This window comes from Peromyscus californicus, unplaced genomic scaffold, assembly GCF_007827085.1.
Source record: "Peromyscus californicus insignis strain IS unplaced genomic scaffold, ASM782708v3 Scaffold_6__1_contigs__length_162567912, whole genome shotgun sequence".
NCBI lineage: Eukaryota > Metazoa > Chordata > Mammalia > Rodentia > Cricetidae > Peromyscus > Peromyscus californicus.
Window position 1 is genome coordinate 26,011,635 of NW_026294584.1, and position 288,358 is coordinate 26,299,992.

The 288,358-nt window shown below is 38.1% G+C and overlaps 2 protein-coding genes, 1 long non-coding RNA gene and 1 pseudogene across 6 annotated transcripts; 1 reads left to right on the forward strand and 3 right to left on the reverse strand.

Moving 5' to 3' along the window:
• Window positions 1–54,152: 54,152 nt before the first annotated feature.
• On the reverse strand, window positions 54,153–62,198 carry Ndufa4 (NDUFA4 mitochondrial complex associated). The gene is made up of 4 exons (XM_052721045.1): window positions 62,036–62,198; window positions 60,722–60,810; window positions 59,762–59,822; window positions 54,153–54,364 (listed from the first exon to the last, which is right to left on the reverse strand). Exons 1-4 carry the CDS (start codon window positions 62,075–62,077, stop codon window positions 54,308–54,310), a joined length of 249 nt encoding a protein of 82 aa, XP_052577005.1. The 5' UTR covers window positions 62,078–62,198; the 3' UTR covers window positions 54,153–54,307.
• A 334-nt stretch (window positions 62,199–62,532) lies between these two features.
• Window positions 62,533–226,910, forward strand: Phf14 (PHD finger protein 14). Of its 4 annotated transcripts, none has more exons than XM_052721042.1 (18): window positions 62,533–62,716; window positions 85,512–85,622; window positions 92,798–93,564; window positions 100,342–100,486; window positions 114,221–114,380; window positions 119,667–119,778; window positions 120,587–120,724; window positions 129,686–129,832; window positions 131,290–131,560; window positions 131,859–131,965; window positions 132,979–133,074; window positions 134,830–134,933; window positions 136,868–136,999; window positions 143,678–143,846; window positions 158,886–158,936; window positions 159,048–159,169; window positions 194,828–194,945; window positions 226,713–226,910. In XM_052721042.1, coding segments are annotated over exons 1-18 (2,826 nt in total). In that variant the 5' UTR covers window positions 62,533–62,715; the 3' UTR covers window positions 226,788–226,910. The 4 variants fall into 4 exon arrangements, with proteins under 4 accessions (XP_052577002.1, XP_052577004.1, XP_052577001.1 ...); XM_052721041.1 differs by lacking the exon at window positions 62,533–62,716 and adding an exon at window positions 84,926–85,069; XM_052721044.1 differs by lacking the exons at window positions 62,533–62,716; window positions 92,798–93,564 and adding an exon at window positions 62,756–63,358.
• LOC128099247 (uncharacterized) lies at window positions 66,292–84,567 on the reverse strand. Its single transcript, XR_008214471.1, has 3 exons — window positions 84,466–84,567; window positions 79,514–81,171; window positions 66,292–75,294 (listed from the first exon to the last, which is right to left on the reverse strand). It is a non-coding gene; the product is annotated as an uncharacterized LOC128099247 (long non-coding RNA).
• Window positions 226,911–282,122: 55,212 nt separating the features above from the next.
• LOC128099427 (nucleophosmin-like) lies at window positions 282,123–283,217 on the reverse strand (annotated as a pseudogene).
• Window positions 283,218–288,358: the final 5,141 nt, after the last annotated feature.

A 288,358-nucleotide genomic window follows, 5' to 3' on the forward strand; every position in this document is an offset into this window, starting at 1 on the left:
AAGCTTTACAAAAGCGTGCACAACTAAACACATGTTCTCTCTCTCTCTCTCTCTCTCTCTCTCTCTCTCTCTCTCTCTCTCTCTCTCTCTCTCTCTCTCACACACACACACACACACACACACACACACACACACACACACACACACGGGGGCGGAGGATGAGCAAGCAGTAAAGAATTGTTGGTTCATACAATTGTGGGGAGTGGCCAGTCTGAAATTTGCAGAGCAGGCTGGAAATTCTGGTAGGAACTGATATTGTCTGGAAATTAAGTCAACAAGAAAGGCAGCCTCATTCTTCTTCTGGAAATGTCTTTACTGTTAAATTGGAGGTCAGAAAAGGTACAACCAGATCATAATGATTAATCTATTTTTTCCAAGCTTTCTGATTTACATCATCACCATCCCAAAATAGCTTTCCATCAGTATCTAGATTTGTATATTATTAAATCCTAGACTACCTTTACCTACCCAAATAGAAACATAAAATTAGAGGAAACAAAGAAAGACAGAACACAAGTTTAAGGAAATAAATTGAGGACTCAAAGCATATAATAAAGATAACAGTCTGAACTATAAGAAACTTAAGCTAATAAATACTAACACAGAAACTGTTTGACTAAATCAGGATGATATGGTTAGAATGCAAATATAGTAAAACAATAGAAGTGCAGGAAATATTATGCTAGACAGAGAGGATTGTTCCAAAATGACCTTGTCAAACCAAAGGAAGTGAAAAGTACTGGAGTCCCATTGCACAAAGTGAGCACCATCATTTAAGATAAGGTTTTTAAACATTCCCTAACTTTTAAGATTTTGTATAAGTATTTTTGTTAGTCTTCTGTGTGTGTAAATGTGCATTGGGGTGTTTATGAACATGTGTATGGGGTCAGAGGTCAGCCTTAAATGTCTTCCTCTATCACTCTCTATTTTATTATTTTTTTTATTTTTGTTTGTGTGTGTGGTGTGTGTATGCGGGAATATGGGCATGCACATTCATGTGTGTGCAGTCAGAGAACAGATTGGATGTTGGTTCTTCTCTTTCACCATGGGTCCTGGAGAACAGACTCAGGTCATTAGGCTTGCATGGCAAATACTTTTAATCACTAAGCTGTCTTCCCAGCTCTCCACCTTATGTTATGAGACAGGATATCTCACTAAACCTGGCACTCTCCAATTCAGCTGGACTGACTGGCCATGAAGCCCCAGGGATGCTCCTATCTCGGCTTTTGCTTTTGCTTTCACAGAACTGGGATTACATTTACCAACCAAGCCATCTCTCCACGCTCGCTCTCGCTCTCTCTTTTTTAATTTTAAAGGAATCTTTCGAGAAACAGTCATTGCAGGGGAACTAAAAAATAGTGAGTTTCCACAATTCACCCTCTATTTAATCTTATTTTCATTTGCTAGTGATAATTAAAATAAAACTAAATTTTTTAAAAGTGGTGTGTCCAATATGATCATATTTTATTTAAAAAATGTACTTCAATGTTCTTTCTTTTCTCCATTTCTATACATTCATAGAAGGATAATGGGTTAATAGTCGAGTTATATGATGATTGTTTGGGAGTTGTGGCATTAAAGATAAGTTTTATTACTGTATATTTTGCAGTTTTCTGGATTGCTCAAATTCTTTATTACAAAATTAACTAAGCAGTTTTTCAATTAAAATGCCTGATGTCATATAATAGGAATTTGTTACACACACAATATCACCTTCTATATTCACTAGAAAATAACAAGCATTGCAAAGAGTGCTAGATTTTCTAAAGCATGTGCATCTCATTTTCAGAATTAGGTCACAATCTTATTCAGGTGGGAAAAAATGAACATTCATACATAAAGTCACTAAGCCCATAAAATGTATATGAGAAAGAAAATTTAGATCTCTTTTTTCTATTTTGAGCCATATATTTCTCTTTCAGCAATCAAAACATAACCTGGGAGTAGAGCACATGTATATGTTTTTTTTGTCAGTAATGGTTCGGTTTGGTCTCCTTTGAGACAGGGTCTCCTTATGTGACCCAGGTTGGCCTTGAACCCATTATCATCCTGCTTCAGCCTCCCAAGAGCTGAGGTTGTACTACCATGCCCAGCTTGCAAACAGTTTTTTTATAATATATATATGTATATATAAAGTCACGTAATGTACAGAATGATATTATGAAATATTTTGAAGGAAGAAAATGAAAAAATTTATATTTGTTTGTATATTACTCAGAATCTCTGAAGAAATACAGATTTAAAATATTTATAATATGCTAGCTTGAACTTTTTTACTCACCTATATTTCCATTAACACTACATAGTCTTTCTACACCATTTTGTCTTTTAATATCTGAACTGCTCAAAGCAATGCTTTCAGCATAGTTATTAATCAAATTTCTATGAATTTAAGTAGCAAAATTTTGTATAAGTAAGTATATAGAATTGTACTTTCTCTTTGAGTCCAGAAAACAGACACAGAAATTCACAAAAAGAAAGAAACATTTAAATCATTATAGACTACTTCTTTCTTTGATTTCAAGGAGATGCACATGATGTTGATATTAGATTTTAAATTAATTTTTAGACCAGTGTTCCAAACAAAGTTCAGACTCAAAAGAATTATGAAATAAGAAGTGCCAGGTCATATTTCCTCTTATGCACTCAGTCAGTTCATGATATTTAAATAGAACTGGGGTGCCCTTCAAAGGAAAGTGGATTGAGTAATGATCGGGAACAGCTTCTTCCTCTGTCTAAATATTCCTTAAATGGTATTGTGATTTTTAATGAATTCAATAAGAAGAAACATAGTGAATCATTTGGGTAAAAGTTAATTCTATCCTAAGAAACTGGGTGCTCCACAAGGCCATTACTGAGATGACTACCAAGACATATAGTTGGAATAATTGATGTGGGTCAGGAAGAAGATCAAATTGAATGCCAGGTATTTCATGATCCTATTAGTCACTCAAAGATAAATACAGTCCTTTAACCAAATGTAATTAAATTACAACTATAAGTCCAAAACTTTGTAACCATATGCAAAATGTCAGCTGAACTACAGAAAATAACTCTTTGTATTTTTACAATTCCTTCAAAACATCATTCCATAAATTAAATTGAATTCTTTTCATGTTTGTTCCCAAATGCCTTTTTATCAGAGAGAGAGAGAGTCAAAGGAGTCTATAAAAAGATTTACAGCTATTTATGAAGATAACTTAACTTCATGCTTTATAATTATGGCTATTTATAATCTTTACAAATAGAAAAATTAATGAAGCAACTTAGTTTTCTATTGTTTTTAATTAAAAGTAAGCAATAAAAACTCTTTAGGAAAAATAAATTCTAATTAGCTTGTTTATGTAAACAACTGCTTTACCCTTGTACCTCACAGGTGAGAGTTAGAAGCAATCTGAAGATAGTGCATTTAAAACAGTACACATAAAACTTGGGTTAAAGGTGTTATTGTGACATAACATTATATTTTATGTTTCATATGGTTTGACTTCTTTTCTTGTAACATCTTTTGTTTGACACTAATTATAATTTTTGATGTCTCCTAATCATCCAAATAATCATGTAGATTTTGATTTATAGCAAAATAGAAACCTGTCATTTAGGCTTTAATGATATAAATGTGTAACATGATTTCTAACCTACTAATGTTTCAATTGTGTATTGATGTATTTTGAAAGATTACAGAAGTGAAAAGACAACTTGTACCAATGGAAGAATGCTTTCCTGTTGCAGTTAAAAGAGATTTCTCTCTAAACACAAATAACATAATTTAAAACAGTTAAAATTTGATGAAAACAGAGTAATTAGCACTAAATAAAAACCTTACAAATTTATTTTCAGGGAGTGCTTGACTATTTATGAGAAACTAGTGATTAATATGTAGACAAACAAACCTGCAAAATGGAAAGGCCAGCTCCACTTGGTGCTTAGCAGCTCCTGCTTTATCAGTACCATCAGATAACTTTGGGTTATTGTTAAAGAGCTCATGGTTTGTATAGAAAGGCACAGGTTGAAACGAAAACTGGTAGAAGCAAACAGTCCTCATAAAATGAAAGACGCACCAGCCCGCCTTAGGATGACATTACATCCATCAGTAAAATGAAACAGCTGTCTCAGAAAAACAAAGATAAAAGCCAAATGCCTTCATAAAGGAAAAAGAAAATGGAAGAATACATCGCACTATTCAAACTCAGAATTCTTGCAGAGAAAGATCAGCCCCAGGTGCAGATTCTAAAGAGACAATGCCCACAAGGAATGTGGAGCCCCAGGCTCTACACATTGTCCTGAAGGATTTCAGTCTACGTGATACTTGCTCAGAGATTCTTCTGGCCACTCTTCCAATTCACTCACCCAGCCAGTAGTGATGTCAGCCTTCTCCATCCTCTACTCATTCCATTCCAGGCACTAGTCCCTTCAACCTGTATCTCTCACTGCTCGAGGAGCAAGGTCTACTTCTGATCTTTTCAACACTGAATTCCCAGAACCTAGCATAGTGCTGAGTATATACTAAGTATTTGAACAGACCAAATTAACAAGGGCTACACTCTTACTGGGAGGACAGCTGGAAGGAAACAATCTTGGGAAAAAGGGCTAGCATATAATTAAAGGGTGATTCTGGAATTTCCTTTTCATAAGAACAATATTCTTCCCAATTGACTTTGTTGGATTACTAAATTCAACATCATAGAAAATGTTAACAGATTTGGGAAACACCTTCACAATTAAGCTCAGAGATTCTATTAAAAAAAAAAAAAGGAGGGGAGGGAGAGACTGGGTTCTGCTTCGAAGGTAAATTATTTGTGAATCTGAGAGAGATGGTGAGGTATTTTTGGCATCTTTACACTAAAGACATTATAGTTCCATTGGGAAAGAAACATTCATTTTTCACTTCCTGACAGATTTTGAGAACTGCGTGCTTATTGCAGTATTTCTGCAGAACAACAGAAAAAGTCTAAGAGATGGTTACTTGAGATCAGTCCGACTGAACAAAACACACCCAGGTACCTGATAAAACGTTGAATATTTCTGGGTGTGTCTGTGAGTGTGTTTCTGGAAGAGGTAAGCTTAAATTGGTTAAATGAGTAAAGAAGTCCATCACCTTTAACCCAAGTTGGCATCATTTGACCCACTGAGGATCAAAACAGACAAAAAGGTGGGAAAGGACACACTTGCTTTATATTTCAGGTGGAATACTCTTAGCTAGGGTTTCTGTTGCTGTGACAAGACCATGATCATGTTGAATTTTATAAAGGAAAACTTTTGTTTGTTTGGTTGGTTGGTTTGGTTTGGTTTGGTTTGGTTTGGTTTCAAGACAGCGTTTCTCTGTGTAGCACTGGCTGTCCTGGAGCTCACTGTGTAGACCATGCTGGCCTCAGACTCATGGAGATTCATCTGCCTCTGCCTCCTGTGTGCAGGGATTAAAGGTGTGCACCATCACCATCCGGATAAAGGGACACATTTACTTGGGGCTAGCTTACAGTTCAGAGTTTTAGTCCATTATCACCATGGCGGGAAAGTATGGTAGTGTGCAGGCAGACATGCTGCTAGAGAAGGAGCTGAGAGTTCTACAACCAGATCATCAGTTAGCAGGAAATGAATGTCATGCTAGATCTGGCTTGAGCATTTAAGACCTCAAAGCCCACCCTCTAGTGATGCACTTCCTCCAAAAAAGCCACATCTACTCCAACAATGCCACACTTCTTAATAATGAAACTCCCCATGAGCCCATGAGGAATTTTTTATTAAAAATTTTTTATTCATTTTACATACCCATCACAGACCCTGCTCTCTTTCCTCCTCCTGCTCCCTTCCCCAGCCTTTCCCCCCAACCTACTCCCCATTCCCTCCTCTGAAAAAGTAAGGTCTCCCAGGGGGACTCAGCAGAGCCTGGTATGTCCAGTTGAGGCAGGTCCAAACCAATCCCCTTGCATCAAGGCTATGCAAGTTGTCCCATCATAAGTAATAGGCTCCAAAAAGCCAGCTCATGCACCAGGAATGGATCCTGATCCTACTGCCAGGGGATCCCTTAAGCAGATCAAGCTACACAACTGTCTCGCTTATACAGAGGACCAGTCCACTCCTGTGGAGACTCCACAGGTGTTGGTCTAAATTTCATGAGTTCCCACTAGCTTGGTTTGGCTGTCTCTGTGGGTTTCCTGAATCATAATCTTGATGCCCCTCCCTCATATAATCCCTCTTCCCTCTCTTTGACTGAACTCCTGGAGCTCAGCCTGGTGCTTAACTGTGTATCTCTGCATCTGCTTCCATCAGTTACTGGAGAAAGGCTCTATGATGATACCCTTCAGGCACCCTCCCCACTATTGCTAGTAGTCTAAGCTGGAGTCATCCTTGTGTATTCCTGGGAACTTCCCTAGCACCCGGTTTCTCCCTATCCCCATGAAGTCTCCCTCTACCATGGTATCTCTTTCCTTGCTCTCCCACTCTGTCCCTGTTCCAGTTCAAACATCCCGTTCCCTTAAGTTCTCATCCCCTATCCCCTACCCTCCATTGCCCACCTCACCCCCAGTTTACTCATGAAGATCTCATCTATTTCCCTTCCCAGGGCGATCCATGTGAATGGACGGGTTTCCAGACAGAAACTTAACAGAGAAATAGGGATCTAACAGATGTTATGACTTTAAATGGACTTAATAGATAACAACAGAACATTCCACCCTAACACAAAGAATATACCTTTTTCTCAGTACCCCATGGAACCTTTTCCAAAATTGACCACATACTCAGTCACAAAGCAAATCTCAACAGATACAAAAAAAAAGAAAAGAAAGAAAAAAAAAGAAATAACCTCCTGTATTTTATCAGACAACCATGGCTTAAAGTTAGATTTCAACAACAACAAAAATTATAAAAAGCCTACACTCATATAGAAACTGAATCACCAATGGGTCAAGGAAAAAAATAAAGAAATTAAAGACATCCTAGAATTCAATGAAAATGAATACACAACATACCCAAACTTATGAGACACTATGAAAGCGGTGATAAGAGGAAAATTCATAGCACCAACTGCCCACATAAAGAAGTTGGAGAAATCTCACACTAGCAACATAACAGCACACCTGAAAGCTCTAGAACAAAAAGAAAGCAAACTCACCCAGGAGGAATAGACACACCAGGAAATAATCAAACTCAGGGCTGACATCAATAAAATAGAAACAAAGAGAACAGTACAAAGAATCAATGAAACAAAAAGTTGGTTCTTTGAGAAAATCAACAAGATAGACAAACTCATATCCAAACTAAGCAAATGGCAGAGAGAGAACATCCAAATTAACAAAATCAGAAATGAAAAGGGAGAGATAACAACAGACACTGAGGAAATCCAGAGAGTCATAAGATCATACTTCAAAAACCAATACTCCACAAAATTGGAAAATCTAAAAGAAAGGGACGATTTTCTGGATAAGTACCATATACCAAAATTAAATCAAGACCAGATAAACAATTTTAATAGACCTATAGGCCCTAAGGAAATAGAAACAGTCATTAAAAGTCTCCCAACCAAAAAAGGCCCAGGACCAGATGACTTCAGCACAGAATTCTACCAGAATTTCAAGGAAGAGCTAAGACCATTTTTATTCAAATGACCACAAATACTTTTCTTCTCCTTCTTCATACATTGCCACACTATCAGCTTATGTCACCACCTACCTTTATCCCCTTCACAGGGTATCAAGATGGCTGAATAATAGGTAGACAGATAGATAGACATATTTTAATGTTTCTATTTCTCTTGAGAATCCTATGTAGTTTAGTTATCATCTATAGCACAAATAATATTAAGTATATTTAATAATTGAATGTGATAATACCAAAGTCCTAAGTAAGTGTGATTAATTTAATTTCTCAAGGAATTATATCTCAGTAGAAACCACAAGTTAATATTTTATCATTTTTTAAATATTTTTATTTTATAATTAATTTAATTTTACATATCAGCCACAGATTCCCCTGTCCTCCCTCCTCTCACCCCCCAGCCTTCCCCGCTAGTCTACCCCCCCATTCCCACCTCCTCCAAGGCAAGGTCTCCCCTGGGGAGTCAGCTCAGCCTGGTAGATTCAGCTGAGGCAGGTCCAGTCCCCTCCTCCCTACACCAAGGCTGAACAAAGTGTCTCAGCATAGGTCCTAGGTTCCCAAAAGCCAGCTCATGCACTAAGGACAGGTCCCGGTTCCACTGTCTGGGTGCCTCCTAAATAGTTCAAGCTAATCAACTGTCTCACTTATCCAGAGGGCATGATCCAGTTCCATGGGGGCTCCTCAACTATTGGTTCACAGTTCATGTGTTTCCACTAGTTTGGCTATTTGTCCCTGTGCTTTTTCCAATCATGGTCTCAATATCTCTTGTTCATATAATCCCTCCTCTCTCTTGCTGGTTGGACTCCTGGAGCTCCACCTGGGGCTTGGCCATGAATCTCTGTATCTGCTTCTATCAGTCACTGGATGAGAGTTCTATCATGACAGTTATCTATCATGGTGTTCAGCCATCTTATTACCAGAGTAGGTCAGCTCAGGCACTCTCTCAACCATTGCCAGTAGTCTATAGTGGAGGTATCTTTGTGGATTTCTGGGGACCTCTCTAGCACTCTGCTTCTTCCTATTCCCATGCGGTCTTCATTTATCATGGTATCTCTTTCCTTGTTCTCCTACTCTGTTCCTGATCCAGCTGGGACCTCCCCCTCCCCTAAGCTCTCTTTTCCCCGACCTTTGCCCTCCATTCCCCCCCTCACCCGATACAATACTTCTACTTACACACTATCCTGTTAGTCTGCACCATAGAATACTGATAATTATCATATAGCTAGCACATGTTATGTACCAGGCATTTTGTAAATATTATTTTATTAGCGTTTCACAACAGCTGTTAGAAAGGACTATTGTATGGCCCTGTTATACATTTAGGACAACTGAGGCTCGCATTAAACACTTTGTCTAATGTCAAAAGGCCACTGCATAAACCCTTTGTTGAAGGATTCCTCTGCACAACAAAGAAAGTATTAGTGAAGCAACATTCAAATAGCAGAAGGACATTCTTTATCTAGAAAAAGAGAAAAAAAACTATCAGTCTTTTATATGCTCAATAGGCAGAGTTTACAGGACTAAAACAATAACCTTCAAGCCCTCTTAACCTGAAACGCATTTCATAGTCTCATCTTGTACGTCACAAACTTTGCAGATTAAAACGTGATATTGACTAAGGAGATAAAAGAAAATCATAAGTAGTATTACTGTTATTATTACCAATAAAACTCCCAATTCAAAAGGTGAGGTAGATGCTACAGCCTGTGGGAAGGTTTGTAGTGCAGACTACTTAGATTACTACAGCTTACAGGATATCAGTGTTCCGAAGGAAGATCCTGGCATGTGGGAACAGTTCATACAAATTGTAATTTATTGTCTGTGCCATTTCACCCTATTGGATTTGAATGCAATTTTGGTTTTTGTTGTTGTTGTTGTTGTTTTTGGACAATTTCATTGATGCTCTGAAGACTTTCAAATAGATTCCTCATATCTTTCACTGGTTATATGTTCATTGAAACAGCTTTTTCTTGAACTCAACAGATTGTAGATTTTGGGGTTTTTGGGGTTTTTTGTTTGTTTTTTATTTGCAATCTTATGCCTTGAGTCAGCATTGACTTTGTGTCTTTCCTAACAAATGACCATGAAGTGTGACACAGGTTGCTAAGCAACTGCCTTATGCCTAGGAGTAGAAGTATCTCTTTGATATACTCACTATGTGTATTTCTCTTGACTTATTTCATTTGTGTTTAACATGGTACATCTAACAGAATCATTAGAATCCTACCAGTCCCCCAAGGGTAGAGCAGTTCCTGGTCCACTTTAAGGTAAGTACTCAGAGATCAAAACAGTTTACTGTCACAGAGCAGAACTGCAGAGGAAATGAATAAAACCCACTAAGCCTATTACCAAGGACACGGTATGCATTCTCATCAGTACCAGTACCACGATGTTCTTTGAGACTTGAAGAAAGTTTTCAAACTTTTTTTATAAGTCTTACGTTTTGCTAAATGATAGAGAACTATATTTTTCCCATCATTGTTTTACTAAAGAGTCTGTGGTATTCTGCAGAACAATCCATTGTTTTAATGCATGGCATAGTGTCATTCATCATACAGCAAGAACAATACTAATCACTCTTCTTGTTTGCATCAACCATCACTCTTCAGTCCTCATCACATCTGATCTAATCTAAGCTCATTTATATTATTCGTGACTTGTTTGTATAGAATGAAGGCAACCATACACACATCAGTATTGTGCCTCAAAACAATAATTTGTACTGGCAGGTTGTGGATCTAAAAATTAAAGGTGAAGAACTTCAGAGCTTTGAAAATATAATCTTTGGTTGAAAATATGAGGTTAATATTGGGATGTAATGAATGTGGAAACTAGACTATTTGCAAGGATAAAATTTGTAATTTTAATTATAGAAAGTTGTCTTAGAAATCCCTCTAGAACAAACTTAAAATTTTCAGTATTCTGAAAATCTGAAAAATCTTTTATACTAAATAAAATTATTACAAGTCAATTTAGAAACCACAAAGTTATAAAAAGTAATAAAACCAAGGAAAAATTTATCCTAGTTACAAAAAATAATATTCAAAGGGTTATTTTATGTCATGCATTGATTTAAAATCACACAAATGCCTGTGAAATGATAACCACCTATTTAAATTATAGTACTGTATATAGTGCAATATAGATAAAGAATTCTAACCATCTATACAAAAACACTCTGTTGTGGATTTTGTTGCTTTTTTCCTTTTTGTGATTAATGTAGTTTTCTATATTCTCTCCTGAATACATTCCAAAATGAATTGTAAAATGGAGTGAAGAAAAGCCGAGGGTAGAACCTTGTGCATGAGACATTTGTGCTTTAAAGGGAAATTTTGCATGTGTGTGTATGTATTGATATGTAATACATATTTTATACATACATTATATGGATGTGTACAAAATATTTCAATAAGAATACATAATAAACTGACAACAATTTTTGCCTTTGGATACGAAAAGATGTAAGTAGTCAAGAGACTTATTTTTTTCACTACACATCCAGTCAAACAATCTTAATAAGATGCCGGGTTTCCTTTTGTTCAGTTTGTGTGTGTTGACGGGGACAGAAAGGCTTTTTCAGTGTTTTTAACTATTAAGATAGTGAGAGATCATAGCTCCTGGTGCTCACTAAATCCCAAGATTTGAACAGGTTGATTGAGAAAGACTGGCTTACAATCATGAACCTAATGACTAAGAGGGGAAATTAGATTATGTGACTAACACTCCAATCTTCTATCTACTATGGAATCCTAGCCAGCAGAATTAATATCAAAATATTAAAGAATAGCATATTCTTATGAAATATTATTTTTCTTGTATCTGAAATCTGTCTTTGAGATTGCTAGTAACAAAGAGAACTTAAAGAATTCATATCCAAGTCAATGCAAGAGATCAAAACTGAGTGACTTAACTGACACAGAGCCACAGCACTGCAGTGTGTCACACATCAGAGAGAGACGGAGACAGACAGACAAATCTGAAAATACATTTCACAAAACACTGCTCTCCTTGAAAAGCCCTCTCTTGCGCACACACACACACACACACACACACATACACACACACACACACACACACACACAATGTATCCCCATGGTCAAATAAGTTAAAGATATTTTATATATTACATATCTTTATGTTGATGTATACCAAAAGCTCCAGATAAATGGTATGATGAAAAAATATGTTTCACTTGAAACAAAAAATCATTTTCACACACAACTACTGAAATTCACAGAAATTGTACTTCATCATACCCATTTGGTGATCGAAATATATTTTTATCCAGAAGTCTTTTTAAAAGCCAAATTGATGACACACTAGGGCAAAACACACTTTATCAATAAATCATTAAGGGCAATTGAGAAATTATAGTTAAACCAGACTGCTCTAATTGGTCACATTATGCTATTTGATAAGATACTGCAATTAACTTCCAAGAATAAGGAGACTAATTTTGATCCATATCCTGTCACACAACCCTGATCTGTTTTCCTCATAGTTCTTATCATCACGTGGGTTTTAAAAATATTATATGCTTAGTGTTGAGCACCATGGCATACACCTTTAATCCCAGAACTCAGGAAGGAGAGGCAGGAAGAGCTCTGTGAGTTCAAGGATAGCCTAGTCTGCATTGCAAACTCAAGGCTATCCAAGGCTACATAATAAGACCCTGTCTCAAATATATATATATATATATATATATATATATATATATATATATATATACACATATTTATATTTATATGGCCCATCCCCCACTCCAAACTAAGCCTCATAACAGTATTTTATCTGTCTTGCACAATACTTCATCTCTAGTGGTTTAAATAGCATTTTTAGGGGCCAGTGAGATGGCTCAGCGGGTAATGATGCTTGCTGCTGCCAAGCTTGAAAATCTGAGTTAAATCCCCAGAATCTACACGATAGGAGAGACCAATTCCTGGGAGTTGTCTTCTGACGTGCATGTCATGGCATGTGTACATGCACACACAGAGATACAAATAATAAATAAATAAATGTGTAAAAAGAAGACAAATTATTTGAAAAAAAAATTTCTTTTTTAGATGTGTTGCTTGCTCTGTAGCTAGGGTCCCACTGTCTCTGATCGCACGGCCAGGGGGTGAGCAGATGAAGAATCAATGGAACAGGCTCTGGGAGGTTTGCAAGCAAATCTCGTTCATTAAACAAAAGACTGAGGTATTTATGTGTGTACTTTTTGGCGGGCTCTGCTCCCAGCTGCCGTGGTGTTTCCTGGTTGGTTCTGGGTCTTATGTTGGCAGTTGTCATCTTGGGGGTCCAGTTTCAGGCTCCTCTGGGTCAGGTGTCCCCTGGCCAAAGTGCTCTCTGCGCATGTCACAGCTCTTTGCTTAAGGCATGGCCCAGTGCTTTTGGCCTTACCCACCTCATAGACGCATCCTAGTTTCTCATTAAATGTTAGCAGACTATTTGCACAAATCGAATTCTTTTCTCTTTGCTACCAAAGTCAAAAGAGCATATTCTACACTGTCTCCTGTAACATCAGTAATGAAGGGGATACTATGTTCCAATTTGCTAGCTATGTCATCATGAAAATCACTCAACTAGTCTATGCTTCTCTGTCCTTAGGAAGACTGAAGTTGTTAAGATAATGAGCTACTGTATATAAAATGTTTAGAACAGCGTCTACTATATGGTAAGTATACCACAAGGCTTAGCAAGAACAATAAAGTGCTGTAGGGATAAATAACAGACTTTTGAGTTGAGACATACCTTACAAATTTAAATGCATTTTACTATGTTTTTCAGAGGCTTTAATGTGCTATTAATATACCTCTGTGAATCTGAAAACATAAACATAGCTGGAAGAGTTGCAAAACAATCCTCAGGCTATCTTTCAAAGAACACACATTACTATTTCTTAGAATACCAGCATTTCCAGAAACACACTTTGGGAAGAACTCAACTAGCATTCTTGCCTAAAACAAACACATACAAAGACCAAACTCCACCAATTCCCAGAACACTCACAACTTCCTGTGAGTAAAACTGAGTGGAAATAAAAGGTATTTTTCAACCCTTCTTTTTGAAATATTTCATTTTATTCTTTGAAATTTTCATAGATTTAAACAATTTTTGTATTTTTTTATTTTAATTATGTTATTAACCTCTTTCCTTTCCTCTCACCAGCCACTCCTATGAATCTTCCTTGCTCTTTCTCAAATGCATGGTCTCTTTTTTTAATTTATATATAAATGCGTAAATGCATAAATACAACTTGTTCTGTCCAGATAATGTCACATGTATTATATAAGCTTAGGGCTGACCACTAGTTAATGGATAACCAGTTGGAGAGCTCTTCCCTGGGGAAGACCATCTCTTCTCTTTTCAGCATTTCCCTGTTGCTCCTTATGCAATGTATTTGGATTGCATCCATCCACCATTACCTCCCTCCAGTTTCCTTTAGTACCTCTAAACTTACTGACCCCCAATTTCACATGGTCTGGGTTTGCTGTTGCTGTTGTTATTAATAACCCTGAGTCCAAACAGTGTCATCCATATGTACATGGATGAGAGGCCATCTACTAGGGCACAGCCAATCTATCAACAGCCACTAAGGAAAGTGACAGTCTCTCCCCCAGAAGCCATCAACTGTCAGTAGCTCTTTAGCTAGGGACATAGATCAAATCCCAGGGGCCAATAAAGGTACCTCCTATCAATAGGATGCAGGAGAAAAAGATGAATCAAAGTGTAGCAATGTGGTATCATAAAAACATGGGCTGAATCAAAACTCGTAGGAGCTAAGATTTCAGCAATACCACCTTCCAACTGTAGGCATCTCTGAATTTCCACATCTCCATCTACAAAATTCTAAGATACTGTATAAGTAATATTCCTAGCAGTCACTGAGTGCTAACTAGGAAACAGTCATTATTCTTAGTGTTTTGAACTTATTAATACTCATTTCTTATGTCTGTGACTATTATCCCGGTACTACCAATAACACACATATAGACAAATAAGGTTGTTTTTATTTTTTACTTATGTGTTGCAACATGAAACACTGTGCATGATGGAGAACCATTGGGCCTCTCAGCAGTGGATGTCAGAAAGACTGGAACTCAGGCTTTTGTTTAAGAAAGTGAAAGTAGTTCACGGAAGAAGAACATTGTTCTGGAGCTAAAACAGTAAGGAAATTGATGTAATTCTATAATCAGGATCCTTGTAACTCCAATTTAGGAGGCAAGGAGTACAAAGATTAACTTGTAGTGTATCAATATAAACAAGTTATATTCAATCATTTTAGTCAAGATAGGAGAATTCTTAGTCATTTTATGGTTTAAGTATGTGCTCACACGTGATTATAGAGTGGTCTTAACTTGCCTTGATACCTCAAAATTGCATGGAGGCCTTGCCTGACATTGAGAATTTATGGATTTTTCATGTTCTGTAGGCAAATCGCACAACTCAGATACTAAAATGAGGCCAGTGCCAGCAACACCATGGTCCAGTTCGTAGAGTCAGACCATTTCTAGATGTCATAGCTACTTTTCTTTATCACTCATGGCCCTGTTAGGTTGTTACTATTCATCTAGATCCTTTTATTTTAGTGAACAAAAGCATGCTATACTTACATAACAGCATGATATTTTAAAATATGCATCCATTATACAATAGAGATGCTAAATCAGGCCACTTACCATGTACCTTATCTCATATACTATTTCAAAGTCAGATGGTTTAAAATATAGTCTCCTGGGTAGTTTCAATATAATACATTAATATTAGTTGTAATTATCTTAAACAGTGGACAGCTTGAACTATTCCTAAATGTTCTATCCAGTAACCGACATTTCCTCAACCCTACCAACTCAACCTCTGATCTCTCATCTTACCAAAAACACACAGATGAAAGAACCAAAGCCCACTCAATCAATAATCAGCAAGCCTTGGTTCTGAGTTTAGCTAGGTATCAGGTACCATTCTTTGTGATCCCGACTAGTACCACTAACCTCCAGCTGTCTGACCTCCTGGTGACAGCTTTCTCTACCCAATGGGATGCGTGTAAAGACTGCAGCTGATGTACACACACTTGGATCATGATAAGATAAAGAAGAGGGGATGTGTTCTCATCTCGTTTACCAGAAGAAACTCTGGCACTTCAGGTTTACTTTCTATTCTCCAGCAAGCGTGTTTTATGAGTCAAGTATCTCAGAAAAATAAGATACTTGATTTTGTCCCGTATTTTGCACTCACTATCTACATAAGCATGAGCTACAGATTTTTATATAACCCTTCCATGTTCCATGTTCTATACAGGAATAAGTATCTTCAGTGAAAATGATCTGTTTCTGTCTTTGAAAAATCCTCCCAGGTAGTCTTTAACTACAACATAAAATAAAATCATAACAAACCTTTCTGTGAAGGATCAGTTTTGTAATGGTCTAATAGAAAGGGTCCCATTGCTTTCAAGTAATTGTCCCTCTGTATAGGCTTTGCTGTCCTTAGAATATTAAAGCTACTAGAACTAACTTAAGGAAATTTTTGAATAAAACAAAACATTTTTCTGTGTCATTCCATATATATTTGTGTATATGCATCTATAGTTCCATATATATTCTGTGTGATATATACTCATGTATTTTCAGTACCCCGAGCTTATGAAGCATCAGAGTCCCACTACACAGATCCTTGTAGAATGCCAGTAGCTTCTTGTGATCACTGGCTAATTAATTGCTGCACATGGGTTTCCTTGTCCTATGTCACAACAGAATGTGACACTATCACATTGCTTATCACTAGCCCAAGAGATCAAATTTCAAAATATGAAGTCCGGGTACAGTTTTTGCTCAATGTAAATCACATGCTTTTTTGCTCAATGTATATTACTTGTACACCATTGCAAAACTGTAAAAAGCATGTCAACAAAAGGGAAACAAGAGACATGGAGGAATCAGGAGGCAAAATGACCCATGTGACATGAAGAAAGGAGACTCCTGGGGGTGGCACAGAACGTGGTAAGGGTAAAAACTGGAGGAGAAAGCTGGGAGAAACACCAAAAACAACTTCGAGTGAAAATGCCATGAGGAAGCCTAGTACTTCGTATGCTAAGAAAAAATAGACACATCATTTAAAGGAGGGAACCATAATTGAAATCCCTGCAATTCAGGAACCATTTGTAGTTTCCCAAGGATCTGTAAGAACCCAATTTTTCCAAATCACAGCATGATGTTTTTGTTCACAGTGGATCTGCATTAAATACTAGGACTTTTAAATTCAGTTGAAATTCATCAATTCAAAACAGTGATATTGCTAAGACCATGCTCAGAGACCAGCAGGTGCACATGCTTCCAATTAATCAAAAATGAGGACCCCAGTTATCATTGATAAAGTGCTTTTTTTGCGGGAAAAAAATGCACACAAAATTTTACAAAAGTTGATCACTTAAGAAAAGCATAATTAAAAGAGCCCTTGGCAGTAAAGGGCCAAGACCCACTTGTCCTAGATGATGTCTATGGTATATTTCAGCTTTAAAACTCAATTTGGCAGAGGACTGAGGACATGGTTCAGTCTGCACAGTGGTTCCTAAGCAAGCATGAAAACCCATGTTCGATCCTCAGCACCCATACAAAGGTGGTGTGGCAGCCCACTCATGCCATCCCAGTGCTGGAGACAGGGGATAGAGATGGGGGATCCATTAGGCTAGCTGGCTACCTAGTGAGAGATCCTGTCTTTAAAAAATAATGATGATGATAAGGTGCAAGTATCCTGACATTGACCTCTGACCTTCATATACACAATATACATGTGTACACACACAGATACATACACATGCATAAGCACACACACCTATACTACCCAAACCAAAAAAAAAAAGACCAATCAGCTTGACTGAATCACTTTTCAGCATATTGCTTTATTTTTTTCATTAAATTAGATGAAAGAACAGATTAGATTTTGTTTCCAAGCAGTTTTAATGTTGTTTGGTACTTTAAAATGTTCACATTTTACATTCCTCACTTATACTTGAATAGGTTATCAAAAATACTTTTGGTATAATAACCATAAGCAATTTCATCAAATTGACCCATTTTTTGCAGTTTTCCATAAAATATAAAATTCAAATAGCAGTAAATTCCATTTCAAAATAAATTTACATATAAATTTAAAATAACTGAAAACAAAAAAAAACTTTTAATAATGTAGTGATTGCTGGGGGAAGGAAATAACAAACATTTTGAAAATGTTTTTATTATTTAGTACTTTAGATTTCAAAGACAGAAGCTGTCAATATAAAAATCTAAAAGATCCCTAAAATCCTTCAAAGCCCTCCTAACTCCATGATACAATACCTAAAGAGTTTAAGGTGCATTTGTGAGTTTTTAATGCATTATTTCCCAAATTAATGCATTATTTCCCAAATTCTTTCAACATTTCTCAATGACACGCACCACTCTATTTAAAACAGGATCAAAAGCTGGATGGTGGTGGCCACACCTTTGATCCCAGCACTTGGGAGGCAGAGGCAGGCAGATCTCTGTGAGAGTTCTAGGCCAGCCTGGTCTACAGAGTGAGTTCCAGGATAGCCGAAGCTACATAGGCAAATCCTGTCTCCAAAAAATAAATAAATAAATAAAAAGTATCAAAGGATCCCAGGAAATCTTGCTTCCTTTTCTTCCTCTTATAAGAACATGCAGCATGAAATGGTGAGTATTCTGGCTTCTATTATTTACATATGTACATAGAAATAGTGGGCTTATAACCTAGTGGGCTTATAACATTGATTGGTAATATACATATATATATATATATATATCTTATAATGTATTCATTCGTGTATTCACTCAGCCAGTGGTAGTTCAGTCCTGTAATCCCATAGCTCAGGATGCTGAGGCAAGAGGAAAACAATATCAAGCCCAGTGTGGGTTACAGAGTTAGATTCTGTTTCAAAAAACAAACAAACAAACAAACAAAAATCAGGCCTATTCCTGACATTTAAGTCAGGACCCTGTTATAAAGGCCCATGTATAGCTTTGGAGGTACAGGCAGGAAAGCCAAGAGTTTATGGTCATCCTTAGCCACATAGCAAGTTCGAAGCCAGCGTGGGCTCCATAAAAGCCTGCTTCAGAGGAACAAACAAGTTGTCTCTTTCTGTAACTTCCAAGCTGGTCATCTTCCTGCCCTTAACCTTTGTTGCCCATTGCTGCCCTTGTGTGTGGCCTATTTTAGTGGAGGTCTGTTCAGATTTTGTCAGAGGCAGTCTGTCGTTCCCTCAGACAGCCCAAGTTCTTCTAAACACGCCTTTATTCATTAATGTGTTCACTTTATACTTTGCTGCCTCTTAACCCCACCTTCTTCTTCCTGTGGGTACCCAGGCCTGGCTTTTGACTTACACTTGGTGGCTCTTTCCAGTCTTCCTTTGTTTTGGTTCCAAAAAATGGTTCAAAGTGAAAGAATGCTATTCACGTAAACCTTTAAAGCACTCTTGTTTATTTTGCTGGACTCTCCAGTTACTGAACAGAACCTTAATTGCAGACTCCTTGAACTTGGACTTTTGTTTCTGCCCTGACTGTATGGCTCTCTAGGCGAAAACAAAGCATTTTCCTCTTGTTGAAGTCTTTCCTTTCCTGTTGCTGGCTTCTGCTGCCCTCTAGCAGTCAATAATAGCATGTCAGGACATGAAACAATGTTTTTACGGCTCTGAATGACTGGATAGGTTGGTGTGACTTCATACAACTACAACCTCCCCGACCTTTATTCTTATCAGGGCATGTTGTCTTCTTACAGTTATATACTCACCTTCAGGCTATTCCTTTTAATATCTTGGAAACGTGGAGATCCACAGACTGTGTCCAACACTCCCCATGCCATACTGTTGATTATTTCAATGTCCCCATAGACTTCCCCTATTATTCTGGAGTCTTGGTTATTTGATCTCTCCTTTTCAGTAATGTTATTCCACCTCTGGATGCACTTTCCATAACCATATATTTTAATTTTTTGTTTGTTTTCCTTTTCTTTTTTTTTTTTTTTTTTTTGAGACAGGGTTTCCATGTAACCCTGGCTGCCTCAGAACTCAGTCTGCAGACTAGACCAGTGGCCTCAAACTCAGAGATCTGCCTGCCTCTGCCTCCAAAGTGCTGCAATTAAAGACATCCACCACCATGCCAGTCTTTTTACCATAGTCATACAGAGTGTCACTGACATCACAGCCACCTGTCACGACTGCCTGTAACTCCAGATCTGACACCTCTGGCCTCCTAGGGCGCTTGCACTCACATGTGCACACCTACACCACAGATTCACAGACATATGCATAATCAAAAATGAATTAAATATTTTTTAATGCAACCACCCTTATAATTTCCATTTTGGGCATTCCATTCTCTAGCCATGGCTTCCTTTTTCTCTTCGGCCTACTCTTTCCAGTTTCCTGACTCTTTATCCTGTAGAGACAGAAGTCAGCTGTTCTATGCCTTTTCACTCTTCCTTTCTCAACTCACATCTTTACTTTCTTGTGTGTCCAGATTAAATTGCATCATTTTGTATGTATCTTGGTTACTTTTCCCGTTGCTATGATAAGAATACCCTGAGAAAAAACAGCTTAAAGGGGGAAAATTTTCTTTTGTCTCATAGTTTGAGAGTCTGTTGTTGTGGAGAAGCAAAGTTTGTAGAAGGCTGGCACAGTTTGTCACATGCTTAGCCAGCTTCTCTTTTTAATATAGTCCACAGCCCCAGCCTAGGGAATAATACTGTCCTTCTTTATTTTGGATCTTCCAACCTCAATTAACCTAATCAACATAATACTGTGTGGCATGCCCAAAGGGTAACTTAATCTAAATAATCATTCACAGGTGTACCTGGAGTCTTGTCTTTTTGGTGATTTTAGAAACTAGCAAGTTGAAAATCAATACTAACCACCTCACTGTATCTACCTTTTAAATACTCTATCAATTCTCTTGCTCTCTTCTTTCTGTTCTGTTTCTATATCCACTTCATTGAATGTGAATAAACACACACACACACACTTGCACAAGCATACATGTATCTTGCTATTCCAATTGTTCTGATGCTTTAAATTTGTGACCACTAGGCTCAAAACATTGATTAGCTGCCCAGGGAGGAAGCTTCTAGCTTAGCTTGATTTCCCTATATCAATCAACCAAGGTGTGTGGTATCTGGTCCAAAGATGTTCAATACACGCTTGCCCAGTGATTCAACATTTTCTACCTTTAGGTATAGAGTGCCTGTCAGCCACTGATAGAGCATGTATGCAGTCTCAGGAGGCAGTTCATAGGCACAGTTCCACTTACTGACACACAGAGAGAAGAATCACTTCTCCAGTGGAAATACTTCCTAGAATAAAAAACAACCCTCCTACTCTTAGGTAACCACTGAGTTGCCCAAAAGGACAGTCGAGCCTCTTAGAGTCTCTGATTCCCAAGCTGCTCTGATTTCTCTGATAGATGTACATCACAGGATGATCCTCAGCAGGTTTTCCAGAACATAGAAATGTTGTTTCTGTATCAACTCAAGCTAACTCTTTTTCAAACCAAGTTTAAAAGCAAACCTTCTTGTGTTAATTTGGACAAATATTATATCTTTCCTCAGTGTCATTAAAGATTTCAATGTTTGAGAATAAATTTAGGCCATGAATCCTATTGAATTATCTGTTGATGTTTAAAATTTAAACCTGGAAAAAAACATATCAGTTTTCCATTTGAAAAAGAATTAATCCAAAGTAACTACTTACTTTTCATGTTTATTTATTAATACAGTTCTCTATAGTATAGTTAAACGGATGTGAAAATATTGTGGGAGGGAAAGTATCAGAAAAGAATGGATCTCGTAGACAACTTTACCCATTATTAGCATTATAATCTTAGGCAAGTTTTGTTTAAACTTTTCTAAGTCTCCATTTCTTTATTCTAAAACTGATATGTGTAATGAAATGCTTATAAATAATTGTAGAAAAAGAGAAAGGGAGATGCGGATGTAGTTCGGCAGCAGAATGCTCGACTACCATATATATGCAAGGCTGAGTGGTCAATCCCTAGTACCACACTAAAAAAAAGAACAAAGGAAAAGAACCCAGGAAATTGTTAGCTAGGATTGGTGAAGCATACCTATGGTCCCAGAACTTTGGAGATGGAGACAGGAGAATCAGGAGTTCAAGGTCGTCCATAGCTACATGATGACTTCAAAGCCATCCTGTGCTACAAAAGAGTCTAACTCAAAAACAAATAATTTTTTTTAGAAAGACACTTGGTACAAAGCCAGCACATCAAGATACACATATAAATTTTAGCCTTTATTTTCACAGGTAATTCAAATGTAAAATCCATATGAAAAACATAATATGAAGTAAACTTAATTGAAGAAGAATATATGTTTATAGCTTTTCTTCCAAGTTGTATTTTGGTGGATTACACCAAAAATTACACATGGTATCTCTTTTCTCTACTTTATATTAGCATACTTTGAAAAATGATATTATAGAATAATGTCAATGTAAAGATCTGGGTTTGATTTAGCATTGTTAATATTTCTAGGAAGAATGGATTATATAAAGAAATGACATTATTTCAGACTGAAATTGATTTGTACCATATGACATTTCATTTTGTTTGTGCACATTTTGTTCATATTGATTATATAATTCCCCAAATCGCTTGGATTTTTCAGCTCTGCTCATAGCTGAGGACAACCACCAAATTGCTTTTAATTAATTTACATAGCAAGTATAATAGAATTTTATTCTTTATAAAATATTAAATATAGTCATCTAAAATTTTAAAAGAATTTAGCAATGTAAATTACTTATGAATTACATACACACTTGTATTTAAACCTTTTTACCCTTTTATTGAAAATAATCATTGTACAGTTTACTTCTAGACAAACTTTAATTTGTTTGTTTTGGTTTTTTGCTTCATTTTTCTACTGCTATGCTGCTCTCGAATAATGATGAGCAGGCTGTCAAGACTAGAGGAAAACCATGTGACTCTCTTTTTATCTGAGTAATGTTCAGTGTAAAGGATTTGCTGAATGCTCCTTTCAGGCATTCTTAAGCTTTAGCAATGGCTATAATGAAAAAACACTTGGATTGACACTGATCACATGGTTGGACTTTAATGGCTGTGCCATTTTTACTTACTAGTTGGGATTGGGATGCAGTTGCCCTGTCCAGCCCTTCAGGTCTCTGATTCCTGGACTTAACTCTGTTCCCTTTAATCCTCAATCCTCACTTATGAACAGACTGATTCTTTTCTGAACTTGTAATACCTTGCTATGAGTAGATACTATCTTATATTTCTAATACTTTTAAAACAAAATACTTTCTCCCCGGGGGTAATAAAGTTATTTCATTTGTGGTTTCCCTACTAAACTGTTACTTGTAAACTTCATTCTAATTCTTTTTTTTTTTTTTTTTTTTTTTTTTTTTTTTTGGCAATGGGGGACAATGGAAGGAAACCAGGAGTCTTGTAGTTCATGCTGCCCTTCAATTGACTACAAGCTAAAGCTGACCTTGAACTACTTGCTCTCCTCTCTCCATCTCCCCCTTGCTGAAATTACAGGTATCCATCACAATGCTGGGTTTTTCTCAAGAATGTTCCCACTGCAATACAAAATTATTATAGATTGTTATCCTCCAATTCCTAATCCAGTACCACATACTTCAGGTTTTTATATTGCAACAGTTTTGCTTTGGTACCCGTTTTTCTATAAGATAGATTAGCTCATGTTTTAATAACAAGTTTGGTCATGAAATCAGATATATTTCTAAACCGCATCAAGTATTCAGTGCTTGGAATAGAAGCGGTATACTCCCCCTTCATGCAACAGCATCACTGTGAATAAGCTTCAGCGGGAGATAGGAAGCATACTGTTCCCTGGATCCTCCTCACTCAAGGATTCTCACTAACAGAAATCTATTTGCATGTTTCCACTTTCCAAAATAGGAGAGAAAATGGTAAAATATGCCCTTCCACCTTCTACCTAAAAATGAGTAATACCATTTCTCTTTACGTATCATTATTCAATTTGACAAGTTACCTGAAGGTACAAGAAAGTGGAATCTTACCTATAAATAGGAATATTCCATGAAAAGAAAAAAAGTAATTACACTTTCAACTGCTAAAATAGGCTCAAGATATAAGAATTTAAGGGCTCCATTGTTTGGACATTCAGCTGTTCACATCATTACCCAGGACTAAGTGTCTTATAGACAAGTCTCTGTTTCTTTCTATATAGCTGTCTTTAGAACTGCTGTGCTCCTGAAGAGGAAGATCTATAGGAGAGAATCCAACATTTTCTTATTCTTTTACAAGAAACTGTCTACATTTATAAGATTCTATGACCCCAAAAAAGTACTGGCTACTTACTCAAAACAAGCTTAAAAATGGTGATCAAAGAGGGGGCACACTTTTTGTCTCCAACTATTCCAAAGCAATATAAATCAAAAGAGTATGGTATCAGAACAAAAACAATAATACAGATTGCTGTAATAAAATTGAGACTTTATAAGTAAACTCATGTATCCTTGGATTAGCTGATTCTCAACAAATGTTCCAAGACCAGTTAGTGAGGCTGCTTCCTGCTTCCTCCTTCCTACTTCCTGGCTCACTGCTGTATGAGGAATCTCTGCCACTTGCTCCCACTGAACTCTGCCTTGCTTTCCCCATCACTATAGATTGAAATCTCCCTGCAACAAACCTGTCATCCCTTAAGTTGCTTTTGTTGTTTAATCTTGTCACAGTAAAATGAAAACAACTAATCCAAGAACTGTTTATAAACTCATAGTTAGCATTTTCCGTGATATCTGCTGTTCTGTATGCTAAAGTGTGTGTATGTTACTTAAAAAATAAAATAACGAAAATATTTCTCAACCTACTTCAACATAAAATTGTTTTATATCATTGTCCTACTACAATGACATAATAAAAACTAGTAAAATAAGCTTAAATCCAATGATCAACCATTTCAAGTATAATGTTGCACATTCCCTATCCTACCCCTACTCTCTCTAATACTCTTTGTCTACCACTCCCGATTCTCAATGATGTTTACTCTGGCATTTATACAAATTCCTGAAGTACCATGTCCTAGTTGAGAATGTAATTGAACTGCCATAAATGAATGTGAAATCTTGTTTCTTACCACACCTCATCAGCAAGGGACCTACAGTTATAAGAAAAAGGAAAATCACTTATTATGGAATGAATTCTGCTCTGGCAAATTTTCATTTGTTGAGCCAGGCATGGTGATGCAAGCATTTAATCCCAGCACTCAGAAAGCACAGGCAAGAAGATCTCTAGCCTGATCTACATAGTGAGTTCCAGGCCAGTTTAAACTACATACGCCTTGTCTCCAAAAACAGTTCATATGCTGAATCTCTACTCCATACACTATGGTTATATTTGCAGATAAATCCTTAAGGGGGTAGTTAAGGTTAAATGCCATTACAAGATGAGAATCTAATAGGATTGGCCTCTCTAAGAAGAAAGAGAGACCAGTGAGATTGCCACTCCCTCCCTTTTTCTCTGTGACAAGAAAAATGTCATGTGAGACTACAGAGAGGGGCCAGTAGTCTACAAGACAGAAAAGAGGACTTCTAAGAAATCCAGTGTACCAGCACCTTGACCTTCAAGCAGTGTATAAAACATTCTCTGTATGGCATTGTGTTGTGGTCCTGAGGCTTACCAATAAACCCATCGTAAAGGAATTCACACTCAGTTATATATTTGCTGAGTCGGTTGCAATCCTGTCTTATTCTCTTGCTTCATGTAAGAAGAAAAAAAACTGAAAAAGGAAAAGCCTCACATCCAAAAGAATCCCTCTCTCCATTGCCTGTCCATATCAAAAGTCCTTTCTGTTACTCCTAGTTTCTTTACCTTCCCTCTGGAACTAAGCCAACTCAGGACACTGCATGTGAGTGAGAAGGTGGTTTGACTAGCAGGAAATCAAAAAGATGATAATCTTCAAAGGATTTGGGACAATAGTGAATCTGAACAATTCTCCCTGCCTTTGAACAGTGGGTTCTATAATGAAGAAAACAATCCTTCCCTCCAGATCCATTGACACGCTCCCTCTGAGCCAACTGCAGTTACATCACTGGATTCCTGGACCTGGCCTCCCTTCTCTGGGTGCAACGTTGACTATCATTTTCTGTTAATTAATTTCCATCTAGAGATAAGTAATGTAATTATAAACTGGTAAATATTCCATTTACTCTACTATATGAAGTTTAAATTTAATTATGTTACAACTGTTTACTTTATAATATGATTACTTTATGCCTGAAGACTCTTTTTTTTTTTTTTTTTTTAGGTTTTTTTTTTTTTTTATTAATTTATTTTGCAATACAATTCAGTTCTACATATCAGCCACGGATTCCCTTGTTCTCCCCCCTCCCGTCCCCCTCACCTTCCCCCCAACCCCCCCCCCCCCCATTCCCATCTCCTCCAGGGCAAAGCCTTCCCCACAGACTGAGGTCAACCTGGTAGACTCAGTCCAGGTAGGTCTAGTCCCCTCCTCCCAGGCCGAGCCAAACAATCCTGCATAGGCCCCAGGTTTCAAACAGCCAACTCATGCAATGAGCACAAGATCTGGTCCCACTGCCTGGATGCCTCCCAAACAGATCAAGCCAATCAACTGTCTCATCCATTCAGAGGGCCTGATCCAGTGGGGACCCCTCAGCCATTGGTTCATAGTTCATGTGTTTCCATTCATTTGGCTATTTGTCCCTGTGCTTTATCCAACCTTGGTCTCAACAATTCTCGCTCATATAATCCCTCCTCATTCTCGCTAATTGGACTCCCAGAGATCCACCCGGGGCCTAGTCATGGATCTCTGCATCCAGATCCCTCAGTAGTTGGATGAGGTTTCTAGCACAACAATTAGGGTGTTTGGCCATCCCATCACCAGAGTAGGTCAGTTCGGGCTGTCTCTCGACCACTGCCAGCAGTCTGTTGTGTGGGTATCTTTGTGGATTTCTGTGGGCCTCTCTAGCACTTTGCTTCTTCCTATTCTCATGTGGTCTTTATTTACCATGGTCTCCTATTCCTTGTTCTCCCTCTCTGTTGTTGATCCAGCTGGGATCTCCCGCTCCCCCAAGCTCTCTTTCCCTCAACCCTCACCTTTCATTACCCCCACTCATGTCCAGGCTGTTCATGTAGATCTCATTCCATTTCTCTGTCATTGGGTGATCCCTGTATCTTTCTTGGGGTCCTGTTTTCCAGGTAGCCTCCCTGGTGATGTGAGTAGCAGACAAGTCATCCTTGTTTCATGTCTAGTATCTTGCTATGAGTGAGTACATACCATGTTTGTCTTTCTGAGTCTGGGTTACCTCACTCAGGATGATTTTTTCTAGATCCATCCATTTGCCTGCAAACCTCATGATGCCATTGTTTTTCTCTGCTGAGTAGTATTCCATTGTGTATATGTACCACATTTTGTTTATCCATTCTTCAGTTGAAGGGCATCTGGGTTGTTTCCATGTTCTGGCTATTACAAACAATGCTGATATGAACATAACTGAACAAGTGCTCTTATGGTGTGGTTGAGCAATTCTTGGGTATATGCCCAAGAGTGGTATAGCTGGATCTTGGGGGAGATGGATTCCCAATTTTCTAAGAAAGCGCCATATTGATTTCCAAAGTGGTTGTACAAGCTTGCATTCCCACCAGCAGTGGAGGAGAGTTCCCCTAGCTCCACATCCTCTCCAGCATAAGGTGTCTTCAGTGTTTTTGATCTTAGCCATTCTGACAGGCGTAAGGTGGTATCTCAGAGTTGTTTTGATTTGCATTTCCCTGATGATTAGGGATGTTGAGCAGTTCCTTAAATGTCTTTCGGCCATTTGAGTTTCCTCTGTTGAGAATTCTCTGTTTAGCTCTATAGCCCATTTCTTAATTGGACTGTTGGGCATTTTGATGTCTAATTTCTTGAATTCCTTATATATTCTGGATATCAGTCCTCTGTCAGATGTGGGGTTGGTGAAGATCTTTTCCCATTCTGTAGGCTGTCGCTTTGCCTTGTTGACCGTATCCTTTGCTCTACAAAAGCTTCTCAGTTTCAAGAGGTCCCATTGATTGATTGTTTGTCTCAGAGTCTGTGCTACTGGTGTTCTATTTAGGAAGTAGTCTCCTATGCCAATGCGTTCAAGACTACTTCCTACTTTCTCTTCTAGCAGGTTCAGAGTAGCTGGATTTATGTTGAGGTCCTTGATCCACTTGGACTTAAGTTTTGTGCACGGTGATAGATATGGATCTATTTGCAGCCTTCTACATGTTGATATCCAGTTTTGCCAGCACCATTTGTTGAAGATGCTTTCTTTTTTCCATTGTGCACTTTTGGCTTCTTTGTCAAAAATTATATGTTCATAGGTGTGCGGATTAATGTCAGGGTCTTCAATTCGATTCCATTGGTCCACATGTCGGTTTCTATGCCAGTACCAAGCTGTTTTTATTACTGTAGCTCTATAGTAGAGCTTGAAGTCAGGGATCGTGATGCCTCCAGAAGTTGTGTTATTGTACAGGATTCCTTTGGCTATCCTGGGTTTTTTGTTTTTCCATATGAATTTGAGTATTATTCTTTCCAGGTCTGTGAAGAATTGTGTTGGTATTTTGATGGGGATTGCATTGAATCTGTAGATTGCTTTTGGTAAGATTGCCATTTTTACTATGTTAGTCCTGCCTATCCATGAGCATGGGAGATCTTTCCATTTTCTGACATCTTGTTCAATTTCTTTTTTCAGGGACTTAAAGTTCTTGTCATATAGGTCCTTCACTTGCTTGGTTAGTGTTACCCCAAGGTATTTTATGCCATTTGTGGCTATAGTAAAGGGTGATGTATCTCTGATTTCCTTCTCCACTTCTTTGTCCATTGTATATAGGAGGGCTACTGATTTTTTTGAGTTGATCTTGTATCCTGCTATGTTGCTGAAGGTGTTTATAAGCTGTATCAGTTCCTTGGTGGAATCTTTGGGGTCGCTCAAGTATACTATCATGTCATCTGCAAATAGGGAAAGCTTGACTTCTTCCTTTCCAATTTGTATCCCCTTAATCTCCTTATGTTGTCTTATTGCTCTGGCTAGAACTTCAAGTACTATATTGAATAAGTATGGGGAGAGTGGACAGCCTTGCCTCGTTCCTGATTTTAGTGGAATTGCTTTGAGTTTCTCTCCATTTAATTTGATGTTGGCTGTTGGCTTGCTGTAAATTGCCTTTATTATGTTTAGGTATGTTCCCTGTATTCCTGATCGCTCTAATACCTTTATCATGAAGGGGTGTTGGATTTTGTCAAATGCCTTTTCTGCATCCAGTGAGATGATCATATGGTTTTTTTCTTTGAGTTTGTTTATATGGTGTATTATATTGACGGACTTTCGTATGTTGAACCACCCTTGCATCCCTGGAATGAATCCTACTTGATCATGGTGGATAATTGTTTTGATGTGTTCTTGGAGTCTGTTTGCCAGTATTTTATTGAGTATTTTTGCATCAATGTTCATGAGGGAGATCGGTCTGTAGTTCTCTTTCTTTGTTGTATCCTTGTTTGGTTTAGGAATTAGGGTAATTGTAGCCTCGTAGAAGGAGTTTGGTAATGTTCCTTCTGTTTCTATTGTGTGGAACAATTTAGAGAGTATTGGTATTAACTCTTCTTTGAAGATCTGGTAGAATTCTGCACTGAAACCATCTGGTCCTGGGCTTTTTTTGGTTGGGAGACTTTTAATGACTGTTTCTATTTCATTAGGGGTTATTGGACTATTTAAATAGTTTATCTGGTCTTGATTTAACTTAGGTATGTGGTACCTATCCAGAAAGTTATCCATTTCTTTTAGGTTTTCCAGTTTTGTCGAATAGAGGTTTTTGAAGTATGACCTGATGATTCTCTGGATTTCCTCAATGTCTGTTGTTATGTCCCCCTTTTCATTTCTGATTTTGTTGATTTGGATGCTCTCTCTCTGTCTTTTGGTTAGTTTGGATAAGGGCTTGTCTATCTTGTTGATTTTCTCAAAGAACCAACTCTTTGTTTCATTAATTTTTTGTATTGTTCTCTTTGTTTCTATTTTATTGATTTCAGCTCTCACTTTGATAATTTCCTGGCGTCTATTTTTCCTGGGAGACTGTGCTTCTTCTTGTTCTAGAGCTTTCAGGTATGCTGTTAAGTCTCTAGTGTGAGATTTCTCCAACTTATTTATGTGGGCATTTAGTGCTATGAATTTCCCTCTTAGTACTGCTTTCATAGTGTCCCATAAATTTGGATATGTGGTGTCTTCATTTTCATTGATCTCTAGGAAGTCTTTAATTTCTTTCTTTATTTCTTCCTTAACCCATTGGTGATTCAGTTGGGTATTATTCAGTTTCCATGAGATTGCAGGTTTTCTGTAGTTTTTGTTGTTGTTGAAATCCAACTTTAGACCATGGTGGTCTGATAGAACACAGGAGGTTATTCCAATTCTTTTGTATCTGTTTAGATTTGTTTTGTGGCCAAGTATGTGGTCAATTTTAGAGAAGGTTCCATGGGGTGCTGAGAAGAAGGTATATTCTTTTTGGTTAGGATGGAATGTTCTGTAGATATCGATTAAGTCCATTTGAGTCATGACATCAGTTAAGTCCTTTATTTCTCTGTTAAGTTTCAATTTGGGAGATCTGTCCAGTGGTGAAAGTGGGGTGTTGAGGTCTCCCACTATTAATGTGTGGGGTTTTATATGTGATTTAAGCTTTAGTAATGTTTCTTTTACATATGTGGGTGCCCTTGTGTTTGGGGCATAAATATTCAGAATTGAGACTTCATCTTGGTGGATCTTTCCTGCGATGAGTATGTAATGCCCTTCTTGATCTCTTTTGATTGATTTTAGTTTGAAGTCTATTTTGCTGGATATCAGGATGGCTACACCTGCTTGTTTCTTAAGACCGTTTGATTGGAAAGTCTTTTCCCAGCCTTTTATTTTTAGGTAGTGTCTATCTTCGAATTTGAGATGTGTTTCTTGTATGCAGCAGAAAGATGGGTCCTGCTTTCGTATCCATTCTGTAAGCCTATGTCTTTTTATAGGTGAATTAAGTCCATTGATATTGAGGGAAATTAATGACCAGTGATTGTTCATTCCTGTTATTTTTTGGTGGTGATGTGTGGGTACTTCTATACGTTGGGGTTTACTGCTGTGGCTTTATCTGTTGCCTGTGTTTTCGAGGGTGTATCTGACTTCCTTAGGTTGGAATTTTCCTTCTAGTGCTTTCTGTAGGGCTGGGTTTGTGGATAAGTATTGTTTAAATCTGGCTTTGTCATGGAATGTCTTGTTCACTCCATCTATGGTGATTGAAAGTTTTGCTGGGTATATTAGTCTAGGCTGACATCCATGGTCTCTTAGTGTCTGCATTACATCTGTCCAGGTTCTTCTGGCTTTCAAAGTCTCCATTGAGAAATCGGGTGTTATTCTGATGGGTTTGCCTTTATATGTCACTTGGCCTTTTTCCTTTGCTGCTCTTAATATTCTTTCTTTATTCTGTACGTTTAGTTGTTTAACTATTATGTGGCGAGGGGACTTTTTTTGGGGGTCTAGTCTGTTTGGTGTTCTATAAGCTTCTTGTATCTTCATAGGCATTTCCTTCTTTAAGTTGGGAAAGTTTTCTTCTATGATCTTGTTGAATATATTTTCTGTGCCCTTGAGTTGGTATTCTTCTCCTTCTTCGACCCCTATTATTCTTAGGTTTGGTCTTTTCATGGTGTCCCAAATTTCTTGGACATTTTGGTTCATGACTTTGTTGGCTTTAGTGTTTTCTTTGACTGATGAATGTATTTCTTCTACTGTATCTTCAACGCTAGAGATCCTCTCTTCCATCTCTTGCATTCTGTTGATTATACTTGCATCTGAAGTTCCCAATCGTTTTCTCAGATTTTCTATTTCCAGCATTCCCTCTGTTTGTGTCTTCTTCATTTTTTCTATTTCCCTTTTCAGGTCTTGGACTGTTTCCTTCATTTGTTTCATTGATTTTTCTTGATTTTCTCTCAGTATTTTATTGTTTTCTTCCAGGACTTTATTGATTTCTTCTAATTTGTTTGCCCTTTCCTCTAGTTGTTTACAGCGTTCTTCACATTTTTTTGTCTTTTCCTCTACACAAGCCTCTAGCTTCTTCATGATGTCATTCATAAGGCTGTTTTCTTCTGCTTCTTCCAATTTCTGATGTTCAGGTCTAGGTGTTGGAGGAGGGCTAGGGCCTGGTGATGCTGTATTGCTATTCATTTTGTTGTATATGTTTCTGCCTTGACGTCTGCCCATCTCCTTGTGCTTCGTTACTGGCCTTATCCGCACACTTGGTTCAGCCAGACCAGTGTTCCAAAAGGGAAGTCCGGAGCAAGATGGGAGCTGGGGGCCGGCCTCTAAGTCTCAGGAAGAGGCTTGGGGCTCAGGCGGATGGGAGTGGGGGCAGGGCGTGGAGACTGCAGGGTCTGCCAGGGGTCTTGGAGAAGGGGATCCTTCCCGGTGGGGCAGCAGGGAACCTGCCCGGTGGCCAGAACCTGGGGCCAAGTTGGGCAGGTCTTCCCTGGAGTGGCTGGTGCCCAGGGATGGGGTCCAGGGCAAGGAAGGGCACTCACCAGTTTTCCAAAAGGGAAGTCCGGAGCAGGATGGGAGCTGGGGGCCGGCCTCTAAGTCTCAGGAAGAGGCTTGGGGCTCAGGCGGATGGGCCTGGGGGCAGGGCGTGGAGACTGCAGGGTCTGCCAGGGGTCTTGGAGAAGGGGATCCTTCCCGGTGGGGCTAGCAGGGAACCTGCCCGGTGGCCAGAACCTGGGGCCAAGTTGGGCAGGTCTTCCCTGGAGTGGCTGGTGCCCAGGGATGGGGTCTGGGGCAAGGAAGGGTACTCACCAGTTTTCCAAAAGGGAAGTCCGGAGCAGGATGGGAGCTGGGGGCCGGCCTCTAAGTCTCAGGAAGAGGCTTGGGGCTCAGGCGGATGGGCGTGGGGGCAGGGCGTGAAGACTGCAGGGCCTGCCAGGGGTCTTGGAGAAGGGGATCCTTCCCGGTGGGGCTAGCAGGGAACCTGCCCGGTGGCCAGAACCTGGGGCCAAGTTGGGCAGGTCTTCCCTGGAGTGGCTGGTGCCCAGGGATGGGGTCCAGGGCAAGGAAGGGCACTCACCAGTTTTCCAAAAGGGAAGTCCGGAGCAAGATGGGAGCTGGGGGCCGGCCTCTAAGTCTCAGGAAGAGGCTTGGGGCTCAGGGGGATGGGAGTGGGGGCAGGGCGTGGAGACTGCAGGGTCTGCCAGGGGTCTTGGAGAAGGGGATCCTTCCCGGTGGGGCTAGCAGGGAACCTGCCCGGTGGCCAGAACCTGGGGCCAAGTTGGGCAGGTCTTCCCTGGAGTGGCTGGTGCCCAGGGATGGGGTCTGGGGCAAGGAAGGGTACTCACCAGTTTTCCAAAAGGGAAGTCCGGAGCAGGATCTGCCTGAAGACTCTTATCTGAATTCACTGTCTCTTTTTTCATTGTCCACTCATTCCTCGGCCAACTCCACAGAAATTGCTGCCATGATTGACAGTTTGCAAGATTTGGCAGCTAATCTTTGTACTTTTCTGATTAAATTTTTTGCAGCAATAAACAGCCACCACCACTAAAGTTTCTTGAACAATATTCCCACTCCAAATCCACTAAATTACAAGATGTCACCCTGGTAGCACTTCTCAGTATCTTTCCACATTGCTTCTCTACCAAATCTCTAAATGTTAGAGCACTTCTGTATCTGTCCAGGTACTTTTCTTCTCTTTTCCTACCTCTCTCTTATTCCCTGTCTCTCTGTCCCTCTCTCTATCTCTCTGTCTCTCTGTCTATCTCTCTCTGTCTGTCTCTCTGTCTCTGTCTCTGTCTCTCTCTGTCTCTCTGTCTCTGTGTGTGTGTGTCTTTGTTATCAACCAACATGTTGATGTTATAAATGTACACCTCTAGCACTCCTCCTCTACAGAGTGACAAATCTGTACAATTGTTTACTTGACACACCTACTTCTATGTCTAACAAGTATATCAAGCTGCCTTCCCACACAGAACTCTTGGTTTCTCCCACTGTTATTCTTTCCAAGTTTCCCACAGGTCAGTAATATGATGGTAATCATTTATTCAGTTGTACAAGTCAGAAACAAAAGCATCACTCTTGATCCTTTACTTTCTTTTCTTACTTCCACCTATCAAGTCCTGTTTCTTAAAGTTTCACACTCTAAAATCCAGCCTTCTATCTCCGTCCTCTTACCTAAACCTGGTTCATAACTAATTTCTCTATTTTCACTCTTTCCTTCTTCCATCCTTTATGTTCTTCATATTTTCACTCTCAAATCAAACTAATGCACACATACCACCAGTATGCATATATGTTCCCATTTGTATACTGACTATAACCACAATGACAATTGTAACTAAATTTATACTCCAAAAATAGATTATATTGTCCTTTGGATATGATTAATTATCTAGATCTTTCCTATTGTTCACGTTTATCATTTTGTATAGCTCTTATTCACTGAACTTTTTATATGCTTTAGTATCTTAAAACAATACAAATTCTTTTCATAACTACAAAATATGACCTCTGGCTTATATAAACTGTTTCTTGTGTTCCTGATCATAAAGCTAGTGTGTTAGCGTTAACTATATTTATGATGTTCACTATCTTCGTGGATTTCTCTTACATATGAAAGGATGGTTGCATTTTCATTTGCTTTGATATTATGGATAGCCACATGACTTGCATTAGCCAATAAGAGAAAGAAGACATGGAAGATCTCATCATTGGATATAAACCATAAGAGACACAGTTCCTTTCCACTCTTGCAGTGATTGTGTAGAATGAGTAATAATCTCATTTGAAAAATTCCTGGAACATAAGTTTGTTTGTTTTTTAAACACAGAACAGGCCCTGTAAATCTCTTTGTTTGGACTGGGACTAATGAGATGTGGGATTTTCAGTGATAAACCTAGGAAAAACCTTGGCAAACCAAAATGAGTTGATCACCCTAGGAATTCAGAAAAAAACATATTTAGATAAACCATGGTGGTTTGAATAAGAATAAGAGACAGGACTTGATAGGTAGAAGTGAGAAAAGCAAGTAAAGGATCAAGAGTGATGCTTTTGTTTCTGATTTGTACAACTGAATAAATGATTACCATCATATTACTGACCTATGGGAAACTTGGAAAGAAAAACAGTGGGAGAAACCAAGAGTTCTGTGTGGGAAGGCAGCTTGATATACTTGCTAAACATAGAAGCAGGTATGGCAAGCAAACAATTGTACAGATTTGTCGCTCTGTAGAGGAGGAGTGCTAGAGATACACATTTGGTTACTTGTGTCCTCATTCATTGAAGTGTAATAAGTAAATAAATTCATGAAAATAATTACCTTGTAACAAGCAGAGTATAGATTTAGAAAGAATCTACAGGCTCAGCTGTAAGGAGTAATACTCCTCAAATTCAAGTAGTAAAGGGTGAAACCGAGAAGACTGTTGACAAAGTAGGAATGACAAAAACAGCTCTCCAGTGGAGAACAAACCCAAGTTCATAACCAAAAGGAACTGGCCCCACTACCTCATTTCAGTTGATCAAAAAGGCTCAGGGGAAATGAATGAGGGGTGTGGCTTTGTCACTGGAGTCTGGCAAGTCCAAGATGCTGTAATTAAGTTGAGGTACAGAAAGAAAATGATGGAAATGAGAGGAAGAGAGAGAAAAGGAAGGGCAGGAAATGAGGGCAGATTGGAAGAGAAGCAAAACAGGTAGAGATGATTTCTTAAAACCAATAAAATCTAAGTATGTCTGGAGGAGAGGGTGGGTGCATTGTTGACTCATGGAGTAACTGGACTCAGAGTTAAACATTGTTAAGTTTTCAGGAGCATTTTTATGTCAAATAAATCTGATCTTAGTCTATAAATACCCATGACTGCTTGTGGCTTAGAACAATCCTTGACCTTTAAATCTTCTTCCTCCAGAAAGTAGGTGGAGATAAAGTTACTCAGCCTCCAAGGATGGCACACTCTTCAGCGACACATTTAGATAAGATCAAGAAGAAGACTGCAAAGGAAGTTATTCAGAAATAAAGACTAGAGAGCTACAGTAAGCAGCACACTGTGCTATGTATCCTAGAGTATATATCTGTCCTAATCAAAGGACTCTGCTACTCTAAGGTAGAGAATACTTGCAACATGAAAAAATTTCATAGTATAGATATTGCCATAAATCTTTCCTTCTGTAAGGTAACATTTATTATCAGTAGTTTGCCCATCTTCTACAATGATACCCTCAGTATATGGAATGTAGTTAATTGATTGCCTTGTGGTTCATTCTTTGAATAAAGATCAGTTACATTTAGACGCTTTTTTAAAGTCTCCAATAAGGTCACCTCTGGAGTTAAGTCTAGTTAAGGTGCTTTCTGTTTAGGACACAAAGGAGGTCAGACAAGACCTCTGATCCAGTGTCTGGGATCTGTGTGAGATATCATCTGATTTCTTTGGACTGTTCTGTTCAGGTATATGAATGTGTGGTGGCCAATCCTACCTGTCTTTACTATGTTTCTTTCTGTGTGTCTTTCTCTTAGTCACTTTTCTATTGCTATGAAGAGACACCATGACCAAGGTAACTCTTATAAGAGAGGGCTTGCTTACAGTTTCGGAGGTTAGTCTGTTCATTATGGTAGGGATCATGACAGCACACAAGCAGACATAGTGCTGGTGAAGTAGCTGAGAGTTCTACATCCTGTTCCACAGGTAGCAGAAAGAGAAAGATTGAGTCTGGCCTGGGCCTTTAAAACCTCAAAACCTATTCCCAGTGACACACTCCCTCCAACAAGGCACACCTTCTTGTTGTTGTTCTTTTGGTTTTTTGAGAAAGGGTTTCTCTGTGTAGCTTTGGAGCCTGTCCTGGAACTCACTCTGTAGACCAGGCTGGCCTTGAACTCACAGAGATCTGCCTGCTTCTGCCTCCCAAATGCTGGGATTAAAGGCATGCACCAAGCCACATACCTTCTAATCTTTCTAATCTATCAAATAGTTCCACCCCCACCTACCTTCCACCCTGCCTATGGGGGCCATTTTTGTTCAAATTACCACAGTCTTTCTTTGTGTCCTGTCAGTTCTGTTGATTGTAAAACAGATCTAATATGGAAGTAGCAGGTAAGCTGTCCCAGGGCCAAGGCTGCACACTGCTACCTGTAAATTCAGAAATTGTTATTCATCCACCTACAGTCAAGATTCAACTTTGAGACGAATTTCCTATCTAGACACAAGTTAGGCAATGGTGGGCTGTACCTGAGAGTAAGCCAGCCTCCAAAGTACCTTCAGAATGGGGAGCAGAGTGACTTACAACAGGCGGTGCTTCCTCGGTGACCTGTTCGGAAAATGTTCTATAGTAAGCATCAACTTCAGTTAGAGAAGCCTCTGAAGTTTGGTATTGTGCTTAGCTGATGCAGCTAAAGTGCGTATTCTAGTCTCTCTTGCAATTAGCTCTGGATGCATGAATGAATTATTATCTAAGGAGTGTGACAGAAGTAATATACTTGAACCACTTTCAGGAATAGCCTATAAAATCTCCCATGCATGCTCTTCCTCCATTCTCCTTACCCAGTTATCAAATAAATGTAAAGATCTTTAAGGTCCTATTACAGAGTAGAAAAAAAAAGTGTAATACAAGCAGGTCCCCAAATGAGTCATTTTTTTAAAACTCCCTGCCATTTAGCAGTACCTGTTTTATACTTCACTAAGTCTTTTGTGTTAACCATGGAGATTTGAGGTTTTATAGATTAATGCTTGTGTCCTTTACAAACTCATAAGTTGAAACCCTAACTCCAGTGTAAAAGTATTTGAGATGAAACCTTTGGAAAGTAATTAAGGCAAGATGACTAGAACTGTTTTTCTTATAAGAAGGGACATCAAGCAGGCATGGTGGCACACACTTTAATCCCAGCACTCAGGAGACAGAGTCAAGTGGGTCTCTGTGAATTCCCAGACAGCCAGGCCTATGTAGAGAGACTCTGTCTTAAAGTTTTCTCTATCTATTTCTGTTTTTCTCTGTCTCTCTCCTACTGTCTGTTTTCTCTTTCTCTCTTACAAGATGACACCAGAAGAAGGCAGCCATCTTTAAGCCAAGAAGAAGATCATAACAACAAACCAAACATGCAGTTACCTTGGTCTTGAACTTCCAATATCACAGCCCAAGTTAACACAGAAGAATTTATTTTCTTTAGCAATGAAAACTCCCATATATATGTGTGTGTTTGTGTGTGTGTGTGTGTGTGTGTGTGTGTGTGTGTGTGTGTGTGTGTGTTTGGTTTTTTCAAGAGGTCCTTCAACTGAAATTTCTTCCTCCAGTATTTCTTTGCTCTAGTATACTATATCAAGTTATGCCATGTTAATCCCCTAAAAGCAAATCTCCATTTGTATTCAGTCCATCAGTAATAATCTTCAACTACCATAAATCTAATCTTGTCTTTTCTTTCTTTCTTGATTTGTCCTCAACATACATCCTTCTACTACAGGTTCGTACATCTTATGCTTCAAGCCATACACCTTATATATTTCATATCCTATTTACTACTGATTATATATATCTTTTGATTTAGGAAACAAAAGTCTACTTCCCCAACACATATAAAAAAACATATGTGTGTCATGAAACAATCATTAAACTAATAAATTAAAGAATTAAATATGAGATTCCTTCCTTTACAGTTCACATATACACACCACCATAGATGCCTTTCTGAAAGGAACATACATACATTACTAGGAGAAAGTAAAATTTGCAATGAGGAAGGAAGATAATACTTTTTCCACTAGGGTAAAATGTGTAATATTTTAACCCAGTGGTTAAAAGTGTGTACTCAGGAGTGACCCTAACTGGTTTCACATCTCAATTCATCAATTTCTGTTCTACAAAAACAAAGGTAATTTAATAAACCTCAGTGATCTAGTTTCTTCAATTGTCAAAATATAAATAAAAATGTCTAAAGGTGATTTTCTAAAAAAGTAAGTTACTGCAAAGTTCAGGCACTCTCATAAGAATGGAAGGTTTGGAAAGTGAAATCACTTTCCTAATGCCTTCAGGACTCATAACTGACACTTTTGAGCTACTCCAACAGACGTAGCCACAAGTGCAGAGGCTCTGTCATGTTAGAGAATGGGTGTCATGTGGAGAGAACAGAATGGATTTGATACCTTGACACATTTGGACTCAAATAATTACACTTTTAAGCTGATGGTATGATTTGAAAACATTTCTTTGGTTTACCACTTTAAATATTTTTCTACATTGAAAAACACATGCCTGCCCAATAGCTCTAATAGAGAAATAAAAATTGGCATAACCCTTGTAAATAGTGTTGTGCATTTAAACACAAGCTCTTTTTCTTCTTCTATACCTTTTGGAAACAAGCACAAAATTAATCTCACTATTTCCTTAGGCTTTATTTGTTATTACTCATTGTCTGGTTATGGAACATTTCTGCCCTGTTTGTTTTCTACACATCTTTTTCCTGATACACCATTTCATAAGATTCATGCTTTTGAGAAGTCATATAAATTGGTTAAAGTGTTCTTCTATTTTCTTACCAGTGAATTAATTCTCACTGTGTAATAAATACAAATACTGTATTATTTGTGCTTGTTGATGATCTATGATCACGTTTATATATTAGTGATCTGGTAAATACACAATTATTTCTTATTCTGGAAGCATTTACTTGAACTTAAAACCGTACCTATTTGAAATATTATTTCAAAAACAGATTAAAATTACTTTTGTACCAATATTAGTCAATAATAAATGTTTTTATGTTTCTGAGTCTAAAAATTATTAATGGGCATTCAGTTCTAATTTCTCCATGATGTGACTTATTCTCCTTATCCATATGTCCTTTGTTTCATTTGCTTGTAGTGTAAAAAAAATGAAAGAAGACATTTTAGTCTCATAACCATTTTGCTTCAATATGAAAAACAAGTACATAAATTTATTCATGACTGGTAGGCACTGTGGGTGGGAATCTAGTAAAACAAAGGGGGGAATATTGCTACATTATAATGATGAACTATAAATGCCTACATACGTTATTTTTCTAAAGTAATTCAAATTAATAGCTTCCATCTGCATACATCATATAAGGTGTCTATGTGGTAAACAACTGTCAGGAATTCGGGCTTCTGTAACAGCTATTTCATTAGTGTTTTATATATGATACCTTAGATGCTTAAGAAAAACATTTCACTGCATTTTATTTTCCTTTAATAACCTATAAGTACTTGAGTTTCTTCTTCTAAACATGTGTTCAAGATTCAGTTGTCATCTATAAGTTAAATTATGCCACCACTGAGAAAATGTCTCACATCAAAAGCCTCTGCAGTCCCCTTGTGTTCACTGTGTTTGATGGATGCTGACTGGTCTATTACATACCAGACACTGTCAGGACTGGAGCATATGCTGGGGAGCAAAGAAGGCAATATCCTGTAATAAGGATCTATAGCAAACCTAAGCACTATGCTCAGGTGTGTGTGGTGTGGAAGCAGGATTCATACATCAATTCTTCAGAGCTGTCATAATAGGAAATCTATGGCCATGTGTTTTGGGAGGTGCAAGGAGAAACAGATTCCATCTTGACTGAAAATACAATTCTGGATTCTTAAAAGGAAATAGAACATAATATCCAGTTCATAAATTCCCTCTCCCCAACCCTCTAGATGTATCTTCACAGCATATATGGAATTTCTAGATTGAAACTGAAATATTTCTTTCTCTCTCTCTCTCTCTCTCTCTCTCTCTCTCTCTCTCTCTCTCTCTCTCTCTCTCTGTATCTCCTAATAAAAAGCCCTAAGACACATGTCTTCCTGCCTAAGTTTTGCTTCCAACTCAAGTGATTTGATATCTCAGTTGACATACTTAACATTATAGTATATTTGTTTATTTATTTATTTATTCACTTGTTTATGTCTTTTTGAGATATTATCTTTCTGTATAACCTAGGCTGGCAGTAAACTCAGAATCTCCTGCTTCTGTCTCCCAAGTGCTGAGATTGCCAGCATGTACATTATTTATGATGGAAATTTTAAAAATAAAATATACATAACAATTGTGTCTCTAAAGAAGGATGACAGTATTGTTGGTATTGGATATACAGCAGATGTACCAGAACAGCATAATATTAACTCATTTCAAATGGTATAAATGTTTCAGAGTGATAAACTCACAATAGAGCACTAAAAATTAGAAATTGTTAAAGGCTGAAATCATAGAAAACCATTGTTTTTTCCCATAAAAGCAGTTTTGAATTATTTCAGAATGAACCAGAACCCCAGTGACTCCTACATTCTGGTAATTATTTAGACTAAAACATTGACATACACTGTCAGATATAGGTCAATGAAATTAAGAGGCAATGAAGAAAATTATCATTGGCCGAGTATTCATTTTCTTTTTTAAAACATTTTATTGAAAATCAGTTCTTTTCTCATATAATATATCCTGATTATAGTTTCTCCTCCCTCTAATCCCCCCAGTTCTATCCCACCTCCCCTCCCCTCAGTACCCATTCCCTTCTGTCTCTCATTAGAAAAGAATAAGCTTCTAAGATGTAACAACCAAACATGACAAAATGAAACGTAAGATGAAACAAAAACTATCATATCGAAGTTGGATATGAAACCCAACAGGAGAAGAATCCCAAGAGCAGGCACAAGAGTCAGAGACCCACTCATTCTCACAGTCAGGAATCTCATAAAAATACTAAGCTAATAGCTATAATATATAATATATACATACATATATATATATATATATATATATATATATATGCAAAGGACCTATGTAGACCCATGTACTTGCTGCTTTAGTCCCTATGAACTCATATGTGCCTTGCTTAGTTGGTTCAGAGGGCCTTGTTTTCCTGGTGTTCTCCCTCCCTTCTAGCTTTACAATCCTTACACCTCCTCTTCCACTGTATTCCCCGAGCTCTGAGGGGAGAGATTTGATGGAGACCTCTAATTTAGACTCTTCCTCTGCATAATGTCTGGCTGGAGATTTCTGCATCTATTCCCATCTGCTCCCAGAGGAACACACTCTGATGATGACTGGATAAGGTACTCATCTATGAGTATTGCAGAATATCATTAGGAATAATTTTATTGTCTTTTTTTTAGACCAGTAGTATTTGATTTAGTTTATTTGATTGGTTGGTTGGTTGGTTGGTTGGTTGGATTTTGTTTGGAGGATTTTTTTTTTAAAAATGTATTGAAAATAGATTCTTCTATTATATAATATATGCCAACCATAGTTTCCCCTCCCTCCAGTCCTTCTAGATCCCCCACCACCTCCCTCTCCCTCAAACCCACTCCTTCTCTGTTTCCTCTTCAGAAAATATAAGGCCTCCAAGAGATGACAGCCAAATAGGACAAAGCAAGATACACTAAGACAAGGCAAAAGCGCTCATATCAAAGCTGGACAGGGCAGCCCAATAAGAGGAAAAGAGTCTCAGGAGCAGGCAAAAGAATCAGAGATACATCCTCTCCCACTGTTAGTACCACAAAAACACCAATCTAACATCCATTAACATAAATGTAGAGGAACTAGTGCAGACGGATGCAGGCTCTGTGCTTGTTGCTTCAGTCTCCGTGAGCTCTGCTTAGTTGATTCAGTGGGCCATGTTTTCCTGGTGTCCTCCATCCTCTCTGACTCCTACAATCTTTCCTCCCCATCTTCTGTGTGGTTTCCCAATCTCCAAGGTGGGGGGGGGGGGGAATCCTACGGAAACCTCCAATTTCGACTCTCTTTGCATAATGTCTGGCCATAGGTCTCTGCACCTGCTCCCATCTGCTGCCAGAGGAAGCCTCTCTGACGACGACTGGAAAAGGCACTGAACTATGAGTACAGCAGAATATCATTAGTATTCATTTCACTGATTTTTTTTCTTTGCCAGGCTTGTTGGTGTTTGGTTCTACCATGGGTCTTTGGGCCATCTAGTCTCTGGTTTCTGGCATTCCAGGCAGTATAGGGCATGGGCTCCATACCACAGGAATAGTGTTTGGTTTTACTTTAGGTCACTGGTTACCCAAGAAGTGTCAGGCATGGGTTCCTTCTCGTGGAATGGGCCTTAGGTAAATCAGACATTGGTTGGCTATTCCCACAAGTTCTGTACCACCATTAGCCCATCATATTTTGCAGGCACGACAGATTATAGGTCAAAGTTTTTGTGGCTGAATTGGTATCCACATTTCTCTTTTCAGTAGCCTGCAGAGTACCTTCCTGCAACAAATGGACTAGAATGCAGGGGTGAGTGTTCCATGTAGGCACCAGCTTGAGTTTTTGATTGTCTGTTGTGGGCAGCGGGGAGAGAAGGCTGCCGCTGGTATTCTGTTGAGGTATTGAGATGAGCCTGGGGGTGTGGGGGACAGAGAGCTGAGTGCTCACTTTCATTGCTTCTATCCTTTATTAATTCTAAAAGTAAGCAATTAGTGAATATCCACATACGACAAAATACAGATTGTAAAGCATGATATATACAGACCAGCAAGAAAATGAGAAGGGGGGCTGGAGAGATGGCTCAGAGGTTAAGAGCACTGACTGTTCTTCCAGAGGTACTGAGTTCAATTCACAGCAACCACATGGTGGCTCACAACCATCTGTAATGAGATCTGGTGCCCTCTTCTGGCATGCAGTAATACATGCAAACAGAACACTGTAAACATAATAAATAAATACATCTTTAAAAAAAAAAGAGAATGAGAAGATGTATTCTAATTCTGGAAATAGAAGTTTTGAGAAAGAAAATAATGAGCAGGTATGAGTCAGTGGTAGAACCTTTGCCTATCTTTCTATGTTTCCCACAAGAAAAAAGATAAAATAAAGCAAGAAAATAAGCATGATAGGACCAAATATCACATAGATATTAAGGCTAGAAACAAAACCACAAGAACATATGGATTGATGACAATTTGCAATAAAGTTAATAAGGACCTCAAACGGAATATGATTATCAGGGCAATAAGGATATAAACCATATAAGCTGAAGAGTAAATGTGTAATGAGAACATGGAAAAAACACAGTCAACTCTCTCAAATGTTTCCCATATTAAATCACTTACTATTGCTACTGATAAAAAGGTACTGATATTGCACTGATGGGTACCACTGATGGGAACCACTGATGGGAACCACTGATGGGTACCACGGATGGGTATAGTGCAGAGGAGATTTTGGCTCAAATAAAATTCCCAAATCAGATTCCCCTAGAATTCCACTTAATATTCTTTAACCTTCATCTTCTTCAGCCACTATTGTAGCATCCAATTCCAGACAGTCTTTGATCAGTTTGGCACAAGCCCAACCTGAGCATTGTATGTATTTCACCTTGGACAGACACAAAAGTGTATTAGCTGCTTTTCTGTTGCTGTGATAAAACACCATGACTAAAGCAATATATAGAAGGAAAGGTTTATTTGGGCTTATAGTTCCAGAGGGGTAGGAGCCCATCATGGAGGGAAAGCCTGAGAATAAGTGCTTGTCATGACAGCTGGAACACAAGCTTAGAACTCACATCTTAAACCAAAGATATGAAGCAAAGAGTGAATGACAAAGCTTTTGAAATCTGAAAGCCCAACACTAACAGCTTACTTCCTCCAAGGCCTCATCTCCTAAACCTTCACAAACAGCATCACCAAATGGGGAAAAGTTTTTAAGTAAATGAGTCCATGGGGGACATTTTCATTCCAACAAAGACATGAAGCATTACTCACCTCTGTGAGAGGTTTAAGAAAGTATACTTGGTACTCACACATGCACAACCCAGAAGAGTAGAAATATTAGTCTTCATATTACCCTTGTCTGGGGAGAAGCCAAGGGAGAGAGATTTCTATCCCTTTCATCCTATGACCCAAAGTTCTGTGAAGCACGTCTAAGGTTTCTCCAAAAGCTTCTTGTAACATTAAGAACTAGTCAGAAAAAAAAAAATCACAGACAAGAGAACAACCTGTTCTTTCATTGGCCTGTCTTTCTTCCCCATTTCACTACCCTTCCTTGTCATTTCTGCTCCTAAATAACTACCTTGCCCACAAGCTTCATTCCAGGCTCTGTTTTCTAGAGAGATCTGTAGCAGGGATCTTAAAGGGTCATATTAATAAAAACAAACCTGGAGCCAGGTATTGGGGTGAATGCTGGGAGATCAGAGAAGCAGAACAGTCACTAGATATAGAGGCCAGAAAATAGTGGCACATGCACCTTTAATCCTAGCATTCCAGAGGTAGAGATCTGCCTCGATCTCTGTGAGTTCAAGGCCACACTGGAAACAGCCAGGCGTGGTAACAAGAGCCTTTAATCCCAGGAAGTAATGGCAGAAAGCAGAAAGGGACATAAGGCGTGAAAACCAGGAACTAGGTTGGTTAAGCTTTTAGGCTTCAATCAGCATGGTTCAGCTGAGAGGCATCCAGTCTGAGGAAACAGGATCAGCTGAGGAATTGGCAAGGTGAGGTAGCTGTGGCTTGTTCTGCTTCTCTGATTTTCCAGCATTCACCCCAATAACTGGCCTCAGGTTTATTTTTATTAATAAGACCTTTTAAGATTCATGCTACAGAAATCTGAGCAAGATACTACCAAAGATAAATACCTAGTCAGAGAAAACTCAACATAAATAAAGCCAGTCAATTCTAAGCCCCATTATTTTTCCTCCTATATTTTGACTCCTAATTAAGAAAATTAGTTTCTTATCAATTCTTTAAAATTTCCAGTAGCTTGTGGCTTCTTTGCTATCTAAACTCATGTTGAAGAAATGCTTTTCTCAACTCCTGGAAATATCTGTCTGATTGTCTTCATGAAAAGGCCTCTCGGGAGCTGTTCAGCTGATGATCAGTAGACCTGTCTTACCTGTCTGACTTCTTTTTCCTTCCTTAATTTCTCACTTCCTGCCTTGCCCTTCCTAAGAAAAGGTAAAAATAAAATTCTAGGAAACAAAGTTTAAGTGTGCTATAAGATATTCAACTAGTCATTTTTCTTTTTTAATATGCCTTATATTCTACAAGAATAAAAGTTTTTTTTTAAGATTTATTTATTTTAAGTATGGGTGCTCTATCTGCCTGTACTTTATGCCAGAAGAGGGCATCATACCCCACTATAGATGGCTTAAACCACCATGTGGTTGCTGGGAATTGAACTCAGGACCTCAGGAAGGGCAGCTAGTTCTCCTAACTGCTGAGCCATCTCTCTAGCCCCTAAAACACAAGTTTTAAAGGGGATCAAAACTACCTTATTGAGTAGACTTTGGGATATGTTGGATTCAGCTCCCATCAGCTGTTGACAGTCATGTTCTCGTGTCTTGACAACCTATGGTCAGTAACACCGAGGTGAAAACATTGTGCCTTATCACCTTGAGTTTGTGGTTTTCTACAGTTCCAATCAACAAATCAACACAAAATTAGTTACTTTGTATTCTCTTATAGTTCTGTGGGTTAGAACTTTTAGTCTCACTGGACGTACTTTCTTTTGGAAGCTCTAGAGTCCATTTCAATAGCTTTGCACCATCCAGAGAAGGATGCTCATATTCCTTGGCTCACAGTCCCTTTTCTCTCTTTTCAAAGCCAATAACATTGCAGTTCTCAGACCACTCTTCCACAGTCACACCTCCCACTGACTTCCTTCTTCCCTTTCTCTTTTTCACTTTCAAGGACCCTTCTGATTATATTGGGCTTACTAAATCGTTTCATTTTAAGGTCAGCTAATTAGCAAGATTTCATTGGCAATCCTACTCCCTCTTGCCACACACATTACATGTCAGGAATTTAAAACGTGGATACCTTTGGGAGAAGACCAGTCTGGGGAGAACATTAAACAACACAGAAACTAACAACATCAGAAAAATCCTTTAGGAAGTATAAGTTAATACCATATAATTTAATGGAATTTAACAGAATTCTTCTAATAAAATGGCTTTATAGGCTGGGGAGTTCGTTCAATAAATAAGGAGCTTATTGTGCAAGTGTAATGACTGGAGTTCAGATCACCAGAACCTACACAGAAGTTTGACAAGTGTGGAGGCCCTATGTAGTCTTAGTATTCATGGGACAGGAAAGAGGGATCTCTGAGGCAAACTATTAAACTAGCCCAGCCAGAACTGGTGAGCTCCAGTCTCAGTGAGAGACCTCGCCTCAATAAATAAATGAAGAATGATTCAGGAAGACACCCAATGTGAATTTAAAGCCTTTATACATATGTGCACACACATGTACCCATGTACACGAACATACATACACACACTCATACTACATAGAATATTTTGCTTTGTAATTTAAGATGTTTGACTATAGTATGCCAGAAGGAAAAATAAGTGACTTGTTGGACAGTTTAAAACAAGTAAGTTTGCAATGTATCATTACTTAGGATATGGTTCCAAACACCTCATAGTATTAGCTCATCCCTTTTTTTATGATTAAGTGCAAAAAGGAAAACAAAAAGTTATTGTCATTGGTGTGGATGCCATAGGCAGAAAGCATAGCTCTTTTCTCCACCTGTGGTGATCTGAGGAGTTCCCCTGAATATTTGGGGACCTCAACTCAAGCCAAACCAGGATTTTTGCCTTCAAACAAGAAAAAAATTTCAGGGCTAGGTTGTAGGAAGCAGAGGTGAGATTTAATAAAGATATTTTAGTGTAGACTTAAGGACGTTGATTAAGAGAAGAAAGGCATTCAGAAAGCAAGCTAGACATGTTCCCTACTCTGTAGGCACAGGCTTCTCTAAGAGAGAGCAGCATGTTACTGTGTTTACAGTAGTATTGTGGGTAGCTATGGAAGCTCAATTATCACTGGGTGGTTCTGGAGAGCACCTGACAGGATTACAACTGATTTGGGAAAGAAAGAATCACCGAGATACGGGAAGCTAGGAGATCTTTTCTGTAAATGAAGTTGACAATCCTGTTTGAGCTTCTGAGACAATGCTTGGGCAAAGGAATGGGCCCTGCCCAAGGTCATATACATACAGGTCTTAAGCCTGGCTCATTGTTACATCAGCAATAAATATCTATGAAGTAATATTATTTGTGTTAACAGCCTTCACAGTAAATGTCGATCATGGTGGAATTCTTGCTTATTTAGCATGAGACCCAAACTGAGCTCCTGGGTGAGGGGCTGCTTTCTCTTCTTACATCTCCATAACTTTTTCCATCTTTCTCTCCTGTCTTGGTTATTAGTTTACAAACACTTGCCCTTGAAGAACGAAAAACAACAGCATAGGATGGGATTTGAGATAAATTTTCCCAGTTATTTGTCATTCATTTAGCACTATTCTTTCAGCATCAGGCCCAGGTTAATTCAGTGCTGGTTTCAACATAAAGAGATGACTAGCATATCAAGACTTTTAGTCACTGAGTCATAATGTAAATCGAAGGGGTTGGAACATGGTTATGAATGCTATGTGTGTAGACACTGAGGTAGCAAACATAGGGAGAAATGTAAATTACACTTCTTAGCCATACAGCTGTGGTGTAAAAGGCAATATTGTTCTGTGTGTGCTGAAACCAGTAATATGTCATGTAATTCAGCTTAATTTAGTGGGTATACTTTTACCAGAAGACTAGAAAGAAAACAGAAACCAAGGAACAAAACATCCATCCAACAAAGATAAACTCAGAAACTGGCACCTAGATCTATAATCACCCCAAACCCAGATGCCAGACACCAGTGTAAGAACATAACAACAACCAAGGCAATATATCACCACCAGAGCCCACCTATCCCACTACAGAAAACTGGAGAATTCCAACATAGCTGACGCTTAAGAAAAAGACCTTAAAACAAACTTCATTTGTAAAGATGATAGAGGTCCTTACAGAGAAAATGAATAAATCCCTCAAGGAAATTGAAGACAAAGACTAAGAAAAATTAGAGGAAATGAATAAATCCCTTAAAGAAAGTCAAGAGGAAACAACAGTTGAAGGAAATTAATGAAACTGTTCAAGACCTGAAAATGGAAATAGAAGCAATAAAAAAAGAAAGAAAAGAAAAAAAAACCACAGACTGGGGGAATTCTGAAAATGAAAAATCTGGTAAGGGAACAGGAACTACAGATGCAAGTATCAATGACAGAATACAAAAGATGGAAGAGAGAATCTCAGGCATTGAAGATATTATAGAAGAAATAGATACCTTGGTCAAAGAAGATATTAAAACTAAAAAATTCCTGACACAAAACTTCCAGGTAATCTGGGACACTATGAAAAGATCAAAGCTAAGAGTAATAGGAATAGAAGGAGGGGAAGAAACCCTGCTCAAAGACCCAGAAAATATTTTCAACAAAATCAGAAAAATTTTCCTAACCTAAAGGAGATGCCAATAAAGGTACAAGAAGCATACAGAACACCAAACAGATCGGATCATAAAAGAAAGTCCACTCTGCACATAATAATCAAAACACTAAACATACATAACAAAGATAAAGTATTAAAAGCTGCAAGGGAAAAGAGCAAGTAACATACATAGGCAGACAGAATTATAGCTAACTTCTCAATGGAGACTCTAAAAGCCAGAAGGGCCTGGACAAATGTCCTACAGTTGCTAAGAGACCACAGATGCCATTGCAGACCACTAGACCCAGCAATACTTTCAATCACTACAAATGGAGAAAACAAGATGGATAAAGTTAAATTTAAGCATATCTATCTGCAAATCCAGTCCCACAGAAGGTAATAAAAGGAAAACTCCAACACAGGGAGGTTAACTACATACACAAAAACATAGGAAATAATCTTATACCAGCAAAACTAAAAGAAGGGAAATACACACACACACACACACACACACACACACACACACACACACACACATATCACCACCACCACCAACAACAACAATAACAACAACAAAAAACAAAACAAAACAGGAATTAACAATCATTGGTCATTGATATCTCTCAATACCAATGAATTCAACTCCCCAATAAAAAGACACAGACAAACAGACCTCAACATCAATGATACAAATTACTTCAGAGGAAAGTGTTGGAAAAGGGTTTTCAAAGTAAATAGACCTAAGAAGCAAGTTGGTGTAGCTATCCTAATATCTAACAAAATATACCTCCAACTAAAATTAAAAGAGACAGAAGACACTACATACTCATCAAAGGAAAAAATCCACCAAGACAACATTTTTTAAAATTTTTTTTTTCATTTATTTTACATCCTGATTGCAGTTTCCCCTCCCTCCTCTTCTCCCATTCTCCTCTTCACCTCTCCTCTCCCCCGCTCCACTCCTCCTGTTTCTGTTCAGAAAGGGGCAGACCTCTCATAGGTATCAACAAAGCATGGCATATCAAGTTGAGGTAGGACTAAGCTCCTCCCCTTGTACTAAGCCTGGGCAGTACGGGGAATAGGTTCCTAAAAGCCAGTCAAAACATCAGGAACAGGCCCTGCTCCCACTGCTAGGAGTCCCACAAGTAGATCAAGCTTCACAACTGTCACACATATGAAAAAGGTCTAGGTCGGTCCCAGACAGGCTCCCTAGCTGTGGTCCAGAGTCTGTGAGTCCTATGAGCCCAGGTTAGTTGTTTCTGTGGGTTCCCTTGTTATGACTTTGATCCCTTTGGCTCATAAATCCTTAGCCATCAGGGAAATGCAAATCAAAACAACTGAGATTCCAATCTTACACCAGTCAGAATGCCTAAGATCAAAACCACTAATGTCAGCTTATACTGGAAAGGATGTGGAGTAAAGGGAACAGTCCTCCACTACTCGTGGGAGTGCAAACTTGTACAGACACTTTGGAAATCAATATAGCGCTTTCTCAGAAAAGTGGGGCTCAATCTATCTCAAGACCCAGCTCTACCATTCTTGGGCATATACCCAAAGGATGCTCAATCATACCACAAGGACACTTGCTCAACTATGTTCATAGCAGCTTTATTTGTAATAGCCAGAACCTATAAACAACCTAGATGTCCCTCAACTGAAGAATGGTTAAAGAAAATGTGGTACATTCATACAATGGAGTACTACTCAGCTGTAGAAAACAATGGCATCAGGAAATTTGAAGGCAAATAAATGGAACTAGATTTAAAAAAATCATCCTGAGTGAGGTAATCCAGACCCATAAAGACAGACATTTCAATTCTCACTATCTATGCCCAGAATGCAAGGGGATCCATGTTTGTAAAAGAAACATTACAAAAGTTTAAAATATACACTGACCCTCACACATTGATAGTGGGAGACTTCAATACCCCATTCTCACTAATGGACAGGTCATCCAGACAAAAACTAAACAGAAATACTGGAGCTAACAGATGTTACAAGCCAAATGGACCTAATAGATATCTACAGAACATTTCACCCAAACACAAAAGAAAATAACTTCTTCTCAGCACCTCATGGAACATTTCTCCAAAATTGACCACATACTTGGTCACAAAAAGCAAGTCTCAACAGGTAGAAGAAAATTAAATATCTCCCTGAATCCTGTCTGCCCACTATGGATTAAAGTTGGATTTCAACAACAAAAAAGCTTATAAACTCATGGAAATTGAATAACTCTCTACTGAACTTATTTCTAATGATTTATTATATCAATTTATCTGGGTCAAGACAAAGAAATTAAAGACTTTCTAGAATTCAATGAAAATGAATGCACAACATATCCAAAATTATAGTACACAATGAAGGCAGTGCTAAGAGGAAAATTCATCAACTATTTTTTTTTTAAAGGCGTGCGTCACCACCACCCGGCAGTTTTTGTTTTGTTTTGTTTTTTAAAGATTTTATTTATTTATTTCATCTATATGAGTGCTCCATCTGCATGTACTTCTTTATTCCAGAAGAGGGTATCAGTTCCCACTACAGATGGTTGTGAGCCACCACGTGGTTGCTGGGAATTGAACTCAGGACCTCTGGAAGAGCAGACAGTGCTCTTAACCACTGAGCCATCTCTCCAGCCCCATCAACTATTAATAAATGGGATCTTGTGAAACTGCAAATCTTCTGTATGACAAAGGATACCATCATTTGGACAAAGCAGTGGCCTCCAGAGTGGGAAAATATTTTTATGAATTCCATATCCAATAGAGGACTCATATTCAAAATATATAAAGAACTCAAAAAATTAGATATCAAGTAAACAAATTGAAAATGGGGAACAGATCTAAATAGAGAATTCTCAAAAGAGGAAACTCAAATGGCTGAGAAACACTTAAAGAAAATGTTCAACATCCTTAGCCATCAGAGAAATGTAAATCAAAACAACACTGAGATTTCATCTTACATCTATCAGATTGGCTAAGATTAACAAGTGACAGCTCATACTGGTGAGGATGTGGAGTAAGAGGAACACTCACACATTGCTTGTGGGAGTGAAACTTACACAACTACTATGGAAATCAGTGTGACATTTCCTCATGAAGATGGAAACCAATCCATCTCCAAAGCCAGCTCTACCACTCTTGGGCATATACCCAAAGGATGCTCCATCCTAACACAGAGACCCTTGTTCAACCATGGTCATTGCTGCTCTATTCATAACAGCTAGAAATTGGAAACAACCCAAATGTCCCTCAACAGAAGAAGAGTTAAAGAAAATGGGTACATTTGCACAGTAGAGTATTACTAGCTATTAAAAAATGGTATCATTAAACCTGCAGGTAAAATGATGGAACTAGAAAAAATGAGTCGGAAACCCAGAGCCAGAAAAACGAATATGGTTATGAATTTGCTTATACATCCATAGAACAAAGGGTAGGTATAGAGTAAGGGACTAGAGGGTACAGATAGATCTTGTTAGGAAAGGAAAATAGATAAGAGATAAATGGAAGGAGTGGAACTGGAATGGGAAGATCAAGAGGGTTGTGGGAGGGAACATAGGGAGAGACAGCTAAAATTAAGGGCCATTTGAGGGGTGATATGGAAACCCAATACTGTAGACATTTCCTAAAATATACACACATATGAAGGTGATCTAAAAGAAATCGCCAAATAACTGGGGAGACAAGAGTCCCAACTGGCCATCTCTTGTCACCAAAGGAAGCTCCCAGTACTGGGATTGGGTTACATCTAATTGAGTTGCTGGCCAAAGAGGCCCCACGGAAATCCCCAAAACAACCCAGGCTGTTGCTAAGACTATAGGTTGCTCTCTACAAACTGACAACAAGGCCCCATTGCTGAAGACAACACCTACACAACTCATTGCATGTGATGTTGAGCTGGTGCCTACATAGAATCTTCTTCCTTATGTTGTAGCACCTTTGGTACAGGAAGGTCCACTGCAAACTATCAAGAGAAACAAACAGCAAGCCAGACACAAACCCTTTATCTACACTAGTGTACTGCTTGCAAGATGTGCTAGGGCAATGGGGGCACAAAGCTGTGGAAGTAACTAATCGATAATTGATTTGACTTAAGACCCACTCCATGAGATGGAACCCATACCTGACACTGGGTGACCAAGAACCTAAAACTAGATAGTCCAGGGACCTAAGGTAAAACCAAGTAATAATGGTCCAAAAAAATGTATTGAACTGGGCGATGGTGGCACATGCCTTTAATCCCAGCACTCGGGAGGCAGAGCCAAGAGGATCTCTGTGAGTTCGAGGCCAGCCTGGTCTACAAAGGAAGATCCAGGACAGGCATCAAAACTACACAGAGAAACCCTGTCTTGAAAAACAAAAAACAAAAAAAGTATTGATAAAATGTCTCCTAATGACATTCTGCTATACTCAGAAATCAGTGCCTTATTCAGCCATCATCAGAGAAGCTTGCTTCTGCAGCAGATGGGAACAAATACAGAGACCCACAGCCAGACATTTTGAAGTGAGAGACTAGGAAACACCCAGCCCTAAATGGGATCTCTTATCAAATCCCTCCCCTGAGCTCAGGAAACCTGGAGAAAGAGGGAGAAATGTAAGAGCCAGAGGGTATGGAGGACACCAAGGAAACAAGACCCTCTAAATCAACATGAGCAAAGCTTTTATGAACTCACGAGAATAAAGCAGCATTCATAGGGCCTTCACAGGTCTGTACCAGATTTGTGTGTGCGCACGTGCGCTCATGTGTATATAATGACTTCCAGTTTAGTATTTTTATATAATTCCTGAGTGCAAATAAGTGGGCCTACTATTCTTGGGTTCTTTTCCTTCTCTTAGTTTGTCTTGTCCAACTTTGATATGATAGTTTTTGTTGTATCCTCTATTTTATTTCTCTATATTTAAAGATAATGAATGAAAACCTAACTTAGGGTAAATGATAACAACTTAATTGTAGTTTATAGCTGCTGGGAGAGGGAAAACTGATCTTCTCCGATGGAGTGACACTTGGTATATCAACCACTCCAGGGGGGCCTCATGTTCAGCAGTGTTGACCAACATGTAATGGACTCCAGTTCATTCATTTAACAAAGGCTTGAATATTCTCCCCAATATTCCTTTGTTTAACCTTTGTTTAATTTCCATTTTGAAGTTACCACCTGTGGGCCTACGCGCGCGTGCGCACACACACACACACACACACAGCCTTATTAAAGCAGAATAATTCAAGAGATTCTTTCAATTTTAGTATTTTATTCCCTATATCCTAGCCATAAAGTCCCACATGGATTTCAGCATTAAATAATGACACGTATCAAGTTTCAGAGATTTATTCATCAGTGTACTAAACTCCAAAAAATAAACATGATTTCATGCATTCAGAGGTGTACTTCCTGGTTAAGTGGAAAATTGTGCGGATAGCTTCTGAAAGACCTTCATTATAAGCAGCTTTATGGTGAACTTCATGGTTTAGAAGTCGGGGCCCTCTTTCTTCAGTTTGCTGTAGTCCACATTCACTGAGTAGAACTTGGAAAAAAAATTATATTTTAGATTACCAACGACAGACATAGCACACAAGTTTTAGAATTTGTTTCCTCAACTTTTTCAAGCAAGAACTCAGAAAATTTTAAGAATATTTAATGATGTAAACATAATATACACACACAAAAAAATACATTATCTAAAATTGCAATGTTTCAAGAGAGATAGTTTTGGTGAAGCAAATAAAGCATCCAATCTATAGTTTAAGTATACTCTACTAGTTAGAACCACAAAGATTATCCATTGCAAAATGAATAATTATTAATTCCTTCTGATGCATACTTTAACTCTAAATTTTTACTTCATTTCCATTCATCTCTCCATCTCTCTCTCTCTCTCTCTCTCTCTCTCTTTATGGGAGAATCTCTTACAGAATACAAGTGTATAAAGTTGTCATTTGGTTAAAGAACTGCATGTTTGAGCTGGGCATGGTAACAAACATCTTTAATCCCATCACTCAGGAGGCAGAGGTAGACGGATCTCTGTGAGTTCGAGGCCAGCCTGGTCTACAGAGTGAGTTCCAGGGCAGTCAGGGCTACACAGAGAAATGCTGTCTTGGAAATAAGAACAAACAAAACAAAACAAACAAGCAAACAAACAAAAAACATATGTGTGATGTGTAAGACCCTGAATCAAAAGGGAAGCTAGTAATATAACGCTTTATGACTTATGTAACTTTCCAGCTGCAATTGTCTTTTTCTAATAGGTTTTCTGAATTCTGAAAACTGCCAGTCACTTTGATGATATCACTTTTGGTGACAGTTTTTTTTGTTTGTTTGTTTTTTTGTTTTTTGTTTTTTTGAGACAGGGTTTCTCTGTGTAGTTTTGGTGCCTGTCCTGGGTCTCCCTCTGTAGACCAAGCTGGCCTCGAACTCACAGAGATCCACCTGCCTCTGCCTCCTGAGTGCTGGGATTAAAGGCGTGCACCACCAGCCAACTTGGTGATTAGGCACTTATACATGTTTAAGATTTCCAAGTATTTCCTTACAGTCAATTAAGATTCATTTTAGAAATAAATTTTCCTGTGATAGTGCTAAACAATGTCTAACTCCTAGTGAGTTTTCTTTGTTGTTGTTTTTTAGTGATATATTTGAAACTGGTCTAGAATTTCTACTGGAAGAAACAAATAAAAAATTATCTTAGTTTTACTTATTCTTGGGCTAAAGAAAATTGAGAAGATAATGCTACAATTCCTTGAAGATTACTCAATTTATCTGCAAAAGAATTATAAACATTTTCTCCAGAGTTTGTGTGCTGGTTTGAATGGTCCCCAAAGGTTCACATGTTACTGCTTAGTCACCAGGGAGGGGAACTCCCTGAGAATGATTAGAAGATTAGTTGTGGCCTTGTTGGAGGAAGTGAGTCACTGAGGGTGGGCTTCGAGGTTCCAAAGCCCATTCCAGGCCCAGTTCTCCTCCTCTGCTTGTGGATCAGGGTGTAGCTCCCAGATACATTCTTGCCACCTTGCCTGCTTGCCACCATGCTCCCCGCCAAGATAATAATGGCCTAAGCCTCTGAAACTGGAAGGAAGTCCCCAATGAAACGCCCTCTTTCATATGAATTGCTTTGGTCATGGAGTCTCTTCGCAGCAATGGAACTGTGACTAAGACAGTTTGTATTAAGGGGGGATTTCAGGGCTGATATCTAATTCAAAGTCACAGCACTGTAAAAAAATATACAGACAATGGTTCACAAATCTGTTCCCAAACAGATTTCTTCAAACCCCCTTTCCTTCACACATACACTTCTTCACTGTGTGGGGAAGGTCTCACACAGCCAAGGGTGGCCTCCATGTTGTGGCTGAGGATGATCTTAAGAGTTTATGTTCTCCTGTCTCCTCTCCGGCACTAGAGTGACAGGCATATGCCATCACACTTAGTTTTAAGGGTGCTGTGGACTAGACACAGGGCTTTGCACATGCTAGGCAATCACTTTACCAGCTGAACCTTATCCCCAGTCTGATTTTTAAAAAAGAAAAATCTCCAAGTTGTAAAGCATATTACTATGTCATCCTTCATATGTACATATAGATCTGGGGATACTTGCAAAGAAAATTTTAAGTAAACCAGAAATATTTTTTGCTCTGTCTTGCTAGGAATCAATTTACCGTCGGGCAGTGGTGGCACATGCCTTTAATCCCAGCACTTGGGAGGCAGAGCCAGGCAGATCTCTGTGAGTTCAAGGCCAGCCTGGTCTACACAGTGAGTTCCAGGGCAGGCTCCAAAGCTACACAGAGAAACCCTGTCTTGAAAAAACTAAAAGCCCCCCAAAAGAAAAAAAGAATCAATTTACCGAGACAACAAGGTTTCTAACATGTTTGCGTAACATTAGGATATTTTCAGACAGATATACAGGTATAATACATATTAAGCATGTACCGCTCATCTAAAGGCTCAGAGTTCAGTTCCCAGCACCCATGTGGGGTGGCTCACAAACCACCTTGGTGACTCTAGCTCCAGGGGCTCTGACATCCGTAGTCTCAGCAGGCACCTGCACTCATACATGTAATTCAAAATAATAAAAATAAATATTTAAAAACAAAGCCATAGCCAGGTGTGTTGGTGTACACCTTCAAACCCAGCATTTATGAGGCAGAGGCAGGTGATCTCTGTGAGTTCAAGTGGTCTACATATCAAGTTCCAAGACAGCCATGGCTACTCCTTAAACCAACTACTTTGTCAGAAGTAGTGATGCATGCCTTTAATCCCAGCACTCTGGAGGCAAAGAGGCAGGCAGGTATCTGTGAATTCAATGCCAGCGTGGTCAACAGAGTGAGTTCCAGGACAGCCAGGACCATGTAGAAAGACCTTGTCTCAACAATATTTTTTTTTTCCTAAAAGCTAATAGGCTTTTGATGTACCTGCTTTGTACTTCAAATTCTCTCTGAAGTAATTCTGGAATCTGATTTACTTTTTTCATTTCCATGCCTCTGCTGCTTTTCTCAACTTACCAGAGGTCACCGTGAAAGCATCCTAGATTGCTATATCTGATCCTGCCTTTGAAGCACTTCTTTCATTGACATACTGCTGGGCTGCTAATCCTTAAATCCCATCTTTCTCTAATCTCTTGTTGTTTGTGAGCTTCTGCTTTGGGGAACCAATAAACTCCTTTTACGAACAGAATACTCATGTCCTCCTGAGATTTCTGTTGAAATTTTAGTCCCAATGGGATAATGATATTTAGAAAATGAGAATTTGGAAGGTAATTAGGTCATGAGGGCAGAGCCTTCACAACTAGACTGTTTTCTTTACAACAGAAAAACAGGGCAGTGTCTACCTCTTTTCCTCTTGTGAAAGCATCCAGCAAGAGGATCTTCATCAGGAACAAAACTGACTGACACCTTGGTCTCACAACTCCCAGCTCCACAACGGTGACAAATTTCTGTTGCCTAAGCTTCCCGATCTATAGTATTTTTTTTAATCATAGCCACCCCATATCTTAGCATCTTAACACGATAAACTTATTTTTTTATTCCCATTGCTGTTTTTAAGTCAATTACTCCACACTCATTTCATTCCAGTTTGATGAGAAGCCCTTATATGCCACTCTGGCTCTCAAGAGAAATGGAAAGAACAGTGGGGCAGATCAAAATAGTTTAAAAGTGGTAAATATCATCTTTCCATCTCATTGTTGGTCATAGAAAGTCATAGAAAGTCTGATGTCTGTGGGCCAGATAAATACAATTCTTTCAGGTGAAGCCACGAATTCTGGCACATGCTTTTAATCCCAACACTTGGGATGCAGAGGCAGGTAGATCTCTGAATGCAAGTCCAGCCTGGTCTACAGACTGGACAGCCAAAACTATACAGAGAAACCTGGTCCTCAAAAAAATTCCCTTTAGGTAACAGAAAAATCAACTATGGAGAAAATAACCTAGTTTACCTCACTGTTTGGGTTTAGAAGCAAAAATAAAATCTCATTTCTAGATTTCACTCTCTTCATTTCTACTACAATACAGCAGTGTTCTTCAATTTCTACCCCCTATGAGCCAAGGCACTCAAGGCTCAAGCTATGCAACAAACATCAGGGTCTCAACAAAGAAACAATATATTTCCAGTTAACACAGCCTCACATCAGCCCGTCATCCTATTCCAAGGCACTGATAACTGGCACAACTATTGGAATCATCTGGTACATTTTCTGAAATACATATATCGAATAACCCAATATGTTCTTTGGTCAAACAACCAAAATCTCGTTCTTTGTTCTCCTTCTTAATGTTTCTTACATGCAGATACATTTCCCCCCAGAATAACTGGTACTTAAATTCCTAAATCAAAATAATGAATGAGAATGCCTGTCTATTATTTCTTGAGCAAATGTTAAAAAGACATACCAGATGGCTTGGTTCAGCTTGGCTAGTGAATTTCTAGTTCTATCTTTAAAGGACAGCAGCTTGAGTACTTAAAAGCCAAATTATAGTTGGGCTAAGCAGAAATCTTAAAGTGAGTAAAGAATAATCTTAAAAGTTGCTATAAACAGCCGGGCAGTGGTGGTGCACGCCTTTAATCCCAGCACTCAGGAGGCAGAGGCAGGCGGATCTCTGTGAGTTCGAGGCCAGTCTAGGCTACAGAGTGAGTTCCAGGAAAGGTACAAAGCTACACAGAGAAACACAGAGAAACCCTGTCTCGAAAAGCCAAAAAATAAAAAAATAAAAATAATAAAAAATAAATAAATAAATAAATAAAAGTTGCCATAAACAGTATTAAGTACCCATCTTATATAAGTAATACAGTAATATAAACCCATCTCTACCACAGACACTTTCCCCAAGTCTTGGTCAAACATGGCTCAGTATGACTCTTGAGTGCTAGGTACTTAGAAACTGCTCTATGTAACAGAAAACATATGAGAGAATTAGGCACTCTAAATAGATAAACTGTATGGTATGAAAATTATACCTGAATTCTTGACAATATAAGGGTTTACATGAAAAATGTTACACATAAGAAAGGTTATATTTGAGAAATCAATAGTCATGGTACACGAATGCATTCTTCCTAAGAGTAGCTACATAGACCACTCTTCTGGGAAGATGTTAAAGCTTATCTATGAGGCTCACGGCAAAACTCAATTTTCAACTGACTTTCATTTCTTCCTACTAATCCTCACCTAAAATATCTGAGCCATGCTAACAAGAGAGAGCCAACCAAACCACCCAAGAGACCAGGCTATCCATATTTCAAAAGCAACAGCAGTAGCACCTGAAGCTTTATGAAATGCAAACCCTCAATCCCAGCTCAGCAAAGCGGCAGGAGCTCTTCAAAGTTCATTATCATACTGGAATTTTACTTGCTTATCCCATTTCAAGGAAAACTGCCACACAGCCACATATCTGTTACAATATGCTTTCCAGCAATGTTTAGCAATTTTGTACCTTACCTTATATTGTTCATTGGGACCCAGTTTGTTCCAAGGTTCTGGGTTATTTTTCCTGTCCCAGCTAAAATGAATAAAATATTTTAATTATTATAGTAATAAAACACTACTTACAATAGTTTTTAAAATACTTCCTTAACAGCTAGTATTCTGAATAGATCAAACTCATTTTCTAGTAGGTCTAGCATGGTATTACTTTCATTATAGAGTTAAACAGAAGTAGAATTCATAGTTAACAACAGGTAAAAATCAAGAACACAGTCTTTTGGGATATCCTCATCCCCGTCGTTACAACAGGAATGTTTGTATTTGGCTTTTTTTAAATCTTCTATTGTATCATTAGGTAATATATAAAAGTATATAGAATGCCTAATCAATCATTTTCCAACTGCAAAAAGAATCAAGTTTATTTTGGAAAGAAGATAAAATATTCACATAGGACAGGAATCATGGTTAAGTATTTTATAAAAAGCAATTATTGCCATGCATGGTGGCACATGCCTTTAATTCCAGCACTAGGGAGGTAGAGGCAGGCAGATCTCTGTGACTTCAAGACTAGCCTGGTCTACAAAGCGAGTTCCAGGACAGTCAGAGATACATAGTGAGGCCCTGTCTCAAACAACAACAAAACAATAAACAAACGAACAAACAAAACAATTATTATCCCAATCTTCAAAATGAAAGACTTAGCCAGGCGGTGGTGGTGGTGGTGGTGGTGGTGGTGGTGGTGGCGGCGGCGGCGGCGGCGGCGGCGGCGGTGGCGCACGCCTTTAATCCCAGCACTCGGGAGGCAGAGGCAGGTGGATCTCTGTGAGTTCAAGGCCAGCCTGGGCTACAGGCTGAGTTCCAGGACAGGCTCTAAAGCTACACAAAGAAACCCTGTCTCCTGTATTACCTCTCCCAGGACTGTGGTCCCCAGGCCAGCTTCCTCAGCCAGGCAAGAGTTAACACCTGTAGACTCACCTGACATCTGGATTGAACAACGCCAAGCGCATCACATACAGTGCTGCTCCAGTACCTCCTGCTCCAATGAACAGGAAGAGAGGAATCAACTAGAATGAAGAACAGACAAAAAGTAGTAGCCATCATCACATTCCTTGATCTTGTCCAAAATAAGGCTGCACTGGTTTCTATATAGGAACTTCCAAATCTGCTATTTCGCTAACTTTTCCTAAAATATGAATAAAGGTTGATCTTAGATGGAAGCAATGTTTCCTTTTGATTGCATTCTAAAGGCATGATCTTTACAAAAAAAATATTAGAATGATTTTGGTTTAAGACTCTTTGACTTCTTTATGTGGAGAAAATTTTATGGAAAAATAATCCTATGAGCCAGGTGGTAGTGGTGCACACTTTTAATCTCAGCACTTGGGAGACAGAGGCAGGCAGATCTCCATGAGTTCCAGGTCAGCCTGTTCTACAAAGCAAGTTCCAGGACAGCCAGGGCTATGTAGAGAAATCCTGTCTATTAAAATCATCATCATCATCATCATCATCATATCAAGTACATTCACGTCTGTAACATTTGAACAATCTTCCCATTCAATTTCATTACTTCCCTGGCAGTAACGGGAAGTACTTCCTGTAAGGCTGGAAGGAAGGGTATCCCTTTGAAAACTACTCAAGTGGCTCTGAAAAGTTCCGTGAACAATATAATCCCTGGGAAATAAAGGGCACAATTAGCTGACAGAAAGGTTTGTTACAAGCACTGGCTTTAGGAATCAACTCTGAAAATGGATTTCTATTAATTTTGCTGAGTATTTAGAAAAGCAGGATTAAGGCAAAAATTGGTTGTCTTAGGGACTGTCATAGGGAGTTTTACTGAGCAAAAGGGAGATGTGAAGAAAACTTAAATGTCAAGGTATCCAAGCAAAATGAGGATTCCAAAATGCAGATCCCTTATATTTCAGAAGTCTTGGTGGTGCAATGCAGTGAATATAAAAGCCTCGAAAACCAACATACCAAACCTGACCTCTCTTGTATTCTTACCCACTCTATGTACCATCCACCCCTCTTTGGACCAACCAATCTGAGAGAGCGTGGCCAGTGTTCCAACACTCAGAATGTTTACCTTTCTCCCCGATGTCTGTCACCTTCTGCTTCAGGTAAAACCTCGCAGTGAATAGGAGTAAACAGTCGCAAATAAAAGGCTTCGAACAGCCAGGTCAGGCCAACCACTGTGCAACCCCAAGTAACAGTGAAAAGAAGACGTCCCCAGGGGATAGAGACAGGTGCACGACAACGAAGAAGCCACCCTGGAAAAGATCATGAACTTACGCTGGGATGCTTCTTGGCCTGCCCGATGATCTGTCGGAGCATGTTTGCGGCAGGGGCCTACCTCCACGGAGACAGCAGAACAACCGCAGGACACACACACCAAGCTGCTTCTGCAACCCGGCTGAGCGGACGTCCAAAGTCACCCAGGACCTCCTACCTGAAGGACCCCTGGCTCGGAGGGCAGCCTGCGGCAGGAAAGCCCGGATGCGGCTGTCCTCGGCAGTGCCTGAATGAGTCAGCCCTTGCGCGGTCGTGCTAACCTGGCCCGACCTCTGCTTTCCATTGTGAAGCTCAGCATCCTTCAGTCCTTCGCAATGCACCTTTCCGATGGGTCTATTTCTGCGTAGAAATCAGAACGTCTCGACTGGTGAGACAGGCACTTGTTAGGACGACACGCGTGTAGAGCAGGGTCAGCGGCCGGCCGGCTGCGGGCGCGGCTTCCCTAGCGGCGCCTCCCGGCCTGGGCCGCACGCGGACGCGCTTGGGGGCGCGCGTGCCGTGCGCGCGCCGGGCCGCCCGGAGGGCCCGGAGGGAGCCGCGAGGCGCCTCTGTAGGGTCATCGCTCAGCTCCCGCAGGGGACAGGTCGTGTCTCCAGCCGCCGAGGTCAAGGGCTGCGGTTTAAGACTGCAGCTGCTTCCTGTCTTCCACTGGCGCTTAGGGACAGAAGTTTAAAAAAACTAGTAAGTGACTTACAGATGGCCTTCGTTTCTTCAGTGTGATTGCTAGACTCCCAGGTCATGACACTCATTTGAAGATTCGTCGCCCCAAAGAATTTTTGCAACATGCCACCATCCCTTCTTGGTCCAGATACTGCATCTTCAAGGGTTGTGTTCCTACACTTAAGTTTTCTACTACCCTATTTTAATTTTCGTTTATTTCTTTTCAAATTTACCTTTACTCAAAAGGCCTCCTTGGGACGGGGTTTAATGGGGCATTTGCAATCACAACCAAGAATTTGAACCCTTTCCAACTCCCTACATATATTAAAGCTTTTTAAATAATAAGACTAAAAAGAGGAAATGTCTTCACTGAAACTACTAAACTGAAGAAGTAGACATTAGCCAAGTGCAAGCTTCAGGTTGAAGTGTGTAAGGAAGACAAGTCAAGTGAAGACTTCTGAGGCTCACAGCTGCCAAGGTGCTAAGGTTGTTACCGCTGGAACTTAAGGGAGAAGGCAAAGTAGGGGCCACATCTGAGCCACGGACCACTTACATGGGGCTTTATGCTCAGGACTTTAGGAAGTTCACCAAGAAGATTCTACGGTTGAAAAGAAATCCTTTGGCTATGAAGAATAGTGTAGAGGGTCCAAACATGAAAGAGAGGTGTGTGTGTGTGTGTGTGTGTGTGTGTGTGTGTGTGTGTGTGTGTGTGTGTGCGCGCGCGTGCGCGCGCGCGCTCAAAGGGGGCAATATAAAGGGGCTATTGCAATGGTCCTAAGGGAGGGAATGTAATGATTGGACAGGGAGGGGGCAAAAATCCCAGAGAAAAATATGTAGTACCAACAAGACCTGATGGTTTGATGGATATAGGTGAGTGAGGAGAAAGGTTAAGAATAATCTCAGAGCCGGGTGGGGGGGGGGGGGGGAGTGGGGGGGTGGGAGGTGGGGGGAGGTGGCACACGCCTTTAATCCTAGCACTCGGGAGGCTGAGGCAGGCGGATCTCTGTGAATTCGAGGCCAGCCTGGTCTCCAAAGCAAGTTCCAGGAAAAGCACAAAGCTACACAGAGAAACCCTGTCTTGAAAAACCAAAAAAAAAAAAAAAAAAAATTTTTGAAAAAAAGAATAATCTCAGAGCCAGGCATGGTATCACACACCTTTAATCCCAGCACTCAGGAGGCAGAAGCAGGCAGATCTCTGTGAGTTCAAGGCCAGCCTGGTCTCCAAAGCGAGTTCCAGGACAGCCAGGGCTGCTACACAGAGAAACCCTGTCTTGAAAAAACAAAAAGAAAAAGAAAAGAATATCAGAAGTTAAGTGGTGACCAGCTGTGAGAATATCCATACCAATTACTGGAATAATGCTATTTATATTATATTAAAGAATGTATATGTAGAATCTACAATTAGAAAATAAATGTAGGAGTTTGTTTTTTTTTTTTAATGGGAAATAAGCTGTGTGACTGGCTGGAATAGTTTAGGAGATGGAGTGAGAAAAGACGCCAAGCATCCAACTGAGAAATTCCAGCATGAAATGCTTGTTTGGATAAAACCAGTGAGGAGGGAAACGTGGATGATAGGTGGCGAAGGTTATCAATGTAAAGCCCGCATTGTTTTCTTTCTTACTTTTTTTGTCATTTATTCAGAAAACTTTTACTGAGTACCTGCTCTATACCAGAACTGTTGCTTTTGCTTTTGTTTTGTTTTAGCTGGCCTCTGACTATTGCCTTAGCTTTCCAAGAGCCGGCATCACAGACATATGCCTCCATGAACATCACTTAGCTTCTGGGAATTTAGCATTGGAGAAAAAAGTATTGTGACCTAACAGACCTACCATGTTGACTAGGAAAGACAGGTAATGAACAGATAAGATAACTTTAGAGAGCTGCAGATACGCCACTAAAATAGAGTAAGAGTGAAAACTGACAAGAGCGAGGTGGAGGGAAGAAGGTTACTTTAGCTAGAGTGGGCAAGCAAAGATCCTTTTGAGGATATCCGAGTTGAAACCTAAATGAAAAGAAAAGGCAATCAGTTGACGATCTAGGGAAGAACACTCTAGTTAAATGAAAATGCCCAGAGATTATAAAAAACAGCAACAGAAAAAATACTCAAAGGAAGCTTATGTGACTGGTCCATTGTACCACATATTCTAATTGGTCTTAATAATAAAAACCCAGAGTCAGATATCAGGGTAAATGCTGAAAGATCCGAGAAGTAAAGGAACCAGCCACTAGAGACTTCTTAACCTCTACTGAATCCTCAGACCGAAGGGACCCCAGATCCTGTCTCTACCTGCCTTATATTCATGTCTCCACCTCCCTAGTGCTGGGATTAAAGGCCTGAGCTCTGCTGTCTGGCTCTGTTTCTCTTTTACACTAGATCAAGCTCATGTAGCCCAGGGTGGCCTTGAACTCCTGATCTTCCTGCTTCCTCCTCTGAAGTGAGCCACCACTGCCTGGCTTCTATGGTTAACTAGTGGCTAGCTCTGCCCTCTGATCTCCAGGCAAGCTTTATTTGTTAGAGCACAAACAAAATATCACCACAGTCTGTGTATAACAAAGGAGAGAAAAATGAGATCACTAAGGGATGGCAATCTTGCTAAACTTTACATACTATGGTAAAGAGTATGATTATGCTAAAAATCAGTACAGAAAGTACTCAAGTGTAACAAGGGAACTGCAGTAGTGAGTATAGCCAGGCTGGCCGAAAAAGAAATTACAAGATGAGGAGACCTTTTATTGAATATTTCATCTGGAGTGAAAAATATCGGTAATAAAAAGTAAGTAGATATACAGAAATACCATAATTCAAAAGAAAGTAAAGTCCAGCAGTTCACTTTTTTTTTTAACCACGGCCTAGTTCCTAGAAATAACAATAATATCGACAGCCAGGTCCATATTTGAAATGTTAACCAGGCAGAATCGCACAGTATAAGGTTCAGTAGACAGTAACTAACAGGTCAAAGTGTCAAAGCTTAAATTTTGCATATTAAAGTTAGAGGAAAGAGTAGTGACCTGTATGGTAGGTAGGACTGGAGACACTAGAGGTGACAGTTTAGAAAAGCCATTGTAGAAGAGGCATTGCAAAATTCAATGTGAGTTTCAGAAGCAAGGCTTTGGTGTGTGCTAGATTATATCATTTACAAATTCCTCTTGCCTGGCCTTAGGGAGAGGCAATTCATTGCCGCATTAGCATCAGGTTTGATAAGATGACTTTCTCTAGCAGTAAAGGAAATGTGAGAAATAGCATTTCCTGTCTTGCAGCACTGTTGGCCCCCGTGTGCTATTCTCTCTTCTCTTCTCCCTCCGTGACAAGATCCAGGTGTGGTCTAGACAGCAGCTGCTTTACCAGCTCGGGTGTGAAATTGAAAGCTATTTGGAGAAGAGCCATTGCTTACCTATGATGGGCATGTTTTCAAAGTAGGAAAGAGAGCTTTACTGTTTCAAGTCATAGTGTCTGTGATTAGCAGCATAGTCTCTCTCAAAAAGAATTACAGGTTTGGCCAATGATGCAGAGACTTGACCAGATTCAAATAGAAGAATAGTAGACTATATACTTAAAAAAAAAAAAAAAAAAAAAAAAAAAAAAAGACCTCTTAGCTTTGGGTTTCAAAAACTGACTGAGTTGTGAATTGATATTTCATTTCTCCAATCTTCTGGAGGAAAGAATCAGATAGAAAGATATGCTTGTGCTTATGAACTCCTTACGTGGATTTAAGCCAAGAATTGAGGAAGAGTGCTGACAAAATCAGGACCTAGTCAAATACTATTTCCTATCTTAATGCCACAGCAACTTAGATCCAATGACATTTCAATACCTGTATACAATTCTCATTCTCTTGCCAAACAAGAGCTTCACTGCAATTTTCCAGTCTCAAGTCTCTGTTCCACTGTAGAAATTTGGTTTTTTGTTTGTTTGTTTTTTTATGACAACTAAAGTTGTTAATTCATAGATCATCAGACCAATCAAAGACAATTATAGAAAACAACAACAACCTAGAAATCACAGTATTGGACTGGGAATGTAGCTCAGTGCTATATTCCTCACTCTGTATGAGGGCTTTAGTTCCATCCTTAGCACTGAAAAGGAAAAAAAAAAAGAGAGATGATGAAGATAAAATGTGGGGCAAAAGAAGAGGGGAAAGAAAAAGAAACTCAGGAAGGACAGGAAGAGAAAAGAAAGTAAAAGAAGATTCCACAACATCATTTGTGGATCATAGACTCTGAGTAGCAAATAATGACAGACAAGAGTGAGTATTAGGGTCTCCCAGAGGTGAGTGGATTTTGAGCAAAGAACATCAAGACCTAAATGTCTTGAATAAACATTTAGGACTCTAAATGTTTGTAATAAAGAGACACTCTATTATATTGGCCATTTGTTCACATATTTAATGCTTTTTCTAGGAAAAAATTATATTTAATTCTGCTAGTGTCAAGCTCAGACCAGTGACTTGATGTGGAGAATGGGGCATACAGAAATAAAAATAATGTAAAAGGCTGGCTAGGGAGATGGCATGGTAAGAAATGCTTACCTTTCAAGTATGAGGGTCTGAGTTTGGATCTCTAGAACTCATGTAAAGCCACATGTGGTTGCGTGCATCTCTAATCCTATTACAGAGAACAGACAAACTCTAGAAGCTCATGAGACAGCTAGCCTGCAGTACACAGTAGCAGAGAATAAGAAATCCTGTCTCAAAGTAGAAGACAAGGATCAATCCTCAAGGGTGTCCTAGGCCCTCCACATGATAGCCAGGATTTTTTTTAAACACTAAGAAACTGTTTTATTTTGAATTACATATATGTATGTGTGTCTGTATATGGGTATATGCACATTAATATGAGTACAGGTGTCCTTGGAGGCCAAAAGATGGTGCCAGGTCACTTGGAGCTGAATTTACAAGCAGTTGTAAGGCCCTGTTTGGATGTTGAGATCCAAATGTGTCCGCTAGAAGAGAAGAGCAGCAAGCACTCTCAAGCACAGAACCATCTCCCCAGCCTTTTGTTAATTACTTTTAAAGGAACTGTAGTGTAGGCAGAAGTTTCCCATCCCAGCAGCCACTTCCCAAACAACCGACATGAAGACATAATATTACATATAAATGCTCAGCCAATAGCTCAAGCTTTTTACTAGCTTACTCTTTTTTTATTTAAATTTTTCTTTTTTTTTCCTATTATCAGCTTGATACAGTACAAATTCTTATCCTAATAGTGAAATGTTTCACTGAGGCTTGCCCAGTGATTGAGTAAAACCAAAACTTATTATAAGCCAAAGTCATCCTAGGGTCCACCCTGGATAGCCAGGATTTATTTATTCACACACATGAACATGCACATACTCAGAAATATAAAAGGAGCAAAAAACAGAAAGCATTAATACTGTGATGAAGTATCATATCGTGTAGAATTATTGGGGAAAAGGGAGCCTTGTAGCCTGTACGTACAAAATATTCTTAGCAAAGCAGGGAGAAATGAAAGCTATTACGTTTATAGGGTATGGAAGAAGCTGAGATTGGTGTAGTGGGACTTGGCTTTCATAGAGAGGAGACATGGGAAATGAAGCTGAAAAGGTTAACTCAGATTTGGGAGAGTTTGAGACTTGGAATTTTATCCTTTAGGTAGTGAAGATTCAAAAATTATTTCTAAATGCAGAATAAAGTAACTGAATGGCATAGGATCTTAATAAATGAATTGGGGTATCTTTTACCATTTCACTTTGAGATTTGTACCATGCTTATTTCTTGTTCTTTTTGTTTTATTTTTTTGAATGATTTAGAAATTTAAAAATATATTAATAATAGTTGCCCAACTTAAATGAAACTGTAGCCAGACATGGTGGCATATATTTATAATCCCAGCATTGAAGAGGAAAAGGCTGGAAGGTCAGGCCTTCAAGGCCAGCCTCAGCTACATTGTTAATGTGAAGCCAGACTAAGATACAAAAGACTGTGTCTCTAAAATAAACAAACAAATAGATATCCTATGGTGAATACCTCTAAATCACTATCAATATCCCCCAAGATAAATTAGTGCTCTTATATATATTCCTTGAAGATTCAAGCCTAGAAAATTCTGGATGATTATGTGTTGTTATTAATGCATGATAGTAAAGAAATAGCTTCTTTTGAGAAAAATAATTTAATAAGTGAGCCATAGAATACAATTATATTAATGTAAATTGAAGACAGGATCATATTTTTATTCAGTTTGCATTTAGGATTTTAATTATTTTTCTAGTAGATAATTTGACAATTGGAGTTTTTTTCTGATAAAACAAATGCAAATACCTTCACTTGTTAATAAAGATTCTGCAACTATCCTTAATCTGAAAACAAATATGTTCGTGTACTAGTATGACAATTTAGCATAAACTACCACTAATTATAAAATTTCTATTAGAAAAATGAAAGCATTTTGGTCTGAAAGTTTACTCCCACTGTTATAAATCTCAAAGCTTCACTGCTATAGTTTAAATTAAATACTTGAAGTACTTTATATGCAAAATTCAATGAATATTAAAAAGCTGAGACACAGTAATTTAGTTAGTACTTCTTTTCAATGAAACCTTATGGCTACATAATATTTTAGGGGGAAATTTGTGTTTGTCTTATTTGCAATAGGACATCAGACAGCTAATCTTTATATGATAGACTTTAGATCTTTCTCATTTTCCATCTTTCTTCTTTGATGCCATTTATTATCTCTCTTGAGTTTTTATTTTCTCTATGGATTCCTTAGTTCATTCAGTCATTTGCTCATGAACATATATTGAATAGGTACTATTTGCTGTGCTGAGTGGGAATGGCAGATACACAATAAAAAGCTTTATGAGAAATACCACAACAAAAACTAGTATACAACTCAACTTGTGTAGCCGAATTTCTAAATGGTCTTATTAAATAAGAAACACAGGGCCAAATATAGGGGTGAAAGCCTTAGAGATCAGAGAAATAGTGATAGCCACCAACCTTACCTCTCCAGCTCTGCAGCTGTCAAAAGGTGAGTTACTGCCTGTCTCCTATGCCTTTATTGCCTTGCTGTTCTGCCCTCTCATTGGCTCTTAGCCCAGCTACCTCACTTCCTTGTCACTGCCTGTCTGTTCAGACCTCCAGGTCTCTATGGTTGGTACTAGGATTAAAGGCTTGTGTCACCATGCTTGGCTGTTCTCTAGTGTGTCCTTGAACACGCAGAGACCCTGCCTGCCACGTGATCAGATTAAGGGCGTGTGCTACCACTGCCTGACTTCCATGTTTACTTAAAAATGGCTGCCTTTTCCCCCTTGATCTCCAGGCATGCTTTATTTATTAACATACAAATAAAATATCACCACATTTCATCACAAATAAAATATCACCACAAACTTGCTTTTATCATGTTCATTTAATTTAAAGAAAAATGAACTAATTATCTTCCTGCTTGTGTGTATGGATGTATATGCATGAGTACCAGAGGCTAGTGTCTAGTGTCTTCCTCAGTCATTGTCCACTTTAGTTTTTGAGATAGTCTCCCACTAGACCGAAACTTGTGGGTTTGGCTAGACTAGCTGGCCAGCAAGCTCCAAGAATCCTCCTGACCATGCTTCTCCTGCTCTGGAATTAGAGGTATATACCACTGCTCTCTGCTTTTACATGGGAGCTAGAGTACCTATATACTCTATGTACCTATGCATGTACAGCAAGCACTTTGCCCCTGAATTATAGCTCCAGATCATGAAATCATTTTTGGAATCACTGAATCAATGATACCTGTGAAATAACTCCAGTTAGAGATACATTAAGCCAGGAAAGATCTAGATCACTCTTGAGATCAAGAAAATTTGAAAATAGCCAGGCGGTGGTGGCGCACGCCTTTAATCCCAGCACTCGGAAGGCAGAGCCAGGTGGATCTCTGTGAGTTCGAGGCCAGCCTGGGCTACCAAGTGAGTTCCAGGAAAGACGGGCACAAAGCTACACAGAGAAACCCTGTCTTGGAAAAAAAAAAAAAGAAAATTTGAAAATGAAGAGCCTATGGATGAGAGTTAATACAATGGAAACCAATGAGCTTGTTTACAACAAACATATAAAAGGAATGTATAGGAAGAGAAGACATTCTGTCCTAAGACTAAAGACTATGAATAAATGAAAACCAGGCCAAGGATGAGGAAATGGCAAAACAACCAGAACTGAAGGTCAATACATCAGTCAGGGGTCAACCAGAGAAGCAGAACTCCTAAGCTACATATTTGTATAGTAAAATATTTATCATGGTGAATTGCTATGATATGGTATGTGGAAAACAGTGCTTCCCGTTCCACCTGAGGCCAACAGAGTAGTCAGTAGGGAAGGGATGAGAGACTTGAAACAGACAAACAAAATCTCATCAGACACATGATGAGTGCTGTCATAAGGACAGAGGCCACCACACTGGTCTCTTATTGCCTTCAAATTTCCAATACCAATTATATGGGATCCCACAGAAGAATCTACATCTCTTTCTAATAAAAACTAAATACAAACCGTCTAGAAGGATATCTGAGGAAGGAATTTGGCAGTATAAGAGTAGTCACTGTCCTAGATGATCTCATGCCTTCTAGATGTACTCCTCCTTAACCTCATTGAGTTATATGTCCCAATGTCTTCTTTGCAAACAGATTAAGTCACATAAACTAATAGCACAACACCCTGTTTTCCTATTTATTGACTGGCATGATGGACCCAAAGTGAACAAGTAGCAGTCTAATAAAATCATTACTGTACAGGCATGGCCATCTGTGTGAACCTGCACTACTGGGCTCTAGTTTCTTCATCTGTCAGGTATGAATACCCGTGCCCACTTTTTTGTCTTCCGAGGCTATGGTAAGTTCTGGAATGCTTTCCTGCCAGCCACTAGAGTCTAAGTCAGGTGCCCACGCTGCCTCTTTTCCCAGTGAGTATGTTGACCCCAAAACAGGGCAATCTAGAGTACATGAGGATGAAAGCCTATCACTGATCCCAAATGCATGCTGGAATATGTATGTATTCATGTATAGATCTTAGCATCAGAGTTCACTTTCTTTACAGTGGCAAAGTAACACTAATATGGGCCTGTGTGTTATCTGGAATGTCCCCCATTGTATGGAACTAAGGATAAAACTGTCTTGTGAAATAGAATTGTACACAGTTGTTTGGGGCAGAGCTTAGGAAACACAAGCTTTCTTTTCATTAGGCTGATATCCCTCTGGATGGTCCAGTGACTTCACTAGAACCTGGTGTTAGAGTCCAGGAGCACTCTTCCCCACCACCACCCAGGTGTGGACCAATGGTCTGGAGGGAACCTAGAGAGAGCACCTTTGCTTGACACTGTCTCAATGACATTCTACTGCTGTGGAGTTTGGAGTCCCCTTCATGAAGCCAAAGCTTTGTACTTTTCTAGAAAAGTACTTTAGCCTTCATTTTCTCTACTTCTCCTCCCCCGCTCCCAACAAATGAAACACACAAAATTGCCTTAATAATGCAAACCCAAATGCTATTTGGTTTAGCTTTTTATTTATAATGCCCAAATTATTCCTTACAAATATCAAGTTAAATACAATTGGTTTTGATGATCACCTATTTGACATTGTTTTTAAATTTATTACATGGTAAATGTATATCCAGATTAATGTATCAAAATCTATTGCATGAACTATAAAATCATTTTCAAAATCTCAATTCCACAAATAAAGTTCTATTCTAATTTAAGGAAAATCATTGCTGTATACATCCATAGAAGCATCCCTTCATTGAAACAAAAACTTCTGTGCCAGCAGAGCTATGTTACAAAGTTAAGAAGTGATTATTTCACCAATGAGTGGCTAGGATCATAGAAACAAGAGCCATTTTTATATATAACCCCTTTGTTACCAGCAAATGGTAATGGACACTATTTGCTAACTTAGAATGTACATTATCTAGAGAAATGACTCCACCTCCTCAAGGTATTGCTCACAACTAGCACTGTAACTGTGTCTTGTGGCTCACTTATAGTTCAGAGGTTCAGGCTGTTATCATCATGGCAGGAAGCATGATGACATGCAGGCAGACATGATGATGGAGAGGTAGCTGAGAGTTGTACATCTGCATCCATAGGCAACAGGGAGAGAATGCCACACTGGGTGTGGCTTGAGCATCTGAGACCTCAAAGCTCACTCCCAAGTGACACACCTCTTCCAACAAGGCCACATCTCCTAATAGTGCCACACCCTATGAGTGTCTGGGGGCCATTTTTATTCAAACAACCACAGCATTATGTTTGTTTGAAAGCTTCTCTACCTTTTTGGATCATTGACATGAAGCTTCATATCTCCAGCCTTATTTGACTAAGACACATTGTTGGATACTTTGTGATGTTTTCCTCCTGGTAGTATCTATGTCTGTATGCTTTTCTTTCTTGGGACTTGACCTAAGACTGCCTTTCATATGCACTAAATATGTTTAAATATCTCAACTTGTTTAAGAGCTCTAATTGACTGCTATCATAGCACAGTATTTCTTACTTTGTCTTTTCTTCATGCAGAACAAATACCAGTAATAGTTAACAGTATCACATTAGTTTAAAAACAAGTTTTTTGTTTTTGATTTTGTTTTTGTTTTTGAGCTGAGGATCAAACCCAGGGCCTTGTGCTTGCTAGGCAAGCGCTCTACCACTGAGCTAAATCCCCAACCCTAAAAACAAGTTTTTATAACATAAATGAACTGTGAAAATATTTTGCTAAGTAAAAGAAGCCAGACAGAAAAGACTGTACATTAGAAATAAATACTGTTTTTGTGAAATGGATAAACAGTGACAGGTAGTAGAATAGTTACTGGTGTAAGAGAAGTGAGGATTAACTGATAAAGAGTATGGAGTCTCTTTGGGGTGATGTAAATGTCCTAGAATAGTGGTGATGGAATATACTTTTATACAACGCTTTCAGTATATTTAAAGCCACTTCACTGTATAGCAGAAAATAATTAATTTGATGGTATGTGAACTATATTTCAATAACGTTGTTATAAAATCTCAGCCCTGAGTTGTGCACCCTCAAAAATGAATTATTATATTAAAAGGATGACTGGCTGTCTAAGGGCATGGGAAGTAGGATAAAAATGTAGTTTCTATGAGACTTGTTTTTGCATTACAAGTTTTATATATATATATATATATATATATGTATCCTCTGTATGAAAATTTGAGTTCTATAAAATATTTTTCAGTATTGTTCTTTTGTTAAGTATATTCCCAATCTCTCAGAGTTTAAACTTGAACCTTTTACTTGATCCTAATTTCTATATCATTATAGATTTCCTGTCTTTTCTGAGAGCACTTAGGATTTTTTTGAACTTCAGAAATTCCAGGACACTCTGTTTGCTTTTTTGAAAGAGGATTTCTCAGTGTAGTCCTGACTGTCTTGGAACTCACTCTGTAGATCAAGCTGGCCTCAAACTCACAAATCTGCCTGCCTCTGCCTCCCCAGTGCTGGGATTAAAGGTGTGTGGATTAAACCACTGCGTGGCTGTTTGTTTTAATTTCAGCATTGTTTCTCTTGAGTAGTTCTGAAATACTAACTACAGCATGATAAACTCAGCTAGAGATCTTCTGGAAAGGATTTGTGATCTCTGTAATGGATTAGGAATGACAACTTTTTGGCTACGTGCTGTACTTTTGGGTTGTCAAATTAGCGTAGCACTTTGAGGTTAGGGGAAGAGGATTACTTTGAATGATGAATAAATCTATTTTTTTTTTTTTTTTTTTTTTACAAAGAGTCTCTCTATGTAGTCCTGGCTGGACTAGAACTCAGTATTTGGACCAGGCTAGCCTCTGCCCTAAGTGCTGGCATTAAAGGAATGGGTCACCACATCCATCTAAAAAAGTTTAATTTTAAAAGATTGCCTATCGGACAAGATACAGTGTACTATAAAGATGAACACTTAATGTTTCAGAAGAAAGGGATTTGATAGTTGGAAGTAGATATTTTTTAAAAATCAATGGATGCCCCAAGAAGAAATTAGGGAGTTCCCTCGGGAAAGTTGGCTTGAAGTTTACACAAGTGCCTTTGTAATCCACCTGTCAGGAAGTTGATTCTGTTACTGATTTTGTAGCTGCCCTTATCATAGCCATGTGCCAGTCAGGGCACTCCTATCTAGGCACAGGAGTAAGTTCTTCAGAAGCTCCATGTTTGAGTTCATGCCTGTTATGGTTTGCTGCCACACTACAGGAAATTGGCTACTATCTACTTTTTTCAAAGTTTTTATGGCCAAACATAAATCACATCTGCAATCCCATTTCTAGGAGACTCTGATACCTGTCATACAGATGAAGAGGAAAGAGATGAGTCTAATTTCAACAAGAAAGAAAGGTCTAATTACATTGACAGAGAGGTTCTCTGATGTTGCAACCCATTCTCAATTCTTCAGGTATCCTAACAAATCAATATACTCAATGCTCACAAACTGTCTAAAATCTCAATCTGTGGGTTCCAGTTCACTGGCTGTTGGCATTGTTCAGTGATTTTACGAGACGAGATGCTTTTAGAGCAATGATTCTCAGAGGCAGGAGTGGGGCTACTGCTGTTGGCTTTTCTTTCCAAGGAACATTTGGCGAAGTGTGGATACATTTTTAGTTGTCACAGCCTGAGTGAAGGAGAGCTGTTATTGGCATTTAGTGTGTAGAGGGAAAGAGTTGGAACATCTTACAAACAGGGTCACCTTCTACAGAACACTATCTAGCCCAAAGTATCCATTGTGCCCAAACTGAGAAATCCTAGTTTTGAGTAACAGAGAAGCTGTATTTCTTGAAACAAGAATTTAAAACTCTGGGCTTTTGCTCATCATTTAAATATATATATTTAATATTTATTTATTATTTAACTATATATCTAATATATTTGACTATTCATTTAGATGAATATATTTGAATATATACATTCATTCAAATACATATTTAAATATGTTCAAATATATATAAGCAGTTCTTAGAGTTACTTTTCAGTCCAGCTCAGAAACATTTTTTTTTTTTACCGTCTTAATGTTATATTATAAGAAGTACTTGTTGCCCCATTGACTGTGATCAACAGGCATTTTATTCCAGAGGATCACATGTGATAATTTAAGAATTGTTTCTCACTACAATATCTTCTTTCCATTGGTAATAAGAGTCTTGCTTTGTTTTGAGCCAGACCATATCAAATGAATCTTAATTTCAAAGTGGTGAAATTTTATTTCTTTTTTTAATTATTTATTTATTTATTTTTCTCTCATATATTACATCCCAACCTCAGTTTCCCCACTCTCCTTCCTTCCCAACCCCTTCCCCATTGACTCCTCTTCAGCTTCTTTTCAGAAAAGGGCAAGCCTCCCATGGATATCAACCAGACATGGCATATCAAGTTACAGTAAGATTAGGTAGGCACCACCCCTCCTATTAAGGCTGGACAAGGCAACCCAGTATGAAGAATAGAGTCCCCAAAAGAGTCCAAAGAGTCAGAAACAGCCCCTGCTCTCATTGTGAGGAGTTCTACAAGAAGACCAAGGTACACAATCATAACATACATGCAGAGGGCCTAGGTCAGTCCCATGCAGGCTCCGTGATTTTCAGTTCAATGTCTGTGAGCCCCTATGATCACAGGATAGTTGATTCTGTGGGTTTTCTTATGGTGTCCTTGACCCCTCTGGTTCCTAAAATCCTTGCTCCCCCTACTTCTACAAGATTTCCCAAGCTCTGCCTAGTGTTTGACTGTGGGTCTCTGCATCTGTTTTTATCAGTTGCTGGATGAAGCCTCTGATGATGATTATGATGATTATGCTAGGCTACTGTCTACAAGTATAGCAGAATATCATTAGGAATCATTTCATTGACTCTCCCAGGCCCCCATGGAGTTTGGTTCTATCCTGGGTTTCTGGGCTATACTGTCTCAGGGTCCTGGCCCTCCAGGTAGTGTCAGGGTGGACTCCCTCTCATGGCATGGCTCTCAAGCTGGAGAGCTCTCAAGTAGTCATTGGTTGGCTACTCTAATTTCTATACTACCTTTACTGCAGCACATCTTGTAGATAGGAAAAATTGTAAGTTGAAGGTTTTGTTGCTGAGTTGGTGTCCCAGTCCCTCCACTGGAAGTCTTGCCTGGTTTCAGGAGATGGCTGGTTCAGGCTCCATATCTCCCATTGCTAAGAGCCTTTGATAGGGTCACCCTCATAGATTCCTAGGGGTTTCCTTTACCTGAGATTTCTAGCTTGTCCCCAAGATGCCCCCAAATTCCAGTTATCTCTCCCTGTATTCTCTTCCTCCATCTTCTCTTCATCTGATCCCTCCTATTCCTGCCCCCACCCATCCTCAGATATCTATTTTATTTACCCCCCCAACGGAGATTCATGTGTCCCCCACCTTGAACCCTCCTTGTTACTTAGCTTCTCTGGGTCTGTGGATTATAACATGATTATCCTTTACTTTACAGCTAATATGCACTTATGAGTGAGTATATACCATGTTTGTCTTTCTGGGTCTGGGTTGCCTCACTCAGGATGATTTTTTTTCATAGTTCCATCCATTTGCCTGAAAATTTCATGATGTTATTATTATTATTTTTTTTTACATCTGAGTAATACTCCATTGTGTAGCTGTACCACATTTTCTTTAATCCATTATTTGGTTGAGGGACATCTAGGTTGTTTCCAGTTTCTGGCTATTACAAATAAAACTGCTGTTAAACATAGTTGAGCAAGTGTCCTTGTGGTAGGATGGATTATCCTTTAGGTATATGCCCAGGAATGGTATAGCTGGGTCTTGAGGTAGGATGGTTTTCTGAGAAACCTTCATATTGATTTCCAAAGTGTCTGTACAAGTTTGCACTCCCACCAGCAATGGAAGAGTGTTCACCTTCCTCCACATCCTTGCCAGCAGGAGTTGTCATTTGTGTTTTTGATCTTAGTCATTCTGACAGATGTAAGATCGAATCTCAGGGTCATTTTGATTTGCATTTCCCTGATGGCTAAGGATGTTGAACATTTCTTTAACTTTGATTTCTCTGTTGAGACCTGTGTTTAGAGCTGTACCCCATTTTTAATTGGATTATTTAGTTTGTTGATGTCTAATTTCTTGAATTCTTTATATATTTTGGAAATCAGCCCTCTATCAGACACTGGGTTAGTGAAAATCTTTTTCCATTCTGTAGGCTGCCGTTTTGTCCTATTGAAAATGTCCTTTGCCTTACAGAAGCTTTTCAGTTTCATGAGGTCCCATTTGTTAATCATTGATCTTAGTGCCTGCACAATTGGTGACCTGTTCAGGAAGTTGTTTCTTATTCGAATGAGTTCAAGACTATTCCCCACTTTTTTTTTTTTTTTTTTTTTTTTTTTTTTTTTTTTTTTTTTTGGTTTTTCGAGACAGGGTTTCTCTGTGTAGCTTTGTGCCTTTCCTGGAACTCGCTCTGTAGACCAGGCTGGCCTCGAACTCACAGAGATCCACCTGGCTCTGCCTCCCGAGTGCTGGGATTAAAGGCGTGCACCACCATCGCCCAGCTATTCCCCACTTTCTCTTCTGTCAGCTTCAATGTGTCTGGTTTTATATTGAGTTCTTTGAAGCACTTGGACTTGAGTTTTGTGCAGGATGATAGATATAGATCAGTTTGCATTCTTCTACATGCCATTATCTGGTTAGACCAGCACCATTTATTGAAGATACTTTTTTTTTCCATTGTATAGTTTTGGCTTCTAATCAAAAATCGACTGTCCATAGGTGTGTGGATCTATGTCTGGGTCTTCTATTTGATTCTAGTGATCAACCTGTCAGAAATTGGTACCTAAAACTATAATTACCCTAAACCTAGGAGCCTAGATGCCAGTGTAAGAACAACCAAGAACAGCCAGGACAATATGGCACTACCAGAGCCCAGTTATCCTACTACAGCAATCCCTGAATATTTCAAGATGGCCAAAGCACACACACAAAAAAAATTGACCTTAAAACTAACTTTATGAAGATGATAGAGTTCCTTAAAGAGGAAATAAATAAATCTCTTAAAGAAATCCATGAAAACACAAACAATGGGAGTTAATGAATAAATCCCTTCAAGAAAGCCAAACAAACAAGCAAACAGGTAAAGGAAATGAATAGAACTTTTATTTCTTAAATATCTTAGTGTGCTGATCAGGTTTTTAGTCTCAACATGCTCTTAGCCCTGGACATTTCTGCTTTTAAACATCTTTGTCTCCCTTTACTCCTAACTCCACCCAGTTTAGATGCATACTTATATTGCTGTGTCTGAATAGAAATAGAAATTCTGCTAGAATGCTGTGCTTGTGTGTTTCCTCTTCTAGCATATGTATTCTTTCTCTGGTTGTCCAGAGTAACAAACAGAAATTTACCTGATTGTATCTTCAACTGTATATTAAGCTCTGGCAGGGAAAAGACAATAATCATTTTTCATAAGGTACATCCCCTAAATTGCTATTCATGGTATTTACTAAATATGTTTCAATAAACGTTTCTTTAAAGAGTTAGCTTATTTCATTCTGTGATTTCATTTGCTGTTTTTCAAAACTTATTTCCCATGTTACACATACCACCATTCAACATGTATTTGTCAAATAAATGAATGGATCTAATAGGTTTCATTCAAACCTTTATATAATCTCAATATAAGAGCAGGTTAAAAACTGATAAGATTGTTTCAGATCCTAATATTTTAGTAGCTTTGTTGGTATAGAATGTGGCTTCTGAAATTGTTGAATAACTGCTGTATCTAGTACATATTTCTTTAATATTTTAATGGACTTAAAAATAATCTTAAACAATTTCCATAATAAGACACCAGATTCTATTTTCTATTGGTGTAGACACACAGGCTGAGAAACTTACCAAACTGACATGGTGGCACACTCTTGTAATCTCAGTACTTGAGAGGTTGTGGCAGGATAATTACTGTGACTTCAAGATCAGGCTGGACTACTTATGAACAAGACTGGCCCTCAAAAAAAACAAAGACAAACAAATTTACAGTGTACTTGTAAGAGGGATTCTGCTTTGGTTGTATTCTTTATGGTTTTTGTTTGTTTTTGTTTTTCTCTTAATAATAATAAGTGCTGTGGTTTATTTTTATGAAATGTCTTCCAATCAAAAAGTGGTTGGTTACTCCTATAACCTTCATGACACTATTGTACCAGCATATCTTGCAGGCAGGCTGCTTTTGTAGATCAGTGTTTGTGGCTGGGTAATATTGATGATTACCTTTCTCCTCTGGTAATATACAGAGCACCTTCTAGTACCATGAACACTAGCACTAGGGATGAAGCTTCTACTTGAGCACCAGCTTGATGTCTATGTGTTCAATGATATTAGTTAATAGTGTCTTCAGCACGAGGGACTTAGCACCAGGTTGTAGAGGGTAAGTAATAGTCTGTGATATTTTAAGGGTTTTATGGGACCCCTTTGGCCATGACTCAACAAGATATAACTCATTCCCAGAACTAAAGTTTTACTTGGTAAGATAAGATATCTAGTTGGGGCACTGTCTTCCCCAGTATATGATGTCTCTATTTAAATTCTTTTCATATTGTATATACTTTAGGGAGGTTCTACAGTAGTAGGTTTCTATCATAACACAGTTCAAGAATGGAGTTGTATGAGGAGAATTCTGAGTACCTGTGAAAATACTCTAAAAAAACAAAACAAGAGTCTTGTCACCTCAGTTTCTTCAATAACGTGTAATTGTTCTTGGAATTTGTTTTCTGCTCCTCCCAGGTATAGTGGATAGGAGTGGTTTACTTCAGATTATTCAGTACATCTGGCTATTGTTTTTTATGCCTCTATGGAAAAACATGTTTTTGTCATGTGTGAATGGTCCTTGTGATTGTACATTTTACTCATGTGATTACTTCTTAAACCTCAGAATATAAATTGTGTGATGCTCTGAAAAAGGTTGGCTATTCTACTGCATGAGACTTTAGTCTGCCTCATTTTTAGGTCCTACTGCCTCCAGAGCAGTAAACAGGTTTCCATATGCTTTTTTAAAAGGCCTTTAGTGTTAGTTGCCCTCTCCATATCCCCCCTTTATCCATCTCTCCCACCCCTCCTCATTTAATCTTCCCATTCCACTTTCCCCTCTATCTCTCCATAACACCATACTCCATTTGACCTTCCTTGGGAGACCCACACATACCCCAGTCCCTTACTAGGTATGGAACCTTTGTGATTATTTGGATTGTAGCACACATTTCAGAAGCTTAAAAGCAGACATCCATTCACATTGCAGAAAGCATGGCCTATTGACTGTAAGGCACTCAGCAATTAGGATGTCCACACAAGATTTGTCTTTCAAATATATGTGGTTTATTCATACAAACATTCCATGTAATATGCTAATATAAAAGTTAAACAGACATCTCACCAAGTGGGAACAGTTGTTTGGGCAGAAATGCTACTGCAGGGTTCCTCTGGGGAATCCTCTCAGGTGAGAAAGCTTTGGAAACTTGAATAATTGATCCATGTCCTCTTTGAAGTACTTCAACCTTGGGAGGCTGGAAAGACGGCACTGATGAAGGTTCGGGAAGTCTTAAGAGTGGTGGCCAGCAACCAGTACTGACAAGAGGGCCTGTGGGCCCAGCAATGGTCTCAGGGACTTCAGCTGTGACCAAAGCCAGGGCCACACAGTGTCCAAAGGTCAAATTTTTGTAACATTTCATTGGGCAGTAGTTTTGCACTATACAAGCTCATAGCTTGGGGCTGGTTCACTAGCACTTCAACATCACCATAGGATTAGTTCATTAGCATATCAAAGCCTGTCCTGGGCTTGGCTCCTATTTGAGCCAGGGGCTTGCTTTTGAAGCCTAGCTCTTATCAGAGCTGCCTAGTGGCAAGCTGAGGTATCATACTATTTCAAGTCATATAAAATGGCTTTTGAACTTACACAAAATGGTATCTGAGTTACACAAAATAGTTTTTTACTTACATTCCTAAAATTGACAATTACAATATTTGTCTTTTGGGGTCTAGGTTACCTCACTCAAGATTATTTTTTTTTCTAGCTCCATCATTTACCTGCAAATTTCATTTTTTAAAAATATTTTCATTTTATTTTTTATGTGAGTTGGTGTTTTGACTGCATGTATGTCTGTGTGAGGGTGTCAGATCCCTTGGAACTGGAGTTACAGACAGTTTGTGAGCTGCCATGTCGGTGCTGGGAATTGAACCTGGGTCCTTTGGAAGAGCAGCCAGTGCTCTTAACTGCAGAGCCATCTCTCTAACCCCCAATTTCATTTTTCTTAACAACTAAATAATATTCCATTGTATAAATGTACCACATTTTTATTATCCATCAGCTTATGGACATCTATAATGTTTTTAATTTCTGCCTATAATTAATAGAGCAGCAGTGAACGTGGATGAGCAAATATCTCTTCAGTAGGATGTAGAGTCATTTGGGTATATGCCCAAGAGTGGTAGAGCTGCATCTTGATGTAGATGGATTTTTGGCTTCTTGAGGAACCTCCACCCTGATTTTCATAATAGCTGCACCAGTTTTTATTCCCACCAGTAATGACTAAGTGTTTCCTTTTCCCCACATCCTCAACAGCATATGCTGTCATTTGTTTTATTCATCTTGGCCATTCTGAGGGGTAAGATGAAATCTCCAAGTAGTTTTAATTTACACAATAGTTAATACAGTTAAAAGGATACATTTTCTCTGTGAGATTAATACTTTTCAAAACAGCAATTCATTCAAGTCTAATGTAACTTTTACATTTAATGGTAATGCAAAAACATAGCTCTCACCTCAGAGAGGACAAGAGACAGTTTATTCTGGGACTTAAATATGAGTAACTATGGCTGGGTACATTGTTGGTTCTAAATGCTGAGCTTTTACCATGCGAGAAAGGTCAGAGGCATGAGGCACAACTAAACCCAGTATAAGAGCTTTATTAGGAGGAAGGGGAGGACAGAAAAGAGTAACCAAGCCTGGAAAGAGGCACGTGCTGGGGGTGGGGGAAGAGCAGAAAAAGAGGGGAGGAGTCTGTGTGGGGCTTTTTAAGAATTCCCCTGCACATTCGCAGGTGGGCTTAAGGAGCTGCGCCACACATGCTATGATTGCATGACCGTGCTGCTGTGTGCATTTGTACAATCATGCAGCGCACTGATGAGATAAGATGTAAGATACCTTGCTTATTGAACTGCTGCTGTGCAGCCATATAGCTGGAGTGGCAGAATCCTAACATACATAGATTTAGGTCTCTCCAAAGATCATGTTCCAATGACGTGGTGACTTCATGAACTTTTTTTACTAACAGAAGAAAGCCATAAACCAAGACAGTTTTCCAATACTTTGGTGGGTGTATCAGGCTTGGCAAGATGGAGAGAACTCTGCTGTATGCCTTGGATGCTGTCTAACATCATTCTTAGCCCCTTGATTGGTGGAAAACTGCATTCGGTTAGCCCACTCCAAAATGAACTTTATGTGTTAGTCACACATTGTTAGATCTGACATGGAGTTAGGCAAGGGATGGCTATTTAATAGGGGTAGAGGGGCCCCAAACAGCTTGACCACACAGCTGCCATGACAAGCTTAGGGGCCTAGACACAGTTTCTGTGACAGGCTTACTGGCAGGCCACACCCAGATCCAGGAAAAGCCATAAGCTGACACCACCCAGGGATCCACCCAGGGATGGGGAAGCACCTTCCAAATATTCCAACCATTAGATAAGGTGGTGGCCAGATGTCCCTGAGTCTAGCACACATCTGTTTTTGTTTTACAGATACCCCTAGACAATTGTCAGCCAATCAGGGTCCTGAACCCTGGAAATCCCCTCACCCCAACCTCTGCTATGATAAAAACCCTACCCAGCCTGGGCTCGGGGCTCTCTGCTCTCACTACTGCATCAGACAGACAGAGTGACCAAGCTCAGAGCTTGAAATAAAGGTTCATTGCTTTTACATACAGGATTTGGTCTCTGTGGTGGTCTTTAGGGGGTCCCAGCAATCTGGGCATAACAGTAGGCCAAACATGGAGCAGGATAGTTTATAATTAAGCTCTGGAATTATAACTTCCCAATCTCTCCACATCACTGCAGTTTTAATCAGTTATCTGAAACAGTCACAGCTTCTTTCTAGGAATTTTTGTTTAGAGTTTACCCTATTGGCTAGGCATTACATTTTGAACATATGTGTGTGTGGGCACATCTCTTTTATTAAATATTATAATGTCCCTTGTAGATTGAAAAGCTTATGCATAGAATCTGATGTAGATGAGGCTGGGTACTAGGCACGGCAGTTTGTCTTCAGGAGAGAGGAATAGCTGGTAACCACATTAAGAAACAAACTCTCAGGCAATATCAAAAGAATTAGTTATGATTAGGATCTTATAAAACTTACTAGCCGGGCGGTGGTGGCGCATGCCTTTAATCCCAGCACTCGGGAGGCAGAGCCAGGCGGATCTCTGTGAGTTCGAGGCCAGCCTGGGCTACCAAGTGAGTTCCAGGAAAGGCGCAAAGCTACACAGAGAAACCCTGTCTCGAAAAACCAAAAAAAAAACAAAAAACAAAAAAAAAACCTTACTTATAAAACAATGGCAAACAAGCAAAAACAAAACTCCTTTGTATCTGACCTAACATTCTCACTCACAGACCTTTGACAGAGAACACTTTTGTGCATTCCTATTTAAGGAAAAGCAGTTCACTGAAACAGTAGGTGGTGGTGGTGTGTGTGTGGGGTGTAGATACCAGTTATGGTTTTTAGTAATCCTTTAAGATAGCAAACTCCTTTTATGAAAAACTTAAAATCTTAAAAAACATAAACCAGAATCAGTAATTGGTCTTACATGATTAGAAGGAGATGGGGTTTCTGAGAGGCCTAGTCTTCCGCAGGCTATGGGCGGAGCTTGGGGGTTCTGTGTGAACTCCATGATCTTTCTTGAAGTTACTCGGCTCCAGTCGGCTTAATTCGGCTGCTTTCGGCTCTCTCCCGGGAGGGAGCGCGTCTGCGCATGCGCTCTCAGCTTCTGCCGCCAGCAACGGACTTAGCTCGTGGTTTTCACTTCCTTCTTGTCAGAGCTGTATCCGGGTCGTTGCTCTCCCTATTGTCTCCCCCGACTGTGGGAATTCTGGGTCTTTTGTTGCTTCTGGTGCAGGATAATAAAGTTTTCTGTTCTTTTTATTTCTGGTTTTTACCGGGGCAGTTGCCCTCGCAGGGCGGCCGGTTCGGGCCTGGCGCCTCTGGCCGGGGAGCGCGGGGGAAGGGGCGCGGGGCTGGGGGTGGGGAGGGACGGTGGCCCGCCCCCGGGGTCGCCCCTGCTCGGTCGGCGCACCGCCCGCCTTAAATAGCTGCTCGGACTTGTCTCCGTGGCCCTCTGCGCGTCCCTGCTGCCTTGCCTCCTGCAGCCTCTCCCTAGGTCTCCTCCAAACGACCGCCTCACGGATTCCTTAGTAAGTGTATCCGAGGCCTCAGTCCCCTCGACCCTTCCAGAAGTCAGGACTTGCGGAGAGGGAGGGTTGGGTGGGTCCTGCCTGACAAACAGACCCGTGGGAGAAGCTGCTCAGTGGTCCCTGACAGTGAGCCCTGGCTTCTGGGGTGCAGTGGGCTGTACGTTTCTGTACATTGTGGTGTCTAAATGAGGGATTTAGAAGCATGTTCCTCGAAGATGTGGTAGGCGGGGGTCTGCCACGGTTTTGGCTGATTTGACTTGGTCTTGGCCTCACCACAGGGGCAACCTGGCCTTCTGCAGCCAGCGTCCCCAAACCCAACTCCTCCCCAAGCGCTGTGTTGAGAACTCAGAGAGCCCTTGCACGAAGTCGATATATCGTCTTAAGCATCCCAGCTCTCCCTTTGGTGAGATTGTAAAATGACTCTAATATTTTCTCTCAACAGTGGATCGCAGCTCCAAGAGGAGGCAGGTGAAGCCTTTGGCAGCTTCTCTCCTGGAAGCTCTTGATTATGATAGTTCAGATGACAGTGATTTTAAAGTTGGAGATGCTTCAGGTAAACGCTTCCTTTCTCTTTCCCCTTCCCAGCTTTCTGCGCTTCCGTGTATTTTTAACTTCTTTATTTTTTGAATCAGTTTTGATTAAAATGTTCATTTACAGTAAAAGCACACATATCATTTATTTTGTTCATTTGATTTCCCACATTTCCCTAAGATCTGTTCACTGGATCCTATTATGGCTTCTGCTGCCGTCCATATTTACTCAAATGATTATTAACTGGTATGGAAGAACCTTTTTCCAAGATGCAAAAACGTTTTTCCCATTTTAAACCCTAACATACATTTATGCTTATATATTTTAGTGAAGAATGGAGGTACCCCAGATATAGAAGAGTATATTAAGAAGAATATGGACAATTAGCCTTGAACAGGGTTGTTCCCTTTTCAGCTCACATGGCACTCTTAGAGGAGTTATACTTTTTTGTGCATTAGCTCTCTTACAGAATAAAGTTAGTTCAAGCAGACCTTATGCTTTAAAACAGCAGGTGCAATACCTTGCGAAAAGCACATGAGCTTGCTTATTCTAGTTAGTGATTTAAAAGATGATGGAAGTTGTATGTTCACGTAGTGTAAAAGCAAAACGAGAACGTTATGGTTTTCCTTTATGCATTTTCTTTTGTGTATTTAATGTGTACTTAATAGATTGAGTTTTAGTTAAAGGAATCTGAGAAACAAAATTATATCTGATAAACACCAGTAAACACATGAGCATTAAAAAGTTTTGTTATCTCTACTCCTTTGATAAACATTTAGATAAAATGAGAACTAAAAGCCTAATTGCATTCCATCCGCGGGTTCTTTCTCTTGAAGTTCTTTCTCTTTGCAATCTTGGGATCACACTCAGGGCCTCGCATATGCTCTTCTGCTGGACCATAGTTCCATCCCTTCTAACATGTTTTTAGTATCCCATCGTGCACTTTGGGATTTTGAAGCATCTCGCTCTTTTCCTCTGACTCTCCTTTGCTTCTAAAGGTAGTGCAAAGGGATGAAATTAGTTTGTGTTTAATGGCATCAGCCAACAATTTGCATTATGATATAATACAGAATCTCATTTAACTTTTATATTAGTTGTAGCAGGAATCTTAAATGGTCTTATTAATAAAATCAAACCTGAAGCCAGTTATTGGGGATGAATACTGGAAGATCAGAGAAGCAGAACAAGCCATAGCTACCTCATCTTGCCAGTTCCTCAGCTGATCCTGTTTCCTCAGACTGGAAACCTCTGAGTCCTCATCCAGAATGGGTCTCAGCTGAACTGTTGCTCAAAAGCCTAAAAGCTTAACCAGCCAAATGCTTTTAGTTTCTGGTCCTCACGCCTTATATATCTTTTTGCTTTCTGCCATCACTCCCTGGGATTAAAGGCGTGAGTCACCATGCTTGGCTGGTTCCTTGAACACACAGAGATCCAAAGGGATTTCTGCCTCTGGAATGCTAGGATTAAAGGCATGTGTTACCACTGCCTATCCTCTATGTTTAATATTGTGGCTGTTCTGTTCTCTGACCCCAGATAAGTTTATTAGCGTGCACAATATTTTGGGGAACACAATACCACCACATTTCCCCCTTTTTTTGGGTGTAAAATTAAAAAAAGCTTGTAACTAATACAAGAAAAATTATATCCAATAAGTCTATACAATATACACAGTCAGGATTACATTAACGATGTCTAGTCCATTAACATTTGAAAGATTTAGACGAATAACTCCATTAATATATAACAATGTCCAGTTCAGTAACATATGATAAACCCAGACAAAAAATTTTCATTACTTATCCTATGTAAAACAAGTAGTTCCTTTTTAAAAGCAGATTCAAAAATTGCCCTTTTTATCTTATCATGTGATCGGGATTAAAGGCATGTGCTACCACTGCCTATCTTCTATTTTAATATTGTGGCTGTTCTCTTCTCTGACCCCAGATAAGTTTATTAGCATGCACAATATTTTGGGGAACACAATACCACCACAAATAGCTCATTCTGGAGATATAGTCACGGGTACTGAGTTTAAAATACTGCTCGTGAAGTTACTCAGAAACTGATGGATCCAATAGGTCTGACTATAAAATTTAATCTTTTCAATGTTTAGAAACTAAGAGTGGGTTGATGTAATCTCAAGTCAGAATGGCCGGGCTATTGTGGTAATTGATGAGTTGACTCGAGAGGTCAACACTGGGCAAGCTGGTCTTGATTAACTGTTTCTAACCCTCACTTTGCAGCTCTTTGTCTCCTGTTTAGTTGATTCACTGGTGTTGGTACTTGAGGAAGGAGAGAGAAAGGAAAGGGAAAGGAGGTAAAATTAAAATGTCTTCTCCTTAGAGAAGACTAACAGGAATATTCTCTGCTAGAAGGTAGTATTGGTGTGTTAGTGACAGTCTAAGCTGACACATCATTGGTACCACTTAGAAGGTAGGAATTGATGAAACCAACTCCAAAACTTACTTTCTTTAAATGTTCAAAAGTGGTTGTGTTTCAATAAACTCTGACTTGATAGATTAATTTTCTCATTTATTGAGGTGGAGTCATTCACAGGCATTCTCTTTGCAAGGGATGGAATAATCCAGAGATTCATATATAAACTCCTTTAAAAACAGTGTATGGTATCAAGTCAAGATTTCTGACCTTGATAAATACTAATTTATTGTTGAAGGGACATTATATTTGGTTAATGTATGTCCCCTAAAAGCACTCAAATTTCATACAGTCTGTCGTTTCTTGTCATATAATCTCAAGTTTTTACTGCCCTGGCTCCTGGCAAGTTTAAATATGTGATCTAAGATTTCAGGTCACAAATTTATTTCTGTAGTTTTGGGAATGTTCTTGTGAAAAAGAGCTAGTGGAAAATGATTTTATTTAAAATAATAGTCAGTAGCAATTGAGTCTTGCTCATTTTTGACTCAGGCGTGGTGGTGCTCCTCACAGCTGAGATATTGACTTACTCTAGATCACCATGACTTCTTCCCAGTTTTGATTGAGGACAATGAAATAAATATGCCCTAAGACGGGGAGGGCACAGTTAAAATTATGATAATAACCACCAGAAGAACCATATGTGGAAAAGTTAGGTGGAATGACATACAAGTGACTGATTTTATAGTTCTAAAGCAGCCCAATACTGCACATTTCATGGTTTAGCTTAAGTGTTTTATTTGGTTTGTGCCTCGGATTAGGGTTAATTTTCAGTTATTTGAATTGAGTGCTTTTGAAGATGTGGTCATTTCTTAATTTTATTAACAATATAAACTAATAATGTCCTGGTTTCTCCCACTGTCTTTGCTATGCAAAGTAAAGTGCTTAAATTTGGGTCTTGATGGGCTATTTAGTTAGTACAATGAGGCCATTTTGCCTGGAAGTAATCTAACTAGAATTGTCAGGTTGAGACTTCAGTAGTAGTTGCTTTTGGTAGTGCTTTTTTCCAAGTTGTATTCATTAGCATTTCATTTAACACTTTCCCAAATATTATAGGGAAGTCACAGATAAATAGTTAGATTGCACTTATTAAATGATGGGTAATACAGGGAGTAGTTGATTATGTATATGGTTCAAGTCTTCTGGAGGAGAAAGGATTATTTTCGACTAGCTTGGTATAGATGAGTTTCATTGAAATGCTAGGGAAGGAGCTGTGAACTAAGAATAGTTAGGAAAACAATCTTGGTGAGAGAAACAATAAATGTTAAAGGTATGGAGACATGGAAATATTATTTCTGTTTGCAGTTAGGACCAAGTTAAAAGACTAGTAAAAGAAACATGCCTAGAAAACAATGAGAATATTGAGATCTTATTTTAGGTGTGGGTTTCTCAGAAAGCCTTGGCACTGTTGGCATTTTGTGTTGACTGATTCTTGGTTGTGCAGGTACAGGCTTTTCCTGTGGAGTGTAGTGTTGATGTTCAGAGCATCTTTGTTTTGTATTGTACTTGATCCCCGTGTCTTCCCTACCTCTTGCACTTGCCCTGCAACCGCCAGTGTTTCCAGGAACTAGTTCTCCATCCTAGAGAAGCTCTGCTGTAGATTTACCCAGAAAATGCAAGATGGCACAGCTGTAATAAGAGCCAGTGGAGAATGCATAGTGTTGAGTGATGGGCTTTCATGAAGAGAAACGGAATTAGTTACAGATGACTCTAGGATCTGTCATTTACTACATTAATTTATGGTGCTAATTATTACTGCACTGTGCCAATGGAATTGTTGGACAGAGATTGTATTTCGTAGTTGGAAATTTCTAAATTGAACCGATTTTCTTATTTAATATTCATCATGAAGAAAAATTAGCATTGTTGTAATGATACTTATGATTGTTGATTATTAAATTTATATTATCAATGAATATTGTCAAGGGATTTTTTCAAGGTTTGTTTTTAATTCTGTGACTAAAAAATTTCCTTAAAGTTAAAATGACTGTTGCTTTGAAAGATCCTGATATACTGTGTGTTTTGAAGTTTTTTTCTCTTTAATTCTGTAACTAAATGAAGAATAGGATTTTAATTTTAAAGTCACTTTTAAATGTAAAGAAGAGTTCATGTGGGGATTAATTAACTCTGTCCTTTTTTGTAAGATAGCTTTATTTGCAATATCTGGCTAATTACTTCACACTGCTAATTTTCTTTCCCTCTTTGCCTCTTTCCTCTGTCCTTTCCTCTCTTCTATGTGGAATGATAGATTTGGAAGGCAACGTGGGCTATAGTTGTTCTTTGATATGGTGGTAATAGAAATGTTTTTCTTTTGCAGCCTTTAAAAATACAGCCAGCTGTGGACCTCGTTTTCTCATTGTTGTTATTTTTCATCTATGCTTATGAATAAATCTCTGTTCCTCAAATGAATATGTACCAAAAAGAAGTGATGGCTAATCAGATGAAAAAGTTATTTTCCAGGGATCCTGGCCCTATTGTTAGACTATGACTAAGATGTTATATTTGGTGACTAAAAAGTTGGACAAGCTACTAGTATTTGAATTTGAAGAAAAATGTCATGTTCTTGTAATAATATATTGACAAATATAAAACAATTGAATCTTAAGATTGCACTGTGCTCAGACATGATTATAAAACAAAACATCAAAGATCATTTGTTTACCTCTACATTTGAAAATAAAATGACAAAGTCCACGACATTTGTAAAGTTTACGAAGTATTACGAAGTTTATTCTCATTGGGAGCCATACTGTACTAGGAACTTTAGTTATGTATCTTCTATTAGGTTCTTGTTAAAGTGTCTTCTAGAGACTGATGGAGAAGAGAAGGATCTTTCCTTTCTATCTCAACCTTTTAGTTTCTTGATTATGGTGTTACATGTAAGGTGTCAAAATTTACTTCAGTTAATGTGCACAAGAGATCCTTTTCTGCCTTTTAAGTAGTGAATTCTGCTTATTTCTTAGAAGACCACTATTTTAAAAATTGCAGAAATTATTATTGATTTTTAGCTAAGATTGGTTTTTCTTTGTAGGTTAGGTTTAATTGTTGTGAGTGGTGTAAAAATCCAAACTTTCTTAATGATTTATAGAACTCTTCAACTGCTTGGGAATGATATTAAGTCCATGCTCTTTAAATCCAAAAGGCTCAGAAATCTGTAAGAATTTCTTAAGTTTGGCAGAAACTCTCGTTTTACAGCAAAACCTGTCTAAAACTGACAGTGAATTTATGTCATTTCTCACGCACTGTTAATATTTGTACTTTATACTGTTGAACTATTATATTTGAAATAGCACCTTAGGCATTAATGTGGTATTAATGTAATATATGCATATCCCAAATTACTCTCATAAAATATGAACATTTCTAAATTTCAGCACACACATCTCCTCCAGACGTCCTAAACCTAAAGAAGTGTTAGCTTGGATGATAGTCCATGTTTGCCCCATGTAAGGTTGTTTAGAATAAGGGTGGTATTTGCTTTTGTTTTCTTCAGAACACTACTGAATAAGCTGACAGTCTTGAGATTGATAGTGAATTGGGTCATTCAAAATCTGTTATTTTTATCTCTTACATGAGTTAACTAACAGACAGGATAGTTTTGTTATTAGCCATGTATATGGGGGCTTCTGAGTTGACTTGGCTATACTAACTTTTGCCCCTTCAATTCCCAGTTCATTTTAAAGGTGAAGGAAAGTTGAATTCATAGAAATTAAAATTGTATGGAAGCAGTAATGCTTTACACTATTTTAGCATTTCTATTTTCTTGATTATAGATGCAGACAATTTATTTTCCTATAGATTTAACAATTGGTATAAATATTCTTCTCTTTTTCTTCTTTCTCCGTTTCCCTTTATCCTCCTGTCCAAATATTTACAATTTTAATTTTGACTTGTGTGCAGACAGGATTAGAATAGAGAATAGCGCTGGGTTGAGACAAACTCTGGTGCCCCAGGTGGGAATGGAAGCAGCTTGCTAATTGTAAGCTTGCATGATCTACTCAATAACCATAGCCAGTTTGTTCAGGAGCAGGTAGCTGATCATCTTAGGATGGATTCATTTCTTCATCAGCATCTTCCATTGTAGGTCACTTAGTAGTTAGAACTTATGCAAGTTTACATGACACATTTATTGATGTGGACAGAATTCTATTAGGCAGGAAGACTGAAATTTTCTTTCATCTTCCATTTTCTTATGTGCCATTGGTATTGTCCATTTTCACCTTTGTACTTGATATAACATTGTCTGCTACAAGTTCACTATCAAATGCCTATGCTTGTTTTGATTGAAAAAAAGTTTAATAAATCAGGCAGATTTAGAGGGCTAAATTTATTTTTCTTGCTTGAGATATAATTCATTAGTTTGAGTATACATATTTTATGAAAGAAGGATATAAAGGAAGAATAATTTAATCAAATTACATTATGATTAAGTGCCCATTAAAACTACTTTTAGAAAATAAAATTATCACTAGGACATTATACTGTTATTAGCTATGTAATATAAAATAGTTCTATTTTACAGTATATTCTAACTCATATTTCATATGTCATCTTCATTAATTCATATTGGATTAAATCATATATCAACTGTGTTGACTTATTATTTAATGAGTTTGGGAATGTCTCCCATCCTTTGCCTTAGATTTGTTTATATTGTTTTGCAAGTTATTCACAAGTTTTGGTGGTTTCATTTGTGTCAGTGTTGTGTGTGTGTGTGTATGTATATACATATGTGTGGTTTTTTTTTTCTCATATTTTCAACAGATTCTGAAGGGAGTGGTAATGGAAGTGAAGACCCTTCAAAGGACAGTGGAGAAGGCTCCTGTAGTGATTCTGAGGAAAACATTTTAGAAGAAGAACTGAATGAAGATATTAAAGCAAAAGAAGAACAGCTTAAAAATTCTACAGAGGAAGAAATAGTGCCCTCAGACAAACAGTTAATCAAAATGGAAAAGAAGGAAGAAGAAGAAAATGGAGAAAGACCTAGAAAGAAAAAGGAGAAAGAAAAAGAGAAAGACAAGGAGAGAGAGAAGGACAAAGAAAAGGCAACAGTGTCTGATAGTGCAGCTGCTTCTGCTGCTGCCAGCACACCAGCCACAAGTCCTGCTGTTACCTCTCCTTCTGTCCCTACCACAACCACCACCACCGAGGAGCAGGTCAGTGAGCCCAAGAAATGGAATCTTCGTCGGAACCGGCCCCTTTTGGACTTTGTATCCATGGAAGAGCTGAATGATATGGACGATTATGACAGCGAGGACGACAATGATTGGAGACCGACTGTAGTAAAGAGAAAGGGGAGATCGGCATCTCAGAAGGAGGGCAGTGATGGAGACAATGAGGACGATGAAGATGAGGGAAGTGGGAGTGATGAAGATGAGAATGATGAGGGTAATGACGAAGACCATAGCAGCCCTGCTAGCGAAGTGGGCTGCAAGAAGAAGAAGAAGAGTAAAGTTCTTAGCAGAAACAGTGCTGATGATGAGGAACTGACCAATGATAGCCTGACCCTTTCTCAAAGCAAGAGTAATGAGGTAGATCAACCCAATTTTTATGATATCTGTCTGTCTGGGGAAAAGGGAAATTTCTAAATCACTACTTACTATATATTTTAAGTGACTTCTTGAATTTTTATTTAGTTGTAGGGGTGAATGAACACCCTCAATGCAACATTTACTCATTTGGTCAACAGACTTTTAATTACTCACCATTTGTCAACATTCTCCAGGAGTTTGTAGTCTCTGTCTCCAAGGAGAAGAGTATGTAGAGTAACATTTTTTTTATCTATAGACTTGGGAAATGATAGTTCTCTATTCCCATTTTTATCCTCTTTCTGTTCATAGATGCTAACTTGGCACTGAGTGGATTATGATAGTAGAGGCTTCCTTCAATATAATTTTGTCCATAGCCACATAAAAACAAAAAGCTTTTGAATACTTTAGAAGAGAACAATAGCTCATTTTTTGACTTGTAGAGAGTCATTTAAAGGTTAAGTCATCAGCTGTAGCAGTCATCAGCCTAGTCACCAATCTTCATCAGCATAGTCACCAATTATTTGCTTTATTTGTGTGAAAGTAAAATGTACTTTTTAAAACATGTTTAATGAACAAATTCTCTGCAAAGAAGTAAGAATAAGGGGTTGGGGATTTAACTCAGTGGTAGAGCGCTTGCCTAGCAAGCACAAGGCCCTGGGTTCGGTCCTCAGCTCCGGAAAATTAAAAAAAAAAAAAAAAAAAGAAGTAAGAATAAAAGCAAACATTTTCCCCCATAGAACAAGCGTTTCTATCCTGAAGCAACAGTAATGACTCAGTCCTGCCATTGAAGTTCTACTGCGAGTTAGGTTGACCCATTGGTCCAGAGGTGCAACGTTCAAGACTTCAGTTAAATATATCCGTGTCTCTGTCTGTGTGCCTACGTGTTTTCCTTCCAAAAGAAAGATTGAGTTGGTGTCTTACATGTAGATGTATCTGTTGCATCACATGTAGAACTGTATTAATTCTGTCATTTTTGTTACTGTGTTTATGTCAACAGAATTTTCTTCACCATTTTTTTTTGTTTTTCATATCATTGAAGTAGCTTAAACTAGTGGATTTTCTTTATGCTTTATTTTTTCATGTTTTTCTGCTTACAGATTTACAGAGTAGTGTTTGTCCATTTTAAATAGGCTTATTATAATTTTTTTGGTTCTTTTCCTCTTAAATAATATATAGCAAACTGTCAGGGATTCCATGTCAGCAGAGATGAAATAACAGCTTATTATTTGCATTATAAACACTGATTAATTTCTAGGTTGCCCTCATTCCTATGAAGAATGTTGCCTTCTTCCAATGCTATGTTAATTCTTATCTGTTGGTAAAGGAAAACTCAATTGAGGAGATAGTGTGATACTTTTTAAGGTTGTGGCATAAGCTCTTCCATATTGCCAGTGCCATCTTGGCATATTTATGGATATTTGTTAATATTTATATTGAGCATTCATATTGCCAAAGCCATCTTGGCATATTTATGGATATCTGTTAATATTTAGATTGGGCATTCATATTGCTAATGCCATCTTGGCATATTTATAGATATCTGTTCATCTTTAGATTGAGCATTTATTTGCTCAGTTTATTTTTATAGCATTTAGCACTTATTCTATATCTATTGATTGAGCTTACTTCTTGATAACATCTCTTCATGTTTCATGTTTGTTAGGTTAATATTCACAAAAGTAATTAATGATACAGGACCTATGGAAAAGATTCATACCAATGTGTAGGGACACTTGTATATGTATAGAAATGTATTTGTTATCCTTTAATAAGCTCTACTTGATAACAGTGCTTAATAGACTAAGTTTTACAATACATTTCAAGATCACATGTGGTGAAAAAATGAAAAGTTCTGGTAAGTAATGGGCCCTGTATTTAAGTGCCCCAAGATATTTCTGGGATGAGATCCCAAAATATTTCTCAGGAAAATAACCTGTATAGAATAACATGTAGAAAGCTAATCTCTCTGAGAATAGCCTCCTGCTTAGATGCTTGGTTACAGTTTTTTTTCCCCTCACAACTATTTTAATTCCTTAAAATTTTTGATGATTTTAATTATATTTAAATTAGGTTAAACTAAGCTAGACATTCAATTTTAGTTAACAAATTAATCAGTATAGAATATTATTTACCAGTCTAAATTTTCTATTTATATGATCCAGTATTTATAGAAAGATACTTGAAGTTTATTCTTGCTGCCTTATGGGTAATGTTTCTGTCAGTCTTATTAGTTATCTACCTTGGGTAATAATAAATACTAAATATTCCTATGGTTAAGAAGTATGTATTTTAGGTTTTTTTTTTCCATTTTGCCTTTAAGTGTTAAGATTCCCCTTTGTAGTAGAAACAGCAGAAAGTGTGGCTTTAGAAATACAAACAAGAATAACATATTTAGTTTTTAGCTGGAAGCCTTTTCTTGCAATGTCAAGTGGATTTGCAGAGAAATGATGTGGGTTGTCTATAATTAAATGATGCTCTGAAACCTTAGCAATTTTGAAATTTCTTAGAGGAATTTACATTTTTTGACCAGGGCCCTTTTATAACTCACTGTTTTGATTCAACAAGCCTCAGGCATATAGAGGAGTGCTTCTAAAACATTTTGGTTTTAGGATCCCTTTATCTTAAAAAAATCATTGAAAACGTGTATCATTTAGATTGACTGTGTCTATTGACATTTACAATTTCAAATTAAATTTTAGGAATTGTTAAAAATCAAAAAACAACAACAAAAAAACACACAAAATAGATACTGAAGCAGGCAAGTTGTCAGATTGGTAACACTGCCCTTATGTAGCTCTTGAACATGTCACCCAGTCACGAGAAGAGCAAAAAAAGCAGGTAGTCTATTAATAGCATCATGAGAATAGTCTTTACCTGTTGCACTTCCTTCAAGAGAGCTTCCTGGAACACACCTTTGCTGCTTTCGAGCAGAGCACTTGAGTTGCATTTTCTGCACTTTGATGCCTGTTTTTCTCCGTGGGCTTTCACATTTGCATTTTTGAAATTAGTACAGTTTGGATAATGCCCTAAGGTTTGGCTATGTCCTTTTCAGTCCTTTATTTTGAAACTTTTGAATGTCACTAATGGCATTTTACCCTCCCATTGATCTTCTGACCTAAGTTTTTTAAAGAAGATCAGTATAACATTTTCAGAAAATGGTTTTCATTTTGAACCTAGAGTAGATGAAAATTTATGCATTGTAGAAATTCTCAACAGAAATGGCAGTCTTGCTTTATTAAGGACCAAAAGCTTCTTTCTCATTGAGGGTCCGTAGAATAGTTTAGTGTTTGGATTATTGTTTTGATAAGCACAACCTTATATTTTTGGCTCAGTAAAATAATTTTTTTGTCATACAAGGCTCTTTTATGTTTAATGACAAGTGTCATCCAATGTTTGCAATTATTATGTAAAAGGTTTTGGCAGAATTTATAAATACATTCAATGGGAAAATATTAACCCTTTCTCTTGAGAACATGATTTGTGTTTTCATAGAGCAAGTGTAATTCAAGTAATTACAAGTAATTACATACAGCAAGTAATCCAAGCACACTTAGGATCAAATGAATATAAAACTAAAGTTTATTATCAGTTCTTGTTAGCATACTTCTGAAGATATATGTATCTGTTTGGGATGCTTGACTTACTAATTAGTTATCTCTGCACATTTTGAAGAAAAAAATTGCTGTAAGTCCTATTAAAACACGTTTTGTAATATTTTACAAATATTTGAGAGTCTTTAAAGGAAAGCATTGATGAAGAAATATGGATCACACTTTTGGTATACTATTTTTTCCTTGTCTTTTAATACTATTTCAATGTAAAGTATATTGGAATTTTTTCTGTTAAGTCTAAATACAACAGGTACAGTTTGGTCCATTTGTATGTATTTTATAATCATCTTGTAGAATACATGGCAAGTGAACACTAACTATGTTTTAGAATGCAGAAAGAATACTAGGCAGTACCTCCTTTTTAGGCTAGTGTTTTTATTTGTTTTAGATGGGCGTAGAAAGCATTGGGATTTGACCCAGCATCATCATGCGTACATACCACTATACTTAGTTCTCAGTTGCTTCCCTTTCTGTTCTGCCTGGTTCCTCTCCTCTCTCTACCTGTGTCACTTTCTTTTCCCAGTTAGTACCTTCTGCTTAGCTTTTACATGTAAATCCATTGCCCTGTGTATTCTCACTGTCCTTAAATTCTTTAGGATTAACTTCACATTCCAAGGAGAAGAACGAAATAATCGTTGAAATATTACTGTAATGCCCCTTTTTTTCTTATTTCTAGATGAGTTTTGTTTTGCCATCTGTTACTTACTTTCCTGATTTCTATTTTTGTGTAAAGCTGTATTAAATTTTTTGTTAGATTTTAGCCTATTCTTTGAAAGAGGATACACCTCTTCAGAAACATGGTAACAAGTTCATAGGAAACTGGACTCTATTATTTTGATCATATGCGTACTTAAAGCATACTTAAACATTAATGTATGTTTGCTCTACTAAAACAGCTAGAATGTTTTCAAAAGTTTGGTTTAGATTTTCCCACTGAACCCTTAGGGCCAGGTGTTTGTTTATGGGAACACTGTAGGGCTGTTGTTCCGCCTTCCTTTGCATTAGAGCTTGAACAAGCATCTCATTGGGCTCAGAAGGCCAGAAACAGCAGTCACTGTTTCTTTCTCATTTTCCTGTATTAGAAAATAGTACATGTAGAGAGAAATTGGCTTAGAGAGACAGCTTAGACAGACACTTTTTCTGAACAAAATCAGAAAATAGAGGAATTAGATCTTCCGTTGATTCAGTTTCTACTTCAAGAAATTCACTTTTTATTCATTCACAGTTTTACTCATAGAAATTCACTTATTTTCTGTATTAATAAGCCATTTTCTGAGGGTTAGAAGTAATTCTTTCAAAGAAATGTTGACAGTCTGTTAACACAGGTAGCCTATTATTTACCAGACTCTGCTTCACTCGGTCATTTTCTAGTCTGTGATATTTAAAACAAAAAACAAAAACAACTTAGAAGTAATAATCTATGAGAAAACATTTGGCCTTACCATGGGGGTGAATTATCAGTGCTCAATTAGGCTTATAACTTGGTTCTACAGAACACAACCCATCCATCGCCTCATTATTAGATGTCAGTCTGTGTTTCTCTTTTGAGCCATCTACAGGAAGTGTAGAGGAGAGGAAGAAGGACTTGGACATTGCAACATTGATGACCTTTATTACTTCATTAATTTTTACAACAACCTTTCTGTTCCATTTTATTTCTGACATTCTCATTTTACAAATGGGAACATTGTATGTTCAACAGCTGTTAAGTGAAAGCTGAGAATGAAACCCATGATGTTCATTAACTACCAAGGTACTATAAAACACACGAGTTTTCGTTACAGGATAGTCTCAACTTGCTTGGTGGCCATTTTTTTCCTGATTTGTTTTACAGTTGTAATTTTAGATGTTATCCATAAAGTGTATTGAAAGGATTATTTATTGCAACCTGTAAGGATTTTTCAGTGGGTGTTGTGGCATATACCTGTAATCAGAGCCAATGAGAAGTAGGAGGATAAGAAGTTCAAAGGCATCTTGGGTTACATGAGATCTTGTCTCTAAAAGCCCTTCCCCATAAAAAAAAATTTTTAAATGTCATTTACAATTTGCATTGAAATGATGATTCCAAATGTTACCATTGAGAGTATTGATAGAATTTAAAGGGATATGAAACAGCAAAGTATTAATGAAATTAAATATATTTAGTGACCGTGGTATGGAACTAACTTAACAATTTTGTTTTGACCTTGGTTAGGTTTATAAATGAAAATATACCAACATGTTACCTTGTAATGTTAACTGTTCTTTATTAACATAGCAAGACTTTTTGTTTTGTTTTTTGAGGCTTTACTATTTTACTCGGACTGGTGTATACTTCCTAGGCTCAAGTTGTCCTCCTGCTTCATCCTCTCATGTAGCTGGAGCTATAGAAGTATGCCACTGTGCCAGAATGAATCATCTTTTTTTAAATTAAAGTTTACATCCAAAATGCACAAGGTTTAAATTAAAATGGACAGGCTTCCTTTTCTTGAAATTTTATCTTACACTCGTCTACTATTAAAGCATTCCTCTTTTATGTTGATAGTAGCTGGCTATCTTTATTACCAGTTAGCACTAGATCTTTCTTGACATAAATGTAAGGAATACTGTTATTTTCCTAGCAACTATTCAACTTGAATCATTAAATTTTTTTATTATAGCTATATATGCAGATTATGTGTTCAGGTTCTTTCTGAGTAGCTGGGTAACCCTGGACCTTTTACACTTTGGAGTCTAGAGTCTCTCAGATATCATATGCACACTTGCTTGTATGTTATCTTTAACTTACTCCCTCCTGTTTTGTATATGTGTCTTGTCTTTCCTGGTAGTAACTTTACTCAAAGTATAGGAATCACATCTCGATACTTTGAAAATCTGTATGTAGGATTGGTAATTCCTAGATGATCAGTTGTTCGTTTTCCCCTAGTTTCAGGGTCAAAGTCAAATGCCAAAGCAGGCAGCTATTTGCATACTTGTGCCTTCTCACTTGTAGAGGGGAGAGCCCATGGCACTTGGACAGAAGTGACAAAGAAGATGTCCTTTGACAGAGGTGGAGCAGACCTTGAGGTTACTAATAGAATGCCACATAACTTTGAAGTACACTAAACAGTATTTTTAAAAAATGAGAATTGAGTATTAAATTACTTTTTAATTAAAATGTGATTTTTCTGATGTATTTTAACATTAGGACTCGCTGATTCTTGAGAAGAGTCAAAACTGGAGTTCACAAAAAATGGACCACATTCTGATTTGCTGTGTTTGTCTTGGAGATAATAGTGAAGATGCAGATGAAATAATTCAGTGTGACAATTGTGGCATTACAGTTCATGAAGGTAATTTTACTGTTTTTCTTCTGTTAGAAATGGCTGGTTGACATCTTGTTTAAAGGAAATTTAAACTTTTTTTTCCATTTGTACTCGTATAAGGTTTTACTACACTAGTATATGATGTGATGGTTAAATTGAAAATAATTTAAGGGACTGGAGAGATGGCTCAATGGTTAAGAGCACTGACTGCTTTTCCAGAGGTCCTGAGTTCAATTCCCAGCAACCACATGGTGACTCACAACCACTTATAATGAGGTCTGGTGCCCTCTTCTGTCCTGCAGGTGTACATGCAGGCAGAATACTGTATACATAATAAAAAAATAAATCTTTTTTAAAAAAATAATTTATATTGAGTCCTTGAAATACGGTTTTTATTTTTGTGTGTATATGTGGTATATGCACTTGTGTGTGTGTGTGTGTGTGTGTGTGTGTGTGTGTGTGTGTGTGTGTATGTGGTATATGCACTTTTGTGTGTGTGTGTGTATATGTGGTATATGCACTTGTGTGTGTGTGTATGTAGTATATGCATTTTGTGTGTGTGTGTGTGCATGCACATATGCACTTGGCGCGCTTGTTTGCTTCTTGTTGCGTGTGGAAGACAGAGGTTGATGTTGGATGTCTTCTCTACCACTTTCCACCGTAGGTTTTGAGAAAGGGTCTCTCACTGAACCTGATATTTGCTTCTTCTACCAACTGTCCGGCCATTGAGTCCCAGAGACCCTTCTCTCTTTGCCCATCAGTGGTGGCATTACAGACGTGCACCACAAAGCCCAGCAAATATTTGACCACAGAGTCATCACCCCCATTTTATTTTGTGTTTGTGTGTGTGTTTGAATCAGGATCTTATGTAGCCCAGGCTGACACTGAGCGTGCCACACAGTAGAGAGGATGACCTTGAGCTGAGCTTCCTGCATTCCCTCCTAAGTACTAGGATTACAGACTTAGAACTCCACAGTCTGCCTAATGGGCATTACTGTTCAGATTCTCTTAGTGTAAAATATCCATTTACTTATTAAAATATTTTCTGGAAGAACAGTATTTTTAGAGGCGTTATATTTTTCTTTATTATATTACTTCCTCTTAGTTTTCCCCTTTTTAAAACAGTTTCACACAGTGTGGCCAGGCTGACTGTAACTTGTCCTCTTGCTCTCAGCCTCCCGAGTAGCAGGGATCATGGAGTGTGCTCTATACCTTGTTACTTTTAGTTCTTAAATAGTGTAGAGAATTAGGAAAAAAAATCCAGTTAGCCAATAGAAGGTATTATTTAAAAGTTACATTTAAATCCTTTCAACATTATACGTATTTTTACAATTATACTTTCTACATTTGAATTTGATTATTTATTTCTAAGACATGATCTTGCTATAGCACAGGCTGTTGGTATAAACTATGGTTCCGCTCAGCCTCCTTAGTTCTGGGATTGCAGCCATGTACAACCACACCATTTTTTTAATTTGAAAAGTGAATTTATAGAGATCTTTTGAAATATAAAATAGGAACCACTTTAATATTCTGTATTATACTTTTGGAAACTTCTTTGTTTTTTCAAACTTATTCAGATTTCCTCAGTTATCTTAATGCTGTATTTTATAGTACAGTAAAACTCAAGTCCGTGTATTATGTTCAGTTGTCATGCCTGTTTGGTCACCTTTAATCCACAACAGTTCTGGAGTCTTTGTGTCTTGTACCAGGGACACTTTGAAGACCGTAGATCAGTTTGCTTTAGAACAGTGTCTTTTTTTTTTTTGAGACAGGGTTTCTCTTTGTAGCCCTGGCTGTCCTGGAACTCTTGTTATAGGTTATAGACCAGGCTGACCTGGAACTCATAGTGCAGTTTAATACTAGGGGTTTTGTTTTTTTTAAAGATTTATGTATTTATTTTATGTTCATTGGTGTTTTGCCTGTATGTACGTCTGTGTGAGGGTGTCAGATCCCCTGGAACTAGAGTTACAGACAATTGTGAGCCGCCTTATGCGTGCTGGGAATTAAACCTGGTCCTCTGGAAAAGCAGCTAGTCCTTTTAGCTTCTGCATTCTCTCTCCAGCCCCTAATACTAGGTTTTTAAATGTGTTTTTCCCTGTTAATTAAGGTTTTCTGCTTTGTGTAGAAATGTGTGCAAGTTTTTTTTTTCTTTTTCAATGAATCATACTAGGAAGAAAATAATACTTCTGTAGTGACTGACAATATTATTATATTGTTTGGTTCAGGGAGTATCTTCTTGGTTGCTTTGTGTCGAAGCTTTTTCCTCATTGGTTGTTTCTGTTTTTGTCTATCTGTCTGTTTTTGTGTCAGAGCCACGACTACCACAAAGCAGTATTTCTGGGGCTTTGTCCTTCCCCGTCTTTCTGGGATCACAGCCCTCCACTCACATAATTCCTGTTGCCCTCATATGGAGTGCTGGAGTTGAGGCTCACCGTGGGAATATCTCCTGTTGCTATGTTTCTTATTTCAGTAATTTGTTTAGTAGCTCCTGTGTACTTAATGCTCTGTAATTTTTAGGCATCATGTAGAATAAAGTAAACATTCAAATTGCTGACCTTTTAGAACTTACTGTCTAGAGAAATGAATAGTAAATTGATAAGCCAATAAGTATCAGATTTTGATCTAGATTTCAGAGAAAAATAAAACTCAACAAGTATAGGAAATGCTATGAGTGGGAGTGGTTGGATAGGTTGATAGAAGTTTGCATTTCTAATAGGTGATAAGAAGAGTCCTCCCAGATTGGGTGGTTGGAGTAGTGACCTAAGGGAAGTGAAAGAGAAAGCCCCGAGATTATTTAGGTTTAAAAGAATACCATAAGCCTAGGAAACAGAGTGTGTAAAGATCTTGAAATAAAAACGTGTTTGGGGTGTTTGTATAATGGTACAGAAGTTAGTAAAGTAGAACTGAGTGAGCAAGCTGCAGTGATAGGTTTCAGATTGTTTGGATTATGCTTTGGAAGGATCACTTTTGCTGGCTAGGGGAAGGGTAGATTAGAGAAGTAGAAGTAGAGACCACAGAAATGACTGGAGATGATTTGGTTTTGAGTTAGAAATAAGGCTTCTTTTTAATTTGTTTGAACCTTATATCAGAGGTTAGCACCAGATATAAAAATTAGACTGAAGATAGTATGTAAATCTGTAAGATTGAATGTGATATTTAAGGAAGATTATAGGTAGCAGGTATTCTAATATGTCAGAGGATATAAAGAATACATTAGTGTGGAGATAACCATACAATAAGCAAAGCACACAATGTTTCAAAAGGGAAAATGGTAACTGCCCAATAAATAATGTGTTTAGAGTTAGATAAGGGTCTAATTCATATTGGAGACTCAATGGGAGTCTCCATTAATACCACTAGGCAAACTACCTCGGGTTATGTGGCAAACAGTTCATTGATGGGCATGGGGTGGGTGGGTGGGTAGCTTTTCCAGTCAAGCATTTACTGAGCTGAGCACTAGAGTTCAGATCCCTAGGACCCATGTAAAGGTCAAGTGGGCATGGCGGCCCTCCTTTCATGTCAGTCCTTAGGAGGTGGAGACAAAAATCCCTAGATCAAGCTAGCTAGCGATTTGAGTTCACTTGAGAGGCAATGTTTCAATATATAAGATGGCGAATGATTGAAGCAAACACCCCAAATCAACTTCAGGTCTCCACACATATGTGCACATGCACCCACACAGTCACCTGTACTCATATGCATGCACATACTCGTAGACACATGTACTCCACACACACTCACAAATCAAAAATCTTAGTCTTCCTCACAAAAGTTATATATGTTACATGACTTAATAAATAAATATAAAATACAGAGACCATCAAAGGGAGACTTGACATGCTTAGGAAAAGATGCAAATAAGGCAGAACAAGTACATTACTGTGTTGGAGGACAGTGTTTGTAGTTCTACCTCCCTGCCTTATCAGCCATAGTGGTTGTAAGGCTAGGAGCCCACATACAAAGTTCCTTGGGTGGATTTTATTGTTATGCAGATGTAAATATGTAGGGCTCATGCTTTGGCTATAGTTAACCTGCTGAATAACTATGAGTTTTGTTTCTTAGGCAATATATTCATGATACCAAAATGAGTATCAGAGATAGATGGAAGAGAGAGAGAGAGAGAGAGAGAGAGAGAGAGAGAGAGAGAGAGCGAGAGCGAGCGCACGCGCCTCCTCAAAGTCCACCCCCAGTGACACAACTCCTATAACAAGGCCACACCTCCTAATCCTTCCCAAATAGTTCACCAACTGGGGACCAAGTATTTAAACATATGAACCTGTGGGGACCGTTCTCATTTAAACTATCACAGGCTCCTATGTTGCTGGTCTCTAATTTGCCATCCTTCTTCCTCAGTCTTTCAGGTAGTCCTTACCACAGACACTTACCAACACTCTAGGGGTGTGTGTGTGTGTGTGTGTGTGTGTGCGTGTGCATGTACACATGCATATGTTTACTTGTTTATTTATTAATGTGACAGACAAAATGTCATTTATGCAAGACTGACCTAGAACTTGATGTATATCTGAGGATATCCTGAAACTCTAATCCTCCTGCCTCCACTCCTCTGAATGCTGGGATTACAGGCATATGTTTCTACATTCAATTTATGCTGTGTTTTATGTTGAACTGATGCTCCTTTTCATGCTAGACAGATGCTCTGTCAGTGAGCTATATAACCAGACTTCTTCCTGTTGTTTTAAAACCAAGGACTATTTCTTTAGGGTACATTATTTCTTAATAGAGTCATTGTTCAGATGAACACAGATGTCTGTAAGGATACCTTGTTAGTCCTGTTGACATCTTTAAGGTTAATTAAAGGTTCATAATGTGATCTATGTTTTAGATGAATAGCCTCATTAAAGACAAATGTACCTTTCTACGGTACCTTAAAATTTAGAAACAACTAAAATGTCAGTCTGAGTCAAGGCAGACAAATTAGATGATCAAGATAAGTAGTAATGCCATGTGAGCTCAAAAGTTGTGTGTCTAAGGCCTCAGAATTTCTCTTGTAACTTAACTCTCTGATGACAGTGCAGTTCTCAAATACTTTTGAGCATTTACTGATAATTACTAGTTCTATTAGTTACTTTGGGACAAAATACTTGACAACAGCAACTTCAGGAAGAAAGGGCTTATTTTGGTTCCCAGTTCAGGGTACTCTCCTAGTGAGGAAGTCAATTGCTCCAGGAGCTTGAGGCAGCTGCCTACGTTTATCAACAGTCAGGAGGCAGAGAATGAGGAGTGCATGTAACCAACCTATTTTCTCCTTTTTATTCAGTCCAGGTCCCTAGCCCATGGAGTGCTACTGACCACTTTGAGGGTACCTTTAGGGTGTGTCTCCCCACCTCAGTTCATTAATATAGGTAGTGCAAGGTGATTTGAAATCCTGTGTAGTTGTTATCAGTGTGACCCATGTTCTCCGAGTGCATGCTTCCTAGTCACATTCCTGTTTTCACAGAAGGAAGAGAGAGACAAGAAAGCATTTACTGCACCTCAACTGGTAGTTTTAAATGTTTTTGAGAGCTAGCTACTATTTGACTTGTAAAAGGAGAACTGTAGTTCTCGTCTCTTGAGTAAATCTTCATGTTGTATAATTAATTAATTGGTACTATGTTTGAATATCCTAATAGAACAATTTGAAATGCTGTGTAATCTTTCTTCATTGTATTTATTTATTACTAACACTTATGACTTGTACAAATTAAGAGTATTCACTATGGTGTTTTCAGATATGCAGAAATACTCATTGATTATGCTTATTTCTTCTGCTTTCTGCCCTTGGTACCCTTCTCAATTCCTGTAAATTCCTCTTCTACTTTCAGTCCAATTTCTTTTAAGTTTCCACATAACGTTAAGAGAATATGGTCTTTCTGTATTTGGCTTATTTCGTTGAATATGGTATCTTTCATTTCCATTACATTTAAAGACTTTTGTAACATTTTCTTCATAGATTAATTATAAAGGTTTCTTTTTCTGTTCATTTATTGACAGGTACCTATGCAGACTATATATTAGGTATTGTGACTAGTGCTTTAGTAAACTTGGAGTGCAAATAACTCTTTTGATGCTGACCTCATAGTCTTTGGATGTATAGATAGAAGGTGGGTAACTGGATTATATGATAGGTCTACTTTTAGTTTTTAAGGGCTCTCCATATCAACAGTGTAGAGTTGTTTTATTTTTCCCACATCCCCACAGTATTTGTTTTACTTTTTGTTTGTTTGGTTTTTCATTTTTATTTTTGAGACAGAGTTTCTCTGAGTTGCTGTCTGGAATTCACTTTGTAGACTAGGCTGGCCTCGAACTTACAGAGATCTGCCTGCCTCTGCCTCCTGAATCTAGGATTAAAGGTGTGTGCCACCACCACCTGGCTTTATTTTACATTTTTATAATTGCTATTTTAACTGGGATAAGGTGATACCTTATTGTAGGTTTGATTTGCATTTTGCCATGGTTCATAAGACAAAACATTCCTTTCATATATTGGCTATTTGTATTTCTTCTTTTGAGAAGTTTCTATTTTCCTATATTTTTTAGTTGGATCACTTGGATTTTGGTTGCTGAATTCTTTTTTATATTATAGATATTAGACCTCTGTCAGATGAAAACTTGGCAAATATTTTCTCCCTTTCTGTTGAAAGTTTCTGTGCTCTGTTTCAATAGTTTCTTTTGTGTCAGGAACATTTACTTTGATGTAATCCCTTGTTAGTTTTTGCTTTTAGCGCTATTGGACTCAGTCTTAGTTATTTTTCTGTTGCTGTGTAGAGGTACCATGACCAAGGCAAATTATAAATGAAAGCATTTAATTTGAGGTTTATAGTTGCAGAGGGTACTAGAGTTCGTGACTGTTGTGGAAGAAAGCATAACAGTGAGCAGGCGTGACTCTGGAGCAGTGAGAACTTTCATCTGACCCACAGGCACAAGGCAGAGTTGGGGGATTGGTGGAGAAGTAAAAAGTGTGCACTAACTGGGAATGGCTTCGACTTTAAACCTCAGAGCCTACCCTCTGTGATGCACCTCCTTCAGCAAGGCTACACCTCTTTTAACAAGGTCATGTCTCCTAATCCTTCCCAGACAGTTTCACCAGCTGTGGATCAAGCATTCAAATGAATGAGGCTGTGGAGGCCATTCTCATTCTCATTCTTGCATCCTCTGATCCAGAAAAATCATTGTATCACTATCTTAAAGTGTTTTCATTATATTTTCCTCTCCTAGTTTTTAGTCCTGGGTTTTGCATTTAGGCTTTTGTTTTGTTTTGAACTGAGAAGTAGGAGTCTTGTTTTCTGCATGCATATTTATATCCTGTCTCCCAGCAGCATTTATTAAAGGATGCTGTTTTTCTTCTATTGTATGCTATTGAAATATGTGGAGAATTAGTTGGGTGTAGTTGTATAGAAGGATTCTCTCATATCTTCCTTCTGGATCTTTGTGTCTGCTTTTAGGTCAATATCATGCTGTTTCCATAATTATGACCCTCATATATATTTTGAAATCAGATATTGTGATGCCCCAGCTATAATCTTTATACTTAAGGTTGCCATGGCTGTTTGGGGACTTTTATAATTCCATATGAATCTCAGAATTGATTTTTGTAAGTCTTTCAAGAATGTCATTAGAATTTGATGAGGATTGTACTGATTCTGTAGTTCACTTTGGGTATGACATGCCATGATTTCTACTGCACAGAATTCGTTACTGGTCTGTAGAAAAGCTACTGATCTTTGTATTTTCATTCTGCATTCTGTTTTTTTTTTTAATGGAATTTGTTCATTCTAATAGTCATTGTTGATATCTGTAGATACTTTTATATAGAGTGATATATTTTATATATCATATAAAACAGGGAAAATTTTATTCTCTATTTTTCTGTTTGTATAACTTTTCTTTCTTTTTCATGCATAATTATTTTTCCTACATATTGTAGCACTTTGTTGAATAAAAGCAGTGAGATTAGACACTTTCATTTATTCTTGATCTTAGAGGAAATAGTTTTCAGGTTTTTTCCCCATTCATTGTAGTGCTAGCTGTGGGTTGGTTATACGTAGCCTTTATCATACTGACTTTGATCCTTGTATAGCTAATTTGTTCAGAGCTTTTGTCATGAAAGAATATTCATCAAGTTTTTTTTTCTACACCTGTTGGAATGATTTTATGATATTTTTCATTTTCTTAAGTTGACTGATATTTATTTGCATATAATGAATCATACCTGGGTTGAAACCAGCTTGATTACGGTGTATGAGTTTTTATATGCTCTTCAGTTTGATTTTCTAATACTTTGTTGAGGATAGTGTTTAGGTATGTTGGGCTGCAGTTTTCTCCCCCCACCCTTCCTTTTCTTCTCTTTTTTCTTTCTCTTTCCTTCCTTCCTTCCTTCCTTCCTTCCTTCCTTCCTTCCTTCCTTCCTTCCTTTCTTTTTTGTGCTGTGATCCTGTCAGGTTTTAGTTTCAAGTTAATTGTGTTCTCATAAAATGGCTGGTATTTTTATTTGTGAGTTCATTATAATAAAGCAAATTTTACAAATAAAGTATTCAAAAATATAACAAATGTGGAAGAGTTCTCTCCCTTTCTTTCAATTTTATGGAATAGTTTGAGAAACATCGTGCTATTTCAAAGTATGATAAAATTCATCAGTGATACCATCTAGTCCTAGTCTTTTCTTTTTTGGAAGACTATTGTTGTTATTGTGTGTGCTTGAGTTTGTGTGTGTATATACACATGTGTTTATGTCAGTTGCACATACATACTTTGTGTGTGTGTGGAGGCCAGAGATCTACCCTGAATATCTTTCTCCAGTCCTTTCCAATTATTTTAAATCCAGGGTCTCTTTCTCACTGAACCTGGAGCTCATCAATTCAGTTAGACAGGATGGCCAGCAAGCCCCAGGGATCCTCCTGTTTGTGCCTTTCCAATGTGGGGATTGCAGAAGGATCTGCTTGCTATTCCTGGTGCTGGAGCCTGTACTCAGGTCCCCAGCCTTGCTGTGCATGCACTTGATTGGCTGGACTGTCTCCCCAGCATTATGAGACTTGGTATTATTGACTTAATTTCATTCTTTGTTAGGCTGTTCAGTACTTTTATATTTTGGTTCAATTTTGGCATTTAGATGGTTCCAGAAATCTGCCAGTTTCTTCTGAATTTTATTTATTATGTTTATTTTATTTTTTATATATTATTTATTATACTTATATATTATAGTATATATTTTTTCAAAACAGTCCGTAGTGCTGCTATGGATTTCTATGTTGTCAGATGTAATTTGCCTCCCTCTCCTTGTGAGTGTACACTGTAAATTTATCTAATCCTCAGTGAAACGCAACTTGCCATTTCATCTATCCTTTCTTTCTATTGTTCTTTTAGACCTGATTTATTTTTGTTTTGTTTTTTATTGTTTGTTTCTACTAATTAAGTGTTTGGCATGGTTTGGTTTCTTTTCTAAGAACTGAAGATAACCATTTGCTGTATTCCATATATCTTGGTTTGCTATGTTTCCCTTTGTTTCAAGGACTTGTAGTTCTATGTTCTGATTTCCTCAGTAGTTCACTGTTTTGTTTTGTTTTAATGTGTTGTACAGGGCCAGCAAGGCAGCACAGTTGGTATAGGTGCCTTCCATAAACCTGACATCCTGAGTTTGATCTCTGGGATCCACATGTTAGTGGAAGAGAACTTACTCCATGGTGGCATGCAGGTAGATATGGTACTGGAGAAGTTGCTGAGCACTACATGTAATCCACAGGCGGTAGGAAGAGAGTCAAGGGCCTGGCCTGGGCTTTTGTAAACTCAAAGCCCACCCCCAGCAACACATTTCCTCCAACAAGGCCATACCTCCTTATCCTTCCAAACAGTTCATCAACTAGGAACTAAGCATGCAAATATAGGAGACTTTGGGGGGCATTCTCACTCAGACCACCACAGAATGAATATATATAATAGGAGTTATTAGAGAGGCTTATAGATTGAGGTCCTGCTAGTGCAGCAATGGCTGTCTCCGGACCAAAAGTCCAAAAATGTAGTAGTTGTTCAGTCCACAGGCTGGATGTCTTAGCTAATCTTCAGTATATTCTGTATTCCAAAGATGTAGGCTCTAATACCAGGGAAGTAATGAATTTGCCAGTTAGAGCAAGGGCAATCAGGCAAAGAGCAAGTGCTTTCTTCTTCCATGTTTTTTATGTAGGCTGCCACCAGAAGGTGTGGCCCAGATTAAAGGTGGATCTTCCTACCTCTAAAGATCTGAATTTAGGATGGATCTTTCCACCTTAAATGATTCAATCAAAAAAAAAAAAATTCCTTCACAGTGGATGTACCAACCACTTGGGTTTTAGTTAATTCCAGATGTAGTCAAGTTGACAACCCAAGAATAGCCATCACATTACACATGGTGTTGGAAACTGAATGTTCCCCTCCTTTTTCTTCATATTCTGGAAAAAATTCTTAAATGTTTGATTTTCCTTTGCTTTCCTCCCTTCTCCCCCTGTTGATTGGATTTTAAATTTGTGTCAAATTTTCTCACAGTTTTAAAATTTTTATTTCAAGTTTTAAAATTTTTTTTCAGCAGCATGAGCTACTGACTTGCTGTATTAAAGACTTTTTTCATTTTTTTAAACTTGTAACATTTTGTTGCTCTGAACAAGGTATTGCAACTATTTGTGGTTTTCATTTTTATTTTAACCTTTTTAAAATAATGATTTTTTTCTTTGAGGATTTTGTATAATATAACCTGATCATACTCTTTCCCCTTTCCCAACTCCTTGGATTCTCTCCAATCTCCCTGCTTATCCAACTTCATGTTAGTCCTTTTCTTAAAAAAATAACAACACAATGGAGTCAAGTTTGTGTTTGCTGACTACTGAACTTAGAACCTGCCATGGAGTGTGATTAATATACCCAGTGTCACTCCATTGGAGAAAACTGATTGCTCTCTCCCAGCAGCTCTTCATTGCAAATAAGCTTCTTGAGTGGGGGTGGGACTTGGTCCCATTTCTCCTGCTTCATGCTGAGATTTTTCTTGCTAGAGCTTGTGCAAGTCTTAAGCATGCTGTCACAGTCTCTGAGTTATGTGTGTATCTGCTCTGTTGTGTCTGGGAAATACTATTTCTTTGAAGCCATGCACCACCGCTGACTCTTACAATCTACTTTTCTCTTCCCCATAGATCTCTGAGCCTTAAGGGGTGTGTGTGTGTGTGTGTGTGTGTGTGTGTGTGTGTGTGTGTGTGTGTGTGTGTGTGTGTGTGTGTGTGTGTATAGACATTCATTTAGCACTAAGCATTCCAAATTCTCTTATCTGCACATTGAGCAGTTGTGGCTCTCTCTGTTAATTACTGTCTACTGTGAAAAGAAGCTTGTCTGATGAGGTGATCTGTGAGTATAGCAATATGACATATGGAGCCCTTTGATTGCATGTTCATTTAGCAGAATAATAGTAGTAGATTACTACTTTTGTGGTTTGGGTATAAGTGGAAAGGACAGTATATTTGCATAGAGGCCAGGATTAATGCTGGGGGTCTTTCTTAATCACTATCCACCTGATTTTCCAGAGACAGGTTTCTCAGTCAGGAGTTCACTGATTCAGCTAGATTGGCTGGCCAGTGAGCTCAAGAGATCTTCCTGTGTCCACCTCCTTCTCGGTGCTGGAATCATAGACATGTGCTGAAAGACCCAGCTTTTTTCAAGATGGGCATTGGAACACAAGTCCTCATGTAACCCATGTTATGTGAACAATGTTATTCATTTAAAATATTTTGGAGGAATGTGGATTTTGTTGTAAAATGCAGGTTTTTAAATACAGATTATTGTGGCAACTTATGTTTTTGTTTTCTTCTTTTAAATATCAAGAGATATGCTAAATGTTGGTAAATAATACGCATTATTAACAGAATTGCCAACTCTCAAAGATTCTGTTTGTGCAAAGCTAGAAGGTAGAAGAATATGCATCGTTTGGTCTCTTTTTAGAAATCTGAATTCTAGCTGGGCGGTGGTGGCGCACGCCTTTAATCCCAGCACTCAGGAGGCAGAGGCAGGCGAATCTCTGTGAGTTCGAGGCCAGCCTGGGCTACAGAATGAGTTCCAGGAAAGGCACCAAAGCTACACAGAGAAACCCTGTCTTGGGAAAAAAAAAAAATCTGAATTCTATTAATTTGGATCATCTATATGTTTGTAAAATTCAAGGCAAACATTTTTATATAGTATTTTCCTTAAATATGGTTTTTTTTTAAACATGTTTTTAACACTTGAAAATGGGGTTTGGGATTTAGCTCAGTGGCAGAAGGCCCTGAGTTCGATCCTCAGCTCCAGGAGGGGAAAAAAAAAAAAAAAAACCACTTGAAAATAGTTAACATACATGACATGAGTTTTTGCGTGTAAATTTTTCAAATTTAACATTTTCCCAGGTGAAAGAATAGTCCCCCCCCCCCCCCCGACAGAATTTCTCTGTGTAGCTTTGTGCCTTTCCTAGAACTCGCTTTGTATACCAGGCTGGCCTCAAACTCACAGAGATCCACCTGCCTCTGCCTCCTGAGTGCTGGGATTAAAGGCGTGCGCCACCACCGCCTGGCAAGAATAGTTTTTTTATGCTTATGTTTTGAGTGAAAGAAACACATATTTTAAAATATGTCTAGTCATTAATTGGATTGAATTAAAGGTGGTATAAAGTCCCAGAATTTTGATTTAGAGCTCAGTAAAATTGTATTTTTAATTATATTATATTATTTTAATTATATTTATGACAGAAAATACAAGGACATGGCAGGTCAGATGGCAAATTTAAAACTCTGTGAAGACACAGTGTGTGTCAGTTTTCAGGGACAAGCTGTTCTGGGACTGGAAGAGTACCAGTGTTCTGGGTTACAGAGGAAGACTGTCTGGAAATGAAGCTCAGAATCCATTGCCGTGGATATTTGTAGGTGTTTTAGAACTCTACAGATGTTTGCTTTGCATAGCGTGTATTTTTAGAACAGAATTGAAACTGTGTTAAACATGTGAACTGCTGTGATTTGTCCTGATTTTACTGAATGAAGTTAGTAAATTCGATAGCCTCTTGGGGCCTTTCTTACCATGTTAATTGTCTACTTTGAATACAGATTTCATCTGGTTTGAAATACTTTGCTTAAAAGAACATTATTTTGTAAAAGATTTCCCTCTCTGTAGTATTAGATTGCTTATTGAGAAAATAGATTTATTTTTATTGTTTTCTTTTATGATGTTTCTTTGAATAGATTTTAGCTATTGCTCTTTTATAGGTAACAGTAACTGCACCAACAAGAAAATTATATGTCCTTTAAGTTTATGATTTTGTATTGCAAAATCATACTTACACATAAGCAATGAAGATGGTGATTGCTGACTGAAATTTAATACTAAAGAAATGAATACGGGGCTGGAGAGATGGCTCAGCCGTTAAAGGCTAGGCTCACAACCAAAAATATAAGAAATGAATACGTTTTGATCCCTTTGCTTGTGTGCTAATTTAATCTCTTTAAAATGATTTCTTTGGCACTCTCTTCTAAGACTTTGAGTATATTGAAATGTGCTGTTATAATACTTTTGAATAGCATTAGGCTAACAATTTTTATTTGAAATAGATTATGTAAGTCATAGCTATAAGGAGAAAAGTATGTTTACAGAACTACTTTACTCCTGTTTTTATGTCAGTCTTATCAGTCATTGCTTTTTTCAGTGTTTTTCTGTTTCTTTTTTGATTTTACAAAAGTGAGTTTAAAAAATAAGCCCTATTAAATCATAACTATTCTTTTCTTTTTTTAGGTTGTTATGGAGTTGATGGGGAGAGTGACTCTATTATGAGTTCGGCTTCTGAAAACTCCACCGAGCCTTGGTTTTGTGATGCCTGTAAATGTGGTGTTTCTCCTAGCTGTGAGCTATGTCCTAATCAGGATGGAATTTTCAAGGAGACAGATGCTGGAAGGTTGATGTCCCCATTATGTTGTGTTCATATGCCTGCTTCATAACATGCCTGCTTTGGAGCTCCCTTTTCTTCCATTATGACTTTTGAGTCACACGCTTTTCTTCCCATCTTCTTGGTACAAAGGACTGCGTTGGCCAGTAGGCGATAGATCGATGAGGGACTAAGAAAAATCATCTCTCCAGTACTTGGAGTTGTTTTTTTTTACTCTTCATCGTTATTACTTAAGGATCCTGTGAAGAAGCAGTGGTAGTTCCTCACATTATAAAGATAATGCCCAAGGCTCACATCATTTAAATCATATTACCAGACTCAAGACCACAGTCTGGTAAATAGAGAAATTTGAACCCAGATCTCTCCACTTCAGGAGTATAGTATACAGTGATTAAAAATGGAGGAAGTTAATATTAAGAATTATTAAAATTATGCCCTAAAAGTACATGGAAGTTTTAAATTAACTTCTGAAGGAAATCCTAGGCATGACATAGATTAAGGAAGGCCAAAATTAAAGGAATGACCTCTTTCCCAACATTGGGGTTTGGGCTTTGTCACAAGAACTAGTTGTAGCCTAGTTTTCTGCTTTATCTGTCAGTCTTCAGATCTTGAAAGTAGATGACTGACCACAAGTTTGCAGGGGGGACTGCAGCTCTCTTTTGAAGCCTATTACATATGCTGTGTTTATTGAGAGGGCGGTGAAAAGTAATCTGAAGGTTGGGCCAGGGTTGTGAGGAGGCAGGGACTAAGCTTGTGGCTCTACTGTAGCAGATGTACCCTGTCTGTCCTGTTGAGAAACTCACCCTTCTGCTGTCCTCTGTTCTGTTGAGTTCTAGTACCCAGCTATAGTGATAACAAAATCACATTCACTAAATGACAAATGTGGAGGGAAATCTGTCTCTCATTGCAGAGTACATGTTAAAGCATGCCTGTGAAGCTGAGAGACAAATCACTGATACTTCACACAAAGACCTGTGGTCTTTTCACTGTAATCACACTCACGGTCACTGCTGTATTTGAACAGTTATCATTCTAAAAGTGTTGACATCATTTATGTTGGTTTTTCCTTACGAGACTAGGGGTAGTTGACTATAGTGTATAAGTTATTCCCAGTCTTGTGTGTCTTGAAGATTACCCACCTCAATGCTGCCAATAAGAAAACCTTAAAAACATGCGGCACTCATATTTTTAAGGTTTTTATTTTGACAAATAAGGCATTAGAATTTTTAAATTTTGCTTTTTTATTATTTGAATTTAAGTGGGTATGTCTGTGTCTGTGTAGGTATGTGCACATGAATGCAGTGCCTGCAGAGTCCAGAAGAGGTTTCAGATCCCTTGGAGCTGGAGTTATAGGTGCTTGTGAGCTGCCTGCTGTGGGTGTTAGAATCCAAACATGGGTCTTTGCAAGAGCAATGTGTGCTTAACTGCTGAACCATCTCTCTGTCACCTAGAATGGTTTCATTAAGAATGCTTAATATTTTAGTAATAGCAGCAAGAACTACCAAACAACATAATTTTTCATCATTTTTAACACTGAAAACTTAGGGCATGGTCCACAAATAAAATCTAGACTTAGATATAATACATTTTACTTTAGTAAAATTAGGAAAAATATTTTTTTCACTTTGTCTCAATTAGTAGCCAGACCCTTGAGAAATAGAGCCTCAGTAGATTGCTAAGATAGCATAGAATCTGCCATAGGATCTTAGGGAACCCTCTGTGCTGAGGATCCAGATCCCTCATCACCTAAGAAAAGAAATGAAAATAATAGTAAGTGCTTTGCTATATAGGCTAGAACTTATTTGTATTGTATACGTGGCATTTTTAACTATGGCCTATAACTGTGGATTTAGTATTAATAGGTGTGTGCTTTTAAAGTATTTTGCCCTTGTTTAGATTCATTTTGTTTGTTTGTTTTGTTTTTATTCTACCATGACTTTAGGTGAGTTCCTTAGCCTTGTTATTATGCCTTAGTTTCATAGTACCTTTGAGAAGTTTAAATGACACAATTCATGTAAGACAGTTCTGACGTAGTTGGTGGACAATAAATGTCGTCTTGCTATCAATGCTGCTGCTATGAGTGCTTTCTTCTGAGCAGCCGCTGCTGTGTACATGCTATTTGGTAATTTCTGATCTTGAATATTGAACTTTGAGTAGTCAGTCATGGTGAGCTAAGGCCATTTTGAATAAAGAATAAAAAACGAAACAAACAAATAAACAAAAAACACAAACAACTCCGCTTCCTTTTGAGAAAGAGAATTTGCCTTACTTGGTTTTCCTGTTAATTTGAAAGTTGTTTTGACAAACTGTCCATTTGTGCTGTCAGACTCTGCAAAGTAGCATGTAATGTTTTCTAAAAGAAGACAAAAGAAAGCACTTTAGCATTGAGGTTTACTAGGAAAGACTTACATTAGCTACTGTGCATAGCACATATATAGGTTAGGTACTCCATGGCAGAGAAGTGCAGTTCTGGAATAGACTGTTTAAACACTTGGATTTTTCATGTCCATATTCCAAGGGAGGCCAGAATAGATATTTTGGGCATTTATGTGTTTTGCAGCATGTAATGCCAGTTTGATTTAAGACCAAGAAAGAGAAGAAGTCATCAAAATTGGACAAGTCCTTTAGTATTCTTATCTTCATGTGGAATGCAGGGGAAAAGCAGGAGTAGTATATGGACAGGCTAAAAAAGCTTTGAAATTGGTTTATCACATGGGTTTAACTAGACTTTCTCCTTTACTGATGTGAGCCATAATTTCTACGTGGAAAATGATTTAATGTGAGAAAATAGCTGTGTAATTCTTGAGATAAAAATTAAATTTTTATTTCATTTCTTGAGAAGATTTTGCTCTGAGTAATCATGTAGACCCAATTTTGTAAAATATAAAATATTTCTATTCCCCCCCTCTTTTTCTTCCTGATTCCAGTTTAAACAGATATTTAACAAAGCAAAGCAAGGCACATACCCTAAAGAGAGACTCAGTGGCCGTTGTGGAAGGAAGAGCAGCCTCTGTCTTCCTTCTTTGCAGCCTTTGTAGGCTGTCCTCCTGTGTATTTGGAGTATGGCAGTATGGCTCTGACTCATTGGTCTTTTTTTCTCGTCAGTAAGCATTATGATACAGCAGAAGTAAGAGAGCACTGAATTTCTTAAACCTCACTGCTTTCTTCTACTAGACCTGCTATGTTTGAAAACATCAGTCCTCTGAAAGTGTGATTTGCATAATGAGAAGAACGACTTGCCACTCATAGGAGACATTCAGACCTTTTTATTTTCCTTGTAGCAAATGTTCCTTGCATGAAGACAGTGAGCTACATACACACTGCTGTAAGCACTTCACAAACATCTAAATTCCAGATTATCTATGTGATGCTCTCTACCTAGGAGACACTGAGTCCTTGGTTCTAGGATGAAGGAGTAGAAGTATCATGCTGTAGATATATTTTTAAAATATTTTTTTAAATATGAGGAAAAGGTACTACACAGAAAAAGTACTTCAAAATTATTCCATTAGTATAATTTCTATTGTTAGGTAAGAGTTTATTCAAGAAGTATATTACTACTTAGTTGTTGCCTGCCTATAAATAACATGTGAATATAATCAAATGCATTTTTAATTTCCATTCTATAATGACAGTCTGCCTTTGTCTTTTGGTGGTTTTGTGTTATTTGTTTTCTGCTCCTTTTCCCAATCAACATCTGTCATCATAGCTCCAAGCAAAATGGATGGTAAAGTAACGAGGAATATTTTCTTGTTGTTTAGATTTTTCAGCTTAATTCCATAAATTCTAAAACATATGAATAAAAAAGTGCTCAAAGGACCAAAATGTCTTAGTGGTGATTTTCAGTGACTTCGATACATATTTTAATAAGGACTCATGTTGGTGTCCTCATATGTATGACTGGGCAAAATGATACATTTGTGTGCCAGCCACACAGAAATCTTCACTACTTGTGTGACTTGTTCCTATGCATGTTAATAAGGTCAGTACAAAGCATGCAGCCAGCTGTTGGGTTTATCAATGATAAACTCCTGTTGAGAACGGCCACATTTGATACCTCAGTAGAGCATGAAGAAACCACACAGAGTAAATTGAGAAAGCGGCTGCTTGTTGAGATGCTGCTATCTTTATATTGAACTCCGCACAATGCATTTGGGAGGTTGGATTAAAATGTTCCATCTAGAAAATCTCAGAACCATGGATTCTTTTTCACAAAAAAATGATAAAAATTTTAAAGATTTATAACTTTTTCTTAATACCTCTATAGAATGATTCTTAGTCTTTTTAAAACTCAGTACGTCATAAAACCAGAACCTTTTAATCTGCAATAAAGCGACATTGTCAATATATACAAAAAGTTCATAGAGACTTGCCATCTCATTTTTATCCTTTTTCTTGCACAAGCGATGCATATCTGCTATTTAAATATCAGACAGCTATTCAACATTTTGTTTGGCTGCCAGCAAATAGATACATAATCAGTTAATAGTTTAAAGAGATCAGAACCAGCTCTTTTTCCTTTTCAGTGTGCTGAAGCTGAACATTTTTTAAAAGTGTTAATAGCATTGTGCAGAATTTATGCAATGTAGTTGTAGGTGGCGTTTGTAAATTTCAATTCAGAGGTTATATAGGGAGCAGATGAGATAAATGAAAGCATGGCATCCTTGCATTATTATAACTTTGCTTTGTACCTTTTGCCAGCCATCATCTTTATCCTGAGAAGAAAGTTAAACTTTCTACCAAAACTGTTTTAAAATATATCTCTTAAAATATATCCGTAGGGATATTCAACAGCTTTTGGGGGAAAGGTAGCAATAAAGAACAATTAACCTAATTACTGCAGAATAACTTCGTAGTTCTTAAATTAGAATCCTTAATTTTAAAAGTGCTCACAGTAATGAATGTGAATATCTTTCCTTGAATATGAAAGTGATGTTTTGTTACCCTTGAATAGCAGTCTTATGCAAATATTTAAGAATAACAGATAAGACCAAAGTGCAGTGAATTTTAAGTGAAAAGCAATTATGGTTGCTGAATCTACATTTTGACTAGACTTACTTCTGGAAAAGTAATGCTCACTGCAGTCATGCTTTCTGTGATGAATTATCTGCTATCATTTTATAGCTGTTCTGTATTTTTCAATTAAGAGTCTGAGATGGAGATTTTTTAAAAAAAAACATCTGGTCATAGAATACTTTCAGTAGTATTTTAAGATGGAACATATTTTATGTTCATTTTCTATGTGAGAAATTCAGGAAAGCATTTGATAGCAGAATTGTGTCTTTTTTCTTACAGATGGGTCCACATTGTTTGTGCCCTATATGTTCCTGGAGTAGCCTTTGGAGATATTGATAAGTTACGACCAGTAACACTAACAGAAATGAACTATTCTAAATATGGTGCCAAGGTAAGAGAAACTTTATGATTAACTGAAATTGAAAATTTCATTTGTTTCTTTACATAACCTTTTGAAAATTATGATTGACCACAGAGGTGTTTACTAGCAAGCACACTATATGAGGAACTCTTAGCACTGAGTCATTTGTTATTATATTATTAAGCTGTTTTGTTTTGCTTTTTTGTGTTTTTGAGATAATGTCTCACTGTAGCTCAGGTCAGCCTCTTCCTCCTTAGTTCAAGGATCAGGTATGGGTCACCATGCTTGAATCATTTGTTGATAATTGTTTCCCAGAAGGCTAATTTATTGATACTTCCATATGGACTAATTTCAGATAACCTAAGTTTGTAAAAATGCATATTAGTTGATACTGTTTCTATTCTTAGGACCCAGAGAATGCCTTGTTATGCTCGGTTGGATCAAATAAATTTTACTTTAATTTTGGAATAAATTTTATTAAAATTAAGAAAAAGAATATAAAAAACATCAGTTCACTACCAGCTTTTTTTAATGTAACAAGAAAAATTATCAAATTTCTTCAACATAGTAAATTGATTTTATATATTAATATATGTAAAGTACTTAGAAGACTAAGTGCTTAGCACCCAAATACTCTTATAATATTATTTATTCTTATTACTAATATATCAGTTTAATTTAGGTTAATTAGAACTGTGTAAAGAATCCTCTTTCTCATCAGAAGACCTTGCTTGTCTATAGTTATTTGCATTGGTAATACTTAGTGGATGCATCATGAGAGGATAGTTTTTGCTTCAGAAATACTTTTACTGTGAGAGTTTTCCTGTTATTTTCATAGGAGTGTAGCTTTTGTGAAGATCCTCGCTTTGCTAGAACTGGAGTTTGCATTAGCTGTGATGCAGGGATGTGCAGAGCCTATTTTCATGTTACCTGCGCCCAGAAGGAAGGCCTGCTTTCAGAGGCGGCAGCAGAAGAGGTACGTTGCTGTGTTCAGAAGACTTCCCATGTCTACTGTGCCCTATAGTAATTGTAAAGCATGAGAGAAACGTCATTACATATTCTGAAGTCTTTGACCAGACCACTGATTTAAACTTTGAATAGTAAATGACTATGAGTTTTGTCAGTAAAGCTAGTTACAGCATACTGGAAAGCATATTAACATTTTTGTAGTGAGTTTTGACAGATAAAGCAAAATACAAGATACCTTGAAGTGCTAGATTGAGTAATTATTTGATTACAAAGTATATTTTTGGGACTCCTTAAAATTGTTTCTAGGACCCTGTGCTTCAAATTAGTTTTATAACAATATAAGATATGTATTTCTAAGTTCTAAACTTTGGAGAGTTCCAGAGATTGCATACAACATAACAATGTAACCTTGAATATGGAAATAGTTTGAGAAACATGCTTTTAGGTTATGAAGGTAGATAATAGAGTTGCAAAAATATAAACTATAGCCCCTCCCACTAAAATTTCTTGCATAATGCCATAGTAGTTATCTTGATTAAAAATATGTATTTACATAATAGGTTTAAGATAAGTTAACTGGGATTGAAGATTATTCAAAGTTTCAGTTCATGTGATAAGTTTCTAAAAGTATGATTCACAAATTCTTTGGCATTCACAATAATTTTAAAGAATTTTAAGGAATCCCAAAAGCAGGTATAATTAATTTTTTAAGCAACTTTTGTGGAGAGATAATTCAGTAAACTTTTACTGTGCATTCATGATGCTTTCTGATAATATGTAAGCCATTTCATTTATTTGATACATAAAATTTTACTTCCTTATAAAATATACTTTTAGCTAGGAAATAAGTAGTGTAATGACGAAAATTTTTGAAAAACACTTGTAGGATGTATTTTATTTTAACTTAAAAAGATCTTAAGTAAAAATTTACATTTTGATGTGTGTCTGATTTTTCTAATTTCTGATTCTGAGGAATTGTGCTTTGAAGGAGTGTTGGGTGAACACTGAGCATTTTCACAGCTGCTGGGCAGACATAGACGTATAACTGCAGTGTGGGGTTGTGTGGATTAATCATGACTACGCCTGGATGATGGGCAAAGGTGCAGAGGGGTATGCAGTAGGCCTGAGAGGACTGTGTAGGTCACAGGTAAAAATGAGGGAATCTGAGTTCAGCTCAGTTGTCTAGTTCTGGGTAACTGAACTTTATAGTCAGATGTTTCTTTTGTAGACACTTTCAGTTTATTTTTGAGAGATTTGCCTTCTATAGTAAGATTGTTGGGGTTCCTTTGCATAACACTATACATGATGATCCTTTTTGGAGAAGACAAAAACCTCTTTAGTTAAGTAGAAAGTAAAAATGTATAAAACATTGGAATGCATAATGATTGGGAGATAGCTTCTCCCTATCAGAAGGCATGCAGATTAATACAAAACCAAACATAATTAATAGTTTGCAGTTTCTCTGTCTAAGAGCTAATTTGGGGAAATATACAGGACAACCTTAAATAATAAAGTCATCAAACCTGGACCTGAGGCCTCTTCGTGCCTTGATGCTTTCTTTTATTGATTAGGTAAATGTGCCGGACGCTGCCTTGCTTAGTGGAGAGGTTTTGTTTTTGTGGGGTTTTTTAGTGCCTCTGTTTTGTTTTGATTTTTCGTTTGGTATTTTTATTAAATCACATTTCCGTAGATCTTTAGTTTGTTGTTATAAACACTTAAGAGAATTGGAACTTTTGTTGTTTTTGGCTACAGGATCTTACTATATATTCCAGCTGATGTGAATTCACTGCACAGCCCAGGCTAGTCTCAAATTCACAATCCTTCTGTCTCAGCCTTCTCAGTGCTGTGATTATAAATGTGTGCTGTTGCAGCCCGTGAGAATTGGAAATTTGTAAGATTCCTTATAGAGTTTCAAAAACTGTGAATTGTTAAGATGTCAGTGAGATTTGCTTTTATAATATTTATTTTGTTAAAATTGAAGAGTTATTTGTAATGGTTGTACATATATACGTTGGATACATATAAAATCCCCTTCCCCCCTGAAACTGAGTCTCATTAGGTAGTCCATGGTAGCCTCAGTGATCCTTCTGTTCATGCTTCTGAGTGCTAAGATTATAGGGCACACCCACTTCAGCATTTTTTAAAATGAAGAAGCATTTTAAATTAAAGCAGATATATTGTTTATAAGGACATCTTGTCTTCTGCTTCAGTTTTATGTTCCCTTTAGATTTCCTAGAAAGCTTTTATTTTCTTGTTTAGACTTGTTTATCAAGTTTGATGTCACACTTTTCCAGAGCTATTTTATATAGATAGTAAAAGGAAGCTTGAACAATAGAATTAAGCACCTCAATTTTATCCAGTGATACTTATCATAGTTTTAAAGTTTTTATAGCCTTTGGATATATTGCTTTCCACATTGGTGAAAATCTACTAGAAGTTTGCATGCTTTTTCATCTACTTGGTAAAATATTCCAAATTACAAGAATAGTCCAATTGTCATGTTTTAAACACAGCATGCATTTGTTCAAAGATGTTAAAATAAACACCTACAATACAGAAATTTATATTTCATATCTTAAAGTTACTTATTGTCTAACTAAACTCATAGTAATTTCTTCTTTGATTAAAATATGACTTTGCTAGTGTTACACAGTTATAATATTATTTAGAAAACAGTGTCTAAAATAGTATAAATTTATTATAGATTCTGTTGATTTTTAATACATATTTGCCTCCCTTCTGCAACTCCTCCCAGATGTACCCTTAATTCCATACCTACCCAACTTTCTTCTTCTTCTTCTTCTTCTTCTTCTTCTTCTTCTTCTTCTTCTTCTTCTTCTTCTTCTTCTTCTTCTTCTTCTTCTTCTTCTTTTTTTATTTTTATAGCCCATCTAGCCCAATACCAGTGGTTATACACAATTTGGTGTGTGGCCATCCAGTAGAGCATGTTCTACCTACCAAGAGCCAGATCTGTTAAAAAAAAAATACAAAAAAAACCCCAAAACAACAACAACAAAAAACAACTAATTCTTCTTCTCCCAGTTGCTATCAGTTAGAAACTACCTTCTCATCACGGGTTGAGACCAACCCCTGTCTATGCTGGCTTTTGTCTGGCTTCAACTTCCTGGAGGCTTGTGCATTCTGTTACTGATATGAGTTCCTGAGTATAACTACTCTGTTCTGGCTGGGAAATACATCAACTGATTCTGGCTCTTACAATCTTTCTGCTCCCTGAGGCTTAGGAGGAAGGGGTGTGCTTCAGATGTCTAATTTAGGGCTGAATGATATGCAAATCTTATGCTCTGTGCCTTGGCCAGTTGTGGGGCTCTGTGTTAATCCCTAGTTATTGGAAAAATAAATTTCTCTGCCGAGGTTTAAAAAGATTCATTAATCTATGGATACAAGGGTAAGTCATTAGGAGTAGGTTTAGTATTGTGTCCCTTGAGCAGAGTTAATAGTAGTAGGTTGTTCCCTACAGCCTACAACCTATCTAACCATAGATTCATGGTTAGGTATGGGTTCCATCTTGTGGGATGGACCTTAAATGGAATTAGAAAATGGTTGGTTATTCTCATGGATTCATTCCCTAATTGCACCTTGTGGGATGGACCTTAAATGGAATTAGAAAATGGTTGGTTATTCTCATGGATTCATTCCCTAATTGCACCAGTGGGAATATCTTGCCTGGCTAGTTGTTGTCAAAGCTCACAGGATTCACAGTGGGGTAGGATTAATGATTACTTTTTTTTTTTCTCCAGTAGGGAGCATAATACCTTATGAAGCTTCTAGGTCAATATCAGCTTGGTTTATCTAGGTCAGTATCAGTTTGATCTATCCACCTTCTATGACTCCATGTTCTGTTGTCTTTAACTGTAGAGTCAGTACCATAAGCTCTGGAGGGTAACTTAAGAGCAGCAGCAAAAGCCTATGATATTTGGAGGTCTTTGGGGCCTCGCTGGCCAACAACTCCAAAAGTAGTAACCCATTCCTGACATTGGACTTTATTTTATAGATTTTCATATAATCTTTGAAATAATGAATTGAAATCATTCCCAGATTAAATTTCAAGAGCTCAAATTAGAATTTTGGCTGCTGAACTGATGCCTCAATATTGCTAGAAAAACCAGGATTATTAGAAACCAGTTGTTGCTGGGTTAAATGATTATAAAAGGATTCATCAAGATAGCCATTACTAGAGTTTTGTCATTTTATACAGACATTTTAGTGTCTTTTATGTGATCATGTTAAGCATTTGGTAACTTACAGTTGTTTTTTGAAAATTGTTCTGAATTAACTTTCCATCAGGCTACTTGGCTTACTGTTTTTTTCTCCCACTTCCCCTCTTAGCAGTATTTTCAGAACACGTCTACTTGTATTAACTGCATTGATGCTCCCTGGTCAGACTCACTCTTTCTGACTGAGGTAATGCAGTCTTAACTCTTCTTGCTCTTGTTTTCCTTAAGAGCAGAGGCTGGCAGATACTTTCTTTATAAGGCCCTATATAGAATTCCTTATAAAATGTATATATGCATTCTTTATAGAATGCAAATATTTTAGTTTTGTAGGCCTATGGGTAGTTTGCTATTGTAGTATGAGAACAGCGTAGATAATATTTAAAATGAATGATTGTGGCTGCATGCCTATAAAACTTTACAAAAATAGGCATGGCCATGTTTGGCCCATGGTGTAGTTTGCTGAAGCCTTTTGTAGGACAGAAAGGCTATTAATAATACACCTAGCATTAAATCTCAGCCAGATTTTGTTATCCTGCTCCCAGTCCTTCGCCAATACTTTCGACACTGATTGTGATGTGGTTTATCCATTTTCAATATATTGCATCATATTCTGTCAGTTTCTAATAAATTACGGGAAGAAAACATTCTCTACCTTCTTGAGGTTTTATTCAAGGCCCGTGGCATAAACTCACAATTGCTACATTAATTAGAGAAAAGACAGTCTCACTCCTATCCTTATTATAGGAGTCCACAAAAAAAAATTATGATGTTCCGAAAAGCTACAGTTACTAATTTAATGAAAATTGAAAGAAGATTTGTAGGGAGAATCAAGTTTCTAAGTGAATAAGCAATCCCTACCAATATGTATGTGGCTTTATGACATATGCTTTTTTTTTCCAGATGTTGTATGCCTCCTAGGTTTTCAGTCACATAATAATACTTAATTACTGTAGCCTAAATATTAAATCCTCTATTTCAGATATACGAAGTCTAGGCAGTTTATAGGTTGATTTAGCCACATAAACTTATTTTTCCTTCTCTTCTACAAATATCTTTCTTTCCTTCGGTCTTACCTCCATCCATCCTTCTCTGCTTCCTTCTTTTCTCCTTTATAAGTTTTTGTTGTTGTTGTTTTTAACCTTCTTGTTTCATGTTCTTAACATGACTGAACTAGCTCTACGTGTTTTATTCTCACATGGTAGCATTTAAAACAAGCAAGCAAGCAAACAAAAAGATTCTCTCTCTAGGAATGAAAGTTTCTCTCCCACAGTTCAGTGTGAATAGCTTTGGTCATCTTATATACCAGAATGGAGGCATTGTTAAAGCTGGGGAAGTGAAATCTGGTACTTTCAGTTTTTGTCAATGGAAACAGTACAAATAACCCAAGATTAACAGCTAACACAGTTTGACACATCTAGCCTAAGAAACTGGCAGTTGACTTCAATTCATTATGTCATACCCATGTGCTTATGCCAAATGACAAGTGTTTATAGTAGGCATTAGGAGACAAAAATGAAGAAATAGGTTGGTATTGAGAATAAAGAAAGGAAAAAGTTGGAATGTCATCTTTTCCAGTTTTCCTTTGAATGCTTCAGGCTAGACCTTTTCATTTCTCAGACATTATATACCTGGGCCTCACTTTTTAGGGTGTTGAGTTTAAGAAATCACAACATTACTCATTTATTATTTGGATAATTAATAATTATGTTAAAATGGATCATCTGTTTAAGTTCTAAACACAAATATGACTTTAACTTGCTGTGTAAGTAAACAATGCTCTTTATTGAAAAAATATTTTATTGTGACTTACAACAGTGTCATATTTTTAAAATCAGCTCCAAAATGGTTATATAATGCTACACAGAAACTTAAGGAATTTTAAATATATATATTTAAAATTTTATATATATATGTATATATATCTGACTTGATCTATATCTTTTTCCCCCCTCATTCCATTTTTTTTTTTTATTCCTCAGGATACAGAGTCATTGCATTTCTTACTTAACTTTTAAAATTCGTAGTTAAGCATTAATTAAGATTGTCTTAGTACTAGGGAGATGGCTCAGTTTTTAGTGTTTGCCATGAACACATGAGAACTTGAGTTCAAATCTCCAGTACTCCTGAAGGAAGCTGTGTGTGGTGGCACATGCCTGTAATCCTAATACTGAGTAAAAGGAGACAGGCAGCTCCTTGGAGCTTGCTAGCCATCTAGCCTCGCCAAATTGTTGATCCTTAGGACCTAAAAAACCCTTATTAACAATGACAATAAAAAGGCAGATGCAGCTTCCACACACAAACGTAAACATGTGCACATGCACAGAACACACATTAAATAACCTCTTCAGGTTAAGTGTGTACAGGATAAACCCATGTCAATTCTGTTTTTTTTTTAAAATAGAGATTATATTGTTACTTTGAAATAATTTTGTTAGGTTTTATATTAGTGTCCAAATCGGTGTCTACATCTTCAAATTTTTAATCTTACACAGTGCCATATACTTTAGTATCTACGAGTATCATAGTACAGAATTGCTTTATATGCTTTTAAAAATCTTAAGTACAGATCAGAATTTCAAGCTTATTATTTCTCTTTCTATTCTGTTTCAAATGTACCTGCCTGAAAGTGTCATTTCTCTTTGGATTATAAATCCCTATCTTACTAAGAGTCCCTTTTAGTATAACTTAGATAAAAAACTATATAGATAGCTTATCTTTATAGGGACAGACCTATAGAATGAATTGCCAACTGTTTCTTAATAGCTATCATATGCAAATTACTTTAAGTTTTTGTTATATTTAAAGAAATGATTTGTGTCTTGACTAGGATTAAGGTTGTTTTCTACCCTACTGTTCTTAAAGTTGTTTCCTTCCATTGACCCTTCCCACTTTCTCCCACTTGTTTTCTCTCAAATTCACAGCTATTACTTCTTTAATTGGTGTGTGTGTGTGTGTGTTTGTGTGTGTGTTACTAAATACAACCTGCTCTGCTCAGACAGGATAAGGTTACTTGTATGTGTATGATTTTAGGGCTCAGTACTTGGTATTGAATAACCAATTTGAGGTACTTGACCATGGGTGACTACTTGTCCTGCTCTCATCATTTCTTAATTGCCTTAATTGTTTTTTGTCTAGTGTTGGAGCCCCATGAAGTTCACCCCTATCCCCTTTAGTATATCTGTTGGTGTCATCTTTGTTCAGGTCTTATTTAGGCAACTGTATTGATGAGACTTCATGGATATCATTTCTAGGAGATGAAATCTTATAGCAAATTTTCTTTCCTGTTGCTCTGGCCCTTGCTCTGTTTCCACTCCCTCTTAACTCTGATCCCTGAACCTTACGTACAGGAGTTGGGTTGCACACGTATCAGTTGGGGCTGGGCACTCCATGGTCACTTGTTCTCTGTATTTTTATCAGTTGTAGTTTTCTGTAATAGCCTATGGTCTGTTGCAAGGAGATGTATCTTTGATGACAGGTGAGATCTCTACTTGCCTATAGACATAAGGATAAATATTTATAATGTAGCTAGGATTATACAGGTTTAGTAAACTGGTGTTTTTTAGGTTCTCCTCCAAGATCCATGACTTCACTAGCCTTGGTAGTTGCCTAGGCTTCTAGTACCAGGCATAGTTTTCCTGTTGTTGAGTAGATCTTAAGTTTAATTAGAGAGCTGTTGGCTAGCACTGAGGTATGCATGCCGTCACTGAACCCTTTGAGATAGCATGCTATGCTGTCATTTCTTTAGTTTATTGGCATCATAGCTGGGTAGGACTATTAGTTGCTTCTCTCCTTTGGAAACTTGCATGGTGTCATCTTGTATCATGAAAGTTAGTCCTCAGGAATGAGGCTTTCAGGTCAGAACCAACTTGGATTGTCTGGGTTCTGTGTCTGAAGTACATGATACTGTATCTCCAGCAATAGAGACTTATCTTCAATCCCTAGGAGACAACCGGGGGCAGTTGAAATAACCTGTGTTTTGGGAGTTTCTTGGACTACCCTGACCAGTGCATTAAAATGTATCCTTTGGCTAACACCATGTTCCCATGTGAGATATTAGTTATAAGAGGATAAAAGGGGAGTACCTGAATCTTGTTATTGACAGGGTCTGGTCTTCCTCGTCTGTTGTGTACAGGATAAAACATATGTATACATTGGCAATGAGTTAGGAAACTTTCACTTACTTGTATTTGCTTCTCTTTTACACACACACACACACACACACACACACACACACACACACACACACACGTATTCACTGTTGCTTTCATTACATTTATGGATATGTAACTCTAATATTTGTTCATGATTCCTCCCTAAGATTATTGAAATTTTATTTATTATACAACAATTCTTTAAAGAAATACACAAACATACCCAAATAACATAAGGTTTTTTTTAATCAGTATTTTGCAATACATATGGCCCTTTATTATTTTGCAGTGCTAGGATCGAATCCAGGTCTTGCTCATGTTAGGTAAGTGTTGTATGGATGAAGTATATTTCCAACCCCAACAAAGCCCTTTAGAGAAAAAAAAAAGTTGGTAATTTGAGGCTAGTTGATTGCATTTCAAATGCAGTAATTTTTTATTATGATGTATAAAAATTACTTCCTCAATATTTTATTGATGTAACCATCACTAGGAGATTTGTCAAAAAAGAAATATTATGTGGTGATGGTTTGTTTTTAAAATGACCTATGGAGTAAAAACTTTCAACTTTTTTTTCTTTTTTAGGATATAGCAGATCCATTTTTTGCTTATTGTAAACAACATGCAGATAGGTTAGACAGAAAGTGGAAAAGAAAAAACTACTTGGCTCTACAGTCCTATTGTAAAATGTCTTTGCAAGAGAGAGAAAAACAACTATCTCCTGAAGCACAGGTATGTATGGGAATCACACCAAAACTTACTGTTTTCTTTTCAGATTTCATGTGTATTTTCTATTGATGTGAGTGACATTGAGATCTAGCATATAAAACATAGTTTAAATTTTTACTTAAGCAGTAGTTTGTGATTAAACATGAGTAGAGTTTGTTTCTGAAGGTATTATTCTTCATCATGTCTGTGGTGTAGTCATTTGTAAAGTATTATTTCTATGTTGAAAATTTTAGTTGGAGACATTATGCAGAGGGTCTAAATTAGAGATCTCCATCAAATCCTTCCCCTCAGAGCTCAGGGAATTCTGCAAAAGAGGAGGCAAAAAGATTGTAAGAGTCAGAGGGGATGGAGGCCACCACGAGAACAAGGCCTTCTGAATCAACTAAGTACGGTGCATATGAGCTCACAGAGACTGAAGCCGCAAGGACAGGGCCTACATATGTCTACACCAGGTCCTCTGCACCAGTATTATAACTTATTCCTGGCTGTGAGAATGAATGGATCTCTGACTATTTTGCCTGCTCTTGGGGCTCTTTTCCTCCTGTTGTGTCCAACTTTGATATGAAAGTTTTTGCTTCATCTTACTACATTTTATTTTGTCATGTTCGGTTGTTATCTCTTGGAAGCCTGTTCTTTTCTAATAAGAGGCAAAAAGTGAGTTGATCTAGAGGGGAAGGAGGTGGGAAGGAACTGAGAGGAGTGGAGGGAGGGGAAAGTAATCAGGATATGTTGTATAGGAAAATAATATATTTTCATTAAAAGAAAATAATTTTTTGAAAAGAAAACAGGCTTCTAAAGGATAATAATAAAATATAATAAGATAAAACAGAAACTTACATTGGAATAAGACAAAACAAACAGACAGAAGGAAAAGAACCCAAAAGAAGGCATAAGAAACAGACCCTTTATTACCACACACAGGAATCTCACACAGGAAGCCACGGTATATATGTAAGGACCTGTAGGATAAAAGACAGATGAAAAAGTTATATATAAATAAAATTAAAAATAGTAAAGAACTTTTCAAAAAAGGAAAAGGTCTGAAATAATACTGTAAGACAAGAACCTCTAACAGTGTTTTGAGTTCGTTTTCTCTTGGCAATCTATTGCTGGTCCTGCAGCCTGTCCTTATGAGTAGTTTGTTTCCCCAGTGAGACTCCCTTGGAGGGAACTAAGTTTTCATTTGCAAGTGGTTATCAATTGGAGATTGCTTCTGGGTTAGACATGGGGGCCTATGTCCATTTCTTTAGCTCTAGGACCCCATCTGAGGGCAGCTGCTCTGAGGTATGGACCCATTTATTACAACTCCAGAATTATGTGGTACATCTCCAAAGACCACTTGATAAATCTGATTTGCCTTAATTATAAGATTTTAGTATTGTTATCATCTCTAAGCAAATGTAAAAGTTATGAGCAATATATTCCATTTTTTCTTTCAAACTTTCTGCATTTCTTTATAGGCAAGGATCAATGCCCGACTGCAGCAATATCGTGCCAAGGCAGAGCTGGCTCGATCTACCAGACCACAAGCCTGGGTACCAAGGGAAAAGTTACCCAGGCCACTCACAAGTAGTGCTTCAGCCATTCGTAAACTGATGCGCAAAGCAGAACTAATGGGGATCAGTACAGATATCTTTCCAGTGGACAATTCAGATACTAGTTCTAGTGTGGATGGAAGGAGGAAACATAAGCAGCCAGCTCTCACTGCTGATTTTGTGAATTACTATTTTGGTCAGTACAGACACTAATACATGCACAATCTTCCTGAGAATAATTTACTAATGACAGAATTTGATATATTATTAATGTTTTAGAAAATCATTCCTATGTTATATATGTAGTTTCCTAAGTTGTAGCCTTTTGTAACTTCTAGCTCACATTTTATTTTGTTTTTAAATATACTTAGAATTGTTTGATCAATGTAGGTTTATCCAAATGACCATCTCTATGGCTAGTTTGATTCTTTGTGTATGTTTTATATTGGCCTTTACTTTCTACTGAAGTAAAATTGGATATTTAATTTAAATAGAGAGAAATATGCGCATGATTCAAATTCAGGAAAATATGGCTGAACAAAAGAATATAAAGGATAAATTAGAGAATGAGCAAGAAAAGCTTCATGTAGAATATAATAAGGTACGTTGGCTATAAATACACAGTATTTAGTAGATCGTATTTATAGTTGTTTTGTGATTTTATTGTATTTCTGTGGTTCAGTTTGAAATTCTGTAGCTCTTAGGCTCTTTTCCACCCGCCTTCATCATTTTCATTACCATCATTCTCTTCCTGAGCACTTCCTTATACTAGGCACTGTTTGATCTCTTGACATATACTAAGTCATTCAGTTCTCTACTTGACGCTAGGGGTTGGAACTGAGCTTTGAAGAGGTAACATAATTTGTACATGGCCACACAATTATTGGTGCTGGTGTTTGAAACTAACACAGCTAACCTCATTTCTTATTTGTAACTGTACACACCATTATAGACCTTTTTTTTTTTTAAAGTTTGTTGAAAATTAGAAAACTCAGCCTTAAATTAGTAATCTTTCCTAAATTAGATGGTATTTTTGATACAAATATTTCTCCATTTAAAATTTTACTTTAAATCTTCCTGCCTAATATCATATAAAGCAAGATATTACTGAATTGTTAGGTTCTAAGTAGCATGAATATTTAAACTGGTATCTAATTATTGTTCAAAAAACATTTAAAGAATTGAAATTAGTAGGAAATAACGTCTGGTAATCCCCAAAGACTATGGGGAAATAAAGCCAGACGGTCTGGAGATTTTTGGTAGTTATTATGATCTTAGCCAAATGAACCTCTGTGATTCTTAGTTTTCTCATGAGAAAAGTAATGGAAATGTGTGATTTGATAAAAACATAGCAAAATATGTGTTAAATTATGTGCCAAACTAATGAAATATATAGATATATAACTATCATCATTACTAAAAACACTAGAATAAAAGAAAGTGTTTACCTTCTCTTGAGCGTGTTCACCATGCTAAGTAATAATAATATATCTTTGTCTTTCAGTAGTTATCTGACTTGAATATATTACAATATATGGAAAATAAATGTGGAAATTTTTATTTACTTATATTTATACATAAAAAGCTTACTAATTTGACTTAATCTTTGTGTAGCTCTGTGAATCTTTAGAAGAACTGCAAAATCTGAATGGGAAACTTCGAAGTGAAGGGCAAGGAATATGGGCCTTACTTGGCCGAATTACAGGGCAGGTTAGTTTCTTTTCAGTTAGTTTCTTCAATTCTTGCTCTCTGTGAATTTTCAAAGTACATATTTCTTACATAATAGCCACTTTGTTAACTAAATAATTCTATTCGATCGGAGCCTAATCCCCTGGGGTAATGATTTCTGTCTGAAATACTTCCAGACCACTGGCAGCCACTGCCTACTGAGAACCTGTACCTTAATTTGGTTCATTCATCAGCTATCTTGTTGGTATTTTTTGTTTGTTTGTTTGCTCAAATTGATTGACTTGTCATTTCTGATGAGCTAAGATGTGAAGCGTGAGTTTTCTCTAGTATATTCTTTATTCAGTGGTTTTAGATTCTTTGTCACAGTTTTTTTCTTTCCATTCTTGTGTCCTGCTCATTTTTGCAATTTATTTGTATTTAAAATTAAAAAATTCAAACAGAGACATTCATTTTTATGTTAATTTCGTTTTCATCTGCACAAGAGGTACAGTTTTTGAAACTTAGATGTTAAACTATGTTTTTTTGTATGTACTGGTAACTATTAATAGTAGTTATAGGACAAGCAAAGGAAAGGCCCTGTGTCCTTGAGCAACTGTAGCCTGTTAATGTGCTTCATATTAAAAAGAAAAACGTTCTAAAATGGAGGTTTTTAGATGTCCTTTAATACTATGTATAATAAATGATAAGATTTTTTTTTCACATAATTTCACTTATAAGTATAGGTGATAGAGACCCACTGTTTGTGGTTCTTTTGTAAATTAATTTGTAGGATTTTTAATTGTATAAATTTTAGACATCTGTAAAAATCAACTTCCTGATATAATCTATATAAATATAAAGTAATGCATGTTGATTTGTACAGTACCCTGTTGGTTTTGAAGAAACTTCTTTTGTGAACAGAGTGCATGTCATTGGTACCACAAAGAATAATTCATTTTAAAAGGCAAAGAGGAAGAGTTACCTTTAGGCATATTAACTCTTGTTCCTGTTGATAGGTAGTTAATAGATTTTTGGAAGATTATGTTATTTGGGGAGTGTAAAAGGCTACTTGCCAACTAACTAGCATTTGGTTTTCACTTGGTTTATATTTGTTCCATAAAAACCTCCTCTACAGTTTAAAATATTATCTACTATAAAAGACATTTCCATTTATTAAATAACTTCATAGGAGATTGCAAATTGCATTGTGTGAAGGTGGCATGCACAGACATAAAATTCATGTTTATCATTTTGTGATGCTTTTCCGGTTGGCTGAACAGATGTGGGCTCACTGGGCCACTAAGAGATGACTTTGATAGATGGTTGCTGTCTCAGAAGCCAGCATACTACAGATTAGTGGAGAGCCAAGGAGAATCTCATCCGCTTTTTTACAGGGTTTGGTCCAATAAGATAATTTTTCTAATTAACCTATGAAACACCAATATAGCTGGGAAGTTGCAAAGAAACAGATTGATGTTTTTGCCCAAGTATATACCGTGTTAGATTTTTAAGCCTTCTCTACTGTCCTCATCTTTTAGGGTTTTCAAGCTAAAGTAGCGTATTTCTCATAATGTGGAGTGTAATTCTGAGAACTGATGAGTGTGTAATTGTAGCTTTTTAATAGAAGAAAGTGAGATTAAAAAATCGTTTTCTTTCTCTTTACTAATATTACTAGTAAGGCAGATTTGCCTCTCTGAATCCTAGCTTATCTAGTTAGATTTAGTGGCAAATAGGGGAAAATGTTGCTTTGTACTTCATCTTTAAAACAGCATCTACTACATTTATTGCTATCAATAGAAGCTGAATGTACCGGCAATTTTACGAGCACCTAAGGAGAGAAAACCCAGTAAAAAAGAAGGAGGCACACAAAAGACATCGGCTCTTCCTACAGTACTTTATAGGCAAGTAATGAAATCATAAGAGAATAATATTGTTCATCTGTCAACTAATATGTACTAGTCAGAAGATGTACACATCTGAGAGCAATTATGGTCCATTTCAGAATTTCAGCTAAGTATGTTTTAGGTTCATTTGATCAAAAATGCTTTGTAGATTGGATGATACAAGAGGTATTTGTTGTTCTTCAGAAAGATAAATGATGTATCTTCTAAGGAACTGAGAATAAATTTTCATATGCTCCATGGAAACAAAGAATTCCATGGAAATAAGAAATTACAAAATACCCAGACAAAATAGCTCAGTTGGGAGAGTGTTAGGCTGAAGAAAGTACAAAAGTACTTTAAAAGCTGTGCCTGTTATGTTCCATTTAATCTCTTAAGTTTACTTATAATCAGTAATTATATAATTTTTAATGAACTTAATAAGTAAACATTTATATTTTACTTGAATGAGTTGTAAAATTTTGCTTTTGATTTAGGTAGTGATGAATGGTAATGAATAAAGATGATGAATTTTATATTTTTGTCTGTTTGTACTTTTTTCTCTCCTTGCTCAGTTGTAATAATTTCATTTCCAGACATAGTTTTCTCCTTTACTTCCTGTGTTCAATATTTCAACAGTATTGATCACTGTAGTAGTTTTACATGACAATTCCATTTTCTATATCTAAATAAAGGCTTCATTTTTTTCTATATTTTAATAAGAGATCACTTTTTTCATGTAATGTATTAATCACAATAAGCAAGAATTTAGAAAATGCTGTATTTACATATGTATTTATAGTATAAATACATGTAAAAATAACATGCTTATATATGTATGTATACATGTGTATATATGTGAAATATGGGAAAGCACATTGTTGTCTTAGTTTATAGTGTGAACTTGAGTGTATTACCACACTTTTTCCCCAAGCATATTGGTTCTTTTGAAAATATTAGGCATAGCACTAGATGTTGGAGTTTTATGACTACAATTATTTTTTGCTTCAGAATATGTTTAAACTGATTTTCTTTTAAGATCTGGTGAGAATTTTGTTGTTGGTTTTGTTAATGCTGCTCATTTTTGTTATTATTGCTGCTTTATATATGTGTTTCCAGGAATATTGAAAATACCTGACATTATTGTTCTTCAGTTTGCTCTGCATTCCTGTTTCTCTTAGGTTCTCAGACAGCTTTTCCCTCATTCTGTAATTCCCACTATAAATATATGCTAAATGTGCAAGCCATGGTGCTCATTTCCTTAGAAGTAAAATTGCCTTTTCCCACAAGAAATGTTAGCTGTTTTAAAAATTCCTAAAGCTTGTACTATATCAATTAGTATGTTCTTTTTAACTTAAAATCTGACTTGTGTAGCTTATTTGTATGTGTAAGGCTATTTGAAAGGTTTGCATTTAATAATAAAAAACAAAGGTGTTTGTGGAATAATTTCTTTTGACCTTCAGGGTAGTTTTAAAAATTAGAATACTCTTTTTCATAATTTATGTTTCTTTCATAGTTTATGTTTTTAAAGAAAAATTGAACTAATGCTAAATGAATTTCAAGTAATAACTAAAAGACTATGTTGAGAATACATATCTTAAATATTCCCATTGTTTAATGGGTTTAGCTTTAGAAAACTTAAAGCTTATATTAGATCTAAACTCCTTTTAACTTTCTTTATTTAGAACAGTTACTGGCATTGTTAAAACAATGCTGCGAAAAACGTAAGTTATTGCAGGGTCCTGTACATACCTATTCTCTACATGCTAAGGCAAGGAGGATCATGAGATCAGGGCCAGCCTAGTCCTTATAGCAAGACTCAGTCTCTAAGGACTGGAAATGCCGTAGCAGAAGACAGAGTTATCAAGTTGAAAGCTATTGAACTCAGAGCTGCTGTAATTAAACTGTTTCCCTATGTACATCAGTGTAACTTTCATTTGCTGCTTTTATTGAAGTTGTGGAATTTGTAAGAAGAACCATGACCAGCATCTCCTTTTACTGTGTGACACCTGTAAGCTGCATTACCATCTTGGGTGCCTTGATCCGCCCCTTACAAGGATGCCGAGAAAGACCAAAAACAGTTACTGGTGAGTGAAACAGGCTGGATATGCTTGGAGTTGGTTTGCTTTTATCTTTAGCAGTACAGCTGTGTTACATCACTAATTCATAGTAAAGCACTTTTTCATACCTTTGAATTGAATATTTGTCAGTCTTTCTAACTATTACATGAATAAAATAAAATATTTGTAGAAATGAACTTTTAATCTTAGCAATGTATTCTTTCTTACATAAGGCGCCAGAGGTTTTTCTGGTGAGTTTATAATTTTCTTTCATTTTGTGATTTGGTATTTCTCAAATTCTTTACTTTTATTTTGAAGTTAAATAAATTTTAAGTTTCATCAGCCGTTCTTTGAAAATCCAGAAACTTTGAAAACTTCTGTTTTGTTTTAAGACAAAGTCTCCTTTTCCAGTTTTATGTTGGAGTCATTAGATAGCTAGGGATGACCATCAATTTCACAGCTTCCTGCTTCTCCTCCTCAGTGCTGGGGCTATAGGCCTATGCCAACATGCTCAGTTTATGTGGTATAAGGAATTGGACCCAGGGCTTTGTTGTGCTTAGCAAATATTTCATCAACTTAACTACATCCTCAACTACAACCCTGAAAAACATCTCTTAATTATCTTTTCACTGACTTAGTCATGTTGAATCACTACAGATATTTTATTAAAGTTTCTTTTCTTGTTTCTGTGATGAAACACCATGAAAAAAAAACAAAACAATTTAAGATTGAGAAAGGTAATATTCTCAATATAGTAATATTCTCACAGTTCAAGGTAGTATTCTCACAGTTCAGGGTTCAGGCCATCATGGCTGGGATGTCAAGGCAGAAGGATCTTTATCTTGTCATGCAATAAGATGGGGTTTTCTATGTCAATTAACATAATCCAGATAATCCCTCACAGGTTTAGCCTTAGAATCTCCCAGGTGATTCTCAGTTCTCTCAAGCTGACTGTTAACAGTAACCATCCCAGATGCATATAATGAATTTTATCCTAGGTTTAGTTCAAGGAAGAAGCAGGCGCTCAGATTTTAATCGACTTAATTGTCATAGTATTTCAGGAAGGGGAATGCAGACAAGGAAAAACTAGGAAATGAGTATTCTTTTTATGCAAAAATAATTGATCTAGTCTTAGAAAAGAAAAGGACCTGAATCCTGGAGTTGCAATCTATTGAAGAGGGTATGGATTCGGGGGCCTAGAGAGATGGCTCAGTGGGTTACAGTGCTCATTGTGCCTGCTTGAGGACCCATGTCTGGATCCCCAGGACCAGAATAAGGAGTGCTTTGTGGCTTCGGGTGGGTGCAATCCTTGCCCTTGGAGGCAAAAACATGAGAATCCTGGAAGCTCTCTGTTCATCCAATCTAGCTGGATCTATGAGTTCCAGATTGAGTAAGAGCCTCTCTCAAAAAAATAAAGTGGATCTGGGAGGAGCTGGTAGAGGGCAGAGCTTTAGCAGAATATACTGTATGAAAAAAAAATTTTAAACCGCAACAACAACAAAATAAAGCGGAAAGTGATGGAGGAAGACACAGATATCTTCCTGTGGCCTTCACCTATACACACACAACATGCACACAAACATACAAAATGTAGATACATGCATGTAAGGAAAACATGTGGCATTTGCCTTTGTGAATTGTATATTTTACTTTTCTGTGCATTCCAGTCTTCTGCATTTTTCAAGTAACTGGTCACAACTTTGATGAATTGCTGACTCTCTTCTTTTGGGGATATATGACCCTCCCCCTCATCCGGTCCCAGAGAGACATTTTATCCATTATCTTACCCAAAATAACGTTTTGTTGTTGTTGTTGTTGTTGTTGTTGATGTTTTTTGACACAGGATTTCTCAGTAGACCTGGCTGTCCTGGGAATTCACTATATCGAACTCAGGCCTATCTCTGCCTCCTGAGTGCTGGGATTAAAGGCCTGCGCCGCCATGCCTGGCTGGAAGATTATTTTTTTAAAAGATGATTTGATAGTGGTTCTGGACAGAATGTGTAGCAAATTTAAAAGATTCTCTTGATATTTCAACATGAAAGTGAATGTTGTTCTTTTGCATAACTCCTCACGTGATCTTTGTAATTTAGTGTTGAAACTCCATTTTATTTAATAGTTTTTAAAAATATTTTTCTTTTATTTTTGAAATTATAATTTCATCGTCTCCTTCTCTTTTTCCACTTCCAAACACTTCTCTTGCTGTCTTTCAAATTCACAGCCTCTTTTATCGTTAATTGTTGTTCCATGCATAAATGTTTGTACATATATATTCTTATTTATAACCTGCTCTGTCTGTATAATGTTACATATGTGTGTGTGTGTGTGTGTGTGTGTGTGTGTTTCATGAACTGACCATTTGCTGTTAGATAACCAATTTGTGTGTGTGCTGTTGTCTGGGAAGACTATTTCTCCCACTCTTAGAATTCCTTATTTGCTAGTAGTTCTTTGTGTAGGATTGAAGACTCATTGCTATGAGTGGTGTGTCTTTCCCCTCTCCTGTTCCCATTCACTTTGACATGTCTGTTGTTGTTGTCATTATTCAGTTCATGTTTAAACAATCATGTTGATGAAACTTTATGGATGTATTCTAGGAGACACAGTTTCACACAGACTCCCTGATCCCTGCCTTTTATAATCTTTCTACCCCTCTTCTTCAGTGTTTCCTGAACCTTAGGTATAGAAGTGTTGTCTAGATGTATTCATTGGGACTGGATGTCACAACTCTGCATTTGGATTGATGGTGTTTTATCTGTAATAGTTTCTGTTACAAAGAGATGTTTTCTTGATGAGGTGTGAGGACTACACTTACCTATAGGTATAAGGACAAACATTTAAAGTGTAGTCAGAGATTATGCTGGTTCATTAAAGCAGTGGTTTGTAGGTTCCAGCCTAAGATCGATTGTTGCTGGTCCTGCCTGGCTACTGTGGCCTTGTGGTCCCGCAACCGCTCAGACCCAAATGAACACACAGAGGCTTATATTAATTACGAACTGTATGGCCTACTGGCTCATCTAGCTAGCGAGAAACCTGAGTGTTTCTCGCTAGCTAGATCTTACATCTTAAATTAGTCCATAACTATTAATCTATGTATTGCCACATATTCCGTGGCTTTACCTACGTCCCATTATATGTTGCTCCTTGGGTGGCTCTCTGGCATCTTCTCTGCCTCTCCTTTCTCTTCCTATCTATCTGTTTGGATTTCCCACCTGCCTCTAAGCTGCCTTGCTATAGGCCAAACAGCTTTATTTATCAACTAATCAGAGCAACACATATTCGCAATGTACAGAAAGACATTCCCCCATCAATCAATGACATTCATTACTGGGTAATTGAGTACCAGGCATGATTTTCATCTTTTTGAGTAGGAGTTAAGTCCAATGATAGAATTGTTGGTTACTGCCAAGTTATGTGTGCCACTACTGTACCCTTACGGTAATTGTGCCATGTTGGTATTTGTTGTGGTTCATAGGCACCGTAGCTGGTTAGGACTGTTACTTGCATCCCTCCTCTGGAAGCTTGTATGGTACCTTCTGGTACTATGAAAGCTAGTCCTCAGGTGAGGAGGCTTTCATGTCAGCTCCAGCTTAGGGGCCTCTGGGCCCTGTGTCTACAGTGCATGGTGTCTTCAGCAATAAATAGGGATTTACCTTCCACTTCTCAGGAGTAACTGTGGACAATAACAATAGCCTGTAATGTTTTGGAAGTCTCTTGGACAACCCTAGCCTACAAATTAAAAGAGTGCATTTCATGCCTGTGTTGGGGTTTTTGCTAAGTGGTCTTGGATCTTTGAGGGGGCATTGTCAGCTAATAGTTTTGATTACTTCAATTACTTCAAAAATCTTCAGGTTTTTTTTGCATAGGAATTACAAACTGTAGGTCCCATCTCTGATAGAATGTATGTATTAAGTAAATACATAGATAATTAAATGAGCTTCATTAATAAGCTTGTGTGTCATAGTAGTATAGCTGAAAGTTTTCCTGTGTCCCACCTAGCTCATGGTCAGGACAAATCTCTCTCACCCATTGGTTCTGCAGCCACTATGACCCAAATAAACACACACAGGCTAATATTTTTAAGCTATGGCCATGGCAGGCTTCATGTTATCTAGTTCTTATATCTTAAATTAACCCATTTCTATAAATCTGTACTTTGCCATGTGGCTCGTGGCTTACCAGTATCTTTGCATCTTGCTTCTCATGGTGGCGGCTGGCAGTATCTCTCAGCTCTGGTTTTCTCTCTCTAGTTGGAATGTCCCGCCTAACCTTATTCTGCTTCACCATTGGCCAAACAGCTTTATTTATCAATCAGTCAGAGCAACACATATTCACAGCATACAGAATGACATCACCCATCATAGTAGTGCCATAGATTACTAAATGAATTCAGGTACATGTTTTTGACATTTCCAGGGTAATCATCACTTACCCTGAAAATGTTCTTTGATCCCATTGAATTGAATATGCTGTGGCTTTTATACTAGACCGTTATGTAGATAGATATCTTAAAGGGTGTTTGAAGGTGGAGAATATAGTGTTAATATATTGTTGAAAGTGAAAATGGTCCATCTGTGTAGATGTATATGGCGTGACTCATGAGAGCCGCCTTAAAATTGGAATACATATTCTGTATTGTCAGTTACAAAATTTTCTTGGTAACTTGAGTTTTTTGATGTTTCAGGGTTTCATGACATGCCATTTTAATTGTCTGAATGTTCTAGAACAAATTTACTTATCATTTAAATTTTTAGTGGGTTTGGGAATGAGCATAAGAACACAATGTTGTAATGATGAGTAGTAGCTACAAAAACAGAAATAAAGTGACAATGTTTTAATTTGAAAACTAGATTACACAAAAGGTACATGTTTTCATATTATAGGGATTTATATATTTTTACAGTGAATATGAGTGATTGGGGAAAAGCTCAGTTCATATAGTGCTTACCATGCAAGCCTATGGCCTGAGTTTGATATCTCTAAGCCCTGTAACCCAGACTTGATGGTGGTGCACGCTTGTAAATCTCAGTACTGGGCAGGCAGAGACTCTAGATCTTTAGGGCTTACAGCTCAGTCAGTAGCCTAATCAATAAGCCACAAGCCAATAGGAGACCTGAGGATCAACACTCAAGTTGTCCTCTGCTCTCCACATGCACAGGCAACACACACACACACACACACACACACACACACACACACACACAGAGGATTGGAATGCTTGAGAAACTATGACATTTCATTGAGCTGATGAAAATGATCAATTTGTTATTAGTTTGTATAATTTAGACATATAAAGCAGAAAAATGATCCACTTGAGACATAATTTGATATTGTTTGTAGGCTTATTTACTTAAAATGGCTGTGGCATTTTATTATTTAAAAAACAATACAAAAAAACCTTAGCATTTCACAGTTTTTCATAATTTTGTTTGCCTCTTCAGAATATGTTCATCAAGTAAATTCTGGGATTATGTAAGGCGTTTATGTAGTACCATATCAGTTACTGATGTTTTTATTTGAAATAAGTATAAGAGCAGTTTATTACTGATTTGGTAATCTATAAAACATCTTTTAGTTGCACTAGCAACATACATGTAAGAATTTTGTAAGTTATGCATTAGAGAATAACACTTTACTTTTCTCACTGATACTTTGCATTGTAGCAGTTAATATGATTATTTCAGCAAGACAAATAGTACTTTGTATTTATGCTGTAGAACCCAGAATTTAAAGATCTCAGTTTTAAAAGTAAAAATAAGCTTAATAATAAGTCTGTATTATTGATATATCAAAAATAAAAGTTTTGATGGAGAGTGAATTAAATGATAAGAAATGCTTAGAGATGTTTGAATTTTAAGTTACATTCAAAGGTACAAATATTAAAACATGTAAAGTAAATATATCATATATCACAAATTAGACTTTTGGAAACCTTTTTAATCCTTTTAAATTATATTTGAAGAAAATGTATAAGTTTACTTTTAACAGCTGGCAGTAATGTGGTTTTGTTCATTTGTTAGTTTTCTTTGGTTTTTCGAGACAAGGTTTCTCTGTATAATAGCCATGGCTGACCTGGAACTCTGTGGGCCAGGCTGGCTTTGAACATTCAGATCTGCCTGCCTCTGCTTCCCAAGTGCTGGGCTTAAAGGTGTGCGCCACCATACCCAGCTTGGTTGTAACGTTTTAATGGGCATATATAATTGGCAGAACACACTTTTCTAGGTCTTCACTGACAAGGTAAAGGTTTTGCTTGGTTTACTAGTAAAATGACTACTCACTCCAACACTTCACAGATCCCATTTTTTTCCAGATGGTATATTCAGCATACTATGACAAAAAATATAATGAAAAAGTATGGTAATGAAATATAAGAATGAAAGTCCATAAAAGACTTTTCAGTATATGTCACATTAAAAAAGTCATCATTTCTAAATAGGAAGATACCTTCTTAGTGAGTGGTCTATGAGTTCTCTTGGCTTGCAATAGCATTGTTCCATTTGTTCTTGTAGTATGTGGCTACACTGAATTGCTTTCTGTAACAGTCATGATAGTCATTTTGGCAGGTGTGGAGGTGTGCTTCTGTGTGTTGTCATTATCACACTGCCTGTGTGTATTTGTGTGTGTGTGTGAATTCTTTTTGTATTTATAGAAACTGTAGCTAAAATCAGAAGATAATAAATATTGACTTTATTTTAACAAAAATTTTTTCAGGCAGTGCTCAGAGTGTGATCAGGCTGGGAGCAGTGACATGGAAGCAGACATGGCCATGGAAACATTGCCAGACGGAACCAAACGATCAAGGAGACAGATTAAGGAACCAGTGAAATTTGTTCCCCAGGACGTGCCACCAGAACCCAAGAAGATTCCAATAAGAAACACGGTATTTATTCTTCGTTTATTGATCTCAGTGATATTCTGATGGAAAAATTTAAAAGGAGTTATAGCATAAACATACACTCAGAAGTCAAACAGGTGTTCATATTGCTCTTTGTTATTTCTATGAATTCAGTTCTCAGTATTATGTCAGTATTACAATATTAACATATTGTATTTAGTTGGGAATCTAGCTTGTGGGTTCAGGTAAAAGCTTAATGGTGGGTACTAGTATTTCTGACACTGTACTTAAAAATAGGACGTTACTGAAGCCTTGGACTCCTGGGCCTGCCTCTGCAAGCTCATATGTATAAGAGTCCCTTTCATCTCAGCTTTGTATTTCTCATCACCTAATCATTTCCTTTATTTTTTTATTTTTTTTGGCTTTTCAAGACAGGGTTTCTCTGTGTAGCTTTGCGCCTTTCCTGGATCTTGCTCTGTAGACCAGGCTGGCCTCGAACTCACAAAGATACGCTGCCTCTTCCTTTATATTTCAAACCTGTGTAGTCATGAACAGTATTTAATTTAGTCTGTTAAGTTTGGGGTTTTATGTGAATGGAGAAATCAAACTTTTGTTTTCTTTCTATAACATTATCTTTGTTTTAGCTAATTCTGTAAATGCTCCCTATAGTATGGTTATGAACATTTAGAGAATGTATAGATTCCCTGAGTTGCAGACTATTTGTGATTCACCAGATTACCTCCCTGGGACCCAAAAGATGGAAAGAAAGGAAAGGACTGGACCTACATGCTCTGGCACATTCATGTTCAAAGGCATGTATGTGCTCACACAGAGAGAGACACACACAAAATATAAAAACAAAACAAAACAAAATGTAGGTCTTCTGGATGGTTCGAGGCCATCCTGGTCTACAGAATGAGTTCCAGGACATCCAGGGCTACACAGTGAAACCCTGTCTTGAAAAAAAAAAAAAACCCTTTTCAAGTAATAACAAAATAAGGGTTGTATGTTTTTAAAAAGGAGTTTTTCAGACACTTGTAACTTTAAAATAATAAAGACTTTTAAAATGAAGTAAAATTAAATTAATAAAATTTAAAATAATAAAGGCCCTTAAAATATAACAAAACAAATGACAACGCTAAACCTAGAAGTATCTATCTCCCTCAATATCCAGATAAAGTTTTTTATTTTTTGAAAAAAAAAACCTATCTTGGTACAAGAGAAAAAAGTAAAAGATATCTCCCCTAAGAAGTCATAAATGCAGATTAGCCCTTATGGGTCTGGAGAGAGAATGTATACTACTGATGTAAATAGAAAACACACACTAAATTCTTATTTAAAATAGTTGTATGTTGAAAGAGATCCTTATGCATCTAGTAATAACTAACAGAAATACTTCCTAAAGAAATTCTTTAAATTTTGACCTCAGAGTATTTTCAGTGAGCTAGAAGAATTGGCAAAAGATTTATATACTTGTTCCTTGAAAAGTAAATATGATAGACTAAAACCATATAAACAGATGGCCAAGGTCATTAACACTGATGGAAACTCACATGACAGGACACCTTTTTTTCATACATCTGTTTGGAAAGCATTAAAATACTGGGCACATCTTTGAAGCATGAGAACACTCTCCATTCTGGCACGCATATAAACATGTGAGAAACACACAAGAAGAATCGAGTCTATGCAGTCTGAATTAATTTCTCATGTCCTCTTTTGAGCTCTGTAAATTTTCAATTGAAATACAAATGGAAATGGTTTTTATACATTTGGTTATTGTGTGACATATTTAATAAGTGAGATATTTCTCTCTCCTTTTCTTTATTTTTTTATTTTTTATTTTTTTCCCTTTTCCTTTGAGACAGGATCTCTCTATGTATCTCTGGCTGTCCTGGAACTATGCAGACCAGACTGTCCTGGAACTCTGCCTGCCTCTGCCTCCCAAGTGATTGTATTAGAGACATATGCCACCACCACTCCTGGCCTGAGATCTTTCTCCTTTGATGCTATATTCTGATACTAAAATGGTATTTTCTCTGGTGCCCCTTTGAGTAGTGTTAATGTGAAAGCCAGTCATATGTCTACTGTTAATTTGTATGTCTGGAGTCATTCACATTAAACATCAGTGTGGTGGTTTGAATGTGAATGGCCCCTGGGGGCTCATATCTTTGAAAATTTGGTCCTCAGTTGGTGGAACTATTTGAGAAGGAGTGGGAGCTTTATCCTTGTTGGAGGAGGTATGTCACTAGGGCAGGGTAGACTTTGGGGTTTTGAAAGACCTTGACTTTGCTGCTCTTTTTCTCTTCAAAATATACATTTTGTGTTTCTTTTTGCCCCACTTGCTCTTTTTCATTATAGACTTGCAGAAGAGTAATTATTAATAACTATGTGGCAGAGCCAATACAAGCCTGTCTTGAAATCTTTTCCATCAAAGAAATTAGTTGATTACCTTTCAATTCAGCCTCAGGCAGTTTCATAGGACAAGACCAGAAGGCATTCTCAGTATACCTCTCTGCCTCCTGTTTTGCTGTTTGGAGATGTGAGATCTCAGCTACTAGACATGCTAGAGTCATGGGATATCTTCCAGTGATAGCTGCACACAGGGAGTAGAACCAGCCCAAAAGAGAGCTGTATCTTGCAGGCATCCAACCTGGAAGAGGAGAGCTGTCTGAACCTGCTGACATTGGACAATGGAACTACACTATTTGGACTTGGCCCTTCTGGGTTTCGGTCTTGCTTTGATTCAATACTTCCCCACTGTGCCCCCTTAACTCCCTTTTTGGAATGGCAATGTATATTCTGTGCCATTTTATATTGGAAATACATATTTTGCTTTTTGATTTTTACAGGGTGTTACAGTTAAGAAATTGCCTTGAGCTTTTAGGGGAGATTTTGGACTTTGGACTTTTAAACAATGTTGAGGCTGTGGAAGACCATGGAGACATTTGAAGTCGGACTGAATGCGTTTTGTATTATGATATAGCCATGAGACCATGTGGGCCAGGGAGTGGAATGTAGTGGTTTGAATGAGATGTTCCCTGTAAGTCTCAGGCATTTGAGTACTCTGTTCCTAGTTGGTGGATGTTTGGGAATGATTAGGAGGTTTGGCCTTGTTAGATGAGGTGTGTCACTGGAACAGACTGAATGTTTCAAAAGCTTCTTGCTCTCCTCAGTCCATTCTTTCTTCTTCCTGCTTATGGATCAAGATGTGAGCTCTCTGCTGCTCCAGGGACCTGTACCTATGCAGTTGCTCTGTCATCACAAACTCTATCTCTCTGGAATCTTAAGCCCAATTAAACTATATAAGTTTTATAATTGCCTTGGTCATGGTGTTTATCACAGCAATAGAAACCTTAACTAATATAATTAGGATCAACACTCTTGTTTGTACTTTCAAACATTGGCATTGCTCCTGTTATACACAGTGAAATAGTGTCAAAGTTAAGGGAATGCTTGAATATTGACCTTGAAGAAGCTGATATTAAAAAAGAAAAGAAGGGGACTGGAGAGTTGGCTCAGTGGGGTAGAGGATCCCATTAGTTTGGTTCCCACCACCTATATGGTTGCTCCAAACCGTCAGTGCCATGGAATCCAACCCCTTCTTCTGACCTCCATGGGTACTAGATACTTACTTGGTATACATATATACATGTAGGCAAGATACTCATACACCTAGTAAAATCTTAAGCATTTTGAAGAAAAGTTATAGTAAATTAGTATTTTGGCCTCATATGAGCACTGCTTGTGTATGTCTAATTTTTGTTGCATTGCTTTATTTTTTTTCCCTTCAAATCATGAGTACTATGAACCTACTCTGGGGAATTAAAAAAAATGCATGCCTTTATATTTGGTGTGAGGATGGAAGTATATACACACTCCTTAATACCCTTTACTCTTTTTTTTTAAATTTCTTTCTTTGTGGTGTCTTTCAATTTACCTAGAAACAATTTACTTATTGAATGCTACACTTAAACCATTTTTGATTAACCAATAAGTATATTTTTGGATCAGTATCTTTATTTGGTTTTAGCATATCAGGATTTAAAAAGTTAGGCTCACAGCCTGGAGAGATGACTGTTCAGTTGTGAGGGTGTGAGTTTGTATCTGAGCACCCACACAAGTTGAGAGTCATATGCACACCTGTAACAGTTCTAAAAGGGGTGGAGACAGGCATCCCTGGAGGTTGCTGGATTCCAGCTTCATTATGAAAACTCAAGACCTAGGTTCAGGGAGAGATCTTGTCTCAAAGAAATAGTAATATAGAGGGACAACCAGTTTCCTTTTCCTGCCTCCTTACACACAAGTGTGCACACACACACACACACACACACACACACACACACACACACACACACACACTTATGTATATGCTCACACAGACAGGCACACAAATAAATATTAAATAAACAAAAGGCAAGAGAGATAAGCGGATAGCCTCTATCCTTGTTAGAGTACCTGCCGTTGGAGACAAAATTGCTCTTGAAGAATGGTGTCTTCCTGTTGACAGGAAGCTTTCCATTCACCATGCCCAGAGTCTTAACAGGGAACTGAACATGTTGACCAACCATACTAGACTTGTAACATGGATACTCAGACATATTATTTTCCATTTTATTCTATTCTGGGTTTGTAAGAAAGATTTCTAGAAATCTGAAAGAATATAGTATATTCTGAGATAATAGTTTCAATAAGATGCTTCTCTTATTATGATCAGTCTCATTATCACTTTTTTTCTGCAAAATTTTCTTTCTATACAAAAACAACAAAAAATGGTCAAGTTACTTGAAAACAAATTACAGGGCTGAAAATTTATTGCTTAAAATAATGGTTAAAAGATTTATTTCAAGTGAAAGAATGAAATATATTTTCAGGAAGTACCTCTCCCTTGTAAACATAGAGTCATTGTATGCTTCATAGGTTAACATTGCTTCATGTTTAGTTATTAGGATATCTAGTTTTTAAAAAATTATCAATCCAAATGATAGCATTGTTTTAAATGAAAAAATCAATTAGTGTTTTTTTTTGTTGTTGTTGTATGAAATTAAATGTAGCTAAGGACAGAATCTTTTTTAGCCTCTATTCCAGCATTTCTCTTTCCCCAACTCAGTGCATGGGCTTTGAACCTATTATGAGTACACATATTTTTGGTATCTGACATTTTTTTCTTTATCAGACACAAAAGAATCCTAATAAAGCATTGTTTTAAATAACTTGCCAAGATGTATATAGCCTTTAAGAGGTGCTCATCCAGGATTCAAATAAGACTTTTATTATTCTGGCGTTCTAAGCAGGAGTACTAGTGATGACTCTAGAGACTTCTCCATCTAGCTTAAACTTGCAGCAGCTTGATGACTATACATCATACGACTAGTCCAGGAAATGGTCATTCTGTGGTACATGAGGGCATTCGTGGTGTAGCTAGATGTGTGCATATCAAGGAATGTGTTGTTTCTAGTTGAAAGGAGCTCTGTCGAATATTCGAGAAATTATCAGTAAATCTCTTACCCTGAAATACCAAGCCAGCGTCTCTTGGGTTAGAGAACTTGATTGTGAATATTTCAGCCTGAAGAGCACTCGTGAGTGAGTGAAATGTAGGGATAAAGGCAAATCTGGAAAAGCTTTCAGGAAGTAAGTGCTTGCTTAGCACAGGGTTGGTCACCTATAAAGTGCTTCCAGTCTCCCTGACCTCTTCCCTTTTTCTTTCCTTCTGAGGATGAGGATACGATCTTTCTTATCCCTATTTCGTAGCTGTGGTTATTGTATAAAACAATCAATAGGTTCTAAATAAGTAAGTTAGACTTACCTGAGGAAAAGGCTTACCAAGCCACACAGCATTAGAACAAGCCATGCATCTAGTACCCATGGGCTTAGAAACATTGCCTTCATTTTGCTTGTCTATTTCTTAGTTCCAGTTATTATCCTTGAACTGCATATGGAAAGGGAATATAGAAAATGTGGTTTCCAGCCTCAGACAATAGGTGATTATAAAGTGACTACAGATAGTCAAGCATAGTAACTAACTGCTTATTATTGTGCTTGCTGGGCATAGGATTGGTTGACTGTGAAGTGGCTTTCACACTCCCTGACCCTCTACCCTTTCTCTTTCTTTTTAAGGATGATGATACTATCTTTCTTACCCATATTTCCTATCTGTGGTTCTTATGTAAGACATTAAGAGATTAAAAATGAGTAGATTGTTGGTAGTAAAAAAATAGTGACTTGAAGGTTTACTATGTGCCCAGAGGACAATTGTAGATTAATGTAGTGAACCTAGAAGGTTATGAAGGTTATTTAGCCCCTTTTGTCTTTCTGGATATGCAGGTGGATCTTTATCACATTTCCCATGTAATCATCAGTGAAGTCGCTCATTCCTTATTCCTTTAAAATAATTAATTGAAGCCGGGCATGGTGGCACACACCTTTAATCCCAACACTCTGGAGGCAGAGGCAGGTGGAGTTCTGAGAGTTCGAGGCCAGCCTGGTTTACAGAGCGAGTCTTAGGGCAGCTGGGGCTGTTACACAGAGAAACCCTGTTGCAAAAAAACCAAAACATAAATAAACAAACAAACAAATAAGTAAAATTAATTGAAAAGATAAATAAAGAATCTAAATAACTGGAATCTTGTGATGGATAATACGTTTATTTTAGGCCTATGATTTTTGTCTTCTACCCAACGGGATTCCCCTCATTAGACACTTTGGCAAAGAAAGTCTGATTTATTTCTCAAAGCTGAGAGATACTTAGTATGAATGAAAATTAGTCCATTTTAGTATGAAAACTCTGGCTTACCAGAGTTGACTTGACTGATGTGACTGGCCAGGTGGGCGTCCCCTTCTTCCCTCATTGATCCTCTGCTGGAACCTTCAAGTACGCTCTAATTATATTTTTATTTTCGATTGAAAATAGAGTCTTTTCTCATACAATATATCCTAATTACAGTTTCCCCTTCCCTCTACTCCTACCAGTTCGTCTCCACCTCCCCTCCCCTCTGGATCCACTCCTTTTCTGTCTCATTAGAAAAGGTTTCAAGAGACAACAACCAAACATGACAAAATAAAATATAATAAAATGAAGCCAAAACTTTCATATCAGATTAAGACAGAACAATGAACAGGGGGAAAAGGGTCCCAGGAGCAGGCACAAGAGTCAGTGGCCCGCTCGTTCTCATAGTCAGGAGTCCCATAAAAATACTGAGCTAATAGCTATACTAGAGGTGCAGAGGACTTGATGTAGACCCATGTAGGCCCTGTGCTTGCTGTTTCAGTCTCTGTGAGCTCATATGTACCTGGTTTAATTGATTGAGAGTGCCTTGTTCTCCATGAGCTCTAAGGGAAGGGATTTTATGGAAATCTCCAATTAAACTCTTTCCACACAATGTCTGGCTTTAGGCCACTGCCTCTGTTCCCATCTGCTTCCAGAGGGTGCCTCTCTGATGATGCCTGGATAAGGCACTGACCTGTGAGTATAGTAGAATATTGTTAAGAATCATTTTTATTGATTTTTTTTTTTTTTTAAAGACCAGTCATATTTGGTTTTACCCTAGGTCTCTGGGCTATCTTGTCTCTGGTTCTTTGTTACCTAAGCAGTATTGGGTGTGGGTTCCTTCTTGTAGAGTGGGCCTTAGGTCATATCAGACATTGGTTGGCTACTGTGCCACCATTGACAGCGTATTTTGCAGGCAGGACAGATTGTGGGTCAGAGGTTTTGTGACTGACTTGGTGTCCATTTTTCTCCTTTGGTAGCCTACAGAGTACTTTCCTGCACCAAAGACATAAGAACATATGGGTGAAAGCTCCATGTAGGCACCAGCTCGATTTCTCCATATCCAATTAATTGTTTGGGTGTTATCCTTGGTAATGGGGCTCCACTCTGAGTTTTCAGAGAGCAACCATTTATCTTGACAACAGCCTAGATTGTTTGGAGATTTTCATGAGACCCAATTGGCCAACAACTCAATTGAGTATAAGCCCATCCTGTCACTGGAAGCCTCACCTGGCTACAAGAGACAACCAGTTAAGATTGCATTATCTTCCATTAGGAAAACCTTCAAAGCTTCCAGGAAGTTTCTACTACAGTAGGCTTTCACATCCTCCAAGTGTCATCCCTGTCGCAATTCCAGCTCTCTCTCCTAACACTTTCTTCCTCTATCCCATCTCCCCCCTCACCTTATTTCAACACCTCTTCCACTTTCTGCTTTCCCCAGCTGCCCCCAATCCACCTTTAAAATATATTTCCCCCTCCCAGGGAGATCCATACATTCCCCCTAGACCCCTCCTCCTTACCTAACCTCTCTGGGTCTATGGATTGTGGCTTGATTATCATTTACTTAATGGCTAATATCACTTATAAGTGAATACATACCATATTTGTATTTCTGGATCTGGGTTACCACACTTGGCATAATTTTTTTCTACCTCTATCCATTTGCCTGCAAATTTCACGATGTCATTTTTTTTAAATAGCTGAGTAATCCATTGTATAAATGTACCATATTTTCTTTATCCATTCTTTATGGGGGACATATAGGTTGTTTCCAGTTTCTGGCTTCTGTAAATAAGGCTACAATGAACATGCCTGAGCAAAGTAAGTGTTCGTGTGGTAGGATGGAGCATCCTTTGGGTATATGCCCAAGAGTGGTATAGTGAGGTCTTGAGGGAGATTGATTCCAAATTTTTTAACGAACTGCCCTATTGATTTTCATAGTGACTGTACAAGTTTGCAATTCCACCAACAATGGAGGAGAGTTCCTCTTGATCCACATCCTTGCCAGTATGAGCTGTCACTTGTGTTATTGATCTTAGCCATTCTGACAGATGTAAGGTGGAATCTCAGAGTGGTTTTGATTTGCATTTCCCTATTGGCTAAAGATGTTGAGCATTTCATTATATAAAATATCTTGGAATAACTCTAACAAAGCAACTGAAACCAAGTATTTTTCAACCACTTGAGTTTTCTCCGTTGAGAATTCTGTTTAGAACTGTCCCCCATTTTTTAATTAGATTATTTGGTTTTTTGATATCTAGTTTCTTGAGTTCCTCATACATTTGGATATTAGTCCTCTATCAGATATAGAGTTGGTAAAAAATCTTTTCCTATTCTGTAGGCTGCTGTTTAGTCCTATTGATTGTGTCCTTTGCTTTACAGAAGCTTTTCAATTTCATGAGGTCCCATTTATTATTTAGTGCCTGTGCTATCAGTGTTCTCTTCAGGAAATCGTCTCCTATGCCAATGTGTTTAAGGCTATTCCCCACTTTCTCTTCTGTTAGATTCAGTGGTTTTATGTTCATCTGGTTTTATGTTGAAGTCTTTGATCTACTTGGACTTGAGTTTTGTAGAGAGTGATAAGTATGGTTCTATTTGCATTCTTCTACCTGCAGACATCCAATCAGACCAACATCGTTTGTTGAAGATGCTATCTTTTTTCTAGTGTGTATTCCTGACTTCTTTATAAAAAATCAGCTACCAATATGTGTTTGGATTTATGTCTGGATCTTAAATTTGATTCCATTGATTAATATGTCTGTTTTTATGCCAGTACCATGTGGTTTTATTACTATAGCTCTGTAGTACAACTTGAAATCAGGGATGGTGATACCTCCAGAAGTTATTTTATTGTTCTGGATTGTTTTAGCTGTCCTGGGGTTTTTGTTTTTCCATGTGAAGTTGAGAATTGTCCTTTCTATGTCTGTTAAAAAAATGTTTGGGGATTGCATTGAATCTATAGATTGCTTTTCATAGGATGGCCATTTTTACTATGTTAATCCTACTGACCCATGAGCATGAAAAATTTTTCCATGTTCTGATATCTTGTTGAATTCCTTTTTCAAAGACTTGGTTTCAGTTGCTTTGTTAGAGTTATTCCAAGATATTTTATATTATTTGTGGCTATTGTGAAAGGTGTTGCCACCTGATTTCTTTTTCAGCCTATTTGTCATTTGTATATAGGAGGGCTACTGACTTTTGAGTTAATCTTGTATCCAGCCACTTCACTGAAGGTGTTCATCAGCTGTAGGAGTTCTCTGGTAGAATTTTTGGGGTCGCTTGTAATATTCTATCATATTATCTGTGAATAGCGATACTTTGACTAGCGATACTTTGACTTCTTCCTTTCCAATTTATATCTCCTTGATCTCTTATAGTTGTCTTACTGCTCTATCTTAGACTTCAAGTACTATATTGAATAGATACGGGGAGAGTGGACAACCTTGTCTTGTTCCTCATTTTAGTGGAATCAATTTGAGTTCCTCTCCGTTTAGTTTGATGTTCACCATAGGCCTGCTGTAAACTGCCTTTATTATGTTGACGTTTGTCCTTTGTTTCCCTAATCTCTTCAGGACTTTTATTGTGCAGAAGTGTTGAATTTTGTCAAAGACTTTCTGCATCTAATGAAATGATCACGCACACACCCCACCACTAACAACAACTAGTACTACAACAAAATATCAGGAGTCAACAATCATTGGTCATTGATATCTCTCAATATTAATGGTCTTAATTCTCCAATAAAAAGACACAGACTAACAGAATGGGTATGAAAACAGGATCCTTCCTTCTGCTGCATTTAGGAAATACACCCCAACATCAAGGATAGACATTGCCTCAGGGTAAAGGGTTAGAAAAGATATACTAAGCAAGTAGACCTGAATAACAAGCTGGTATGCTCATTTTAATACCGAACAAAATAGATTTTAAACCAAAACTAATCAAAGATTTGGTGAAGGACACTACATACTCATCAAAGTAAAAATCTACCAAGATGACATTTCAGTTCTTAACATCTATGCCCCGAACACAAGGGTACACAAGTTTGTAAGACACTCCTGCAGCTTAATATTGACCCTCACACACTGATCAGTGGGAAACTTCAGTACCCCATTCTCATTAATAGACAGGTCCTCCAGACAAAACTTAACAGAGAAGTACTGTAGGTAACATGTTATTAACCAAATGGACCTAACATATTTACAGAACATTTTACCCAAACACAAAAGAATATACTTTCTTCTCTATTTATATTCTTCTTTTTAAGTTTATTTATTTTATGTGTAGTGGTGTTTTGCCTGCATATGTCTGTGCATCACATGCATGAGTTACAGACATTTTTGAGCTGCTATGGAAGTTAACCTGGGTCCTCCAGAAGAGTAGTCAGTGATCTTAACCATTGAGCCATTTTTTAAGCTATTTATATTCTTAAGCAGATGACTTACAGTATACACTTAAGCAGATGACTTACAGTATACACTTGTAAATGATCGCTAAAAACCTTTATTATTGCTAGTATTCCCTATTTTCATGAGAGTTATGAGAGAAACCCAATATGGTATTACAAAGTTGAGAAGATGACTGAATGATGAAGCTCTAGAAGGGACACTATGGGGAATAATTGAAATAATATTCTCATAGCACTCCTTTGTTGTCTTTATTACCATTACAATTAAGTTTTTCTTAATGTTTAATGAATGAATAAGACTTATGATATAGCAAAGCTTTTTTCTTTGTTTATTTACTTAAATGACTTCTATTAATGGATATTAGGGTAAAAACAGGGTTTTTTTAATGTTCAGATAATAAAGCAACTAAGAACTAAATTCTCTTATAATAGAACATGCTATCTTTTTACTTACTAAAGCACTGAAAAATGGCCAGAGATGTTGCTTGAAGAGTGTGCACTAGATAGAGAGCTAATTAAATGAGTTGACAAGGGCTGGGAATATAGCTTATTAGTCAAGCACTTGCCTAGCATGTTCAAAGCTCCACACTAGTCATCAATAAAGAAAATGCACCACAGTCTTGCCTACATCTAGTGAGACTATTTTTTCTTTTTCTTTTTCTTTCGAGACAGGGTTTCTCTGTGTAGCTCTGCGCCTTTCCTGGAACTCACTCTGTAGACCAGGCTGGCCTCGAACTCACAGAGATCCACCTGGCTCTGCCTCCCGGGTGCTGGGATTAAAGGCATGCACCACCACTGCCCGGCGAGACTATTTTTTCAATGGAAGTTTTTTCTTCCCAAATGACTGTTTTGTGTTCAGTTGATATAAAACCAGTCAGTACAATAACTCAGCCAAGTTTAGTTGCTCAGCTAACGTTTTCTTATACCAATTTTTAAATGGATACATAGTTTGTATCATAGTAAAGATATTAAAACATGATTTACATTTAAGAACAGTCTTGTTAGTTAAACTTTAGTTAAAACTTTAGAAGATATACATATAGTGTGATTTTTTTTTCATATTTCATCTTCATTTTTCTCATAAATAATTATTGTTGTAATTTGCAGTTTGTTCCTGTGGACTCACGGACTCAAATGCTGGGTCCTGCTCCCATTCTCCTTTGTACGGCTTATAGTTCACAGGTGACACTCTGGAGTTACTGTAAAGGCAGCCTGGTGGTGCTTCCTTCTGAGGACTGTATTACATAGACATTTTCTCTGCATTGTTTTTGTGTGGAAAGTATCTTCTTCCTTTTAGGAAAAGAAATTACTTTAGAAGCAAATAAATGAGAGTGTTCATGTCCCTTTTGAAGTTACTTTAAAAATGAAATTTGTACTTTTGGGCATGTTTTCTAATAACTTTAATGTAGCTTGAAAGCTTTCTAACTCTGTTTTTCATTTCTTTATACTGTGCATCTGGTGACTTTTCATCTTTTACACACGTGCCTGAGGGCTTTCTGAGACCTGTCCTTTCCTAGTCTTACGTTCTCACATGCATCAACTTTATTTTCTTTGAAGTCCTGTGATTTTTATTTTCCATGACTCATAAATTTTTGCATTTTAAATGTATTTTTTTTTAACACAGTAAATACAGTAGTCACACTGCTTTTTCACAGTCTTGACTGAACCCTATGGTTTTCCAGAGAACACTGCTTCCTTTAGGTCATTATTTTGGCGAGGGGAATTAACAAGTTTAATGTGTTTCCTTTTCTTCACATGTGAGTTATTAAGCCAAGGGGCAATTTATAGTTTTCATTTGTTTTATTAATTAAAAAAATTAAGCTCGCATACAAATTAATGAATTTTATTATGGCATTTTTATATGTATTATTGTTATAATTGCCCCCACCAGGTCTTCAATTGAGAGAGAATGACATATCCTAGAGTCTACCTTTGTTACACTAATATTTTAGCTAATTTTACACAAGTACAAATTAGCCTCTTAATAATGTTAAGACTGCATTGTTGAGAAATTGAATAATGTTTTTAGATGAATATTTTTGGATGTTAGTTTAGAAAAACTGCCTATTAAAATGACTAAAAATGAAAATTAAATTCATGGTATTTGGGACCATTCAGATATTTTTGAAGTCTGTTTTATCATATTTTTCCAAGTAAATGTACTGTGGATGACCAAGAGCTGGGTGATCTAAGTAGCTGAGAAAATCATTCAAAGCTAGATGAATTATAGTTACTTGGCTACCCCTCCCCCCCCCCCAATAAGGGTTGCAAAAGCCTTTTAGCATTATGTGCAGAAGTTTGTGGAATTTTAATGAGTAATTTGAGTATTTTCCCTTTAGTATACCATTTTGAAACCTTACTGAAATGGCCTGTATATGGTAATTAAATGAGTACCAGGAAAGGGAAAAATAATTTAAACTTTTTGCCAAATCTTGTGTTTGAATTACATAGTGTAGTGCAATCATTTATTATTTTCTAATGAACCATTTATAGTTTTTTTTTTTTTTTGATTTCTGAACCTTTGGATGGAATAAACATTGTATTGCATTTAGTTGGGTATAGAAAGGTGAATATAACATGGCCCTTACAAGTTTAGAGATGAATAATAACTGTTGTAGAAAGCAAAAGGAAAGCATGCAAAGAGGTAATCATAAACTGTAAAGACTTGAGACTTCACTGTCAATAGTTAGAGCTCTTTTGTGTGAATGTCCTTAAAGTTAACATATGTAACTTCAAATTGCTGTTAAAAGGAAGTCTAATTCAATATGCTGGATGAAAGAGCCTACAAATTTTGCATTTTAAACAAGTGCCCATAGACATTAGTGTGCATGGTCAGTGGTTGATTGTTTGAAGAGCGACATACTGCCTTAGTTTAGAAGTAAGAACTTATTTAGTATTAGTAGGGCCTGCATTTGAAGCTCTTTCCTAGATACAATATTCTCTTTTCTTCTTAAATTATTCTATAATGTATTAAAAGATACCAACAGGCAATACAGACATAAATGGCTACATCGCTTGTCTTGAATGACTTAAATTGGCTTTCGGTTACTGGCGGGAAATTACGCAGTATGAGATGCACTGGATATTCTGAAGAACTGAAGCTTTAAGACAGCACTGATGCATTTAGAAAATTGATGCATATTAGAAAATAGTTCTGTTGAGAATTACTTGGTACTTATCTAACCTTGAAATAAATATTTTTTAACCTCAGCTTTAGAGTACAATCTAAGTGGCACTTCTGTCTCATCTCCTCCAGAGCAGTGGTCTGTAGATGGGAATTTTAAGTCTTCATAGTCAATGCTGTGTAAGATGGAGAGTTAAACCATATTGACTGCAGATACTCTTGTATTACTTTTAAACATGTAGATACTTTCTTTCAAATGATAAATGTTGTCCAAAATACAGGATATACATTTTTTTTTTTTACTAAATTATTTTAGTCTTATTTTAACTAAGATTTGGGAATTATGAGGTCTTTTCTTTCCACCTTTTTTATGGCTACTTAAGGATTTTTTTTTAATTGCACTAACGTGTGCATAGGTACATGTGTGGGAAAACAATAGATAGGATATTATTCCAGTTTCAGTGTTTTAGTTGTAGAAGTGATTTGTGATAAGATATGAAAAATTAAATGCTCTGAGTAAATTGTAGATATAAGTATGAAATGTTGAAGAAAACTCTTTAGAATAGTTTTGGAAAATTAATTTCTTTTCCTATTAAATACATGTGTATTTTTTTAAGTTAGTATAATTAATGACATAATTTTACCAACATTCAGTGGAGCAATCTAATAGTGATTAGAACACCAGTTTTTCAACTATAACTTAAGCCATAAAAGTTGACAGAGAAAATTTATGTTTATCATGATTTCAACCTGAAGTGTTTTTATGGCTTTTTTTTTTTTTTCCAGAGAACCAGAGGACGAAAGCGAAGCTTTGTTCCCGAGGAAGAAAAACATGAGGTTCGAATAAGTTAAATTCTCTTTACTCAGCTGGAAACTTTCTTGCTTGAGTGATTTCCATTTTCCTCCTGGTTAGAGTTGGTTTTGTTTACTTCTTTTTCCGCTTGGCAGGAAAGAGTTCCTAGAGAAAGAAGGCAGAGGCAGTCTGTGTTGCAAAAGAAGCCCAAGGCTGAAGACTTAAGGACTGAATGTGCAACTTGCAAAGGAACTGGAGATAATGAGAATCTCGTCAGGTAAATTGAACTCTGAGACCTTGTCTTTAGTGGGTGAAAGTAAAATGCCCATCGTTTTATTTTTTAATAACAGATACAGTAAAAAACATTTACCAAATAAGTCCTTTATAAAATATTAGTTAGTGAGAATGGTCCTTCAGAAAAAGATTTTCATCCACTTATTAACCTGCTACACATGCTTATACTCTAGACTTAGATATAAATAAGAGTGATAATATGACTTTTGAGCAAGAGAATTCCTCTTTTCTTGAGAACAAGTTGGTAATGCTTTGTATAAAGAAGCTGCAAAAGTGTTTGTCCTGAGTACCTTGTACTAACTGAGATGATGATTTTATCTCATCAGACCACAGAGTTTCTAAAGTCTCTTAGTGTATCATAAAAGTTGAAGTTTTTTCTCATTGGTTATTATAGAGTTTGATTGGCAACAACTTCATTAGCAGTTTCTTATTGTTTTCCAAAATGAATGTGTTAATGCTTCTCTGTTATGAAATAAAGAAAGGTGAAAAGATGGCCTAGGTAGACTTTATTTTTTGTTTGGTTCCCTTCTTCGTTTGTTTTGTTTCGTACTTTGAAAAATTTGAAATAGAACATGATGCCTTCCAGGAACCCCAGCTGATGCTACCCAGTGGCCACTCCTCAGGGTTCAGAGACTTCCCATTTTAGCCATTTGCATTCTTGGCTAAAAGAAGAAACTATGAAAGTGCTGAGTGTGGGGGTGGGGGTGGTGGACAGCGAAAGATGCTAATTCAAAGAGTTAGTAGTCCTTCAGAGGACAATGACACAAAGTTCACACAGTGTAGATGAGAACATTTTCTGAATTCCTGCAGAAAGTGTGTTAACAAATCTATATTCAGTTAACTGGGGACAAAGAAAGGCAGCATCTCAAAAAGAATAAACAAATTTGATAAAACATATATTTGTATTGTATGGTTTAAAATATTTACTTTTAAAATGCTGTCATGTATTTCAGTCACTAAGAATATAACTTGTTTGTGTTAATTCAAAAATATAAGTCATCAAATATCAAATAGAAAGTTATTAGTTTTTTTTTTTTATTTTGCAATACAATTCAGTTCTACATATCAGCCACGGATTCCCTTGTTCTCCCCCCTCCCGCCCCCCCTCACCTTCCCCCCAGCCCACCCCCCATTCCCACCTCCTCCAGGGCAAAACCTCCCCCGAGGACTGAAGTCAACCTGGTAGACTCAGTCCAGGCAGGTCCAGTCCCCTCCTCCCAGGCCGAGCCAAGCGACCCTGCATAGGCCTCAGGTTTCAAACAGCCAACTCATGCAATGAGCACAGGACCCGGTCCCACTGCCTGGATGCCTCCCAAAGGCACTAGCGTTCTTGGATTGAAATTTTTATGTAGAATTAATTTTATACTTAATATTTGTCAGTTTTCCTGGCATCTTGTTATTTTGTAATTGGCACCATTATTGTTTGAAAAATCCTTCCTCCAAAAATCATAGTTTATGATCACAATATACCTTTATCATGCTTACATACTATTTTAACATATTTAATTTATTATTTGCATACATATTTATTTACTTATTTGTAATCGTGGGACTTGAACCCATGGTATCATGAATGGTCTTTTAAATATGTCTTTATTGCTGTAAAGATATATTTCAAGGGCAGGGGAGCTAACTAAGTCAGTAGAGTACCTGCCATACTAACACAAAAAAATCTAAGTTGGATTCCCAGTATTCAAAAAAAGCTGAGTGTGTGGGTGTGTAGGCTTTGCATTTAATCTTTTGATAAGGAGGAAGAGACAGGCAGCTCTTGGGGCTCACTGGCCTGCTGTTGTAGCTTTGTCAGGGAACTTCAGATCTTAGTACAAAACATTGTCTCAAGTAAATAAACAAACAAGTAAATATAAACCAAAGAAGATAGCAGGTAGCTCCTGCAGAACAACTCTCAAGGTTGGCTTCTGGCTTTCATATCTGCACTGCATACACACGTGCATTCATACCCATACAAACACACACGCGCACCACTCCAGCATATCCATATGAAATATATTGCAGTGCTTCATTAGACACATGTTATATTCATTGTATTTTCCTATAGAACTCAGTGCCTTGGGATCATAATTTTTTTTTAATGAGTGTAGTTTGTTATTTTCACAAGTTCCTATGAACTAATATCCATAACTCTGTAGAGTCTGTTGCTTTGAATTTGAAACAATACCTCTTCGTAATTCAGGCTATGCACTAAATTCCTTCACATTTATTTTCTGTCCTCAGTTAAATGTAAATGTTTGAAGGTTGAGTTATATGTATAATTTTTCATATTATTTTATATTTGCAGTTTATCAGTCATTATAATTAGTGGGCAAATTACTTAGCATTTCTGTGCTTTAGTTTTCCCTCTATTATAGCTGAGCAGAATCTTACTTTGCTTTAGGTATCTTGTAAATAAGTGCTAACTGGTTGTAAAAGCCTTTCTGTGTAACTACTAAGACAGTAATCTTGTATAGCATTGCAAAGGATGCTTATGTAAGTGAGTGTTTTGATTGGTAAATGTGTTTTCAGTAGTAAGTACTTCTAAAAATATGCACATATATCAGAAAATATACATACCCTATTTTCATCTTAAAATATTTCTAGAATATAGGGGACAAAATGAAGTTTATAATTTGTCATTATGTATTTTCTAAAATGATTCGATTAAGATATTTCCACCAGATGAGAGAAATATGAGAATTATCAAGGTCATAAAAATATTTAATTTATCCTTAAAATAATCTTATGGAATTTTTTAAACAGTACTTTCATTTTGCCAACTGCTTTTTAAACTTAAAGATTACCTGAGAAATTTCTCATTAAAACCATATTCCTTTATGTTCTGAAAAATGTGCAGTTTAAATGCTAATGGCCTACCTGAGGCTTGTTAAAATTGTGATATCTCTCTGGGCATGTATCTGCTTTGCTAATAATGTTCTATAATTTACCTTGCCCACTTCCCAATAACTAATTTACTTTTGTTTCTATCTGTTATGCTCAGAAATACTTGATAAATGAATCATAAAACTTAATAAATTTCATATAAGTATTAACTCTTTTTAATTAAAAATCTATTATTATAATTGAATCTAAAAGCAAACTGGGCCACAATATAAAAATACATATTTAGTAAATACGTTTCAAAGGCTTATTAATGGAAAATTGCTTTTCGGTAGCTAGAGTATAGTGTACACTTATGAGATAAGGAAAGTAACCTGATATATCCATCCAAGAGTATATATGTAGTAATCCTTTCTATTTTAAAATATTTGAGTCTTCAAAAGATAAATTTTAGAGCCAAGCAGTTCTGTCTTATCCGTGAGCTTTTTACTCTGCTATTCAATTGAGAACAAGACTGAACTATAAGCCTCATAATTTACATTAATTATGTAAACACAAAGTGACACCTTTTACTACTGCATGAGAGACAAACCACAAAAATTTCTGTAAAATACTCATCTGTGAGTTCTCTTAAGCTGATAATTTTTATTTGATTTTCATATACCTGTTAAAAGCATGAGGATAGAAAATAATCTGACACTATTTCAGTTTTACAGCTAATTCTATACTACTAAATGCATGCCGAAATCTCATTTGAATATGTGGCAATTTATATAGATACTGGATCATTTTGGCTCCAAGGTTAGGATGTTAGTTTGATGCCTGAATAGTGCTATCAGCACCTTTATTTCTTTCATGTTTTAAATGTCTTGCTTCTGGATGCTTTTTTCTAAACTAAATTTGATTATATCGTAAACTATTAGGGACACCAGCAAGAATTCATGTATAATAGATTTTTATTTCAAATATTAATCTCTAATGAGTCTGAGTTTTTGAATTTTTAATTAACTTTTTGTCCTAACCAATGTGCAGGGTTGTAAATTTCCTGTATCATAATTGAGTTTTTCTCTCTGAGATTTGGTTGGACTGATAGTGAAGCTAAATTTGGTTGTCATTTAGTTAGTATTTTCAAAGATAGTTTTCCCTGTTCCCACCTGGTACATATTAGGCAATTGCCTACTTCTGAATTATACCCTCAGCCCTATACCATGGTCATTCTTTTCATGTCATTTAATATCACTAAACTGGATCACTCAATTTATTTAAATCAAATTATTTAAAAAGTATAATTTACTTTTGTTTCCTTTAAGGAAATATAGAATTACATTTGATAGAATTCTTAAACTTACTTTGTTTTGATTATAGACTTGCTTCCTTACTGACTTATTAAAAACTTCTAATATAGAAATTACTATTTTTCCTGGATGACTATTTATTGTAGTTACTGGGCTGGTGACTAAGCATGGGTTTGCTCACTTGAGGCAAAGGCTCTGAGACTCGACTCAGCCCCAGCCTCCCTCATCTTTCTTTTTTGTTGTTTATTTTGAACAGTCTCACTAAACTGCCTTCTTGCCTGTTTTAACAAATTATGTTAACATTTTGACAACATATTTAATCTCCCCAGTTCTCATGGTGGGTTGAATATAAAAGGCAAAACACAAGTGTCATAGCAAGATGTTTCTGAAGATGTGTTCCTGTAACTCATAGCCTAAAAACTATCTTCTGTTTAACTCTTTTAACAGGGTTCATATAAAAGGGGAAGAAAAAGCCAATATTCCAAATCTAGGCTGAATCATAAGGAATTGCTTGCATTTAAACAAAAGTTTGTAATTATGACCTCATTGTGACTTTATTTTCTTGTATTTTTAACTTTTGACTTTGGGGAATGTGTTGTGGGTGTGTTTGAGACAGGGTGGCCTAGGCTGGTCTGGAAATGTAGACCAGATTGGCCTTAAATATGCAGTGATTTTTCTGCCTCTAATTCCTGTGTGGTGAAATTGACAGGAATGTGCTATTTGATTTTTATGTTGTCTTTATTTTTAAAATAACTTTAGACCACACTTTGAGCAGATTCCTTTCATGCTGCTTAATAATTGATTGAATAAGCCGCTTAGAATGGAAGGCAGTTTTCTAGCCACTCTGTGTCTCATTATTCTAGGACAGTAAAACAAATCAATAAAAATCAGTTAGTTCTTTGATGAGTAAGTAGCTGTTTTGCTTAAACACCTCTCTTGGGTTCTGATTTTCATCCCTTAAGTTTTCACCCTCTTAAATATTTATTTTATTTTATTTTTATTTTTGAAACAGGATCTCTTGCTGTATAGCTGTCTGGTTCTTTCTAATTTGGGGAGGCAGTATTGTGCAATGAGTGATCTGTAATCCATCACTCTGTTGACTTGAGCACTGTGTTTGTTTCTAACTTGGGAACTTCGCCTTCATCTCCTCCTGATTTACTTTTCTGTTAGAGCTAGTAGTAATGCCCCTTGTGTAGGTTGTTGGGAATAAAAGCATGCTGATTTAACACATGGTTAGGAAATGGTTCCACAGATACTAAGAATAACTATAATAAAACATGCCATTTTTGCATGATCTCACGCATTCTATATGTTCATCTTAAGTTATTTAGCTACCCCGTAAGGTAGGCAGTGTTATTGCCACTGCATTGGTCTTGGTGAAAAACTAAGGCACAGAGGCAAGTTAGTTCCCAAAAGTTGTATAGCTAAGAAGTAATGAATTCACACTTGCACCATCTGGCTCCAAATTCCCAAATGCTGGGTATTTTACATTTCAGTTCTCTGTTGCTTAAAACTTGTCCAAGCATGTAGAAGAAGCTGTTAATCCTAGCATTTGAGAATCAGAGGTAAGAGGATCAATGTTGGAGACCAATGTGAGTTACATGCTCACATAGTGAAACCCTGTCTCAAAACAAAACAAAACAAAAGGATAAAAGAACAAAAGACTTGGTTTTGATAAATATATTTGTCACAGGCTGACTGATAGTACTCATTTCATGGTGATTTTGAATTTTTTTATTTGATGGCTTACTAGACTGTCTTCATTTTTTTTTCTCAGTTAAATGAGTGCTATAACCTTATTCTCTTAAGCATGATTTTTTTTTAAATTAAGCAGATTTATTAAAATAATCTAACTACTTATTCTTTTAAACTTTATACGTCACTGTATTATTCTTTACTTGTGCTTTATGTTGAATAAGGATCATAGCAGTAATGATGGGAATAGATATTTGCCCATGTTTCTCTGAGATACTTGATGTTTGAGAAGCCAGTTACATTTTAGATAACTTTAAGGTACATCGCCATTACCAAAGTCAATGAATATGATTACATTGTACTTATATTGTATTATACACAGTTAAATGTCCCTTGCATACATACTTAGCTCACATATCTAACACATACATTTAATGGCATCTAATTTATTAAAGTTGCTGTTTGGGAAAATTTTTGATGCTATGTATACTTTCACCTTTTTAATTGTTAGTAATGATAATATGTTCACCTTTAAAAAATATTCTGTGGTTCTTTTAGGAACAATGCATCATTGCTCTAGGCTAAAGAAACCTGAATATAATGCTAAAGTTTAGAGAGGGAAATAATTAGTCACTACTTTGTGCAAAAAAAGTTTATTCAAGCATTTTGTGTCACTGTTTTTATTTTGTGAATGAACTTTGTAGATCTGATGTAGCTCACAAATGTTGGTTTCTTAATTATCTGATCTGGAGGGTTATTATTTTAGTAGAGGTGGATCATTTAAATAAGCACAACAGTGTAAGGCAATAGATTTCAGTCCATTGAAATTCAATAAGCTTAGAAAATGAGACATTTTCTAAGACATTGTATATACTAATGTTCATAAAATGACAGCTTATCCTTGCCTGAGAAGTTTTATCCCATTAATCTGGTCTTCTCTTGAGTTTGTGTGAAACAGGCTTCCTTTTTTAGAAGACATAATTGCAGAGTTACATGACCATAGGTGATCCTGCTCACCTGTTAAAACGCCTTCTTGTGTTTGTGCAGATATTTTAGTTAACAAATGGTGCTTTTACATTTCTGTTTAAGGATATTGACTCAACTATAAACCTGACTACCCGCTCCCAACACACACACTTTACCTTCTTCAACTCATTCTCTAACTTCGGTATATGCCATAAGTATAATCCTAGTGTTCTTGTTTGCAATAGTGATATACATGAACTGGTTGTAGACTAGTAAAACAAGAACGATCACTTTCTTGTTTATTGAGGGGCCGTCTTCCCTCCAACTCCTCTTCTGCTTTTATCAAATCAAGTGGCAGTATTTTTCATAATAATGAAAACAGCACGAGACTTACCTGAAAACATATTTAGTAACTAGGAGAAAATGTGGGGAGAACGCAAAGGTTATAAAGTGCAGATTACAGGATGGAGTTATGTTAGTTCCTTGTCTCATTGCCTGACAAAGGCAGTTTAAGGAAGGAAAGTGTGTCTGTTCGTTTGTTGTCTTTCGTTCCAGGTTGTAGTTCTTCCTGGCCAGGGGGGCGTGCTGGCAGAAGCTTGAGGCAGCTGGTACACAGCATCTTTAGTCAAGAAGAGGAGGGAGATGAGTGCTTGTGCTCTACTTAGTTTCTTTTTATGTAGTCCAGGATCCCAGCCCAGGGTGGGCAGGTCAAGCCATATCCCTTAACCTACTATTTCCACACAGTTGTGCCCAGGGATACATCTCCCAGGCATTGCTAGATCTCAGGCTTACATTGAGATTAGTCATCACAGGGTTGTAGCTTATTGGCAGAACCCTGTATATACAAGACCCAGGTTTAATCCTCAGCACTCCAGTTAGTGAGCCAGTTAATTTGAAGTTGACCTGTGATGAGGCTCTGCAGGTAGACTATGTAATTTTGAAGGATGCAGATAGTATTTCTGGAAACTTGTCTCATTTTGAAGGGAGCATTGTATTACACTATTGTCATATTTGTATGTTGTGGGGCTTACTGTTGTGTTTGAGAGTGCCTTGTCAAAAGGTTAACCCTTGGATATCTGTCCTTAGGAGCAGTCTACCTGGTTTTTGAAACATGGTCTATCGCTGGCCTGGAGTTTGCCAAGTAGGTGTGGCTGGCTGGCCAGTGAGCACTAAGGTTCACTTATCTGTCTTCCGCAACACTCCAGTTATAAATACCATCACAACTGGCTTTTGTTATTGTTGAGTTTTTTTTCTTTTAAATTAAAAAAAAATGGGTTCTGAGGTCAAATTCAGGTCTTCACTTTTAAACAGCAAATACTTTACAGAATGAGTTAACTGCCCTGCCCCCAAAATTGATTTGAAAATACCCTTTAAGTCTCAGCATTCCATAATTTTTTAATATTGGGCGTAAAGAAGAGAAATTTAGAAATGTAAAATTTTACTCAGCTGTAAGAAATTCTGAATAATTTATAGTAGAAAATTTTGGTGATTACTGTTTTTAATATTATTAACCTATAATATTTTTTCTCATTTTGATCTTAATGTATTTTACAGACTATATCCTGTCAAAAGTCTGAGTTAATTATAAGGCATTCACTTTTCATGTATTGTTTATAAAAAGGTTTATGGTAGAATTTTGCTTTAACTTGACAAGCTTGTCTTTTTTTTAAAAAAAAGTGGATTTTTAAAAATATAACGAAATGTTTATAGATAAACATGACTTACATTATCTAGGTAGGTGTAGCATATTGTGTATTGCCTGTATTAATGTTTGTAGATAAACATGACTTACATTATCTAGGTAGGTGTAGCATATTGTGTATTGCCTGTATTGCTACTAGCCAGTTTACTGGGTGATATGAGATTGCTCTTCATATTAGTTCTCAACTATGAAACAGTTTCCAGAAACAATTACATTTTTCCTAAAGTGAAACAAATTACCGTTATAAATTACAGAATTACCTTTTCATATTATCGTGCATTTAATATAATTTAAAGATAAATAGAGGTGTCCCTATATAGAGCAGACACCTTTGTGAAAAGAGTTCCCTTGTATTTTGTTCTCATTTCTAGAGTGACCTCATGTTTTAGTAAGAAAATACATAATCTAGAATTGGGCTGATGCTGTAAGATGGCTCAGTAGCTGGCTTTTACCACTGCTTGTAAATAGCAGTTAGTCTCCATCACAGCATCACTTTCAGCCAGATAACCACTAAAATCACTGCCCTGTGGTTTCCTGAAAATGCCATCATCCTTCAAATGCCACATTAAATTGAGAGAGAAAACTATCAGTGCCTGCACAGTTATGTAAAAGGATGAGCATGAGCTGAGTGAGATGTTCTGGAAGAGCAGTAACCTTTCCCTGAATGTGTGCGTTTCCCATTACATTTTTGACACAAAATGTTGCAAAATGATTTAATGGTGGCATTTTGTTTTGCTGACTTCCCCTTTTTTCATTAAAAAAGAAACCAAAGTTAGGTTAGGAATGTAGAGGAAGAGTGACCAAGCACTGAATTCTGTAAGAATCTGTTTTCAAAGTAAATTAATAAAAATATTTAGAAATGTGCATTTTCTCCTGTTATATTGTATGTTAGCTTTAACATACAGAATCATTCTCTCAATTATATTGCCCAGGTTACATTTTCTTTTGAGTGTCTTCCTTTTTTCAAGTAAACTGTGATCATGAATGGCATTTCAACAAATCAGAAAAGCTTTATAGCTTTATTTAAATTATTCCACAGACTTAGTTTCATGTGCCTTTGTTTCTCTTTCTGGCCACATGAAAATTAAATAAGTCTGATTTTTCTAGATACCAGCCTAGCAGTAAGAATCAAAGGCATTAAATGTGAACCTGCGGTTACTGAAGAAGTGGTACTTGTAAGATTCTTTCCAGATGCATATCCAGAAATTAACATAGATTTATTTTATTGATTGTATTCAGTGTGCATGGCACTGTGTTACACAAGGACATTTCCATACAAAGTTATATCTCCTGTGTTCCCTGCCTTCCCTTGTTCCTTCTGTTCCCCTAGAGCAGTGGTTCTCAACCTTTAATGCTGCAACCCTTTAATACAGTTCCTCATGTGTGCTGACCCCCAACCACAAAATTATTTTTGTTGTTACTTCATACCTGTAATTTTGCTATTGTTACAAATTATAATGTAAATATCTGAGTTTTCAGATTACCTTAAGTGACCCCTGTGAAAAGGTCATTTGATCCCCAGTAGGTCAATGCCCTAGACAGTTTTGCTTCTGTTTTTATGCCGTACATGTATATTTGAGTTTGTGTGTACATAAAATCTAGGAAGTACATGTGAAAGAAACATATTTGTCTTTAACAGATTTGACCCCTTAATATGTTTGTGCAGTTACCACACACACACACACACACACACACACACTCACACACACACACACACACACAAAAAAAACACACACACACACTACACTCACAAGTTGTATATATGAATATTCCTCATAGAACTTTTTATAGTATTAGAAATTATTTGTAACCAGTATAAATGCCTAGAATTAAGGGGATAGTTAAGTGAATTATTATGTACATTAATTTCAGTTCTATTCAATCACCTTTTTCAGAGTTTACAAAGAATATTTAAGTTGTGTGAAACCTTGATCGAAGATTTGGCTCAAAAATGCCATTTTGGAGCTGGGAATGGTGGTACACATTGTTGATCCCAATATTTGGGAAGTGGGGGTGGGCAGACCTCTGTCCTTTCTAGGCCTGCTGGTATATATAAGGAGTTCCAGGCCAGCCAGGGCGACATAGTCAAACCCTGCCAAACAAACAACAACAACAACAAAAGAAGCAATTTTGGGGGTTGGGAAGATTTCTCAAAAAGATAAGTGCTTACTACACAGCCATGTAAACCTAAGTTTGATCTCTGAACTCATGTAACAAAGCTGAACATAGTGTCTCATACATGTAAATATGTGGTGGAAAGAGAAGGGTCCAGGAAGACTGTTGGGCAGCCAGTTTAGCCAAAGCAGTGAGCTTCAAGTTCAGGCAGACCTTGTCTCAAAGAGTGATTGAAGAAGACACATAATATATACTTCAAATTTCTCTGTTTGATAAATGGGGAAAACACGTTAGGAAACTGAGAATACAAGTGAATCCTAGAATGTCTTGTGGCTGGCTGTCCTAGTTAGGGTTATCATTACTCTGATGAAGCACCATGACCAAAATAAGATCACAATTCCATGTAACAGTTCATCACCAAAAACAGTGAGGACAGGAACTCAAGCAGGGCAGGAACCTGGAGACAGAAGCTGATACAGAGGCCATAGCAGGTAGTCGTACTGGCTTGCTCCCCCTGGTTTGATCAATGTGCCTTCTTAGAAAACCCAGGGCTACCAGCCCATGGATGGCCCCACCCCCAGTAGACTGGGCCCTCCAAGATGGAGGCATTTTCTCACTTGAGAAAATAGTTACCTCTAACATGACTCTCGCTTGTGTCAAGTTGACATAAAACTAACCAACACAACTGACTCCTTGTCAGCTTCACACACAAATTCCTCACTGTTAAACCACAGCCTTTCCTTTCTTGTTCATCCCCCAGATCATACATTAATATCGACAGTACAATATAAAACATTTCATAAACTTAAAAGTCCCACAGTCTTTAAAAATCAAACACGGCTGGAGAGCTGGCTCAGAGGTTAAGAGCACTGGCTGCCCTTCCAGAGGTCCTGAGTTCAATTCCCAGCAACCACATGGTGGCTCGCAACCATCTGTAATGAGATCTGGTGCCCTCTTCTGGCGTGTAGGCGTGTATTATTATATACATAATAAATAAATAAATAAACAAACAAACAAACAAATAAAAATCAAACACTTAAAATTTCAGTCTCTTTAAAATAGCCACTCTAACATCCAGAGTCTTAAAATCCAATGTTTCTCAGCAGTAGATTCCTATAAAAGTCAAAAATAAGTTAATATCTTGCTTCAAGAGGGAAGAGCCAGTCACAATCTGAAAAGCCAAAACCAAACTCCAGCTGTTGAATCACTCAGTTCCCAATCCGGGGATCCACTCAGCATCTTGTGAGGGCCTCCAAAGGCCCTTTGTCACTTCTCAGACTTTGCCCTCTGCAGCACACAGAGCTTGTCCTCTAGGCTCCATTGGCTCCACTCCACTGCTGCTGCTGTTCTTGGCAGTCATCTCATAGTACTGGGATATCCAAAACACTAGGGTCTCTTGCTACAACTGGACTGCACTTTTACCAGTAGCCTATCATAGGCTCTCTTCATGGTGCCGAGCATTAACTTTTCTTCATTGACTGACTCCCTTAATCCTGGAGCTTCAGCTGCTATTGAGACTGCACCTTCACCAGTCGCCTGTACTGGCCTCTCACAGTACCAGGCCTCAGCTGCTCTCCATGACCCCTTATGCCTTCAAAACTATACTACCACCTGGGTGACTTTTACACTACGAGGTTCAGCTTTCAGTTCAAGGTACAGCCTTGGTTGCCTCTGGAACATAGCTTCTGTGTGCTAACTCTAAGGAACACTTCCCAGAATATTTTACCTCAGTGATGCTGCTTTTTTTTTTTAATTTTTTTTTTTTTTTTTTTTTTTTTTGGTTTTTCGAGACAGGGTTTCTCTGTGTAGCTTTGCGCCTCTCCTGGAACTCCCTTGGTAGCCCAGGCTGGCCTCGAACTCACAGAGATCCGCCTGGCTCTGCCTCCCGAGTGCTGGGATTAAAGGCGTGCGCCACCACCGCCCGGCTTTTTTTTAAATTTTAATTAACATTTTTTTCATTTATTTTAAATACAGACCACAGTTCTCCCCACTCCTCTCCTCCTGCCCCTCCCCTTGACTCTCATCTTCCTCCCTCCCCATCCACTCCTCCATCTCCATTCAGAAAGGGGCAGGCCTCCCATGGGCTTGAACAAAAGCATGGTACATCAAGTTGAGGTAGGACCTAGCCCGTCCCCCTGCAAAAAGGCTGTATGAGGTAATCCAGCATGGAGAACAGGTTCCCAAAAGCCAGCTAAGTGCCAGAGACAGGTGCTGATCTCACTGCTAGGAGCCTTACAAACAGACCAAGCTACATAGCACAGCTGTCACACACACACACACGTACACACAGGGCCTAGGTCAGTCCCATGAAGGCTCCCTAACTGTTGATCCAGTGTCTATGAGCTCCCATGAGCTCAGGTCATCTGTCTCTGGTTTCCTCTGCCATGACCTTGACACGCGCCCCCCCCCCCCCCCCCCCCCCCCCACCCCCCCCGGCTTGTACACCCCCTCTTCCCTTTCTTCAGGAGGCCTTCAGGAACTCCACCCAGTGCTTGGCTGTGGATCTCTGCATCTGTTTCCATCAGTTACTAGATAAAGGCTCTCTGATGACAATTAGGGTAGTCACCAGTCTGATTACAGGAGGTGGCCAGTTCAAGCACCATCTCCACTATTGCTTAGCTGGGGTCATCCCTGTGGGTTCCTGGGAATTTCCCTGGCACCAGGTTTTTCCCTGTCCCTGAAGTGTGCCCTCCCCCATCAAGATGTCTCTTTCTTTACTCTCCCCCTCTGTCCCACCCTCAACCAGCCTCCTGTACCCAGCCCGCCCAACCAGCTCCCTCAAGTTCCCACCCCCACCCCCACCCTCAGTTTACCCAAGAGATCTCTTCTATTTCCCCTTTCCTGGGAAATCCATGATGCTCGTCCCCTCTTAGTCACTGCTGATTTCTTAGCTCCAACTGACCAGACATCAGTTGTCCCAGCAAAGCAAGGTTTCACTTCAGTAGTTCTGGTATCTTGTGAATCACAACCAATTCTGCGCCAACTAAGCAAACCACAGATTCTCAGATTTTCTAAATCACATAGAAGTTACATCAAACAGTATTAGGATTCCTTCTTTGGGTTTGGTCATTATACTCCTTCAACTTTGAAGAATTCAACATTTCTGTTCAAAACTTAAGTGAGACAACCTAAACTCAAGATCATTGTTCATTTCTCTTATATGTAGATTTGAGTCTCTCATACGTATGTGTGCATGCATGTGCACATGTGTGTATAAGTGTGGGTAAAGCCTAAGTAACTAAAAGAAGGCCAAGAGAGGGTAATAAGGAAGTTATGAGGAAGGACAGGGGTAGCAAAAGGACACATGTGACCTGAAAAAGTAAAAGCGACTCATGGAGGTGACAAGGTTGATTTTTGGGTAGCAGGGGTGGGGGAGATGAGAACCTCCTAAAATATGCCTTGTTCAAAAGTGCCTTCATGGAGGCCTGTAGCAGTAGCTCAGGTGGTAGCATCTGCCTAGCATGCCCTAGGCCTCGAGAAGAGTAGAAGGACTCAATAAGCATGGCCAGGAAGATGGAAAATCGTCACAAGGCAAGAATATTCTGAAAAAAAGAGATTAATTGGGTGATTGATAGAATTTGCTTTGTGTGCATGGTATATGCATGTATGTATGTGTATCTTCAGGTACACTTGCTTGTGCAATATGTCATCCTCTGTCACCTTCCATATTTGTTTTTCTTTCTAATTTATTTTGCCTTGAGTAAACCACATTTATTTTTCAAATGGTTGATAATTTCATTCATGCATATTTGTTTTGATGAAGTTCACCCCCATTCCTTCCCCTCTTAAATCTCCCCATCCTTTCTCTATATTCCTTTTACTTCCCAACCTCATGTGCTATGTTTTTAAATCCACTGAGTCCACTTAGTGCTACTTGTATGTGCATGTGTATGTATAGAACAATGTGTTGGTGCATGGGTAGCCCCTTAGGGGCCATATCCCTTCTACCAAGGTAGAAGTGAGCTACAGTAGTGGTCTAGAAAAATGTGTCTACTGATGATGCACCTGGCAAGAACTGTAGCAGTAACCAACCTCTTCCTGCTTGAATTTAAAGTCTGTCTTAGTTTTGAGACAGTATCTCCCACTGAATCTGGAGTTCACTGATGCAATAAGCTTTGGAGGTCTTCCTATCTCTGTGTAGCACTGGGTTGTAGACACACGGTGTCTGACTTTTACATGAGTGCTGGGGATCTAAACTCTGGCACTCATGTTTACTCAGCAAGTACTTTGCCTACCGAGCTATCTCTTAGACCCTTGTTAGGTTTTTGGCGCGCGCGCGTGTGTGTGTGTGTGTGTGTGTGTGTGTGTGTGTGTGTGTGTGTGTGTGTGTGTAAGGTTATTTTAAAGGTTAATTATTGTCACAGTGTGTTAAAACATATATCTTAACTTCTTGGATTAATTTTAAAAAGTTACTTCTTAATTCCACTAAGTCTTTACCTTTGAAGAAGTATATTACTTTAGCCTGTAGTAGTGTCCCTTAGCTGCAGTTACCTGTAGTTAATTATCTGATACTTTTAAATGAAAAAAGTAATAAAACGTACCCTAATATGAATATAAGGATAACTTACTATAATAGTTCCCTGTTAATGAATAGAAATTGGCATTTCGATTGTATTTTGTAACTGTGAAATTAACTGTTCCTTACTGATGCCATTTGGATTTTATTATATATCAATGCCACTTTTTAAGGGGAGTTATTATTATTATTAACATACTGACCAACCACAACTTCCCCTCCATCTTCTCCTCCTAGTCCCTGCCTCCAAAACCCCCACCCACCCTGCCCATCCACTCCTCTGTCTATTCAGAAAAGAGAGGCCTCCTATGGATATCAACCAAACATGGCTTATCAAAATTGCAGTAACATTAGACACCTCCTCTCGTATTAAGGCTGGACAAGGCAACTGAGTATGAGGAATAGGATCCCAAAAGCTGGCAAAAGAGTCAGAGACATCCCCTGTTCCCACTGTTAGGAGTCCCACAAAAACACCAAGCTATACAACTGTAACATATGCCGAGTGCCTAGGTCAGTCCCATGCAGGCTCACTGGTTGTCAGTTCAATTTCTGTGAACACCTATGAGCCTAGGTTAGTTGATTCTGTGAGTTTTCTTGTGGTGTCCTTGACCCCTCTGGCTCCTACAATCCTTCCTCCATGGGGAATTTTTTTTTTAATGACTTTTAGTACATAGCCTTGTAGACACTGCAAATACTTTTCTAGGTTAATAAATTTTCTGTTTGTTTTATTTTGATTCTTTTTAGAAATTGAAATTCAAATCTCTATATTTGAAAAAGGGAAAACTGATGTGATATTATAAAGTAGCTGGCTAATATATATTACTTAGGTAATGAACATTTTTATCTCTTTTCTTGTGAAATGGCCATGTGTAGTTTTGTGTGACATGTTTTTAAAGATCTGCTAAGGCACTGCCATTTAAAATAATTTTTATCATACATTGTGATATCACCTTCTTTCCTTACTAGACCATGAATCATGTTCTGTTGATTTAAAGCAGCTTACTTATTTTCTTTAGCCTTTTGTTAACTTGAGATGGACACTAATTTCAAAACATGGCAAAGCCACTTGCTGAAATGTCATCTTTTGTATTGCATTTTGGCTTTTGAGGGTGTTGATTATGTGTTCTGTGTTGGATGCTGAATGGGAGGATTATTTCCATTGTAGAAATCCAAACTGCTGGGTGTAATTTCCCTCTTATTCTCTAAGTACTCATCTATTATGTCTTTTTTTCATTGTTTATTATCAGTGAATAGTCTTCCTCCTAAATAATTTATTGTAGCTGGAGAGTTTCTCTCCAGGTCCGCCAAGCTGCATGCAGTCCCGCAGCCCACTTATAAAATAATCACTCAGATGCTTATATTACTTATAAACTGTGTGGCCGTGGCAGGCTTCTTGTTATTTAGTTCTTCAATCTTAAATTAACCCATTTCTATTTATCTATACCTTGCCACTTGGCTCGTGGCTTACCAATACTTTACATCCTGCTCCTCATCAAGGCGCCTAGCAGTATCTCCTTGCCTCAGCCTTCCACTTCCCAGAATTCTCCTCTCTCTTTGTCCTGCCTATACTTCCTGCCTGACTACTGGCCAATCAGCGTTTTATTTATCAATCAATCATAGCAACATATATTCACAGCATACAGGACATCCCATAGTACTTTATCTTTTCTTAAAATCTTCATAACGTAGTTTTTGTTTTGTTTTAACTCAGTGTATTAGTAGTCAAACATGGGGATGGGAGCAGCTGGAAAAGAACAAAATAAAAACAGTAGTGGCTAAATACTCAAATTCCAAAGTGTTTAGTTTCAGGTCTTTGCCCAGCACTTACTGGGTATGACTTGGAGCTGGCTACATAATCTATGTGTTTTGGATTTTATTTGTAAATGAGGGATCATAGATTTCACCTCTAGGATTATAGTGAGAAAATATATGGTATATTCTGTAAGTCTCTTGAATTGTTGCAATAAACTATAGGTGGACACCTTTAGTTTTTTTAATACAGCTGTCTTTCTAAAACATGATCTTGTTTTTATTGTACTTAAACTTGTCCATGGACTGTCCACTTGTTGCAAGGTAATTCAGACTTTGCAATTTAGCCTACAAGACCCTCCAAACCTGGCTGCAGTCTGTCTTTTGTTTTCAGTTTTAGATGCAGCCTTAGGTGACCTGTGTTTGGATCTTCCTACATCTCTCTAGGTATTCATATGCCATCTCGGTTTTATTTTATGTATGTCCTTTATGTGAATATGCCGCCTTCCCCAAACCTATAGAAACATGAAGCTAGCAGTCCTGTCCTGTGTTTTTACTCCCATCTTCTTCTCGAAGAAGCCTGTCTTCCTTTTCATACCTCTAAAACATACTTAGCTTCTTCAGGATCCAATTCAAATGCAACTTTCCTTGGTTTCTATGGAAACTCCCCACAGAATGACTCCATGATCTACTGAATTCTTGGGACTTTTTTATATGCTCTACTTAATTTGATGATTGAATACATGAACATTTTTCAGTATCTTTAAAGGGTAGGACACAGATTAGAATCTAAATCTAAATCTAGTGATGAAGTAAATTTTTGAAATGCTAGTAAAAATACTTTTTAACAAATGAAACATTTAGAAGAATGATTGAAAATCTTTACTCAGTGTGCGCAGTGCTGAACATCAAATTTTACTCACTTTTTAAAAGGATGTATAGTTGCAGACAAAAAGATCCTTGGTAAAACTAGGCAATTTTGTGACCCTTTAGTAATTAATACAAAAAAATAACAAGAAAAGAGAAGAGTGAGTAGAAAGGTTTCAGAAAAAAAAGGAGCGTGAGTGATTGATGTAATTTTAGTGGAATATGACTGAATCCTATTGATTCCATTTGCCTATACCTATCTTTTGTCTTCAGCTGTGTTGATCTGATTCACTGAGCAGTTAGAGGGGTCCCTAACAATTTCATTTAAAGCAGACCTCTTCCCCTTGATGCTCTTTGTAGAGAATATATTAAAGAATTACTTTCATGTGGTTGATCAAGTCAGTTATCACAGAGCTCAACCAGTTGTAACTTAGGGACTATATCGCACTTAACCGTCCTTGACTTTGTGAATTAACTTAGCACTTAAAATGATAAACATACACAATGAATACACGAACAACTGCACACTTAAATCTTAAGGTTATCATTTCAATAGTATAGTCATGAACACTTACCTCTCTTTGAGTCACTATAGTTTTTAAGATGAAATGTCTAAGTATCTTAGAAATAGGGAAATATAAAAATACAGTATTTAAGAAAGATAGAAAAAACTGGGTCATTGCACTTTAAATGTTTTCATAAATCTTTTTCTTTCTTTTACCAAAGAACTAAAGTATGGGTACAATAAAACAAACTTTGGTTAAATAACAGGATACAGTTGTCAAGGATAAATGTAAATATAATAGTGAATTTGTGTAACCTTGTTTTAATAAGGTACTGTCTTAAGAAGAGATAATAAATTCTAAAAATGATGGTTTGCTTTTCTGAAACCAGTATAGACAGGGTTGCTTATTGGTCATCATACTTTCTACAAAACCTCAGCTCAAATCATTTTTAAGTAACTGTGTAAGACTCCATGTATTTAAAAAATTAATAGGTAAAGGTTCACTTATCAAGTCTGTCCTATGTTAATAGAATTATTGCAGCAGCCAGTTCAAGCTCCTAGAACATAACAGAGTTGCTGTGTTCTGCCCAAAGCTTGAAGCAGTGTACCTCATGAAATACCTGTGCACACTAGAAAAAACAAAACAAACAAACAAACAAATCAGGTCTATTTTTCCTCAAAGTAGAAGCGTCAGGCACCCATTACCATTAAAAAGACTTTGGAAGATAGATGAAAGTACATTTGATGGTAGTCACTGATGATTAAGGCCATGGTGGTCAATATCAATGTAGAAGGTGTGGACGCTTCTTGAATTTGTTAGTTTCTCTTGGTGTTTCTTGTGAGGACCCTTGAGTTCTGTATATATTTTGGATTTTAACTTTTTATTGGATGTGTAGTTGGTAAAAAAAAAAATCTTGCCATTCTGTACGCTGCCTCTTTGTACAAATGAAGGTGTCTTTTGCCATGCAGAAGCTTTCCAGGTTTATGAGGTCTATTTATTAATTGTTGATCTTAGTACCTATGGTAAGAGTGTACTGTTCAGAAAGTCTTTTCCTAAGCCAGTGAGTACAGGGCTATTCCCCACTTTCTTTTCTATCTGGTTCAATGTATCTGGTTTTATGTTGAGGTCTTTGATCCATTGGAGTTAAGTTTTGTTCAGGGTGATAGTATGGATCTATTTGAATTCTTCCACATGAAAGCCATCTAGTTTGACAAGCACTATGTTTTAAAGATGCTGTCATTTTTCCAGTGTGTATTTCTGACAAAAATCAGGTGTCTATAGGTGTGTAGGTTTATGTCTGGGTCTTTATTTCAATTCTCTTGAACAATGTGTCTGTTTTTGTGCCAATACTATGATATTTGTATTACTATAACTCCATAGTACAATTTGAAATTCAGAATGGTGATACCTCCTGTAGCAGGGTCCTGTGCTGTTGTTCCCTTTGGGGGAGGGGGCCAAGTAGGCGCACAGACTCTGGGAGAATGTTGAAACAACAAGCTCAGTTTATTTAGGAAGAGGCAAGCCTTATATACCCTCCATCCCACCCTGGGGGGAGGTCTGATGAATATGCATCTGCTGATGTGACATGGCTGCCTCTCATTGGTGTGGGTCCTCTCCAAATCATATTTCAGCGGCTGTTGCTAAGGCCCCTAGGCAGACCCAGGTTGGCTCTTGGAAAGTATCTTTTTTACTTGTTTGGGAGGGCTGGCCCTCAAGCCTGTTAGGGATGAGTCATCCCACAACCTCCAACAGTTCTTTTAGTAGTCAAGATCCTTTCTTTAGCTAGCCTAGTTTTTTTTAGTGTGTGTGTGTGTGTGTGTGTGTGTGTGTGTGTGTGTGTGTGTGTATGTGTGAGTGTATTTGTCTCCATATAAAGCTGAAGATGGACTTTTCAAGATCTGTAAAGAATTGTGTTAGAATTTTGATGAGGATTGTATTAAAGCTGTAGATTGGTTTTGTTAGGATGGCCATTTTTACTATACCAACCCTACTGATGCGTGAGCATGGGAGATCTTTCCATCTTTTGCTCTCTCCTTCATATTCTTTCTTCACTGTCTTACTCTTTTTATCATACAAGTATTTTACTTGCTTGGTTAGAGTTACCACAAGGTATTGTATATTATTTGAGGCTATTGGGAAAATTGTTATTTCCCCAATTTTTTTTTCAGTCCATTTGCCATCTGTATATAGGAGGGCTACTGATTTTTGTGGGTTAATTTTATATCCAGCTACTTTGCTGAAAGTGTTTATCAGCTGTAGGAATTTCCAGATGGAAGTTTTCGGGTCACTTATTTATGTATACTGTAAGATCATCTGCAAATACCAAAACTTAAACTTCTTTCCAGGTTGTATCCCCGTGATCTCCTTCAGTTGTCTATTGCTCTAGCTAAGAGTTCAAGTACTGTATTGAATAGATATGGGAAGAGTGGGCACACTTGTCTTATTCCTGATTTTAGTGAATTGCTTTGAGTTTCTCTCCATTTAATTTGGTGTTGGCTAAGGGCTTGGTATAAATTGCCTTTATTCTGTTGTGGTGACCCTAAAACTTCCACCTGGAAATAACTACAGCTGATAAACACTTTAAAAGCTGTGAGTAGAAACATGTTTTAAGATTTTGTTCAAACTAACAAAAATGCAATATATATGTGTGTGTATATATACATTTATGTATACACAATATATATGCACATACATACATCTGTGTGTTACTAGAATTTGAAGAATTTGTTTTTTTAAACTCACTGCATGCTGTATATGTATATACACTCATAACCTTGTATATTTTCATATCTAATGTATTTTAAGTAACTATAAAACAATAGATTCCCTATGTCTCTTTCCACCATCCTTAGTGATATCTCTCCTCCTTCTCTCTCTCCTTGCTGCTGCCATACCTTCCCGCTCCTCAGCTGAAGTCTGCTGCTCCAGTTTTTGCCATTTCCCTCTCATAGCACTGTGTCCTACTGTGTACCTTTCTAGTACTATTGTACCCACCCCAGAGGTCCTTTATCATTTTCCTGAATTCTGCAGTTGTTACAGCTTCTATTTGTATATCTAAAGATTGGGGTCAAGGATCCACAAATAAGAGAGAATATATGGCATTTGTTTTTCAGGGTCTGTGTTACCTCACTCGGTATAACTTTTTCTAGCTCCGTCTCTTTATCTGCTATTTTCATGATTTCATTTTTCTTTATAGGTAAGTGGAATTCCATTGTATATATATGTCATAATTTCATTATCCATTTATTAGTTGAAGGACATTCAGTTTGTTCCCGTTTTTTTGATATTGTGAATAACAATGAACATGGCTACAGTAGGGATCTGTGAAGTAGGATGGTAAGTTCTTTGGACATGTGCCAAGGAGTACTGTATGTGACTCACAGGGTAGATCAGATCTACTTCATCTTTCAGAGAATTCTCCACACTGATTTCCATAGTAGTTGCACACTGGAGAAAAGAACATCTTGACCAAATGGTGCTGGCAAAACTGGATGTCCATGTATAGACGAATGGAGTTAGACCTGTTTAGTAATAAACGCCAAATGAATCAAAGGCCTTATGTGAAACCAAAAGTCCAGAAATGGTAGAAGAAAACATAAGCAGTACCCTATAAAATATAGGTGTGTAGGAAAGGGAATCCCATTCACTCCAGAAGTAAGACCAACAGTTCACAAATGGCACCTCAGAAATCTGAAGAGTGTCTGTACAACAAAAGAAACCAGTGAAGACAAAGTCCACAGAGTGGGCATGAATTTTTTCCAGCTGCACATCTGATTCAGAATACACAAAAGGAAGGAAGGAAGGAAGGAAGGAAGGAAGGAAGGAAGGAAGGAAGGAAGGAAGGAAGAAAGGAAGGAAGGAAGGAAGGAAGGAAGGAATAGGAGAGGAGGGGAGGGGAGGGGAGGGGAGGAGAGGGGAGGGGAGGAGAGGGAAGGGGAGGGGAAAAGAAAACAAGGAAAAGAAAAGAGAAACAAAAACAAAGATTACAGGAAACAGATGACCCAACTAAAAAGTGGGCTCTGTATTTGAATAGACACTTCTCAAAAAAAGAAATAAAAGTGGCTAAAACATCTCAGAAAATGTTGAACATACTTAGTAATCAGGAAAAAGCAAATTAAAACTACTTCAATATTTCTTCTTACTCCAGTCAAAATAGCCAGGATCAATAAACAGCTGACAACAATGGCTGACAGGTGCTGGGGGAGGGGAGCTGTCATTCATTGATGATCAGTGTTGGAAGTCAGCATAGAGAATATGTTCATCCTTACTGTTAGTCTGTGCCTGTTATACCATTTCCTGTAACCTCTGGGTCTTTCTTTTGCCCGATAAAATATCCAGGATTTGAGTTCTTGTATTGATATCATTGGGGAAATTTCCCCAGTGTCTTAGCTGCTGTGCAGGTCACATACTCTCCTTTGTCCTACTCACCAGACCAGCAGTTCTTCACTGCACTTTCTGTCTTTATTCCTAAGCTGCCTTGAGTGTTTAGTGGACAGTTAGAACAAAGAAAGCTTACAGCACAGAAGAGTGCAAAGTTTAATACTGGCTTCTTTTAATTGCTGTTCTTAATTTTTTCAACATCCCTTCCACTAGGAATTTTTCCTTGTTGCTTTTGACCTACCTTGCTTTATAAAAAGTAATGCTTGGTGATTTAAAGTCACCGTCTTTAGAATTAAAGTTATGCTTAGTGATACATCATGAAAAGACTAGATTCTGAAGAAGGAATTAGAAACTCAGCGGAATTCCCTAAAGGAATTCTTACATTTAAAAGTAATTTGTAAAGGATATGTTTCTGTTAGTAAAGATTGGGAAAGGGATATTTAGTTTCCAAACATTCACAGTTGGATAGGAAAGCAGCCCAGCTGCCACTGCATTTTTCCTATTAAGGTCTTAAAAAATTTGGGGCTAAAAACAAAATGTTCACTTACCATGCCTTTCCCCTCTAATGTTCCAATTGGGTTGATTTGGTGATATTGTTAAGACATGTATAGGGACTAACCTACTCCCTCACATGTAATATTTACAATATTACTAAATTTTGTAATGTACTCTTGTCATTTTAATAATTCCTGCATAAATTTAAAATAAACAGGAAAACTAAACCTTGAAGTAAATTTGTGTGACTCATATTTTTAATTTACCAGTATTTATACTTAATTCTTTGTGATTGTATAAAATGACTATAAAGCAGACACATAAAATCACAGAAGCTTTACATAGTGAAATATGTTGTTTCTGGGATATTAAATTGAAAATAGGAAAAAAACACTGGTTTCAGGCACATTTAACAGTGAAATGTTTGTTTTGTTCATTTATTCAATACAATTAATTTTGAATTTTAAACTTATTTTCCATTGTAGTATGTTTATATTGTTAACTTAGACAAATATTATTTATTACATACATCAATGGTTATATTAATCATGTAGCAAGAATAGTTTTCCTTAGGGCTGGAGAGAGATCTGTCAGTAAAATGCTTCATATGTAAGGATGGGAACCTGAGTTCCCATACACAAGTTAATATGGTGGTGTATGTCTGTAATCCCAGCACCAGAAGGCAGAAACAGGATCCCAGCTGGTGCTTACTGACCAGCCAGCCTGTGAATCAGTGAACAAATGAAAAACTCCATCTCAAGAAAATAAATAACAACTATAGTACATTGGAGAGTAATTGAGGAAGACACCTGATTTCAGCCTATAGCCTCCATACACAAGCGCACACTTACCCATCTATATTTCTGTACACACACACACACACACACACACACACACACACACACACACACACACACACACACACACGTACATATCCAAACATGCAGACTGGAATCTAATCAGTTCTGTTACTGGTAAGATGAATGACCTTGACCGGAATCTCTAATCAGTTCTGTTACTGGCAAGATGAATGACCTTGAATTAAGTTACTTTTAGTCATTTTCTCATCTGTAAAAATGAAAGCTTTAACCTTCATTTTTCCTTTCAAAATTTGTAACATTTATAATACAGAGATTCCAAAAAGAAGTAATATCCAAGTCTGAAAAGAATTTGGAAGTGTATAACCTCGCCATTCATTTAGGACTTGTATTATCTCCCAGCTTTGACTGAGCATCAGAAAACAAGCTCCTGTTAGAGACCGATATTCAAACTTCTTGTTGTGTGAAACAGCTCTCGTCAGCAATGGACAGTTTCTCTCCAAGTGAGCCCCCATGTCTTCCCTTAAAACTCTCAGTCCTTAGAACCACAAAACAAATAGTATCCGCCTTAGTGTTAGAACCCAACTACATTGTTTTCTTGGGTTTATTGACTTCATTTTTTTAATGAAAATGAATAACTTACTTTATGGTATTCATATAGCCACTTTATATTGGCTTTGTGAGTTTGGTCATATTAATGATGGAGGAGGTAAAAGGAATGAGACAGACGGTGTGGTACAGACTTGGTGGTTGGTGGTGAATTGTGGTACCTAGGAAATGATGTATTATAACAGGTACAAAGGAATGTCACTTCCAGATACCTTTGGCCTGGAAATTATAATAATTCTCATATGAGGTTCTCCATCCCAGACTCTGTTCTCTACATGTACTACGCCCATCAGTTCTGGTAAGACCTGTAAGATGTGCATATCTTTTAGATATGAGTGACCTGTGGCATAGAAGCAGCAAACAATGTAAAATTGAGTTAAGTGTATATTAAAAGTACATTGTATGAATTGTTATATATTAAAATTTCTTTTCTACTATAAAACAGTTTGTAGTGTTTGACAGGTCTGCTGGCTTTCATACCAGTTCCCACTCATTGTGTTCCTGTCGTGTTGCTAGGATTTTGCGTATTGATCTCTATAATCCCCACAGCAACCATCTCTATAATACAGATAGGAGACAAGCTAATTTTATTCTGTGAGTGGGGAAGTGGAAAATCACTTGCCTAAGATCACAAATGTAGAGTGTGATTGAAGTGAGTATTGAATATAAGTCATTTTAACTATCAAGCCCTTGCATTTGGCATCAGGCATCCTACCTCACCACACTGCACCGATTGAATGTATGTGGCTTAGTCAGATGGAATAGGTACTTCTTACACCAACACAGCTAATAAAACTTGTTTATTAATAATTAATAATTATTAGTAATTAATAATAAAACTGCAGAACTTGTTTATAGTTTCTGGTTCATCCGTCAGCGAAACTCTTTAAAACTATTTTTTCTATATTAATTTCAAAGAAAGCTTACTAAATACAGATAAAGTAATTGCTAGGTTAAAACATGAGCTTTGATTTAAAATAATACAGTCTTTTATCTTGACATGGTAGAGCTGAAGACAAGTTATGCTGCTTACTCTAGCATTTAGATTTAAAATATTTGATGAAATTTAATATGAAAGGAAATATTAGGAGTAACTGCTTGGTTTTCCCACAGTTAAAATCCAACTTGGATTGAGTTGGAGTTTAAAATGGATTTCCTTGATAAATTGTGTATCCATATTCAAAGGACTATCACAAGTAATTATGAATTCTTTTCACTACCTGTTAGTCGTCATTATTTTTTCATAATTGAGAGTGAAATGTGCTTGCATTATAAAAGGTTACTTCCTCTAGAATGTGTTTTCCTAGTACTGCTTAATGTTCAAAGTAAACATCAGATTCCCAGTGTGCTAAAAGCTCTTCACATAGAGATCAAAGTACTGAAAATTTTAGCACAGGAGTTCAGAGTCCAGCTCTTGCTGTCGCTTCTCATGTTGATAAGTACAGCATTTCTCTTAGCATTGTTTCACATGTTTGTCTTTTCTTTGTCGAAAAAGTTTTGTTTTCACTTTCTTTGTCTCTGGTGAGTTTGGCATGGTAGCTCTCCTCAGTACTGCTTTATTTCTCTGTGTGCCTCTTTTCACTTTCTTTTTTCTCAGTGGAACTTAGAAGCATTAAACACATCTTTCTAATACTTATTAAAAAATGAACTTTTTTAATGATGTGTGACTATTTAGCAATTTTGTGTCATCTCTACAGTTCTAAATATGTGAAAGAAATGGTGAACTTTTGTTTCTACCATAGTTAAAAAAAAAAAGTTACTTATACCCTCTAAGCCCTTAAGATTTTTCCTCTCAAAATCAAGACACAAAGTTTGCAAATAATGTTAGCCGTGCATTTCTAATACAGTCTTTTTCAAAGGAAGACAGTATAGAGATATAGTTGCATGTTTCCTCAGGCATTGTAAAATTGCCATTCTCAGTAATTTTTCAAAATAATAATTGATCAAATACATTTCCTTTATATTCAAGCCATTCTCTCATAAAATAGATTGATTTTGATAATCGAAACTATTACCAATAATACAAGAGGAGGCAACTCAGTGTTCAAAAGCTAAACTATTCACTTGTAATCAGTGAGAACCTGCCCAAGACCATGGCATTTAGGGTGAGGATTTCTATCTCTTTGTTATTTGAATCTACTGTGGTATTATTAGTATGTTTCATAAGGCATAGTACGGAGCTGCTATGATCTTTAAATGTTAATGCTCTTTTCTTATCACTTTACTGTGTAGATACCCTTCATGAGACCCAACTCTGCCACAGCTCATCCTCGGAGGCAGTCCTGGAAACCTCTTTTATAAGTGTGATTTTAAAATGTGGATAAAACTCTCAATAGAGCATATAAACTAAAGGAGAACAGCTATCTTGTCCTTCCCATAAGCTTATCACTTCAAAAGTGCTTTTGCTTGTCAGGTTTGGATAGAATGTAATTGATTGGTCTGTTATATGGGTAGACAAGGCAGTTAATTTGCCCGTGGATTTTTTTCCTTTTTTCTTTCTATTTTCTTCTTTCTCCCCTTCTCATTTTTTTTTTTTGTTACAATACTCAGAAACACTTGGTGTACGCATTATTAAAAACAACAGTGGGTATTGTCTTGTCAGAATTGTTTTAGTGGGTAAATGTCTTTCCCTCTTGCTCCTTTGGCTCGAGACAATACAGTATTTGGACTGAATGAAGACTAAAGGAAGCCAGTGGGATTACATGCTCTGTGCTTCCCTGTTGTTGAACACTTACCTCCGTTATTTGTTTGTAAAAGGACAATGCTTGCCACTGATCTGCAAGTCTGTATCAACTTATTTACTACATGTATTCACACATGAAAGAAATTCTTCAATGAGAACAACTCTAGACTCAAATTTAATTTCTATTTGTGATATTCAGCAAAAGTGAAAGACTGGTGAAGATTACAACTTTCTGGTTTTTCTAGTATGAAAGCACTTGATATTAGCATGGACATATGATAACTAGAATTTAAGCTCAAGAATAAACGTACTATCTGTATTAGTCTGTAGGTACTTTTTTCAGAAATACCCAAATTCATTCCTTATTGTTTCATTTAATACGAACTCTGTGTGTTCCATACGATTTTACTTTTTTGAACTTAAATGTGAAGCTATGAAATGAGGGAGATACAGAGCTTGTTGAGTATACAACCTGCCTGCTGAAAGATCTTCACCAGCACCTGTGTCTTCCCAGAGGTTTACAGAGTTTACATTTGATCTTCATGCTTTACTGGTCCAGTTTTAAGTCAACGGCAGAAATATTTTGAATATTGCACCATTTATCTTGAACTGATTTAGAAGAGACTGCTGAAATTGAAATGCACATACACATGTAAATTGTCAAATTGTATCTTGGAATTCCATTGTTTATCATTGTGGATTTGGATTTTTCCAGGTATATGGGCATTTGGAATAAACTGTAGAAATAGAATAGACAATGCTGTAGATAGCCAATGTGTGTGTAATTGTAAAGTTGGTATCTCTAGTAATCTGTAGTTATAGGAATCATATGACTGGATAAAATGTTTAGTAAAATTAAACATGTAGGAAATAATGTATAAAGATGCTGTTAATTTATTGGTAGATATTATAGCACTGGAGAAAATATCCATAATCCTTAGGAAAAGCAATATGCTTTCTTTAGGTATAAAGAAGAACCAACTATTATTACTTAATTTATGGAAAAGTTGGCAAACATCAACAAATTTTATGAAAAATGACAGTAGCAGATTAGCATTTTCAAATGAACTATGCCTTAGGCCAACTTTCTTTTAGCATAAGGTAAGAAAACGTTAGTGGATATTTTTTTAATTAGGGTTTCTTTTTCCTTCCTCTGCGTTTCTGTTTTAGTTCTGAGAAATCATGGGTAGTGTGGTTGTAATGGCACTGTTAACCAAAATCCCTTTCACAGTGGTTATCATTAGAAAAGGCCAATTACCATTCTTCATGTTTTAGTTTTCAGTGGTAGATTATGCTCTTCCAAGTTTGGTAAACAACCCATGTTACATGTTTTTCATACATTACCGGTATAAGTTGCACAATAGTTTCTTAAAAGTCTCCATCTTCTGAAGAGAAAAAAATGAAATATTTTCTCCTAATAATCTTCTAAATAACAGTAGAAACTTAGCTTTTGCCCATTACTGGTCCATTGCTATTAAAAAGCAAAATTAATGTTTATCTAAGCAAATATTTCAGAATGATTTATCTTACAAATATGTGTAAAGGGGAATGACAGCTCAGGTATTTGACAGTTATATGCCACAGAAACAGAAATGAAAGAAAATTAAAATGTCAGGAAGGAGCTGGGAGAGTGCTTAATTGGTAAAGTGCATATAAGCATGAGGACCAGTACCCATGTGAACAGCTGGGTATACTGGGTCAGACTTGTAATTCCAGTGAGTACTGGGGCCAGAGACAGAAGGGTCTCTGTGACTTACTGGCCAGCCACCATACAGATTGGACAAGTACCAGGCGAATGAGAGATCCTAGCTCAAAAGCCATGGTGGACAATTCTGAAGCAGGATGGCAAGCCAACACACACACACACACACACACACACACACACACACACACACACACACACACACACCATGTTACACAATATTGGGAAGGGAATTAAATGCCTCTGAAAAAATACCCAGTGGATGATATGGTAGTGATGCATCAGAGTCACAGGAAGAATTTGTTGAGACTTGACTGGCTATCATCTTCTCGTCCTCCTGTTCCACCACATTTCTCTCCCTGCCTCTCTGGAGTTTTTAATTCTGTAGATTTGTGATGAGATGAAACAATCTGAATTTGTAACAGGTTCAAAATAATGTTGATTTAGCTGATCAGGGATTACTAAGTCAGGATTACTTTGAGAACAATTGTGTATAGTTATTTGTTTAAAATAATATATTCAGTATTGATTAATAATGAATGTTGATGTCTTTAAGGGGCTCAAATTTCTCAAAATACTTGTTTCTGGACAGAGGGTTTGTAGAAAAGTAATTTCTTCTGAAACATACAACGTACAACTTCCTTCATTTTTAAAAACTCATTTAAATATTTATTTCACAAATAGAGCAACACTGCTTGCCCAAAATGTCCTGGTCTTTGTGTTTCTTGGGTTTTGTTTTGTTTTGTTTTGTTTTGTTTTGTTTTTTAAGAGTTAGGATTATGTATCATATGAAAATAATGTTTAGCTTTAGCCTGTATTGTGTTTTAAATTTAGATATTTATACATCACTTATGTATCACTGTACTTTGTGTTTCCTGAATGTTTATCCAATATTATATGTGGCATAAAAATAGATTTCTGGCCGGGTGGTGGTGGCGCACGCCTTTAATCCCAGCACTCGGGAGGCAGAGCCAGGCGGATCTCTGTGAGTTCGAGGCCAGCCTGGGCTACCAAGTGAGTCCCAGGAAAGGCGCAAAGCTACACAGAGAAACCCTGTCTCGAAAAACCAAAAAAAAAAAAAAAATAGATTTCTGACAAATAATATTCATTTTAGTTGCCCTACTTCCCTGTTTGTATATCCTATTTCTTAGGGAAACACTTTTTAAGCACTCAAAGTTACATACTTTAAACATTCTTACATACATCTTCATCGGTATGTTTTACTTGACTCACAGTATGGAAATATTTTACCAAGATCTGTTTAAGAATTCAGAAGGATGCTGCAATAGATTAGAACATTAACAGTTTTCAAAATATTTTTTTTCATTTCTGAAATGATTTTTGACTGGTGAAACCTGTTGAAGAGACTTAATAGGACACATAGGCAGATATACAGATGACAAGATAGATGAAGGGGAATTTATCCATAGCTGCCTGAGCCATCTCCTTGTAAGTTTAGATAACAGTAAGGATTGTGAACGGAGACAGGTTTTACAAGTGATTTTTTATTTAAAAAAAAAATGTAGGCTTATTTCCTGTAGCGATCACCATAAGGTGTTCTATAGGCCTGCCAGTAAGATTGACTGCTGTTCAGGTACATAAGATGTAATGAAATTGAATGTTCATGCTGGGCTTGGTAAATAAAATGAGATTGACCCCCTAGCCATTATCTCATTTACCTGATTTACATTGTAAAATCAGGATCTACGCTATTGATTGGAGTATAATTAGTTAATTATGAACAAGGAAATGCAAAGTTATGTGGAGCTTGGACACAGCAGGTTGTGGTGCTAAAAAATGTCCAAGGGCATGAGCAGATGGAGATCAGTTTATTAAAGAACAAAGCAGACGTGTTTCAGGTATGGAAATGTCTAATCATTCTCTCATGCTGTGAAGAGATACTTGACCTTATTGTGTATTTTCGTATGAATTGCCTTGTTTTGTGTTCTGTTTTTTTGTTTTGTTTTGTTTTGTTTTGTTGTTTTTCATTTTACTTTTAAAGTTGCAAGCTGGCTGTTGCAGATGTAGATAATGAATTGAATCCACTCTTTAAGTGGACTTGGATTTCACTTTTCCCAGATAGTGTTTCAGTCTATAGTCACCTGTAATGAAAAATTTTAGACTGTCCTGCCACCCACTCATTCACTGTTGCTGGTGAGAGACATCCCCAGTAGCATTAATGAAATAGGTTCATGTGTTCCACATTGGTCTGAAATTTGTGAGATATGATTTAAAACACAGTTTCTAATTAATTTGTATAGAAAATGCTTATGTAGATGGCTTGCACTAAAATTGTTAAATGTTATAAGAAATAAAATATCTTAGTTATAAGTATCATACCATTGATAGAATGTAAGAGTGTTGTGACAGTTCATATTATTTAAAATTTTTAAGGGAACTCAGTATATATTTATTCTGTTTGTTAAGACATTTAATTGAAAGGATTGGTCACTGTTCACTGAAATAACCTATCACTGTAGTTGCTAAATTTGTGTTTGAATTGCTAGTAAGGTTTTATTTAAGCAGTGTTAATATTCAAGACTAATTGATGGGAAAATCAGAACCCCACCACACCCCCAATCTGTTCTCTTGATGCTCTTGTTTCTAAGTGAAAAATGTAATGTGATGTAGTTTCAGAGACAGTTTTTTATCCAGCATTGCATAGACTGGGCGGGAAGACTGAGTGAGTACTGTGTTCCGTTAAGGTAACAGAATATCCACAATTGTCAACACCAATGTGATCCTGAAACAGTACATCCCTTTTAAAGTCTGAGCCACAGATTTTGTTTCTTTCTAAAGGCCAGTTTATCATGTAGTCATAAACTACTTGCTTAGGAGGTGTACTCACTTATTTCATCTAGTGTTTTTTTAAGTAGTTACTTAGTGTATGCCCCAAATGAACTTACTAATTGGAAATTAAGAAAAGTTAAATCATTTAGAGCAGTGTTTCTCAACCTTCCTAATGCTGTGACCCTTTAATATAGTTCCTCATGTTGTGGTGACCCCCAACCATAAAATTATATTTGTTGCTACTTCATAACTGTGATTTTGCCACTGTTATGAATCATAATGTAAATATCTGTGTTTTCCAATGTTCTTAGGCGACCCCTGTTAGAGAGTCATTTGACTCCCAAAAGGAGTTGAGAACCACTTGATTAGCTTACCTTTAGGCACAAGAGAAAAATAAATCAGTTACATATTTTTGCTTGTTTCAACATTGTCAATAGTCACTCAACACCCAATTTAATGCTTGTGTAGATCATAGCACTTATGGAGATCAATCATTTTCTCTGCTTTGTCTAGGGTGCTATACTTAATCATAATGCTAAGTAAGTATTTTACTACAAATAGAGCTGTGTTTATTTATTTAGTCTCTATGTTTTGCTAAATCAATGTGTAAAGACCATATAGAACTTCTCTGTCACTTGTATCTGTATCAAATACGAATGTAGTATGTAGGAAGTTGTATTTAATAGGTACATAATTAGTCAGGTTTTGTTTTACATTATAAATTGGGTTTGTTTAATTTCATTAAGCTGTAAATGTTAGGATACTCTGTAGTCCAATGTGCACAGTATTTATTAGATATTTTAAACATACTTTAAACATTGGGTTTACATTTTATTTAAAGACACATTCTTCATATGCTAGTTTTATATTCTCTTTTCATGTTTAAGGTATTGCCTTCTTTTTTATTATAATGTGCTATTGATATAATGTTTTTATTACATAAACATTTGTTTTGTTTAATAAAGTATGTTGTGTTATATCACAATACTTTTGTGGGTCATTGACTTCCTTTGAAAACTTGTTTTTATTCACTTTATTTTGACAAATTAAGTATGTGTTATTGTATTGTTGGAATTAAAATTTGTTCAAGTACTTATTAAAACTAGAAACTAAGTAAAATTGATCAGTTACTGTTTTTACCGTTGTAGTTTTCAGAATATAGCCACTATGGACTTACTTTTTGAGTTTTAAAAATACTTGAATTTTCTATGTAGCCCAAATTTGCTAGTTGCTAAATTTTGATAAAAATTTTACACTGGTATGTATGCATGTGTATTATGGTCTATTATTTTAATCTTCTATATTCTATGTTCTGAGGATTTTAATGATATCTCTGAAATTCATCAATGGCCCTATAGTTAACACAAATTCTTGCAAATTCTGCTAGATTTAACCTCTGCTGTTTAGGTGATAATTGTAACCAGTACCTAAAATTGTGATTTCTTTCAGTTTAACAGAATTAATGAATTTTTTTTCTACATGAAAATAACTTGTAAAATTCCTTTGGATATCTTATATTTATTATTTACTTGGCAAACCTATTAATTTCAAATGGGGTGTTTCTCTCTGTGTTTCTTTTTCTGTCTCTTGGATTTTGGTGGTTCCTAAGGGTAGAGACCACCGCTTTATGCTATTTAAACTTGGAGTTGCAGCTTTTACTTCCTGGTGAGTAAGCAAGGACCTTAGAGAACTATCCTAACACCCCCAGTTGTCCACCATCATGAGAAAGACGTCCTGAAATGTACTCTGATGAAAGTGTCAGGAAGAATTAGGTCATCTCAAAAGAGCAAATGCTTCACAGCATCTTCTGAAAGAGCTACCAATACCAGAACAGGTATTGGATCATTTAAATTTTTTAAATATATTTTTAGATGCCTCATTTCAAACATTGTCAGTTTTCACAAGCTCAATAGTTTTGATGGTCTAAATTCTGCATACAGAAGTTCCTTTAAGAAAATTGTTAAAATTATTGTTGTAAAAATATACTGATAATATTAGGAGGCAATGCTGGTAGTTTTTAAGCAAGTAATAATCCCCAAAAACTTGAAAAATTGAATGTAAGAAATCAGACAAAACAGTAGGTGAATGGTATTTTAACTACAGAGACTTGACACAGACATGTAGTAACAACTGCACTCAGGACTGATGATCCCAGTGTAGCAGAGAAGAGAAATGGCATTTTATGTATCCCAAATAATGGTATAAACCAAATAATGGTGCTCTTTATAAGTTTGCCATCAAGGATTAGTGACATATTAGACCCTGTACTTCAAGCAGTGTTCCTTTCCTATCTATGAATTTGGACCTTCTCATCAGCTTAAAAAAGTCATACTTCAAAAGTTTCTGTACCCCAATATTTAGTGTAATGGAAATTTTAGCCACTGAAATATAAATTAGTTCAATTGAGAAAGGAAGACCCTGAATTGTATGGGCTTACTATATGGTATTCTTATTTTACATTTGAAATTAGTTATATAATCTTATTTTTAAATGCCGGAGCAACAGTATTTGAACATTCTAATTTTTAATATATTTTGGATGCTTTTATTTCAACCAATGGTAAAATATATAGCATTTATTAGTTCTGTTTTATTTTATTCACTCTTGTAACTGGAATTACAGTAAATGTATAATTATGGTTAATTTCTTGAGTCTCAAAGGTTTGAGAAAAGTTCATTTACTATTTCATTGATAAGAAATGAGTTGTAGAGAAATAATGGATAAGCGATGGCAGGTAACTGTCTCACACTGTTTTGTGCCTGGATAACTTGGCTCTTGAGAGGCTAGGTTTTTGTAACATGGTAAGAAATTTTTACTTAAAATATAGGTTATTGTTTCCTTTATTGTGATCATTTCCTAAAGTTAGTTTTCTTTCTTTCTGTGGCATATGCATAAGATTAACTCCTTTCTGTATTTTCCCAATGCTTATTAAATAGGAATTTTGTATTGTATTCAAGCAGTCTGCTTAATAAATTGCTTCCTTGGTGTTTTGCTTGTAAATTAATTGACTTGACACTCAGAGCCCATGAGAAATGAGTAATAAAGAGAATTCAATTGTTTTTTTTTTTTTAAGTATTTCTTTTTAATTTGAAGCACAAAGAAAATCAGGAATCTAACCCTTCTGTAAAATGTATACAATTTGATATTGGTGGTTACATGTTGGTCTTATTATTCCAGTTGATGCAAAATTCTTTTTAAAAACACTGAAATAATACAGATTTTTCTTCATTGTCAGCAGGATGAGATTGTCTGAAACGAAGAATAGGTATGGTAGTTTTCTTAGATTATGTACATCATCTGAGGCAAGACACTGTCAAAACATTGCCAAGTGTGAATATCCTTGGAAGTACTTGAGACACCAAGTGCGCTGAGAGAACTTGACAAAAACCAGTAATAGTCAGTCCTTGAGATGGGCTCTTCTTGTACATTTAAATATTTTGTTGTTTAACATACAAAGATTGTATTTGCTGCAGGTTGTGTTAGCATGCTGTAAATGTTAGAAAGCTCACTTACAGTATATTTTAACTTGGAAAAATACAGAAATGAAGTATAATTTGTATGGCAATAATTATAGCTTAGACTTCTGTAAACAGTCTACTGGACAAATGATTAATTCTATTAGTTCAAAATTGAATTTTTCATTGCTAGTTTTTTGCACATATTCATTCATATATGCTTAACATTTTTATTATCAGAATGTTCTGAATGACAGTTACCCTGCAAATTTTATGACTGTTCCATGTTCCTCTACAATATTTACTTCAGATTTAGATCACCTTTATTATAAACATTAATTTCAGAATCTCCTGAGCAAAGTGTAGAATTAGGTGTTAAAGTAGTAATGTATAACACTTTGTCCTTTTGTTTTTGAAATAAATACTTTGATTATTTAGATACACTGTGAATCTGCTTACCCTACAGATGTGATGAATGCAGACTGTGCTACCATTTTGGCTGTTTAGATCCTCCTTTGAAAAAATCTCCTAAACAAACAGGCTATGGATGGATATGTCAGGAATGTGACTCTTCGTCTTCTAAGGTAAGGGTAAAAGTCTTAAAGAAAAATGGCTGGGTCCTTTCTCTTGACAACTTTTCTATATTATAACATAAACTTTCTAATTTTAAAAATGAAGAAAAAAACTATATTAAATGACATAAATTTCCTCTATAGAGTATTTAGCTGTTTCGTATGTTCTCTGTATTACTGTAGCATATTAAATAATGTTATAGTAGAATAATGTCGCTGCTATTTTACTACTTTGAGGCCATAGCAGGGAAAAAAATATTGTTAGACAAAGGGCTTAACAATAGAATCCTAAAATCTCGAAGATAAAATAAATATATTAGAGTTGTTTTGTAGAATCCTATCATTAAAAAATCTAATTTTAATAATCTAAACTTATTTTAGCTAAGTATAAAGGATAAATATCAAATAAGTTTAACAGTTTAGCTTCTAAAATAAACTGAATTTTTTCAAAGTATCAATATTTTACCCTTAAATTATGGCAGTTTATTGTTTGTTTGTTTGTTTCTTTACAGTGAGTGAATGAATATCTAGATTCTTGGTCTTTGTACTCATTTTACAGAAGAGCTGGATGTATTTGAATGAGGACATTCCGATCAGCTGTGTGTTACCAGTTATTATTTTATATAAAGATCATGAAAGTAAATGCTTATTGTAGTATGACAGCCATCCGTTTTTGATAAATTGAATCAGTGCAGAATAACTATCATGTCAAATCAAGTATTCTTGAGTAGTCAAGATTTATTCTGGCTTGACACAGAGGCCTTCTGAAGCTTTTTTCTTAAGCTTCAACATCTTTGGTCATTTACAAGATAGTTTCTATCATAAGTTATTATGTGTGCCTAGAAAGGCTATATATTTTCTTCCTCCCTCTGATCTATGTTTCCCCTGCATTTCTGCTTCCATTTACTTATTCAAACCAAATGCCCAGCATCATTCAGAAGCCTCCTCATCCTTATCTGACACAGTGAATCACTTCTGAGGCTTTAAGTGTTGCCTTCCTTCCTGGTACCTTAACTTTGTGCCTTCAGTGTCTCATTCCGTTACAGTTCCTTCTGCTGTAGAAACCATCTGAAGAGCTCTTCCAAACTTATTTCTCTTTTATTGTTCTTTTCACTAGGGACCTCCAAATGAAGGGTGAAACAAAGTGACATTTAACCTAATTCTATGCAACATTCTGTTTTAATTTCCATGTCTAAATATGTTTTATAATGTGCATAAAAAGTTTAAAATATTTCTGGACTCTATAAAATTACAACATTTATAAAAAATACAATTATTTTTTATAATACCAATTTCACCACAACTGACTTTGTTTTGTTAGGTTTACTTACATTGTTATTTAGTAGTGAGAGTTTGTGTATGTGTGTGGTATTGTATGTGTTTTATAGAATTTTAGCACTAATGAATAGGTACATAAAATTAAATGACAAACATACTTAATGTTTTTACAATTGGTGAATAATTTAGTATATTCATTTCATGCCTGTACTTAAATAGTAAATGTCCTTTAACAGAGTAGTCTTTTTGAAGCTATAATCACACCTCTGTCTTAAATCTTGCAGTGTTTTCATGGCGTCCTACATTTACAAATATAACCAACAAAAATCAGAAAGCTTATATTGATGCATTCCCATCTGATCCTCAGTTTCACTCAGATTTTCTATCTCACTATTACCCTTTATTATAGAATAGTCCTGATAGGATCATATATTGAATTTAGTTTTCATATTTCTTTGTTGCTAGTTATGGACGATTCCTTAGTATTTCCTTAACTTTCATACTTATCTGTTTTTATTAAACACAAGGCATTTATTTTATATAATACAGTTTTCTAATATTTTCTTTGTGAGATGCCTCTTCAATAAGAATATCACAGATACAGGTGGAGAGATGACTCAGCAGGTAAAGTTTATACTGTGCAGTGAAGCATGAGGACGTGAGCTCAGATCTCCAGAATCTACAGAAAAGTCTGGTGTGGCATCTTGTATCTGTAGCCCTAGCACTGGGAGGGGCAGAGACTGGCAGATTCCTGGAGCTTGCTGACCAGACGTTCTAACCAAAATAGTGAGTTCTGGAGTTAAGCAGGTCATGTAGGGAAAGATAGATGGCATCTGCCTCTGGGCCCGACATGTGCACACATATTTAAGTACACCCACTTGCATGTATGATGTAAACTGGACTTAGGAGTGTGTTCTTAAAAGAATTGTTCAGTCTTTCCCAGGCCATCCTTGGTAGAGATCTCAACAACTATGTTGAGATCTGACATTGTTTATTGAATGTAAATATTTCTTTCAAAGTGACTTTTCCAGGTCATATTATTCATAGGTCCCACTGCAGATTGAGGTACAAGTACAGTGACTACGTCTGTTACTTTTCTGTCATTTCATCCTTGTTCAGATTCTTTTTTTAGAAACACTGTAAACAGGATGAGCTGTCAAAGCATGGTGTCTTCTCTTTAATTGACTCTTCATTTGTCTTTCTCGTGTGTTACACTTATACACAACACAGTTTAAGTGTGTATAATAGTAATAAATTCTGAACTTTTATGCATAGAAATCTTTTCTAAATTTCTTACGGTAGTGTGAACGTTACGGCTCTGGAGGGGAAGGTACCCTGGCTTGTTGAGAAGCCAGGCTCTACCTGGAACTGCAACAGGACAGCTCTGGAGGCTGGAGCCACAGTAGGACAGCTCAGCTCTGGAGGGAGAGGTGTCCTGACTTGTCTGGAAGTCAGGTGATACCTGGAGCTGGGTGCAGTAGGGGATGGTCCCCCCACAGGATCTAGCAATCCTGCTCCTCTCCTAGAGAGAGCCAGTACAGTGGAGCCTTGCTCTGCTCTCCTCCACTTGAGGGGGCTTCCCAGCAGAGCTCTGCTGCTTTTCTCCGGCCCAGGAGTTGCTTCTTTTGCTACACTCTGCTAAAGGGGTAACCCTTGAAGAAATGTAGCAATCTCCTCTGGTTCTGGCGAAAAGTTGTTAATTTGACTGCTCAGCCTTCCTTAGCCCCCCTCCCTCCAAGAGAAAGTCTCAGCAAGGTTCTTCTGTTCTGCTCCAGTGAATGAACATCTTCACCAAGACTCTTTGAAGAAAGAGATTTATTTGGGAAGGAAGAGTCCAGGAGAGCGGTTGTCTGTCTCTGCCAGGGTGGGAAAGGACAGCCGACAACTGACCAGGCAGAGAGGCTTTTCTATCGGGCTTCTTAGGGTGCAGTTCCTCCAGGAAGAAGATTTCCTGCTCAGGGATCGGCTAGTTTCTTTGGTCAAGTGTAGGGATGGCTCTGATTTCAGGGCCAAACTGTGTCTCTTTCACTGGTCCTTTTTAGCCTTTTGGCTCTAATTTTAGGGCCAGGGCATATTTGTTACACGGGCTCTGATTCTAGGGACAAAGTGTGTTTCTTTGGCACTGGTTTCAGGGTCAGGGCATATTTCTTAGGTTCTGGGTTTAGGGCTAACGTGTTTCCTTTCACTAGCTCGGGTCTCAGATCCAGAGTGGGTTTCTTTTACTAGCTCTAGTTTCTTTGGCTGACCCCCTTTCTCTATAGCTAGTGTTTCCAGAACCACATATGTTTTACATACCTAATACAATTGGCATTTCTTGATGATCATTTGTAATAAAATGTCAGAGTAGGAGAAGTAGTTTTTAAAATGTTTATTTTATACCTTTGTTTGCAATGAGCAACTTAAAATTCTGTAACTGATAGATAAGAACAAAATATCAATGTATTTATTTTCAAGTAAGGTAGTTTTGACATTTGTGCCTCTTTGGGAACAGTCTCCCCAAGGAGTATCTTGCCACAATACATTAAACAAGCACATTTAATTGAACTCAGTAATATGGGAGATTGAATTCTGAATTTTATGTATTGTTGAAGATTTATGAAAAATATAAAATTAGAATGATGTATCCTTAAAAGTTCTTTTAAATTTGAAGCTTATAACTGATCCATAAAAATGACTTTCTAATACTTTAACTATTCATTTGACCTCTGGTATTTTTATATGAATACAGGTTGGATTTTTCAGTTTCTGAATTTAGCATGACTGAAAGAGAAGTCATTTTCATGTAAAACACCACTTCACTGCCCTGATGTGGTTGTTCTGGCATTTGTACACAGTGATTAGACCTTACCGAATGTTCTTCACTAATTTTTGCTGGTTTTTTTTTTATTTACTTTTTCATCATTCAAGATTTGTAAAAATCTGTTAAAAGAGAGAGAGTGAGAGAGAGAGAGAGAAAGGGAATGTTTTTATAAAGCAATGTGAAACACAATTTCCTGCTTCCTACTTTGCCTTTTTACATACCAAGTAGAGTTTTCTTGTTTCTTTCAGAGCTTCACATTAAATAGTGTGAGACCATGTGTAAATTTACATGCAGAAAAATGTACATTTCTTCCTAGAGTTAAGAGGCAGTGATAGTTATCCTTATAATTAACACATTTTTAAACCAGGACATTGATGGTTCTCTTAACTACTAAAATTACATATTATACTATCATGTACTTTTCTAAATGTATTGTTTATTATTTCTGAAAGGTTGACATTTTTAACATCAGTAATTTATATTTTATGTTAAATGCAGAATGGTGGTCCTCTGAATTACTTAGCAGATCATGATTTAAGCAATGATTTTGTCAAGTCTTAATAGGAATAGTAGGAAAAGATCTAAGTGATGTGAATATAAGAGGAAACTCAGAAACTATTTTTTTAATTGAAAGCATGACTGCAATAACAGATGAAGAATGTTTCCAAGACTCTGAAAACATATTAGTTCCTTTTAATTTATTGAACCGTTAGCTAGAAACTGAGATGAAAATGTAAAATACACCAAATTTAAAAATACCAGCCAAGGCCAGGCAGTGGTGGTGCACGCCTTTAATCCCAGCACGTGGGAGGCAGAGCCAGGAGGATCTCTGTGAGTTCGAGGCCAGCCTGGTCTACAGAGCGAGATCCAGGACAGGCTCCAAAACTACACAGAGAAACCCTGTCTCGAAAACACCAAAAAAAAAAAAGAAAAGAAAAAAAAAAACCAGCCAAAGATGGGTTTAAGATTTATCAGGGCCAGTGCGATGGCTCCTTGGGGTAAAGGCACTGGGTGGGCAAGCCAGACTACATATCCCTAGGTTCTATCCTAAAGTCTATGGAAGAATCAAGACACTTGAGCATAAATCTGTACCCCCAGTATTCCTACAATGAATGGGAGGTAGGAAAAGGAAAATTGCCTGGAAGCTCACAGGCCAGTTAGCCAGTAGTATGCAATGAGACAAGAATAGCAAAAAAGACCTCCCTCAGCGAGATAGAATGAACAAGCCTACACCTGAAAGTTAACCTCTGACTTCCACTCAGACCTGCTAGGAGCATGTAAGTGGGGGTGGGGGGTGGGCACGGGCACTACTTCCTAGTTTTATATTTCACCTCAAAAACAGTCTGCAAATATATTTACCTCTATATATTTATCCTGTTTCTAGAATAATCTGCTGGAACAGAATTTCCCCATTCCTCTGCTTAAAAGTACTTGAAACAGCATACAGTAAAAGGATATGCTGTTGCTCCGGCTCATTGTCTAAGTGTCACTGCTGGGTTTGGAGACTTTTTTTGTAATAACTGTATACATCAAGTGGAACAGTGGCACATGCCTGCAGTCTCATCACTTGTTTGGCCAAGTCAGGATAGCTGTTTTCAGACTTTCTACATAGATTAACTTGGCCTCACCCTTTTATTGCATGTTTCAGATAAAAAAATCCTAAAGTCTTTTTAAGATTTAATAATGTAAAAGCTCAGATATTGCTTCATTGCAAATAAACATGTCTAGTAATAAGAAAAGGGGAAATACCTTTTCACTAAGTGGGATTTGCTTTGGTCCATGGAACATATAGGGGAATAAACCTATTATCACAAATGAAACAAAGATGGGCCTAGAAGGCCCCTTCTTCAGTGAGACAGTGTCTGTGCTCAGGCAGGTGCTGACTGACAATATGGAAGGTTTATTAACTATCAAACGTGGAGGAAGATGACGCTCTAAAATGAATTTTAGTGGGAAAAATAACACTGTATTTTAGCTGAACCAAGTCCTACTGTTTGTTTGTCCTAGTTGTGAAGTTGAAATCAGACCAAAGCTGGCCACACCACATTCAGTCTCTTTGCAAAGACATACTGATTTGAGTAATATCAGCCACTTTCTATACATACTGGAATAATTTTGTGGTTTTTTATTTTTACTATTAGCTTTCCTTTGCAATAAAATTTCTTTTTTTATTTTTGAGATTGTATTTTAATTGCAATATATCTCCCTTCTCTTTTTTCCCTCCAAGCCCTCCCATTAACCTTCACAGCTCTCTTTCAAATTCATGACCTCTTTTTTCATCAGTTGTCATTGTATGCATGTATGCATTTGTATATACATTTATGTTCCTAAGTACAACCTGTTGAGTCCTTCTGACAGTACTTGTATGTATGTTTTCAGGGCTCACATTTTGGCACTGGACAGCCAGTTGGTGTATTTTTTTCCGGGGAGGGCAACCTCTCCCGTTTCCCACTCTATTCGGTTGCCTGTAGTTCTTTGTGTAGAGCTGAGGGCTCATGGACCTTCTTCACTGTCCAGGTTGGCAGTCACAAATTTTCTTATTTTAAAATTATACATTGTTTGTAAGTGAACTAAATACTAAATGTAATGCCATTCTGGCTCATTTGGGTTAACTTGCTGGTATTGTGTTAATTCTTTTGTTCCTTATCCATAGTGTGAAATTATCATCCCACCTATAAAAAGTCAGATAATAGGCCCCATCTTTTGTCAGCTAAAACTATACACATGCGCGCGCGCACACACACACACACACATACACACACGTTTTCATTCTATCCTGTTCACATCTATGTCCTAGCTCAGTGACGTTTTTCTAATTTGAGATATCTATAAATTGTAGGTTTAATGTGTTGTTTCTTTATTTCCTTAGGACTTTTTTGTATGCTAAACCTAATTTCTGATCTCTGAAGATGCAACCTCAGTATTTTCTCTGAAGATTTCTTAAAGGTTTATGTTAGTGTTACACTTTCATTGAAGTTATATTTTTACTAAATGTACCTTAAATAATAGCCACACATGATTATGTGCTTCGTCGGTTTGAGAACTCTTTACAGTATTCTTATAGAGGTGATTTTCTTTTTCTTTTAGAGTCATTTTGAAAACTCAAGCTGTATTAAGGCATTTTTGTCAGCAGTATGTTATTTTCTCAGTTCCTTTTTTTCCTGTTTCTTTGTGTTGTTGCCTTTGAGAGAGGACCTCATCTAGCTCTAGTTGCCCTTGAACTCATATTATAGTTGAGGATGACCTTGACTACCTATTCCTTCTTTCTCTTCCATCAGAAAGCTGGTTTATAGGCATTTACCTGCCATATGTAGCCACTTCTGAACCATTTGAGTTCTTGAAAGTTTTACTATTTTGTCAACTTTTAAAATCACATACTATTTTTATTATATTTTTAAAATCAGAATTGTAAGTTCAGGTTATCAGCTGTATTTATAAATCTGCTCTCAGGATGTATAGGTAGCATGTAGCAAGTTGTAGGTATAAGGCATTAAACTTTATTTTATTTTGTTAATATAATTAGGTAGCTGCAAGAGCGCACAACAGCCACTGCTCCTTAATAAGTCAGTTTAAAATTCCCTGTATCTATCCTGCCACTCCTTTAAATATAATTAATTTAGTTCCATTCTAAGACAGTTTAAGAACATGAACAAAATAGTTTTCACAAGAAGGGAGAATGCTGTGTAGTTTATAAAAACCTTGCCCAGGCCAGGCAGAATGGTGCATACCTTTAATCTGAACACTCAGGAGAAAGAGGCAGGCTAGGCTGTGAGTTTGAGGCTGGCCTGGTCCCTAGAGCTCCAATCCATCAAGGGCTACATAGTCAGACCCTGTCTCAAAAGGGGAAAAAAAAGTCTTTTTATATCTCAGTCTTCTTTTCTTTCCCAGAGAAAAGTGCCACTTCATTTTTTTCCATACTTAAATTTCTGTTCTCATTGAGATATGCCATATGCTTTCTGTAGTCTTTTTTTTTAAAGATCACATTTCATACTCCAGATCAGAAAATCCAGGAAAGGAAGAAAAGCTAGAAAGAGCCATCTGTCTCCCTCTTCCTTCCCTTCTTCTTCTCCTCCCATCCTTCAGCTTCATTCTCTTCCCTAGTATCCCTCTTTTTTTCTCCCTTCTTCCCATTAGGATCCATGTTACACAATGCCTCCTCAGGGTTGCTTGTTTTAAATGGAATGTCCAGCATATTTGTTCATTTATGTTGTTATAATAAAATACTTGGAGCAAGTTACTTTGTAAAGAAAGTTTTCTTGACTGTCACTTTAAAAGGTTCAGGGTCTTCAAGTAAAAACCTAGCACAAGGGAATCACCCAAGAATCTACAAGGATGACCCCAGTTAAGACTCCTAGCAATAGTAGATACATAGCTTGAACTGGCCATCTCCTGTGACCAGATTGGTGCCTAGCCCAATTGTCACCAGAGAGGCTTCATCCTCTGATGGAAACAGATGCAGACCCGCAGCCAAACAGCAGGCAGAGTTCAGGGATTCCTGCAGAAGCAGGGGATAAGGATTCTAGGAGCCAGAGGGATCAAGGACACCACAAGGAAACTCATAGAATCAACTAACCTGGCCTAGTAGGGGCTCGTAGAGACTGAACTGACAACCAGGGAGCCTGCATGGGACTGACCTAGGTTCTCTACATATATGTTACAGTTGTGTAGCTTGCCTCTTGTGGGACTCCTAACAGTGGGAACGGGGCTGTCTCTGACTCTTTTGCTGGCTTTTGGGACCCTATTCCTCATACTGGGTCACCTTGCCCAGCTTTAATACATGGGAAGGTGCTTAGTCTTACTGCAACTTGATACACCATGTTTTGTTGATACTCAGGGTAGACCTGCCCTTTCCTAAACACAGAGGAGGAGTGGATTGTGGGTAGTGGGAACAGAGTTGGGGCGGGGGTGAGGTAGGGAGGAAGGACTGGGAGGAGAGGAGGTGGGTGTAAAGTAAAATAAATAGCTAAATAAGTAAATTTATTGAAAAAAATCAAAGATTCAGGGTCCTAACAATAGCATTATTTCAGCTGTGGTGGAGGAATCTCATGGAAGATGACATCACAGAAGTGGGGACTTACTAGAGAGGTCTGTAAAGAGACCAGACTCTAGAGTCAGACTTCCTCTTTTGTAGCAATCTTCTCATGAGAACTAGCAAGGATGAGAACAGCATCATCTACCTCTGGGAACTATGCAGTTACTTGCCTAAAGACCTTAAATCTTAATTGTTCTACTACACTACACTGTCAAGCATGCAGCATGGGACCCTTCGATGAAAAATAGCATGTTCAAACCATAGTATCCAGCTTAGATCCTAGCTTATCATGGTCAGAACTAGACTGGATTTCTTGTATGCTTCTTCTCTAAGGCTGTTCGGTTGTTTTGTTGTTGTTTTTGTTTGTTTGGGGTTTTTTTGGCATTCAGCAGGGGTTTCTTTGCCCTGTTATTATTTTGTCCAGGTTAACTTTTCAAGCTAGACTGGAAACTCCTATGGTAGGGTTTTTCTGTATTCCCTTGAAGACAAAGACCCAGCTGTTAAGCATACCTTTTATAATATTTTAAACTGTCTGCTTCTCCACAGGCCAGCTTCTGGCTTAGCTATTCTTTAAATTACTTTTAAAGCTTTATTTTGCCAAAGGGGAGTATATAAGTAATACAAGTCCTGGATTGTGCTTTAGAGGCCTGTGGCTATTTACTGATGCACAAAAGATATCTGGAGCATAAATCTATGCCAACCATGACCCAGATATGCAGAAAAGATAAAAGAGAAGAAAATATCTGTTCAGCACATTTAAAAACCATAGATTTTTAAAATCATTTCTGTTTCTACCTAGTTCACTCAGCATTTCTGTTAATATATAACGATTATCACAAACATTTTTAAAATAGAAATTTAGTTTAATTTTCTCACTCCTGAAGTGAAGAATGCCAGGTTTGTCAAAAGGTGCATACTTAACCTGGGAGAAAAAAAATTGTACAGGAAGCTGTAGCCCATTTATGTGTTCAGGTGTTTCCTTGTCTTTCTATAAATACTGTATGTTTACCATGTGACACATAATTTATTGGATCAAAACCTACACATTATTCATAAACTGTGCAGAACCTTCTGTTTTATGTTGGACTATAATAAGATAATTATATATAACTCTTGACATTAAAAGTTTATGCTATAGTATTTCACAGAAATAGCTGTCCTTCAAATGGCTTATTATGCACAATAACAAAAAAAATGTTTTTAATTCTTGGAGCTGAGCACAATGCTTCTGGTCCCTCAGTTCCTGCTTTACTTTATTTGTACCTTCTAATTGTGTGCAACACTTTAAATATACTATCCTAATTGTACACACATGGATTTTTATCAGTGCCTAGGAAATTCCAGTCATGAGTAAGAATTTAAAATCCACTGTAATTGGGCTAAATCCCATGAAACAGATTGCTTGGAAAATTTTCTAAATTTAAGATGAGCAGTCCATCAATGAACTAGCTAATGTCTATTTTGTTTAGAATCTTAATCACCCATCCCTAATAGTTCTTGTCATTTTCTGTGCATGCAGGTGCTTGTGTGTATGCAAGTATATGCACATGAGTATATATGCACACATGTAAATGCCAGGGGGCAGCCTCAGGTGGCCATTCCTCGAGAGCCCTACACCTTTTTTTTGAGTCAATCTCTCATTTGTCCTGGAACTTGCCAAACAAACTAGGCCGCCCTGCCCCTCAGCTAGTTCAGTTCCATGTTTCCACTCCCAAGCAGGGATTGCAAGTCCTACAGGCTTTAAAAATGATATCTGTTTAATATATTTTGTTAGATATGACTTGATTGTGTGATTGAATAAAAGCATTTTTTTTTTCTTTTTAGAATGAAAAGAAAGGAAACAAACTACTAAATTCATTTTACTGGCTCTTATATGGTTAAATAATTAGATTATTAATCTAGTCCAAATGCCTTAAATTTTCTATTGATAAGAAATATTAGCTTAGAGATTCATGGTAAGCACCAATTTACACAGATTGTTAATGAGTGATGTCCAGGTCAATGGTGGCCAGTGAGTGCTCTGCCAATGTTTATTAGTTGACTCTATCAAGATCTTCAGAAGTAATGATAATTGTTACTTGATAAATGCAGTGATTAATAGAGAGGTCAGTAAAAATACAGACATGTGGAAACATTTTGTGAAATTCACACTACAGAAGGAAACATGCCGCTGTCAGGTGGAGTGGCACCAAGCTAAGTAAATCCTGACAAAGACAGAGACATTTCTTACTTCCCGTGTTCTATGAGAGTAGCCGCACAAAACTGTGATTGTCACTGATGGGGAAACTCACCTGTAAAGTCACCTGGTGGCCCCTCTGGTCTCTCACCTTGGTTTTATCTGTACTACTTGGTTTAGTTTTGTTGTTATTGTTGTTTGGGTTTTTAAAATAGGGTCTCATGTTGCCCAAGCCAGCCTCAAACTGGTTTTGTAACCATAGAGGTTTTGAATTGTTGATCGGCCCTGGCTGTGCCTCTCAGGTGTTGAGATTACAGGTATGTACCACTATGCTAGCTCAGTGTGATACATTATTTCCTGAACAGTTAGTCTCTTGGATATACTTAAAGCCCCTATGCTAGTCCATATGTGTGTCCAGTGGTACAGTCTCAGAACCAAATTGTTGACAAAACTGGGTAAGAAAGCCAGTGAGGTCATCTCTCCGCCTCAGTCTCCTGAGACAGATGTCTACTTGTCAAGCACTGGGAGGCTCCTTGGCTTGTTTAGAGTCTAGGGGGAGTGAGAGATAGGCCAACAAATATCTAGGTTCTGTCTGACTGCACTTGTCCATAAGAAAAAGAAATACAATGTTTTCTTCATTGAGATTAAGGTTGAAATATATATTGATAAATTGTTTAATACTCCTGAATACTGAGAATGGCACTTCCTGTGTTTTTACCCTTTTTTGGAAGGCCATTTAAATTTATTTAAATACTACGTTGACTTAACTGTTATTATTGGAAATGCTCTGTCTTTTTTTTCCATTGTAGCTCAAACTTTGTTAAGGAATAACAATTTTCTGCGTTGGCAATGGTAAATGTAGCCTTAACTTTCAATTCATTGCTGCAGTTATGTTTCCAGAGCCTGCTGTAGGAGATAAACCCATTGCAAATGAAGACAGCGTTCATTTTCCTTCTACCTCAGGCCACACAAAATTGATTGGGGTAATAAAATGACAGCACCTTGTAATATACTGAAGGCTCTTTAATTCGAAAACCAGTTCCAGCCTGATTCCAAGCTTGTTTAAAGCTAATTTATGGCTTACATAATTTTCAGCTGGCTGACCAAGGTAAAGGATGATGTATGAAAATTGATAAAGAATTAACTTCTGATACATTTGGATGTGTCTTGTTAAAGTCAGATGGTTTTCAAAACAGAAGGCAGGGAGAGGGAGACAGAAATAGTAAGCATTTTTCTTTTCATTTAGGTAACACCATTAACAGTAGTTTAATTTCTCATCATGTGTCAAAACTAGCTTCCTGTCTTTTCTTTGTAAAATCAGTTGTGTTTTGCATTTTTCTGTATTTTAAAATTCTTTATTTTTCATAATACTAAGGTCAGTTTGATAAGGTTGAATACTGCCAGCAGCTGTTCTGACTTCCATAGTGCCGAGGCTATATGGTAGGTAGTGGAGGGGCTGATGGGTGGTGCGGTCGGCCACTGTTTCATGATGAGTGTCTTCCTCAGATGCAGCCTCAAAGACTTTCGAGCTCTTCATACTTCCATCAACTGAAAAGTAGTTTTTAGCCTTTTTGCCTCTGTAGGCTATTTCATCTCTTTGTTCTACTGTATTTAATCATGGTTACTGACAAATAATATGTCCTCCCTAGTTCTCTGTATTATGAGTGAGGCCAGGCTATCAGAATTGTCAGTATTCAGAACTGAAGAAGAGGTGGTGTAAGTGATTTACATGGTTACTTGTTTTACCTTCTTAAAAAGACAGTGGAGGATTGGCATGGTTAGGTGCTGTTTGTTTGTTTGTGTTTTTGCCATTTTGCCATAACCATAAGGATGGAGAAATTCTTTGATTTCTTCATCAAAAGTTGTCTCAATCCTGCCTTAAATTATATATGGTCATTCTTAACCTTGTACTCAGCATTACAATAAAATAGTTAAGATTTATATATTTTTATATATGAAGTTCAGTTCTACATACAGTGCACAAATGGATTCAAACCACATCTGTGGTGCTAAAATTTCAGAGGAAAATATTTCTTTAAGAAATGGTGGAGGTGATGGTGGGAAAAAGAACAGTTAAGAAACACCAACATAAATAACCTTGATCTTGATCTCTTCCTCAGCATTGCCTTATTAATATTTCCTTAATATTAGGTGTTAAGCTGTGTTTTTTTTTCAAAGCCATTTTTGTGTTCTGTACAGAGTGGGCATAGGAATAATTGACAAGTAAATAACAGATTCATTTATTACTGTTGTCTGCTGCTTTTCATTGGAATTATAACCCATGCATGCTAAGACAGATAATTCTCACTGATGATAATTTAGTTTACAATTTTTTTGGCATTATGGCAGTGTGAAAGAGTTATACATTTAATATAAACCTTACTTAGAACTGTGACATTTGACCTCTTCCTGGAGCGACAGTCTGTACAACACTGTCCTGATGCTGGGCAGAGGTAGCAGGCAGCTGGCAGCTCCCACTCAGCCATGTCAACATGAACCACGGATAGTCTTCAGTGTGCTGGGCTCCTGAACCTTAGTGTTCAGTAAGTAGATTTAGTGTATTGGTGCATTTTTGACAATGAATTTACTAAGCTCTTAGTCAGAGAGCCAGAGAACAACTATAATCCACAGATACCAAATAAGGTTTTAGATCACTTTGTAATTATTGAAAGCTCAGCATGTGTCAACCATTTGACACATCCACACATTGAGTCCAAACCTTGGCAGAATTCTCGTTATAACATTCTTTACATAGTATTTTGGGGACCCTTGAAATAATAGGAACTTGACACTTAACCAGTACCTTCCAGGTTATGTTTTTCTTTCAGGTATTTCTAAAGTATAATCTATGACCGACCCTATCGACAGACCTAACTCACCACCTTTATTCTAGCCAGTATTGAGTTGTAAAGTTACAAAAACTGAGTCAAACACATTCCTTCCTTTTAAGCAACTTGATCTCATTAGAAACAGAATCAGTTCAAAAAATGAAGGGCTTATCACTGTTTTTTTCAGTCAAGCTTTCTGATATTGTAGAGATACAGAAGTAAATCAACTATACAATGACCAAAGCAAATAAATGTTTAACAGAATGAATTATAACAGCAATATTTCATGACATAGATCGCATATGTGTTGGTATACTAAATATTTAATTGCTAAAACATTTCACTTGAAGTTTCAGGATAGTATCCAAGAAAGAAGTATGTGAAGACTGTTGAGTCTTAGTCGGAATAGCTTTCCTTTTGATGTTGAGATGAGGTCCAATTCATCCTAGGCTGATTTTAAGCTCACCTTGAAGCTTAAGCTGAGCATGAGCTTGCCATGTGCAGGCTGGTCTTTCTGTGATCGTCTAAGCCAGCGTGAGTACTGGGATTGCAGATGTGACCCAGCCCGAGCCTGGACTGAGGAGCATGTTTTTATTGCTTTTACCCTCTTCGACAGCTTGCAGGCTTCAATTCTGAATTTTATACTTAGCCTCATTTTCATTTGTCTCATTGCCACTAAAATTTCAGCTAATACTGCTTTTGAGATTGTTTTTTCAGTTTTACTTCTTTTTAACTGAATTTCGAAACCTGTGACTTCAGTGAACTTGTAACCAAACCATCCCATCCAGGCAAAAATAAATGACTGTTATTTTTCCCTTGTATTTTTAATCTCTTAAGAAATATATTTCTAAAACAAAATTTTCTTTTTTCTTCAGTCTGAATTTTTTTTTTTAAGTTTCATAAAAGTGAAGCCTCTAGAGATACTCTTTATTTTCTTCAGGAAAAAGAGAATATAAAAGGTAAAGTTGCTGATTTTATGTATATACTAATAAATACACGAGAAAAACTGTAGAAAACTTTTCAGATACGTTCTTCCACTTCACAGAAACTGACTGGCTTGAGTAACTTTAAAATTTCCTCAAACATTGAAATGAGTTATTTTTAAAGTTAAAGATTTAGTAACTACAGAGAAATATTAAGAAAGATTAAAATAATTTTGGCATTGTTGTTTTTAAAAATTATACCTTCATTTGAATTTTATCCTTCAGAGTCACTACATTTCATTATATATTCATTTCTTTTCTTTTGCTATTTGGCGTCATGTTGTAAGAGGGTTAGTTTTTCAGCTGTTCTTGACTTGAGTAACTTTCCATGTGGACCTATGAAAGAACATGATCACGTTACCATAAATAAGTGAACTAATTGTCACATTCTGGTGAATTACATATTTAAAGGAAAATAAAGATAAATACATTAGTATTTGGTTTGAAATCGGATTGAACGGATTTTGGTAAATTGAATTGTATTTAAATGAACAGTGAATCTTTTTCACACTAATCCTGAAGGATTGGTAATTTAAAATGTTAAAAGGTAAATAGTGTGTCAAGAATTTTGTCTTTGTCTTTGAATAAGTGAAAAATAAATGAGAAAACATAAGTATGGCAGGTAACTTGATATCATCTAAGACATTAACTTAAGACACATGATTCCTGAATATGAGAGACTTGGTGAGTTTTTCCATAGATTATGGATTAGCTCACTGTTCCTAGTAAAGTACTAATGTATCATTGTGAGCAGGAAGTCACAAAACCCTACTTGTCTATACATTGATACGTGGTATAGACATACTGAAGTTTACCCTTCTTGTCCTTCCTGTGTTCAGTTTTAGCTGTTCTGTTCCATGTCACCTTTAAACAAATACTCATAATTTACTAAATCCACGTATTTGTTAAGACTAGGATGTGCTGGCTGTTGGAGTACAATCTAGACTGATTCATAGGTCTACATGTTGTTATTGAGTTTCTGGGCATGTTAATATAGACACAGGATGAAGTAGTCATAATCTAGGAAAAACTGAAATTTATTTTGTTGCACACTTCGTGTAGATTTTTCATTTGTTTAGGATACATCAAAAGTAAATCATTTTTTGTTTGGTTTGATACAAAATAAGATACTGAATTTTCCTTGCACCGTGTTACATTACTTGCAGTTCACTAAAATCTGATTGGATATATGATTGCCACAGGAAGTTTGATCAGATAAACAGATTTTATTTTTGAAATCAGATTCATGTTGCATCGGTGCAGTGGTGCAGATCTCTACCTAAAAATTAGTATTTTCATGTTTCAATTTTTAAACCTAGTTTGAACTTGTTTGCTTTTAGCCTTCTAAGTTTTAAATATTTGTCTTCTATGACCTCATTATTTGATTTTTTTTGTGTTTACTTCCACTATTTTCTTTTCCTGTGTTGCCTGCCAGAATTGAAAAATGCTGCTTCATGATTGGAAAAACAAAATCCGAAGTCCCAGTGTGTTTTCCTCCAGTTGGCCAACTGTGAGAATTACTTACTTACTAAATTGAATATTTAAACAGCAGAAGTGGCAAGGATAAAGTAGATAATTAAGCAAATAGGTTTGCTGGCTATTAATTTTCAGTTTGGGGGTGTTGGTGTGATATTACATTATTACTGAATTTTCTCCAATAAGTGCTTTGCTTTATACATTAAATTTTTTATTAATAAAACTTGGGAAACACAAATACAAAATACCCCAAATACATAAAACTTCCAATTTTTAGTTTTCTTGGCAACTTTAGCCATCTTGGATTTCCAAGCCAGTAGCAATACTTGATGACCTTTCCTGTTCTTATGGTGGTATACATAGCCATTATTCAGTATACCATAATGGATCACTTTATCTGAATATAGCATCTTCTCTGTTTATATAGAATAAATATTTATGCTTTCTCAGTTTTCAGGGCTAGAAGATTCAGATAGAATAGGTTTGAAGTAGCAGCTATAATTCATTGCTGAAAAAACAGACCTTATACTGATACGGTGTGGAAAAGAAAACCATCTAAATCATTTCACCTGCAAGCTTCTAACTGAGGTAGCATCACCATTTCTTTCTTGAGAAAAGTAAGAAAGCCCTGAAACGGTTATGTTCATAGTTCATAGTTTTCTACATAAGTTCTCAGAACAGACTGCTATCTTTTTTTAACACAGTGATAACATTACCTAATGCCCTAATGCCTATTTAGCTAATACTCTCAGTTTACCAAGTATATGAGTTTGAGAATCTAGAATTTCTTTAATCCTCACTCAGAAAGTATATCCCTATCACTTAACTACTGCTTAGATTTCTTTGGACAGCTAAATATTTGTATAGAATATGAGCATAACTATATTATTATTTAATCCATACTTCTTAAAGACTTAAGAATAACATCTCAGTTGTGTTAGAAATATTCACCTTGTATTGAGATTTTAGGTTTGCATTCCTTGACTTTGGTTTCATACTGGCTTCTCTCGGTGCAAAACAAAATTTTAATGAACTGTGATATGTGAATTAAAATGCATTCCTATATAACTTTTTAAAGATGGTATGCTGTAATCATTTGCAAATAAACTATATACATTTTAACAGGTTTCCTGTAATAACCATGTGATGTTAATTTGTTCTAATTTTTTCATATTATGTAAAGTGGCAGATTACTTTCAGAGCTGGGTTTCGGTGTATTGTTTTGTTCAGATTATGTAAGTAACACATGCTCTCTATAAATGGTTTGTACAATAAGTAGAACAAGTCAAACTATCTCCCAGAGGTTACTACTGCTGCGGCTTGACTGTGTCCTCCAAGTGTCATGTGTTAGGACCTTAATCCCCAGTGTCCTAGTGGAGCCTGCCAGTGATTGTGAGGAATCTGCCTCCATCAGTGAATTAGTGTTCCATTGAAAATGTGGGATTTTGTGAGAAGGGCCCTGTTATAAAGTTGTTAGAACTATATTGCTCTTATGCACTCTGATATGGAATATCATAGCATGGTTGCCACTTGGTCATGGTCCGGAACTTAAGAAATAAACTTCATGGAAGAACCCAGGATAGTGCATATTCCACCTCAACTCCATTTGGAAATTCCATCAGTTATTTCAGTGATAACATAGAAGGAAAAACAGTTCTTGTATACTAGTAACCTTCATATATGAAGATTTCACATCTTTTAAAAAGTCACGATGGTGCAGCTATAAATTTCAGTGGATTGAAACTGCAATTTCCACAAATGTTGATTTGTGAGTATCAGAAAAATATTCAGCATTTTGAAATTATTTGATAATAGTATATAATTGTTGATGTAGTTGTTAGAGTTTCTGGGAACACAGCTCTCATTTTAGCCCTGCTCTTGCTTAAAGCGGTTGATGCATTTCACTAGCAACTTTTTAACACTGTACATTAATACATTTCATTTCACCAAACCAGTAAAGCCGCTACTTCTCTAATCACTTGCTCAATTGTATCTTAATGAAACACACAAAAGAACATGAAAAGAAACCTGCTTTATAGGTATTCTGGATATCATACAATCCTGTTTAACAGTAAATTCTCATCATATAACATTAAGCATTTTACTTTTTTTCATTTTTGTTGAATACATTAGACAGTAGTCCATATTTTATACCAAGGTTAATTTCTAAAATGGCAGGGAAACTCTTAAATGAGTTGAAACTATTTTTCTTTTTTAACTGTTTTTATTTCACATGTATGGGCATTTTACCTGCATGTGCATCTCTGCACTACATGAGTGCAGTGCCCATAGAGGCCAGAGGAGGACATCAGAACCCCTGAAACTGGAGTTACAGGTTGCGAGCTGCCTTGGGGGTCCTCTGAAAGAACCACCCATGCTGTTAACTGCTGAGCCATCTCTTTAGTCCTGAACCCAAGTTTTTCTTAATATATTACATCATTAAAATGTTGTATCAGATACTGTTTATGACAATACAGTTTGTTTATGCCAACTTATAGCATTTTATAATAAGCATTTAAGAATTCCTATAGTAGACCTTGACTATTTATTAGAGTTTTCCTTCTCCATATACATTATACTCCATGTGGTCATTGTTCACATAACTAGAATTTATATAAAGCCAAAGTGAGGTGCTGAAATATGTTCTTATAGTAATTGCAGTCAGCTTACTCTGTTCAAATCAATGCCATGGCTCTTTGTGGTTTTTTTTCTGAAGCTAAAAGCTGCAAATCCACTATAAAAGGCCTCTTATATGTTCCTTAGGATTGGCAACATAATTTTATGCTAAAACAAAGTTTGAGTAAGTATAGGAGATAAAAATCATAACTTATCAGCCACTCAAGTATATCAGAAGTGACTTTATTATGATTCTTTTGGTTTTCCTTTATGGTTGAGAGACGGCAGCTCTAGCTACAGTTATGATACCTGTGTTGCTGAAACTAAAAGCAAAGAGTGGACTGCATAATAGAAGCCCTGAGACCCTTTGTAAAAACTTGCATCAGTCTGACTTGATTACCTGTTGCTTCACTGAAATAGCTCTTGTTACTGTCTCTTAACTTCCTCTTGTCAAACTCAGTATTTATCCCCTTGGCTGATTCACATTGTTGGACAGTGTTGAACATTCCCCCTTGAAAAGTTTTACGATTTCTGTAACCTTTGCTATCTTGATTTTCTTCATAGCTGGCAGTTCCTTCTCAGTATTCATACCTAAATTCTTTATCTTTGTTCAAGTTGTAGTCTGAAGTCTTAGTCCTTGGACTCCCTAACTATTCATCTCTGTTTCTGGATGGTTTTAGTCTCCGAATAAGTCTGTGTTGGGGACTTTCAGTTTTCTGTTATTGTCTCTGATCTCTTCTCCCAAGGTCAAAATTTTATTGACTATTTAAATGTTGAACTTATACCTATGTTGGATACCTGAAGAACTTAATATTGACAAAATAGAATTCTTGGTCCTTCCCTACTTTAATAAATTACTTTTCCCATAGTTTTTCCAAATTAAATTCTAAAATTCTTTAAAGTTAAAAGTAGAAAAATCAGGTCAGACATGGTCGTGCATACCTTTGATCCAATACTGGGAAGGAAGAGGCAGGTGGATCTCCAAGTTCACTAGGACTACATAGTGAGCCTGTCTCAAAACAAAAGAAAAGGTGGGGTGGGAACAAGAGAAAGGAAGGAAAAATAATGACAGGGAGAGATCAATCCTAATTATCCTCCTTTGTTTTTTCCCATACCGATCTGGATACCCTAATCCCAAGCATATGGTATTGTTTCTGTCATGTGCAGGACTCCCACTTACCAGCATTCCTGATGTGTTGCTGCAGTCTACTTCTTTACATCTGTATAGTCTCCTTAAGTTTAACCCATTCTTTCTTTAGACTACAGAGAGAATGAGTTTAAACTCAAAATCAACTCAGGAAGCTTCAATTCTTAACGTCTCCAATGGCGTCTCAGACAAGCTGAAGTAGCAGGGTCAGCCTCTATGGCCAGCCTAACATTTCACCTCAGGCCAGACTTCCTTGGCCTTCTGATGCTCATGTGTCCTTGAGCTTACTTGGGCATGTACTTGTCGTCATCGTCGTCGTGTTTTAATTAACCTCGAAGGCATTCTTTGATGTGGGGTTCCTCCTTTCTGGCTTTGGTCTCACATTGTACAGCTAAGGAAATGGAGTCTGGGAGTCTCGTTGTCTTTTCTGAGGACATACCAACACCACATACTAAAGCGGGATTCACATAGGTTTATTTGACTCCAGACCTTTTGTTTGTAGATATTTGGGGTCAAAACATCATAATTATTTCCTCAGTATAACATCATTTGAGCTATAGACCACACATATACATACTTTTGTGTGTGCTTTTTACTAGGGATGAAAGGGAGGGAGAGAGGGGGAGAGAGAGAGATTGAGAGAGAGAGAGAGAGAGAGAGAGAGAGAGAGAGAGAGAGAGAGAGAGAGAGGAGCACTTAAAATGGCATCAGTCTTTTGACACAACACAGCCTGTTCCCAGTGGAATACTTTCTCCAGCAAGGCCACATATCCCAAATAGCCAACTGGAGACGAAGTATTCCAATGCCTGGACTATGGGAAATATGTTGTTCAAATCACCACAATAGAATATTTCCCTTAGATCTTTCTCCTAAAAGTTAAACAGTCCTTTCTTTACATGTTACATATCATAATTTCAGTGTCTTAGTACTTCAAATAATACATTGTTTCAATAGTTCATATTGTGGGGACTATATAGGTGGGAACTTTTTCTTTTATTTTTTAAGTTCAATACAGTGTCATCACATAGTTATTTGGTTATTTGATTAGGGATTGTTGTATAGATGGCTTACATATTTTTATTTTCAGATGAGATATTTGAAAGTTTCATTGCATGGAATAATATTTTCCTAGTCTTATATTCTAGATTATGAAATATTGAGAAGTATTTTATACCAATAGAATCATTAACTGCTTAAAGAAACCATTGGTTAAATGATGCATTGTCATATAAGCTTTATAAGTGCTTTGAATCTTGCCAACTGGCCTACATTTGTGAATCATTTAAATACAAACCAGTAGATGAGTTCATTATAGTAACAACTTAAAGCAAATGATTTTAAATTTTAATTTTAAAGCAACTCATTAGCAAAGAGATAATCTATAAATTCATGAGATAAAAATACACCTGATATGTTTGTCCCTGATAATAAAGTGCCACTGTAGTAGATTTTTTTTGCATGTAATTTTCTATGTAGTATTTAAATTTTTTCTTGAAGTACAGTATCCTCTTTTTATTCCATAAAAAGTTAATGTGCCATAGGAGGTATGTTACTTGGAAATCTAATGAGCTATTAATTTCTAATAAGACAATGAAGATTAATGGGCTCACTCTAGGGAAAATATCACTCAAGTTGAAATAAGTATATTTGAGACAATTTAGTCAGATCATTTGAGAGTAAAGTTTTTGTAATTTGATTCCTAATAAGTTTATTTCTAAAGGTTTAGCCCTTGATGTTGAGTTTGTCATAATAAAAAAGCAGTTTATGTTAGATTGAGAAACAACTTACCTTGCAGATGCATGACACTAATCTTTGGAGAGAGGAAAGTGTATTATTTTGATATCATAGCCCAACTTTGTGCAATATCAATTACTAAAAAATAAACTCTCCATACATGATGTCATAGGGTCAAAATATATTCCAGATTTCTAAAATGAGAAGCATGTTTAATTAGTAAGAAGCCTATCTATAAGCTAACAGCAACAGAAAGGAAAGATGCTTCTCTAGCAGTTGATGCCAATGTTTTCAAATATTGCAGAGGTTGTTCTTGTGTATAAGTGAAAGTGCCTCTTTTCCTCTGTATAATAGGAATTTTGAAAAATTCGATTCAAGATATTAAAGTAAAATATCATTAATGAGAATCATAGCCAAAGAAAATATAGTTGACAATAAAAACTGATCATGTGTTACATTTGTCACAATACAGTTGAATCATGTTATAAACCATAAGAAATAAAATCATGTTCTTAATGTGTAAGACATAAAACACACATGATAGTGAGTTTCATTAGCTAAATATTGCTTAGTAACTTTAATTTTCTTGCAGGCAATAAATACTGATTTTAGTGTAGAGTCTCTAATGAGCTGTTGATACTGTGGAGATGCCTATGCTTCATTATTTGTAACTGAGTACTTCTGAAGTTGTCTTTGAGGCAGCGTTAAGAGTTTTGTGAAGACATTTTAAATACAGATATTAATTAAGTACAGAGATTATTAGAAAGAGAGAGGGTCAGGGAAAGCTTGAGGCACACCCATGTGGGCATGGGCATCTCAAGGAGGAGTTTCCCTGAGTGTTATTTCGAGTAACTTCACAGTACTTAAGATCAACGTATCTTTACTTCACAGTGTTGGCCGTTCATTTGCCTTTAGTTTTTGTGTTGAGATGACTTTAGATGATAAAGGAGTTGTAAAAGTGGTACAGAGAGTACTTACGCTCTTGCCCAGTTCTTCTTGATCAACTTACAGATTAATTACCAGCCATAAAACAGAAACCTTAGCACAGTACTCTGGAGGAAATGTTGGTGTTTATTAGATTTTCCCAGTGTTGCCACTTGTCTTTCTTCTCTGGACAAGATTCAGTCAGGGCTCACTTTTTGTTTCATCAGTTGGGTCTTCTAGTTGGTGGTGGTTCCCTATTCTACCCTGTGTCATGGCTTTGGCACTCAGTTATTTGGTAGTTTGTCTTTCCATTTGCATCTTTGTTGTCTGTCTGTTTGTTAGTTTGTTTTTTGAGACAGGGTTTCTCTGTGCAGCCCTGGCTGTACTGGATCTTGCTCTGTAGACCAGGCTAGCCTTGAACTCACAGAGATCCACCTGCCTCTGTCACCCAAGTGCTGGAATTAAAGGCGTGCGCCACCACCACCTGGCTTCCATTTGTATTTTTCTAGTATGTTCTCATGATTAGGCAAGTTGTATGTTAAGGAGAAGTCTCTGGCCTGCCTTACCATCGCTCTCAGGGTGTGTGGCAGTGGAATATACCCTATGTATTCCTGGTGATGCTACCCTGACCATCAGTTGGCATGGTATTTGTGAGATTTTCCACTAGGAAGTTAAATATTTCCTTTTCACAAAGGAGTTTTTCAGATCCTTTATATTTGGAAGACAATCCAAAGAGTGGTTTTACTTTAAGTCTCCAGACAGTTTAGGTCTAGTGAAGACATTGGTGTCACTCCCTTGTCACAGTGACCACCGTTCACTGAAGCAGCCTTCGAAACATTTTTAACTTTAATGACTTGGTGACTGAGGAGAAAAGGGAGAAAGTGAAAGAGGTTTCCTATACATATCATGGTCGCAATCAGATTAGCCTGAAACTGTCTTTGAGTCTCATGTAGCTTTTGCAAGGAGTAAATTAAAATTTCTTTAATAAAGGCACTGTATACTGCAGAAATTCTCAATTAAGATTGTTTATGAATTTCCAAACTGAAAAATCCTTATTATTTGAGTATTTGATTACTTAGATACTAAGTAATCAACATCAGAATTATCCTATAAAATATTTACAATTGTCTGGCTTCCATAGATAACAGTATTTAAGGAATTTAAAATATTGAAGTAGATTAGCTTTGAATGCACATACACCTGAGTAACACCGCTAAATGGACTCTGGTGTGTGTGTGTGTGTGTGTGTGTGTGTGTGTGTGTGTGTGTATGTGAGACTAATAATTATAGAAAATGGCATGAATTTGAGAGGGAGTAGGAGAAAATGGGAGGATTTGGAGGGGAGAGGAAGGGGTGAAAATGATGCAGATATGGTACTCATGTATGGAATTCTCAAAAACTAAAATACTAAAATACTTTAAATCCTTATGTTTAAGACCATGATAGTTTTACCTATGGTTTTTATGTCTGATTCTTAGTAAATTGGGCTTATACTCATAGTCTTCTGTTGCTTAATTGCTCTCATTTTATACCATTTTTTTCCTTTTAGTCCTACTTGTGCTGGATCTGTATCTTTCACTGAATGATTTTATTTCCTTCAGTTTAAATTGTACCTCCTTAGATGGCTGTTCCAATTTTTAGAACCTCTCTTCCCTGGCAAATCAGATTCCTTCTTGGCCCCACATCACATAGGAAAATTCCAAAGTCTTTTTAAACTGTCTCATGTCCATGCAATCAAAAGTTACTATTAAGAAAAAGTAACAGGAGGGCTGAAGACTTAGCGAAATTCCTTATTCTGCAAGTTCTGCTCCAGACTCACAAAGAAAGAAGTGCAGAAAATACTTGAAAGAGATATCCGTGTGTTCTCTGAAATGAAATTAGAAATGCCCCGCTTCCCGTTTTCTGTTTTACTTGTTTCTAAAATAAAGAATATACTTTATGAGGTTGAGTAAGATGATTGCTTTTACTGTCTTTTGCTTGAAAATGAAGAAAAGAAAAAATACTCCATCTATTTTTGAGAATCTAGGGATGGAACCTGGGGCTCAAATGTGCTAGACAAGAGCTCTACTACTGAGCAATACCCTAGTCCTCCATTCTCTTACTGATAGTTTTAGTTGAACTGATTTTTTACTACGAGCATCCAATGTTACTTTAATTTTGTAGTATATTTCTAGAATTTTTAATTAAGTATGCAACTCTGTCATTAGAAAAATCCATATACTTTTTACAGTAAATTTAATTAAGCATTTCTTGTAAGTTCATTTCAGTGTCTACCATGGCCCACTAAAGTTGGAATTCAGTTGTAAAATGGTAGATTAATTGCCTTTTGTATGGAGTGAAATAAGAATCTCAAATATGCAAAGTCAGGAAATGTAATTAGAGTCCTCAATTACTTATTCAGTGTGTTGGAAAACTGAATGCAGAAGTATAGGAAGGGGCCAAAGGTTGTTAAATGTAGCACATCACACACGTTTTACACTTTACTTAATGGCCCAAGTGTTTATTACTATGAAGTAAATGCACCATCTAAAGAATTATGGTGGAATTGTAAAGCATTAAAAACTCCAATTAATGTTAGTCTGAAGTATGCAGTGTATTCATTTTGCCTGAAACATTTTCATTATCATCAGTATTTTTCCAGTTATTAAGATAAATTTTTCATCATTGTGCAGCACTAGCATGTTGGCTATAGTAAAGCATGGTCTTAAATCCTGTTGAGAGTTAAAATTAATGGATGCCCCCACACACATCATACACAACCACAATAATAATAACTTAAAAGAAGTTAGGAAAAGAAAGTGGTGTTTGAGTGCAGTTTAAAGCAGTGTGGATGTATTGCTTTCCTTCACCTCTTCTATGACTACAAACTTTTTAAAAATATGTTTTTAATTGAAATAGAATTATATCATTTCTCCCCTTCCTTTCCTCCTACCTGCCCCTCCCAGCTATCTTCCTTCTAACCCCTCCCATACCCCACTGCTCTCAAGATGATAGCCTTGCTTTTGTTATGATTGTTTTACACACACACACACACACACACACACACACACACACACACACACACACATAAATATAATAAATATAACCTGCTGAACCTGTTTTTGTTGGTTTGTGTGTGTATGTTTTCAAGCCTGACCACTGTGCATTGAGCAGCCAGAAAGGAGTCTCATCTATGAGAAAGGCTAATTCTCCTTCCAACTGACTGCAAACTTTTAGAACAATATATCTTTAAAAGATACACAACTTACTTTTTAAAATAAATATTAAAACATAGACATATTTTTGACTGTAAATTTAAAATCCAACTTCAATAGTATTCCTTCTCTTATTAATCAAAGAAATATTATATAGAAGTTTTTTTGTTGTTTTTTTTAACAATAGAGAAACGTTTCCAGTTAGTGCTTATCTGTACCTCACTTTGATTAACTGCAGTAGCAGTAAGCGTCTTCACTGTGAATAGCATGGTTGGGAAAGTAAACACAGTTGATTTCACTCTTATGTAAACAGCTCTTCATTTTTCTCACTTATTTCTAGAAATTGTTTGTATGGTCAAACTGTAAAGACTTGATAAAGGACATGTTTTCTAGTTAGGAAAGTAACTGCTCACAGTGAATACGTAAGAAAATACAAAATCCCACAGGCAATAAAATAAAGCAATAATATCATTTAGCAGTTCAGGTCCTTAGGGAAGGAATTTTATGTAGAGCCATAGGAAGAAAAAGTTACTTTTAGCTTTTGAAGTATAGAGGTATGGGTGTCTTGGTGTTTTTGTTTTTGTCTTGTTTTGTTTTCCTTATAAAAATCTTTCCCGTATGTTTTATATACTTTATTTTTATTTAAAACAGTAAGTTAATATAATTTAGAACAAGTAGCCATTTATTTAATATTTAAGTGTTTTTAATTTCAAAACATTTAACATTTTACAAATTCCTAGCCTAGCTTTCTTTGTCCAGGTGACTGTACGGTTTCCATCTTGTGTAACCATTGTACAATTACCAAAACTAGGAAGTTAACACCAGATGATTTTATTAATGACCCTATGGTATGTTTTCAGTTTTCCCACTGGTCATTTTATGGTTCAGTATTCCAGGTTGCATTAAGTAATCATGCTACCTTAATCTTCTCCAATTGTGATGGTTCCACGTTTTGTCATCCCTGACCTTGGCATTTTTGCACACCACCATTCATTTGTTTTCTGGAGTATCTGTTGGTTGCTTTACAGTGGTTAACTAGCTGAAGGAAAGACACTACAGGCTAGAGGTGATGTCCCCTTTTTAGTGTGTCACACTGGTGTAGTGATACTAAGTAGGTGGTATTGATCTTGATCATGTGGCTAACGTGGTATTTACTGCATTGTAAACATGCAAAGAAACAGCCAGGAAATTGTGTGCCTTTTTATAACCTTACTTTTAAAAGAAATCCTTTAAGACATGGCAGTTTACAAGGTAAGCCTAATGTCTTTATTTGTAAACTATAACTTGAGTCCACAAACCACCTGAACAGTGAAATCTTCAGATGTTAAAATAATTAGCCATTGCTTGGAGTTTGTGGTTTCCTCTTAAGAGAAAAGAAAAAAAAAGCGTAGGTTTTGTTAATTAACATCAAGTCTTTGAACTACTATCAGAAGACAAATTCATTTTTCGGTAAGGGGCAATAGAAGTCTCCTTTCCAAATCATTGGCACAAGAGAAGTCTCCTTTCCAAATCATTGGCACAAGCGTGATGCCATTTAAAGGAAGTCTTGCAAGTGCAATGCAGTAGTAAGGATTTCCCTTTGACAAACATGACAAGTGTTACACATCTTTCTCTTTCAAAGAACTCTTCATTCCCTGCCACCTAGCTCACTAGACCATTATTTCATGTCCCTCATGTGCCTAGAAATGATGACTCCCCTCCTTCTCGTCCTATCAGTAAAAACAAACAAAAAACAAGGAGGCCACTGAAACATAGTCATTTGGTATTATGGGTGTTACTGTCAAATGAATATACACTTTCAAAATTCCATGTCTGCTTAAAAGAACTACAAGGTCACTGGAATCAATGTGTTTTCTGGAGTTTGAATAACAAGCTCAAACATTAAGAGCATGCCTTTTGCTTTCCGGTACCCCCAAAGGGTGTGTTTTCCTGACAGTTGCTTCAGAGATCCTTCATGAAACAAATGTCAGACTTGTCAGGCTGTCACTAAGAAAACGATCCGTGGAGCAAGGGTCTTCTTTCCCTGGGAACCAAGCAGATGTCTTAGCTCAGCAAAGTGAAGCCCTGCCATGAGAGGCAGTGTCTGCGTGCATTTGCTGTCGAGTAGGAAGGGAATGCCGTGCTGAAAGTCTGCCTTGGCAGTTGCACTCACTATGCACTTACTTGTTAATGATGCTTGATCTGTTGCCTCAGTGGTTTTGTTAAGCTTGAACTGTGTATAAAGTTCTTATAAATTTGGCCTGCATTGTTAAATATACACACTTCCAAAGGACAGTCCCATCAGAGCTTTACAGGATCAAGCTGGAATGATTTAAGGTAAAATCTATTAGTATTATTTTTATATGATATTATACTATACTATAGCAAGTTCAGTTTACATCCCAGCAATTAGACTTGTTTTTTCCTCCCCTCTATGATCCTTTGCTACACTTAAGTCACAGCTGTAGTGATATAAAGTAACAGGCTTGTAATGGTTATATAAGTGTTTTTACATAAAAAAGGCAAAATTTTAGAGACAAGTCTTCAGAATAAAGAAAGGGGCAAGACAGTTGTGTCTCTGTACTAAGTAGAGGCAGTGACAGAAGAGACATGCCTCTATAACAGTGCTTCCTGATTAGGAAAAGTCAACCAAGGAAGACTGCTGTTGTGCTAATGTAATAAGTTACAGATTGACTTCCGTTATGTGTTACATATATTAAACCCTTTGTAACTTAATGAAAATTGCAAACTTTTATTTTACTTAATAGCATTCTCCTGTAGTTTCTACTCATTAAATACAGAAGCAAAATATATAGATACTTCCTAGACCTCAGGCTTCCCAGGCTTATTACCACATCTCTACATCTGTATTTTTAATTTTTGCATGTGCATGTTTTGTTTTGTTTTGTTTTGTTTTTGCCTGACCATATATGTGTGTGTCTGGTACCCACAGAGACCAGAAGAGGGCAACAGATGGATCCCCTGAAACTGAAGTTACAGATGGTTGTGAGCCTCTATGAGGGTGCAAGGAAATTGATCCTGGGTATTCTGGAAGAACAGTCGGTGTTCTTAACTGCTGAGCCACTTTGACAGCCCCTTTCATTTGTATTGAGTTAAGAGTAGTGTCGAGGTTGCTAGATAAAGTTAGATGCAGTTTATTAACCAGGAAGTCATATTGGTCTGTAAACTTGGTAGACTGTTCAGATAGAAAGGCTTCAATGTTTCCCATGATGTAAAAGTTAGAGTTAAAAATGGCTGTACTGGGGACCGGGGGACGGCTCAGTGATGGAGAGCTCTTGTTGCTCTTGCAGAAGAACCGGGTTCAGTTGTCAGCACCCACATGGTAGTTCACAGCCATCTGAAATTCCGGTGTTAGGAGGTAACACCCTGTTCTGTCCTCCGTATGAATGTGGTATACATCCATACATGCAGTACACTCATACATATACAAATAAAAATAAATCTGAAATGTATGGCTGTTTTGGCACATACTGCTTCATGCATTTTTGCTTTCCTTTTTTATCAGTGCCGTTACTGTAAGTCAATATTGCTGAAAGTATAACTACAGAGTAAGGAGTGATAATATGCCTGTTTAAAGTATGTATTAGTTTACACACACTTCTTGTTTTTAAGCTCAGATATTTCATAAAATTCAGAAAACATTGATGCCAGTTGTATGCTAACTGTATCCATTTAGATGGTAGGAATATAATATAAAGAAGAAGAAGCTCTGCTTTGAAAAACATCTTGACAAATTTTGTGCTGCTTAACAAAATGCTTTGCCACTGTCTTAGATTTCTATTGCTGTGATAAAACACATGATCAAGGCTACTTAGAACAGGAGGTGTTTAATTTGGTTTACAGTTTCAGAGTGTTGTGATAGCAGAGCAAAGGTGTGGTGGCAGGAACAGCTGAGAGTTCACATCTTGATCCACAAGCAAGAGGCAAAGAGGGCACACTGGAGATTGGGCTAGTCTTTTGAAACCGCAAAGCTACTAGTGACACACTTCCAACAGTACTGCACTTCCCAATCTTTCCCAAACAGTCCTGCCAACTAGGACAAAGTATTCCAACATAAAAAGCCTGTGAGGGCCATTCTCATTCAAACCCCATAGCCTCTTTACCAACTGGTTTTATCCAGTGACGATGTCTCACTAGAAGAAGGCAGTGGAAGGTAGAGAATTAAGATTTAACTTTGAATAGAATATAATTACAATGTAATTTCTAGGAACTCTTATCTAAAGAAAGCAGCTACCTATTTACTAATACCTCTGCAGGTGTTGGTTGATGGGAAATATCTACTCATTAGAGATAAGTTGGGGAGAAGGTTCAATGGCATATAGTAATAGTTGTTGGAAAATATACAAACAAAGTACATTGCCAGGATGGTATTAAAATCCTATCTCTGATGTCTCATGTATCTGTAATGCTTCAGAGTGGTTGGTAGTAATGGTAATTTCTCTACTTTCCTGATGTTGACAGAGTCTAAACTGTTAATGCTGTGGAGGTTAGAGACAAAACTAAAGGATGCTTTCTTCACTTTAGTGACTGTAGAAAAGAGTTTTGTTGTTTGTTTTTGTTTTGCCCATAGAAAGCAAATACATATACCTTGATTTGCCCATAGAAAGCAAATACATATACCTTGATTTGCATTGACAGGAAGCAGAACTCAAAAGTTATATGGTTTGCTTAAATTTGGTTTTCTAAAGATACAGGATAATTTTGGCATTAACTTTATCTAAAGATACTTGAGAATTTCTGCCTCCGCTTTAATTAACTCAGTAATATCTCAGGCAGTTCCTCTATTTCAGTTAATGAAAATGAAAGTGAAAGATCATAATGTGATAAATCCAAAGTAACAAGAAAGCAAGACTGCTTGGTACTTGGATATTGTTGAAGGAACATGTATAATAAGATAGGTTACCAATTATAAAATGAAATATTTTTCCAGACTCTTATTATTTATACTTTGAAGGTCACCATTTAATATTAAGCACAGGGTACATTTCATTCCTGTGGTAGCAGATGTTATGATGTCACTTCATTATCCACCATGTGCCATGGGAAACTGAAGTGAATTATGGGGCCACCGCTTAGAATCGAAGTTGTAGAAGATTGTGAGCGTTCTACAGCATGACATGCCCATGTTTCCTATTTTAGAACTGACTGATCTTCAAATAACATATGGTGGTACAAGTAATTGGAAAATTGACAGACCTGTCAAGAAAGTATGCTAGATGAGACCAAAATGCCATGCTGGAGCACATAAAGTGCCTTAGAAGTTAAATTTATTGTTTTTTATCAAAGAGCAAAGTAAAGCTATCTGGTTCTCTTACCACAGAGAGCACTGTTCAGTAGCAGGTGTTCAGAAGGTAATTCTGAAAGCCTTGATAAAATTGGTTGCTGTTAAAGGCAGATAGGAAGTTTTAATCAACATTTAGAAGAAAATACTATGTGCTATTATTAAATGTTAGTGACTTTGTAATTATAGATGTATAATCTTTTCCTTAAGGTTTCTGGAACCAGAACAGTACAGTGTTTTTAAATGTGTTGTTGGACTGAAATGTTCTCTGAAATTTAGAATTTCATGTTTGCTAAAATTGATTTTGCAGGAAGATGAAAATGAAGCTGAACGAAAACATGCATCTCAGGAGCCCAACATGGAACAGAAAAATCCCAAGAAGTAAGGGTTTTCTGTTGTTCTGGAGAGTTTACAGCTTGTGCTGAGGCGAATAACATTTCTAGTTTGTAAAATGTTAAATTGTAAAATCTAATTTGCAAAACTGTTCTCAATAAAGTCCTTGAAATAGCTTGTGTTTGGAATGTATACTTCTTTTTTAAACAATTCAGCTTTGATTTAAAAACTAAACCCTCAAACTATCTTGTTTGTTGTTTTGTTGATGATGGTGGGTTTTTTGTTGTTGTTTCGGTTTTTGTTCTTTTAAGACATGGTTTCACTGTGTACCTTTGTGGGTCTGGAACTCCCTATGTAGATCAGGCTGTCCTCATACTCAGAGATCTGCCTGCATCTGCCTCCATTGCTGGGACTGAAGATTTGGGCTACCATACCAGCTTTTGAAATGCTTTTAAAAGGAAGAAATTGTCGGAATACAAGAACAGGATTTTCTTTTGCCTGTGACCTAAGTAATAACACGTCTGGTTGGCGTGTTATTATATAGAGATTTCTGAGAGTTTTTTACTCTTTTTCCTATATTCTGTTGTCGTCTTTAAAAAGGGCCTTACCAGAATTCCAGTTATCAAAAGAAAGAAAACCCTGTGCTCTGGTTTGCTTTTCTGTTCCTATGATAAAAACCATAACTAATAGCAACTGTGGGGAAGGAAGGGGTTCACTTCAGCTTACACTTCAGGTCTCAGTCCATCGTTGAGGGAAGCCAGGACAGGACGGAATGAAGAGAAGCCATGGAAGGACACAGCTTACTAGCTCACTTGTCTAGCTTATTCTGAGCTAGCTTTCTTACGCATCCTGGGCCCAACTGCCTAGGGATGGTGCCACCCAAAGATGGGCTGAATCCTCCACTATCAGTCAAGGCATCTCTCACAGATATGGCCACATGCCAATATGATTTGTGCACTTACTTAGTTAAGGTTCCCTCTTCCCAGATGAGCCTAGGTTTGTGTTAAATTGACAATAATACTAACCAGGACAACCAACGTAATTAAAAAGAGAATAGGAAATGTCCGTGCATGGAAACATGGAAAACCAGCCATTGTCACAGGAAATACTAATGCATTAGCTTGTCATATGGTACTCTAAATTTGCAGAGAGAATGAAAATAATGTAACAGTTCTTGGTAGCAGAGATAGTGCCATGATTTTTAATTCATAAAATACTTAAGGGGGTGGAGAGATGACTCAATGGTTAAGAATGCTTACTACTTATAGAAGACTAGAGTTTAGTTCCCAGCACCCAAGTCAGGAGGCTTACAGCTGCATTATAATGCCAGCCCCAGGCAGATCCAGCAATACTTCTGACCTCTGCAGGCACCTCAGTTTGTGTACACACACACACACACACACACACACACACACACACACACACACACATCTTTTTAAAAATAGTTACTAAGGATCTATGTATCTGTCCATACAAACTTTTCTCAGCTATTTCAAAAACCATCTCTCTGTGTTTCTTTGGCTTACCAATTTCCCAACCTATCTCTGATCTGTATTTTCATTAGTGTTTTCAAGCCATATTATCCTCCCTGATTCCAGCATCTGAGCTGTTGTTATTTGCCAGCTCCAGCAGGAGCAGGGAATCTAGTTTCAGTTTGCAGAATCAAATACTTCTGGCAGATGTCTTTGTTTGATTATTGAAGGCAGGGTTGCTTACAATATGGGGCAGAACTTTGGGAGGCTTGTAAGACAATGCCAGCATACAGTGTCCTCTCTGTGAGAATGGAATCGGTGTGTTTTCCCCAGAGTCATATTTTATCACATGCATCTGACAAGCTCAGTAAATGTGTGACAGTAGGATGTGCTGGCAGCTGTGATACAGTTAGCTGAAATGGAGAAAAACTGCAAGTAGGTAAAACAAGTTCATTGAAGGATAGCCTCCAATCTGACTGGAGATCAGGAAAGCAACTCAAACTTACAAAGCAGACTCCCTGGGTGACTGTGCCAAAGGAAAGGCTGAGAAAGCAGTTCAGAGTCTGCAGGGGGGTGGGGGGTGTTGAAGTAAGCAATGTCAAAATCACCGAGACATTTTATTTCCTACATTGATCTGTTTCCGAATACCCATATTTACACGTTGGTGTTTTATGGGTATTGGCACTGGTTTGTTTTTGTTTTGAATCAGTGTCTCTCTGTGTAATCCTAGCTGTCCTGTAATTTACAGTGTATTCCAGGCTGGCCTTGAACTTACAGAGATCTTCCCTGTCTCTCTCTGGAGTGTTAGTATTAAAGGTGCATGCCACTGTGCTTAGCTGTCATTTTGAAAGAAGTTATGATAGGTATTTCATACCCTAGCAGGCACAGTACAGGATTTGGGGTCATGCCGACAGTTGTGCCTGTGAATATGAGATTGATGCTGTTGTATTCCCATTTTAATAATGATCAATGTGATGCTTATGGGAAATAAATGAAGCAAAGCTATGTAACAGCAAGAGTTTAAACTCAAACAAGGCTTACACCCAAATATCACAGTCTTTGCATAATAATCACTAATACTACACTTCTTTACATCCACGTTCCTTTTCTTTTTAGTTCACCTATAACTCTCAGCACCAGCTTTTTAGAATTTTTATTCATTAGTTTTGTTTTCATTATTTTTAACCATGTCTGTGTGTGCATAAGAGCATGTGAGTGCAGGAGATTTTAGAGCCAGAGAGGCCAGATCCCATGGAGCTAGAGTTACAACTATGAAAAGACCAAGAGGGAGGGTACAAGGAATCAAATTATCTTCTGCAAGAACAGTATGTGCTCTTAACCTCAGAGCCATCTCTCTTGGGCAGCTTTGATTCATTGTATGACTTTTATTTAAGTGAATTAAAGGAAATGGCATAACTACCCCATTCTTTATGCTCCAGAATAGAATCCTGTGTATAATGTACCAACTATGAAAACATCTATTGTTTCTCTATGTCATTCCAAGAAATCAACAAATCAACAAATTCAATGTTTTTATGTTATCTGCTATGTCTTTAAAAAATGCCTGAATTTATAAAAAGACCTGTTAGTATGAGAGACATAGTGAGAGCCATTCTGTGGGCACATCAAGTATTTCTACCTAAGTGATATCTTTATTCAAAATTCTTTACGCTGTGCCTTTAAAGAAGTTTTTCCGTGGGCCAGCAAGATGGTGCAATGAAAAGGGGTGTCTGCTGTCGGGCCTGACAGCCTGACTTTGACTCCTAGGATCGCGTGGTGTAGAGACCCAACTCGGGCAAGTTGTCCGCCAACCTCAGCACCTAGGCATGCACCAAAATAAATGAAGTTTTAAGATGTTTTTTAAAATAGTATTCACCCATTACTTTAAGATAGTGAACGTTAGAGTAAACGTCCTTAAATTTCCGGTAGGAAAAATTTGTGTATGAATTAGTAAAAAGCTTAAAGCCCAAGCCTGCATGCTCTGTTTTTAAATATGTGGTATTTTTTTTTTAAGATTTACCTATTTTTAAAAGTGTGTGTGTGTGTGTGTGTGTGTGTGTGTGTGTGTGTGTAGGTTTGTGCTTCTGTATGCAATGACTCCAGCGGCCAGAGGCATCCGATTGTCTGGATACAAAGCTAAAGGCAGTTGGGAGCTACCCAACATGGGTACTGCTGACCCAACTTGGGATTCTCTGTAAGAGCAGTGTGAGTTCTTAACTGCTGAGCCTTCTTTCCAGCCCCATATGGAAATCTCAGAGTGCCACGGGTAATTATGTGACTGTCATTAATGACTTTACTCGCATGTTATAAGTTTTCACACTATATAGATTTGTATTACATATTCGATCAATCTGCCGTAACAAAATGCCCAAGGTTGCATATGTTAAAACACGAGATGTTTATTTTTTTAGTTTGATATGTGTTTAATTTCTCAATCACAGTTTGGTGGGTTTACTTTTGGATAAAGCACTCTCCCTCACTTCCCCTGAGTTGTTTTAAGGAACACTGCAATAGTATCTCAATGAGAAATCTATGGCAATACAGATCTATTTATTTACAGAAAGTCTTCATAAAGGTTAATAATTGGCATATGACCTATCAGGTGATTTCTAAAGATTATCTACAGTGTGATGAAACCTGCCTGTTTTCATCATCCCTTTTCCATTACTCAGCTCATTTCCTGGCCAGTACCAAATGTAAGCAGCAGAGTACTGAGACAGCTGGAAACTAACAATGTGGAGTGCCTGGAGAAAGAACACAGCTTCCTTTTACTTTGTGATGCGTGTAAACCTGGCCTTTGAAATGAATTGTGTTCATGTTAGCTTCTGAGTTGTATTTCTTTACAACTTACAAGAATTTAAAAATAAAACACCCCTTTGTTAGTGTGTCTCTATCACATTCAGGAACAGCGTTTTTTGTCTTTTTGGTTTTTTTTCTCAACTGTTTAGTTTACACTCCTTCCTTAGGTCTAGAGTACAAACAGAGGCAGGCAGGGATGTTATACCACACAGCTGGCTGCAAATGGAAACTTCTAGATACATGTTCTTAAATTCATTAAACAAAACTTTAGTGAACCCGCCTACATGCCATTCAGTTTTATTAAATGCCCCCATTTCAAATGTGTAATTCAGTTCTTCCCAGGAAGAGGAGACGGGGAGACTGATAGTTACAGATCGGGCTACCCAACAGGGCCTGGAGCTGCGCGATGGCTGCCTGCCCTACGGAGAAGATAAGCCAGTAGCTGCTTGGGCCTTGAAACTGAATGTCAGCAGTCCCAAAGCCACAGTGGGAGCCTGGGAGATCCCTGGAGAGTCGCTGGTGTTCAGTCATCACCGGAAGGCAAAGAGACTGGAGTCTGAGGTCGGTAGAGGACAGCAACGGTGGCACTAGACTCCAGAAGAAGCAAAGATAGGCAGCGCTGCTTTCGCCCCCCATATCTCTTTCTATACGAGCCTCCCACTGGAAGGTTCCACCTCTGAGGGAGAGTCTAACCCTTTTAGTTAACCCCTTTCGGAAATGCCGTCGTCGAAGAGCCCAGACAGGTGCCTTCTGATTGACTCCAGACCCTGTCTTGTCATTGGAATTGGCCATTACACCATGTGACCTCTGCTCCAGTCTACAGAGCATTTCCACCACTCAAAATATTCTTCCTTGTAATCACACAGCCTTGTTACCTTCTTTCTTGAAGTTTTGCCTGGTCTAAAACTTCACATAGTGAAATCACAACATAAATAACTTTTGTGTCTCACTTCACGTAGCATAGTGTTTTTCAAACAATTTATAATTTATTCCAAAGTATGTTTTCATGTGAATATATCAAAATTTGTTCGTCTGTCTGTTGAGAGACACTTGAACAGACATAAAATTGTAAAAACATAAATGGCCAAAAGCACACAAAAGAAACATCATTATAATTAGGAAAAGGCGAATTAAAATAAGTTACAATTATATATCCACCAAGTTGTCGGTGTGTGTGTCACTGGCACAGCTATGCAATGCTGTAGCCACTGATTGTCTACTTGTACCTATTGAACAGTTGAACTAGAGCTACTTCAATTTAAGATGTGGTACCAAATTTTGGAGCTATAGTAAAAATTATATCAATATCAGTAATTTGCATTTTGATTGTGAGTTAAAATATTTTTTTAAATAGATTTGTGTAAGTTAAAAGTTTTTACTTTTTAAACAGTGACCACTAGAAAATTTGAATTTGCAAACTATGAATTGTACTGGACTACTAGACAGTGGTCTTAAGCTGTAATTGTAAATCTATAAATGAATCTTAGCAAGATACAAAAAAACTAAAAGTTCAACATAATGTTGGTGGAGATACAAAATACTAAATCATTTCAAAAAAGAATATGGAGTTCTTTAATGAAGTTAGTCATACTCTTAGTACATGAGCCATTAATGCTACTACTACAAGAGTCTACACAAGGGAGATAAAAAACGTGTTCTCTCAAAGATTTGTACATGAATATTTGTAACAGTATTATTCATAATGGCCCCACCCTGCAGCCAATTAATATTTCTATTCAGTTATAAGTCACATCAAAAACTAGTTTTTCCTTTCACCTGTGTAATGCGGTTCACAAACTTAGGATCTAATTTTTACAGCTGTAGCAACAGTGTAAAAAAATCACTACATAACTACTATGGAAGGTTAAATAGAAATGTAAACAATACACAAAGGACTTACAACTTTTAACATTCAAACAGTGCTGATGTAGCTTATTTGAAAATAATAGAGTCAAAGCGTTTTTAATGACCACATTCTATTTTTATTTTTTTATTTAAATATGGCTGTGCTTTCAGACAATGCTACCCATTTTCCTTGGGGTTAGAAAGTATAAATGAGAGGACAGCAGATGTGTACCTGTTGCTTGACATTGGAATATCCATGAGCTGCCTTAAGTCTTATTTCCACAGACATCATAGCAAATAGGACATGCTCTCCGGAGGGCAGTGACTTCCCTTGGTAGATTTCTGATACTCCCGATGAAATGGGAGCGGGGGCAGTAGTTCTTCTTTTCTAATACCTTTTAAAAGTGATAATATTATTCATTTGTGTTGTACTTATTTTGCAAAACAATCACTAATAGCTTTCCTCTAAGCAGAAGCATTGAATATATCTGTATTCTCCCACATACAGGATAATTTGTCTTGTTTTTTTCCCAGTTACAATAAATGTTTGCTTTTTAAAATTGAATGTGAACAACTCACAAACAGAAAACTATTTCCTATAAAAGTTTCATATGGCTACATCAAATATATTGCAAAACCTATTGAAAAAGAAGCAATAAATTAATTTGATTTGACACTTCTCCAGTGCCTGTGGTTACTAAGGCCTATTCAGGTTTCTGTTGATTGAGTTCTGATACTCCTTGGGACTAAGGCAACTTCCTCCTGATACCAGACCAAATAAGCTTCACTCTCGATTGTGAAAGTTGATTAGAAAACTACTCCATTTTCCATTACCTTTTTTACATAGCCGTGGATGAGCAAATTCCTTCTCCATTCCAGACTATCCTGAGCAATCGTAGTGGGTAATAAATGTCTTCCCATGGTGAATTTGATGTGGAGTCCTTGGCTTTGTTATCTGGAGAGGAAGTTAAGGACTTAAAGCAACAGTGTGAAAACACAAGCAACTATGGTATATAATTCTGATTTGTTTTAGAAAACTCTTAATTTCCTAGTCACAAAGCCAAATAAGAACAACCCTTTAAAACTATTGAGCCATGAAATTCATTCTCCTTGAGGGCTTTAAATTTGGAAGCACACTCATGAAATTTATAGCTTTGATGAGATATATTTTGCCTGCAGTCAAGATGAGAGCTAGATCATTGGTTTCCCAGCATGATACCTATGTGTTCCTGTGTGCACAAGATTTCATTAGGCTGATAATAACACAGCCAACATCACATTAATGTTTACAAGGTTGCTTTTGTCACTTTTACATCTTCCATTTACACCTACAGCATGCTAAATAGCTCACTCTAGAAAATAGGACACTGCTTACGCTGCTATTGTCAGTAGAGTGAAATAAGACTGCCATTTTCATATTTGTGGTGTATCAAAAGATACACGTTCTAGAAATAATAGATGATTGGATCAGGCCAGGTGCCTATGTGAGCCTGAATGTGGTAGCTCTCATTGTTGACACTTGGAGATCAGAAAATGTGGCAGGGCAGTTCTGACTCTAACCATGTTGGTCAGAGCCTGATCTAAAGGAGACGTGAGATTATTGTTGCTTTTAAAGATTGATATATTTCTTTAGGACATTCAGGCTTCAGAACAGTGAGCAAGGGAGCTTGATAAGTAGGACCTAAAGGCAGCCACCTCGACAGGAGTCTGCCATCTGCCTCACATAATGAATAAGGAGCTCTGTAGGAGGAAACCTATTATTTGGAAATAGTGATGCTATTTTTTTTATTAGGTAGTGAAATTCTGTGATTATGGAAATCAGTTCTGTAAGCTGTGTCCTTAAGTTTGTTAAAAAATATCTAAGGTGATTTATTTGTAAGTTTACTATTCCTTCTACCATTTACTATCATGGACAGTCTCAGACACAAATAAGATGAGAAAGAATACAAAGAAATCTTGTGTACTCTGGAGTGAGATGGAACAATTATTGTTATTTTTCATCTTTAATGAGATGTAAGAAGATACTTGTTTTGATTTTTGATGGTGATTATCTGTAATCACCATTAAAGAGCTAGACTCTAGACTCATATTTGTAGTTTTGTGCCCTGGGCAGAAATATAGAACTAGTCAGAGCTATAAATCATGAATATATTTCAGCCTCCATAATATTGTTGAACTAAGATAGCTTTGTAATTTTACTAACAAGGTACAAAACTGGTGCCTTTAAAATGTTATTTTGTTGGTAAAATTAAATTAACAAAAAAGAACATCTGTTTGGGGTTATGGTACTTTCTCCCGGGAATTGCTTTCTTTGAGGCTATCTTTTTGGCCTGCATTGATTTGGCCTTTATTATCTGATTGAATCTAATTCTGGAAGTCAGGAATAGTCTCATGGAAATTTCCTGGTACAATGTTTGTCTTCAGGGTCTTTAGACACACACTTGTTCTTGCATTGTTCTCACCCCAGCTCCTGAGAGAGCAAAGAGTTCTTACTCAATAATCATTGCTGTCTGATAGATCTGTATCACTTCATCATCAGGCAAACTGAAGCTCTATACTATTGAACAAAACAGTCCTTCAACAGCACGATTCTGCCCTCTACAAATTTAACTACTTCATTTATTTTTAAGATTTGTATTAGTTCTTTGAGAGTTTCATACATGTTTTGATCACTTCGTGTTCTTTCTTTTTTATAAACCCACAAAGATCACTTTGTGCTGCCCAAATAATTCTGCCACTGGAGCATGGACCAATACCAGAGGCTACACTCTTAGAGAAAACTCTTCCCTCTTCTAGCAGCTAATAATTGCTAGTAGTTTCAAAGTAAGAGGTTGCATTTCACACCCAATTCCTGTCTGTATGCTGGGATTTGATCTAGAGCTCAGGATTGCACAGGTCTTGTGCATGCTTCTACAACCACGGTGAGTTCATAGCAGCCTTCCTGTATGCAGAAGATGCTATTTCCTTGTAATCACCCACCACATCCATCTAGCTCTTACACACTTTCTGCCCCATCTTCTGCAATCCATGAGCCTTGAGAAAAGAAGATTCTGTAGATATGTTACCTTCAGGGCTAAGCATTCTGCGGTCTCTTGCCCTGTGCACCTTAGCCATTTGTGGGTCTATGCCAATCATCTACTGCAAATAGAAGCTTCTCAAATGAGCATTGAAATATTGACCTATGGGTATTACAATAAGTCCTTAGGCATAAGTTGGCTCAATATTATGTCAATTCACCAGAATAATAGGGTAGGTCTTCCCTTAAGGCTATCACCTGCCTAATCACAGGATCTTGACATGATAATCATGCCAGATAATCGAGTGTCATCTTGTGGAAAGGGACTTAAATCCAATCAGGAAATGGTTAGTGACTCCCATGATGTTCATGCCATTATTGCATCAGTGAGCATGTCTTGCCAGACCAATCATTGCTGTAACTCCTAGGGTTCACATCTGACTATGACTTTTCCCTTCTGGTAGTGTGCATAACAAAAGCTGGCACCATGAAAGCTAGCCAGTGGAAATGAAGCTTTAGAGTCAACACTAGCTTGATTTTTTCCATGTTCTGTGACTCAAGTATGTGGTATCTTTGGCAATATAGTCTCACTATCAAGGTCTGGAGGGCAAACAAAGAGCATTGCCCATATCCTGTAATGTTTGGGGGTCTATGAAACCTCATTTACCAACAACTCCACTTATACTGTGATTTTTATTAATTAGTCTCTGGTGTCTAGTAGGGATATTATTGCTCTGTAATGGAGTAAATATATATATATATATATATATATATATATATAAACTTATACATGTGTGGTAGTGGTACTATTAGGAGATGTGGCTTTGTTGGAGTGGTTATGGCCTTGTCAGGGAAGTGTGTCACTTGGGGTTGACTTTGAGGTTTCCTATGCTTGGATACCACCAAGTGTCTCAGTAGACTTCCTGTTGCCTGCAAGATGTAGTTCTCTCAGCTACTACTCCAGCACCATGTCTGCCTACATGCCACCATGCTGTCTGTCATGATGATAGTGGACTGAACCTCTGAAACTGTAAGTGAGTCACCCCAATTAAATGTTTCCTTTATAAGAGTTACTGTGGTCATGGTGTCTCTTCACAGCAATGGAAACACTAACTAAGACAGAAGTTGGTACCAGGGAATGGGGTATTGCTGTGATAAGCCTGACATATACAAACATATATACATATTTACATATGGAAGCTTCTGCAGTAGTGGGTTTCCATGTGTCTTTTCCATAGGTCTTTAGTGTTATCAGTCACTCCTCGTCCTTCCTATCCTCCACTCCCCCACTGCAGTTTACCCTTTCTGCTGTATTATTCCCTTTAACCCTTTATACAACTGCGATCTTTCTCCCACCCCTTAAAAGCCCCTTAATCACAGCACCCTAGTAACTAATTTCTTCACCTTTCTATATCTCATGTAAATGAGTAATGTAGTTTGTCTTTCTGTGAGCGGTTTATTTCACTCAATAGACTTTTCTCAAGGTTCTTCCATGGTATTCATGTGACAGGATTCCCTTATTTTATAAGCTGAATAATTCCATTGTTGACATACCACACTTTCTTTGTTTATCTATTAATGGAAATTTAATTTGCTTCTATCTTGTGATGGTTGATTTTTTTTTCCATATTGGTTCTGTTTCCTCTTCAGAGAACCCTGACTAATACACACCTTGTATTAAAAGTGTAATTATGCAGTAAGCATACATTTGCTGATGTCTCCTCCTATTTTCCACTATATGAGGTATATACAGCTAGAGGGCACATTGTTGGACTATATAATAATTTCAGTTTTTGTTTGTATGTTTTTTGAGACAGGATCTCAATATATAGTACATAGTGGTTTGTAACTCATGATATTTTTGCCTCAGTCTCCCAAGTGCTGGGATTATGGCTATGCGTTCCCATGCTTAGTTTTACTTTTAAGAGTCTGATGATCTTCTTCATAATTCTGTCATTTTATATCTCCAACAATGTATTTGTATTTCCTTCCTAAGTGTTTCAGTCCCTCTTTCTTCACCTGTATAACAGGAACCTCCTTAAGCCGTTCAAAGCTCCTGCTTGTTCACAGGACAGCTAAGGGAAAGACTTCTGTCCAGCTCTCTGCCCTTGCTATCAGCACTCCTTGTCCCTGTGTGTCCTATAATCACTGCTTATGCTTAACCATGTGCTCTACTCCTCTGCCACTTGACAACCTCAGCCATAAACCAAGGGGAGTCAGTCAGCGCTACTAAGTGACCAAGTTATACAAAGTCCATTTGAAGTACAGTCCAGTTTCACAGTGGGCTGGTGTTGTGTTGTAAATGTTTGCTTGGACTTCTCTGTATGTCCACAACCTGCGAGGTATAGGGAGGTAGCAACCAAGCTCTTTCAACGCCTCATGCATGTTTATAATAAAGATTAAAAGAGTATTATGTATCTATATATGAAAAATACACATACACTTATCAGCTCCTCTGTCCTGTCCCAGCAGATAGACTTAATAAAGGCAATAACTTTGTAAAGCCCATCAGTTCCTTTACTGACACGTTATCCTGTGAATCCATGCAGCTCATGCTGTATATATACTGCGGCTTTAATCCTGGTCACCCAATTATACCATCCATGGTTACAATCTTCTGCTTGATATCAATAACTGTTCCTTAATTTGTTCATCAAGCCGCCTCTACTCTGAGCTCCACTCTGTGATGTGCTGCCTTGACTCTCAGTGTAGTCTGGGTACAGGCAGATAAAGAGAGAGAAGGTTGTCATGATGAAACGTTCCAGTAGAGGTTGATAAATGAGGCTACAGAACACAGAGTGGGGAAGCAGAACAAGCTTAGGCTTCAGGGAAATGATCTTAAAAAAATTACACTTGAGTTTGGCTTTGAAGGGATGTTTTTATTTTTTTAAACAGAAGTAGCAGTTCGTGTGAGTAGTGTTCCAAAGGAACAAAGTGACAATGGACAAAAGCCAAGTCCGAAAAGGCTAAAGATAATTTAGCTTCCCTGAATCCAAGAAAAGGCCAGACAGAAAGTGCTCAGAGCAGAACCTGGAAGACAGGAGGAGGTTTTGTCATGGAAAGCCTCTGGGTTTGGTAAGGACTTTTCATTTAGTTCTTTAGCATTGGACAAGGAGTTAAATCACATGGCACTGAAGAAGTAGCTGGGCTGGCTGTACAGCACTGTGAATGTCATCAATACCACTGAATTATATATGTTAAATGGTTAAAACAACACAACCTTGACCATAATTTAAAAAAAGGAATACTAGGGTACAGAAAGGGGCCATTAAAGCATATGCTTTAAATGGGTAAATTGTGAAATATATGAATTATATTTTAATAGTGTTGATTGAAAAAACAAGCCCCTAAGAAACAAACCACGTGGGAAGTATTTAGAGCTCTGATAACTCTGTGCTCTGGTCAATTAAGTCAGAATGTCTGGAGGTGGGCTGAGATTCCCACACCTTGTCAGATGCTCCAGGCAATTCTAATGTGCAGTCACAGTACAGAAGCACGCTGTAGGCAATAAGGAACCAGTGAGGAATTTTAATCGAGGGAATAACCTGATCAGATTTGCATTTCAGGAAATCCACTTTGTCAATTGCGTGGAGCACAGATCATCAACTTTTCAGCTCCGTGTGAGGAGCCACATGGACGGCAGTAGAATGGCGATGGAGACTATATTGGGAGTAAACATCAGAAAACAACTCAATGGCCCTTAACTGACAAGCAGACCGAAGCCGGAGTGTGTGCCAGAGAATGACTGCTCAGAATGGAGAGAGCCCACCACCTGGTGCAAGGATTCTGCTGCCTCACCCTCGGGCTGCTGAGGGGGACATTGCCCGCTTCCGCTGAGACCTGTCTGCTGCTCAGCCATGGTTCCTGCTGACCTTGACAGTACCACCCTCTGGTCATCACCCAGTCCAGAAGCCTCATTCATTATCTTTCATTTCTAAAAATTATAATGTATATAATTTAAGATTCACGCCTAAAAATGTGCATGGTGGGTGTGTTTAAGAAAACACACTCGGGTAACACCAGCAAAAGGAAGCTGGACGGTAGTAGCTCCCCCAGCCCCCAAGTTTGTGGTTTCTGGATAGTTAACTATCAGAGTCTCCTTCCAGTCACAACCTCTGATGACCACTATTCCATGCTCTGCCTCACACGTTTCCCACGGTGTGGCATAGGTGAAATTATATGCTTTGTTGCTGCTGGGTGTGGCTTCTCCCACTTAAATCATCTGTGTTGTTATGTATCCTAGCATCCCTTCCTTTCCATTGCTGGGTGATTTTCAGCTCTCTAGTTATATCATGGCTACCTCACCTCTGCTCAATCGTGGGTTTCCCAGCTGTATTACGTGTGCTTTTCTGCTGCTGTGATGAGCCCCTTGACCAGAGGAACAGTGGCCAAGAGGAGGGATGACAAGAAACGGGCAGGGGTTGGGCAGGGGTGGTGCATGCCTTTAATCTCAGCACTGTGAGTTCAAGGCCAGCCTGGTCTACAGAGCCAATTCCAGAACAGCCAGGGCTGCACAGAGAAATCTTGTCTTGAAAACAAACAAACAATTAAAAAATAATAAAATGAGTCATGGGAACGGAAACAGGAAGCTGACAGATGCCATCTTGAACTGAAAGCACAAATCAGAGAAAGAGAGAGAGAGAGAGAGAGAGAGAGAGAGAGAGAGAGAGAGAGAGCACAAAATTGAAGTAGGTGAGGCATTGTACTGGTAAATCCTGCCCCCAATGACATACTTCCTTCAGTAAGGACACAAAAGCTAAACCTCCCCAAGCAACACCACCCACTAAGGCTAAATAGTCAAATACCCAAAGCTATTCATTCAAACCACCACACCGGTTTTTAAGGACTATAAGTAAAGTTGTTATAAATATTTGTGTAAGAATCTTCACAAGGGCATAGTTTTCCTTTCATTTCCTAGAATCTTATATGAGTTAGATCACTGGGTTACATGGTGGTGTGGTTTAAAAGAGAGTGACCCCAGTAGTCTCATGTATTTGAATACTTGGTCCCCAGTTGGTGGAACTATTTATGAAGGATCGGGAGGCATGGCCTTGTTCAGAGGTGTGTCACTGAGGGTGGGCTTCAAGACTTCAGAAGACTAGAGCCATTCTCAGTGTCCTCTCTAATGTCTTCTTGCCAATCAGCGTGTGAGCTCTCTGCTGTTCCTGCTGCTGTGGTTTTACTCTGCCAGCGTGGACTCTAACCCTCTCCTACTGTCAGGTAATTTTAAAATAAGTTGTCTTGGTCATAGCTTTCTTAATAGCAATAGAGACCTTAAGTAAGACATACGGAAGTGTAGATTTAGCTGTGAAAGACACTACTGAGGCAGGCAAGCACAGCCTAGCAACCCAGGACCATGCTTGCCTTGAGCTACCCACACTCTCCAACAACCCACTTAGCAGCTCAGGACAGCCACCCTCATCAAGCTGCTCAGACACCTCTTTCTAAATAAAACAACTGGTCACTCTGTCCTAATAGCTTGTAGCAACCTGCTTGGTAACTCCTACTATGCAGTCAAACACATGGTTTTAAATGTCCCCAATTGCTTTTTCTAAGATAACAGAAGCAGTCAATTGTTCTTTCATTAAAATAACCAAGTTTTCTTTTTTCTCATAAGATATCCTGGTTTTCCACGACTAGTAGCATCTTCTTGTTAAAGTAATCTGTCTTCCCTTAGTTGGGGACATTCTCTTGCAAACTGTTGTTTCCAACCCCACCCCTTCCTCCAGGAAGGCACCAGGCCCTAGCCTTCAATGTATAGCTTTCATGCTTGCCCACACACATAGCTCAGACCTGAATTTAGCCAAGGCTATGTTACAATTGTTATTTCTACCTTGTTTTCCCAAATATTCTTTTCCTTTTTTTCCTCCCATTTTATGTGTTGTCTTCAACTGTCTAGCAGTCCTCGGCTGTAGATTCAAATATTCAGAACAGTAGATTCTATGTAGGTAGAGCAACTGTTACTGGTGTAAATTTCTCTCTGGCAGGCTTGGATAGGAAAACCTTCCAGGTATTAGTATTTCTTACTCCCTTTGTGATGCAGAGACTTCTTTTTTTTATTTAAATTTTTTTTTTCATTTTCTGTACCAATCCCTGTTCCCCCTCCTCCCCTTCTCCTGCTCCCCGCTTCCCTCCTATCCCACTCTCATCCCCTCCTCATATGGGGTATGGCCTTCCTTGGGTAGTCAACATAGGCTGGCATACCAAGTTGGGGCAAGACCAAATCCCTTTGCCCGGCATCATGGCTGAGTAAGGCATCACACCATAGAAAAATGTGCTCTAAAAAGCCAGTTTATATAACTGAGATAAGTCCTGGTTCCATTGCCAGGGGCCCACAGACACATCAAGTCACACAACTGTCACCCACATTCAGAGGGCCTAGTGCGGTCCCATGCAGGCTCCCCAGCTGTCAGTCCAGAGTCCATGAGCTCCCACTAGCTTGGGTCAGCTGTCTCTGGGTTTTCTCACCATGATCCTGATCCCCCCCACCCTTGCTCCTATAATCCCTCCTCCTTCTCTTCAACTGAACTCCAGGAGCTTGGCCAAGTGCTTGGCTGTGGTTCTCTGATGCGGAGACTTCTTCCAGAAAGAATTCTACTAGGAACCTTAGGACAACTTCTGTGGTTGGGGGACTATGAAGTAGCGCTAGGGTCTCATGGCCCCTCATACTCACTCTCACTCATTCTCCTTGTTAGCAGGGCGGTTGCACCATATCCTTAAGAGAACCCAGTGTCCATTGCTCTGCAGGCTCTCTGCACCTTACAATGAGCTTCCTTTAGTGAGAGGGACACTCGACTACACAACTGTACCCTCCCCTTAGGACCCTCTAAGGCCTGGCTATGCTTCATGATTTCCTCACAGGTAGGACACATAACTCCTTTTAACGCTGATTCTTTCAGCAGGGCTCAGCTCCTCTGCACACTTAACACAGGTGCCACCTATCTTTTCTGCCTCGTCTTTCAGAATTTGACTCTGTTCTGTCCCTCTGACTTCAATCTTTGTATTTCTGTTCTGTGGTCTAACTGAATCAAGATAAACACAAGATGAATATTTTTATAAACAAAAACGAAAAATATGAATTATTAAGTGTATTTTTAGGTAACTATAAAATTTCTTATTCAGATGTAGTTTGTAATGAATAAAAATCCATGGGAGCCTCTTTAAACATAGGGAAGGTTTTGTATGCAGGTAAAGTTGCTTACAGAGGTCAACTGTTCCAAATTATATATATTTGAGATGTCTAGGAAATTTTCTTCAGATATGGACACTACCTATTCATTGACAAATCTTCAAGGGTCAAATAAGCATAATGAACTATCTACTTACAAAATTAAGTAGAATTAAGAAAAATAATCTAATTTTAAGATCTCTTTTTGTCTCTCCCTGTCTTAGTTAGGGTTTCTATTGCTGTGATGAAACATAATGACCAAAAGTAACTTGGGGAGAAAGGGTTTATCTGGCTTACGCTTCCACATTCATAGTCCATCACTGAAGGATGTCAGGACAGGAATTCAAACTGGGCAGGAACCTGGAGGCAGAAGCTAATGCAGAGGTCATGGAAGGGTACTGCTTACTGGCTTGCTCATCGTGGCTTGCTCAGCCTGTTTTCTTATAGAATCCAGGACCACCAGCTCAGGTATAGCACCACCCACCACGGGCTGGGTTCTCCCCAGTTAATCACTTATTAAGAAAATGCCCTCCGGGCTTGCCTACTGTCTGATCTTATGGAAGCATTTTCTCAACTGAGACTCCCTCCTCTCCAATGACTCTGGGTTGTGTCGAGTTGACGCAAAACTAGCCAGCACACCCCCTGTCTGTGAATCCTTAGAGAATATGCTTCTACACTCACCATGACAGCCCCTAATCCTATAAACTCCAAAGACTTCTACTGATTCTAGTTTTTCAGTCATATTTGACTAACTCCAACAAGTCAAGGACAGAGGGTAGTATATGTCAAATGTAGTAAGCTGCAGCCACTTGGGAAAGGCATTTTTCCTAGACCAAGATCACAAAAACCCATCTAGTATCTGAAGATTTCAAAAATCATGCACAGGACATCATGTGGCACATAATAGATATGGAATAATGTACTTTTCTTAAAATTAAAAATGCATGGACTGTCTATTCCATCTCATCAGTTATGGTTTTATTAAAGCATTCAAAAATTTTAATTAAATGTTTTAATTTTGAAATTAAGATACATTGTGTGCTTCTCTCCACCATTCCTATGTATGCTTCTTACTCTCTAATTTATGACCTCTCTTTAATTGGTGATGTGTGTGTGTGTGTGTGTGTTTCCTAAATATACATATAACCTACTCAATCCATTTACTGTTAAAATATTGCTTGTATGTATAAATTTCAGGGCTGACTTTTGGCGTTGGATAATCAATGGGGGTGGGGGACTCTCCTCACTCTCAGCATTTCTTAGTTGCCTATAGGTCTTTGTCTAGGGTTAAAGCATCAATGAGATTAATCCTGAAAAGCCTAGATTGTAGTTTGCTATGAAAAGAACAGCTGGTAAGATTGACCACATGGGCTCCGGACTTCCCTTTTGGAAAACTGGTGAGTGCCCTTCCTTGCCCCGGACCCCATCCCTGGGCACCAGCCACTCCAGGGAAGACCTGCCCAACTTGGCCCCAGGTTCTGGCCACCGGGCAGGTTCCCTGCTAGCCCCACCAGGAAGGATCCCCTTCTCCAAGACCCCTGGCAGGCCCTGCAGTCTCCACGCCCTGCCCCCACGCCCATCCGCCTGAGCCCCAAGCCTCTTCCTGAGACTTAGAGGCCGGCCCCCAGCTCCCATCTTGCTCCGGACTTCCCTTTTGGAAAACTGGTGAGTACCCTTCCTTGCCCCAGACCCCATCCCTGGGCACCAGCCACTCCAGGGAAGACCTGCCCAACTTGGCCCCAGGTTCTGGCCACCGGGCAGGTTCCCTGCTAGCCCCACCGGGAAGGATCCCCTTCTCCAAGACCCCTGGCAGACCCTGCAGTCTCCACGCCCTGCCCCCACGCCCATCCGCCTGAGCCCCAAGCCTCTTCCTGAGACTTAGAGGCCGGCCCCCAGCTCCCATATTGCTCCGGACTTCCCTTTTGGAAAACTGGTGAGTACCCTTCCTTGCCCCAGACCCCATCCCTGGGCACCAGCCACTCCAGGGAAGACCGGCCCAACTTGGCCCCAGGTTCTGGCCACCGGGCAGGTTCCCTGCTAGCCCCACCGGGAAGGATCCCCTTCTCCAAGACCCCTGGCAGACCCTGCAGTCTCCACGCCCTGCCCCCACTCCCATCCCGCTGAGCCCCAAGCCTCTTCCTGAGACTTAGAGGCCGGCCCCCAGCTCCCATCTTGCTCCGGACTTCCCTTTTGGAAAACTGGTGAGTGCCCTTCCTTGCCCCGGACCCCATCCCTGGGCACCAGCCACTCCAGGGAAGACCTGCCCAACTTGGCCCCAGGTTCTGGCCACCGGGCAGGTTCCCTGCTAGCCCCACCAGGAAGGATCCCCTTCTCCAAGACCCCTGGCAGGCCCTGCAGTCTCCACGCCCTGCCCCCCACGCCCATCCGCCTGAGCCCCAAGCCTCTTCCTGAGACTTAGAGGCCGGCCCCCAGCTCCCATCTTGCTCCGGACTTCCCTTTTGGAAAACTGGTGAGTACCCTTCCTTGCCCCAGACCCCATCCCTGGGCACCAGCCACTCCAGGGAAGACCTGCCCAACTTGGCCCCAGGTTCTGGCCACCGGGCAGGTTCCCTGCTAGCCCCACCGGGAAGGATCCCCTTCTCCAAGACCCCTGGCAGACCCTGCAGTCTCCACGCCCTGCCCCCACGCCCATCCGCCTGAGCCCCAAGCCTCTTCCTGAGACTTAGAGGCCGGCCCCCAGCTCCCATATTGCTCCGGACTTCCCTTTTGGAAAACTGGTGAGTACCCTTCCTTGCCCCAGACCCCATCCCTGGGCACCAGCCACTCCAGGGAAGACCGGCCCAACTTGGCCCCAGGTTCTGGCCACCGGGCAGGTTCCCTGCTAGCCCCACCGGGAAGGATCCCCTTCTCCAAGACCCCTGGCAGACCCTGCAGTCTCCACGCCCTGCCCCCACTCCCATCCCGCTGAGCCCCAAGCCTCTTCCTGAGACTTAGAGGCCGGCCCCCAGCTCCCATCTTGCTCCGGACTTCCCTTTTGGAAAACTGGTGAGTGCCCTTCCTTGCCCCGGACCCCATCCCTGGGCACCAGCCACTCCAGGGAAGACCTGCCCAACTTGGCCCCAGGTTCTGGCCACCGGGCAGGTTCCCTGCTAGCCCCACCGGGAAGGATCCCCTTCTCCAAGACCCCTGGCAGGCCCTGCAGTCTCCACGCCCTGCCCCCACGCCCATCCGCCTGAGCCCCAAGCCTCTTCCTGAGACTTAGAGGCCGGCCCCCAGCTCCCATCTTGCTCCGGACTTCCCTTTTGGAACACTGGTCTGGCTGAACCAAGTGTGCGGATAAGGCCAGTAACGAAGCACAAGGAGATGGGCAGACGTCAAGGCAGAAACATATACAACAAAATGAATAGCAATACAGCATCACCAGGCCCTAGCCCTCCTCCAACACCTAGACCTGAACATCAGAAATTGGAAGAAGCAGAAGAAAACAGCCTTATGAATGACATCATGAAGAAGCTAGAGGCTTGCGTAGAGGAAAAGACAAAAAAATGTGAAGAACGCTGTAAACAACTAGAGGAAAGGGCAAACAAATTAGAAGAAATCAATAAAGTCCTGGAAGAAAACAATAAAATACTGAGAGAAAATCAAGAAAAATCAATGAAACAAATGAAGGAAACAGTCCAAGACCTGAAAAGGGAAATAGAAAAAATGAAGAAGACACAAACAGAGGGAATGCTGGAAATAGAAAATCTGAGAAAACGATTGGGAACTTCAGATGCAAGTATAATCAACAGAATGCAAGAGATGGAAGAGAGGATCTCTAGCGTTGAAGATACAGTAGAAGAAATACATTCATCAGTCAAAGAAAACACTAAAGCCAACAAAGTCATGAACCAAAATGTCCAAGAAATTTGGGACACCATGAAAAGACCAAACCTAAGAATAATAGGGGTCGAAGAAGGAGAAGAATACCAACTCAAGGGCACAGAAAATATATTCAACAAGATCATAGAAGAAAACTTTCCCAACTTAAAGAAGGAAATGCCTATGAAGATACAAGAAGCTTATAGAACACCAAACAGACTAGACCCCCAAAAAAAGTCCCCTCGCCACATAATAGTTAAACAACTAAACGTACAGAATAAAGAAAGAATATTAAGAGCAGCAAAGGAAAAAGGCCAAGTGACATATAAAGGCAAACCCATCAGAATAACACCCGATTTCTCAATGGAGACTTTGAAAGCCAGAAGAACCTGGACAGATGTAATGCAGACACTAAGAGACCATGGATGTCAGCCTAGACTAATATACCCAGCAAAACTTTCAATCACCATAGATGGAGTGAACAAGACATTCCATGACAAAGCCAGATTTAAACAATACTTATCCACAAACCCAGCCCTACAGAAAGCACTAGAAGGAAAATTCCAACCTAAGGAAGTCAGATACACCCTCGAAAACACAGGCAACAGATAAAGCCACAGCAGTAAACCCCAACGTATAGAAGTACCCACACATCACCACCAAAAAATAACAGGAATGAACAATCACTGGTCATTAATTTCCCTCAATATCAATGGACTTAATTCACCTATAAAAAGACATAGGCTTACAGAATGGATACGAAAGCAGGACCCATCTTTCTGCTGCATACAAGAAACACATCTCAAATTCGAAGATAGACACTACCTAAAAATAAAAGGCTGGGAAAAGACTTTCCAATCAAACGGTCTTAAGAAACAAGCGGGTGTAGCCATCCTGATATCCAGCAAAATAGACTTCAAACTAAAATCAATCAAAAGAGATCAAGAAGGGCATTACATACTCATCACAGGAAAGATCCACCAAGATGAAGTCTCAATTCTGAATATTTATGCCCCAAACACAAGGGCACCCACATATGTAAAAGAAACATTACTAAAGCTTAAATCACATATAAAACCCCACACATTAATAGTGGGAGACCTCAACACCCCACTTTCACCACTGGACAGATCTCCCAAATTGAAACTTAACAGAGAAATAAAGGACTTAACTGATGTCATGACTCAAATGGACTTAATCGATATCTACAGAACATTCCATCCTAACAAAAAAGAATATACCTTCTTCTCAGCACCCCATGGAACCTTCTCTAAAATTGACCACATACTTGGCCACAAAACAAATCTAAACAGATATAAAACAATTGGAATAACCTCCTGTGTTCTATCAGACCACCATGGTCTAAAGTTGGATTTCAACAACAACAAAAACTACAGAAAACCTGCAATCTCATGGAAACTGAATAATACCCAACTGAATCACCCAATGGGTTAAGGAAGAAATAAAGAAAGAAATTAAAGACTTTCTAGAGATCAATGAAAATGAAGACACCACATATCCAAATTTATGGGACACTATGAAAGCAGTACTAAGAGGGAAATTCATAGCACTAAATGCCCACATAAAGAAGTTGGAGAAATCTCACACTAGAGACTTAACAGCATACCTGAAAGCTCTAGAACAAGAAGAAGCACAGTCTCCCAGGAAAAATAGACGCCAGGAAATTATCAAAGTGAGAGCTGAAATCAATAAAATAGAAACAAAGAGAACAATACAAAAAATTAATGAAACAAAGAGTTGGTTCTTTGAGAAAATCAACAAGATAGACAAGCCCTTATCCAAACTAACCAAAAGACAGAGGGAGAGCATCCAAATCAACAAAATCAGAAATGAAAAGGGGGACATAACAACAGACATTGAGGAAATCCAGAGAATCATCAGGTCATACTTCAAAAACCTCTATTCGACAAAACTGGAAAACCTAAAAGAAATGGATAACTTTCTGGATAGGTACCACATACCTAAGTTAAATCAAGACCAGATAAACTATTTAAATAGTCCAATAACCCCTAACGAAATAGAAACAGTCATTAAAAGTCTCCCAACCAAAAAAAGCCCAGGACCAGATGGTTTCAGCGCAGAATTCTACCAGATCTTCAAAGAAGAGTTAATACCAATACTCTCTAAATTGTTCCACACAATAGAAACAGAAGGAACATTACCAAACTCCTTCTACGAGGCTACAATTACCCTAATTCCTAAACCAAACAAGGATACAACAAAGAAAGAGAACTACAGACCGATCTCCCTCATGAACATTGATGCAAAAATACTCAATAAAATACTGGCAAACAGACTCCAAGAACACATCAAAACAATTATCCACCATGATCAAGTAGGATTCATTCCAGGGATGCAAGGGTGGTTCAACATACGAAAGTCCGTCAATATAATACACCATATAAACAAACTCAAAGAAAAAAACCATATGATCATCTCACTGGATGCAGAAAAGGCATTTGACAAAATCCAACACCCCTTCATGATAAAGGTATTAGAGCGATCAGGAATACAGGGAACATACCTAAACATAATAAAGGCAATTTACAGCAAGCCAACAGCCAACATCAAATTAAATGGAGAGAAACTCAAAGCAATTCCACTAAAATCAGGAACAAGGCAAGGCTGTCCACTCTCCCCATACTTATTCAATATAGTACTTGAAGTTCTAGCCAGAGCAATAAGACAACATAAGGAGATTAAGGGGATACAAATTGGAAAGGAAGAAGTCAAGCTTTCCCTATTTGCAGATGACATGATAGTATACTTGAGCGACCCCAAAGATTCCACCAAGGAACTGATACAGCTTATAAACACCTTCAGCAACATAGCAGGATACAAGATCAACTCAAAAAAATCAGTAGCCCTCCTTTATACAATGGACAAAGAAGTGGAGAAGGAAATCAGAGATACATCACCCTTTACTATAGCCACAAATGACATAAAATACCTTGGGGTAACACTAACCAAGCAAGTGAAGGACCTATATGACAAGAACTTTAAGTCCCTGAAAAAAGAAATTGAAGAAGATGTCAGAAAATGGAAAGATCTCCCATGCTCATGGATAGGCAGGACTAACATAGTAAAAATGGCAATCTTACCAAAAGCAATCTACAGATTCAATGCAATCCCCATCAAAATACCAACACAATTCTTCACAGACCTGGAAAGAATAATACTCAAATTCATATGGAAAAACAAAAAACCCAGGATAGCCAAAGGAATCCTGTACAATAACACAACTTCTGGAGGCATCACGATCCCTGACTTCAAGCTCTACTATAGAGCTACAGTAATAAAAAACAGCTTGGTACTGGCATAGAAACCGACATGTGGACCAATGGAATCGAATTGAAGACCCTGACATTAATCCGCACACCTATGAACATATAATTTTTGACAAAGAAGCCAAAAGTGCACAATGGAAAAAAGAAAGCATCTTCAACAAATGGTGCTGGCAAAACTGGATATCAACATGTAGAAGGCTGCAAATAGATCCATATCTATCACCGTGCACAAAACTTAAGTCCAAGTGGATCAAGGACCTCAACATAAATCCAGCTACTCTGAACCTGCTAGAAGAGAAAGTAGGAAGTAGTCTTGAACGCATTGGCATTGGAGACTACTTCCTAAATAGAACACCAGTAGCACAGACTCTGAGAGAAACAATCAATCAATGGGACCTTTTGAAACTGAGAAGCTTTTGTAGAGCAAAGGATACGGTCAACAAGGCAAAGCGACAGCCTACAGAATGGGAAAAGATCTTCACCAACCCCACATCTGACAGAGGACTGATATCCAGAATATATAAGGAACTCAAGAAATTAGTCATCAAAATGCCCAACAGTCCAATTAAGAAATGGGCTATAGAACTAAACAGAGAATTCTCAACAGAGGAAACTCAAATGGCCGAAAGACATTTAAGGAATTGCTCATCATCCCTAATCATCAGGGAAATGCAAATCAAAACAACTCTGAGATACCACCTTACGCCTGTCAGAATGGCTAAGATCAAAAACACTGAAGACACCTTATGCTGGAGAGGATGTGGAGCTAGGGGAACTCTCCTCCACTGCTGGTGGGAATGCAAGCTTGTACAACCACTTTGGAAATCAATATGGCGCTTTCTTAGAAAATTGGGAATCAATCTCCCCCAAGATCCAGCTATACCACTCTTGGGCATATACCCAAGAAATGCTCAACCACACCATAAGAGCACTTGTTCAGCTATGTTCATATCAGCATTGTTTGTAATAGCCAGAACATGGAAACAACCCAGATGCCCTTCAACTGAAGAATGGATAAACAAAATGTGGTACATATACACAATGGAATACTACTCAGCAGAGAAAAACAATGGCATCATGAGGTTTGCAGACAAATGGATGGATCTAGAAAAAATCATCCTGAGTGAGGTAACCCAGACTCAGAAAGACAAACATGGTATGTACTCACTCATAGCAGGATACTAGACATGAAACAAGGATGAATTGTCAGCTACTCACATCACCAGGGAGGCTACCCGGAAAACAGGACCCCAAGAAAGACACAGGGATCGCCCAATGACAGAGAAATGGAATGAGATCTACATGAACAGCCTGGACATGAGTGGGGGTAATGAAAGGCGAGGGTCGAGGGAAAGAGAGCTTGGGGGAGCGGGAGATCCCAGCTGGATCAACAACAGAGAGGGAGAACAAGGAATAGGAGACCATGGTAAATGAAGACCACATGAGAACAGGAAGAAGCAAAGTGCTAGAGAGGCCCACAGAAATCCACAAAGATACCCACACAACAGACTGCCGGCAATGGTCGAGAGACAGCCCGAACTGACCTACTCTGGTGATGGGATGGCCAAACACCCTAATTGTTGTGCTAGAAACCTCATCCAACTACTGAGGGATCTGGATGCAGAGATCCATGACTAGGCCCTGGGTGGATCTCTGGGAGTCCAATCAACGAGAATGAGGAGGGTTTATATGAGTGAGAATTGTTGAGACCAAGGTTGGATAAAGCACAGGGACAAATAGCCAAATGAATGGAAACACATGAACTATGAACCAATGGCTGAGGGGTCCACACTGGATCAGGCCCTCCGAATGGGTGAGACAGTTGATTGGCTTGATCTGTTTGGGAGGCATCCAGGCAGTGGGACCAGATCTTGTGCTCATTGCATGAGTTGGCTGTTTGAAACCTGGGGCCTATGCAGGATTGTTTGGCTTGGCCTGGGAGGAGGGGACTAGACCTACCTGGACTGAGTCTACCAGGTTGACCTCAGTCTGTGGGGAAGGCTTTGCCCTGGAGGAGATGGGAATGGGGGGGGGGGCGTTGGGGGGAAGGTGAGGGGGACGGGAGGGGGGAGAACAAGGGAATCCGTGACCGATATGTAGAACTGAATTGTATTGCAAAATAAATTAAAATAAATTTAAAAAAAAAAAAAAAGATTGACCACATGATGAGGGGAACTTGAATCATGCAGAACAGGCCAGTATTCTTTGAATGTGAAGGTTACAGAGGTGTAGGGCTGAGGCCAGAAATAACTGTAACTAGCACTCAGACAAGACCTGCACCTTACTAACACAGCTAGAGGAGCATTACAGTGAAGGACCTGAAGCCAGACTCCAAGGTTGACTTGGAGTCAAAATTGTCAATGGTGAGATCCATATGTGAAGACGTATTCTTGAAAACTAAGATGAAATCTCAGAGGGTAAAACAATTCAATATAAATAAGGAGTAAAAAATGTCTGTGCAGAATGTAATTTTATTTTAAAATTGGAATATTGCTTGTCCTTTGGATCACATTTCTGCAAAAAAGACTTGAGATCATTGAATCCCTCTATGTATTCTTTACAACATGTCTACACTGAATAAAACAGTCTTTGCTTTTCACCAAAAATATTAAACTTTAAAGGTACTGTATCGTTACTTAACAATAACAGAATTGAAGTAGTTTAGAATACTAATGACAATATAAATATAAGGAATAAGTTGTTGAATTTAAAATACCGACACAATCTGTAACCAATCCATTTTATAAATGGACAAAAAATCAGTAATCATGCCATTTCTAGACCCTTTACATGAATTAAACACAGATTCATCTCTCAGTATTCTAAAACATCTGAAGATGATCTATTTCTCTGCTTTGTGAAGATTTGAGTTTGTCTGCAGTTTAGCAAACATACAAACTGCTGAAGGAATAGCTCAGCCCATGGGATCCACACCTCACTAACAGTACACTGTAGAACATGATGGCTCTGAGTCTCCCTGACAAAGGAGACCAAACATTTCTACTGATGGTTCAACTTTAGCTAGGGGCTACTTGGGACAATACTGGACCTGCAACTCCCTCACTCTCTCTGCTTCCTCTCTCTATCTCATACTCTCCACCCCCAAACCCAAGGCTACCCAAGATCCTAAGCAATCAGGAGCTAGAAGTGGCACATCCTGTATGATAGACAGGAGTTAGCTCAAGTGTGAGCCTTTATTGCTTCCCCTGCTGCCTGGGAATCAGAGACAATCTGACTACAAGGACATATCATGGGCTACTTATCAATCACATAGCATGGGATCTCTGTTGCAATCTCTTAGAGGGGATCCCCAGTTAGTCTCATATGGTGATATTTTATTTTTATTAAAATGTTATTTGTATGTTAATAAATAAAGTTGCCCAGGGTCAGAGCTATTAGCAAGCCATAGGAAAGCAGGGCAGTGGTGGCGTACGCTTGCAGTTCAAAGGTGCAGTCCATTAACATCATGGTGGGACATGGCAGTGTGCAGGCAGACATGGTGCTGGAGAGGTAGCTGAGAGGTCTACATCTTGCAGAATCAACAGGATGTGGTCTGTCTCACTGGACATGGTTTGAGCATATATGAGACCTCAAAGCCTACCTCCACAGTGACACACTTCCTCCAATAGGACCACACCTAATCCAACAAGGCCACACCTCCTTATAGTGCCACTCCCTTTGGTGGCATTTTTATTCAAACCACCATGGTGAGGTACTGAAAACAAGCAGGATTACAATTTCAGACATCCTTTGTGTTTTGTCAACTCTGCTTCCTCAGATTTGAGCAGGGTGAGTGGATTCTCCTGATGCCTCAAGGGGAAAAGATAAACTCATACTGAGGAGCAATGGAAGGAAATCTTTAATAGTATGTGTGGTGGTTTGAATAGGTATGGCCCCCATGTTTTTGAATGCTCGACCATAGGGAGTGGCACTATCAGGAGGAATGGAATTGTTGGCGTAAGTGTGGCCTTCTTGGAGGAAGTGTGTCACTGTGGAGGCATGCTTTGAGGGCTCATGTGCTCAAGCCACACCCAGTGAGACAGACTCCTGCTGCCTGCGGAGCAAGATGTAGAGCTCTCAGCTCCTTCTCCAGCACCATGTTTGCCTGCATGCCGCATGTCCTGCCTTGATGATAACAGAATAAACCTCTGAAATGGTAAGTCACTCCCAATTAAATGTTTTCCTTTATAAGAGTGGCAATGGGCCAGCTGGTGGTGGCACACGCCTTTAATCCCAGCACTCGGGAGGCAGAGCCAGGTGGATCTCTGTGAGTTCGAGGCCAGCCTGGGCTACCAAGTGAGTTCCAGGAAAGGCACAAAACTACACAGAGAAACCCTGTCTCGAAAAACCAAAATAAATAAATAAATAAATAAGAGTTGCAATGGTCATGGTGTCTCTTCACAGCAGTAGAAACCCTAACTAAGATAGTATGTCACTCAGTTCCACTCAGTCTCTCTTTTAGCAAGACTGAAACTTTTTTAAAAAGTTCTTCAGTACCTAAAGCAGTCATACCTTACAACTAAGAGAATTCCAGCCTCCCACTAATCAAAGAGCACCCATACCCAGGCCATATTTTATGGCCTATATATGAATATACTTTTGATTCTTTTCGATCACAAAGTCCATTAGTATTTTGGCTATTGTTAATTTAAAGTATATGCCACTCTTCAGGGACAGGTCTATAATGGGAGAGCAGGCAGCACTAAGAACATTTTACAAACACGTTCAAAATGCTCATGGAAGCTTAGTTTTGCTAGACTGAGTCTAAATGAAAAATGTAGTGATGGCCAAATCTCTAAGTAAGTGATTTTACTGAACTATAGTCATAGAGCTCTACAGTCCTAGAGTCGTACAGTTTTAGAGAAAGAGAGCCAGGCATTTGTGGAAATGACAAGAGATTGTACTAGTAAAAGGGAGAGACTACCATACAAACAGAGCTCAATTCCAACGGGGCGGCGAGGTGAGGGGGGGGGGGGCAAGAGGCCTTTTCAGCTTTGCAGTGTGTTAAAGGAAAGACGATAAAGGATACCACAAGATGAGGTTGCCAGTCAGTGTGATTTGGCCATCTCTGTGTGCTAACTGGAGTTTTATCACTCAGGCTCCCGCTCTCCTCAGGGACTAGGAGACAGTGGCTCCATCTTTTTCAGTGATTGCATTTTCCCGGGTCTCTGGGAAAAACATGCCTGAGTTGTAGATTTGTATCTCAAAGAGACAGGAAAGGGATTTACACATTTTTCAAAGTACTGTAGGTCAGACCTATAGCCAGGAATAAATGAACTGAAACAGTAAGTTCGGCTTTCTTAGGCAGGTCACTGTCCTAGGGACATGGCCTTGAGCAGGTAGAAGCCATGCTAGAGTATGTTAAACTCTCTTTGTCTGGATGGTGGCAAAGATGTTTCTGTTGTCAGAGTTATGTTTTGCAACCCTAAGCTTACTGTCTCCTGATAGTCAAGGCTTTGTTAGTCTCCTTCTTTTGAGTTCAGTTAAGAGCTATCAGGGGCTTCTAACTAACCTAGTTTTGATGCAAATGAAAGAGTGACCATGACAGTATGTATGTTATATTACATATGATAATAACACTACTCTTAAATCCAAATTCTTTTTTCAAGACAGGGTTTCTCTGTGTAGCTTTGTGCCTTTCCTAGAACTCAATCTGTAGTTTGGGCTGGACTTGAACTCACAGAGATCCGCCTGGCTCTGCCTCCCAAGTGCTGGGACTAAAGGCGTGCACCAACACTGCCCGGCTTAAATCCAAATTCTTAAACTGAAATCCTAATGTCCAAGGTGGTGGTATGAAGAAGTGGGACTGTGGGGGATGATTAGGTCCTGAGAAGGATGCCTAAATAAGTGGGATTTGTGCCCTTAGAGGGAAAAGAGGCCTCAGGGAGCTGCTCGCCAAGTCTATCAAGTGGTAACACCTTGAGAGAGTGCCATCTGTGCACCAGAAAAGAGACAACACTGAATCTGCTGGTTTCTTGTCTTGGACTTCTCAGCCTCCAGAACTGTGGGAAATAAATTTCTGTTGTTACAGCAGCCAGAGTTGACTAGGACAAGACTTTGCCCATTTGCTGGTTGCGCTGCACTCAGGGGGGATCTTTGGCTGCAGTACACAACAGGAGAGAGAGCCGGATGGAGGAAACAAGTGAGCAGGGTCCCACGGCTTGTGAGACAGCTTTCTGGGGAGATGTGTTATAACTCCCTTTTATTCCAGGGGGAAAAGAAAAGGAGCATAAAGGCTGGGGACAGTGGCAGGGGCATCACCTAATTTGCATTAAGAGGAATGCTCCTATCTTAAGGTTCCTGGTATGCGCAGCAAAGAGGCCTTCTAGCAGGGGTCTGTGTCAGGGTCCAAGCTTAAGATATATCAGGCATCTGGTTTAGAGACAGCCTTCAGATAAGGTCAATCCTCCAGGTTCAGGGACATCCTCTAGACAAGGGCAGGTAGAGGCAAGAAGTTCTGCTGGAGGGAGGGAATTTCCAGGTTGCCCAAGCTTTTGAGAAAAGCTGCCAGGCCTTGGGAGACTGCAACCTCGACCAGCCAGCAACTACTGGCTTTGGTGAAAGCTTACCAAATGACACAGAAATACATGGGCTGGAGGAACTGAAGAAGGCCTCTAGCCAACAGCAAGCAAGAGGGCTCCCAGTCTTATAACTCCAAGGAAATAAACTGTCAACAACTGGAATGGGTTTGTAAGGAATCCTCTCGAAGTAGCCTATCAGATGAGGTGCCACCTCAATGTGATACCTTGGTGACTGTTGCACAGAGGACCAACCCAAGTTGTGTACAGACTCTGTTTTGATCCCCATATACTGTGCTTAAAGGGTGTGTGTTATTTTTAGGGACGTTTGAGGCACAGCAATACATAGTTTTAAATGGTTGGTATTCCTAAAATCACATTCAGTTGTCTGCTCTTCTCATTTCATTTTCCCTCGCAGGGGGATGTTTCCACATGCAGATCACCCAAATGTTGCATTCTGTATCCTTCACCTGTGGAGAGAGACACAGCATACTCTCAAAAGAAAAGCAATAAAAATAAAACTTTGTTAAGGCAGAGTTGCCCTCTGTTTTCACACTACAGAGCTGGCTTTGTCAGACTTTTGCTCACTGTGACAGAATACTTGACAAGACAACTTTAAGGAGGAAGGATTGACTTGGGCTCGTAGTATCAAAGGTTTCACTCCATGCTCAGCGGGCTCCGTGACTTTCTGGCCCATGGAGAAGAAGGACAGTGTGAAGAAAGGGCATGGTGGAGGAAGCTGTTCAGCTTATGGTAGCAAGGAAGTGAAGAAGAAAAACAGGAATCACCAGAGTCAAGACATGACCTCCAAAGGCTTGCCACCAGTGGCCCAGTTCTTCAGCCAGAGCCCTCCTAAGGCATCTTCTCTGGAAATACCCTTGCAGATACATCTAGAGGTATGCTTTTCTAAACCACTAAGTGTCTCTTAACCCAACCAACTGATCATTTAGATTGACCATAATTGTCCTATTTTTAGATTCTAGTAATAGCAAATGTATTCCACTGTTATATAGCACATGGACAAGTTAAATGAGATGCCTAAGACTAGACACTCTGCTGTGTCTGAATGGAACATGCCAGGAAAGAACTATCACATGAGACTCTGTAATTTCTCTAGGAATTTCTCATAAAATTACAAATAGAGAAATGGATGATCCAACTATATAAATGTATTTTTATATCTTCATATAGGTGATTTATAGAACAGATGCAATGAAATAGAAGGAGAACCAGGAATAAATGAAATATAAATTAGGAGCCAAGGCTAATATTGGAAACGGTAGTGCAGAGAGGTAGGTCCTACTGAGTTATTAAAGTCAAGCCTCAAACTTGGCTCTGAGCTTCCTGGAGGCTAAGCAGCTAGAAATTAATGGGTAGTCTAACAGATTTTGATATGTTATCAGTAGGAGAAATATATTTTCCATTAGCTGCCTAATTCTTTAATACTTCATACAAAATTCCTTTGCAGATAAAGTTTAAATATGAAAAGTTTTGTGCAAAATAAAGGGACTGCTAATTAGAGGAAATGTGTAAAGAAGCATGTTTACAAAAGTATCTCTCATGAAAAACTGATGGTTCCAAAAAACACATTGTGATAAGGAAGAGGTTTCAAAGGGTTCCCAGGTTAATCATGGTGTGGGGTGGGGGGTAACCAAAAGCCTGCTGCTTTGAAGGTTTAATCCAAGATGATTATCCAACCTCTTTGTTGAACAAACTTTGCAAATATGGCCTTCTCCGAAGATTCACAGCATTTCCTGTGGGAGTTTGAAATGTCAGCAGAGCATGCTTTCTGATGATAGCATCCAGGCAGAGCAGCCTAACAGTTGGGGTGGGGGTGGAAGGGGGAGATAGTAAGATTGTTTCGTTCCTTAGCATAGCATAATGCTATGCTATATAATAGCCTTTCTGGAGATGCTGCTAGGCATAATTTGGGGCAGGGCGGGGCGGAGGGGGGGCACGACAAAATAAATAGACCAGATAAAGGAAACCAGAGAGCTTGATGAGAGCCAGCTGTACAAATCCTCATAATTCCTGGTGTTACTGGGTTCTTTTCAAGAGGTGAGAATCAGGACTTTCACACAGATGAAAAGAAAAAAATGCATGCTAAAGATCTTATTTAACTCATTGTCAAAAAGATATTATAGTGAGTTCAAAGGAGAATCCAGAGGATAGATACCATTTATAAATCAGGAATGTAGAAATGGATTTTCAAATGGACACAGGAGGGGCTTTTTCCATGGAGCAAGAGGGCTTTCCCTCCACCAGCCAATTCATTTGCATTTCCATTGTTATGTGCCATGTGCTTCACTGTTGATTATCAAATAGCTCAAAGGTAATGAAAGGTTGTGATTGAAGAACCCTGAAAAGGGGTTTCCAAACTCGAGGGCATGTGTGTTTGGTTCTGTACTAGGTCTCTGGGTCATCCAGCCACTGGGCCCTGGAGCTCCAAGCAGCATCAGGGATGGGCTCGAACTCTTGGGTCACGGGTCTCAGGATAGACCAGTCATTGGCTTCATCCAGCAACTGATGAAAACAGATGCAGAGACCCACAGCAAAACATTAGGCCAAGCTCAGGGAATCCTGTGGAAGATGAGGAGGAAGGATTGTAGTAGCCAGAGGGGTTAAGGACCTCACAAGAAACCCAACAGAATCAACTAACCTGGCCTCATGGGGGTTCACAGAGACTGAACTGACAACTAGGGAACCTGCGTGGGACTGACCTAGGCACTCTGCACATATGTGACCTTTGTGTAGCTTAGTCTTCTTGTGGGGCTCCTAACAGTGGGAGCTGGGGCTGTCTCCAACTCTTGCTGGCTTCTGGGATCCTACTCCTCCTACTGGGTTGCCTTGCCCAACCTTAATACAAGGGGAGGTGCTTAGTCTTACCGTGTTTTGTTGAGAGCCCTGGAAGGCCTGCCCTTTTCTGAATAGAAATGGAGGAAGAGTCCATTGCGGGGTGGCAGAGGGGATGTGGGAGGAAGGACTTGGAGAAGAGGAGGGAGAGGAAACTGAGGTGGGGATGTAAAATAAACACCTAAACTTTAAAAAAAAAAAAAAAAAAAGAACCTAACCAACCATGGGCTTTGGGCTGAGAGATAAACATTTCTTGGAGACAGGGATATACTTCAGCAGTAGTGTTTGTTTGGCATTCCCAAAGCCATGTGTTTCACACTCTACTGCACAAAACAAGCAAATTTTGTGATGATTTTGTTTTCAGTAGTACGTTTAGAATTTGTGTATCAAAATAGGCAATACATTTACATTGTTCAAAAACAAACAAACAAAAAAAACAACAAACAAAAGACCAAAAACATAAAGGCTGAACACTTTCCACCTCCCTCTCTATTTTTCTATCTCTGTTCTGAACTCCCTTACCTAAGTCCTAGATATCCCAGGTTTGAGGGTAAAGAGAAGAAGCCACTGCTGAGCACACATTTCCCTATGAGCAAGAACCAAGTCTGACTCTTTGTGCTCGGTGCCTCTCACACTGGGAAACGTGGAGGAGACGTGATTTGGCACAGGTTTGTATGATTCTGTGTGCTTTTTCCTGCTGCAAAACATGGTAACTGAAGGTGGTTTAGCATGTAGACAGTGTTTCTGTCCCGAGGTTCCCACTATTCCTGTGAATAATAGCGCATGCCAAGAACACACTGACACAGCGATCCTGGAAATGTTGAGCATCGAGTTTTCTACTGGAATAACAGATCTAACATGGAAAGGTTCCTAGAGACCAGCATGTTCACTAGGATCCTTTCACAGGTGAAGACACAATGTCAAAATCACTGTGCCTTGCTCAAAGGCAAACCATAACGAGCCGCAGATATTTGGTCTTCACATGTCAGTTGCTTTTTTTTTTTTTTCATTACATTTCATGCCTAACCTTTAAATTTTTGTATTGTTGATCATGCTTTTAACTATCCATTTAGCAGGTTTATTAGTGGGCTGCTTTTGACCTGCCTAAGTAATCCCAGATTTAACTTAAGATGAAAGAAATTATTCATCACTGAGACCTTGTTTTTCTGTAAATTCTTATGGGTTCTGGTGCTCTTTAGAAGCAGTTTTGAGTCTGGTGAATCCAGTTGGTTAGGGCTGACCAGCGGCCTTGGCTGAGGTGTGCAGGCTGCTATAAACGCTCCGAGGATGTTGTTCCCCTTCCTGCCCTCTGAGACCTGGAATATTGTTGATTCCCAACCCTGGGTTGGCATTGCAGGATGCATGACGGCATCCCCAGCAGAACAGTAAAGATGCATATTTTCATTTACCATTCTTGCACCAGATTTTCCCACCTCAAGGAATCTCTTACTCTGAGGGTTCACCTTTCTTGAAGACTTACTATGGCTGTCAGAGTTTGTTTGACTTGCACTACCACAGAATGCATCAACAAAAATGAGGGAAAGTTGTTCTTTGGAAGGAGTGTGGCTCCACCTGGGTGTGAAGTGTGGAAATGGGCCTGTCTATATGGGTACAGATTCGGTTTCATCTGGTATTCTTGGACCCATTAAGCGTTAAGCACAATTGGTTTGTGCTGAGTGTGGTTAGTCACTAACAAAGATAGAGACTTTGACTTGTCCTTGATCTTGTTTTGGAAAGGGATTCTCAACCATGTGACCCCACAAGGGACAAGTCTCCATAAACCACATGATCCCACAATGGACTGACCCCTGTATTCGGCCCATTTGACCTTCTTTGTGCATGAGTGTACAATCTAAATAACATGCATGGGCATCTTACCTTTAGGATTTCCCCTGCTGGAATTTATTTGCAAAGTAGTTTCTTTCCTCCTTGTAACTTGTGAGTTCTGTGCATTTTCACACACGTGGGGAGCACCTAGGCAATGCAGGCCGAACACTGAGTCAGATTCCACATCCCGTGAGCCCGGAAGCAGCTCCATGCCTGACATCTGCCCTTTCTGGGCCAGTGCTGTCATTTTCCAAGAAACCTATTTAGCCTATGCTGAGTTCATGTAAAATAAAGAGCCCTGCTAATAGACTGGGCTCTCAAGAGTTTGTTTTATAAACTAGGCTGTCAATTCTTTTAATTTATGCAACAAAATAACTGCCAAGCAAAATGGACTTTGACTGTGGGCTGGTTAGTGCATTGCCTCCCCTGGAGGACAGCCTGTGTGCAAAACCAAATGATGATGAAAGGTTGCTACACAAGTGCCGTGTCAGGATAAAAGGAGCAGGACAATCTCAAGGGGGCTCTTTTGACAATCCATGGCACTTCGGGGACATGATAGCTAAGTAGGGCAGAACAATTTTTGCTAGCTAAACAAGGCCCTGTTCCCTTGCAAAATTCACAGAAACAGAAAAATTCTTTTCTCCTTTTAGCTTGAGTGTTTGTCAGTCATCAGAAAGTGCTGCTCCCTTCCCCGGATGCCATGTTAGTTTATATCTCTGTGACCTTGCCTGTTGCCCCAAACCCGGCCACTGACACCTGCTGTTTTTCAGCTCTTCTAATTGTACAAATTCTCCATTTCTTCTGGAACTTGACAGCCTACTTCAGTTTCCTTGGGAGACACTCCTGTTTCTGCCCAAATTTGAGTTTAATCTCTCCATTCTCAGTGGCCTCCCTTTGTGGTGGTAGCACAAGTTGCAGGTCTATTGTGTCTTCGTGTGGGTATGGGGGTGTGCCTGATCATATGGGTACATGTGTCTGTGCACGTGTGTGGAGGCTAGAGTTCCACCCCCCAGGTTTTGCTCCTCATGAGCCAATTGCATTGTTTTCTCGAGGCAGTGTCTCTCATTTGATCCACCTCAGCTGTTAAACTGGGATGGTTGGCTACAAGCTCCAGGAATCAAGCTGGCCCCCGCCACCCCAGAGCTAGGAAACACAACTGAGCCCCACCTCGCCTAGATTTTAACTTACAGAACTCAGGTCCTCCTGCTTGCACAGCAGGCATTCTACTGACTGAGCTGTCTCCCCAACCTCATGTTACAGGCTTCAAAACAAAAAAGTTCAGTGTCTAATATAATCATGATGAATAGTGGCCACATAAAACATATGTTGGGTCTTGCAGGTATGAGCATGAGTCACTGCAGTGTATTTATTTAGTTTATTAATTACATGGTGGTGTGCTGCTCAGGACTTTTTGGGTCACATTTGACAACACATCAAAATAATATGAAAAATTGAGCGTGAAGACTTCCTTAGCAGACTTGAATAAACAAATGGTAGGGATATAACAGAGGTTTGAGGACAGTTGTCCCAAAGGTCAAGGGCATCCCTGCACCTTTCTGCCAGTCCTCTGTCACTGCATCCTCTCCATAGCTCCCTGTAGACTTCCTCACACTGGGAAGGGGAATGCTGACAAGCAGGGAGCTTCATGCTGCAGAACGTTAGCTGCTGACAGGGAACTGAAAATTCTGTCCTAAGATGGAAGCTTCCTATGGGATGAATGGTGGTAACAGGGACCCCCTTTCATTTCTGTCTGAATCTTGATTCTTTGATTTTGACCGTGAAGTTCTCTTCACAAAAGTCAGGGCAGATGCGTTTCTTTCCCTTAAGCGTACATGAAGTGGAAATAGCAGTTTGCTGGTCAGAAGCCCAGCACTGGGAGGCCTCTTCTTGCTTCTGCCCGGGCTGTTGCTTTTTGAACATTCCCTGTGAAAGGCATGGCTGAGCCAAACCTTAGGTACCAGGAAGGGATAAGAGACACAAGGGACAGATAGGTCCTGCTCGGTTCCAGCGATATCTGCTGACCCCTGCTGACTTGGCTGTATAACTAAGCTTAGCCAAGAACCATAGAACTGACCCCAGGCGCCACTCGCCTAGCACCCCTCCCACCTCATGGGAAGAACGTTGGGAGCCGTGGGTGCTTAGTTCAGAACTCTGTGACACTAGTTCAGGGATAAAAACTCAGTTTCGGTTTTGCTACTTCCGGTTTTGGGCCCTTGGCAAAATGCTTCCTCTGTGTCCACTTCTGCGCAACGGAGATAGAACATTGCCTATACTGAAGGAATTTTGTGATAATAAGAGAATTTTAGGATGCCCAATGCCTAGCACATAAACAGTAAGGTATTTTAGCTATTATTATTATTTTCTCACATGCCCACTCATAGACAACGTTACCAGACAGATGAAAGGGGTCCCTAGGACCATCCTTACTTGGGAAAGTGTGACCATCCTTGGGTCCATCCTGTGTGAACAGACAGATCAGCTGAGGGGTCCATAAGAAGAAAGCAGCTACGATTTAGCAAGATGGATTTGGTGGAGGGAGTGTTTCCCAGGAGATGTGGGAGCGGATTTCACATTAAGATAGGAAGAAGATTGGGCACACAGACAAGAAAAATGCACTCTATCCATTTTAGTTATTTCTCCAACCATGGTTTCACCAGCGAACAAAGAAACACAACAAATGATTTTGGATAACCAAGTCCAAAGCAAAGGTTACAAATAAACTCTATCTCACCTGCTTACCAGACATTTTGTCTTAGGAGAGCTTTAAATTCTTTGAAGAGTGAAAACAATAATCCATAAGGAATGTAATACATTATAATGTATACAATAATGTATGTAAAACAAATAGTATGGTACCTGACATACATCAAGTGGGAAGAATTGCCAATACTGCTAGGCCCGAGCAGAATGCATCAGCTTTGGTGTGCTTAATGCTAAACATGCCCACGTCTTTAGTTTTCCAAGGGGAAAAGGCTCAGAAGAAACTGTTAGATTTGATTGAGAAATTCCTTCTAGCGCAAACTTGGAAATAAAGGGTTGTTATTAGAACCTGCAAGTGTCGAGCAATAGAAAATGTGGACACTCATTGCCTCTGACCCTTTTGTGTTTTCTGACTGATCCTCCTCATTGATGCTAGAAGCAGTGAGCAGCTCTGTGCTGTCGTTAGTAAGTTCCTGGAAAGGCAGGGTTTTCAAAAATAGACATTTACAGGGAACTGCTCATTTCCCCAATCCATTCTTAAGAAAGAAAGGAAAGCAGGTAGACAGGGAGAGAGGGAGGGAGGGAGGGAGAGGACACACACACACACACACACACACACACACACACACACACGAGAGAGAGAGAGAGAGAGAGAGAGAGAGAGAGAGAGAGAGAGAGAGAGAGAGATCTCAAATAGTTTTCAACCACCAAAAAGAAAGAAGAATGACAAGCAGTTTTCTTCAGGCAACAAGCAGAGGAGAGAACATGATCACCGCCAGGTTTAAGCCAACAAAGATCACAGTCTGATGAAATGCATTTTCCTATTTTCATACCCATGACTGGCTGCAAACAGACACAGCTTCCATCTTGCCTAGAGGAAGATGAAGATGTGTCATAATGGGCTGCCATTACTGAGCACTAAAAGCAACTGCCCTTTGTCACATCTGATGTTCGTGTCAGGACACTAGGGAGGAGAAAGGGAATTCATGATGCGTGAATAGAAGAATTTACCCAGGGGAGGTGATACAAGGAAAATGTATCAGGTTGTTCTGGGGAGTTAAATAAACTGCTGGTCATAATTGTAGATACATTTTCTGGATAAATTAAAGCATTTTCATCTCGGTACGGATATGTTTGAACCTGTGGTGTACTGGAGTGGGGACAGGGGCAGAGGGAGGTTGTAAATGGAGAGCAGTGGAATGGAACATGCTGCTATGTTGCTGAATGTCAGGAAAGTAGAACTGTGTGCACGATGGGTTGTTCTGGTGCTTAGCGATTAGTTCATCAGAGGTGACGGGAAACATCAGCTGCCTCGGCATCTCAGCATGGCCACAGAAATGCCACTGCACTTACTATCCTCAGGAATAATTGGTTAATTCTCAGCCTGGGAAGGGGTTGCAAATGGTTATGAGTGTGCTGTGATCAGACAGCACCAGCAGTCCTGGCACACAAGAGCTTACTCCAGCGGCTTCTTAGGGAAGGCATGATCAGTGGCTGTTTTTTAGAGATCTTGATTTTCGGCAAAATTACTTTCCCATCATGAGTGCCATGCTATCAGAAAGACAAATTAATTTAACATGAGTGACTTACTGGTCCCTTATGAATTACCTTCCAATTGTTTTTAATAGCATCTCTTTATCTCGCACACAAGAAAACACAGTTGACCTTTAACAGCCTCTTTTATAAATGAACCCAATTGCAGTTCCGCTTCTCCACTTTCAGATCTTTATCTCGTGGCACCTTGAATCTGGGCTCATTTGGATGCAGGTCCAGCTGTCTCTCTAATGGTATCTATCCATTAATTAAACACTCTGTGCTTCACAGCTTGCACACCAGCAGCTGGAAAGGATGAGAAGGCAGTCCTCCTTTAATCTACAAATATTTATTTTCTTTTTGGGGATTGGTTGGGAAAAGATTAAGTGTATAGGAGGATAACCAGCTTATGGAGACTATGTGTGTTGTGGTGGAAGCTTCCTGTTGAGTCACATCAGGTGCAGCTAGTGAGCAGGAGGGCTGGCTCCTAATCCCCACAATCATAAATTATAAATGCCGGTTAAAACAAGTATCTTCCTCCATCTGGGCTAAGGAATGGGCCTTTGTTCTCGGAGTGTGTTAATAGATGCATGCAAATGAGTTTACAGGGAAGAATGAGTATAACTCAAATAGAATCGGACTCTGATATTTATGGGAGCCTGTTGACACGAGAGCCAGGTCATGGCTTGTGTGTTCTTAACCAGCCACAATGCATTATGGGGCTTCCTACGGTCCATTTACAATTTCCCTAGGTTCTTAGACTCATTCATCACCGAACTGTGTACAAACACCCCTGGAATAGCAAAACAATATGCTGATAGCTGGACACAGTTTCGGTTTTTAAAAAATCCCATTTGGATACAGAAGCAGTGGGCATGTCAGAGAGTATTAGAAAATGCTGTCAAATAAAATTAAGAGTATAAAAAGATATTTCAAAATTGGTGCTTTATTGTACATTGTTCCAGACTGTGTGCATATGTGTGTGTGTGTATATAAAGTGCTTCTTTACGTAGAAACAAATACATCTTCACTTTAATATAGTGACAACTCAACAATTACCAGACTGTATTCATACTTTTAGAATCCTCTAAATAAGTATGTCCCTTTCTATGTGACCTGACATATATTTTTATGCACTGATTTGGCAAGAGAGAGCATTTTTTTCAGGAAACTGTCTATGGGTTACTTTGGGTTTCTCTGAAAGCAGAACCCAAGATAAAGCAGCTTTTGAGAGGAGAGCCTACAAAGGAGATGCAAGAAAGTAGGGAGACAGGAGCATGGAATGCTAAAGGGGTGGGATGGTTTATTGAAGTTAGCACTGTAAGTGATAGAGGGCAATTCTGACTGAGATGCTCTTGGAATTGTCCGTATGAGAGGTAGGAGTCGGGAGATTTAGACACCACTCCCCAGTGTTGTGTGGGACAAATTTATACAGTATCACTATCTTGACTGGAGGATTCAAAATCTCTCTATCCACCTGCAGTCAGAAGCAGGTTCTTAGGCTGTTATGGGAGCATGAGGAGTAATATCCAGTGTGATGGATTTGTCTGAATTTTCCCCCTAGTTTAAAAGTTATGCAATGTTGATTACAGTTTAATGTACTTTAGGAAAGAGTGCTATGCTGTTTAGGGTCGGTTGTCAGCTTGGCAGGATCTGGAATCTGCTAGGTGACCAGCATCTAGGTACACCTGTGAAGGATTATTTAGATGAGTTTAGTCTCTGAGCATGCTTTTGAGAGATCATACTGAACAAGTAATTTAGGAGGAAGATCCACTCTATGGAAGGCTGGCACTGTTCTCTAGGCTTGGGCCCTGGACTGCATCAAAATGAAGGAGCAAGTTGAGTGTGAGTATTGATGGAGCAAGTTGAGTGTGAGTATTCATAATCTTTCCTTCCTGACTGCCCATACAACATGTGCAGTTGCCTACAGCTTTTGCTGCCAGGACCTTCCCACCATGATCGATGGTACCTTTGAACTGTGAACTATAATAAAACCATTTTCTCCTAAATTGCTTTTGTCATAGTATCTTATCATAGTTAACAGGAAAAGTATCTAAGCAAAATGGGTTGATTATAGTTCTTTAGATATACTTACACCTTTCAAATTATGTGCTAACACCTTTATTTTATTTTCAAAAGATTAATTCATTGAATATACATTGAGAACTGGGTACTGAGGTAGGTACTAGAAACAGTTTTGTCTTTTAAGTTAGCATATTTTGTAAGGTAAAACATTGTGGTGCTATGGTACATTTGGACTATCTATGGGATGTGGAGTTGCATCCGGCAGGAAGTAACTAATTTACTAGAGGTAGTAAGGCAGGAGGTGGGAAGGAAGTGGTCAGTCTTTTTAAGATGTTGAAGGAGGAGGGAAAAGGAGAAAAAATCTGCATAAATGCAGTAATACAGGATTCTGAAATAAAAAGCCTAACTCTGTGTCATCGACATCAAAGGTTATAAACACAGACAAGGAAAATTTTGGGAGAACTAAGTTATTCAGTGTGATTGGCGAGTTGGTCTGAATGGTGAAGCCAAAGTTGGCTGAAGAGGAAAGGTTGTATCATGGAGATCTTGTACCCCAGACTAGGTACTGCTTTTCATATTGATTTTACATACAAAGTGTTGGGGATGCAGCATGCCCAAATGTGTTCATGCTACACATTTTGGAATATATAAAATGGACTAAAAACAATACTGGCAATTGTATATATAAGGCAACACTCCAGAAAATGGTTACAATTTAGTTAGGGAAGACCTTAATTGTACAAGCCTACTTTTTGTATGTTTTTTTCTTTAATATAGCTATTTGTGTAAGTTTTATGTGGGTCTTCTAATTAATTGTATTAGTTGTTAAATGTGTGAAGCAGAAATAATTTTGGGGACTCATAAACCAATAGAAGTGAGACCCCATAAGCCTCTACTCCTGGGAATTGATGGGCTTGGTAGAAGTGGACTTCTAAAAAGCAGGAAACAAGAGGGGCCCAGGTAAAGACTGTTGTACCTGGTGGTGCTTTCTAGTGTCAGCCCAGTCCTATAGAGAGAGACTGAGGACTGAGAGTCCAACAGGTACTGATGGGGCCGTTGGAAAAGAGAGTGTCCATCTACCTCCCATTACCAGCTCTTTAGAGATTGGGAAGATGACAGAACTGGCCCCTGTCTATGGCCTTCAAGTTCTCATAACAATCAGGACCAGTATGGCAGCATCTTCAAGTCCTGGCAGGTAGCATTTGCAAAGGAAGTAAGTAGAATAAACCAAAGACAAACAGTAGATGCCATAAGCTAACTCTGTATACAAATGACAGCTTAGTATGAGAGCATTTTAGGACAATTCTCTAGGTACTCTCTAAAGTAACTAGAATTAAAATTTCAGGGAACTGCTGAAGTAGCTGAATTCAATACCATTGAAATTAGCATTATCATAGATCTTGTGAATCTTATGTGTTTCTCCATGAGGATACGGTCTGGAAGATTTGGGTCACAAACCAATAATAAAAGAAGCAAGAGCATGCCTAGTTGAGTTCCTTACCTGAGAAGTTCTCTTGCATGTGTATATCATGATGGTGCCAAACTTTTCTTCCTATTCTACTAAAATACGGAGTATTTTCATGGGTTACACCACGGAGGCTAGACGCCCCTTCCTTTCATATGACAAGCAGTCATGCAGAGAGCCAGTCCTATCGCTCTTGTCTACCCTTTGCTGGCGGGCTTATCTCAAGGAGGTATTGATCAGCGCTAGGGGCAGAGGCTGTATATTCAACCCTTCTGCCAAAGAGGGGAGATTTATCTCAGTACGAGTAATGGAAGGTGGCAGGAAGAGTGGAAATATGGCCAGAGATCAGCTACATTCAATGAGACAGTGATGTCTGGAGGAGTCTGTGGCAAAAAGAAGACAAATCAGAGCACTGTCACTCTGCAGAGCACGGCCAGCAACACCTGAGGGTGATGTATGATGACACAGGCGGCTGAGCACTACCTTCCAACCTGGGCTGCGTTCGGCTCTCGTGAAGACGGCGATTTATTGTACTGTCGTTGGTGCATCACTGAGCAGAGCTGGGAGGGATTGTGGGTAATAGGATCCACTCCCCACCCCCCCCACCCCCCGCTTGAAGCCAATAACCTGCCTTCTTTATCTCAGCCAGCAGAAGACACTGAGACAAAGAAAAATTGAACCCAGACTCAGAATTTTTATCAGCTCATCCTCCTGTGTCCGTACAGTATGTGGTGCACACCGTTGTGAAAAAATAGAATAAAAATAACCTGAGATGCAGTCACGTATATGTGAACATCTTTGCTCCTTTCTTTCCTAAGGCTGTTATATTTTTACAAAAATATCAATATTTATAATTTTTAATAATTATGAGATAATAATAAAAGATGTCTGACCTTTCTTTTTTGTCACTTATGTGTAACTGAAAAAGCTTGTTAGAGATGAAGAAGGGAGTGTTCACACACCCTGTAGTTGGTAAAGTCGTGAGTGCAGTGTTTTGAGGAAAGTTTGGAAACAGTAGAATTTAATTTGTGAATTATCTTTGATTGTGTGGTTTTATGAGTAGGAGACACTAGGGGACTTTCTATACTGATATACCTGTATAAATGTGCAAAGAGAGATGATGACAGAATCGTCCAGTTGGAAGTAAAACTTGGAAACGCCTAAAGAATTTTGTTTAAATTGTAGTTTACAATGAACTATTTACTCAGTGCTAAAATGAATTGGAAAAAGCAAACTTTAGAACAATGTGTACAGTGTGATTCCATTTTATGACATACGTGTGTGTGTGTGTGTGTGTGTGTGTGTGTGTGTGTGTGTGTGTGTGTGCTTGGAACATTTTTGACATGAAATGAAAACATGGAACAATGGTTCTGGAAACTTCAACTGATGTTAGTTGTAGAGGTAGGAGCTGGGTACTTTTCTAAGGAGAAACAATCTATTACCAGCAGTTTCATTCATATAAAAGTTAAACACATGCAAAGGCAAAAAGCCAGAGGGAATGTAGCTGTCAGGAATCTCATAACACAGCCTGGTGACTAGCTAAGTGGGGGGCTCAAATGGCCATGGTGAAGAATATCTTTGCCACTCAATATTATCCTTACAAAGCAGGGTCTTCCTTCCTTCGAGCGATGGTATAGGTATGAATTTTGCAACTGGAAAATGTGTCAAGAAATGGGGGAAAGGCTGGGGAGCTGTCAGCAGGTAAAGCACCCACAGGGCAGCTATGAACACCAGAGTTCAAATCCCCAGAACGCACATAAAAACTATGTAGCTGTGGTGGCTGCCTGTGGGGAAGCAGAGACAGGGTCTCTGGAGTAAGGTGGCTAGCGACACCAGCAGGAATCCATGAGCCTGGGTTCAGCAACAGACTCTGCCTCAATAAATAAAAGAGGGAATCAATCAGAAAAGATACTTGATGTCAACTTCAGGGATCTGCACACATGTGCACACATGCATACATTCACACACATATATGCAGCCACACACACGTGACTATGCAAACATGCATGTACCCCACACACATACACACGTAAAGATAAAATAAAAAGGAATTGAAGGAGAAGAAGTGAAGTGAAGTGGCTGTGTGGAATGATGAGAAATACCTTGAGATAGTGGGCACAGTTCATGTTGGTAACCCTCAGCCATCAGGAGCACATCACTTACCTTCAGCTGCCCTTCCTGATTGTTTGGGTAAAAAGCTACTCTGACAGTAGTGTGAGAAACTCAGTTGTCATTTAAGTCACTTCTACTCTTAAGAAGTAAGACTTGGAGGTGTGTGTGTGTGTGGGGGGGTGCTTCTTGCTCTTCTTTTCACCAAAAACATGACTCGTGCTATTGAAACTGAGGAGGAGCCAGAACATCTCGCAAATAGATCTTCAGTTCTTGGGAAACATGTGAGTTGAGAATCCACAATGTCTTGAGACCTCACCTCTGTTCACAAGGACTCTACATAACCATTATCCTGACCTTTTATTGATTGAAGAATGCTTTATAGAATTGACCATGTTCCTACTTCACTGGCATTTTAGGGCACTTTGTTTTTTCTTTTTTCTTTTTTTTTGATTCAGATCCTGCTAGATACTGGGCATATAAAGATAGAGGAGTATATTTTCATAGAGTTTACAATCTAACCAGAAAAGAAAATACATGACTAAGGAATTATAATAGAGTATATAATTGCAACACAGCAAAAAGGTACAAGTTCTAGTAAGTCGGAACATACACTGAAATTTATGACTGGAAGACATAGGCACTCTGGAGTGTTAATTAGGCTACAGCTACCTACCCTTATAGACACCATTCTAAGCATTTACCAAGATGATCTATATGGTGTGGTAAAATCAAAATGTAATATTGAGATTTTGTTCATGGGGTACAGTAAAGCACTGAAGAACTTTGGGAGGCCCATTTAATAAATACATCCCATCTTTATTTTTGAGAGGTCTTTTGTGTTCATTTAACATCACCATCAAAGCATCAGTGTCCTTTTGAGCAGTTTTTCAAATTAGCTGGGTCCCAGTGTTCAAACACAGGAATTAACGACAGGCTGTCTACTTTAACATATTCCATTCAGATTTGCTTTCTCTGCACAGTCAAAGGAGAGCAGAGGGAATGTGATGGTAATTTTAGACCAGTGTTCAATAAAACAGAATGAAATTATAAAATAAGGAGCACAAATGTTCGATGTCCATTTTGTTTGCTCTCTGGGCGTCATCAGAATGTAAACTCTTCAGTTTCTAGAAGGCTGTAGAGACAATCTCTCGCCATCTGCTGGACTGAAGCAGGATTTGCAACGCATCAGACCAGGGTGGGGACAGGATTCCTGGACATAGTTAATATCTTTCCTCATGCTGGCCAGATAGAGTGTGCTCTTGTTTTTCAGCTTGTAACATTTTCCTGTGAATGCATTGTATCTTCCCTTTGTCTTTACTGCAACCAGAAAATTCTAGCTTTGTTTCAAACCCAATGTGTATAAAATATGGCTTTTATAAGCAAATGACATCCAGAATATAGTGGTAAGTCTATGGGCCTGAGCATCTCCCTTATGCCTGTTTAGGTGACTGTGTTCAGCCAGGGGACAAAATATACTCAAATAAGCTAGACTACTGTTGTCTTCTTCTCTTTTCTCTTAAATGTCTTGTAGATAAAAGCGTTCACACAAGGTTTATTCTGACAAATGAGCTCTGTGTGATCTGAGAAAGATGTCTCAGTAAAGAAGTGAAGTAGCCAAACAGTGAACATTTATAATATTAGGTTTATGGAAAAATCAACACTTGAAATTACAACTCATAATCTCTTGACTTTTCTGGGGTGATTCGGCTGATTTTAAAAATGGAATAATTGTATATGTACCTCACAGGGTGGGATGAAGTTCAAGATTCCTTCATCATGGTATTCAAATGGAGGTAAATAAGTGCAGCTCTAGGGAAGGGGATTATGGGTGAGGGGCTAGTGCTCAAGGATGAGGCACTTCAAGGATTTTAGACTTGAAGTTGCAGGCATATTCGCATGGCAAACAAATGTTGCCACTGTTTTGTTGTTTTTTTGATTGATTGATTTTTAAGAGATAATCTCTTTCCATGTTGGACCCCTGTGCTCAACTGATCTAACTGCCTCAGCCTCCGAAGAAGCTGCATCTGCAGAAGCTGCTGCCAACCCTGGTTGCTAGGCATGATTTCTTTGCTAAACATTTGCCGTCATTTTTTGTTTTGTTTTCTCTTCTCTTTTAGTCTTCTTTTCTTTTTGAGACTTTTCTACTTTGTTTTCTTTCTTTTGCTTAATATAGCTCAGACTGGCCCAGTACTTTCTATGTAACACAGGCTAGTCTTAAATTCATGGCGATGCTCCTGCATCAGTCTCTCAAGGCTTGGGTTTGTAGGCAGGAGCCACCACACTTTATTTATCCTTTGCCAGTTTGTGGAAACACCTGCTGTGTCTCCTGTGAGACATTGCCAGCTCTGTGTTAACAAGTGTGGTAGTTTGAAAGAAATTGGCCCCATAAGCTCATAGGGAGTGGCACTATTAGGAGGTATGGCTTTGTTGGAGGAGGTATGACCTTGTTGGAGGAAGTATGTAACTGGGGAGTGGGCTTTGAGGTCTCATACATGCCCAAGCTATGCCCAGTGCCTCAGTCCACTTCCTGTTGCCTTCTGATCAAGATATAGCCAGCACCATGTCTCCCTGCACGCCGCCATGCTCCCCACCATGATGATAATGGACTGAATCTCTGAACTATAAGCAAGCCACCCCAATTAAATGCTTTCCTTTATAAGACTTGCCATAGTCATGGTGTCTCTTCACAGCAATAAAAACCCTATCTAAGACAAGTGAAGAACAGACATGAATTTGAGACAAGAATATGTGGGGTCTTTTGGAAAACACCAAGTCCTACGGCAGGCTAATCAATTCATTCTCTGATGTAGAAGATCAGGGCTCAGCAGGAAAGGCAGCTTGAGAGAGGAGCATAGGTCTAGAGGCTAGGGACCTAAGAACTGACAGCTTGCTGCAATTTTGTTATGTAAAAGCAGTTGTTCAAGAATGGATCAGCTAAATCTCCCGTTTACTCCTCGTCTGTCACCGAGGTTAGCCACTCTCACAGATGCAGATGACAAGAGGAAGGCAACTGTAACGGAATAGTGGTACATCTCGGAAAAACGTCCGCTGACTTCAGTGCTGGCTACCATCAGAGATGTCACCCAAGCGCCTCTCCATGTGCATAACTTTAATCTAGAAGAGAGTTGTACGAGATTTGGAATGGAACTAGAAAATACACGTTTGAACAACAATGGGCGAAAACTCTTAAATAAAACCTTTTCTAAAAGACACTTATTATTAGAATAATCCTTGACTTATTTGGGAGAGTAACAGCAATGGCATGCTAGCAATTAAAGGATAGGAAGTAAATTCTGTCTTTGCTAATAGCTGCCACTGGCATCATTTTAGGTACAGCCATGATGCCTTGGAGCAGTGGTTCTCAACCTTCCTAATGCTGTGACCCTTTTATATGGTTTGTCATGTTGTGGTGACTTCAAATCATAAGTTCTTCTCATTGCTACTTCATAACTGTAATTTTACTATTGTTATGAATTATAATGTAAATATTTTTGGAGACAGGTCTGCCAAAGGCGTGTGACCTACAGGTTGAGAACTGCTGCCTTAAAAAGCTCTTTGTACCAACAAATGGCAGGAATGGAACACTGTTTCTTCTTTTACCAGACATGATACATGTGTAGTCTGTGTTTGCGAATGCTGCTCCTCTGTGAATGCCAAGGAAATGAAGCAATCTCCTCTAAATAAGCAAGCCATGTGACATACACTTTATAAGATTCATGGCCATCCTCAGCTTTAAAAGCAGAAGAGAATAAATATATAGATAAGCTATGGTCAAATGAGAAGCTAGGTACATACAGCCTCTTGTCACCTCCTGTACCTTTGTGCCAGAGGTGCTTGCCTCTAATGATTGGGGCTTGGTGGGTTCATAAACCTCCAAGATGAGAAACAGACTGAGTACCAGGAGCTCTATTCCGGAAGTTGCTGGGGATGCTCTATGGCTTGTCTACAGAAAGGCAGGTGTAAAAGTACATTAAGTCTCCAATGACTCATAGGATCTCTGTCTGATTCAGACACACGAGGTCCTTGGTTTTCCCACCCCCAAGTTTCTGATTCAAGAAGATATATGGGGAACAATGTCAGTATTGTCAGTTTACACACACCTCTTCCCTGGCCCTTTGCTGTGTCTGTCTAGCCTTTAGTTGATGCTTTCTTTTCACCCCCTCTTTTCTCACCTTATTCTGCTGTACAAGGATGCTAACTGGTCTGTGAGCATGGGGAGCTCATGCCTGACACGGTGCCCTTGCTGTTTACTGCACTGGGTGAGAGCACTCCTATGATTTGACTCTCTGATCTTACCAGGTCGTGTGGAAGGCCTTCCCTGAATTTTCCAGGACTCTGCTTTCCTTCCCTTCTTTCCAATATCTTGTGGGTATTACATCACATGGTTACTTGGTTAAATGTCTTTATCCCAGCACTTCCTTTGTCAGACGGTAAACTCAGAGGACAGAAATTGTCTAATGTCTGTAATTTTCTGTCTACTCGGAAGATGCTTGACAAATTCAAGTCTTTGGGATAAACATTTGTCCATAAAGGCTGCTTTAGAACTCCTTGTCCCATTGCCATCCCACTGGCTGAGTAAAATCAACCTGAAATCTGATCAAATCACCCACGTTGCCCTAACACATTTTCATATTTGGTGTATGTTATACTTTCAATTAATAGCAAAATACAAACAGAACAGACTCTACAAGGCAAACCTGTGGACACTCGTAATGGAAGGGTCCGGCAGAAAGTGACTCCCACATGAACTGGGGCTTAAGGGTGCTCTGAGTGGTGACAGCATGTAACAAAGAAGAATCAACAGGAACAAACACAACTGCAGGTGATTAGAGGTAATGGTCCAGGGGGAAGGATAGGGCTGAGTCAAGAATAGATTTCGCTATTATGCAAACTACTCTACTGTCAGTTTAATTGTGAAGAAATGGGAAAATCAGAGGCTCTTAAATGGAGAAATAATATAATCATGCCTGCATTTTAGAAAGATCGTATTAGCAGTGGGTGGTATGGGGACTGTAACAATACTGTAGGGATTAGAGGGAAGAGGGAGGAAGCGCTGGGGGACAAACAGAAGAGCCTGAGGTGATCACAGAGAGGGAGGGGGAAAGGGAAGACATCCTGAAATCTAATCAGGATTCAGAGACAATATGTGTACAAAACAGATGGCTAGAAGCAACCCTTTAATAGCCAATCTTTCTTTAGAGTGCTGGATGGGAGAAAACTCTTACCAGATAAACACCCTAGAGGCAACTGAGGAAGGGGCATGTCTAGTGCCTGGTCTCAAGGAACCAGTGGTAGGACAACAGAAAGCCAATAGTTAATGCATCAAGACCAGAGCCTCAGGATTATTCACGTAGCTGGTAGGTTATTTTTGTTGTTGTTGTTTTTGTTTTTGTTTTTGGGGGGGCGGGGGGAGAGGTCTATCATAAAATGAACACAGAGAAAAGATCTGAAGGATGGTGTCAGAAATAAGATAAAGAACTTGACCATAAGGAGAGAGATTTGGAACAGCAGCCAACACAGCAAACTGACTTAAAAACGTGCTTATGTCAGTAACACACACCTATGCCACATTCACTAAGATCATTACTATCAGGACTGCCTCCTTTGAACTAACCAAAGTCTGATGACTTCTTCCTAACTCACGCAGATGTAATAGTAGAACTGACTGTTAATATTCTGACCCGCCCCTTGGGGCCACCCTGTGTCCTGACATAGAAGCCTATTCTTAAGGGAAAACTCCACCCCTTCCTTCTCTCTTTCTGCTTTCCTCCCAGGAGGTGCGCACCTCTAGAACCCCTCGCCCTTCTCTCTCTCTCTCTTTCTCTGTCTCTGTCTCTCTGTCTCCTCTCTCTCCTCTCTCTCTCTCTCTGTCCCCCCCTCCCGCTCTCTCTCCCCACCCCGTCTCTTCCCCCCACCAAATAAAACTCTTCACTGAGCGCTGTCTGCATGGCATCTCTCTCTCTCTCACCTGCCGTGGGGCACCTTGGCTCTACCCGCCAGGACCTCCCTCATACAATATCATAACACTGGGCACAGCCGAACTCTCAGAAATGTAAAAATATATATAACAGATAAGCAGAGGCCTAGGGGGTTATTGGTAACTGGCAAGGAAGCAAATGGAATAGTGCCAGCAAATGTTCACGCAGACTCAGTTCTTCTCCCCTCCTGTGGCAGACTGTTACATCTGGGGCACTTTCACTGGAACTCATGAGACTGGTAAGGACTGTAGCCTCCTGGGACCTTCTCAAATAAGACTCAGTGGTGAGAGGTTCCCGAGATGGTGACATTGCCCATGAGGCAATGGGAGGGCACAGATGAGCAGAGATAGGCTCCTGGACATATCCAGTGGGCTGGTCGTGCCAGCATCAATCTGTGATTTTCTAGAAAGCCATTCTCTGGTGCCAATTGTCAGCAATATGATTTTATTTGACAATAATTTATTCACTCCTTTAAAGCATTTTCTATTTACATTTTTATTTGTACAGGTGTGTTTGTGCCATGAAGTATGTGTAGTGGTTAGAGGAACTTCTGCAGGAATTGGTTCTCCCCTCTGTCCTGGGGGTCTTGGGGACTGAACTCAGGTCCTTAGGTGTTACACTAAGTACCTTCACCCACCGAGCCAAATCAAAGGCCTGTTTTTTTCCAAACTCATAAGACCTACAAATAAGTAAGGACTCAGCTGAATTATGTTTGGAGAACATAGTTGAATAAGAATCAGAAACCGTGTCCACACAAATATTTATAGCTAGATAGAGCTCATCACTCCAAAGGAAAATTTACCACACATTTTAAATTACAAATGGTGACAACAACTATAACACCACAAAACCAAACCCCAACAACCTCTAATATCTAGAACAAAATGTGTTTAATACGGCTTTTCTTGACTTTTCACCAACATGAGAAAATTGCTAGGAAAATTCCTCTCTATAGCTAGTTCATCCCAGTCTTCTTTATCTCAACTCTTCAGTTTCAACTGGTCAGCGACTAACTGTTGATTGCATCTTTTGAAGCCAGGTCTTTTTTTTTTTTTTTTAATTTTTATTCAATGTTTATTGAAGGAGGGAGGAGGTCTTAAATACAGGCTTACAGCACAATGGGAGAACCCCAGAGGGCAGAAGTTTGCTACCAATGTTTTACAGTCTTGCATCTAAGCTGTTAACGCCCAATATGCAGGATACACAGACAAGGAACTTCCCTTAAGCATTCAGGAGGGTGGAACCCGGCAGGGAATTAGCATAGGGAGGATATCAAGGTCAAGGTCAGCAAGTAAGGCAACAGTTACCCAAAATGGGGGCCAGGGCCCTACAGGTCCCCCTTTTTACTAAAAAATGAGTTGAAGCCAGGTTGAATGCAGTGATGACCTGAAGACTTCAACATTAGTTTCCCCAAGGAAGTTCCCTCAGAAAACTTGTTTGTTCATATCATCCGAGCTTCACAGTTGTGAGGTATAGTGATTTCTAAGAACATGACCTTCACCTTTGGCTTTATCAAAATATATTAAGTTTCAAGGTAGCAACCACATAGACCTCCAGAAATGTTTTTTCTTTAAACAATTTCATTATTTTAGTAACTGTGGTTGTGAGCATGTATCATCTATCCTTAGCCAACCTCAAAGAGTCTACCTTCTGATATGTCAGCATGTCCATAGTTTCCATTTTCATAATCATTGCTGTATACTTTAGAGCCCCCATGACTTCCATTGCTAACAGAAGCTCAACTATATGGACATAAATTTGGCTTCAAAGTATTTAGAAAGGTGGCTCTGAAGGGCCCAGGGATCATGAATTGTAAATTCATCATTTGGAAAAATAAAGGGATAGCTTAATTAATGCAGTGATGGATATGTTTATTTGATTGGGCTTCAGCATCCTGGAAAATCAGAATCATTTAACACATAATTCACTTGGTAGGCACCTTGAGTCATGGGGGATTTAGAACCAGGACACCATGTGTAAGGAATGGGATGAGAAAAGGCTTTTCCACTGCCTTTTAAAACTTTCTATCCAAATGAGGAGTCAGACTTAAACCTATCAAGACTCTGGCTATGATTTGGAAATAATTACCATTATTACCCCCAAATGAGGGATAAAGAACTATGAAAAGGTAATAATAATTCTGAGCAGAGTAATTAGGAAAGGCTTTGTGGAGTAGGTGGCATTGGTATGAGGCTTTGAAAAGTGAGAGAGTAAGAACTAAAGCTGATGGAGCAGCATACTTGCCATATTCAGGTCAGAGATAATGCAGGGCTCAATGAGGCCACAGGGAACAGAGACTCAAAATTCCATCCAGGGAATAGTCTGTAGTTGTACAGGGCTGAGGTATGGAGTTTCTGTGATTAGACTTTTAATCTTACTTGTGAGGAAATCAGAAGCCACTTCTGGGTGCTAAGAATGGCAGAGACAGGATCAAAAGCATAATTTAGGCAACTGTATTCATAACTGGTGGTTCTGAGTATTGATATGTGAAGGTCTACAGATGATGCTGAATACATTTTCTGATCTCCAGTAGTTCTGTGAGTGAGTATGGTTTCAGATAATTGCATGCCATTTATCTTGAACAGTCATTTCCTTCAGATTTTTTAATTGAGTGTCTAATAATTGCTCTCTTCACACCAAGGTCCCAGGTATAAGCACTGGTGGTTGTTCTTATTCATGGATAATGCTCCCTGTGTTGCAGTGATTTAGCCTATGAATGTTTTTTTGAAGATCTTTATTGAGTTTCTCTTACTGCATTGGGGGAGAACAGCAGCAAGACTAGCTGCCTTGCTTATACACAATCATTAATTCTGCTCCCATTGCTGAGTCTCTGTGGCTGGAGTTGGAAAATTGCCTGTTTGCTACTTCAGGTTTAATTTTGGTCCATCTCTTTTCAATACAGTCTTTGTGAGAGTGATCCCAGGGATAGCTTTAACCATCAAGAGAAATCTGAATCTGTTTAATGAATATATTAAAAAAAAAACCCTACTTATCAGTGATATGGATGTTACTCAGATAGGAGAATACTATTTTATCATGTACAAAGTCCTGGATCCTCTCTCTAGTATGACATTAAATAGAATATGGTGGTGCATGTCTGTAATCCTAGTACTCAGGAGATGGAGGGAGGGTGATCAGTTGTAGGCAGATGTTTCTTTCCCAATCCCAGCCTCCAGTCCCAAATAACCAACACAGAGGCTTAATATGAATTATAAATGCCTGGTCAATAGCTCAGACTTGTTACTAACTAGGTCTTACATTTTAAGTTAATCCATATTCCTTATTTATGCTCTGCCATAGGGCAATACTTTTATTAGCATGACACGTTCATCTCCTTGTAGCTAGAGTTCTCCTGCCTGGCCCACGGTCAGGGCAAATCTCTCTCACCTGCCAGTCCCGCAGCCGCTCAGACCCGACCAAGTAAACACAGAGACTTATATTGGTTACACACTGTATGGACGTGGCAGGCTTCTTGCTAACTGTTCTTACAGCTGAAATTAATCCATTTCTATAAATCTATACCTTGCCACATGGCTCGTGGCTTACCGGCATCTTCACATGCTGTTTGTCATCGTGGCGGCTGGCAGTGTCTCTCTGACTCAGCCTTCCACTTCCCAGCTTTATTCTCCTCCTTGTCCCACCTATACTTCCTCTTAGCCACTGGCCAATCAGTGATTTATTTATTGACCAATCAGCAACACACTTGACATACAGACCATCCCACAGCATCTCCTGCTCCCTCTTCGTCTGGCTGGTAGCTCCTGACTTTGCCCTTCTCCTTCCCAGCATTTTCAGTTTGGCTTTCCTGCCTAACTTTATCCTGTTTAACTATTGACCAGTCAGCTTCTTTATTGAACCAATCACAGTGACAAATCTTCACAGTGTACAAAAGGATTATTCCACAGCATTTCCCCCCTTTTGTCAAAATAAAAAGGAAGGTTTTAACTTTAACATAGTAAGATTATATGTAACAAAAAAGTTATTAAGTAAGAATTACAGTTACAATATCCAATCCATTTGTATTTGGCAAAATTAGAGAAAATAATTATCTATCTTATTTTAGAGTCTAAAGTTTTACACCTAATTTACTTTCTATCATAACTAAGGAAAACTATAACTATGATTATGTAATCTTCAACTCCATCAAAGACCCCAGAAGGGTGAAATGTTACCTAATCACAGGAGCATCTGAACATTCACCTAAAATTCCTCTGCAATGTTGGGGCATCCAACTCCAGCCTACAGGCATAGCGTATCTGACAGACTTTCCTATGAAGCAGGGAATTTTGAAGGACTGTCCTACCTTGTCTTGGTGAAATTCAGCAGTCACCTTTATTGTATCCTGCTGGTCCAGTTTGGACAGTAACTGTCAGTAATTGAGGCAAGGGCAGTTTCTTTGCCCACATGACTAACTCTTGCCATAAAGAAAGCAAACTCTGTATGGAGTTTCTTTGATGCCCATCATCTCCTCTGAAGAATGTTGGTGCTGCCAGGAACAGGCAGTATGTCTCACTGTCATAAAAAGCCTTAGGTTATTAAACATATTAAATGACATATTTTGTAGGTCTTTGAAGTGTTTGAAGACCATCTGTCTATCTAAATGTATCTGTTTATGACCTTGAAAATATATCTAGCCGGGCGGTGGTGGCGCACGCCTTTAATCCCAGCACTCGGGAGGCAGAGCCAGGCGGATCTCTGTGAGTTCGAGGCCAGCCTGGTCTCCAAAGCGAGTACCAGGAAAGGCGCAAAGCTACACAGAGAAACCCTGTCTCGAAAAACCAAAAAAAAAAAAAAAAATATATATATATATATCTAACATGACTATAAATTTGACTATTATAGATGACTATTAATCTGTATTTTTTAATTATACATTACATTTTTTTACTTTATTAAAATACTGAGTTTATTTCACATGTATATTTGTCTCCCTACCATTTCCATATCTGACCACCACTATTTCTATGTCCTATCATAACATTTCATACATACTTAAAACCAAGTAAAGGGTGGAGTTCCATCCTTGAAAACTAAACAGGCATTTCAGACAACACATTCTTGGCAATGGAACCTGGACAACATTTATCAAACACAGTAGGGAAAGTTCTCACTTTGCATTATAAAAAGGACAGCCAGATATATCAACTGTTACAGAAATTAAATAAGATGGAATTATTTCAAACTGTTTCAACCATTTTCTTAAAGAGACTTTCTCCACTGCCAGAGATCTTGAATTCTTACAATTCTTTACATAATTAATGAACTTGGCTTCCACTTTGGGAAGAGAACCACCTTTTTCTATACTTGCTTGCATTTTTGCCTTAATGTCTTCTACAGAACTAGGTCCTTTTGGTGTTTTAGGAGTTTTTTCCTGTTTTTGAAAGACTCTTGACCCTTGGTGTTGATGATTTTAAGTCTTTTCCATTTTGGTTTGATTTTTGTGCATTTTTGGCTGGGGTATCTCGTACAGATTTCTTCACTGGAACTTTTTCTTCAGCTTCCTCGTCATCAAAATCATCATCCTCATCATCTTCATCATCTTCGTCGTCATCCTCATCATCCTCGTCAAGTTTCACTTTTTTCTGCGGAACCTTGTTACCACCTCCAGGAGCAGATCGTTTTCCAGACATACTTAAGAGTTTTACATCCTCCTCATCTACATCTTCTGACTCTGCATCTTCCTCTACAGCTACTAGGTGCTGTCCACTAATGTGCACAGGCCCTGAACCACACTTCAACCTTAAGACCACAGGTGGTGTAATTTCAAAGCCCCCAAGAGAAACTGTTGCTTGAACAGACATTTTCAAAGTTGCCAGTGTTACTTCAATTGGACTGCCTTCATAGTTCATTGCTTCTGCCTCTACGATGTGTAATTCGTCTTTTGCCCCTGCCCCTAAACTAACCATTCTTAGTGATAACTGGTGCTCATTCTCATCGTTATCCACCTTAAAGTGATAATCCTTGTCAGCTTTTAGTTCACAACTGAAAAGGTAGTTCTGAGGCCTGAGAGGGCTCATGTCCATGTCCATTGAGTCTTCCATGAGGTGGAGGCGCACTTCGGTGTGAGAGAAGTCGGTCAGAGGAAACTGCCTACTGCTCCTCAGAACAGACATGCAGGACGGAATCATGCCAGGGCTATACATTGCATTTTTAAATGAGTTGCATAATCACAATAACCCAAAAAAGAGTAGAAACTTATACAGTATAATAAAATTAATTTTAAATTTGCATCAATATACAAAAATCCATAACAATGTAAAATATTTAAGACTAATTTTTTTTAGTTTGAAAATTCAATAATCTACCTTTTTATCCTATCATATCTACCCCCCCTTTTTTTGAGAAAGAGATCCTTGAATCTAATCTCCTTTTTCAGATTTTTTTCCTGATCATTACCACTAACAACTTGTAACCAACCTCCCTTAAATGATAACAAACATTGTAACCAATATCTTGGGAATGTGGACATTGTTTTTTTAGACTGTTTCCTGTTGTCTGAGGGCACTGGTAATCTTTGAGGGAACCTTGAGAGAATCAAGATAATTGCTAGGTCTTGGCTGGAGTATTCTGTGAGGCTGTATTGTCTCAGTCAGCAGCCTTGAAGCTGTTTTGGATGCTGGATCACCTGGTCCATCCATTTTTATTGGTGTCTGGCTCCCTTGTTCTGAAAATATGTAAACTTTTAAAGGTAACATACATATCTATATCAGTATAAATATAGACTGTGCATTGTACACAAGTCAGCCAAAGATGATTTTTTGTTATGTGTTTGAGCAGGTAAAATGTACATTACATGTCTTGCAGTTCTTTTAGATTTATTCTCTTATGTCTGCAGTCAGGATTTCAGGGGGTCTTTATTGGTGAAATTATTAAGGCCACTCCACGTAGTTAAAAGGAGATTTATTTAACGGTGTAACTTACAAATTAAGGGATAGGTAGGTGCGGGGTCTGGGGAAGGTGTATCACAGTCCAGCAGTGTTCTCTGGAGCTCTGCTTGGTCCACCTCCACTATCCAGGGTCCCTGACCTGACCGTGCACCCGCCGATCCAGCTCTCGGGTCCCCAGGCGCCTCCCTTGGCCCCGCCTTGAAGGCGTGACAGTTGCCGAAGTCTCAATAGGGGTTGGAACTTCCAGAACAAAGCTGGAATGGCTACCCACTACAGGTCTTCCTTGATCAAACCTGATTTTCTTTTACCTGGAATGAATCCACAGGCTCTCATTTCCTGTGTAAATAAAAGTATAACCTCTCTTCCAAAGTAACACATCTTTTGACTTAAATTTTGAAGTCAAGATATTTTTAAAATATATAGAATGGTTGAATCTAGCAGTTTTCATAATCCAGTGTCTCTTACATTCAAAGACAACACAATAGCATCTGGGATCCAGACTCTTGTGTATTTCCCATCTTTATATGGCTTATTATATTTTTGTATTACTCTATTCCTTTTTGAAGGACTTTTTCTACCCATTTTCTTTTCTCTACAAAGCCTATACATATGTTTTAATTCACTGTAACCTGTTTAGAGGTTTTTTACATCTGAATCTGTCTTTACTGCATATCTATAAGCTTTTTATCTGCATGAGCAAAAATCCTAAACCTGCCACATGATGCACAGCTAGGAGATGCCTCTCTGTACTGTCACCCATGAGCGAGACTGCAGGAACCTGCCATGCTATTTAGCTCATGGAGTGCTGGCAGTTGCCAGGAGATGTCTCTGTACCATGGCAGGTACAAGACACACAGACTAGGAAGTCATGTCTGGCTCTGTTTCTATGCTTTCAGAACCCCTTTTTTAAAAGTTTTCTCAGGTTTTATGTGGATGTACATGGCCCCATGTTGGGTGCCATTTCTAGTCAGAGTTTCTTGTCCCATACTAGCTCTCAAATAATCACTCAGAGTATTAATGTTAATTACAAATGTTCAGCCAATAACTCAGGCTTATTACTAACTAGCTCTTACACTTTAAGTTAACCCATATTCCTTATTTATACTCTTCCACATGGTGGTAACTTTATTAGCATGGTATGTTCATTTCCTGCTCCCTCTGTGTCTGGCTGGCAACTCCTGACCCTCTGCCCTTCTCCTTCCCTGCATTCTCAGTTTGACTTTCCTGACTAAATGTTATCCTGTTCAGCTATTGGCCAGTCAGCTTCTTTATTAAACCAATCACAATGACAAATCTTCACAGTATACAAAAGGATTATTCCACAGCAATCAGAAATTCAAGATTACCTTAGCTTCTTTCTTTTTCAAGGGGCAGGGTGTGCTTTTTCAAGACAAGGTTTCTCTGTGTAGACCTTGCTGTCCTGGAACTTGCTTTGTAGATCAGGCTGGCCTTGAATTCACAGAGTTCTACCTGCCTCTGCCTCCCAAATGCTGGAATTAGAGGCATGCACCATCACACCTAGCTGTCCTTGGTTTCTAAAAGAAACCAACAATATTTGAAACAATAAACTGCATGTCAATGAGAGTAGAAAACGGAAGAACACTGTGATAAAAAGCACACAATAGCTGGTCAGTGGTGGCGCATGCCTTTAATCCTAGCACTCAGGAGGCAGAGGCAGGTGGATCTCTGTGAATTCAAGGCCAGCCTGGGCTACAGAGTGAGTTCTAGGAAAGGTGCCAAAGCTACACAGAGAAACCCTGTCTTCAAAAACCAAAAACCAAAAGCCAAACAAACAAACAAACAAATAAAACAAACAAAAGCACACAATAAATCAAAGATGTTCATCTCAAGGTACCAGGTAGCAAAGAGAAAGGAGACAGGGTCTAGATCCCAATGTCCACTTCAAGGGCATACTTCCAACCATCTGATTCACCACTTACAGCACCATCATCTGAGACCAGTGCATAAGCTTTTAAGTGACAGTTAATGATCTCAACCATAAATTTCAATTTAGGTTGGTCAGATGACTTTTATTTTCTTTCAGAAGAGGTCTTTAGTTAATCCAAACCACATACAGACCTAGTGTAGTTCACAAGATCTCAGACTTTCAATATGAAATTATAATTTGATGAGACTTTTGATATGGAGATGAATATGAAAAGAAAGAAGATAAATATAAACAATATTGAAGACAGGAATAGACTGTATGGTTGTTCAGGATGGTCTCATTTCCCCTTTTTATTTCTCATCACTATTGAAGCTGAGCCCGGCATGTCATTTACTTTGGCCACTGTTATTGGATAAAATATAGGCTAGTATTTGAAATGTACCTTTCTGGTGGTACTTCTGCCGTTGCCATGAGCAGAGCATATCTTGGGGAACTTGCTGTCCTAGGAAAAGACAGACATAGATCAGAGTTTTCTCAGTTCACTTACATACTTGCAACTTGAAGCTATCATGCAGATGACACCAGAAATATGAGTTTGGGAATAAAGGCTGACTTAGAGCTTTCATGCCATGGAAGGTTGGGGTTCTTTACTATATACATCAATAGCTGACTGATACAATGCTATATCCTAGCTCTGGGCTATGTACTGAATCATTTGATCACATTTTGAGATGCATGTCTGTGAAACTAGCACTTGGGAGGCTGAGGTAAGAGGATTGCTGTGAGTTTGAGGCCATCCTGGAATACACAGTGAGCTTCAGACTAGCCTGGGATAAAGTAAAAGACTCTGTCTCAACTTCATCCCCTGCCTTCTGCAAATAGACTGTAGCACATAATAGCTAGTCTAACTATTAGTCCCTTTTTAACTGTTTCTACATTGTTCAAAATTCTGGAAACTTTAGTTCTGATCTTTTCCTACTGTTGATCCTGCTGTTAAAAATTGCTGGTTTTGGATGAACATGCTCAGTAGAAGCCTCTTTCTTTTGCCTATGATATTTGACAGAAGTAGAAATGTCACAAAGCAGGACTGGGCTAGAGCCCTGTTATGAAGCTCACAAAGCTCGTTTGGGCTTCTCAGCTATCCCACTTTATATAGATATTTATTTTTCAATGATGTATATCACCCTTAACTTTTCAAAAAATTATTGAGAGCTTGCTTCTCAAACTAAAGAATAAAATCTGAAATGTTTTCTTGGTGTAATGGTTAGCTTTAATTGTCCGTTTGATACCATCTAGAGTCACATGGAAAGAGAGTCACAATGAGAGCTTATCTAAATTACGTTGGACTGTGAGCATGTCTGTGGGGATTGTCTTGATTCTGTTAATTGATGTGGGAAGACCCAGCCTAAAAGTGGGAGAGATCATTTCCTTAGTTTGGATCCTGAATTGCATAAGAGAAAACTAGCTATGTATTCTTTTCTATGGATTGATCCCTTCTGAGCTGGTGTCTTGCAAGTGGGAAGCTCTGGGTTCAACCTTATTGGAACCCACATTACATGTTAGATTTGATTAGTGCATGGCAAGAAAGAACTACTGAATCAATGCTTCCTTCCTTCCTTCCTTCCTTCCTTCCTTCCTTCCTTCCTTCCTTCCTTCCCTCCTTCCTTCTTTCCTTCCTTCCTCCTTTCCTTCCTTTCTTCTTTCCTTCCTTCCTCCTTTCCTTCCTTTCTTCTTTCCTTCCTTCCTTCCTTCCTTCCTTCCTTCCTTCTTTCCCTCCCTCCCTCCCTCCCTCCCTCCTTCCTTCCTTCCTTCTTTCCTTCCTTACCTCTTCCTTCTGTTCAAAGCTACTATAACAAATGATTTTAGTGCAATAAGCTCTCTATCCAAGTGCCAGGGTCTTATATTTGCTCTTTGCTCATGACTTTTTCTGATTTCTACTATAAGAACTGCCTTTATGAATTATTTTTAACAGTCATTGACTCATTTAAGATACTACACAATCAGCATGATTTACTTATTTTCTATCCTGTGGCTGACACCACAGGTGGTTCTTTATTAAAATGGAGTATACTTGTTCCTGTTCTGTGGGTGGGGTGTGCTGGCATGTAGGGATGAGACAGATGGCGACACTTTGTTATAATCCCTTCAACTCAAAAAGTAACACTGTGGTTGAAATTGAAGCTGAGAACAGAGCCCTCCTTATTGATGGAGATATGAGTAGCACACTTTCTGCCCTGTATCATTAAAGCTTAACCCTGACTGCAGATGCCCAGGGTTATCCTTTTTTGCTTCATACCTCCTATGGTTTGTGCAGGCTAAAAATCACACCTAATCGTTGCAGGAAGCCAGATCTATGGGGACTGAAAATTTTTAGTTTGTACAGAGGAAAGCTGGTTCTCAAACAGAT

Excerpts from the sequence above, each read along its gene's own strand:
- Ndufa4 (XM_052721045.1), bottom strand. The coding sequence starts at position 62,077 with ATGCTCCGACAGATCATCGGGCAGGCCAAGAAGCATCCCAGC. Across the intron at positions 60,811-62,035 it reads AGGCCAAGAAGCATCCCAGC|TTGATTCCTCTCTTCCTGTT; the intron begins GTAAGTTCATGA and ends TCTTCATTCTAG. Across the intron at positions 54,365-59,761 it reads GTCCCAATGAACAATATAAG|TTCTACTCAGTGAATGTGGA; the intron begins GTAAGGTACAAA and ends TTTTTTTCCAAG.
- Phf14 (XM_052721042.1), top strand. Across the intron at positions 131,966-132,978 it reads TTCATGTAGAATATAATAAG|CTCTGTGAATCTTTAGAAGA; the intron begins GTACGTTGGCTA and ends ATCTTTGTGTAG. Across the intron at positions 143,847-158,885 it reads AGATTCCAATAAGAAACACG|AGAACCAGAGGACGAAAGCG; the intron begins GTATTTATTCTT and ends TTTTTTTTCCAG.